General features: G+C 37.2%; 5 protein-coding genes across 5 annotated transcripts; 2 read left to right on the top strand and 3 right to left on the bottom strand.

The window, feature by feature from the left end:
* Positions 1–60,619: 60,619 nt before the first annotated feature.
* Positions 60,620–76,768, bottom strand: LOC140140295 (arylsulfatase I-like). The gene is made up of 5 exons (XM_072162077.1): positions 76,573–76,768; positions 72,390–72,603; positions 70,063–70,309; positions 67,684–67,820; positions 60,620–61,256 (listed from the first exon to the last, which is right to left on the bottom strand). The coding sequence occupies exons 1-5, from the start codon at positions 76,705–76,707 to the stop codon at positions 60,886–60,888; spliced, it is 1,104 nt and encodes a 367-aa protein (XP_072018178.1). The 5' UTR covers positions 76,708–76,768; the 3' UTR covers positions 60,620–60,885.
* Positions 76,769–76,913: 145 nt separating this feature from the next.
* On the bottom strand, positions 76,914–88,890 carry LOC140140444 (arylsulfatase B-like). Its single transcript, XM_072162204.1, has 5 exons — positions 88,751–88,890; positions 85,253–85,414; positions 80,304–80,492; positions 79,842–80,023; positions 76,914–76,986 (listed from the first exon to the last, which is right to left on the bottom strand). Exons 1-5 carry the CDS (start codon positions 88,814–88,816, stop codon positions 76,914–76,916), a joined length of 672 nt encoding a protein of 223 aa, XP_072018305.1. The 5' UTR covers positions 88,817–88,890.
* Positions 88,891–96,377: 7,487 nt separating this feature from the next.
* On the top strand, positions 96,378–131,617 carry LOC140140443 (uncharacterized). Its single transcript, XM_072162203.1, has 4 exons — positions 96,378–96,467; positions 97,449–97,590; positions 112,310–112,516; positions 130,650–131,617. Exons 3-4 carry the CDS (start codon positions 112,399–112,401, stop codon positions 131,615–131,617), a joined length of 1,086 nt encoding a protein of 361 aa, XP_072018304.1. The 5' UTR covers positions 96,378–96,467; positions 97,449–97,590; positions 112,310–112,398.
* A 4,092-nt stretch (positions 131,618–135,709) lies between these two features.
* On the bottom strand, positions 135,710–171,821 carry LOC140141045 (pre-mRNA-processing factor 17-like). The gene is made up of 12 exons (XM_072162824.1): positions 171,603–171,821; positions 157,572–157,658; positions 156,523–156,652; positions 155,173–155,253; positions 154,317–154,459; positions 153,296–153,392; positions 152,126–152,340; positions 150,633–150,780; positions 149,646–149,761; positions 148,322–148,532; positions 139,654–139,798; positions 135,710–138,840 (listed from the first exon to the last, which is right to left on the bottom strand). Exons 1-12 carry the CDS (start codon positions 171,786–171,788, stop codon positions 138,663–138,665), a joined length of 1,737 nt encoding a protein of 578 aa, XP_072018925.1. The 5' UTR covers positions 171,789–171,821; the 3' UTR covers positions 135,710–138,662.
* Positions 171,822–189,863: 18,042 nt separating this feature from the next.
* LOC140140442 (uncharacterized) lies at positions 189,864–246,256 on the top strand. Its single transcript, XM_072162202.1, has 18 exons — positions 189,864–190,207; positions 200,980–201,137; positions 204,569–204,689; positions 205,889–206,152; positions 206,888–206,956; positions 210,657–210,734; positions 219,717–219,925; positions 222,224–222,353; positions 225,636–225,686; positions 228,552–228,736; positions 228,807–228,911; positions 230,339–230,384; positions 231,319–231,476; positions 232,346–232,514; positions 233,141–233,271; positions 237,145–237,339; positions 239,873–239,962; positions 245,030–246,256. Exons 1-18 carry the CDS (start codon positions 190,015–190,017, stop codon positions 245,408–245,410), a joined length of 2,733 nt encoding a protein of 910 aa, XP_072018303.1. The 5' UTR covers positions 189,864–190,014; the 3' UTR covers positions 245,411–246,256.
* The last annotated feature ends 19,218 nt before the right edge of the window (positions 246,257–265,474 follow it).

Below are 265,474 nucleotides of genomic sequence, written 5' to 3'. Positions count from 1 at the left end.
TTGGGGCCCTGGGGCCCATAATATATAACATATGGGGCTCATGTATACTTGTATTTATAGAGTACCCCTGGGGCTATCAGTGTACCAACTCAGGGCCCTGAGGCTGCTTCATCTGATGAGAAACGGCATGGTTTGTGTTTTTACATTTGGGCCCTTGGGGCCCGTGACCTTTGACCTCTGGGGCCGAGATGGGCAAAAGGCACATGTGCGGGATAGGGCCCATAAGTGTACCACATATGGGCCCTGGGGCCCTAGTAGTTTTAGCGCTAGCCTTGTCAGAATGATGTGTTTGATAGGAGAAGGAGAAGAAACCACAGGATGGGAAGATACCCTGCATGCTATTGCATGCGGGTATAAAACTGGGTTGTTTGAACAGTACTATAATTATTCTATGTGTGTGAAATATATTATATCTATTTTATAGCCAGTATAAAAATGTAAACTATCGAAGTAACCATGGTTATGTGTAATCGTCATATCTGTTTTGCTTTTGGTATTGTTATCGACTGCAACTTAACCCAGATATTGGTATGAAATTATGTTGCTAAAATACACGCTTATTCCATCTATATATCAGTCGTGCTTGAATTTGGTGAATTGACAACAGACACGTGTCAGATTCAAACCAATTAAAAAGGCGCCATGGTGTCTATAGTTATCACTAGCAGGTGTGTGGAGTGGGTGGGCGGGCTCATGATGTGAAGGGGTGGATGGGTGCATGTGTGTCTGAGTGTGGGGTGTTTGTGTCGTCAGGCGGGGTGAATGACTGCAGGGGTTTGTGTTTTGTATGAGGGGAGGGGGACGGGTGGCGCAGTGGCGTAGCCAGGGGGCAAAGGTAGGGGAAGCTGACCCCATGCATTCTTGTGGGGTACTGTGGATTCACTCAAAGACAAAATCACTTACAGGTCCCCCATAAGGCATCAAACGCGCAGAAATGCTATTTTAGAGACTACATCATAGGGTAGTAAGCAGGGTATGTGTGAAACAAACTATCGGTGGTACGTTTTTTTGCCACACAAGAATGGTGTGATAAGAAATATACCCTAGTCCTGGTGTAAGAAGGGTATTGGGGTGGGTGTGTGGGATGGTGTATGAAATGCTTATATTACTTCAACATTAGCTGGGCAAGCTTGTGAAAAGTTGATATTAGCTTGCAGATGCCACCTCTAGCATGTGAGATCTTTCACGTGTATGGGGCAAACTCCCGGGGGCAAACTAGCACATTTAGCACTTACAGTTTCTGTAATGTGTATTCTGCATGCACGCAATAAGTCTGTAAAGTACAATGCATTGTGGGACAAGGTCAGAGGTTACCAAATCTGCTGCATGAATGAAGATTAGATGAACTTGTGAATTTCAAATGTGCTTAAATAGCATATTAAATGGCCAACGCAGCTGACACATGTTGATAATGAATATTCTACAGTATATTTCGGTATTTTGCAATAGTCTGAAATGTACATTAAGCAAAAATGTTTATGCAGAAGCTTGAGAAGAATTTGAAAGGGTTGCATTTGTCATAATCTAATCGTCATTATTATGGTTTATATTTGGGAATTCTAAAACTACTTGGAGTTGGTATAGTGTAATGTTGCGTAAGCTAGCTAAAGGGTAATAAGGGCGCCAACTGCCGATTAACTTAAAGAAATTCATTCAAATTGTATTATAATGAATTTCAATGAAATTTCATTGTGAGAGTATTTGCACCAGGGAGAGTGGTTTCCAACAATAAATCGACAAAAAAATTCGCGTTCCTCCCTCGCTCAAAATTTTCGGATTCCCCGTTGTTTTTCCCTTATCTCCATTTTGAACACTCATCAACATGGTTCAAGTAAAAAATAATCATATTCCCCTCTCAAGACCAAGACCCCCCCCTTAAAACTCCCACTCACCCGAAGATAATATTGAACGGTGCCTTATATATAGGGTCCATAACTTATAAGTTCCCCTCTAAATACTTTTTAAAATAAATCAAAAAATATTTGACAAAATGCAAACGTGTAAAAGGGTATGGGTAGCCGTATTGTATTTGGTTTACACATATGGACCAAATTATAGCATCACACATCATTGCGTTCAGTCATAATGGTTCATTATGTAAAAAAAGAGACCGTTTTAAACAGTGTTAAAAGTTGCATCTGAGTCCATAGGAGTCAGCTCTCAAACAATATAGCAGGCCAGGTCTATCCATGTGTTTGTTAAAGAAAACCTGACTGCTATATATGGACTCATGTGCAACTTTTAAAACGGTCCATACTACAGTTACTGTCCGTTTTCCTATACACAATACACAGTGCTCTTTCCCATTGACGCGTGACCTCTACAAATAGCCCTACGTTAAAAGTATGGGGATATGACTAGTTAACGTCGCTGTGTGAAAAATAACCGGCCAATATTAAAAGTACTCTTCTAAAGTTCTAGAAAATATAGTTTTTAACATGTCCTAAAGTTTTAGCTAATTTAGATGTTTGGAAATATTCGTACTTTGGTGTTTTAGTTAATGTTATAGGTAATAGTACATTGCCTAGTTAACGTCGCTGTGTGAAAAATAACCGGCCAATATTAAAAGTACTCTTCTAAAATTCTAGACAATATAGTTTTGTAACATGTCCTAAATTTTTAGCTAATTTAGATGTTTGGAAATATTCGTACTTTGGTGTTTTAGGAAGGATATGTAAACGACAGATAACACCAAAAATATGAAGAAATTATTTCCAAACCGTGTTAAGTCAACAATCATTATGTTGCTCATTTTCAAGAATGCTGGTTTACAAAAAGCAGGCAATTGTCTCATTTCGTGAACAAAGCTACACATACCATTGTTTCCTTTCGTTTCCTTTATAATCGGTTACCCAACTGAAGCTATTATACCAGCTTTATTGCGATATCGCACATGAAAACAGACACTTGTGCACAACCAGAGAAGATCCGATTTAATCAGTTGAGCTGTTTCAATGAGTGTTATCTTGGTTTAATAGCTTTTAATGGGGTTAAGTCCTGCAAAGGTCGAGATGAATTCTACTGTAGACATGACTGCATCATGCTCTTTTCTTACACGAGTAACCATTGTGACTGAACGCAATGACGTGTGACGCTATAAATTGGTCCAAAATGTATAAAACAAATAGGGCTATACATATCTTTTTAAATTTGTACATTTCGTAAAATATTTTTTGACTTATTCTAAAACGTTTTAGGGGGAAACTTATAAGTAGGGCCTATTTGAAAATAAATATATGATACTCGATTGATCTTGGTTGTGTATTGATACGTTAATCAAATGCTTTATACAGGGTGTTTAAAAAATAAAGAAAAAACTGCATGTTCACTATGAGAAATATAATAATATTTGCCTGATTGTTTCATTTTTACACATTTACATTTTACGATATCTTATACAAAATGAGATTTGATTGAATTTTAGGGGTCCTCTCGCTATTCCGAAGGTCCGCCATTCCGAAGGTTCGCTATTCCGAAGGTTCGCTTTTCCGAACGTGTAATTTTACCATTCGCTATTCCGAATGTAATTAAAGGTTCCTATTCCGAAAAAACGGTTCTCTATTCCGAAGGTTCTCTATTCCGAAAATTCCCAAAACACAAGTACAGGTTCTCTATTCCGAAAACAGAAAGGTTCTCTATTCCGAATATTCAAATATGGGTTCTCTATTCCGAAAACGAATAAAGGTTCTTTATTTCGGAACAAGTCACCATGTTCTCTACTCCGAATATGAAAAAAGGTTCTCTATTCCAAAATGTTATATGCAGTGGAATTCGTAACATCATGGCTAACCGAAAAACTTTACTTGGTTTCTTTTAGGACCTTTTCCTCCGTCATCAAACACATCATTCTGTCAAGGCTAGCACTAAAACTACAAAGGCCCCAGGGCCCATATGTGGTACACTAACGAACCCTATCCCGTAGATTTATCCTTTGCTCATCTTGGCCCCAGAGGTCAAAGGTCACGGGCCCCAGATTTCGGATGGAGAACCCGTTTTTCATATTCGGAATAGAGAACCTTTTTTTATTTTCGGAGTAGAGAACACGATGGCTTATATCGGAATAAAGAACATTCTTTCATTTTCGTAATAGAGAACCCATTTTTACTTATTCGGAATAAAGAACCCTTTTTCATATTCGGAATAGAGAACCTTTTCTATTTTCGGAATAGAGAACCTTCGTAATAGAGAACCTTTTTAATTTTCGGAAAAGTGAACCTTCGGAATAGCGAACCTTCGGAACAGCGAACCTTCGGAATAGCGAAGTTCGCCCGAATTTTATGGCCGGTGTGTTATATTGATAATACTGTGACAAATGTGATGCGCCATAATTAATTGTCCCCGCTAAGCGTAGTTTGTTTGTTTATTTATTTATTTATTTATTTATTTATTTATTTATTTATTTATTTATTTATTTATTTATTTATTTATCTATCTATTTATTGATTGATTGATTTATATTTATTTTTTATTACTTTATATTTATTTTTTATTTATTTATTTATTTATTATTAACTTAATTATTTTGTTGCAAAACTGCAAAATTTTTCAGCTTTGTTGTTCGAGAACCGCAATTCTGACGGGCACACAATTGTATTTTTGCCGCTTATCTCAAAAACTGCTCCTTTTATAAGGAATCTACTATGCTACACGCAGTTGAATGGATTCCTTGCACGATTTCCTTTCTGAAATGTTACTTACCATCTTTATTTCTAAAGATACATCACAAAACTAGACTTAGCTGTGGTCTAAGACCACGAACACAGCCGTGTTGTGACCCCTTAATGACATTTGACCCCAAAATATATGAAAGCCCCATAGACATTGGCTAATGTCAATGCACATTTGCATGTGGCATCACTATGCCATGTTATTTGTGACAGAAGGGGCATTTTGAAGGTTTTTCGTCTCAGACCGGAAGTGACCCCTTGATGACCTTTGACATAAAAAAAAACCCACATATACACTGGGTAACCACAATTCATATATGAATATACCGTTACTGTCCTTTGTTTTTCTTCTGCAACTCATATGTGAACATACCGTTACTGCCCTATATTTGGTTTAACTAATAAAAATATTTGAATGTATTTCGTTTTATACCGGAAGTGACCCCTTAATGACCTTTGACCCCAAATCTGTGTACACCCCATACACACTGGGTAACACCAATGCATGTGTGCAAGTGGCGTCACTGTCCTACGTAATTTGTGGAAGAAGATGCATTTAATAAGTATTTCGTTTTATACCGGAAGTGACCCCTTAATGACATTTGACCCCAAATTAAAAAATACCACATATACACTGGGCAACCACAATTTATGTGTGCATATACCGTTACTGTCCTACGTTTTCCTTTGCTAATAAAAATTTTTGAAGATATTTCGTTTTATACCGGAAGTGACCCCTTAATGACCTTTGACCCCATATAAAAAAATATCACATATACACTAGGTAACTGCAACTCATATGTGAACCGTTACTGCCCTATATTTGGTTTAACTAATAAAAATATTTGAAGGTATTTCGTTTTATACCGGAAGTGACCCCTTAATGACCTTTGACCCCAAATCTGTGTACATCACATAGACACTGGGTAATAGCAATGCATGTGTGCTAGTGGCATTACTGTCCTACGTAAGTTGTGGGAGAAGATGCATTTTTAGTTGAAATCACGTTTTTGACCCCTATGACCTCTGCGTGACATTTGACCCCACAAGTTTCATGTGACATGTAGGGGCACGGTCAATGATCATTGTGACAAAGTTAGGTCAAAATCGATGCAAGCATGTGAGTGCTAGAGCAAATGCAATGGTTGACAGAAGAAAGAAAGAAAGAAAGAAAGAAGAAAGAACCTGTAAGAAACTAACGTCACGGCTGTGTAACAATGTCTAAATGTCCCACTTAGAGTGACCCTTCCTGCCCTCTTAAATGGGAGCACTTTGCCCTTTTCTCATTTTACATATTTCCTCCAATGCAAGCGATACGGGTGCTACCATGTAAACAGCAGCTAACAAGGCAAACGAGATTGTGAAACTGCCTGTCGTGTCGAAGAACCAACCTATTGAGGAACAAATATCAAGAAAATTATTTATAAAAATTGCTATGTCTGCTCTCTAAATTCCTAAGATTTAAAAATAAGTCTAAGAGACTTATTAGAAGGACAAAACTTTGAAAAGACTTAAAATTCAAATCTTTATTAGAGTAAAATTTAAATCCATTAGATTTGAATTTTAAGTCTTTTCAAAGTTTTGTCCTTCTAATAAGTCCCTGGAATTTAGAGAGTGTGATTAGGTATTCGTGATAAACGCCATAGAAACCAATAAATGATCAATATGAGAAGTTTAATACCTTACCTGTTAAAACACCAGCGGAAATACCAGCCACACCAAGGGTCATATATATCCACGCAACTCCGTTTAGATAGTCGGCTTCTAAAGTCACATGTTTAATAGCTATAAAGAGTTCAACTCCTACAGTACCGTAACTTATACCAAACAAAACCGCCATCATGCTCATTTGTATAAAATCGTCGAATTGAGTCGTCAAAGCAAGCGAAATGGCTCCTAAGATAGACGACGAATACATAAGTTGCTTGTAAGTCATAATTGTTTGCAGCAAAGGTAAAACAACCCTCACTGCAGTTAATCCAATTCCGCCACACGTGCTTACGATGGACGCCTCTCTCAAAGATGCTCCATTGGAAAAAGTGTATGAAACCATGTATATCAGCCACCCAATTTCGGTGAAGGAGCTTACAAAAGCGGGAACTAGAACCTGTGCAATAAATGGCATGTTTGAGAGTAATGGTGAACTGAACACAGTCTTTATCATATTTAAGCAGTGAAAACGTAAAGCATTTGTAGTGTTGTTTGATACCGAATCAGAGGAATCTTCTGTGCTGGAAAAGAGATTCAGTGGACATTTTTTGCTTCGAATGTTTTCGTAATTTTTGCATAAGTTGCTTGTAAGTCATAATTGTTTGCAGTAAAGGTAAAACAATCCTCACTGCAGTTAATCCAATACCGCCACATGTGCTTACAACGGAAGCCTGTCTTAATGATGCGCCGTTTGAGGAAGCATATGACACAATGTATATCAACCATCCTGTACTAGTGAAACTGCATACAAAGGCGGGAACTAGCACTTGTGCAATAAATGGCACATTTGTCAGTAATTGTGAACTGAACAGGTACTTTATCATGTTTTGGCAATGAAAACGTAAAGAATTGTCTTCGTCTGTTGATATCACATCAGAGGAAAAGACATTCGTAGGACTCTTTTCAATTCGAATGTTCTCGTAATTTTTGCTTCGTTGGATAAGAGCTCCAAATGGAACCGAGTGCAAACATATACCACTTAATAAAAGGTATGTCCCTCTCCAGCCGTAAATATCCAAACATATTTGAGTCAATACAATATTGGCATCACAATTATTCCTAGCCCTGTACCACAACTGTAGATCGCTACAGCAGTGTTGAAATAGGAATCGAAGTACTCAGGAACGATTCCTATTGCGATGATATCTTGGAGAATCAGAAATCCTGAAAAATAAATACAGAAAAACAAAATGTTGTTTATTTCTTGCACAGTCCGATCTTGGCGCTTTTAACATATCAAAATCTTAATCTATCCTTTCGATACGGCAAAACAATTTTTGCTCCTCCCGCTTTACACACAATCGTTGCTCCTCCCCCCTTTACACATGTCAGAGTTTGGGGAACCTCAATTTAGACCCTGAAATTGTCTAATCATCTGATCATGTGATGCGAGCGCAGCGAGCAGGACATTTGGCAAAAGGGACCGTTTACATACATTTGTTGGGGGGGCTAATGCAAAAAAGGAGGGGCCTTAAAAGTTTTGACCTTCCAAGGGGGGGGCTGAAAAAAAATTACCACAAATTTTCCTGGGAAAAATGAGTGTATATGCTTTTCTATGGGTTGACCCATAATTTTCACGTCAAAAGGGGTGCCCCTGAAATTTTTAAGATTTAAAAAGGGGCGGGGGCCGAACAATTTTCGCGATGAAATTGTTTTGTATCGATAGGCCCCCTTAAACAATTGTTTGTGAACGGTCCCCATGTGTACTATGTTTCTACCCTTGTAATATAGAAACGGTGCCCTTTGGCCTGCAAAAAATCTTTGCAAATAATCCATAAATAACATACCTGTTCCATTTTGAATAATCATTCCAGAGTAATAAAATGAACACATACCTATGCAACACATTCCCAGGAGGAGTGTAAGTGCATTGGGTGCGTATGAACAAATGATAAGACCAATGGAGGACACTAGTCCACATATCATATAACCAACTCGAGCACCACACTTCCTAACAATGGGCTCTGCTGCTAAACCTGTGAATGATGAATTTGATATGAAAGTTACGTTAAAGGTTGCTTCGTTTTTGTTATCAACAAGTCAGAGGTACCCCAGAATTCTCAGTAGCACTGTCAATAATCAACAAAAAAGGGGGACTCCGCTTCCTAATGCCTCACGTCTGGGACCAAGCTTTGCAAAATCTTTCCCGTCGTTTGTCAAGTGACCAATCAGATGCCTGATGAAGTTATCGTACACAACTTTCGCATGTAAGTTGCAAATTTTATTTCCAGAATTCGATTTAACTTTACCTTATATGTTATTTACTGGATGACTAATCTACACCAAGATACTGTCAATAATCGGTCTACTCTGATATCAGAGTATAAAATTATGGGACACATATAAGAGTAAAATTTCTTCTTTCGTTTATCTTTTGTTTTCGTTCTTCATCTGATTCTGTTCCCCTTTAAATTTAAACGTTATCTGGTAACCTTTTCTAACCTTTTGCGAATGATGTCGAAAACATTTTGTGTTCTAATTGGTAAAACCAGATGGGACACGAAAGAGTCAAGGGTGTAGCAAGAGCCTTGGGCCAATGGATAAGGAGCAGGTTGGGCCATTTTAACATATTAAAAAGTCAATAAGTCAGCGCTCCGTAGTTGTGGATATAACAGAGATTGGACCTTCTTACGCAAAAAGAAAGTTTGATGCAGTCGGGGGATTCAGTCGCTTACTTGTGATCGCCCATTGAAAGCCATGTCCAAGTTTAAACAACAAGACGTTGCTAGTGCAGTAACCAATCAGACATGTGTTGAAGTAATTCTGAGCAAGCCATTGAATCGATATATTTGCCGTGGAAGTTGAGGTAGATTTTCAAACTTCATTTCACAAACTCTCTATTGTCCCTATCTCTACATACAAAATAATGCTCTCTACATGAAATTAAAAATGCTGTTAAATACGTACTTATTCTGTCGGTCCGTGCCACGTCACTTCCGGTTGATGATGCGACTAAAATTTGAGTGAAAACAAGTCCTTGGTTCGATTTTTCTTGATGATTTCTGTCATTGGTGTTGTGTATATTTCGATCACAAATAGTCAGTGGAATCAAACAAGTTTCTAAGTTTTCAGAGTGGAAGTTACTTACTTGATTTATCGTTTTATATAATGACAAACCGACAATTAAAGTCCATGGTCGAGTGTTGTTTTTTCCGAAATTGACGATCACCACTCCAGTCTGGAGTGACTAGTCTCCTTCACAGCCGGTTTCTGTCGTTCATCACAAACCATGAGCCACGTGAAGCTTGGGCCCAAGACTAGAAGCTGGACCGACAGAATAACAGAGCCCAATCCTACAATAATTGATATTGATGCTCCAACAACCCAGGTGTCAGTTGATAATTGCTCTTTGATATCTGGTAACAGTACGCTGAAACTTTTGAGCAGACCTTTGCTCCAGGAATAGCGCTAAAGTGACTGAAAACAGTACAATCCAAGATGTGGCATTGTCTTTGGTCATCGTCATTCTTGGTAGTGCTTTGAAATGATTGCTTTTGTATTACGATATGTCTTTTAAGAAACTAATTGGTTTAAAAAAAAATTAACGTAAAGCAATTCACTTTTTAAAACACCGTTTTGTATAGCTGTAAGCTGACAATGATCATCCACATGTTATAGTATAAATTTCTCGAATCGGCTTGACGTTCATGTACATATTATTAATAACAATCTCAGAGGCCCTCTATCGTAGTCGTATTTTTTTACAAATAATTATTTCATTGGCGGAGAGAGGGAGAAAACATACGGGCAACGCGGAAATACCGTGAATTAAAAGTTCTTCACGTTATGTGGATTAATGTAAGCCAGTATGCTTCGATTATATTTATAAATACGTTTGTAAAAATACGCACGCGACCACCTCCACGCAGGCTGACAAAAAATGAAAGAAAAAGTGCCCTCTGACAAAAAAAAATGAAAGAGAAAATCAGGAGGGCAAAGGAAAAGAAAAAGGGCAAGGAGCCCCGTTTCTAGCAAAATTCAGGGCCAAAATAATGTAAAATAAAAAAAAATTTCCACGCTACGTGCGCACATTGTAACAATAAAGCCCTTTTAGTCGGATAATGGGCGAAAATAGTGTAAAATACCATTTCTTTCGCGCTACGCACGCACATCATCCCAATAAGGCCCTTTTCAGGAAGCTCGAAGACATACAGTCTCTACCGTATGTTTTTTATGATGCAACTGCAATTTTTTTCGTCTGTGCCCCAAAAATTTTATTTTGCCCCCCCCGACCATGAAGGCTGTCTACGCCCCTGCACGCCACTGTGTTGACTTGCGGTTAGCACTTCAGCTGTGTGGCTGTGTGAGTGAACATGGCACCACTGCTCGCACATTGCATTGACGGGCATGGTTAAATTTGAATTTGGACTGATATATTTACAATAACGCATTCAAAATGCTAGTCGATTTCACATTTTATGTTACCTACAGAAGGTGTAAATTATCCTTTATGCATACATCACTTTTGTTCTGAAATCGACCAAGTAATAATGACACACGCACAATTCTTAAACAACATCTTTTGCACAGAATTCAATGGGATTTGAAAAGTAAAGTGGCAGTTGAAACTCTAGTGAGAACACGTTTGCAGTGCATGATGGGGCTTCCTTAAATCATCCTCTGCTTCAAGCCCTGCACTCTATCTTATAGTTTAAGTTTGTCCAAATTTCGCGTTTAATTTTGACCTTTCATATTGAAGATATATATTTTTCCCCCAAAACTTGAAAAAGATTTAGGTCTTTTTAGGGAATATATATATATCTTCAATTTGAAAGGTCAACATTTTCTATTGATCGTCGGTTTTTCATCCCAGCTACATAACCTTAAAGTGCATATTATTAGATTTATACAATTTACTTCGAGGGCAGTTAAATTTTAATGTCAATATTTAATCATTTGCCATAAAATGTGTATTCGTATGTCGCGAATTTCAAAAAATCTAAATCATATATGATTTGATATCAGAAAGACATTCCTCGTTTTAAAAATGAAATTCGATGTGTCTGATGTGCTCTCAGGTGCCACTAAAATCGCTATCCGAGCACTTAAAGTAGACAAATTATAATAGGGATACATGTTAAGTAAGCATTAGTAAAGGTCGCCATCAAAATCTTTCCCTTGTAGTGGTGAATAGCAAGATTTTACTTCAGTTCACTAAATCCGAGTCTAAATATGGTCATCCATCTTTTAATTCAAAACAATCCTGTTTAGGGACTATGGAACTTGTTACCAGTTACCTGGTATCAGTTGTTGATTCATAACAATAAGTGCTTACGGGCATGTATATTATTGTATTGTGTATTGTAATTTGTTTTGTTATATTTGAAATAAAATTTGGGAAGAAGAAATAATTGTGAAAAAGTAGTCAATAACAAGACGCCAGGATGTCGTATAGATAAGCAAACGTAATCCATATAATTAATATCTTTTTGAAACGTCCTTGCTAAAAGTTATAAAGTTGAAGACAATTAACTTAAAAGGCACACTAATATCGGTATGCATGCGATTTTGTACTGCCATGCAGATCACTGGACACCAAAATAATACCTGAAATCGTGTACCTTGGTTGAAATTTATTTTCAACTCAAAACTATTTTTTTTTATTATACTTCATGCGGCCATGAAAAAAACCCACAGTACCAGATATTATTTGGTATTATTTCCTTATGTGATACACGTTATTACCATTGGTACACCATTGGTACACCATTGATACCAAGGTTATAAAAGGTTGTCAGAAAACGTTTAAATGCCGGGTTATAAAGGGTATATTAAGAGTATAAAACGTTTTCATAACCTTAAAAAACATATTTTGATAATCTACTGCTCAGCAAACAAAAATGTTTTACAGAAAACGTTTAAATGTCGGGTTATATAAAGGGTATAAAAACGTTTTAATAACATTCCAAAAACATCCTTGAACACTTGATACAAAACATTCTAAACAGAATGTTATTTTGGATTTGAAAAAATATTTTGCGAAAAATGTTTGTCCAAAATAAATGTTATTAAAAGGTTTTGAAAAAAACATTTTAAGAACATTTCTGTGTTTGCTGGGTTCAAATATTTTAACATAATGTTATTTAAGTATTGACAACATATTTGGCAAAAATGTTTGCAAAAATAGTTTACAATAACATTTTTGGAAAACAGTTAAAAAATATTGTTTTATAACGTTATCATGACCTATATATAACCCGACATTTTAATGTTATTAAAACGTTTTTACCTAAACCAAAAGCCAAAATATAACTTATTTAAAACGTTTTTAAAACGTTTTTGTATTTGTTGGGTAGGCCTAAACATAGACTATTATTTGTTTAATAGTCTATGGGTAAAGTCATGTATTATTTGAAGTCATGGTATCCTTGGTGGTCAATCACATGATCACCTTCAAATACCGCCATGCTCAGATACTGTCCACTAATGGCACAAGAAGTTCCTTAATCTTGTCTAGGCTTGACTCTATCTGCAATTTGTGTTAAGATTTTGCAATAAGGAGTTTCACAAAAACCTTTCTTTTAGAATAGACCACAATTCTCCATTCTCTAGCAATTTCTCTCTCCTTGGACAAGCCACTGTCGGGTTTTGTTGGACGCCATCTTTAAAATCTCTGAGGTTTGTGGTTCTTTAAATTCCACAAAACAGACATCTGGCCACACTACAAGAAATGCAAAATGCCTGGAGAATTTTTACACCATGCATGCCTTAAGAACATTCATAGCAAGTAATCCTGAGGGGAAAAGCTGATAGCCCTCTTACTATAGTGATGATATGCTTGGGGCAAACCAGGCATAAGGATCAAAACCGATAAATCGGCAGTACTTGGAGTATCTCTAAACTACTCCTTTTTATTCATAAATCAAAGGCAGTCCTTCTCAGTTTCATTCTGGAAAATATGACGATCAAATCTGGTGAAATTTTATTTTTACATCAATTTCAATAATGCCTGTGTGTTTTCTATGGGAAACTTACGTTACGAAGGGAAACATAATTACCATAAGATTGAAAGGAGTACTTCAAGCTCTTTTGTTCACAATGCAAAAACTAATTGTTTGGCATAAAACAATGCAATGTCGCCTTTTAGTTCAAAAAGAAACTTTTGTTAAAGGAGAATTGATTGCCTCAAAAAAGAGTTGACAAAGAATTGAAAATTTAAATGAAACTTTATACAATTAAGACACTTTTCATTGAGCCTATTTTCTGTAATTTTCTTTCCTAAGTACTTATAATGCATGGTAGTGTTATAAGAAAACAATACACGGGTAATCGGGCACGGTTTTAGTACATTTAAATAGGGTTTTTAAATTCATGGTAACGTATGTTTCTGTCACGTAGGTTACATTTTAACTTCAAAATGCCCGACAAGTATGTTGGAAATGCGTTAATAAAATAATGTTGATAAAGTTTATCAAGTGCACCTGCGGCTATAATTTGCTCGCCAGTTTATAGTAATCTTTTGTTTTAATCCTGTACTTTATGGTAACGTATGTTTCATTTCTTAAAAATACGGTCTGAATTTTCGAATTTCCTAGGAGATCTTTCTCAAATACATAAATCATGTGGACCTAAAAACATTACTATCATATAGTTTGCATGATAAACAGTATATTTAAGGACACTTTGGTTCAATTTCAGTGTTTGCAACGACTAAGGTACGTTTTAACATATCAGGGTAACGTAGGTTTCACGAAACCTTGCGACATATTTCGATGGTATTTCTAAAAACTAAAAGTAGGCCATGGCATTTAAATTTTCGCTGCTTTGTATCAGTATATATTGTTACTTCAAATACGAGCCATGTTCCAACTGAATGCACGTCTGGTTAAGAATGAGCAACATTAAATATCAAAAAGATTTCACCTGCGACACAGTGTTTTACCATAAATCCCTCAAAGAACCTGCCGTGGTTTATAAAAGGAATTAATGCGAGATTATAAAACATTACCATTTTTCTGAGTGTTGTCTGGTTGTTTGATTATACAAAAGAAATTCACAATGGAAGTTAAAGCATTCGGTCATAAGCATATAAGCAAGATCAGACCTACCAAATGTGTAACAACCAGAAGTAACAAGAAATAGCACACACTGCTTGTGTGTAGGTACGCACAAAAGAAATGGCCAAACTCTTTTGTATATGCCTATTGTGATTGTGCAAGCGTGACCTTGTGTGCAGATATACACTAAGATGCACACTGCAATTTCAGCATTTTCATTTGTATCTACTGTATATGAAGAAATCTATGTTTATGCTATCATGAAAGCCTAGAATTGATATTGAAACTTCGTGTCATTTAAAAAATATCATAACGACACCATTTAACATAAGAAATTTGATGAAATGTAATGTAGGCCTATAGTACTCTACATGTTAACCATGTTAACTATAGAAATCAAAGGGTATTACATGCTTTGTCTATATTGGTCTTTTGTGTAGTAGCTCTGAACAAGCATCTTGGAAAATGGACTGATCTGGTAGAAAAATGGTGTAAAAAATTATTGGAAAGAGCTATCTACTTTGTTTTTTCAGTACTTACTGCCAATCACATGTTCATTAATATGTAAAAGTTTTAAGAACAACAATACAAAAATACTGCTACAACAGGGGTTAATTTAACCAGAAACTTAGCTTGTAATCACTGTTGAAGTCAATCTTGAGAAGTGGACTGATCATGGAAATCATCTCCTCTGAAGTCCTGGTCCATTTTTTGGTCATCCTAAAGATGTTTATTTTGAACTATATCTTTGTTCATTTCATAGGATAGGGTTTGGGCCGAATTTTTCACACTATTCACATCCAGGAGTGAGTTTAACAAACTTTCATTCACTTTGTTAGGAAACCATTACATAATAACATTACTCAACAACAAAAACTTCATTCACAAAAAACAGATCCTTACACAACTTAATCTTTACCTCAGGGACATTGCTTAGAGTCTTAGCTTTTCTGTGATATCCTATGTGTAAGGAATTATCTTCAAATTCTCTTAGAAAATAGAAAATAAGTGAGGCTACATGAGCTCGGTTGTTACGCATTACAGGCCAATATGAGTGCCTCGTTAAGAAATGAAGTGCTAATTAAGCAGTTAATTAAGAACTTTATTTTTGTTTTTTTGGCTGAAATATATACCTTAATATCTTATTCACAAAAGAAAACAATTCGATTGATGTTAATAATAGTTTAGACTGAATTCTACCAATTAAAAGATCAGTGGTTGGAACATAATACAATTGGTAGGTCTAATCTTGCTTATGACCATTCGTGAAAATTATAATTAAATGTGTGCGACACGATTTTCTCCAAGTACTGCCGATTTATCGGTTTTGACCCATAAGGGCGGAACGAACTTTTTGCACACCGTATACATGATAAAGGCAGGTACATAAAACACAACACTGAGTATTTCAGCAATCCCTATGTTAGTGATGTGTAATTGGGCAATTACATGTACTTGAATGTACACTGACGGACACCTGGACACATATAACATGCATAGGCGTAGATAGGGGGGGGGGGGTAGGCTAAATCTCTCCATATTTTGCTAGGGGAATTCACCCCCCCATGTTGACGCCTGTATGTGGATTTTCGACCAAATTAACCTCATATTTGGCCATTTTAGTAGGGATGACCAATGAACGATCAACTTGATTAGAACACTCCCATAGACATGCAGGGAGCTCAACTGTGCACTGCTTGCACAAACATTTCTAAATTGAGCTCATTCTTTTATTTTTCATACTTTTTCTGTAAAAATTGGAGATTGCCAGTGGCCAAGTGCAGCACTGCTCAGAATGGCACAAAATATTCAGATGAATAAGATCAGGTGAACACCTTAACCTACTGAGCTGTAAATTGGCAGAGTTGTCGTTAATACCTCTATCATACCCTCTGTAAAAAAGTTTAAAAATGGGCAAGTAGATCTCGAGTTAAAAATTAAATCACCAGCTTTCCTTTGGAATTTCTATACATCTTTCGAATCATGTTAAATAAACACCTTTCTGAACATAAATGTGAAGTTTCGTGCTCATTTGTTGTATTTTTCACCTGATCTCAACCCTAAACATTTTCTTATATTTATACCATCTGCACTGACTTGCTGCTATACACGCACAGGAGCTGTACTTTTAAAATACGCGCCTAATCAATAATGAGTCTTTCACTCCATTGTTAAAGTACTGCGCTCCCTGTAGCATATGGAGTGACCAGGTCCTAGAGTGTGATGGCACAGAGCATACCTTGAGAGGACACTTGGCTCATTTGCATGGCAGTCGGACTCTCCATTGTATTTGTTCATTTGTGTATGGAGAGCAATGGCGACCCTTCATTGTATTTGTTCATTTGTGTATGGAGAGCCATTCTTGGAGCCCATGGGACTCAGGCTAGGTCCTCAGGTAGAGTCAGACGCTGTATGTACTAGAAACGCCTATTCTTAATTCCGCGTTTATTCAATGTTAGCTTAAATTTGTATTGTCCGGCGGCCCTGCGCAATGGAAAAACCTGAATTTGTTACATAAAAAGAAATGAAAATTTAAAAAAGTCGGGTTCCACCTGAGTACATATTAAATGGGTGTAGAAATTGTTCTCAAAATATTAATTAATTTAGACAAACATACGGGATATAATGAACCTTTGACATGACGCCATGATGACATGATTTTATTAGTCGTTTTATATATCACCTATACCGTGTGTCATAATTCCAATATTTGTAATTTTATATAAGAACTAATATTTTGCATCATAAATGCACAGTCCATATGCACAAACGAATACTAATCTTCAAGATATTAAGCTTTAGAAGACTTCAAAATAACATGTCACTAAGCAGGTCATAGGTGCTGGCCTTGTCCTATTTGTTCATTTGTGTATGGAGAGCTCACTGACCTGAATAGAGATCAATGGGAGAGCTTCTTTATAAGGCACAACTCAATCGGTTTCAGGGCGTAGTTCATTGAACTCAACGGGCTGTTATTTGAAGTGCTTTTATGTTATTGCAAAACGGATCGTGGCGAAAGCTAATAAATAATTCATACCAGGGTTTAATTGATCCTGGGATGCAGACATTTCATTTTCGCAAACCACCGGGATTCGATATAGGTTTGCGTTGTAAATAAACATGTGAATAAGAGTGTCATCCCCCTGGTGATGGTTTTGTAGCAGATGACAGTATTCATTCAAGCCTATCAAGGTCAGTTATTAGCCACTTGCTGAATGGCTGGGCATTATCAGCTATCAAAGAGATACCTTATGCTGCTGCCAATCACAATAGAGGTTAAACATTTTGTTAAAACCCCAGAAGTGATATCAGGACAAAGCTGTGCATGTTGGTACTTGATTGTTTGGATTCCTATGTTGAAAATCCTTGTAGTACATTAGTATTTTTCTTATGTGTAGTGTATATTGTTGTGGAAAAAGTTCATCTGGACTTTTGATTTTGTGCCACTTCGGCCATTATGGATGTTTTTGGCAAATGTTTTCTAAAAGCATGATGTCAGTGCCTCGGTTTGAAGAAATACTTAATGCTATTGACTAGTAAAGTGCCATTTGATACTTTCACAATATGCTTGTTTCATGTTTGCATATATATTAAAATAAAGAAATATAAAAAGGTAAATATATGCTTATACCAATTTTGCTCACATTGCTATTTTTAGACTTTGTCAATTTATTTCGTTCCAATGACCGGTCAGAATGGGAAACTTTGAAAATTCATAATTCGAAAAGTTTTTGACCGATTTTGACCATTTAACCACCAAAATACTTCTGTTGATGAGTTCTTTCCAGAAAACAATCTTTTGTAGCAATAGGGGCAACATGAAATTATGATGGTCATCCCTATTTTTAGGATGGATGTGACATCGGCAATTAGTGATTATGTGATTATTCAAACAAGCATGTACAGACTTGAGCAACTCACCCATTATTTCAAGTAATTATTTTTCTCACTCATTATCATATTTCATAATCATTATAATAACCTTTGAAACTCACGATTAAAGCTATTATAGTGTGCGTGCATTTTATCGCAATTTTAGGAAGTTTAACAATGTCAATGTTATAGGGATATTTCGTCTGCTCAGTACCAGAAGTTAGTAAGTGCAATAGCTGCCATGTGTAGCTGCCATGTGTTTGAGTACAATACACTGTGTATACATTGCAAACTGTTCACAGGGCAGTTATCGCACTTACCCACTTCTGGCACTGAGCAGTCGATTTGTTGAGTAACATAACAACAAAGATGTGGACCTTAAATGGGAGCACTTTGCTTTGTTCTTGTTTTACATATTTCCTCCAATGCAAGCGAAACTGGTGCTACCACGTGAACAGCAGCTAACAAGGCAAACGAGAGAGTGAAACTCCCTGTCGTGTCAAAGAACCAACCTATGGAACAAATTTAAACAAAACAATTATTTTAAATAAACCCGATACTTATCTTTATTAATATACATATGAACAACAATCTATAGGTAAACCAAAATTTGATGATGCACGTCAGGAAAAATACTTCTTTCATTAAATGAGTTTTTAAAGAATTTTTAAACTGTGCTAGAGATGTATACTAAAAAAAAAAAGTATCCTTACACTTGGAAGAAAATCCTAATTTTAAAACTAAACCATATTTCGGTAATTTTATTTGTTTAATAGATTTACTATCAAATCCGGCACATTATGACACCCCTTTGAATCCAATGTGACTTCAAGAAGCAAAGTTACAAGCATTTGATTAGACGAAGGTCCAGTTTTAAAAGTGGCAAACTGGCTTATTCAAAACTCTACGGACTAGACATCTGGTTTGAGAGTGGTGAATGGCTAATTTATGCGTGCCTTTAATTTAAAACAAAAGAAAACTGAAACAAAAGAACTGACAAATAAAATGGAAGTTTTGAAAAGTACTGACAAGTAAAAACTGAAATTAAAAACTGCTTTAAATAAAGCTTCATTGAAAAAACTGTGTTGTTTCTTTGTTGCACTTGTTGGCATCTTTTTGCGCCGTGTATAGGCCAGTTTGTCACTTTTAAAACTGGACCTTCGTCTATTCAATTACTTGTAACTTGAGCGAGGTTCGCAGAGAAGTGATTTGCTGCCGAAACGGAGCAAACGATGAGGGTTATATGGTTGACGTATTCTGGCGCCAAATCTTTTACTGAGAAACAATAAGCAACAGTTTGTACACTATTTTATAACCAACCGGCAGCCAATGTAACTCTCTTAAAACTGGAGTGATTGTGAGATCTAAAGTGATCAAGCGCGCAGCAGTATTCTGAATACGCTGAAGACGTGCAATCTGATCTTGAGGAAGGCCAAACAAGAGGGCCGAGTTGCCCATATCAAGCCGGGAGGTTACAAAACTGTGGACAATTTGTTTTCACATATGATAACCGAAAGAAAATCGCAAGACGCAATATGTTACCTGAAAAAAATCCAGTGGAAATACCAGCTACACCATTGATCACATATATCCACATAACTCCGCTCAGATAGTCGGCTTCTGACGTCACATATTTAGTAGCTATATAGAGTTCAGCTCCTAGAATACCGTAACTTATACCAAACAAACCCGACATCAAACTCATTTGTATGAAATCATCGAATTGAGTCGTGAAAGCCAGCGAAAGGGTTCCTAGCAGAGACGCCAAATACATAAGTTGCTTATAAGTCATACATTGTTGCAACAATGGTAAAACAATCCTCACAGCTGTTAATCCAATACCGCCACATGTGCTTACAACGGAAGCCTGTCTTAAAGATACGCCGTTTGAGGAAGCGTATGACACAATGTATATCAACCATCCTGTACTAGTGAAACCGCATACAAAGGCGGGAACTAGCACTTGCGCTATAAATGGCACGTTTGTGAATAATGGTGAACTGAACACACACTTAAGCATGTTTCGGCAGTGAGAACGTAAAGAATTGTCCTTGTCTGTTGATATCTCATAAGAGGAAGAGAGATTCGTTGGACTCTTTTCGCTTCGAATGTTTTCGTAATTGTTGCTTCGTTTAATAAGAGCACCAAATGGAACCGAATGCATACATATTCCACTTAATAAAAGGCATGTTCCTCTCCAGCCGTAAATATCCAAACATGTTTGAGTCAAAATGGGCATCACAGTTATTCCAAAACCAGTACCACAACTATAGATCGCTACAGCAGTGTTGAAATAGGAATCAAAATATTCAGGGACGATTCCTATTGCGATGATATCTTGTAGAATCAAAAATCCTGAAAAATAAATACAGAAAACAAAATGTTGAGTTTTTCTTGAATAAGGCCGAGTTAAACTCGCACTCAAACTCGGCGAGTTTGAGTACGACAGTCAGAGTTCTCAGCTTGCCTCCGCTTTCTACTCTTTGGCCACTCTTTTGACATGCCAAAAACTTGTTGCCCCCCCCCTTTACACATGCCAGATGATCCTCAACTTAAAACCTGCTATTGTGCTTGTCTAATCGTATGATGCGAGCACAGCGAGCAAAAACTTTTTTTTTTCATAACATGTTTCTACACCTTTAAGGGCGTATATCGAAACGTTGCCTAAATATCCGTGCCAAAAAGTGTTTGCCCCCTTTGGCCTGTCCCCTCCTTTTTAGCCTGCCAAAAATTGCTCCCCACCCCCCTTGGCTTGCCAAAACGTTTTTTGACCCTCCCCACTTTTGGCCTGCCAAAAAGCCTCTCTTTTGGACTGCCAAAAAAATCTTTGCCCGGTGTACACATCATTATTGCACTACCCTGAAGGAGATAATAACATGAATGTTCCATTTTAAATAATCATTAAAGATTAATGAAATGATCACATACCTATGCAACACATTCCCAGGAGGAGTGTAAGAGAATTCGGTGCGTATGAACAAACGATAAGACCAATCGAGGATACTAGCCCACATATCATGTAACCAACTCGAGCGCCACATTTCCTAACAAGTGGCTCGGCTGCTAATCCTATGAATGATGAAATTTATACGTTAAGGTTACAATGAATATCTCTCTTCTTTTTTTCTAGCAAATTTATGAAGTACCGGGTACATGAATATACCCTACACCTCATGGCCTCAAATTATATTAAAAAATATTTGATTAAAATAAATTATCTAAATGCCATCTTTAGCAACGGTGCAAGCTAAAATAACTCTTCCACAATGAATGGTAGCAGGTCATAATAGGTCTGGTTATCTGGTTGAGGTCAAATTTAGGTATCCATTTTGAAGAACATTTGCTATCATAATAGGCATCAATTTTGGTATTTTGCCTAGTTTGTCTTTTACTGGATATACATGTAATTCAAATGGCACGTATATATGATGGATATATTATCATTTCTTCGGACAATGGCGTAGCGTGGGTCATCATATGGGGGCACCAACCATGATGGGGAGGGGCACCGGGTCTGATGGGGGCACAAGCCTTTTTTCGGCAATTTTCCTATGGGATTTTTGTAAATTTTGTAATCGGTTGGGGGTCGTGCCCCCGTGCCGCTATGACGCCCCTACTGTGCACAGACCCTAGTTGTTATTTTTGCAACAATAATATTGATTGCGTTTATGATTTTATTGACATAATTCTTAGCTACGTTATTTGTATAGCATCTCATGTAAACACATATTTTGATATTACTGGGATATACCACAAATACTGACGGGTGCCACCTCAGCACCCTTTGGCATTTCGAGATATCCAAGATGGCCGCCAACATTATCTGAATCAGTAGAGGCTTCGGAAGGCTCCATCCGTGTGCCCATAAAGCCGTTCCCAAGATGTGGTAATAGTGTTTGCCGGCAAACTCCAGATTTGTACTGTGCTCTATGAATATGCTGAGAATGTCAGCTTCTGTGATGACAAGGTATGGGCTGCTTAGGAGCAAAAACGGATCGCAAGTCAGCATCTATAATACCGGCATCGCGGGCCTCCCTTGACTGCAGCAGTAACCTTCCGTGCAAACTTAGCCGTGAAATCGTGTCTAAGATGTTTGTAACACTTGGGATCATTCAGCTGCCGATTGCATTTAGAAAGGTATGCTGTGGTGTTCATGATGACGATGACTGATCCCTCTTCTCCCTCCTTAATGCTGTTAATATCAGTGTTGTTCTTAAGATTGTCGATGGCTACCAATTCTTCCTAGCTGAGACTTGAGTAAACTTTCTTATGTCGAGTACTAAGGATCGCTGTCTCCACAGTCTGAAGAATCATCGGATTGGTATATATGTTCCTTCAGACGTAGTCCTCTGGCCAACTTAGAGAGATCAGCTTTGAGTTCAATAGAATTGCCATAGCGAGGTGTTTGGCAGTATTTTAACACATTGGACAGGTCCGTTTCTTCGGCCCCAGACAGTAACTTGAGAGGCTGACCACATTGTTGGTGGCAAAATTTAATATCCGTTTACCATCAACCGAGAAGGTCTAGAAGATGGATGAAACGTTCTCAGTTACCGGTAACTGGCCAATTCTTTACTATCATTTGCACAATTGCTAATCCTATGAATGATGAAATTTATACGTTAAGGTTACAATGAATATCTCTCTTCTTTTTTTCTAGCAAATTTATGAAGTACATGAATATACCCTACACCTCATGGCCTCAAATTATATTAAAAAATATTTGATTAAAATAAATTATCTAAATGCCATCTTTAGCAACGGTGCAAGCTAAAATAACTCTTCCACAATGAATGGTAGCAGGTCATAATAGGTCAGGTTATCTGGTTGAGGTCAAATTTAGGTATTGTGGTGCCGGTGAACTGAAATCCCTTGCACTATTATATATCTACGTACCACACACATAATTTGTTTGCAATAGTCCTGGTATTTATGCATGTAAGAAATTAGGGAAGCCAATCTTGTGACAAATTTAACGATCTCAAAATACAATTAAGGCCAGCAAATTATTGTTAGAGTGTATTTTACAAAGCTGTAAAATCAAATGAACGTGCGAGCTTCATTCCAGGCATGATTGACCATGGGACAAATGGTATAAGCATTGCCACTATTTCTACATGTAACAACAAATGCTGTTAAATACAAACAGAAAAACAATTAAGTACCAGTTATTTTTACCCTTGTACGACGTATATCCTATACAAAGATAGATATGTCGTAATTAGAAATTAGAATCTTTTTCGTTGAAAAACGGTCACGAAAATAATAAAGACATGGTGATCCAAAATCCCAAGGGCAATGCAAATTCAAACGTTGCACATTGCTGCACCGTTTGATGCCCTATTTATATTTGTACACAAAGCGTTATCAAACAAGAGAACTAGTGCCGTCTTATAAAAGTGCAACTTTTGATTTCTTTCCTTCCGTCGGTTTTCGATTACCGTTTCTTCAATTCCCAACTGATGTCAATAAATAAGGTCTTAAATAAAAGGCTACAGCTATATAGCTGCTAGTTTTTACATATGTTTCTTTGTTTAGGATATACAAAGGTGAACATAACTGGTACTTTAACTCTTTTGCTGTCTCTACTTGAATGAACTTACCTATAACAGAGCCCAATCCAACAATAATTGATATTGATGATCCAACAACCCAGGTATCAGTTGAAAATTGCTCTTTGATATCTGATAACAGTACGCTGAAGCTTTTGATCATACCTTGCTCCAGGAATACCGCTAAAGTGACTGGAAACAATATAATCCAAGATGTTGCACTGTCTTTGGCCATCGTCATTGTTGGTAGTGCTATAGAGTGATTGCTTTTATATTACTTTATACATTAAAAAAAAATCGCTAACGTAAAGCAGTCTTTCACATTCTAAAGCAATGTTTTGTATATAGTTGTCAGCTAACAATGGTAATCCACATGATATTTCTCGAATCGTTTGCCTTAATAACAATGGCAGAGGCCCTCTATCGTAGCAGTATTTTTCGACAAATATGTTATTGTCAGAGAGAGGGAGAAAACAAACAACGAATACAATGTATAAATAACAACCAAATGCGGCTGGGAATACAATCATGCAGAGAAGGTAGCCAGAAGGAACTATAACAACAAGTTGAGGGAAAAGGAAATAACTCACAGATGGCAGCCTCAGTAAGAAAGGGTGGAATAATGTTAACACCCTGTCTTGTAAGTCCAAAAGAGTTGATGTACTGGTGCTGAAGGATGAGCGTCAAGTCTACACTACATCAAAAGACAAAGCTGTAAAACAATGACAGACATTTGCCTCTATTATGTCAGCTTACCAGCTCAGAAGAATCTGCTCCTGAAATTCAGCATTCATTAACGTGCTCAATACAAAAGGTCAACGATGTTAGGAAGCTTCTCGTGAATCTGCAACCAGATAAAGCTACTGGTCCCGATGAAATCCCTGCCAGAGCCCTGAAGTAGTGTAGTACAGAACTTGGAAGACCACTTGGAAGACTACATTTGTCATCCCTATTCATGGCGAGAGAGATCGATGATAATTTTCATATCAATCTACTGTGCTGTATTGCATATACAACCTCAGGTCCAACTTCGCAATATTTCGCGTATAGGTAGGTTCCTGGACTATCCCAGCAAACACAAAACATTTTGGGCATCATTCGCAAAAGGTTAGAAAAGGTGGCCAGAAAACGTTTAAATGTCGGGTTATATAAAGGGCATATAAAGGGTATAAAATGTTTTCATAACATTAAAAAACATTCGTTAATAACCTACTGCAAATGTTCTAACATAATGTTATTTAGTGTTGACAAAACATTCGGCAACAAATGTTTGCACAAAATATTTTACAATAACATTTTGAAAATATTTTAAAAATATTGTTGTAGTGTGTTTTCATACAAAACGTTTTAAAACGTTTTCTTACCCTTTATACAACCCGACATTTAATGTTATTAAAACGTTCTTATCTAAACCAAAATCCAAAATATAACCTATTTAGAACCTTGTAAAAACGTTTTTGTATTTGCTGGGATGCCACCTCGTCACACGTGCCATTATTCTCTCCAGACTGCATTATTGTAATGGACTCCTTCTTGGATCAACCAAAACAGACATCCAGAATTACAGAGGATCACGAAAGTTATTTGCCACACGTTGAAACGAGATTATGCCACGCCTTATTTACATCAACCACATTGGCTAGCCGTTGAGGATAAATAAATAAATAAATAAATAAATAAATAAATAAATAAATAAATAAATATATAAATAAATAAATAAATATATAAATAAATAAATAAATAAATAAATAAATAAATAAATAAATAAATAAATAAATAAATAAATAAATAAATAAATAAATAAATAAATAAATAAATATACCAGATTAGTCATAAATAAAGATGGGAAAAAGACAAACACCAGAGTAGTACTACCGATTAATCCATTTTGAAGGCAAAATTGATCCCAAGGTCATACAAGCTACAGAATTGGCACATACACTCCTTATGGGCTATGCTTACCTATTATGAACAACCCGTTCAAAATTAAAAAGACGAAGTCATCTATACTTGTTGGTTTCTTAGTTGGTAGTGTTTTCTGAGAAGCATTTCTTAAGTGAGTTGCCGGCCTCAGGCCTGCCGAGGCAGTATATCGTAGCAGTATTTTTCGACAAATATGTTATTGTCATAGAGAGGGAGAAAACAAACAAAGAATACAATGTATAAATAACAACCAAATGCGGCAAGGAAGGAATACAATCATGCAGAGAAGGTAATCAGAAGGAGCTATAGCAACAAGTTAATGAAAATACTCTCAGCAGCAGTAAAAAAGGGTCATGGAACACTGTAAACACCTTGTCTGATAAGTCAGTTGAGTTGATATACTAGTACTGAAGGATGGGCGTCAAGTCAAAAGACAAAGCTGAACAACGCTGAACAGCGCTGAAGTATTTGCTCTTGAAGATCAGTATTCATCAACATGCTCAATGGAAAAGATAGCCTTCAAGGTCAAAGATGTTAGGAAGCCTCTCAGGAATCTGCAACCAGTTAAGCTACCGGTCCTGAGGAAATCCCTGCAAGAGGCATGATGGAGTGCAGCACAGAACTTGGAAGACCACTTGGAAGACCGGATTTGTCATCCCTATTCCATGCAAGAGAGTCTAACCCATCTGTGTACCGCCCCGCCTCTCTGTTCTACTCTTCGTCATCAGCAAGGTCATGGAGGCTTTGTACAGAATCTTTGAGAAGCACCTCCTTTGAAACCAACTGATATCAGATGCACAGTTTGAAATTATACCACACCACAGCATAGCTGACATCCTCACCATTCTGACCCAAAGTAGTCCAACTCCCTGGACAGAGACAACGAAGTGCGCCCGATTGCCCTGGACATCAGAGAATCATTTGACAAGGTCTAGTATAATGACCTTTGCTCAAAACTCATGGCAAAAGAGTATCCGCTCCTCACCTGGATTAGCAGCTACCTGACAGATCGTTCCATCAAAGTTGTCTGATCTGGCCAGTCATCATGCACTTCCTCAATCAATGCATCAGTTCAGGGAGGGAGGTAAATAACATGTTGACTGGCTGGACATTTGTCCACCTAGTATTATGTTGCCCACCCAGTAAATTCAACTTGCCCATTGCCCCAAAAATCCCACCCTGTAAATTATTTTGCCCACATAAAATGGGCATTGTTTTTATAATTATCATAAAATTAGTACAATGATGATATCTCTTGAAATACCTGTTACTATAATGAAAGTGCTACATCTTTTCATAACATTTGCCAATTTATTCAGTTACAACTTTGAAGCAGAAATAAATATCACACAGTACACAATAGCATAAGAAGCTAAAATGATTAAATATCTGAGACTTGATTTGAGAAATTTCCACACAAAACCTATGTTTTAACCTTATCTTTTAAGTTAATACAACGTACAGACTAAAGGTCCTCGTATCATCTTTGTGCATACGTCCTCGATTTGTTACAATGACCAGGATGACATAAATGATGCAAATATGCATATAAGATAGGTTCCCCATAGGGGGTATTGGACGTATCACAGTTGGATAGTAAGTTGCATGATGCAGTCATGTCTACAGTAGAATTCATCTCGACCTTTGCAGGACTTAAACCCCATTAAAAGCTATTAAACCAAGATAACACTCATTGAAACAGCTCAACTGATTAAATCGGATCTTCTCTGGTTGTGCACAAGTGTCTGTTTTCATGTGCGATATCGCAATAAAGCTGGTATTATAGCTTCAGTTGGGTAACCGATTATAAAGGAAACGAAAGGAAACAATGGTATGTGTACCTTTGTTCACGAAATGAGACAATGGCGTGCTTTTTGTAAACCAGCATTCTTGAAAATGAGCAACATAATGATTGTTGACTTAACACGGTTTGGAAATAATTTCTTCATATTTTTGGTGTTATCTGTCGTTTACATATCCTTCCTAAAACACAAAAGTGCGACCCTCTCCAAACACCTAAATTAGCTAAAAATTTAGGACATGTTACAAAACTATATTGTCTAGAATTTTAGAAGAGTACTTTTAATATTGGCCGGTTATTTTTCACACAGCGACGTTAACTAGGCAATGTACTATTACCTATAACATTAACTAAAACACCAAAGTACGAATATTTCCAAACATCTAAATTAGCTAAAAATTTAGGACATGTTAAAAACTATATTTTCTAGAACTTTAGAAGAATACTTTTAATATTGGCCGGTTATTTTTCACACAGCGACGTTAACTAGTCATATCCCCATACTTTTAACGTAGGGCTATTTGTAGAGGTCACGCGTCAATGGGAAAGAGCACTGTGTATTGTTTATAGGAAAACGGACAGTAACTGCAGTATGGTCTGGTGTGTCTGTGTGAGGTCCACGTTGTGTCGATTAAAAACGGTGTGAGAGCCCTCGGTTAGATCCTCGTTAAGTCGAGGTCCTCGTTTGGAGGTATTTACAAACAAGGGTGTGTGTATGTGTAATAATTCGGTGGGGGTGGGGGTGTGTTGGTGTATGTGGGAGGTGTCTGCTGGGTCATCTCTGGAGTGTAATGCTGTTGTTATTTTGTTGTATTTTGAATGAAATAAAGATTGTAATGGTACAATACTATCGCAGGGGTTCTAGGAAATAAAATATTGTAATTTCAACTCAAAATTATTGAAAATTATTGTCACTTTTTTGTTTTTGTTTTTTGAAAATTAAAATTATGTTATCCTACTTTCAGCAATCAAATTTTTAAATTATTGCGATTTTATTTTACATATGCGTAATATCATACTGCAGCTTTCAAAACTACACAATTTTATTGCTTATAATTCATGTTTGTGTGTAATCATGCATACGTTTTGTGTGACAAAAATGCGTAACTTTGGGTCATCTGTCAGCTGCATTACTTTTGACACAGCAGAATAAAATATACAGGGTGTAACAATAAAATGTGTACAATTTTGAAAATAGAATGACATATGTATGCCACTTATTTTTTGGTTTGATATTTATATGTCTATCAAGATAATTTCTTTAGCCACCAGGTAAACTTTGTTCCAATAAAATCGATGGTATACAAAGTGAAAATATGGCAAATTATGCAACCTAGTTTTAAAACCGCTTGGGCCACTTTTGTCTAAGTCTTACAAAAGTGACTGAATAGAGTTGAACCATGGACCAGTTGGACGGTGTTCTTATGATAGGTAATTTTAAACAATGGGGTATTCGAAGTGGTAGAAATGATTACATAATAGAATTTCTCCTTGAGTTGTTGAAAGTCACAACTAAGCACTGATATAACAACCTCATTTACTAGAAATCGTGCCTGCAGCTCAACAACTTCACTCCGAATAGCTCCCAATACACGTTGGAAGAGCGTATTTTTTTATGGTTGTGACATTCTTTAGCGCTTGAGTCAAACAGAAACCATAAGATTGTTTATAGCTTACTTTTTAACTCACGACTTCCATCAAGGCATACAATTACATATAACTATGAGAAATATAGGGTGATTCGGATAAGTATGGACTAGGCAGATGATCAGTTATGGTGCCCTCAGGTAGTTATTGTTAGCACTAAACATCTGGGTATCAATGAATTTTCAAGACAGCATGTCAGCCTCCATGTAGAAACTTTCTCCGTGAAATTGGAGCAATATTTTTCATTTTCAGACCATTTTATGTAGTGTGAACAAATAACTTCCGGTTGCCTCTTTGATTTAAAGGGAAAATAGTCACATATTTCCCTCATAATGGGACAAGGATTTTTGGCCAAGAAACACCCCTGACCTTAATCCAGTTGAAAATGTGTGGTCCATAATGGAAGAGAAAGTCTTCTGTCCCCACTAGCCACAAACAAGAGCATGCTGGTCAAAAATTTAGGATGCACGGGATTATGTGAAATTGGGAGGTCTTACGATTCTTCCAAATCTTCTCGAGGGAGATCGCGGGAGGAAGAATCGCTGCCGCAAAGTGATAGAGAACCAGGAGAGGAAGGTTCATCAACATTCAGGTCTTCAGTTCATAAACTTCAAATAAAAGTACAGTTTTGCCACAATTCATGTAAATATATTGTGTTGTATTCATTTAAACATACTTAATAATATAGGTGGTCCATTCTTATCCGAATCACCCTATATATAGAATTTGTTAACAGAAATTCTGGCAATAGTGGTCGTCCCGTAACAGCTAGAAATTAGCCCAGCTGAACTTAATTTCAAAATTTTATTGTTTTGTACTTATGGATGCAAAAACTGTTCTCAGTTTTACCAATGATATCTCAGGGATATGAGAAATTAGTTTATTTATAAGATAATTTGAAAGAAATTTCATGACTTCATTTATAGATTTTAAAGAAATATCATATTATTATTAAGTTCATGTTAATTATATGAAGAAACACTGATTCTTTCGTGTCAGTTCTTTGATGTTTAATGCACGATGCGGTGCACGATGCGGTTCAAACTTGATATGCGCAAACATGGCAAAAGTGGCCCAACACGTTTTCTGGACAGTTTAATTAATCGGACATAACTTTTGAACCCAAGGTAGTAAAGAAACCAACTAAACGTCTTCTTTTAGCCAAGATATTACTGATAGTATTGCATATAACATTTGTGCCATAACTCTTTCAGTTTTTTCATGAGAAGTCAAAATGCAATTGTATAAATGTTATTGTTACACCCTGTAGAGGCCTGAAAATGTTCGATTTGTTCCATTGTCTTGATTTACAAAATAATGTTAAAATAACAAAATATTATTCCTGATATGTAGTGTTTTTAAGGGTAGATACACTAATCAATAACATATTTGTTTGAATTGGTTTAGATGTTTAAATAAATTGTTTATAATACAACTGTATAAAATGATATTAAATACCAGTTCAACTGTCACTTTGTCGTCCTATTTTCGGTACGAAGTGTACAAATGGTTATCCAATATTACGGTGATTTTTGAGATACCTACGCATCACATTTCAACATCTGCCTGATTGAGTTAACGATGTATGTCAATTATTCTTTGCGCATGGTCAAAGGTGCTCTTAGACTAGCCACAGACAATCCGGTGGAAACCTTAACCAAACATGGAAACAAACAAGGACCATGCGTTATTACACAATGGCGGGTGTATGTATCCTAGGTAGAACCGTGGCATGACCTGGGGTGTCAACATTGCCCATTTGAAGTCTCACCCTCTTGATATGGAACGTAGTAATAATGCATGCTAGACATCACGATACACGTCTGCGGACTTTGAACGTCCACATGGTCAACCGTGTTATATAATCGTGTGGATAATCATAGAAGCTATACAAAACGTTATTTTAGAGTTTGAACGAATTGTTTTTAAAAAACCAATATAATTGGTTTCGTTAAAGACATAACGTAATATAAAAGCAGGCATCCCAAAGCACGACCAACAATTACGATGGTAAAAGACAGTGCAACATCTTGGATTATATTGTTTCCAGTCACTTTAGCGCTATTCCTGGAGCAAGGTCTGGTCAAAAGTTTCAGCGTACTGTTACCAGATATCACAGAGCAATTTTCAACTGATACCTGGGTTATTGGAGCATCGATATCAATTATTGTCGGATTGGGCTCTGTTATAGGTAAGTTAATAGCATTTGTTATTCAATGTAGAGAGAGTGACAATGCTTATGTCACGCGTCCCTCTGGTCCAAAATGCCTCGCGCGTTCTTTTGTGATTGTGATTTCTCTCACGCACACGTACCCATCAGCCTCGGCTTCCCTAATCATGTAATTGCTTACGTGTATTATCAATGTGCAAGCAAAAAGAGCTAAAAAGTCCAGTTGACTAGATTATAGTTTAAATATTATTGTTTACTACCTGGATGAATGATAATCTTCACGAACGTATTCTCAATGTGAATTTATGTTCACGTCTTGCTATAAGAGCACAGAATAGCATAATGTAGCGCGAATGTACTGAGTAGTAGGTAAATAGCAATAATAGCACAGAGGAGCGAGTACAAGTTAAAGGGGCATTTCGTGATCCACAGCCTCATGCCCACTTTTCTATAAAAACAAAGTTGAGATTTTATACCACTGGAAAGCTCTGACTGCATATGTTTATGTACAAAAGATTTCTGCAGATTCATTCGTCTAGCAAAGATATTGTCAAATTTGAATTACGTTACATTATTAATTTTACATTTACATAATTACGTGTACACATTGGCTTATGGGGTGGTGTAATACACCTAATCATGTATAACTCGCAAACGCAAAATCGGAATCAACTGAAATTTTAAGAATAAACTTTTTTCGTAGATATCAACTGAAAAATGTCATAAAAAGAAGATGCTAGGTTCACAAAATACTCCTTTAATGTCAAGCGTGATTCTTTCTACAAGAGCACAAACTAGCACATTGTAGCGCGATTGTTCTGAGTGGTCAGGTTAATAATTCGCCTATTGCGCGGTTCCACCATGATGCAAGGAGAGCCTCGAACTAGCATGACATGATAATGTTAATCAGAACAGAACGATTTAAGTTCACAGTGCTTCTGAGAATTATGGTGTATTTATTTATAACAAAAAATGAAGCAACCTTTAACATTACTTTCATTTTCTCACCATTCACAGGTTTAGCAGCAGAGCCAGTCGTTAGAAAGTTTGGTCCTCGAGTTGGTTATATAATATGTGGACTAGTGTCCTCCATTGGTCTCATTATTTGTTCATACGCACCGAATACACCTACACTCCTCCTGGGAATGTGTTGCATAGGTATATGATAACTTTATTACTCGTCAATCTTGTACATGCCTTATAAAGGGTTTCTGAATGTGTGTCCAGGTTAAAGAGTCTGTAAGGAGTGTGATACAAACACAAGACACGTCAAAGAATCCATTTGGATCAGGAGAAGACGACCCAACGTCATGAATAGGGATGAGGGGCTCGCCTCTGAAGTCAGAGTTGTATATAAGATGACAGGAAGATGACACCCTATGCAGTCAAAATCCATCAACCGGAAGTGAGGAACAACCATCGTCTTTTGAAGATGCCTATCTAAATGATGGGCGAAACCTTCAATCTTGAGTAAAATTCTGGGTTTATGTAAAAGAAATTTATCTAGTTTCCAAGGGTGTTTACAGGATATTTGTCAGAAAGCGGATATTTAAAAAAAAAATTGGAGGAATATTGTGAGCATAGTGAGAGACTTTTGACTTGTTTTTGAGTCGGAATGACTCAAGGCCAAGACAGGAGTCATCCCGAAAAGAGGGCTTTGTTATGAGGGAGTCGTCGTCATACTGATAACTGATTCAAATAGCTTTTAAGGTATGTCTAGTGGAACAGAAGGAAGTTTATGGAAATTGTGGTGCATGTGCTGTAATGTGAATACAGAAGATTTTGAGTACACAAAAGTGCCTAACCTCCCTAAAAGCTGAAGTTTGGTTTATGAAAAACACATCTGTTAATATTAGTGGAAACAGAGCGGATATGGAGGCAGGTCCGTTTTCCTGAAGATATTGTGTGAATGTTGAAAGTAATATAATTTTGAGTATCATCGTTGCCCAAGGATATCATTGCTGTGGAAAAATTATTAAATTGGAGCTCTACATTGTAGTCATCAACAAGACGAGGATCAGATTAGTAGGTCTACATGTAAACATTGCAGAAATAACCATGTAATTTGTTGATGTATGCAGTCATGTTTATATGACAGCATATTGTCCAACCATACTACATGTTTCATTAAAGATTATATTTTGTTAACTTAATCAAACAGTGTGTTTTGTTGGGTAAAAGGTGTTTTTGGCCTTGAATTATTAACGACTCGTAAAATTAACTCCTTCGTTCAGAGGCCGAATATATATAGCACCTATAACTCCAACTTGACTGATTTCAACACATTGGTCCACAAGCAGCTCACTTCAATGATAATATTATCACAATTTGCCCCGAAAATCTCTTGATTTTCTCTTTTATACCAATCTTTTCAAACGGGAAAGGCTCAGCTATTAAAGACTAATTCTGTCACATTCACCTTCTTATAGCCACAGGGATTTTCCATTTAACCTGATACAATACTAATATTGATCACATTAATGGGAATTCTCAAGGTATCAATAAATCTGATCAAATTGGATTTCTCCAGTAATGTTACTATACACACACTCCTGTATGATATCTTAAAAAGGGGTTCCTCCTGAAATAGCTTTAAATTGTAAACAAAGTTAACTGATCAGATTAAATTACTCGGGGCGCATCACATACACACTCCAAAGTCGAGAACTCGGACTGGCGTGCTTGAACCAAGCCTTGTGCAAGAAGAATACAAACGTGTATATTTCTATATTCTTTTTCAGGATTTTTGATTCTCCAAGATGTCATCGCAATAGGAATCGTTCCCGACTACTTCGATTCCAATTTTAACACTGCTGTGGCGATTTACAGTTGTGGCACTGGGCTAGGAATAACTGTGATGCCAATATTGACTCAAATATGTTTGGATATTTACGGCTGGAGAGGGACATGCCTTTTATTAAGTGGCGTATGCATGCAATCGATTCCATTTGGAGCTCTTATCAAACAAAGCAAAAATTACGAAAACATTCGAAGCAAAAAATGTCCACTGAATCTCTTTTCCAGCACAGAAGATTCCTCTGATTCGGTTTAAAACAACACTACAAATGCTTTACGTTTTCACTGCTTAAATATGATAAAGACTGTGTTCAGTTCACCATTACTCTCAAACATGCCATTTATTGCACAGGTTCTAGTTCCCGCTTTTGTAAGCTCCTTCACCGAAATTGGGTGGCTGATATACATGGTTTCATACACTTTTTCCAATGACGCATCTTTAAGAGAGGCTTCCATCGTAAGCACGTGTGGTGGAATTGGATTAACTGCAGTGAGGATTGTTTTACCTTTACTGCAAACAATTATGACTTACAAGCAACTTATGTATTTGTCGTCTCTGTTAGGAGCCATTTCGCTTGCTTTGACAACTCAATTCGATGATTTTATACAATTAAGTTTGATGGCGATTTTGTTTGGTATTAGTTACGGTATTCTAGGAGCTCAGCTCTTTATAGCTAATAAACGTGTAACATCAGAAGCCGAGTATCTTAACGGAGTTGCGTGGATATATGTGGTTATTGGTGTAGCTGGTATTTCTACTGGATTTTTATCTGGTAAGATATATTAAACGTCTCACAGGTCGGTAAATTATTTTTTTCATACTGTTATCATAATGCGAAAAATTAATGAAGAAAAATGTCGTTCAATAAAATAATGTTGTTTATATTCATTCTATAGGATGGTTATTCGACACGACAGGCAGTTTCACACTATCGTTTGTCTTGTTAGCCGCTGTTTACTTGGTAACACCCGTATCGCTTGGGTTGGAAGAAATATATCAAATGATAAGAGGGCAAAGGGTTCCCATTTAACTCTACTTCTTTGATGTATTGTTATGACTCTCAATACATGTCACTATGCATTGGCCTAGTTTGTACATTATGGTTAAAAGAAGACACTCGCTTTTAACAAAAAATTTCACTAACTTCCTAAAACATATCTTCCCGGGTATAGACGAATCCAACGAGCCAAGTCATGGTCAGGATTTGGTCGGCCATGACGGGTCCGGTCCCCGCATGCACCAAACTGGTGTACTGACTGCCCAATTAGGTGGATTAAAGCCGCTTAAAATTCGATGTTAGATTGTTTTGTGTTGTACACTGTCACTATTCTTTTGTCTACGTGTAACACAGGTGATAGAATGCAGTTTAAAATACCCTCCAAGGCCGCATCATTTCACATTTTAAGTGAGATTGAGCCGACGGTGACCCAACTTTGGCAGCCATTGAGGTGTAGGAATGCGTGAAATTGGATTCGTCTATATCTTACACGCACAAGTAGCCTTTCGAAAGTTTTATTATCATTTTATATATATTTTGTATATCACTATGCTTGATTGAACCCCATTCAACCACTGCACTGTTCAATAGCCTCATTGTGATGAGCCCTACACCAAATATGATGCGCGCGCATACTGCCAGACAAAAAGCAAAAGAAATTGTGATGATGCGTGCGCATACTGCCAGGCATTGGCGTCAGAAGTCAACTTATCTATAACAGATAATAGGTGAGAAAATTAATTACTAGAAATAATGAGTAATTCTTTTCTTGAATTTTGAAGAAAAAAAACGGAACAATTTGTCCATAAATTCCGTTCTGCAATAATTGACTTCTCACACGGCTGTACAAAATGGCAGAAAATTGATGTTGAAAAATGAAAATGAAATTGGTGCTATAAATGATTTATGTTAGTGATATGTAATTGGGCAATTTTATTTACTTGAATTTACACTGACGGACACCTGGACACATAACATGCCTTTAGCAAGTTTCTCAAATGCATAAACTGTTGAGGATATTGATAACAAACCAAGAGCCGAGTGTATTGGACACTAATGGCCGGTTTCTCAAAGCATGGCTAGTTGTCAGGAAGTTGTTAGGAAGCTCAGGCTAAATACCAATTTAGTCTTATATACCAGTACTTACAATTCATTGAACATCATGTCACCTATAAATATAAATCAATATTGGATGTATATTGGTAGGCTTGCTTAGAAATTGTGATCACTATACCAAGCTTCGAGAAATCGGACCTTAATCTACTGAATGGAATATAGCCTCATTCCTCGAGAACCCAGGTACACCACACTACAATAATTTGGATATATAGTAGCCACAGAACTTTGTCAGAGGAAACAAAGGTAATTTTCAGAGGGGCATACCGTCAACTGGCTATAAAGTAAAAAAACACCTAAATCTTTAATATCAGGGCGGGCAGCACGGGGATGGGGGGGCAAGATGGGGAACACGACTTATCACGTAGGTGGCAGCTACCCCAGTCTACGACACTAGCATTGAGTAATACCATTGTTTGCCTACAATAGCAGTTACTTCCTTTTCTTGAATTTCACATCCATTTAGTTTGCAACGCAATCAACCAAGGTTGTCAGTCGTCACTGAGAACGTATAACTAGTCTGGTATTTATTTATTTATTTATTTATTTATTTATTTATTTATTTATTTATTTATTTATTTATTTATTTATTTATTTATTTATTTATTTATTTATTTTTATCTATTTATTTATGAGTTGTTTTACAGTTGTCACTTAAACAACAACAACAACAAAACCAACAAAACCCTCAACATCTACCAAAAACATTTCAAAATATAAATGAGGCGCCAGCGTTGAAAAATGCTTTTCTCATTTTTAAAACTTGATCCCATGTAGGAAGCTTCCTACCAACCGTCAAAAAAAAAGGTTGACCAATTTTAACATCAATTACCAACTAAGTTGATTAGAATTTTACAACCGGGACAGGCATTAGCCAGCCCGCAAATGGCCAACATCACCAGCCTGATATATTTAGTAGTCATTATATTTAGTTATATTTTCAATATCCTCGACAGTTTATGCATTTGAGAAATTTGCTAATACACCTATCCGACTTCGCCATTACTGCGGTGTCCCCGATGTAAAACTGCGGTGTCCCGAGGTCGGGGGTTCCATCCATTATTTATTGTGTGCTATACAGAATTGTTCCCAGGAATTGTACACAACAGTGATATTCAATACACAATCATGAGTATTGAATTACGAATTAAATCTCCCGCTCTGGTACATCTGTGTTGCCGTCAATAGAGGGCCAAATACAGTAAACGCTTCTCGGATTGGTGTATAGGCATGTTATGTGTCGAGGTGTCTGTCAGTGTAAATCCAAGTAAATAAAATTGCCCAATTACACATCATAGGGATTTTTAAGATCCTCTGAAATATTGTTGTGTTTGGATAGGTACATAAGCTGTATGTACCTTACTTAAATCATGTATATATATTGTACTAATGGTATATCACTGTTAAAAGGGCATTTCGTGATCCACAGCCTCACCCCCCCCCACTTTTCTCAAAAAAGTTGAGATTTTTATATCACTGGAAACCTCTGGCTATGTAATGTTTATGTACAAAATATTTCTTGCAGATTAATTCGTTTAGCAAAGATATCGCGAAATTTGAATTTCGTTCTGGTGCACCGCATTGTCTATGGAGCAGTGTAATACACATAATCATGAATAACTCGCGAACGCAAAATCGGAATCAACTGAAATTTTGGGAATAGGTTTTTTTCGTGGATATCTAATGACAAATGACATAAATAGAGGATGCTAGGATCACGAAATACTCCTTTAAGTTCGATTTCTCGAAGCTTGGCTAGTATTTTGGGCTTCCTAAGCCAGCAGGCTAGCCCTACCAAGTGAGGGGATGTACGATGTGAAATTGTAAGTAGGACTAATTGGTCTTACACCTGATGGCTTACGAAGCCTGACAACTAGCCATGCTTTGAAAAAACGGGCCTTGACTCTAAAAAGTCAAAATGTTGTTATGCAACATAAAGGCCTAAATCTTTAGGAAATTAAACTTGTATTTAAACAAAACTACTAACGAACAGTAATCAATTCATTGCAACCAAAATTGGCAATGCTTTCCCGAGATCACTGCGAAAAAAACCCAACATGAAATCCAAAATAAATATATTATTCAAAATTGTAATTTTTTGCTATGCTCTCACGTACCGTACTCTTTGTATACTGCGCCAATAAAGTATCCTTACACATGGAAAAATAATCACAATTTCCAAACTGAACAATATTGTGGTAAATTTGTTGTTTTTAATAGATGCACTATCTAATCCTGCACATTATAACAACACATTGAATCCAATGTGACTTCAAGAAGCAAAGTTACAATCATTTGATAAGACGAAGGTCCAGTTTTAAAAGTGACAAACTGGCCTATTCAAAACTCCACAGACTAGACATCTGGTTTGAGAGTGGTGAATGGCTAATTTATGCGTTTGGTTTTAATTTAAAACAAAAGGAACAAAATAAAACTGAAACAAAAGAACTGACAATTAAAATGAAAGTTATGAAAAGTACGGGGAGCAAAAACTGAAATAAAAACTGCTTTAAGGGTTCAGCCTATAGGAATAAAGACCAATCGAACATATTCTTGTTTATGCCATAATATTGTAGTCTTTCAACCCTTTCATAACTTCAGCTGTGTAACTTACGAAAATTCCCGCTAAAAAGTGGTTCTTTTAATTTTTGAAAATCTGGATTTTTCGTACTGATCATACTATAATGATCACCAGACAATAATGTTCTAATCACACTATAGACTGCGTTGACATGAGACGTCAATTGCTAGGCAATTTCGGTCATATGCCCACGGATATGTTATGTTCAGTACGGTGTACCATGAGGAACATGCTAACTTAAAATAATTTTTGCAAACTTTGATAAAACTCGAATAATTATTACAAACTTTAATTTTTGTTGTTGCAAACTTTAATATAATTTATTGTGCATGTAGAGGCCCATTTATTGTCGGATTTCTGTATTTAGATCACGCAGGGGACGCACCATTATATTCTCAGGGGTGCATGGGAGTTTGGGTCAGGCAGATTTTTTTTTTTGGATTTTTTTATCGCCTCCAAAGGGAGGATTTATTTTCACCGCCTGTTTTTATTTATTTTTCAATTATAATGTATACCTTTATACAAAGTTGGGTGGGAGAAATTTGTTTTACTCACCAGTGAGGCAACAAAATTTCCATCTCACTAGTGGGCGAAGTTGTTTTTTCGTCTCACTAGTGGGCAAAGTTTTTTTTTTCAAAAAACTCCCATGCCCCTTGGAAATCAAATGGTGCGCCTCTTAACGCGGCTGTGTACTCTAGACATTGTTTCTTTCGCAAAATTGAGGTTTTTTTTATGTTTGCACTTTGTTATGTTTTTTATAAATAAAAGGAATGAAAATCCAGATTTGTAAACTCCAACTGCAATATTTTAAGGATTTTATTTCACTATTCCACTCGTGTTTGAAATTGAAAAGGAAAGAAAATCTTTGTTGAACCAGCAGGGTACACGCGCGAAACAGTGCATCGCGTTGCGTATCGCGCAATTTGTTAACGCACAAATACGCTACGCATACGCGACGCTTATCTGCATGCGCGGCGCATCTTATGGAAACACCACGGAAGCACTGATTTCACAAAAACCTAGTGGTCAAATGGCTCCGTTTTAGCTGATAAAATGTGGGTTTTTTCAAGTTCCCCCGATTTAAATATCAAGTTATGAATGGATTTCGCTCAAACTTCTCAAGGGGCTGTGGATTTACCCGATGTTCACGTAATATAAGGTACAAAAACGAAAACTGCCCTATTCCCTGTGAAATTCGATGAAAGTGCAAAATGTGACCACTTTAAACTTCAACGGCCATTATTTCAATGTTCATTTTCTCGGTAAAATGACGATTTATGTACACGATAACTCAATAAATACAGCATCTATAGGTAAGCCAATATGATCATCGTAAAAAGCACGATTGACTCAAGAAACGGTTTTCTCATTTTTTTTATATTTTGGTCTATTTCCGATTTTAGGCATCATTTTGTGCAAATAGGTGTTTGTGAATTTCAAAAAGTTCAATTTGATGTCTTATATGGTCAATATCTCAAAATATAAGGCCAATTGATATAAAAAAATATAAAAAAACCGCTTTTGGAATGGAGCCTCAAGTTGAGCTAAAAACAAAATAAAATATTTTGGAAAGAGTGTTTTTTGTTATGATGTACCTAACAAATATTGCCAAAAACTCACTTTTTGTGATTTTCTTCAGAATTGTTGTTTTTACTCCAAATCTGTTTTTATATGAAGATTTATTGATGTCTTGCCTTCATACAAATGTATACTTTTATTTGTCTTGTGCGAATAATTACAAAGTTATTGCACTTTGACTACATGCATGTCTGAGAGTACACAGCCTCCTTAACAACAATTGGGCGCTATTAATACACATTAATGTTTTTAAGCAAATAAAATTCCAAAATATGGTACGTTTTCTGCCTTTGCCTGCCACGTGGTAAGCCTATGTTGAGGTTGCGATTATATGTAAAAAAATTCAAGATGGATACCAACAAGTCGTGTGGCCGAGCGGTCTAAGACCCTTCTTTTAAAAAAAATCATATCGCATCGCGAATAGACTCAATCTCGATAGCATTAGTCTCGTTGGGAGTCTCGCGTGAAAGAAGAAAGATAGAAAAAAAATATTTCAAGTTTGTAAAAAAATATTTGAGTTTGTAGAAAATCATTTCAGTTTGCAAAAAATATTTGAGTTTGTGAAAAATTATTTTAAGTTTGCATGTCCCTCATGGTACACCGTAGTTCAGGGACTGTGCTTTTAAAAACCCGCCAGATCGCAATCAGGCCATTGACCTGTGTAGTGGTCATACGTTGCTCGCTCAACCATAACATCATGACTGTCCCTAATAGCTACTCATTAATAATGCGTTGCGTCAGGTCATGGACTCTATTCAATAATTTTAATCCTTTCTTTAAGGTCAATAGATGAAAGGGAGACCTTGAAAAACAGATGCCTGTTTCTAGATAATATTTTATCATCCAAGCTGGTGATCTAAGATATTTCTAGGAGGCGACACTTATTAATTCATACCGCTCACATCTTTCTTCATCCAATGGACTTTGGGGAACTGCTGAGATAATAAGTGGATGTTACAATCTAATCGGCTACAATCGGCATAGTTGATGATATCTGATTCTGATAATTCACTAGTAGCAGCGAAATTACAGCGCTTTGTATCCTCTGGTGCACTATATAAATCTTATATGGATTCATGTTATTTATTTATTTTATAAATATTTCTTGTAAACACAATCTAATGTGGTGCTCACTACATGTAGAAGGCCTGGTCTGCAAATGTTCAGTACATAAATCTAGTAAAGATAAAGCTTCATATGTTTAGTGTAATCAAATGAAATACCAAAGCTGGATATTATACAATCGTGATGCATTCCTTCTTGTTATGGACGACAAGTATTAACTTTGATATTATTATGGCAATATCCATTCCCTTCTCAATTGATTATGCTTTCTTTTCGAAAAATAAACCATGAGGCCTAGAGGCCATGATATAAACCTATATTCGGTATGCGGAAACCTTCCACGGTTAGGGCGGCGCTTGCACTCGCATATTCGCTAAACTGCCGCCTCCTTCATTTGCCAACCTTTATCGAGGGGCGTGTTTGAGGTTTTATAGTCATACATGTAGGCCTACCATTTTTCACCCTGATGTGGCAGTCAACGTCAACGCGTTGAAGCAGCTGTTTCGCTCGCGCATCTATGTGGCGTATTAAGCGTGTGCATGTGTACATCAGCGCTTTGGCCGAACGCTAGTAATTATTTGGCTGTGCCCACAGAATTAGAGAAGGAGAACCGGGACTCCCTATACCGGCATGTACAATCGCGCCGTCAGCTATGGGGAGAAAATTGGGGGTATTCGGGTCCTTGCCGACGGTGCGCGGAGACGAACGAAAACAATTCTGCGTTTCATCTGAAGCGTCTTGGTACTCGCGTACAGGTCGCATCAAGTGCGACTCTCAAATGCGCCCATCATCCATGTCGCGTTTGCATGACAACGAATGCCTCGAGCGCATTCCGAGGGAAACCGAATACCCCCAATTTTTGCTCCATGCCTGTATCAAGATGGCGGTCGAGTCCCGGTTCTCTGGTTTTAATTCTGTGGCTGTGCCCAATTAAATGCTCACTGTACTGACATCACTACCACATCAGGATGAAAAATCGCATATCGCAAACCAGCCAAATTTGTCATAGGTTTGAATTGTAATAGGAAAACCGTGAATATATGGTCTCAAACTCTGAAACATCTGAGCAGAAACGTGTCCTTTTTACTGGCTGTCGCCATCTTTGGAATATAATACAACATTCTCTGGCCAAACATCGGGTTAAATGTAAGTAAATAGTTCAAATCGTCTAAATTCAATAATATCAAACAGTCACGGACATTAAGTCAAGGCTACATGAGAAGTTTGGGGTAGGTCACGCATTTCCTTGGTATAAAAAACAGCCAAAAGGATGTCAAAATTCCCTCTTTTTATCACAACGCGATTTATTACGAAACAGCATTTTCATAGGGCATACGCTGGTTCTTTCAATTCTAGTTTAAAATCTGTTCGTCACATGCAGTCTGATTTGGTATCTATGTTTTCATCAAAGTCTTGGGAACTAATGTGGACAGTAGTTTCGTTTAAAAAACGGATACTGTTTAAAATATCAGTATTTACGCGAGCGACATTTTGAGTGTGTAAATTGCATTGAAAATTGTCGGCTAAAGAATGCATAAATTAAAATCGCGAACAGTAATAGCAACAATAACTATCTACATTCCAAGCGGAAACGCTTTTCATAAGCATACCACCTATTTTTGGGCAATCGCTGCAACCGAAATATGAAATTCCAGGCCATCTGTAAAAAAAGAGCGTGAGCATATTTTACTATGAACTTGGGACATCAAAACACATGTTTTAATTGGTGTCAGACCTATTTTAATGATACGATAATTATGCCCCCAATAATGGCTTTCATTTGAACTATTATTTGTTAAACTGCTATTTTTACTTTTTGAGAAATTAATGAATTTATCGAAAAACTCGACGGAGAGTGTCACATTAACAGCTACAGGCCTTAAATAACGCTTCATTGAAGAAACTGTGTTGTCTCTTTGTTTCGCTTGTTGGAATCTTTTTGCGCCTTGTATAGGTCAGTTTGTCACTTTTAAAACTGGACCTTCGTCTATTCAATTGTTTGTAACTTTACTTCTTGAGGTCACGTTAGATTCAATGTGGTGTCATAATGTGCAGGATTGGATAGTGCATCTATTAAAAAAACAAATTTCCCCCAATATTGTTCAGTTTTGAAATTGTGATTATTTTTTCCAAGTGTAAGGCAACTCATATTGAGTTTACCTGTCTAAATGTATTCATTTGTCACTTCTTTTGCTTCATTTACATTATACTGATGTATTGATTTAAAATTCATTTTGTATTAATTATAGTTTATTATCCATCTCATAATGAGTGTATTGTGTTTTAATTTATTATACTCTATGTTATCTATTGTTCATATTCTATTATATTGTTATCATGTGCCCGGTTGATATGTCATGATGCAGTCATGTCTACAGTAGAATTCATCTCGACCTTTTCAGGACTTAACCCCATTAAAAGCTATTAAACCAAGATAACACTCATTGAAACAGCTCAACTGATTAAATCGGATCTTCTCTGGCTGTGCACATGTGACTGTTTTCATGTGCGATATCGCAATAAAGTTTGTATTATAGCTTCAGTTGGGTAACCGATTATAAAGGAAACGAAAGGAAACAATGGTATGTGTACTTTTGTTCACGAAATGAGACAATGGCGTGCTTTTTGTAAACCAGCATTCTTGAAAATGAGCAACATAATGATTGTTGACTTAACACGGTTTGGAAATAATTTCTTCATATTTTTGGTGTTATCTGTCGTTTACATATCCTTCCTAAAACACAAAAGTACGACCCTCTCCAAACACCTAAATTAGCTAAAAATTTAGGACATGTTACAAAACTATATTGTCTAGAATTTTAGAAGAGTACTTTTAATATTGGCCGGTTATTTTTCACACAGCGACGTTAACTAGGCAATGTACTATTACCTATAACATTAACTAAAACACCAAAGTACGAATATTTCCAAACATCTAAATTAGCTAAAAATTTAGGATGTGTTAAAAAACTATATTTTCTAGAACTTTAGAAGAGTACTTTTAATATTGGCCGGTTATTTTTCACACAGCGACGTTAACTAGTCATATCCCCATACTTATAACGTAGGGCTATTTGTATAGGTCACGCGTCAATGGGAAAGAGCACTGTGTATTGTGTATAGGAAAACGGACAGTAACTGCAGTATGTAAGATGGAAAAGCATATGTGAATAAACTACTTTGAACTTGAACTTGAACATGTGTAACATCGATACACGTCTACGGACTTTGACCGTCAAGCCGGTTCGAGAAATTTATATTACTACATGTATGTCGATAATCATTGTTTGTCACCTGTCAGCTATACAAAACGTGGTTTTAGAATGTGAAAGATTGATTTACGTTAAAAAATTGTTTAAAAAGACAATTGGTTTCTCAAAAGACATAACGTAATATAAAAACAATAATTTCAAAGCACTACCAACAATGACGATGACCAAAGACAGTGCAACATCTTGGATTGTACCGTTCTCAGTCACTTTAGCGCTGTTCCTGGAGCAAGGTCTGGTCAAAAGTTTTAGCGTACTGTTACCAGATATCAAAGAGCAATTATCTACTGATACCTGGGTTGTTGGATCATCAATATCAATTATTGTGGGATTGGGATCTGTTACAGGTACGTTGAAGTATTTAACGTACTTCAAAGTTGTTCACAGTATTTGCTGTTCCGTGTAGAAAGCAGTACGTGTTGTTCCATGTGGAGATACTGATACCATGGATACTGCTAGTGCCTATGTCATGATTGTGTCCTTCTGGTCCATCATGCCTGGAATGAAGCTCGCACTAACACTGCTTTGTAAACTACACTCAAAATAATTTGTTGAACTTACACTTTCACTAAATTAAAGTAACTTGTTGCCTCAATTTTAGTTTGTGATTATGGTTTTTGTCACGCGCACACTACCAATCAGGATCAGCTTCCCTGTTAATTCCCAGGCTAATTTTGTACGTGTGTTTAATACCAACCAGCAGGCACATCAACATTGAATCATACATCAACGTTGAAATTAGGTTGAAAAATGAAAGTTTACATCAACCTTGAAATCAACAACGGGATCAATGTTGAAGCGTCAACCTGATTTCAACCCATTTTAACCCGATTTAACATTTAGCTTCAACTCAATATCAACCTAATATCAACCTAATTTCAATCTGATTTCAATCTAATTTCAACACGGTTTCAACCTAATATCTGACTGGAACTTGATTTCAACCTATTTTCAACCTAATTTCAACATTATGTTTTCAATCCTTATATCAACCTAAGTTCAACCCCATTTCAATCACATTTTAACCTACCTTCTGTTATTACAATGGTCCAGTTGAATATTCCTAGTCAAATTTATGATCCAGACATTATGTCAAATTCGACTCAAATTTGTCTTCAAACAGTGTAGAATCATTTAAAGGGGCATTTCGTGATCCACAGCCTCATCCCCCCACTTTTCTCAAAAAAAGTTGAGATTTTTATATCACTAGAAACCTCTGGCTACATAATGTTTATGTACAAAAATTTTCTTGCAGATTAATTCGTTTTGCAAAGATATCGTGAAATTTGAATTTCGTTCTGGTGCACCAGAACGAAATTACAACGCATTGTCTATAGGGAATATTGCTGATCCATTAATTATCCTTTTCTGGTGCATTGTGGGATAGAAAAGGGAGCAAATTAGCGATCGATTTGCCCCCTTTTCTATCCCACAATGCACCAGAAAAGGATAATCAATGGATCAGCAATATACCCTATGGAGCAGTGTAATACACATAATCATGCATAACTCGCAAACGCAAAATCGGAATCAACTGACATTTTGGGAATAGGCTTTTTTCGTAGATATGTACTGAAAAATGTCATAAAAAGAGGATGCTGGGATCACGAAATACTCCTTTAAGCTTGTTGCAGTGAACCAGCTTAAGACGACTACCTAGAATGACTGTAGTTCTCCACAACCTCACGAATTATTTAAGTACTGCTTTCATTTTAAGGAGTCTGGCGTGATAGGTTGCCTCGACCGACTCAAGTAGGACAAAAAACACATTAAAGCAAAATAATTTTGAATATGTCAAGAAAATTTTGCTTTCTCATATTTTGACAAATTTCTAACACATTTCAATATAAATTAGAGCTAAAAATACGATAGTTATATTTCATTTTCTAGAACCCCTGTAAGAACATACATTCCCACAGATGACATACCCAACACCCTACACATCCCCACCCCTACACATGCCCCTTTGATTTTCAATGTTGGAACACGAAGAATACTAATGTACGCTTTCCAACACTCGGATTCTCATGCACAAAGGAAGACGCTACGCTGTTTAGTACTGCTAAATATGATTCTGTCAAAGTAGTACGCAATCAAAAGATGGAACAGAATCAAATGAAGAAAGAAAATGAAAGAAGAAAAAGAAGAACTTGTACTCTATTTCGTCTCCCATCTAAACTAATTTCATAATACAGAGCAAAATGATTTCGCAGTGCTACTGAGAATTATAGGGCACCACTGATTTATTGATACCAAAAATGAAGCAATCTTTAACATCATAGTCCGGCTGCAAACACCATATTTTGGGGGTTAGATGGTTTTGGCAGTTAAAGTTTGTTTTTTTGCTGAATATTGATCTTTGAGTGGTGTAGAAAAAGATTCCATGGGATGTAAAATCGTCACCCTTGGGCAATCCGATATATTCAAGATGGCCGCCACGTAACTCTGAAATAGCTTTCAAATAGTGTTTTAGTGACAAAAGGTATCGTACTATACATAACTATAGTGTTTTGGGCAGTTAAAGTTGTTTTTTATGCTTATTAATGATGTTTGAGTGGTATAGAATCAGATTCTGGGGGTGTAAAATCGTCACCCTTGGGCAATCCGAGATATTCAAGATGGCCGCCAAGTAACTCTGAAATTCTGTCGGTCGGACATCCGGGCTATCTCTAGTCTCGGGCCCAAACTGCATGTGGCTCACGGTTTGTTGTGAACAACAGAAACCGGTTGTGAAGGAGGCTACATAGCGATGTTGCTGGAGTGACATTCAATTTCGGAAAAAACGACACTCGACCATGGAATTTAATTTTAAGTTTGTCAGTATATAAACAGTAAATCAAGTAAGTTTCTTTCACTCTGAAGACTTAGAAACGGTTGTTTGATACCACTGACAATTTGCGATCGAAATTTACATTACACCAATGACAGAAATCATCAACAAAAATCGAATCAGGGACTTGTTTTCACTCGAACATCATCAACCGGAAGTGACGTGACACGGACCGACAGAATAGCATTCAAATGGTGTTTTAATGACAAAAGGTATGATACCAAATAGTGTTTTGGGCAGTTAAAGATTGTTTTTTGCTGATAAATGATCTTTGAGTGGTGTAGAATAAGATTCTAGGGGGTGTAAAATTGTCACCCTTGGGCATTCCGAGATATTCAAAATAGCCGCCACGTAACTCTGAAATAACATTCAAATGTTTTTTAGTGACAAAAGGTATGATACCAAATAATTATAGTGTTTGGCAGTAAAAGTTTGTTTTTTGCTGATAAATGATTTTTAAGTGGTGTAGAATAAGATTCTAAGGGGTGCAAAATTGTCACCCTTGGGCAATCCGAGATATTCAAAATGGCCGACAAGTAAATCTGAACTAGCATTAAAATGATTTTGTTGGTGACAAAACAAATATTGATAGAGTTCTTAGTGCGCATTATTGGTAGTTTTGGCTCAATACGGATTATATGCATGTGGATTATGAACTGACACGCTTCAGTGATCCCAAATTGCAATGATGGCGTCCCGTGAGTCGTGAAATGTATGCTCACAATTATATAGGTAACTGTCTTTCTTATCATAGTGACTGGTTTTTATAACATTTCATACTCAAGCGTTTCTTGTTATTAACAACGCAACTTCATTCTTAACCATTTTACCTGTCTTTCAGAACATTTTAGCAATAGAATACACCAATTTGATTGAATTAAAGATCATCACATGTGTATAAATTTTCATCTTGGTATTATGTCCTTCAACACGAATACCTGAGAACTGTGGGTATAATTGTATGATACTCTACGAAAATACACATTCAAGGAGTATTAAGATTCATTAATTACTATGCCAAGGAAGTGATTTTTAAATAGCCTACATTGATTAAATGGGACATTTCAACCATTTGGAAAATTGGAGTGCCTCCTTCAAAGCACATGCACCAGTGTTTAAACATCACATGAATCGGTAGTTATCGGTATAAGCACAAGGATAAGCTAGAAAAAACCCTGTGACAGAAACAGGCAAACAGGTTTTCCTTTTGAGTCCATCATTTCCTCGTAGTCTCTATGCATACTGCGCACACAACGTATTTTTACAATTAAAAAAGAGGCCATGCTTTTTAAAACGAAACAATACTTTATTAAAGCAGTTCTTTTAGATGAATATATGGAATATCTTTTTTGCACATTTGGATACCTCTTTATATCTGCCAGGATATCTGCAACAAAGTTTTGAAAATGACAAACTGGCCTATACAACGAGAAAACATTCCAACGTGTGGAGAAAAAAGACAGCATATTTTCTTCAGTCCATTTTTTTAAATTGAAACAGTATGTTTTTGTTTCAATTTATCTTCAAATTCCGATACGGGAACGAAAGTATTAATGCTCATCGTTGGTCTCTGAACAATCATCAATGCAAGCAAGATTTATGTGAGCAGTGATGAGGATGATTTGTATGTCAGCTTGGAAAGGTGCCTTGCTAAAGATAAATTTCTTAAGATTAACCCTCATAAAAATTAGCACAAGCAAAACTAATATTGGCAATTATGCAGAAGATGGTTTTACCCAGTCCGCCAAACGACTACGTTGATCTTACCCACACGTTGACTTCCAGGATCTCTAATGTGGGGAAGTGTGTGAACTTCAAAAGATTCAAAGTATCCAGACAGTTGAAAACCTGCATATTTGTGCATATCTACACGTGATGACAAAACTAGGAGTAGCTGATAGCAAAATGCGCGGATCGTGGTGATAGCTGGGCAAATGTAATCAGAGGACGTTCAGAAACATCTGTGTTAGTGATCTTCACGCGATGGGAGCTAGGCATCACAGGGAACCTGTGCCTCAAGGAAGAACATATAATTAATTGTGTTTTCAATAATTGATTGAGTGTCCCAGGTTAAAGAAGAAATAAAACAAACAAACAGACAAACTATATGACTAGGTTTCTTAGTGACAAAAGCAATACACACTTTGATGTTGCAGCATCTGAAGAAGATGCAACTGATTAAGTCCTAAAACATGATGTAGATGTCCTATCTGGTTGGAATCCTGCTGAATGCCGCGCACATTTGGAAATCACTCTATGAAGAACTCCAAACAAGCTTTGCCGGTAAGCTTCTAGTTCTTTATTGTATTCCGTTGCAACTTTAACGCAAGTGAAAGGTGAAGTTATAATGAAACCTAGCACCCGAAGAGTAGCCCAACAGGTAGTACGAGAGTACACAATCATTCGCATTAATAAGTCACACTGGTTGCATAATCAGTGTCTGACACGCTACAAATGTTGAAGATGTCCTTGTCAGCTTTACTGATTGGCAACATCGTTAGGAGTCTTATGCAAAAGCGAGCAACGGATCTTCAAGTTCCATTGGATGTCTTACTCAGAGATTCAAAGATAATTATAAACCATCTGTTCGACTACCGGGTTACATGTTGCTATAATGATCGGTCCCGGAATTTCGGCTGCAGTTGCAGGCGCTGTTGATATTAGTCGTCAAGGAATTGAAGAAGCTCAGGAAGGACTGGTACAAGTTAGGCTGATAATTTTTATGCAGATATCAGTTCAGATATCGCAAAATAGGAAGCTGTTAAACCCAGGCTGTCACTCAACACACTTCCTTGCAAAAAGTCTTATATTAAAAAGTGTTATATTTTTACCTTTCATTTCGATGGTGGCCATCTTGGAATTTTTATGCGATTGTGAAGAAGTAAAGTGTCAAACTGGATCTGCATAATGCTATATAGGGTGTACGATTATTGTAAGAAACAAAATCTGGCAAAAGAACTTTACCTTGAAACTAATGGTTTTTATGAAGTTACACAGCGGCCATTTTGAATTTCTTGAATTGTGAGAGTGTCACATTTAAAATTGTATATACACTGCAAAAACGTCGGTGATAAAAGTAACACAGAGGGTGTTGATTTTAACACCGGGGTGGTGTTCTGAGAGGTCCACACTTTTCGGTGTTAATGAAACACTGCTAAGTGTTATTTTGACACTACGAAGTGTTATTTTGACACTGTATCCTGGTGTTAATTTGATCCTTTTTCCGGTGTTAATTTCATTTTCAACACCGCTGGGTGTTGATTTGATCCTTTTGCCTGAATTTCTTATATTCAACACCACTGTGGTGTAAATTTAACACCATTTGGTGTTGATTGAACATATTTAACACTGCGGCGGTGTTCTGAGAGGTCCACACTCTTTGGTGTAGAAGTGACACTGGTACGGGTGTTGAAATTATCATCTTTAATCATTGTTAACATCTTAATCAATGAGCCCGGTCAATGAGCGTGAATTGTATGCTTTTTTGGTTTCCACTCAAATAATAGATCACTTAGATCTACAAAAAAGTCCATGCAGTGCACATTTAAGATTTTGTATTAACACCACCGTGGTGTTAATCTAACAATCTAACACCGTAAATTAACACCAGAAGCTTCAACACCAGCTCGGTGTTGCATATTCAACACCGGATTTTTTGCAGTGTAGTTTATATTTAAGGGTAGACGTGGTATTGTTGGTCGAAGCAGCCTAAAAATCGATTTTCATTATCTAGATTAATATATTATTGAAAATTAACACCTTGATGTTTTGCAAAAGTTCATTCTACAAATCGTATACTCTGCAAACTTGCTTAATTTATTATTGTTAATTAGTTATGTATGTTTTACAAAAGTGTTGTTGTTTCAGCTCTCTTTACAACGTAACTCAAGAACCGCAGCACCTATAAAAGTATATCTGTGATATTTTAATTCTTCTACATGCTTGCTATGAATTGAGCAATGCAATTTTTGCCAAAGCTCACTACCATTCGTAAGATGCTGTGAACTACCAATTCACAACAGTTTAAAATAATTAATAACCTTAAAGCATCGAAAAGGCAAATAATTTACACAAAATTCTTCAAGTTATTATTTATTTTGGTACTACTAGTGAATAACCAAGCTTTTTTAGTATCCATAGCGGCCATCTTTAATATTTCTAATTGCCCAAAGGTTACCATTTTACATCCCCCAAAATCTTATTTTGTACCACTCAAAGAGTAATAATCAGCTAAGAAAACTACTTTAACTGGCAAAACCATCTAACCTTGCTCTGCCACCAGACTATCACTTTCATTTTCTCATCATTCACAGGTTTAGCAGCAAAGCCAATTGTTAGGAAGGTTGGTGCTAGAGCTGGTTATATGATATGTGGACTAGTATCCTCGACTGGTCTCATAATTTGTTCATACACACCCAATGCACCTACACTCCTCCTGGGAAAGTGTTGCATATAGTTATGTGTTCATTGATTATTTAAAATGGAACAGACATGTTTTCATCTGCTCCAGGGGTGGGGCAATAATTATGTGTTCTTCGGCGTGGTAAATTACATGGGGCAAAGGTTTTTTGGCAGGCCAAAAGAGGAGCAAATGATTTTTGGCAGGCCAAAAAAAGGGGGGGGGGAGCAAAAACGTTTTGGCAGGCCAAAAGGGAGGGGCAAATTTTTGGGCAGGCTAATAGGGACGGGCCAGGTCAAAGGGCTAGGGGCCCTTTTTGGCACACAGATATGGACACCGTTTCGATATACGCCCTAACAGGTGTAGAAACATACTATGAAACCTTCAATTCATATATGCAGAAGTTTCTTCTCGCTGCAATTCAGTTTAATACTCAATCAATATTGTACATGCTTATGCATTTGGGTCTGGAGAAGAGGACCCAACGTCATGAATAGGAACGAGGGGGCCACTTCTTGAATCACATAAACAATCTCCTCCTGACTGGAATTACACCCTCTACATTCGGGATCCGGCAAACCGAAACCGATCTACCATCGTCATTCTGAAGATGCCTATCGACTATGATAGGTGAAACCTCCTTGAGCAAAACCATCAATAGTGAGTAAAATTCTGGTTCTGTGCAAAAGAAATTGATTCAGTTTCGTAGGCTTGTTTATGGAATATTTGTCCAAAAGATAATCGAGCCTCCTGTTAGTGGTTGTTGGGAAACAATTAGCAGGAACACAGTGAACATGGTGAGAGGGTTATGACTCCACAGTCGAGAATTTGGACTCGAACCCAGCCTTGGTCAAGAAAAAACACACAATTTTGTTTGTCCATATTTATTTTTCAGGATTTCTGATTCTCCAAGATGTCATCTCAATAGGAAACGTTCCTGACTAGTTCGATTCCTATTTCAACACTGCTGTAGCAATCTACAGTTGTGGTACTGGGCTAGGAATAATTATGATGCCAATATTGACTCAAATAATGTTTGGATATTTACGGCTGGAGAGGGACATGCCTTTTATTAAGTGGAGTATGTATGCAATCGATTCCATTTGGAGCTCTTATCAAACGAAGCAATACTAACAAGAACATTCGAAGCGAAAAATGTCTAACGAACTCTGATCCGGTATCAAACAAGGATACAAATTCTTCTCGTTTTCACTACCTAAAGATGCTAAAAGATATGTGAGCCATTCCATATCAACTCCAGGGATGTGCACCGCAGCACCTCTTCGATGAGTAAATGAATTTTGTGTCCATTTTTTTGCCAGTCAGAGCCCTTTGGTAGGACATCTCTCTTATCTCATATTGAGCATATTAGAATACTTACAGCTGAGATATTACCCATGCAAAACTCCAATTGTACATTTTGTGTACATTTTTACCCCCCTGCCTACGGTATTCCGGAACTCATCGTTGAAGCTATTGGCAAAATGTACCAAAACACAAAAGCGAAAGTAATATCACCAGATGGCGAGACAGATTTGTTTGAAATCTTAGCAGGAGTACTTCAGGGGATACCTCGCCCCATACCTGTTTGTGATCGTCCTCGACTTTGCACTGAGAATAGCTATTGAAGGAAACGAAGAGGAGCTAGGATTCCATCTGGAAAAGAGGCGAAGTAGGAGAGTTGGTCCAGTCGTGGTGACAGACTTTGATTTTGCTGACGATATTGCACTGTTGTCTGAGGAAATACACCAAGCACAAAAACTGCTTCATAGAGTTGAGACTTCAGCTGCTAAAGTGGGCCTGAAGATGAATGGAAGTAAAACAAAGTATATGTCCTACAATAACAGGAGAGAAAGCATCACAACAAATGAGGGTGTAGAACTAGAGGAGGTAGATGACTTCAAATACCTAGGCGCTTGGATGAAAAGTACAGAAAGGGATGTAAAGTTACGGAAAGCAGCAGCATGGAGGGCGTGCAATAAACTAAAGAAAATATGGAGGTCAACTCTTACCAGGAGTTTCAAACTTCGAATTTTTGCTGCAACAGTGGAGTCGGTGCTGCTTTATGGATGCGAAGCATGGACCATCACCCCTAAACTTGCAAAGGGTCTGGATGGCTGTTACACCCGTATGCTGAGAACTGTACTGAATGTGCATTGGAAGGAACATATGCCAAATGCAGACTTATATGGAGATCTTCCCAAATTAAGCCACAAGATCAGGGAAAGAAGAACCCGGTTTGCTGGCCACTGTTCCAGAAGTGATGAGCCCGCATCAAAAATGGTTCATTGGACACCCAAGCATGGGAGGCGGAAACCTGGAAGACCTGCTCTGACCTACATTGACATTCTGAAAAATGACACTGGACTGGAGGCAGCAGACTTCAAGACAGCAATGGAGGACAGGAAGTTGTGGAAAGCCATCACAGTTCGAGGACACCACTCGAATTAAGTAAGTAAGTAAGCAAGAAAACCAATGTCAGACATTTTGCCCCACCATCAACTTCAGGTATGTTGAAAATATGTTCTTGGACAACATTTCTGAGTGGCTTGGGGTCTTGAAGACTTTGCTTTAAAAACATCAGTTAGGTTTGCCTACTCACATATGAGTCATTCCAGCCACATCAACAAAATGGGTTGGTTGGGCAGTGGTCATCCACTCAAATTTAGCTGGAAATCATTTCTAGCATACCTCTATATGAGCATAAGGGCTGTGCAATAATTATCAGCCCCGGGGGTAAAATTTCGAACGGCTCGCCAAAAATCGCTTGCCCCCCCCTCTCGGCCCGCCAAAATCGCTTGCCCCCCCTCTCGGCCCGCCAAAATTCTTTGCCCCCTCTCTCGGCCCGCCAAAATTCTGTGCCCCCCTTGAACATGCGAAATTTTGGGATCCCAAATTCAAACTTTAAATGGTCTAGATGTATGTTGCGCGCGCAGCGAGCAGGAAAATTTGCATATTTAAGCGTTTCCGTACCGTTTTCCCAAGCCTTTTTAAAGCATTTGATTAAAACGGGCCCCGTGAATGCGTGCCAAAATCACTTGCCCCCCCCTCTCGGCTTGCCAAAATTGCTTGTCCCCCCTTTCGTCTCGCCAAAATTTCTTGCCCCCCCCCAATTTTACCCTCCCCCAGGGCTCATAATTATTGCACAGCCCCTTAAATGAACACATGTAAAAACATTATGCTCAACTCCAAGCGGTTTTGGCCCAGATCCCCACTTTCTGCTCTCTCGAGTCCAAAACAGTGTATCTTATCTACTTAAGAAGTTATGGGTCTCTCAAAACCTTGTTTTGTTTTGTCAAAATTTTATTTGTCAAAAACGAAACGAAAAGAGGTTTTGAGAGACCCATAACTTCTTCAGTAGATAAGATACAATGTTTCTGAGGCAAGATCCTGCTTCTCTGGGTAAAAGTCACCCTAGGTGATACTTTTCAGCTTAATATCTTTTTCGCAAAGTCAAAATATGAGTGTCCCAAAACGTGACTAATTCAACGATGCAACTCGAGAGAGCAAAAAGTGGGGGTCTGTGTCAAATTTTGACAAGCCATATCTCCAAAACCACTTGGAGTTGAGAATTCATTTTTCCATGTGCTCATAGAGGTATGCTAGAAATGATTTTCAGCAAAATCTGGATGGATGGATGGATGACCACTGACTTGTTGATATGTCATGGAATGACTCATAATTATGTATGAAGTATGGAGTAGACATAAACTGATGATTTTTAAAGCAAAGTCATCAAGACCCCAAGCCACTACCTCTCAGAAATGTTGTCCAAGAACATATTTTCAACATACCTGAAGTTGATGGTGGGGCAAAATGTCTGACATTGGTTTTCAGGGGGGTCAAAATGTACAATTGGAGTTTTGCATGGGTAATATCTCAGCTATAAGTATTCTAATAGGCTCAATATGAGATAAGAGTAATGTCCTACCAAAGGGCTCTGACTAGCATAAAAATGGACAAAAAATTCTTTTTACTTTTGGAGTTCTGACCCCCGAAGTTGGTCCTGGATGGACGAAGTTGCATTTTGAGGGCCCTATATCTTTTAAAGAAAAGGAGTTACAAGTTTTCTGATACCAGGTTTGATTTGTACACAAAAAAGTACCCCAGGATATATACGTTTCAAAGTTGTAGGGGGTTCCCTTTATACATTTATAGACCTCCAAACATCGTCTTTCACGCTGCGACACATTTTTTACGCTGAACACCCTAAATCGAAGAGGTGCTGCGGTGCGCATCCCTGGCTCATGTTCAGTTCACCACTACTCACAAACATACCATTTATTACAAAGGTCCTAGTTCCCACCTTTGTATGCGATTTCACAGGAACTGGGTGGCTGATATACATGGTTTCCTACACTTTTTCCAATGACGCATCTTTGAGAGAGGCTTCCATCGTAAGCACATGTGGCGGAATTGGATTAACTGCAGTGAGGATTGTTTTACCTTTATTACAAAAATGTATGACTTATAAGCAACTTATGTATTTGTCGTCTCTGTTAGGAGCCATTTCGCTTGCTTTGACGACTCAATTCGATGATTTTATACAAATGAGTATGATGGCGGTTTTGTTTGGTATAAGTTATGGTATTCTAGGAGCTGAACTCTATATAGCTAATAAATATGTGACGTCAGAAGCCGACTTTCTAAACGGAGTTGTGTGGATATACCTGATCCTTGGTTTAGCTGGATTTTTATCAGGTAACATCTATAAGCGGGACACCGTATTTAGCGTTAGCTTTTGATATTTAATTATTTTCTTTATTTTTTACCCGGAAATGATTAAATATCAAAAGCTAACGCTAAATACGGCGCCTCCGCCTAATGATAAGTTTAAACGTCTCCAAGATCAAAAAATATTGGATTTTCGTGGGGTAATCATATTATGAGAAAAATTAATTAAAATAAATGACGGTTTTTAAAAATAATGATTTTGTTTATATTCATTCCATACCATAGGTTGGTTTTTCGACAAGACAGGTAGTTTTACACTCTCGTTTGCCTTGTTAGCTGCTGTTTCTATGGTTGCAGCCATATCGCGTGGATTGGAGGAAATATGTAAAATGAGAACAGGGCATAATGTTCCCATTTAACTCAACTTCTTTGCTATTCTGTTACAACTCAACAAAATGTCAATATAATCATATGCCTAGCATTTTTCCACCACGGCGGCTTAACATTGAATTTACACTTAACCCTAGAACTACTGAGCCATATTTTGTAACACGGACTACGAAGGGGAGTGGGGTTGTTGTACCCCACCCTCTAATTTTCAATTATAAACGTTATGTACCGCTAAATTTGGTACCAATGTATAGCTATGGGTCTCCTTTATCAACTGATACCAATATAAGTACAAACATTCTTCACATAATGTCGCTATGACGTCATAATGTGAGGGCGCCGATGCAAATTTGGGGAATTCTGACTATGTACAAACGTATAGGCAAAATTGATTTTCGGCAAAAAATTCTACAAAAATACGATTTTCAACGCATTTTCTCCTCAATATGAAAGGAAATGGCGATTTCAACCTAACTGACAAGTAAAAAGTCAGTAGCTCTTGCAATAATTTGACTTGAGTGAAATCAAAATCATTGATTTTACTATAGAAACCCCTCTTCTATGATCATCTTTGACGGCCGGTCCTACCCCCGGGTAAGGTGCGTGGGTAAAATGTTATCACTAAAGTGAGCGCAAAGGATGGAACTACGATTAGCTTAGGTCGTTTGGGCGTAAACGCGTGCGGTCTTTTTTTTTTGTGACGGATAAATAATCTTAGGGGGGTCACATTGATACCCCCTTTCGTAGTTCTAGGGTTAATGTTGGTGTAATTTGTCTCGGGTCCAATCTCTACCATGGAATGTTAATTTAATGATTGTTTGTACTACTTGTACTTTTTGCGTCTCATATTAAATTGAAAGAAGCAATGTTTAATTGCAAGATTTTGAAACCACAAACCAGAACTGGGTGCTTTGATATTGGGCTACGAGTATACGTTTTAGTGATTTTACCAAGTTCGCAATAGAATTCGCTTCATTTTGCATAGGCATGACTTTCTTGTGATGACCTTCAAGATGTGTCTACTTAAAGATTTGAGGCAGATACGAAATATTCTGGATGGGTATTTTATTCGTGGATGAAATTTGCTGTAATCAACTAACAACTAAATCTGGCGTATGACTCGTTTTCAGTGCAGATTGACACCCAGCACATTTATATTGCTTAAATTTTGACGAAAATATGATATTTTCTTTTGTCCAATTGTTTTTCCCGTATCAACCAAATGGCAATGAATTTTTAGGGCCGGGTTTTCAAAGCATGGCATGTGGTCAGGTTTCCTAAGCCATTAGGCTTAAGCCCAATATAGTCCAATAGTATTAGCTCATATGTGACCCCTCGGCACAACTGAGCCCGGATGTCGCCAGTGCCACTATTGAGATATGCTCCATCGAACTTAACAATAAACAATAGGAAACAAAGGATTTATTGACTGTTTTATTGATTTTTCACTACTTAAATGTCAAGTACTAAAGACACGATATACATCATTTTAAAGCTAATTTCAAGCAGAATATTGTGGTTGAATATCTCAAAAATGATGATTGGCGACTTCAGGGCTCAGTTGTGCCGAGGGGTCACATATGTCATTTAAAGGTTAACATTTCTCATAACAAGCTGATTTTTTCAGGATAGGTCCAGGAATATGTACAGAATCAAATTCCGAAAGTCCCCGAGAATCCCCCTTAGTCCTCTACCAGTGCTTACAAATTCACATCATACATCACCTAGAAATATAAATCAATAAATGGATCCACAGTGGTAAGGTTAGCATGCTGGCTTAGGAAGCCTGACTACTAGCCAAGCTTCAAAAAATTGGACCTTAGTGGCCATCCCTGGTATCTGAGTTTTTTCCTATTATACTCAAAAACAGATTTTATTATAAGTTATCTTGTGCATGTAGTCTCCTTCACAGCCGATTTCCGTCGTGATAGCTACTGATATGTGCATGACTTATTGAATCTGAGCATACTAAACACTTATTTGGTAAACAGATAATACTCTGTGATTATTTATGGATGAAAACTAAGGAAAATGCTGTCAACGATGGAAATCTGTTTACAAATGAAGTTTTTATGACATATAATATTTGACATTATATTCTACCTTTCCACAATAACTTCGCAGAAGTATTAATAAATAGTCTAAACAATCAATACATTTAGAAAATACACGATTGGATTGAGTAATTAGTCTTTTTGATTATAATATGCATGTAACTAACAGTAAACTATATATACATTGCGAATATTTGAACTAAAATGCCATGCTTTTAAGGGATTGCATTGCAGGAGCCATTTGTGTCCCAATTTTAGCCATTTAATTAAGAAACTGTAGTGTACTAAATATTGGTAAATGGTAAAAGACAGAAAAGGCAAAAAGGACATAAGTTTAGAGTTATGAATGAGAGAGTTGACTGGAAGTTGTAGGAGTTATATTATTATGGACATGATGGGTGTAAGCGCGAAAATGTTGATGGTCAGGTCAAGGCCATCCGAGATGAACTGAGTATAGATTTTCAGATTGTCGATCACAATTCTGTTTAAAAAGTTTATTTGAGGTCAACTAAGTATATATTGGTGAGTTTTTAGCGGGTTCGCCGTCTGACAAGTTTAGAACTGTCAAGCTTTCGTCAGGAGTACCTCTGACTTCTTCATGACAAAGTACCTAATGAGACATGTAGGCCACCCCTTGTCTACTGGCGGCTCTAAAAAGAGCCCTTCACCGACAAGAGCCGTTCACTGAAGACTGTCCGTTGTCAACAGAGAACAGGCAGACCTCGCCTATCTGCTAATGTAAAAGGTTTGGTGGCTCTGAAAAGAGACATTCACTGAAGACTGCCTCTTGTCAGTAGAGAACAAGCAGACCTCGCCTATCTGCTAATGTAAAGGGTTTGGTGGTGGCTCTGAAAATAGTCGTTCATTGAAGACTGTCCCTTGTCAACAGAGGACAAGCAGACCTCACCTATCTGTTACAAATCTGAAAACTGAACAGCTCTTTTCAGAGCCACCAAACCTTAACATTAGCAGATAGGCAAGGTCTGCTTGTTCTCTGTTGAAAAGGAGCAGTCTTCAGTGAATGGCTCTTTTCGGAGCCACCAAACCTTTGGTGAAACCGATGGAGTCATTCAGGGATGTAAATCTTCAGGAAATTTCCTGGTTGTATTCATGTGTGCATATCAGACTAGGAAAAGCTAGTTTCTTGTCTTTGTCAGGCCAAGCCCATTAACGTAGCCAGTGGGGGGTGCCCCTGACAAAACGTGAAAGAGAAGAGTGCCCTGACAAAAAATGAAAGATAAACTCGAAAGGAAAAGGGAAAAAAAGGGTGCCAAGGAACTCGTTTTCCACCAAAATCCAACCGATAATGGGCCAAAATAGTGTGAAACACCAATACCGCACATTGTTCCAATAAATACCTTAATGAGAAGTTCGAAGACTTTACATGTACAGTCTCTCTAAAAAACGGTATATCCGGTCAAAATTATGCAATCGGGTAATTTTATTAGTCTTTCCCCGATTTTTTTTTATTTCCATCAACCCCCCACACACCCCCACCCACACCCCCACACACACACAAGAAAGCTGGCGAAGTTCGCCCCCACGCCACCTGCCACAGCTATAGAAGAAAGGCACAAAGTCGTGCAACATTTTACAAAAATCGCTTCAAGTTGTAAAAAATGGGCAACAAATGCAGTACAATGTAAACAGGCATTTTTGAACAAAGACACCAGTCTTATAAAACTGGTCTTTAAATTGATTAAAATACATGACACATTTTTCCTCGTATTTACATGATCGTTAATAGTTCTCGTTCAACTTTCTGTAGTTTTTACATTTTCCTGGTTTTATATCATCATGTCGACGTGCTATTATTTTCAGTCTGTCTTGTGGTGTCGCAAAATCTCTCCCGTGTAATATAACGGGCATTAAAAATCTCGACGTCTTCATTGGTTGGATGCCACTCTAATTCGTCCCAGTCATCTAACCAAGGAGTATACACACCTTGCCGTAATCGTGGGTTGGCCTCTTTTCGCTCAATTTGTAGTAAATATTGTACTTTCCGTCGACAATGATATTTCAATCTTTTAAGAAGCGTTTTGTATATTTTACGTTCTTTGTGATATTGATTGCTCGTCTCGTAAGGATCCAGTCGCATGTTATGAAGTCTCGATGAGGATTCTGAACATTGCTGCTTGGTAGTTTTCTCGACAAACGCTCGCTGACCTATAGGAGGTGAGGGAAAAATTTAGTAAATTTAGTTCATAATTTATAGTGAGGTCAATATTAGCTCAATAGATAAGGCTATGACTGGTTCGAACCCCGGGGGAAGTTAGTACGCTCTCGTGTAAAAATTGAGTTAGCTTGAAATTCCCCTGCAAGGAAATTACTGCTAATTGTCTCGTTATAACTCGTACGAAACTCGTGAGCTGATCCTGGCTGCGAAGGGTAATTGTGGAATGTCTAGGGAGTGCGCTTCTAAGCAGCAAGTCCCCGTGTTGTATACGTGCTCTCTTAACTTGGCTGATTGAAATATGTCAATCTTTTAACGATTGATGATCATGATGATAGGAATCAATCTATGCTTGAAGAGGTTCATTATGAAAACACATGTTACTGGTTTCGCGATTAGTTGTTTTTTGACCAAGTACATGAGAATTTCCATAAGTAAAGTATACAAGCATAAAGTATAGGAGTTCTTCAACAGACTAACTGTTTTGTGAAATCATTCGTACAATTTTTACACACAAACCGGTCATTTGTAAATTTGTGAGTTAGGACTTTTTGCCCAAAGAATTCCACACTAGTTCTAGAACTACTTATGAGATGGATATTTCTTTGAAAAAAATATCGAATCTAGTCGTTGTTGATGTAAGACAGACGTTCTCAATGATTCTAGATTAAAATTGTTGTTCAAAGATAATCTAGGAGCCCAGGTTTAAAGTCGGTTGCAATAATAGTGCTAACTCACATTTCACAAAACAGGGAACATAACACAGCTGTAATCACGCCAGTAAGTTCATATTGGTGCAATAATTACACATTATTTTAATAAGTACAATATAATGATTACTTTTTATAAAAATGGATTAAGTATAGGGTCCGCAACTTATAAGTTCCCCCTAAATACTTTTTTACATAAATCGAAAAATATTTGCCTTTATTTGTTTTACACATGTGGACCAAATTATAGCGTCATACGTCATTGCGTTCAGTCATAATGGGTTATTATGTAAAAAAAAAAGAGACCGTTTTAACAGTGTTGAAATTTGCATCTAAGTTACAATACAGTAGGCCAGGAATACCCATGTGTTTGTTAAAGAAAACTTAATTTTTGATATTCTTCATTTTCAAAAGCAAAGCAGGTGTTTAAATCTTTTCTTTTTTAATGATAAATGGCTGAATTGGGCGGGATTGTACTGCAGTGAGAAAAGACCTTACATCGCCAGTAGTTCATCACATGTAAAAAGTCACATTTTAATAATGCCGCGTTTGCCCGATTTCCTTTGCGGTCGAGCAATAGGTTTGCTGGATGAAAATGTAACAGTGAAAGAATTTGCTCGTCGCATGGGAGTTGCTCCTAAGGCGAAAATTGACAACAAAATTTCAGGTGACAGGAGAAGTGAAAAACCAGCCGAGAGCACGTCGTTGACGTGTCACGCCTGTTCGTCATAAGATGTTAATAGTAAATCTGGCTGAAACAAGCAACGGATCCGGACTTTCATAAACAGCATGCGCCGACGTTGTAATGCACTTGTTAACAGTAGGATGACACATTTCCTACTGAACATCTTAAACGTTAAGTTTTATTTCCATTACAAACACATGAACAGGCCTGACATACTATATTGTTTGAAATTTGACTCCTATGGACTCAGGTGCAACTTTTAAAACTGCCTCTTTTTTACATAATGCACCATTGTGACCGAACGCAATGATGTATGACACTAAAATTTGGTCCAGATTTGTAAAACAAATAAGGTTACTCATACCTTTTTACAATTGTACAGTTCGTTAAGGGCTGGGGTAGCGACATTCTGTAGGGTAGCCCCTGTTGAAAAGTAAACATGACCTACACCTACTATTTAGTGTGAGAAGTGCCATGGGTCAGTACATGACATGTGTACTCTTTTTTTACTAACTTTTGTATCTGGTAAGATTTTTGGGGCAAATTAGTGACAAATCGGTTTTTTGCACATTTTTCAAACAAGAGAAATGTCAGACACAATCGCTTTTGGACATTTGTTATACATACATATACACAAAATTTCAGTATGGTTTTAGCAGCTGTGAGTTTCCCAATTTACTGTTACACTTTGATTTGTCTTCCCATTTCACTGTTTTCTGACGGTTTTACACATGTACTTGAATTAAGAATTATTTTTCACAATGGCATGATCAAAATTTCGGTTTGACCGTCGGAAATTCTTGAAAACATTATGCTGACTACATCCGCATTTATTTTAAATCACTCTCCGAGTGCACTTTGGTCGTTATCGAAGTTTGCAAGTGATAAAACAACCGAGTACAGGCTATAACATCATATTTCGAAAAACCCGAGATTGTACTTATTGGATTAAAACATCGATTTCTGAGGCCAATTTGTTTATTCGCGGTTTCTTACTTACCCTGCTGTTACTGCATGAAACAAGGAATCTTGCGATTATTTCATTTTATGATTTGACTTTGCCTTTTGCCTTATTTGGAGGCTAATCCTTGTCGACACTGACCACATATGTTTTGAGCATGACGCCATTATCCATTTTTCATGCAAGGCCAGATTCGATGAGACTTGCTTCTCTATTGGTCAATTTGGTTAATTGATGAAATATTCCACCAATCATATTTCTTCTTCTATCTTCTTCTATATCGATATACCGTCCCCAATTTGGTTATAAAATTAGTCTCGTGTACGCTAGTTTATAGCCGTCCTGTGATTGACGATTATCTATAGCTTACGTCCATACGAGTGGACATGTAAAATTGAATTACTGGAATGAGGTGGGCGGAGCTGACTTATTTATGAATTTTATGCTGATTGACCCAGAAGTGGGAAACAGCTGTTGGATTGTTTACAAAATTCACAGAGCAAATTCATGATCAATGTGCCGATCAGATGGTGAGATGTCACGTTGCACAATGGAAAACCGTCCATATTATAAAGAAAGCTTTAAAAGCAGCCGGGAAAAGCAGTAAAGTCATGTGCGCTAGTCTTTTAAATTAGACTTTACTGTTAATGAAACTAAATATTTAAATATTATGCTGTCAATCAAAAATTCACAAACTTTCAAGTATGGCAAGCCATTCGATCCAAAACGCGTTAGTGCAATTGAAAGAGATGAAATTGGCATTTTGGGGAGGAAATTTCCAATGTTATCTGGTTGACCCGATAGCTTACAATTTCTTTCATCAATATATCATTGCGTTTCACTACCTGGAGAGAATTGATCAAAAATTGAATTCCCTCCTGAGGTTGGTACATGTCAATGATTTGACCCGATCACAAGGATATCATATAGCTATTGGCAGTATATATAACACAAATGGTCAATGAGTTACATAAAAATGACCGTGTGTGGTATTTAGTTCCCAGGAAGTGAGTTTTGCCTGAGGCAATTTGTGGTTAAATCTTGATCCCTCACTACAAGAGTTATTACCGTCGATTTGGTTGAAAAAGGAGGTGAGAAATGATCAAACCTCTCCAGGTAACAAAACGTAATGATGACCAAAAAATTTTTGGGACAAAATTATTGGAGTCTTGGCGTCTGCCCATTCCCCCTCTCTTAAATAATTTTTGATTTGTTTCAAAAAGCATTAGGGGGAACTTATAAGTTGCGGACCCTATAGTTGTCCAATCTATATGTTTTAGCTGCAATTGATTCGAAACCAGTAACAAGTGCACCGAACAAAAGGGGAGGGTTAAGACTATATTACACCCACCCCTATATACATTTCATCTTGTCAAAACCAATTATGTTTACTGACCTGACAGTTTCGACCATCTTGGTAGATTGAAATGTTTTTAGTTTTCACTCTAAGTCTCTTAGTAGACTGATTTCACTATCTAATCAAGTGTTACTCCTAGTGTACTGCCAAATGGCATGTGTTTCATATGTTTGGAATGAGATTTCAAACTGTTTTAGAATGAACATTTTCAAACTTTTTCAACTGGAAAAATTCAATTGAAAAAGATTTGCCCCTAACTTCAATCACTAAAAGATTGTAAAAGATTGAGAACCACTCCTTTTGATTGAAAAAAAAAAATTGAAAAATTCAAATCACCAGACTTATTATACAGTCTAAAACGATTTGTCCCTTATTCGGGACGGTCTCGGAAAATGACAGGCAACATATTATTTCTTCTAGTCAGCATACTGAACAAGGAGCATAAACATGAGAATGGCTCATTTCAACCACCAAATCCGTCTTTTTTTCTCCTGTTAGAAGTAAAAGCCGTTTTTGATTTCCGATTTATACACTGTTCAATGGAGGTGTTTTTGGTGATGTGTGACGCTTACCTCTTCTGGAATGAAAAGGTGGGATGAAAAGCCGACGATCAATTGAAAATTTTGACCTTTCGTATTGAAGATATGGATCTTTTTCCTAAAACACAAACAAATTAAATCATTTTGGGAAAAAAATCCATATCTTCAATATGAAAATTCAAAATGTTTCAATTGATCGGCTTTTCCTCCCAGCTACATACACTTTAAGAATATGTCATTAGATTTATACAATTTACTTCGAGGACTGTTAATATCAAAAATATGAAAAATGTCAAATTTTAATAATTTGTCATAAAATTTGTATTACATCGTGATTTTCAAAATATGAAAATTATTTGATATCAGAAAGACATTCTTCGTATTCAGAATGTAATTCGATAGTTCTGATGTGTTCTCATGTCCCACAAAAATGCTGTCGAAACGCTCAAAACGCTCATTCCAGTTCCCTTAAGTATAAAATTATGGAATTGGGAAATAATGCTGTAGGCGTTATGACTCATTACGTTTTGTTCCCTGGGGAGATTTGATCATGTCTCACCTCCTTTTTTTAAAACCAAATCGACGGTTAACTCTTGTAGTGAGGGATCAACTTTTAACCACAAATTGCCTGAGGTAAAACTCACTTCCTGGGATCCAAATACCACACAAGGGCATTTTTATGTAACTCATTAACCCATTTGTGTTATATACTGCCTCTAGCTATAATGACATCCTTGTGATCTGGTCAACTCATTGACAGATACGAACCTCAGGAGGGAATTCAATTTTTGATCAATTCTCTCCAGGTAGTGAAACGTAATGTTATTTATGTGAGGATATAATTACTTAGCTTTTCATAGTTGTCGATCGCAACGATGCTGCATGAGGATTGCCGTGAAGGAGCCCGGGTGAAGAATTAGTTCATAATTTATAGTGAGGTCAATATTAGCTCAATAGATAAGGCGTTCGACTATGACTGGTTCGAACCCCGGGGAAGTTAGTACGCTCTCGTGTAAAAATTGAGTTAGCTTGAAATTCCCCTGCAAGGAAATTACTGCTAATTGTCTCGTTATAACCCGTACGAAACTCGGGAGCTGATCCTGGCTGCGAAGGGTAATTGTGGAATGTCTAGGGAGTGCGCTTCTAAGCAGCAAGTCCCCGTGTTGTATACGTGCTCTCTTAATTTGGCCGATTGAAATATGTCAATCTTTTAACGATTGATGATAGGAATCAATCTATGCTTGAAGAAGTTCATTAGGTTTGTAGGAACTCATAAATATACATTTCATCTTGTCAAAACCAATTATGTTTACTGACCTGACAATTTCGACCATCTCTGCTGGTGTACAGAAGTTGGATAAAAAACATCACTCTGAAGATGGCCATCGCCCAAGATGGTCGAAACTGTCAGGTCAGTAAACATAATTGGTTTTGACAAGATGAAATGTATATTTAGGAATCAATCTAAATAGATTGAAAAATAGATCGAAATGTTTTTTGTTTTCACTCTAACTCTCTTAGTCATTAGTAGACTGATTTCATTTCAATCCTTTCTACTGAAAATTCAATCGAAATAGATTTGCCCCTAACTTCAATCACTAAAAGATTGTAAAAGATTGAGAATCACTCCTTTTGATTGAAAAATCACCCGACTGAATATACAGTCGAAAACGATTTGTCCCTAATTCGGGAAGGTCTCGGAAATTGACAGGCAACATATTATTTCTTCTAGTCATTATACTGAACACGGAGCAACCACCAAATCCGTCTTTTTTCTCCTGTTAGAAGCAAAAGCCGTTTTTGATTTCCGATTTGTACACTATTACATGGAGGTGTTTTTGGTGGCGTGTGACCAGGACCCTGATAGCAAGTTCAGAAGTATGTTACTGCGTGGAAGCGGCCATTGACCCTGTCATCCCGTATCATGAACTACCGGTCGCGTACGGCGCGCTTGAATGCGCCCTATACGCGTTATTGATCGCGTAGGACGCTTGTGCTGGCGACGCGTTCGTTAGCACCCCGGCGACGCCCGCGTTGCCGTTAGCACCCCATGGCAGCTCCCATACGTGTGTCAATTTGTGATTCGCGGGATCTTATTTTTCAGGCTCTGTAGCGTGAAAATGTGGCTGATCCGATTTTTACTGTGGGGGACCTGGTGTGACGCTTACCTGCAGCGCCTATACGTAGTTTCCAATCACCGACTCTTATTGTTCCATACATTGTAAGAGGTTCATCGCCCTGATTCCAATCACAGTTTCCCCCTACGGCATGTACATACTCCTTCCTTGGAAAAGGTATTCCATATCTGTAAATACAATAATAGGCCTACATATGAGCACCTTTTTTACTCCAATATGATAACAACGCCAAAAAAGGATTGGAGCGGGTGGACAGGGACAACCTTTTTGTTTTAAATGTCATAACGTCAGCCTGCTACGCTAATTGTAATTGTTTGTAATTTTGAGAACAAAGAACCAGATGTGGTTCAAGCATGCATCAGTTACGTAATCACCCTAATTATTTCTGATTATTCCCTTTGTGACGGGACCGAGCGACTAGGTCTGATGTTATGCGGCTAGCAAGTGGTTTTAGAGGGTGGGTTGGCAAGAGCCAGAATCCGGCGGAGCACTTGAGAAGTTATGATGGACCACCGAAAAGGGAAGCTGCGATGACACCAAAATGTTCTCTTCTGAATATTGTTTTATTTTCTTATGGTACCTCAAGGTCGTTAACATAACTTATACATAGGCTGACAATCACTCCGCCCTGCTCCCTACAAAATCTCCAGACAATCATCTCACCACCAGTACTCTAAACCAATAGGGTTGGCGGGTTCCAAAACCAACTCCATGTATTTAAGGGAATTTTGGAGCAGCTAAAATTCACCCGAGTCCTTGAATTATCAGACTTTTTTTTACTGCTGATTGGCAATTATCAAATCGCCCAATCTGACATAAGGGCTACAACTTTGGATTTTGAGATGCAAATGCTACTTTGAATGAGACTCGAAAAACGAAACCGTATAAGGTCCGAAATGCAAAAGTTGAACCTCGTTTTGAGAATCTCCTAAGTTGAGAGTTGAAGCTTGGATCGCAATTCACTTCATTCTAAGTTTGAAACTGATTGTGTCTGATAACGGACCACAGCTTGTGTCAGACGAATTTGAACTGTTGACCTCGAAGTTTAAATGAAAGAACTCGAAAAGCTCGAACGAATGAAGTCTGAAGCTGGAAACCTCCCGTTTCAAACTCGACTCTCTTCTTTGATACTCCAAATAATTTCCGATAATTCTTCCAAAATTCGCCACCATTAACAATGCCACAGTTTCTCTCGTACTGCGCAACTCGCCGGGTCTGCGCAACACGAAGTGCGCCATCGCGGACACTAGGACGTCGATTAAGCGGGTGTCAGACACGATTCGTCTTCTCCCTTTTTTTGACAATTTATGATAATTTTGAACCCCTGCTACAGTATCATTATCATTTGTTCTTGAGCAAAGATTGGTGAATAAATTTAAATGCATGCTTGTACTTTGTATTTTGTTCTCAAAATTACAAAAAACGACTTAGGCAATTGAATTAGCGTAGCAGGCTGACGAAAAACTATATCATCATGATCACTTTTATAAACAAGTAAAATAAATCATTTAAGAGGATCATTAAAAGAAACAAACTCCTTCTGTCGTCATCGTCGTCATCAGTTGCGTAGTTTGGGTCATCACATTGGGGGCAGGGGTACCGTCCATGATTGGGGGGGCAGCGGGTCTGATTGGGGGCACCAGTCATTTTTCGGCAATTTTCCTATGGGATTTTCTAAATTTTGCAACCGTGCCCCTATGACGCTACACCACTGCTAAATGAAACATACGACTGATGGTTTTAAACACCCGAAGCGTTCTTAACACATGCTTTTGAATTTATAATTTTCACTTTTCTTCAAAATATGTATCCACTTTACTGTAGCATTGCATTGAAGTTTTCTAATTATAAGGTTAAATTTATGATAAAAACATAAAATTCACACTTTTACCATTTTAAGGGAAAATATGACACTTTTGGGTCAAATTCATGACTGAACGACACCTATGAAATCCATCGAAACTTATATGGGCCAAACAATATACTTTAGGATGTTTTCTTTCTCAAACAACTGAAAAAATGGGAAATTCCACATTCACCAAATTTGAATTTTGGCACACTTTGATTCCGCACTGTTTTTTATACATAAATGTACTCGAAAGCTCCATTAAATGCTTGCAACAGGCGCTTTATTCATTTTGTACATGTAAGACTAGGCGTCCGTTTCATTTCGAGTGCAATCATCATCATTCTTTTTCTGTTGGGTTAATAACTCTTGATCCACTTGATAAGATCTTGACCGCGACATACGAGTATTTTTGCAGTTTTTATTTTCCTGTGTTTTACACGGTATCATCTATACATAGGCACGGCGTATAGGACTGGCAAGCGAGTATAGTATCATCCGAGTTCTAGGATTTATAGCCACCTTAACAAATGAAAATATGCAATACTTTATAATAGCCCTACCTTATGGAGTCCCACATATTGATACCGTCTATGGTATGGTCCTTTGAACCTCCCGCTATTCCTTCTACGAATGTTGGGAGCCAATCAGCAATGCCCATTAATCCTGTATATTCGGTACCTTGTACTTGCTTGGAGAGTAGTGGACTGTTAACGAAAGCAGCAACTCGTATGCCGCCCTCTAAATACATCGCTTTATGCCCCAACAGAGGAAGGTTGCTGCCATGTCCCTCCGGAGAACCTCCGTTATCTGAAACAGAGATTTTATACTATGAGATAAGACACTCTTTACAAACTGCCTATACCCTGCTATACAGCAGTTGAAGACAGGCAATACGCGAGCGTCGTCGCCGGCCAAGTTTTACTACGATCGTGTAATGAGAAGACACCATAGAATCCTACATAGAGGTCTGAGGAAGAGATGGTCCGAATTCTAATTTATTAATTTATCAGGGAATCACATTTTTTGTACCGCTCACAAAACAAAGAGTATAAGTCCGCCCACCGCTGTCAATCATAAATAAAACAAGCTCTGGCAATGACGTAATCTTAATTATAAATGCGGAAATCACAATTGTACATGTACTGTCTGCTGTACTCTGTCTTCCAACAAGTGCCGGAGTGTCGCGGTCCTGTCTGAAATGGACAAAGATGATAAAGAACGCACCATTTGACCACTAGACGCAACGTTCCCGGAACCACCGCTAGGTGGCAGCACACGACGAAAGCTTTGATGGAACACCTTACCCAGCAAACACAAAAACGTTTTAAAAACGTTTTGAATAAGTTATATTTTGGCTTTTGGTTTAGGTAAAAACGTTTTACTAACATTAAAATGTCGGGTTATATAAAGGTCATGAAAACGTTTTAAAACGTTTTGTATGAAAACACACTACAACAATATTTTTAAAATGTTTTCAAAATTTTATTCTAAACTATTTTTGCAAACATTTTTGCCCAATATTTTGTCAACACTATGAAAACACACTACAACAATATTTTTAAAATGTTTTCAAAATTTTATTCTAAACTATTTTTGCAAAAATTTTTGCCCAATATTTTGTCAACACTTGAATAACATGTTAAAATATTTGCACCCAGCAAACACAGAAATGTTCTTAAAATGGTTTTTTTTTTCAAAACGTTTTAGTAACATTTAAATGCCGGGTTATATAAAGGTCATGAAAACGTATTTAAAACGTTATTACAAATATTTTGGGCAAACATTTTTCGCAAAATATTTTTTCAACCCCCAAATAACATTCTGTTTAGAATGTTTTGTATCAAGTTTTCAAAAATGTTTTTGGAATGTTATTAAAACGTTTATACCATTAATATAACCCGACATTTAAACGTTTTTTGTAAAACATTTTGTTTTTGCTGGGCAGTAATTATCAAAAAATGTTTTTTAATGTTATTAAAACGTTTTATACCCTTAATATACCCTTTATATAACCCGACATTTAAACGTTTTCTGACAACCTTTTATAACCTTTTGCGAATGATGTCGAAAACGTTTTGTGTTTGCTGGGTAATTACTTTCATATGGAAAAACCAGGTAATGCTCTGAGATGCCCGAGATATCTATGATGTAGCCACAATGACATTGTAGCGCATGGAATGCCTTAGAATGGTTTCAAAAGGGTTGGAAACGCTGATAAATATACGAAACAGCATAGATCTGGGCCAAAAAAGTGCATTTAATCGACATATCTAATATACCCGTGACGTCTGCGTGACGTCACGGGTCTATACATGTACAGGTAGCCGGGTATAGCCCCCTTCATCTGGTCAGACGCCACCAACGGCATCTATCTCTAGTTCCGAAAAACTCTGGGTGAGGGCCGGCTGAAAGCTTATGAAAGAAAATATATCCCCATCACATGACAAAAAATACTTCCGATAAACGATGTAGGCCCTATATAAATAGAATTGAGCATGATCGCGGAAAAATTTGTTTTCTCTTCATATTTTCCTCCCAATGCACATCAATATTTTTCTAACACTATGGACCACAATGGCCTCATCCCAATGGCAAAGTTCATTAACCTCAATTAAACAATCATAGTGAAAATTTGCCCTCAAGTTGCGAAGTATGAGTTTTTGTACCCAAATTTTGTAAGGTCACTCAATGAATGTACAAATGTATTGAGGTTAAAGAACTGTGCCCTGATAGATGAACATGTTGTGGATCCTAGTGAAAGGCACCATTGTAGGCCTACTCTGATCGGAACTGGCTGTGTCTTTGTCATCTAGTCGGTTCAGATATCTTCACGAGGTCGTCACAAATCTTAGACATGAATCGTGTCATACTTAGATCTCACTATTACCTGAAGAAAAGACAACAACAGTGTCCTTCCAGACATCCAAACGTTGCAATGTGTCTGTGACGTTTTTAATTCCTTCATCCATACATGAAGTCATTCCCGCGTAAATCTTCCTCAACGGGTCTGCGATGTTTCCTTCATACTGGTGCATATAATTTTCTGGTACTTGAGCAGGCATGTGGACAGCAGATAGCGATAAAAACAAGAAAAACGGTTTCTGAAAAGAACAACAAGGTTATAGTGCAATACCGTACGATGATTTTTCTGGCAATTTATTCTTGCCATAACACATTTGTGGCCAGTGGGCACACCTGTACCTGACGTTGTATCCGTTGATACAACGTCAAAATTTCGACGTTGAAATTAGGTTGAAATCACATTGTATTTGAAAATAGAGATCAACGTTGATACTTCGACGTCGAAATTTCAACCTGATTTTAACCAACCTCTAGATTGAAATCAGACTTGTAGTGTGGGAGTGGGACCCGTCATGAGTACGGTACGCCGGTCCCAAGCCATGAGTATACGGGTACGCGTATGGGTCCCAACCCATGGGTACGGGTACGGGCCCAGGCAATGGGTATGGGTACGGGTACGGGACCATAGCCATGAGTATGGGTCATGATGGGTACGGGCCCGAACCCAAAATCGGGTGTGAGGAGGGGTACGGGTCCCGGGTACGGGTACGGCGCCATGGGTACGGGTATGGGTACGGAAATTGGGACTCGAGTACGGGTACGGGTCCCAGTATGGGTACGGGTACGATCCATGGGTACGGTACGGAAATTGGGACTTAAATACTGGGTCCCTTATGGGTATATGTATAAACAAAGCTATTGTTGTTGGTGTAAACATTAATTTGTTGGCAATTATACTTTGCTGTAAATACACTATTTGATGTCATTTGTACCGCAACAAATAAATAAAGCTACGCTCCTTGTTTCCATCCCCAGTCACGTAAATTTTGATGGACGTTTTTCAAATAATATTCTACGTGTAGTTTCAACCCTCCTATAAGCTATATCCCTCCCCTTCCCCCGCCAATCAATGTTGCAGAGTCCAACACGGAGCCTGATGATAAGACCCCGATCAACATTGTTACGGGGGAAGGGGGATCCATTTAAGTGCATGGTCCTAAACTGTCCCAACACTAAATTCTATGATTGTAGCTTAAAGGGCAGGTCTATAGCAAAAACAACATCATATCATTGGCAAGCTAATATTATGAGGACAATGAAAATGGCTCCTTTTTGAGAAAATAAGACGTTTAAAATTGATATTCCGCAAAAACCAACTTAAGCGGTGAGTTCCTTCGAACGAGACAGATTTGGCCTGGAAAACCGGTGACGTCATGAAATGAGATATGCCCGCTGTGAGAAAAGGGACTATAAACGCTCTCAATGGACAGAACGTATACTGTTGCTGTTCACAGAAAAAAATTCCAAATTAAGTATTACAAATTTCATGGTTTTTAAACATATGGATAAAATCAGCCGGTTCTTTTTTATATATTAGACAATTGTGATATTACAATTCATATGTATATCAATATCATGAGAAATATTTGGCCTAAAATAAATACATAATTTGAGCTTAGAATTTCATCTGAGACCAGCATATAAACCGTGTTAGTCCACAAACTCATTGCAATGCTATAGTTTCAGTTGGATGAAATATAACAAAGCAAACGCATAGCAACAATTACTCTGTGGGCTTTGTTCCCGAAAGAGAACAATAGCGTGCATGTTGTTATGCAGCATTGTTATGGTAAGTGATAGTACAACTCATTGTTGCTAATGTCAAACTTGTCAAAGTGATTGTGATTGTATGATGAGAGCACGATAAAGTGTCCGCTTCATTTACCTACGTCATCAGTCACACGGGGGAGAACACGTACGCTTCAAACGGGGGAAGAACACATACGAGGCTGAACTTCACCCACACAATTTCTCCTTTTTCAGGAGAAATACGTACAAAAAAATTGCAACAAGTGTCTATTCTCTTCGAATAGAGATAAACTTGTTTTGGCTATAGACCTGCCCTTTAAAGGTGGCATATTTTGGGATTAAAATTTGGTTGGGTTGAAACTTATAGACGTTTTATCAATGTTGATATAACGTCGAAATCCTAACATGTGCCAAACATTGCAGCAAGAAGACTTCACTTGCGGCAGTCGTAGATCTACACACTGATGTGTATGATGGACGTTGCTCGCTCCCCGGGGCTCGCTCTCGGCACAATTTATGCCCTCCCCCATCAATCAGTGTTGAGGGGTCTTACTGATCTGCTGCCGACATGGCATTGATCAACACTGTATTGGCGAAAAGGGGATGCAACCTTATTTAGTTGAATATGGGTCCATCAGATGCTATATGGTAATATGGTAAATCTACATCCGGGCCTGCCTACGAAGTATCAACATGATGACTTATTCATGTTATTTTTTCTAATACATGGTGTGCCACAAAAAAATGAAAAATTTAAATATTTTTTTTGGTGTATAGATGAGTTGACTTCTGACGTCAATGCCTGGCAGTATGCGCACGCATCATTACAAAGTTCCTTTGTTTTTTGCCTGGCAGTATGCACGCGCATCATATTTTGTTTAGGGCTCGTGTTTTTAAAACTCCCGCCACATCACAATGAGGCTATTGAACAGTACATTGGTTGCATGGGGTTCACTCAAGCATATCGATACATCCGTCCCCTGCCTGTGTTGATAAACATTAAGGTCAACTCATCTATACTACTGTGATATAGAGGGTATGCAATACTACGTCACTCATGACAGAGTCATCCTCATTTAAATAAAGTTCTGTCCTCCGTAAGGTACCACAGGGCAATTCGCATGATAATACAATAAAACAGAGAATAGGTATGAATGGTTGTGGAATCGATCTAGAGACCTGTTCCTCTGTCATCTTAAGCTATCTTAGAACTGTCCTCCAACATGTCTGCCATTTCAATTGTTATACCGTTCCGGTTGGTTTATTGCATAGGGTCTATATATACTTGATGGTGAAATCTAATTGAGCACGTTTGACGTTTGACCTCTGTGTTGACCTTTGATCATTAATTTTGAGAACATCTTGAATGTATTTTGGGGGCATCTGTAGGCCTAATGTAACCTAAACAAGTTGTTTTAGTCCTGAGATGATGCAAAGCCAGTAATGGGCTATTCCAGACATCCCCCCCCCCCCCAAAGATGACAATTGGATTTCCCACAGCTTTTCCCATCAATATTGCTTGGGAATTCCTATCATGAATTGTAGCTAATTGTCGAAAGAACATCCCATTTCTTGTCCAGATGCACATCGGAATGTAAAAAATTGGGCATTCCGATCACTTGTTGGTGTAAATGCATGTAAATCCCAATTCCCAAATGTACACTCTAAACATTTGGCTGGGAAATCCCATTGTTATGTTAGGCTGCGTTCACATAGAAGTATACTATTCGGGTATACGGTGCACGTTTTGCAGGTTCACGCGTATAGCTTAAATCGAGCAAGGCAATTTCATAGTACCGGGTCACATAAGGCTACGATCGCATAGAAGTATACTATTCGGGTATACGATGCACGTTTTGCAGGTGGACGCGTATAGCTTAAATCGAGCAAGGTAATTTCATAGTACCGGGTCACATAAGAGCTATTCGAAAAGGCCGTATACCTGCGTTTAGTATAGTATAGTGGGAATCGCGCGAGTTCGATTTTAGTGCAGCGTATACCGTCCAAATTTTAAAAACCTAAACCATATGTGGGTAAATTCATTTTTTTAATAGATGCACTATCTAATTCTGCACATTGTGACACCTCATTGAATGCAATGTGACCTCAAGAAGTAAAGTTACAAGCATTTGATAAGACGAAGAAAATGGGTAAACTGACATACTGTTGTTCGCTATACGAAATGAATACGCTCATTCGATCAGGCTGAGTTCACATAGTATACTCATATATGAACTCAGCCTGATCGAATGAGCGTATTTCGTATAGCGAATACCGTATACCGTATACTTCTATGTGAACTCAGCCTTATGGGTGGTGCAGGAAATTGCATATAATTTTGCAAAATCATTCATGGGAAATCCCACATTTTGTTTTAAATTTAACTTTGTCATCTTTGTGGAAATTTTCTGGAATAGTCCAATGCTTACTCCTGGGTTTACTCCCAGTCTATCTCTCACCCTATTTTGAGCATGATATGCTATGATTTCTTCTGCCCGCTTTACATAAATATGTGTCGCATATTGGCCAGTGTAACTCTCAGCAACCGTCTCATTCTCCCAAAAATCAAATCCCTCAAAGTAGTCAACTCCCATGTCTCTTGCGACTCTAGGGTTACCGTGGCGATGTGCATAATAATCCTGTGCACCGTTACGAAAACCTGTACATTAGAAGCGAAAGGAGTAAGGGAAAGATACTAGTTGAATGAGGGGAACCAAAGTATAGGAGAAACACCCGAAATTGTAAAATGTACAGATGTTGCTGGCAAATTAGTTGTCATAATTTAATAGCACTATTTTCTTTACAGTGTCGTAGCAAAAGGACAGCTTCTCCCTGTAAGAAGTCCTGCCACTCTCCATCCCTCCTCCCCGATGCTATAATTAAAGACAGAGATAAAAAGAATTTATCGCGTCTGATGTCACTGTCAATTACGATCCTTGATTGGTTTACACAGGTTAATCAGCGCGTAAAAGGAAGACCGATCTATCTGGTGCTGATCGGAGAAAAGGAATAGCAGCAAATGGCGAAAATTACGTACTTTTGCAAGGCAAAAAGCAGCTTTTCTAGGCATTGTGGACATGGTGCCTTCACCAAAGAAAGTTTCCTACTATAAAGACCTACCCATAGCAAAAAGAAAAGTTTCCCGGTGACCACCCGATGACCATTCGGTGGTCATCAGAAACCTTTCGGGCCGGGCTTTCGGGTTCCTTTTCCAGAGTTATCCGAAAGTGCCCGCTAGCGGATACCTTGCGGATACCTTGCGGATACCTAATTAAGTTATCCAAAAGTTTTCGGGTAGCCATCCGGAAGTCTCCCAAAAACTCAAATATTTCAAATGAGTTACTCAGAAGGTTGCCAGAAACTTAGATTCTTTGCAGGAGTTACCCGGTGGTTATCCGCTTTTAATTTGACCTTGAAAATAGCATTAAGCATCTTAAGAATGCGTGGGTGGGTATATGGTCAAAGGTCACTGAATGAATTCAAACTGGAATAGCTAGCTGTTGGCAGTTGGAATATATTTGTGCAGAATATTCTAGTTATTTGTGGTCCAAAATGTATGGATTTACATGTAGGACATTACAAGATGTTTACTAATTAATCTGGAACATGCTGTAGGAATTATAAAGCATTGAATGCTTGATTTCATATGACAATGCAGGTAGGAAAATTTGTATGAAATGATTTGTATTGGTGCAGTCTTTATACACTATGTGTCTATGTACCTATATGACACATTTGAATGCTTTAGTTTATATCTTTTGTAAATCATACATGATTTTGACAGTAAATTAATGTCAATTAAATTACTAATCATCAGCTTAATGTGTCAATTAACTGATATAAGCTTTATGTTAAGCTATTTGTTGTAAATAAATTATAATATTTGATATAGGTTAAATTATAGGCTGTGTCAGTGATGTGATCACATTTTCCCGGGCACATTTTAGTAATACATGTATTATACATGCTGATATCATATGAATTTGGTTGTACATTAATTGAAAGGTTTGCACCTTATAAAGGTGTGAACCAAATTAAATCAGAAGAATATTTTTGTCCCATAACTACAATTACATTATACACTTTTAAGTTTCGTATAGCAAATTAAGATAGCACAAGCTCAACTGCCATGACTGCAGAGTTGTATTTCTCCAAAAACTACAATTCAAATAATAAGCTTAATTGCCTAATAAATTTGTGCATACTCATGAATTTGTATTTCTGCATTCCCCAAAAGGTCAACAGGAAGTCTCCAAAGAGGTCACCAGGTATATCGTCACCAAATGTTATCCGCTAGGTCCCCGAAAAGTTATCGGGTAGTTATCCGCTAGTTCCCCAAAAAGTCATCGGGTGGTTACCCGCTAGTTTCCCAAAAAAGTCATCGGGTAGTCATCCGGTACCTATTACCTGAAAGGTATCCACTATGGTTTCCCAAAAATGTATCGGGTAGTCACCCGCTACCTATCTAATTTGCATGTGAAATTTGCCGGTGTCTACCCGGTGACTATCCGGAAGTTATCCGAAAAGGTCTCATTTTTTGATATATAACTTTTGAGATGGTTTGCATGTCGAAAGGTGCAAAAAAAGGCGCCCGGTTATAAATCCGCGTTCAGCAAGTCATCACCACGACACTTGTAAACAAACCGTGCTCGAGTTTGATTGACAGATGACGTCAGACGCGATAAATTGTCTTTATCTTTGTCTTTCATTATAGTCGTCCTGATATTTAAGATTTATAGGACTTTTTTGTACTTTTTAACCTACTTTGGACCATTTTATTTCAACGTTTGATTCCCTCTCACACCTCTTGAAAGTTATCTTGCTCATCATGAAAAAGTCCTGGCTACGCCACTGGTGTGTAGGCCTAGGGTAGCTGCAGGTAATATGGGACAGCAGGTAATATGGGACACCTGTTTTCATTTTAACAAAAAGTAGCTTAGAGAAGGTACACACTTTAAGTTTATTTGTTAAGTGTTTAGAGACATCAATTGTGCTTCTAGAAATGCAGTTTTGGAGTCTGTGTATCAAACTCTTGGAAATCAATGCCAAAAAGAGTGAAATTGCTCAAAAATTTACGTCGTTTTTTTGGCCTGATATAAAATCAATGACGCCACATTTTATGATTGTGTATCCAAATACTCTGGTACTGAGGGTGCATTTGTCACTTTTTATGATCTTTAGGTGATGGGTTAAGCTTATCAGCAGGTAAAATTCCACTGAAAAGTGGCACTTTCCTTTTATAAATGATCATTTTCTCTGATTTTCAACTGAATGGGTGCAGGTAATATGGGACATTGTGTGCATTGTCAATGCGAAAAGCAAAACTATTTAGAAAATTGAATTTTCTTGTTGAAATTTGCATTTAACATTCAAAATCATGTAACAAAAATGTTTTTAGAACAAAAGAGTGATTTTCTGAACATTTTGATTTTCACCATAGAGATAACACAGTGCATGTGCAGGTAATATGGGACACTTGACGATGACGTCATTTTGACGTCATAGCGTCCAAACAAACATAAAAACAAGATAACATTGCCTGTTTTATTAATCTTAAAGGACAGGTTGTTCATCATAACAATCTCTTTTGGGCATATCTTCTATAGTTTTTATGCACATAAGCTAAACGTCCTTAATGGTCCCATATTACCTGCAGGTACCCTACATGTTAAGGGAGGTATTAGAATAACAAAGAATCAGTAATGTTTTAAACAATTATTTAACTCACCTAAAATGTGTCGAATCCCTTTGGTTCGGCAAACAATTTCGTCTTGAATGTCCCAAATGCCATTTACCTACTAGATGGGTTGTATATCCATGGCGTTTCAATACTTGTGGCAACAATGTTAGATTGCTAGGCAGGCAACCAGCATCTCCAGCTGATAGAGCCCTATCCACGCCATGCCGACTCTGAAAGTACAAAATATTAAGTTGAATAATGTTTTTTTTTAATGTCGAGCATATCTAGGCATTAACAGCTGAAATCTAGGAGATAACGCTGACGAATCTTCCGCCAGTGAGACACAAGTGACCTGGTGAACGAAGGGGGTCGCCATAGATAGCTGGTCCGGACAATTTTACAGGACAGTCAAGTGTAACCAATCGGGCTTATTACCCTGATCGGAACCGACTGTAACGAGGTCTTTTGTGTTTGCTGGGCTAGAGGGCTACATAATTAAACTTTATTTACCTGATAAAGACCAGTCATAAATGAAGCTCTACTAGGCGAGCAAGTTGCCTGGGCGTAGTAATTTTCCAAACGTACACCTTCTTTAGCAAGTCTGTCAATATTCGGAGTGTGGATATCACAGCTTGAGTTGTGATAACTGACGTCATTCCATCCTAAGTCATCAGCTAGTATGAAAATTATATTAGGTTGCTGAAAAGAATAAGCGTTTGGGAAATTAAAAAAATTAATTTATGATTTAAAGACCGTTCACAAACACTTGTAAACGGGGGGCCTGATGCAAAAAAAATTCATCACGAAAATTTTTCGGGCCCCCCTTTACAGACCTCAAAAAATTCGGGCCCCCCCCCCCCTTTTTGACATGAAAATTATGGGTCAACCCCATAGAAAAGCATATAAACTCAATTTTTCCAGGAAAATTTGTGGTCATTTTTTTCAGGCCCCCCCCTTAGGAGGATCAAAAAATTTCAGGGCACACGCAGGCACAATACCCAGACATTGATCCACATGCATCAGCACACTTTATCGGTTGCTGACCACCACCGCCCCATACCATTCCACAAACCATTAAACAACAATACTGTATATGGACTTGCAGCTAAGAAGCACACACCCAGGCAGTGGCGTAACTAGTGGGGTGGCCTGGGGCAAGCTGCCCCCCCGGACACAAAAAAACTGGGAAGAAGAGCAAAAAAATGGGAAGGGGAAAAGGGGGGAAGGAGAGAAAAAGAGGGAAGAAAAAAGGGGAAGGAGAAGAGAAAAAAGGGGAAAAAAGAGGGAAGAAGAGAAAGGGGAAGAAGAAAAGAAAAAGAGGGGAAAAAGGGAAGGAGAAGAGAAAAGGAAGGGGAAGAGAAAAGGAAAGAAAGAGGGAATTTGAAATTTGTACTCTGAAACACTGATTTTTTAGCTTCTAATATGCCAAAAACCAGGAGCTTCAGGGGGCTCCGCCTCCTTCACCCCCGCCGGGCCTTTGCCCCTGGACCCCACCACGGCCCCTAAGGCGGGCCCTTGGACCCCACCCGTTTAACGCTCCACGGCAAGCCGCTCGCGACTTTTGGTCAAGAATTGGGAAATTTTTCATCTTGCCCCCCCGGAAGGTCAGGTCTGGTTACGCCCCTGCACCCAGGACATTCCACAATTGACCTACGCATCCAGGATCAGCTGGCTGCGCATGCGAAGTAATGTTATAATGACATTTGGTATACGGGAAAACTCAGTAAGTATACAAACATACTTAGTACCCAAGACAAGGCCATATGCAGCTCAAGAAATTTCCCAAGACACCTTCAAAGAGGCATTATAATGGAGTGCTCATCTGAATAAGGGTGAAACAAGGCTCGGCTGAGGTGACTGCGCTAGTGATCTACCAATATTACTTCTCATGTAAATTAGAAATTAGACTGTAAAATAGGAATAGTCTGAATATCAAAGGATTAACCAATCATAGATGATATAAGTAGCCCCTAATAATTGACTAGTTTTTGAATTAGAGCACGGTATATTAATCATTGTGTCTTTTGAGTGAACTTTGGAAAAAAGATGTTTTGGCCTTCGCCCGGGGGGAGGGGGACTTCCATGACAGATACTAAGTGCATTATGTGCCTCGGGATAGACCCCCTTTTTCAAACCGGCTTGTACCCAATGACCCCCTTTTTTGTGTTATGATCCTACCTATTACCCAATGACCGGCATGTGCTCAATGACCCCCTTTTTCTATTTCCTGCTATACCCAATGACCCCCCTTTTAATTCCCAAATTTAGGTGGTATTTGAGATTTTTCACATTTCCAAGGTGGCCAAGTTGTTTTTACGCAGTTTGGCACTTATTTATGTGTACTTTTAAGTACACATAAAATTAAAATTCAAAGTTTCATACCGAATGACCCCATTTTTATTCAGGTTGTGTACTGAATGACCCCATATTTTTGTAATTGTACATTTGACCTGAATGCCCCTACTTTTAACATGGCCGAGGCACATCCCTGCCATTTCAGATAGGGAGTGCCTCCCCCGGGGGCCTTCGGTCTTGCTGACGTATCCCGTTTTTGCTAGGGGCCTTGTAACTAGTAGACTACTGTCTGACGCCCTCTATATTTTATATGGACGGGTATCCATCACGAAGGGTTTTTGGTCGTGGACTAGATTGTTGTAGGCCTACCAGTGGCGTGCCCCCCCCCTCCCGCTCGTCATGGCCATCGGTTCATGTAAGGCCGTCGGTAGATGGAAGGCGTTGTTTAAAAATAATTGGGTTAACAATAGACTATTTCTAACCCAGGGTGACAGAAAAAAGGGGACAATTTAAACAAAATTATGAAAAATTGTTAATTATACATAAAATGTGTGTGTTTTAAGCTGGTACCGGCTTATATCCTTTTTTTTTTTTTTTTTTTTTTTGCTCTTCACTTTTTTCAAACCATGCAAAAAATTGGGTCAACAAATCACAACTTCCGTCGGCAAAAAATATTTCACGCCACTGAGGCCTACCCATAGACTAATAGGGCGAATTTCTCGACGAGTGGCTTAGCAGTTGGCTTGTCTAGCCTCAAGGCTTAAGAGGTCGTAAGACCAGGCTTAACTGAAAACATATTTCCCGAAGCACGGCTACCATAGCCTCGAGGCTTCGTTAGCCCGTGGGCCAGGCTTGTAGGATTAGCCCCAGGCTTCAGTAAAATTTGCATTTCTCGAAATCAGTCTTCTGTAGCCGTCGTCTACGCAAGCCTGTTAGACCAGGCTTACAGCGGCCTTTCTTGGCTTAGGTCGTAAGCCTTGGTCTATTTCAATTTACAAATTATTTAAATTGTAACGCAAAGTTTTTCTTTCATATTTTGTCTTTCAATTAACATGGGTAAGCAGCCGCGTAAGTAGGGGGAGCGGGGAGGGACTAGCCCCCCCCCCCCACCCCAATGATAAAGGTAAATTAGGCCTACTTCTGAGAGTTATTAATTATCCTCATATTTGGTCATTTTAACCTTAAAACTCAATTTTAAGGTTAAATAAATTGCATTTATTTTTAAGGTTAAAATCCCACTTTTGTACCATTGGCCTATATGTCACCAGCTTTAATAGCTTAAATATGGCATTTGTACCATATTTTTTTTTTCAACCCCCCCCCCCCAACCCAATGTCAAAAAGAAATCTACGCCAATGTTCCGGGGACACATTTCCAAGCAGATCCCATAACTCCTCAGACCCACTCCACCCACACACCCCACCCGTGTCGCCCAGTGCGACGAGGGTGTTGACGCGCTTACAAACCCAAACAGCATGAACGATGCCTGCCCCTCATTTATTATGTTTGCCCCCGCTTGCCCCCACCCCCAATGAAAATGTCTAGTTACGCCACTGTAAGTAAAATTATTGTTCGATTTAGTTGAACATTTCAGCATTTTATTTTAGTGTTCATTTGAGTTAGTTGAATTTTTTTTAAGTAGCTGTTGCTATCATAAGGCCTACTCATTTTGAATGATGATTTATTTAGCAACGAATATAATTTAAAAAAAATTCTTTCATCATCATCATCATTATCATCATCATCATCATCATCATCATCATCATCATCATCATCATGAAGACCTATATGATACCACCTGTCCCTATCCAAGCCTTAATAGTTTGATACTCGTACTTTTCATAAGTAGGCCTATTACAATATTATTTTGGAGTGCCTATATATTGTACCAGGTTGGACATCAATTTAATACAATAGAAGAAGGACAAAATTGGTAAAGATGTAGTAAATATTTGACACGAAACAATAATGCATGCAGTATTAAAACAGAATTTACGGATAAGATGCATATAATATTGCTATATCTTTTAAAGGGGCATTTCGTGATCCACAGCCTCATCCCCCCACTTTTCTCAAAAAAGTTGAGATTTTTATATCACTGGAAACCTCTGGCTACATAATGTTTATGTACAAAATATTTCTTGCAGATTAATTCGTTTTGCAAAGATATCGTGAAATTTGAATTTCGTTCTGGTGCACCAGAACGAAATTACAACGCATTGTCTATGGAGCAGTGTAATACACATAATCATGCATAACTCGCAAACGCAAAATCGGAATCAGTTGAAATGTTGGGAATAGGCTTTTTTCGTGGATATGTACTAAAATATGTCATAAAAAGAGGGTGCTAGGATCACGAAATCCTCCTTTAAGTAATTATAAATATTGTACCAACAGATAACTTCATGTGAGATCTGAGAAGACTACTGATATCAGCAGTAGATAGCACGTTGGTTGTCAAATAATGTTTGGTTATGTTTTTGCACCAAAAATATCCTTAAATAATGTTTTACTTTTGACAAACATTCGAATGACTTGTTTGAAGTGTGAAACAATTTTTGCTCTAGGCCTACTTTTTAGGGAAATCACAGATTCCGTTCCATTAGGCTTACAGTTTTACCCTTTTTGGGATGCAAAGAAAAAATCACGAGTATAAAGCATAGACGTATCATTCATACAAGTTGGACTCATAAAAAGTCAAGTGGAAATAAAATAATACATAAAAGACACAAAAACAGACACAATATTCTTGCATCAAGTTGTGTATATAGGCCTACGGTATAAGCCCAAGCACAAGACCGCGGGTCTAGGCTAGTCTTTGTGCCGGGAACATTGCGATAATGAGACGGCAACCTTGTTAGTACGGTAAACCGTGAGGACCACAGCTTATGTACATCTACCTCCAACAGCCTATACAATTACGTCGCTGGCTGAAAGGGACGAGGTTGTCAAGCGTGAAGCCTGCAAGGCCACTAAGACTAGGTTGAATTTGCGTTGAAGAAATCCGGCTAGAGTTAAGACTCGGGCTTCGAGAGCGGGCTAGGCTTAGTAGCCTCAAGGCCACCTTAAGCCTAAGGCTTACGAAGACTCCTATCGAGAAATTCGCCCATACAGACTAGATTGCTGTACCCATAGACTATTAATAGGCCTACAGACTTTTGTACCTTTCGATGACTTGAATGTCTTATGATCTGTTCGACGTGTTTCGTCAATCTGGTTACGTTGTCAACAAGCGTCCCGTATTGTGTTGCCATCAAGCCAAACATAAAGCCAATGAACATAACAGATAAAGCAAAAAAAGACTTTTTCATAATATGCGGATTCATCTGTAATAAAAAAAAAAAAATATTGTTATTGTAATCGTGTTACATAGCCTAGGGTGTAAAATCCTTTTTCAAACATTGAAAACTTCGTGATCATCATCGGCTGCCCATCGTGGTCGATTAGGCCCCGTACCCAGCAAACACAAAAACGTTTTAAATAAGTTATATTTTGGCTTTTGGTTTAGGTAAAAACGTTTTAATAACATTAAAATGTCGGGTTATATAAAGGTCATGATAACGTTTTAAAACGTTTTGTATGAAAACACACTACAACAATATTTTTAAATGTTTTCAAAAAATGTTATTGTAAACTATTTTGCAAACATCTTTGCCAAATATTGTGTCAATACTTAAATAACATTATGTTAAAATATTTGAACCCAGCAAACACAGAAATGTTCTTAAAATGTTTTTTTTTTTTCAAAACATTTTAATAACATTTAAATGTCGGGTTATATAAAGGTCATGAAAACATTTTTAAAACGTTATTGAAAATATTTTGGGCAAACATTTTTCGCAAAATATTTTTCCAACCCAAAATAACATTCTGTTTAGAATGTTTTGTATCAAGTTTTCAAGAATGTTTTTGGAATGTTATTAAAACGTTTTTATACCCTTTATATAACCCGACATTTAAACGTTTTCTTAAAAACATTTTTGTTTTTTGAGCAGTAGATTATCAAAAAATGTTGTTTAAGGTTATGAAAACGTTTTATACTCTTAATATACCCTTTATATAACCCGACATTTAAACGTTTTCTGACAACCTTTATAACCTTTTGCGAATGACGTCGAAAACGTTTTGTGTTTGCTGGGTATCCATAGGCTGTTCCCTTGTGGCGTGTGCCCTTGTTCCGTGTTCACTTGTTCCCATGTGACCTGCCACACAGACAACCTATGGATACGGCCACTAAGCAAAACAAAGGTTCGTTGTCTGTGTGGCAGGTCACATGGGAACAAGTGAACACGGAACAAGGGCATACGCCACAAGGGAACAGCCTATGGATACGGGGCCTTAAGAACCAGTTGTCGAAGTTGATGGATGTCTTCTCTCCATGCATCCCTCAATTCACCTTTCGCTTCTGTTCCACTGTTTTGTAGACCTAGTCAATGAGTTAATCATTCGTTCCAAAACTTCTAAAACTTTCAACCCCTCCCTCCTCCGTAGGTCCCCTAAGGGGCTGTGTAATAATTATGAGCCCTGGGGAGGGTAAAATTGGGGGGGGGGGTGCAAGAAATTTTTGGCGAGCCCAAGGGGGGGGCAAGCAATTTTGGCAAGCCGAGAGGGGGGGCAAGTGATTTTGGCACACATTCTTGGGGCGCCTTTTAAATAAAACGCTCTAAGATGACTAAGGAAAACAGAGAGGGGGGCAAGCGATTTTTGGCGAGCCGTTTGGAAATTTTACCCCCCCGGCTCATAATTACTGCACAGCCCCTAACCCCTCCTCACCTTGACCCTCGGGCTTCGCTCTCAACCCCAGTCACTGGCGAACCCCATTTGTTTCTCAACTTTCTACCCTCCTCGTACATTTTGCCTCAAATCTCCTCAATGATTATCTTTCTTTTCGGTTGGGGATTGTTATCATTTTTTATTTAAATTTGGAAAAAAAAACATTCCAAACATCTGAAGTTGCAGGTTTTCGTAAATTTTCTTACAGCATTTCACTTTTCAGCCAAGGACATTATAAGAAATATATACAAACTAACATCGGTAAATAAAATTATGATGTATAAACTACTCCGCATATTCCAATGCAGAACAAAATATTAACTTACGGACATGATCGTGTAACACACTTTACAAATTATGAAGTATATTTAGAGTAAACATAAAAACCCATTCAGTGATCCCGGCGAAAATTAAAATTCGTCGGCTGTATTCCATAGTGGCGTATAGTGATTTTTGGTCATTTTTTTGAAAATTGGCACATATGTTTTGAATGATGTTCTCTTTCATTTTTTTCTAAGTCTCATCAGTCATAATTAGCTAATTAATTAGTAATTAAATGTGGCGTATAGTTACACAGTGACATTCGCGGCGCCCCACTATACGCCACTATGGAATACGGACGACGAATTGTTAATAAATTGCTTAAAAGTGAAAGATAATTTTAGATAAGTCATTCAAATTGTCATTTGGTATTTTTAAAATGAAAAAATTGGCAAAAAACGAAGAAAACAGCAGTATTGACGAAGTTGAAGCCACATTCTTGAACACAAGTAGCTATTACTGCCAGTACTCAGTAGGGTACCTGCAGGTAATATGGGACCATTAAGGACGTTTAGCTTATGTGCATAAAAACTATAGAAGATATGCCCAAAAGAGATTGTTATGATGAACAACCTGTCCTTTAAGATTAATAAAACAGGCAATGTTATCTTGTTTTTATGTTTGTTTGGACGCTATGACGTCAAAATGACGTCATCGTCAAGTGTCCCATATTACCTGCATGTGCAGGTAATATGGGACACTGTGTTATCTCTATGGTGAAAATCAAAATGTTCAGAAAATCACTCTTTTGTTCTAAAAACATTTTTGTTACATGATTTTGAATGTTAAATGCAAATTTCAACAAGAAAATTCAATTTTCTAAATAGTTTTGCTTTTCGCATTGACAATGCACACAATTTCCTATGTGTCCCATATTACCTGCACCCATTCAGTTGAAAATCAGAGAAAATAATCATTTATAAAAGGAAAGTGCCACTTTTCAGTGGAATTTTACCTGCTGATAAGCTTAACCCATCACCTAAAGATCATAAAAAGTGACAAATGCACCCTCAGTACCAGAGTATTTGGATACACAATCATAAAATGTGGCGTCATTGATTTTATATCAGGCCAAAAAAAACGACGTAAATTTTGGGCAATTTCACTCTTTTGGCATTGATTTCCAAGAGTTTGATACACAGACTCCAAAACTGCATTTCTAGAAGCACAATTGATGTCTCTAAACACTTAACAAATCAACTTAAAGTGTGTACCTTCTCTAAGCTACTTTTTGTTAAAATGAAAACAGGTGTCCCATATTACCTGCTGTCCCATATTACCTGCAGCTACCCTATATAAATTACAGATTCATGTAAATTAATCATTTTTGTCTAAAATACACAGCTTTTGGCTGTATTACTAGCAAGCTCTGTTAACTAAACACATTTATGACAAGCTAACAAAATCTAAATTTTGATGATTTTTACGATCGTCCGGATGAGCAAATCACTGAATAGGCCTTTAATTTATACACGGACATTGCTGCTGTTGATACATGCATTGCTTACAGGCTTACATCAGGGAAGTGGGAGTAAACATGGTAAAATAGGGAAAAAAGCACTACTTACCTCTGTATTTCTGTATAACGTATGGAGCGATATTTTTACCGATAGACATTTGCATAGGAACTGCATAGAATCATGATAATATAATGTAGGCGGTAGACTGGCAAGTTTTCTGGTTCAATTCACATCATTTTAATAACATTGAATGGGTCATTCATACTAGACGGCCTTGTCCATTCAAAACGAAATAGTTACCCAAGTGTAACGCAACCATAAGCCATTGTTCAAAATAAAATTCTCTTTTTAACTGCGATTTTAATTTTACATTATATTATATAATATGCCAGAGCTCCCAGTTTAGCATCCAGGCGAAGACAAGTTGTTTTACGCAAAAAATAATGATGTCGCGTGTTATAATGAGACGATAGATGCACGACAGCGGACAAAGTCTAAACACAATACCTTCATTCTCATTCTTAAACACTTCAATTCAAATAAATATATTAATCATAAGTATACCACATTTTAATCAAACTACATTTTCGTTGAAATATCGCGTACGAGTATCGCACCGACGCCGATGCGCTAAAGCGTGATATCGTGTCATATCACACGTGTAAGAACCAATAAAATTGTAGGAACGTTCTCAAATGTTTAAGAATATGATATAAAACTCAAAACCCAGGTTAATTCGGCAAATTTTGATACCTCGTTTGTCTGGAAAGATCAAAGTTTATAGTCTTGGTGACTCTTTAAATGATGAAATTAAGATGCATTTCAAACGGTACACTAACAAGAATTTGTCTTTAAAAAAGACAAATTCACGGATCAGGTGTATAGCTACTTTGGTTTAACAACCTACTCTGCACTTATTCGACAATAAATAAGTGATATGAGGCTTAATAATGATACCTGCGTCTTGACTCTGAAAACAACATTTTTAAAAACCTCATTTTGCATTTAGTTTTTTTTAGCCACCTCGGGAGCCACCTACAGGATCTCGTTTTGCATTTAGGTTTTTATTGCGTTGCAAAGTATAACAAAACTTTCTTTATAATGGCCCAATTTGTGCCTGGAAAAGGCTATCTCCTCTTACAACCTATCGACAGGTCTGATTTCTATACTGAGGTGTCACCGGGTTTGCAAGAGATAATAATACCAAATCTAAACACCGACGGTGAAATTTACCACATCACGACCAAGCTCACATTGGGCGCCCATTCCTTTTTAAAGTCACCTACTATAAATTTGGCTATAACTACAAAGAAAATTGTATCTTATCACAAGTAAACAAAATAATTACACAGCTTGCTCTTGCTAGCTTTTGTCAGGGTCAGGGATATGTATGAACACCAATATTGTACAGGTTTATAGGCCTACACATGGGTTATTACAAGAGTCAATAAACATTAGCTAACATTCAATTAACTATAGAGTATAGATAATGGACTTAGTTTTGTGCAATGTAGTAATTTTCTGAAGTAAATCGCTTGCTGCACAATGTTCTATACAGAATGATATGTGTACTTTGTAATCAGGCCTGGCTAGTTTTGATTAACCAATCAGTTATGTGTATTGTCAGCATGTGATGGCTATAAGCCAATTACAAACATGTTTCTAAAAAAGGCTAAAAAAATTCCTACTCCTGGACAGACTCGGGTTAGGGCTAATTAGTAAGTTGTCATGTGTGGCAAGATTAGATAAAGGCATACAAACTAGGGTATGAGATATTAGGAATTATTTTCTAGCCTCTTAAAGCACATGGTTGGTGGGCTATATAGCTATTCAAGACACAGGATATGTAAGGGATAAACTGTGCATATGAGATGTGGGTGCAAGTGGCATCATTTCACTGCCGTGAAAAAACTAAGTCCGCAGGAGGGTGAGAGTCCATAAGAGCAATGTCGGGACCTCGGGTCACAGGAAGTGGGAAGAGATGATAACCCGGCCCCATGTGACCACGGCCGTACCGTTTCGCAAAACAAGTCATTGAGGAGGTACATGAACATGATTGTCATGAGATGTACACCTTTGTTTCCAATGGACATTTTATTGTGAAATGTCATTGTACAAGGAATACATAAAAAAAAATTCCACATAGCCCCCGAATGAAAAGTATTTAATTATCTTTGTAATCACTCAAAAAGCATTTGGTGTGAATTTTACATCCGAACTAGAGGCTATTAAATTTTTACGAGCCTTTTTATTTTACATGTAAAGCCTATGGGGGTGACGATTAGAAATGGACGGCAATATTGAAAAACCCTCATTTTGGGCCATTTTAGACACTAAAATGCCCATAAAAAAAGAATAGCCTGTAGTTCGGATGTAAAATTCACACACAATGCTACCTGAGTGAGTTCAAACATAATTAAATACATTTCATTCGGGGGCTATATCAAAAACAAAAAATGTCCTATACCCTTATGGTTATGGAACAAAGGTGTGTAGCCTACCGCACAACAAGAACATGAGTGAAATGTGTGACTATAATTTTCAAGATCCATTGATCCTATTGCGACAAGCGAGATAGACCGTCTGATTGTATATCATTATGATTGATTTATTGGAATATATTGTAAAATGTAGTAAAATATGTTGACGAATGTGGTTTTATATCTAAGTATTCAACACGGGAATAATTATCATGAGGAAACAAAATGGCACCTATGCCGGGAAGGACTGACCTGTGTCAATTGAGCTCATAGACTATATAGCCTTGATTCAAAGCGTAGTGCATTTAAGATAGTGGTATTTATCTGCATTTTAACTTCTACCACATCTGACACACAGTGTCATCGCCCCGATATCTTCATGGCAGAAGGTTGAATCCACAGCCACGCATGGCCATTTTGTTCCGACCTTTGAGACGCATAATGAGCCGAGGGACATGACTAAGGCTACTGACAATAGCCCGGTAATTGATCTCTTTGTGTGTGAGTAAGCTTGAGGTCAATGGTCATCGACTTCTGCCTCCAGAATGAGTGCAGCTACGCTGTAGTCCATACAGGACCAACGCAATATAAAATCAGAATTTTAGCCAGTTTTTGAGTTCAAGACGCACGCTTCTTTCTCAATACTCAAGCTAATGACTATCATATCCTTTCAACACATATGTTCAAGTGCAAGGATCTAAATATGGCTTAGAACAAAAAAATTAAGGGAGATATTCATGATTTACTACCCCGGTATCCAAAGATTTATCGTCTAATATCAAATCGTGCATAGCACATTCACGTGTATCGATCCCCGGGGGGTCACTCACAACTTGACTTGCTACGCACAACGTCTTTTTGAAAAGGGGGTACTTTTTCAGAAGGTATCGCCATTTAGGGGTCCTTTTTCAGCCAAATCCTTAGACGTTTAGGGTTAGTAATATAAATTATTGTTTGAGTGAGTTTGCACTGATAAAAATCACCACTTTTTAATTGATTCTTGTTACTTTTGTGCATGTTTTCTTCAGTATCTATATGTCTGCAACATCAAAAAGACCTTGGGTATCAAATTAGCTCATTTCCCTGTTTACGCCACTTAGGGTGATCAATATAGATATTTCTCAGTTGATGCCATGCCATTTAGGGTATGGTTTTTGCATGTGCTACGCCATTTAGGGTAGGATTTTGCATGTGTTTCGCCATTAAGGGGTGCAATTTGGTTATGTGAAAATTCGCCATTAAGGGTGCATTTCAGAGGTGTTCGGACGCGGGTGGGAGGCACTTTTGTGTGAGAGTGACCCCCCCCCCGGGGGTATCGATCCCGGGTATTTATTTTAGTATCTCTGCTGTACCAAGTAATTATTAGCCAGGCGATGTCGGTGTGTAGGGTAGAGTTATAGGCCTACAGCATGAATCAGGGAAGTGAGAGTTTTGTGGTCAGTGGCTAGAATACTTTTAGTACTTTGGTATATATATTAGTATGCTACTGGTTCTTTTATTAACATGTTTAAGAACTGCCGCTTGATGGTGATAGTGACCAGGGCCATACCTGAAAAAAATAGGGTAGGCCTACTACTGCAGCATCATGTCACAGACATCAGGTCCGAAAGGACTTGAGCAAGTCTACTCGTAGACATGATCAGGGCGATGTGACTTCATAAGGGCAATGTCGGGAATTATAGGACACAATCGATGGGGAGAGATGAGGTCCGACCAGGTCCGACCGAGTCTCCTACACAGGTTACGCTCCCTGTGGAGGGGCGGAACCAAACTGGCTGATGTGGAGACTAAGCCAGTTTGCGTCGGTCTGATATTCGTCTTTGACCATGCGCAGATCTGGCTGGTCAGGAAGATATTTAATATCCCGAATTTATAATATGCCTACCAGTTCCATCTATAACCGATTTGCTAGAGAATATTTGTTACCATGTTTAATAAATTCGTATTAATCGTATAATAAAATGTGGCCAAATGTATATTTGTGTACATAGTGTGTGGATCCACTCTTCTACGGACTTGGCTACTAAGCATGTCGGGAAGGATATGGCGGTATGCTGACCTGGGTCAATATGTTCTGGGCAGATGAGGTCCACACCACTCCACGCCATACATAAATTCTCCCAGTCACATTTCCCCAATATGAAATTTAAAAAAAATTAAAATGTCAATTTTGCTTCTTCTAAAGTTTGGCAGAGACGGGGTTCGAACTCACGGCGCAGGCCGGCGATTTATGGTCTATGAGCCTAGCGCCTTAGACCACTCGGCTACTTGTCTTGATGGAATCCATTTGAAACTTATTTGATGATATAATCGCAACTTCAATATAGGCCTACCACGTGACAAGCAAAAGCAGAAAACGTACCACATTTTAGAATTTTATTTGCCTAAAAACATTAATGTGTATTAATAGCGCTCAATTGTTGTTAATCTGACAATAAACATAATAAATGCGCGTCTATATGGACAATACATGATATCGATTTTGACACGTGCTCTCACGGTGTCAGTACATTTCCATGGTCAGTAAAATACTATAGAGGAGGAAGGAGGAACCAGACTTGTAGTACCCGTACCCGTACTCGTACCCGTACCCGTACTCGAGTCCCAATTTCCGTACCCGTACCCGTACTCGTACCCGTGGCTTCGGACCCGTACCCGTACCCGTACTCATGCCGTACTTTGACTTCGTACCCGTACCCGTACCCGTACGCTTGGACTGTTACCCGTACCCGTACCCGTACCCATGGCCTGGGACCCGTACCCGTACCCGTACCCATGGCCTGGGACCCGTACCCGTACTCATGGTCAGGGACCCGTACCCATACCCATGGGTACGGGTACCATACAGTACATGGTTACACAAAAATGCAGGAAAGTGAGAATAGAATACTCTCACTTCCCAGATGCATGACTCATGAATCCCACTGTGAGTCCTCTGATCATAAATTCATAATTAAAACAAATAGGTTAGGCCTACATCATGGATGGGGTTGGGTGGGGAGTAAATGAAAAGCTATAGCAAATGCCCTTAAATTTATTTTACCCTGGTACAGGGCCCTGAAAAAGATAAATCCAGCCCTGGCTACACAAAATGAACAGGGATGCTGCACATCATGTAGATCTACAATGAAGCAGCCAGTGCACACTGCCACCCATACCCATGACATGTATTCTACATGTACATGTACATGTCTCATTCACACAATGACTGATCAATACAGAAAAAGACCCAGCAAACTGGGAAAACATTTCAAGATTTTTTCTTTTGTGGTTAATTTCAAGTTATCATGTTAAACTATCATTATTTTAGCTTTTATTAATCATTTTGATATTTTCCATTCAAATACACTCCACTACTTGCATGCTGCACACATGTATAACTAATGATAATGTGACTGGTGGGACTTTTCTGCCAGCCACATGAGCTCACAGTGTACATACTTCTTGTGCAAGGCTTGGGCTAGTGCATCTGAGACAAATGAATAGAGAGGTCCTTACCATACAGACATTTGGGATTTGATAAGAAATTTAAAGGAGTTTTAAAATATTAATAAAACATGGATATAATTATCCAGATGTGCATAATTAATGGTAATAATTATAATGATTAAGCTAATGGATAATCTGTTTGATGTGTATTGTGTACTGTATGTGCATGAATGTACTAGCTTGGAAAATTGACAATTAATTTAATTCCAATTGATGTTTTAAGATAAATAAATTTTCCACATTGTACATGGATTGATTGGACTGGAATTGGACTGGGGTCGACTTCGAGCCCGAGTCCTATTTTTTGACAGAGCTTTTAATGTTCAATTCTGAGCCGAGTCCGAGTCCAGCAAAAAGTGGACTTGAGTCAGAGTCCAGACTTGAAAGCTACATCACTGCTAAATATACTAAAGTACCGGGTATGTTGAAATTAGTATTGCACAGTCTGGGTGTCCGTACATAGACATATAGTTTTTGTCACTTGCATCCCAAAATATGCCACATTTAGGCTAGATTCACCATGACCACCAATATTTAATGTCTTTTTGTACATGTTTAATTTATTTATTTATACTCATACCCATAATTGGACCCATACAAGTCGAAATTTCCATACCCGTACCCATGGCCCGTACCGTACCCATACTGGGACCAGTACCCGTACCCGTACTCGAGTCCCAATTTCCGTACCCGTACCCGTACTCGTACCCGTGGCTTCGGACCCGTACCCGTACCCGTACTCATACCCTAATTTGACTTTGGACCCGTACCCGTACCCGTACTCATAGACTGGGACCCGTACCCGTACCCGTACCCATGACCTGGGACCCGTACCCGTACCTGTACCCATGGCTTGGGACCCGTACCCGTACCCGTACTCATGGTCCGGGACCCGTACCCGTACCCGTACTCATGACGGGTCCCAATACTACAAGTCTGAGAGGAACCTACCATTTTTCTTGTATACACGTTCGATGTTTTTATCAATTACATAAAAAATCCATTTTAGACCCCAAATGTTTCTTCAGGAAATAAAAGATTAGATTACCATAAAAACGAAACAGTGATCTTTTGCCGGGTCTAATGTTATTTATACATAGGATTTTCAACGTTTTTTCTATCCTTATTCTTGGTCAATTAAAAAAATATTTTGGCGTATAGAAAATTGAAATAAAATTCTCTGCCTCATAAACGACATCAAATGTGCCACAATTGGGTATCACGAATCGTTAAATATGATGTGCAGTTAATATTCATATTTTCTTTTATACAGAGGATGCTTCAGTTTTGACAGGAAAAATATTTTCTTGAAAACCCTCTCACTCGGTTATTTTAAAAAGGTAACCACGCTTCCCTAGAATGTGCAATAAATTAGCATTAAAATTTTTCTTATTCTAACAGCAAGCGTTTCTAGAATGTATTTTGGCGAAATGTGGTGTAGATGAGGTCCGACCAATTGCCTACGACCTTGTGTGCGATCATGTGTAACAGGCAATTCCCGATAATAATAGAGATTCCCTGACATGATATACCACTTTATATGGACGCGTGAATTTGTGCGACCAGGCGTGACTAGCTCAAGATACTCTCTCGCTAAAATACAGGTTTACATTTTACTATCTTACATTGCTGTATTTCAGCTGATCGCCATAGGTAGAAAACCTGGGTTTTTTTCTGAGAACAATACAAACACGTAATCTTTTCATGACTTCAGGGACGCGACCTCGATGCCCATCATTTTTATTCACCATGTCCATTGAAGTGAGAGAGAATTGAATTGATGCGTGTTCATCACAACAGAAATTAACATGAATAGACTCGTGTCTGGGCGTGACAGGCAATTCCCGATAGTATAGGTAGGCGGCTGACACTGAAAAATTTGCATGGAAAATTGACCCGTCTCCTCCGCAGCCAATTTGGTTCCGCTCCATCGAAATCAAGCTGGTCACGGAGGAGACTACCCTCCTTGTGTTTGTTCATTTGTGTATGGAGAGCCCTTTTGGAGTCCGGAATGACTTAGGCTACGCTCTCAGCTAGAGTCCGACGCTGCATTGCACTAGAAATACTTTTTCTGTGAAATCGCTATAGAGCCAACCGGGAGCACGTATTCGTTTTGAAAATATAGCATTAAAATTAGTATCACCCTTGTGGCCCCCGTGCAGTGGAAAACCTTAATTCTTTCATTAAAAGGAAATGAAAATAAAAACAAAACACGCATCTACTGTGCACCAATAAAATTGGCACAGCAATTTGTCTCAAATATGAATGAATTTTAAGAAACATACGGGGTATGATGAACATTGACCTGACGCCATGATAGTAGGATCTATTAGTCGTTTTATATACAATGTATATACCGTATTGTCATAATACCAATATTTGTCATTATATATAATGAGTAATATTTAGCAACGTAAATGTGCAGTGGCATATGCACAAACGAATACTGATCTTTATGATATTCAGGTTTTTGTACATCACATATAACATGTCACATAGGAGGTCATACGTGTTGACCTTCATCTATTGTATTTGTTCATGTGTATGGAGAGGATTAGCGCCATTAAACGCCATTAAAACTCCATCAGTATTAGGGCGTAGTTCAGTGAACTCGCCGGATTGCTATTCCAAGTACTTTGATAATACAGATAATATGTATTAATGGGTCGAGGCGATTGCATTGAAAAACCTAATAAATTATTCATAACAGTTACGTAATCAATCGATAGTGCGGACACTTTTCATTTGCAAACCACCAAAATTCGTGATCTTTTAGCGTTGGAAAAGAAACCACGTGAATAGAGTGCCCTCTCAAGAATATCAACTCTCTGGTATAGGCCTAATAATTTCCATGGCCGTAGCTTATTGCGGAGATATAGAACTAGATATGCTCAACAACTACGACTTTCGAATTTTCGATATAGGCCTACGCAGCTTGTCATCTTTTTATATGTAGGCCTAGTACATTATTATAGCTTGGTAAGTTTTTGTGAGTATGACTATCTGTAAATACACTTCTAGTGCCCGTTTCTATTCATCGTTATGTATTCTTCTCCCGTGCATTATTTTCGCGAACTACCCTTCACAGCCCAAATTATATAAACCTGCACGCTAAACAATGCATTATCTAAAACCTGCACGCTAAACAATAGATTCTAGATAATACGTGCACGCTCAAATACTAGAAATACTACTTTCACATAACCATAAAGTAGAGTTAGGTGGCGCTTTAGACACAGAGATCACATAACTATATAATTGTCTGTTCGATATATATACCAACAAAAAGTACGAATATACATTCTGTGGTGTTAAAATGGTATAGTTACAAACGGTGTTCTATAATAGTGTACAATTACCGAATAAGGTGCAACTCGCTAGACTTGAGTCCAGTCCTCGTTTACGGAGTTTAGGATTAGGGTTTAGGGTTGGGATAGGGCAGTCTTGTAATAAGACTAGTAGAGTTGCACCCTTGCAAATATCATTGTCATAAATTATGATTAATGACCTCAAATAAATCAAACATCAAATGAGAATAATCGAGCTTCTATTAATTAAAAAGGGCCAAAAACAGGTGGATCATAATTATACAAGATGACACCATTGCAAAATATTCAGCATTTTACAAATGAAATACATGTAGGCCTATATCTAAAATAACAAAGCCGGGCCCGGGAAACACACACTAGCGCATAATATCATGATCATGCTTTATAATACCATAGGCCTTCAAACACATGTGTTTGAAGGCCTATGATAATACTGAACAAATTGTTAAATCCCAATGTCGTGTGTTTTAATATAAGTAGTTCAAATTCCATAAAGTCCAGTTGATATTCACCGTAGTACTAGTCTGACATCTAAATCGATCGTTTCCAACTGGTTCAGTGCTCTCTGTGTTCGAAACCACGATATTAAATGATCACAACATAAAGTCAAGTCAATGCGTGAATAAGTTACCTAAGTATGACGTATGGCGCAATCGATACCATTGATTACAGGGATTGATTTTCTTTACCAGTTAAATGCTACGTAGCTGGTCAATGTCCTGACGGTGTTTTTAAAATGTAAGATATTTTCCCTAATATTAAAACTAATATAATGAATGCAGCAATTAATATTGCCTATTGTTTTAATAGGCCTACACTCAAAGTGTATGACGGATAATGTACTCGTGCAAATGCATTCGTCAAGATAATTGCACTTGCCATGGAGTTATTGCATTTAGCTTTCGAGCCTATCGGCTCTCAAGCTAAATGCAATAACTCCACGGCGCGTGCGATTATCTTGACGAATGCATTGCACTCAGTTCATTATCCTTATCATATACGTCTAGCCCTTTAATATTCATAGATTATCCATTGTATTTCTTTTGTTCAAGGTTCGTTGCCTTGCCTCGACCATTAATACCTTATATGGAGGTAGCTACAATCAACGAAATATGTCTTGGAACGCTTGCGTGTGAATAACGGAAAACTCTCACCCCCTCTCCCCCGTTCAATGTTGAGAAATACCAATGTCTTCAGCGGTTTCCCAATGTGTTCCAACATTGATTGATGGGGAGAGGGGAAGGGTAAATCATTGTTGTAGATGTCATGCTTGTTTCCAGGCAAAATATACGTCATTTCCATGATCATATAAAAATCTGCACGGGATTTCGGCAGAGTGTACCAAGCGTTCCAAGGACTTTTTTCGTAGATTGTCTCTGCCGAATGCAAAATATTTCATCTAAATTTCGTTTTTGTCTCATAACTCAAAAACGGAATGTCGTATGAGCTTCACATTACACACGATTTGAGAGTGGATTATATGCTTTGGAATCATAACAAAATTGTTGATAAAGAAATTGGTTTATTTAGGAAGTGGTCACTTTAATCACCCCCTATGCTAAAATACACACATTTCGCAATTATAGCTTGAAAATGCTCTAAAATGTCGTCTTTGTCCTATAACTCAAAAACAGAATGTTGTATGAGCTTCATATTGCACAGGATTTGGAAGCAGACCATGTACTTAGGAATCATAATACAATTGTTGATAAAGAAATTGGTTGGTTCAGGGAGTGGACACTGAAACACCCCATACCCTAACATACACGCATTTAATGAATTTTTTATGCTATATCTCAAAACCGAGAAATCGTATCACGGCTCTAAGCTGCATGATTCCGAGTTGTTTAATTTATTTTTAAAATTAATATTTAAAGTTCACCTTCATAGCACTTGTCAGATAGGTGAACGAGCGTTAGAAAACAGAAAAATGAGTTTTAATTAGATACTAAAACCGCATGTACGTTAAGATTGTAAGGAAGTAAATAATAAACTACGACTATCTTCAGTAGATCGCATTAACTTGTTTTTGACATGATGTAACAACTATCTTCAGCAGATTTGTGCTTCACATTTTTGTGTATGGGGTGTGTGTATAATGTGGGGGGTGTGTGCGTGCGAGGTGTTGGGCGTGGGATGTATGTGGGGTAGGGTGGAGGAGTTTGTAGAACTATTATAAGATCACATTTAAATCGGAAAGTATTTCATTTGGGGGCTTTTGGGAAGGAAAGAAAGAAATAATTAAATTAATTAATCAAACATAGAGAAAGAAAGGAAGAAAGAACTAGAAGGCTATATATTTGTACACAAATACGGCTATACCCGCATGTTATCGGTTTACACAAACTTACAGTCCTTATTTGCTGAGGACTTATTGTCAGTCTCTAATTCACAGTGAAGCTATGCAATTTGATAGATTGAAATTCACAATATGCAATTTGATTAGGGAAAGCTATTCCAGAGGGAGTATGTAAATTAAATCGAACAGCCATTTCAGAGGGAGTATGTAAATTAAATAGAACAGCTATTTTGGGATCATTTCAGAGGGAGTATGTAAATTAAATGGAACAGCCAAAGGTATGTAAATTGAATGGAACAGCCTTAACGCTTCACACATGGTATTTCCAATTATCATCATCTATAATTATTATAGGCCTAATACGCTATTGAAATTCACAATATGCAATTTGATTAGGGGAAAGCTATTCCAGAGGGAGTATGTAAATTAAATGGAACAGTCATTTCAGAGGGAGTATGTAAATTAAATAGAGCAGCCTATTTTGTGGCCATTTCAGAGGGAGTATGTAAATTAAATAGAACAGCCAATGGGTATGTAATTTAACTGGTACAGCCTTAACGTTTCTGTCATCTATATTATTATAATTACGCTATTGTCTGTGAATGGGGTGGGGTGGGTGTTATTAACAATATAATTCGCAGGTGCAATCTGTGTACAAACTCCGAGCACTGAAGCTGCTTTATTTGATGATAAACGGACGGCCCTTTTTTAACATTTGGGGCCCTGGCCCATAATATTTGACTTATGAGGCTGTACACATGTTGAAGTATAATTCTCAAGTGCTATCAGTAGACTCAAGCTGGGCACTGTAGCTGCTTTATTTCCTGAGTAACGGCTGGCCCTATGTTTTAGCGTTTGGGGCCCTGGGCCCATACTATGTGACATATGGGGCTCATATGTACATAAAACAATATAATTCTCAGGTGCAGTCTGTGTACAAACTATGAGCTCTGAAGCAGCTTTATTTGATGAAAAACGGCCGGGCCTTTGCTTTAACATTTGGGGCCCCTGGGCCCATAATATTTGACTTATGGGGCTCATGTGCATATGTTGAAATATAATTCTCAAGTGCTATCAGCAGACTCAAGCTGGGCATTGTAGCTGCTTTCTTTACTGAGTAACGGCTGGCCCTATGTTTTAGAGTTTGGGGCCCTGGGGCCCATATTATGTGACACATGGGGTTCATATATACGTATAACAATATAATGCTGAAGACCTATTAGTGTACCAAATCTAAACCCTGTAGCTACTTTATTTGCTGAGAAACGACCGGCCCTTTGTTTTAACATTTGGGCCTCTGGGGCCCCTAGTCTTAAACATCTGGGGCCAAAATGGGCAGAAGACACATTACAACTTAGGGCCCATACATGTGCCACATATGAGCCCTAGTGCCCTTGTAGTTTTATAGCTGGCCTTGTTAATCTGTTGCCCCTTCTTTTAACATTTGGGACCCTGGGGCCCATAATATATGACATATGGGACTCATGTATACTTGTATATATAGAGTACCCCTGGAGCTATCAGTGTACCAACTCAGGGCCCTGAGGCTGCTTCATTTGATGAGAAACAGCATGCTTGGTATTTTTACATTTGGGCCCCTGGGGCCCGTGACCTTTGACCTCTGGTGCCAAGATGTGCAAAGGATAAATCTACGGGGTAGGGCCCATAAGTGTATCACATATGGGCCCTGGGGCCCTTATAGTTTTAGCACTAGCCTTGTCAATCTGTTGCCCTTTTTTTTTTTTAACATTTGGGGCCCTGGGGCCCATAATATATGACATATGGGGCTCATGTATACTTGTATATATAGAGTACCCCTGGGGCTATCAGTGTACCAACTCAGGGCCATGAGGCTGCTTCATTTGATGAGAAACGGCATGCTTTGTATTTTTACATTTGGGCCCCTGGGGCCCGTGACCTTTGACCTCTGGGGCCAAGATGGGCAAAGGATAAATCTATGGGGTAGGGCCCATAAGTGTACCACATATGGGCCCTGTGGCCCTTGTAGTTTTAGCGCTAGCCTTGACAGAATGTTGTGTTTGATGGAGGAGGAGAAGGAGAAGGAGAACTAGAAACCACAGTTGTGTTTGACCAAACACGAATATCTATGCCCGTGGCCCACACTCTCTCTAACACCCCACCAGACCATCAATCTCTTATACTCCACCAGACACTCACTCGCTCTAAAACACCACCAGACTGGACCACACTCTCTCTAATACCCCACCAGACCCTCACTCTCTCTTATACTCCACCAGACACTCACTCGCTCTAAAACACCATCAGGCTGACCCAAACTCTCTCTAATGCCCCACCAGACTCCCACTCTCTCTTATACTCCACCAGACACTCACACGCTCTAAAACACCAACAGGCTGACCCATACTCTCTCTAATACCCCACTAAGCCTTCACTCTCTCTTATACTCCACTATACACTCACTCTCTCTAAAACACCACCAGGCTGACCCATACTCTCTCTAATACCCTACGAAGCCTTCACTCTCTCTTATACCTCATCAGACCATCAATCTCTCTAAAACACCACCAGACTGGACCACATTCTCTCTAATACCCCACCAGACCCTCTCTCTTATACGCCACCAGACACTCACTCGCTCTAAAACACCACCAGGCTGACCCAAACTCTCTATAATACCCCACCAAGCCATCTCTCTCTTATACTCCACCAGACACTCACTAGCTCTAAAACACCACCAGACTGGCACACACTCTTTCTAATACCCCACCAGACCCTCACTCTCTTATACGCCACCAGACACTCACTCGCTCTAAAACACCACCAGGCTGACCCAAACTCTCTCTAATACCCCACCCAGCCATCACTCTCTCTTATACTCCACCAGACACTCACTCGCTCTAAAACACCAACAGGCTGACCCATACTCTCTTTAATACCCCACCAAGCTTTCACTCTCTCTTATACTCCACCAGACACTCACTCGCTCTAAAACACCAACAGGCTGACCCATACTCTCTCTAATACCCCACCAAGCCTTCACTCTCTCTTATACTCCACCAGACACTCACTCGCTCTAAAACACCACCAGGCTGACCCCAACTCTCTAATACCCCACCCAGCCATCACTCGCTCTTATACTCCACCAGACACTCACTAGCTCTAAAATACCCCCAGATTGGCGCACACTCTCTCTAATACCTCACCAGACCCTCACTCTCTCTTATAATCCACCAGACACTCTCTCGCTCTAAAACACCACCAGGCTGGCCCAAACTCTCTCTAATACCCCACCAAGCCATCACTCTCTCTTATACTCCATCAGACCATCACTCTCTCTGAAACACCACCAGACTGGAGAATACCCCTTTAATCCCAAAACATTGTGTCCCTTTAAGCGGTTAACCTCTTAACCCCATTGTACGTCTTGACGTATATTTGAAGCCTTCATCATTGCAAATACAGGTAGCTACCAAAATGCTACCTATTGCGATACACTGTGTTAACCGGTCGTACCTATTTTGCTTTTAAAAGCATATGAACTTTGACCTCTGGGGTTGCGGCTAGCATAGCATACTTCTAGGGTCATAGGCCATCATTGTACCAAGTATGAACCCTGAGGGCGCTATAGTAGTTGAGCTAGAGCTGTTTGAAATTTTACACATATTGCCCCCTGTAGCCCATGACCTTTGACCTTTGGGGTCGGGGGTACCCTAGGATGTATCTAGGGGTCATGGGCCATCATTGTACCAAGTATGGGCCCAGGGGCTACTTTAGTTCCTGAGCTAGAGGGGTGCAAAGGACTGATCTTGAGAAGGAGAAGAAGAAGGAGAAGCCGAAGACTAAACACAACAAATACAATATCTATGCCCCGTTACACGGGCATACACGGGCATAGATAACGGGCATAGATAAGAAACCATAGAATGGCAATATACCCGTTCATGCTTCGCATGCGGGTATAAAGACAGAAAAAATAAATCAAAAATGTATACTTCATGTATTTATGATAAACAAATATTTTCACCGGGTTCACCGTCGCAAATAATAAATGAAACAGAAAAAGTAATACCGCCTGGGAATCGAACCCAGGACCTCATTTTTACAAGACCTATGCCTTAACCACCTAGCCACGTGAGCTTCGTGATTAAGCTGCTTGCAATTTGAACCTATAAGCGGTCACTTCAATCCTTTTCCACGTTCATGTTTTTATTTATTTCAAATGTCTTTCGTTCATTCATTCATTCATTCATTCATTCATTCATTCATTCATTCATTCATTCATTCATTCATTTTTCTTTCCTTCTTTCTTTCTTTTTCCTTTTTCTTTTTTCTTTCTTTCTTTCTTTTCTTTTCTTTCTTTCTTTCTTTCTTTCTTTCTTTCTTTCTTTCTTTCTTTCTTTCTTTCTTTCTTTCTTTCTTTCTTTCTTTCTTTCTTTCTTTCTTTCTTTCTTTCTTTCTTTCTTTCTTTCTTTCTTTCTTTCTTTCTTTCTTTCTTTAGTTATTTTTAATACAAAGAAAGAAAAAAGAAGCATAGAAAATAATGAATGCATAATTTAGCAATGATTCACGCAATTAAAACACGAATAGTCAAAGGGTGTAAAGTGTAAACCCATAATGGTAAACTGCTACATTGAATAACGTGCATACTGAGCAGTTTACCCTGCATTGATATTAATATATACGTATAGACGAATCCAACGAGCCAAGTCATGGTCAGGATTTGGTCGGCCATCTTTGGTTTCCCGCTAGCACCAACCTGGTGTTTTGAGCACCCGATTGTGCAAATAAAAGCCGCCTAACTCGTAGAGAAGATGCAAAGACGAGGAGGGTTAATAGAATAATATATACAATAGAGGTAATCCTGTCGCATTTATTCATACATAGTCCTTTTGTTCATCCATTTGTACATCTATGAATAGATGCGACGGGATTACCTGCGGAATTATCTCTATTGTATTATTCTATTAACCCTCTTCTGCTCTTCGACCTTTTCTAGCCCTCGTTTCATCTTTTCTGTTTCGGGAGCTCTATTGTTCAGAAACGAAAACGGAAGGGATTAAGTAGGATGGTGTGTAAGTTGACTTCATTGTTACGTTTGGGGCATCCCGGGGGGTCACCACATACCAAAGTGGTATGCATGCTCGTCCCCAAAAACGGCGAAAAAGGGTTGATTTTTGGCCTTGTGGCGGCGTCGCCGTTTTTAGAAAAAAGGGTGCTTTTCAGGTAAAGTTTCGACGTTTAGGGTATATTTTTCAACTTCAGTGGGTTTGTTTTAGAATTTACGCCATTTAGGGGTCCATTTTAGTTTCTTACGCCGAATTATATGCCATATTTTAGGGTAAGATTTACAGAGTCTTACGCCAATAAGGGGTGAAATCTTTCCACACTGATTACGCCATTTAGGGTCCATTTTTGAGGTGCTGGGACGAGCATGCATACCACTTTGGTATGCAGTGATCCCCAGGGGGCATCATGCTTCTCATTTGAAGAGGTAATAATAGGTGCTGTTCGTCCCCTCTCTTCTCTCGATCTCCTCTCCACTCCTCTCCTCTCCTCTCATCTCCCCCTCTCTTCTCTCGATCTCCTCTCCTCTCCTCCACCAGATCATCCCCACTCTCTCAAATATTATACATTTAAAATAGATTTGAGTCTGGCAATTTTGCCTGAAGCAATTATCAGATTACCAATTCCAATGAAAGAAATCCTTTTAGTTTCACTTCAACGCACTTCTCTGGTGTTGCATATTACCAAGTTTTAAGGTGTATTTGGGACGAAAATAATTCCCCGTTTAATCGCTACATAATATGACCGATTTTTGCGCGATTGCACGCCGAACAAGTATACGTAATTCTTGGCAACACTGATTATTATGGATTAATTTATATCAATCATGTTAATGTATATTTCTACGCTGGGCTATTTTCACAATCTACTCCCGCTTACGCTGGAGTACCTATACACCCAACGCAAGTCAATTGAAGCCGTACAATTTATCGCGAATTTACGACCGTAAAATTTAGACACTTCTTTTGTCTAGATTAGCATCAACCCTCTCATCTCACTTTTTTCATGTCAGAAATTAACATAACTCCCGAAACCGAAACAGAAGTTATCTTCGTTCAACTTTTCTGTAGTCAACAAAAGACTAGAATAAAAGGATTGTTCACACGTACCATGCTAACACTTCAAAATAACAATGAGATCCGAAACCGAAACCGGAAACCGAAACAGAAAAGATGAAAGGACCCTAGGTGTAAGGCGGCTTTTATTTGCACAACTGTTGGAACTGTATTGTGTTGTAATCATTCTTTTGTCTACCTGTGTTTTCGCGAAAGGTGTAAAACGGGTGATGGAATGCAGTTTAAAATTTCCGCCAAGGCCGAATCATTTCACATTTTGGATGCATTGTAGCCGACGGGGACCCAACTAAAGGCTGCTAGTCAGGTGTAGTAATGCGTGAATTTGGATTCCTCTATAGATATTTATTTCAATTCAAAATGGCAAACTGTTAACAAATGTCATAAATGCGATCAATTTGTCATTCCTTTTGTATTCAAAGATTCTCAATTGGTATAGCTAAGGTAAACGAACGTCACGCTTCATGAGATGCGGCCTAAAAACCATAAAATGTCGATTTTGGACCATTTTGTCATTATGGTAAACTGATGCACTTTGCCATTTCCACTATACAGGTTTACACTTTCCACGATACTTGACTACTATAAAAGACCAAAACTGGTTACTTCGATTGCGAAATGACAGCGTGGCGCAACGACTTAGACCTTCGACTGATAATCTTTTGACTATTGATTGATGTTAATGGTTCGAGTCCCCGTGGTCGTCGATTTTTCTTTAAGTGTATTTAATTGTTGTTTTCTTTTTTTTCTCACCGCAAAAGCGTATTTTATTATAAATAATATTCAGAAATGAGTTGTTTCAAATTGTTACATCATAATCTTTCTGATTCGTTCGGATAGGCCTATACTCAGCAAACGCAAGGTTATATTATAAAGGGTACAGAACGCAATACGACATTTTAGAGCAGTTTAGAGCCATAATTACGAAACGTGTGTAGTTTAGCATAGGGGATGGTTTCAGTGACCACTCCCTAAATAAACCAATTTCTTATTCAACAATTTTGTTATGATTCTAAAGCCCAATATCCACTCTCAAATCGTGTGCAATATGAAGCTCATACGACATTCCGTTTTTGAGTTATGACACAAAAACGAAATTTATATGAAATATTTTGCATTCGGTAGAGACAATCAACGAAATATGTCTTGGAACGCTTGCGTGTGAATAACGGAAAACTCTCACCCCCTCTCCCCCGTTCAATGTTGAGAAATACCAATGTCTTCAGCGGTTTCCCAATGTGTTCCAACATTGATTGATGGGGAGAGGGGAAGGGTAAATCATTGTTGTAGATGTCATGCTTGTTTCCAGGCAAAATATACGTCATTTCCAAATATATCAGTTAACAGGTTTACAATATTAAAATTATATTTTGAATATAAAATATATTCTGTAGTAAATCGATCAAATGACGGTGATTGTTCAGATATTATATGCTTGATAAAATTAAACTGTCTGACCAGCTAGTATTCTCCTCCGCCGTCAGTGTGATTCCAGACACACCACGTACCGTGTTGGGAAGGTGGAGGAGACTAAAGCTGTATTGACGAACACGCATGCGTTAAAAATGATGTAGCCTAGGTCGAACAATAGCGTGACGTAGTTTCCGGCATTGTTCCTATGCACTTTCACCCTCCTGATCTGAGTTGGTTACTAGTCTGTGAAATAATTACGGAACAAATGCATTTACAGTTCGATTTAAATGCAAATGTTACATGACAAGAGAATATTATAGAGGGCTCCTGCAGCCCGTATAACAGTAATTCATATAACACCACGGGTGCCCAGTTAAATTTATGCAAATTAAATTTTAATTAGCATAACGAAATATTGTAAATATTCATAAATAAAAAGTAACCGTTTCGTTGAATGTATAGGCCTACTCAGTACATGTATAAACTTGCCATTAGTTTTTAGAAGGGGATCTGTCTTTACCCTTACCCAACCCCAAAACGCTCAACGGTCCATGCAAATTAGCTACTAGACAAGAACCCCCGGGATACTACCCGACGAGGGGAGCTTCGCAAACTAACCTGCGGTACTCATTACAAGTCAATAGGGGGGGTGCAAAGCCTTACCAAGGGGGTGACACTAAATTCACGGTTGTTCTATTAGCAACGCAAATCCTATGAAACATGCCCCTGGCAGAGAGTAGATATTCTTGAGAGGGCACTCTATTCACGTGGTTTCTTTTCCAACGCTAAAAGATCACGAATTTTGGTGGTTTGCAAATGAAATGTGTCCGCACTATCGATTGATTACGTAACTGTTATGAATAATTTATTAGTGTTTTCAATGCAATCGCCTCGACCCATTAATACATATTATCTGTATTATCAAAGTACTTGGAATAGCAATCCGGTGAGTTCACTGAACTACGCCCTAATACTGATGGAGTTTTAATGGCGTTTCTCCTCTCCATACACAGATGAACAAATACAATACATGAAGGTCAACACGTATGACCTCCTATGTGACATGTTATGTGATTCCAGATCATTCCACCTGTAAAAAGTGCCCTTCCCCCATTCTGAATTCTGATACACTGCCAGGTCTATTCACACAAGAGACACACATTAAAAACTTTTGGCACTAATCATAAAGCTCCTATTTTTCTCAAGCTCCTAATTTTTATGCTCAAAAGTCATTGTACATTTGAACAAATTGTGAGAAAACCATTAAAGAAAATGCTTATAATTATCTTTGACAGATTTTTGCACACTTTTTCAAAGGTACAGGGATTTTGGGTGTAAAATCTTAGGAGGAGCAGGAGACAAGTAGGGGCTATCTATAATAGTATCAAAACTTGATTTTTGACATCTTTGAGGTCAGTGTGGGGACAGGGTCCCATTATCGATCGTACCACACACCTTAAGTTTAGAAAATAATGTGCATGGTGGACAAGAAGTTAAGACAAATGTTAGGAACTCAGTCACCTAAGAACTAAGAAGTTCCAAAGTTTCATAAAATAGGACCCAGAGGTCAAGAATCACTCACATTGTTTGAATGTGAAAAGTGAGTTAACATAACAATAAAGTATCTTCTGTTAAAAAAAAAAATGTGATGTACACAAACCTAAATATCATAAAGATCAGTATTCGTTTGTGCATATGAACTGCATATTTACAATACTACATATATTACACGTTATATATTATGACAAATATTGGTATTATGACAACACGGTATATACGAGATATAAAACGACTAATAGATCCTATTATATCACTTATACATAAATTCTAGACAGTTCATTGGTTGATTACCATTTATCATTTTTACTATCACCTTCTCCGTGTGATAGTCTTTACCATCATGTGCTCTGCCGTAGTGCGCCTGCGCCAAGCCGTGCGCTGACTCTTGGACTCGCCGATTTAGTTATGGGGTGGACCCCAAATTGTGAAGTATATCACGGTAAAACATGGTGTTATGTTGATGAAAAAAATGTATTTCCTACCTGAAATAGTATTTTAGTAATAGAATTTATGCATGAGTGATATAAAACAAATATTAACTGTCTTAAATTCGTGTAATGGTCGAAATATAATCAAGATGTATTGTTCCATTCATCTTTCACCTCGTGATTATATTTCGACCATCACACTCATAGACAGTTAATATTTGTATACTATCATGGCATCAGGTCAATGTTCATCATATCTCGTATGTTTCTTTTAAGAAATCCATTCATATTTAAGACAAATTATGTGCCCATTTTATAGGTGCACAGGTAGATCCGTGTTTTTTTAAATTTTCATTTCTTTTTAATGAAAGAATTAAGGTTTTCCACTGCACGGGGGCCACAAGGGTGATACTAATTTTAATGCTATATTTTCAAAACGATTACGTGTTCCCGGTTGGCAATGGTTGGCTCTATAGCGATTTCAAAGAAAAGGTATTTCTAGTACAATGCAGCGTCGGACTCTAGCTGAGAGCGTAGCCTATTAAGGCTCGTTTTATCTTTTCAGTTTCCGTAAGTCTATTGTTCAGATACGAAAACGCAAGGGATTTAGTAAGTTTACTGTAACATGACTTCATTGTTAACTTTGAAGTACCAATCAGCTTATTTCAAAAGAGGCAGTTGCTTATGTCAATAAAAGCGGGAGAGACAACACCGCTGTTTTTAATGGCCTAGCGCCCTCTCGTCTTTGATGCATGCCAATCCGAATGACAAAGTCCACTTTTTTCTGTAAAAACGTTGAAAATAAGCTCTAAAATCACAAAAGGCCCGCTTATGAGCATATCGCACCCCAATGCACTTGTGCAGGGCCACAGTGTCGCCCTTCCCTCGTATCAATGTCTATCTCCTATTTTGCTTCCTCCTGCCCCCCCCATGATCAGTCTCCCCACTCCCTCCCCGTCCCCCGTTCCCTACTCTCTCCTCTCGAGTTCTTCTCTTTCTAGTCTTTCCGTCTCTCCCTCTCCTCGCTTTCTTCCTCACCCCCTCCCACTCTCGCTTGTTCAGTCTCAACTTAAGTATCTCCCTCCCTCCCTCCCTCACCCTCATGAAATTTATCAGTATGATCCATGACTGAAAATAAGCTCTGCAAAAATAAACATTTAAAATAAACCCGAGTCTTGCATATAGGCCCAACCAATTATCAGATTAGCTTGCTATGAATAGAATACATTATCTTTGCTCCAATGCAAATTCTTTTGTATTGCATTTCAATATAAAACATGATTACCAAATTTTAGACGCTCGTTTCATCGCCAATGTGAAAGACTTTTGCTTATAACTTGGCAACATGGTTAGTATATATTTCAATGCAAGACTTTTTTTACGAGCCACTTACGTCTAGGCGTAAGTGCATATACACCAAACACAAGTCAATTGAAGCCGTACAATTTACCGCGAATTTAGGACCGTAAAATTTAGACTCTTCTTTTGTCTAGATTGGCACCCAACCGCACATCTCAAGGTTTTAAGTAAAAAATCAATATAACTTACCAAAACGAAAACTTAAATTCACGAGCTTCAAATTTTCAGTAACTAACAAAAGGCTGGAATAAAAGATTGGTCATACCTGGGAGACTACCACTTCAGAATAACAATGACTTACAAAAACTATTACGGATACGGAAACAGAAACTGAAAAGATAAAACGACGGTAAGTCATTATAGACTCCAAGAAGGGCTCTCTATACACAAATGAACAAACACAAAGGAATGAAGGAGGGTAGTCTCCTCCGTGACCAGCTTGATTTCGATGAAGCGGAACCAAATTGGCTGCGGAGGAGACGGGTCATTTTGCTATGCTTTCTGTCGTTCTATCTTTTCTGTTTCGGGAGCTCTATTGTTCAGAAACGAAAACGCAAGGGATTAAGTGGGATGGTGTGTAAGTTGACTTAATTGTTACGTTTGGGGCATCATGCTTCTTATTTCAAGAGGTAATAATAGGTGCTGTCAATCACACTTATGTCTGTCAATAAAGGTTGGATAAGTCAATTATATGCAACACTGGCGTCTCAAGTGGGCAATCTTACTCGTGTCCCTCATTTAACTAGGCAGGATAAGCCTACATCAGGTCCGAACGCAAATTTGGTGTCATTATGGTCTATATTACTGTGACATTTAAAAAAAGGACCCCTGCCGCTTCTCCTCTCGCTTTCTTCTCTTTCTAGTCTGTCTGTCTCTCCCCCTCCCCAACTCTCACCTGTGCCATCTTTTGAATTAATTGAATTATGTGGATATCTGAATTATATTGGATGTTGTGTTTCCTTTACCCTTCTCCCCCTCTTACTGTTTTAGCAGTAGGCCTATGATCAACGTGGAAAAATTAAAATAAACGGAATAAACTCCTCCCTGCTCTGGATTTTCAGTAATTTTGTTTGGAAAAGTGGACTTCATTTTGCCCAAAATGAAAGTATGGAGTGTTTTCAGGTATAATATTGACATCTTCTCAGCGATGATGACCTTTATAAAGACTATTCTTGTTTATATATTTGATAGCTCAAAGTCTCTCAAAACCACCGAAAAGTGCATTCCTGGAATGAAGGGGTAATTTTGGACGGGAAAGACTTATCTTGGCCGATTACATCATGAAGTTACGTGAAATAAGGAAAGTCTTCTATTGCGTGGTCGTCACTACTCTTGTTGCTTCCTTATTGTACATATTTACTGTTTCATCTAGGGCTTCAAATTCTGTAAATAACCGAGGTAATGTATTATATCATATTTATAATCATTTAAAACAAGGTCTCTTTTTGATGTATTTAGTTCTTCCCGTATTCTCATTAAGTCATATATCAATTTCTAAGCGCTCTTTAAGCAAAGTCATTACTACTATAGGGGTGTCGTTGGCACAAATCGACCTATGACCTCCCCTTACCCTTCCCCCCGGAAATGGTTTTAGGCGCAAAGCGTCATGGACAAGGTCGCTGAACACCTGGGATCGTGTCAAAGAAGAGTGAATTGAAGAAAAGTCAAGGTTTGGTTTATGGCATATGTTAATATAATTCTTTTGTTTTAAGTAGAGATGTCCTCTAAAACACATGGGATCGTGTCAAAGAAGTTGAAATTAAGATAAATTTAATATAATTCTTTTATTTAAGAAAACTTTTTAAAATATTAGTAATTCTTTTATTTAAGAAAACTTTTTAAAATATTAGTAGAGATGCCCCACACCGTCGACGTCCTATACGATAAATATACATTCAATACTCCGTTGGTGAGCGACGGGCGAGTGGTAGTGAGCGACAGGCGAGTGGTATTTCACTGAACGCAAGAAAAGGAGTTCTATCTGATTGGCTAGCAATCGATCGCTTAGGTCGCTCAGTAGTCAACTACAAACTCATGCATTCAATTCGATTGAAATCGATTATTCTACTATTGACGAAGATAAAGAGCGTGATAGTGTGTCAATAATGTACATTGTATTGCACCTGGTTTTACCAGCATTCCTTTATAAAATAATTTTCTCAAAGAGTTGAATATTATCAAAATTTTTACAGCGGATTTCAAATGTTTTACATCAAAGTTGCAGTTAAACATATCCACAGCAAAATACCGGTCCTCACTAATTAGTACATTTAATTTCCAGTTAGTACATTTAAACGAAACCTGTGATTTACGTGACAACAAATAAAATTTTCTTACAATAGAAATATCATATGGGATACTGATATGGTAGGCCGCAACCGCCACAACGTGGAGCTGCTACGCGTAGCTGACTTTTTGTTCCGTGGAGCCAAATTGACCAATCATGTTAGAGTTTTTCATTACTCGGAGGTAAAACTGACCAATCAAGTACGACTTACTCATTACGTGAAGCGAATTTAGTCATTAAGAATTTGCCAGACGAGCTTCACGTAGTTGCAAGATATCCTCGGTCACGATAGTTATGATTCAAAAAGTAATTTATGAAAAGTACGAACCGACTTATTATTAAGATGGACATGCACTCACAAGAAACTCATACAGTATTGTACACAACTATATAGCTAGGCAGAGTGGTGGTAAACCATGCACACAATTCTGCGATCTGCAGTGTATCGCCGGGAGCTGATTTGTACATCTTGCGCGGCGTGGCCTGCGGGATTCGACCTTCAGCAAACCAGTTCGGATTTACTTTATATACTAGTAGTAGGCCATACATACTGTAGTTACGGTACTGCCCGTTTTCCTATACACAATACTCAGTGCGCTCACCATTGACGCGTGACCTAGTGTATGTTAGAAGTATTATGCCTTTGCCTATATGACGTCACTGTGTAAAAAATAACCAGTCAATATTTAAAGTATTCTCTGAAATTCTAGAAAATATAGTTTTGTAACATTTCTTAAATTTTTAGCTAATTTAGGTGTTTGGAAATATTGGTACTTTTGTGTTTTAGGAAGGATATGTAAACGACAGATAACACCAAAAAATATGAACAAATTATTTCTAAACCGTGTTAAGTCTGCAAACCATTATGCTTCTCATTTTCAAGAACGCTGGTTAACAATAAGCAGACTATTGTCTCATTTCGTAAACAAAAGCCCAGACAGTATTGTTACCTTGTGTTCGCTTTATAATCATTCACCCAACTGAAACTATAATACCAGCTCATTGGTCATTGCACAGGTAAAACAGACACAAGTGCAGTGTGTATTTAACCAGAGAAGATCTGATGTAACATAGTTGGGCTGTTTTCATTGAGTGTTATCTTGGTTTAATAGCTTTTAATGGGGTTGAAGTCCTTCAAAGGTCGTGGTGAATTCTACTGTAGACATGACTGCATCATGATTATTTTAAAGTCAACAACATTCAACAATATGATCACCGTGATAGTATGACAGTATCAGTACCGTGGGTGTCAGTGATCCTGGCCTGACACAGTAGACAAACAAACAAACACGCCACACACATGGCACATGCATGCAAGGTAACATTGACTATACACTAATCAAACAATGGTATTGATCCTGTACAACTGTTTGTGGTTTATTTACATTCGATTCATTTAAAATCCACATAGTAAACATTAATTTTGGCAAGAGTTTTCTCTCTCTGGAACGATGATGCATCAACTGGCTCCGCGTAATGAAAAGATCTAACATGATTGGTCAATTTAGCTCCGCGAAGCGAAAAGTAAGCTACGCGTAGCAGCTCCACGTTGTGGCGGTTACGGCCAGCCATATACTGATCATGCGAAAATCGTAAAACATAGAATAGAAACAGTGTGGCCGGCTCTCAAAATCTCAAATTGTATGCATAGCCTGAGTCGCACGGCCTATCTCGAACAAAATAGCTCAAAATCACCATGCGTAGTTGTTGAAAAACGTGAGGATTTATCGTACTACCACGGCAATTTTTAACACGAAGATATAGGGATGATGACGGTGTGTGCATGCCCTCCAAAACACCTGGGATTATGTCAAAGAAGTTGGAATTAAGATAAAGGGAAGAATTGAACAAATAGGTATGTAAATGATTTAAGATCTGAAACTCGAACACACCTGGGTATATGTCATTGTCTTATAGAAGTTTTGAATTAAAGAAAAGTCAAGGTTTGCAATTACCCATTTGATCCGCTCACTATTTGATACCCTTTTAGAGTGAATGATTTGAATTGGAAGTCAATAATGACTTTTACAGCTTAGGTCTACATAAGCGTGATCTTGCTCTACAAGTGTATTACTTGCATTCCGTCAACTAGCTTCATTGTATCAACTAGAAAACTTTTAATCCTCATAGAAAAATGGCAGCCGTATTTGCTGAAAAAGGTAAGTATTTTTTATGAATATTACAAAATATGCTTAAGAAACTTTTATAAGAAACTTTACATCTTAAATTATTATTTAGCTCACATTGTTTTTCAATATATACCGTAAAATTCCGTCTACAAGCATATACATGCCTCTAAACGAGTTTTTTTTGACACAAGAGACAAGAGGCAGACACTCTCAACAAAAACGTTATTTGGAGTTTGAACAACTATATTACTGATAAAGGCGGCTGTACAAACATGTATATTTGTAAGACCAATCTATTGCAATGTTTTTGAGAAGGGTATTGGCCTTTCATATCTTTCGTTTAAAAAAACCCTCGTTTAGAGGCATATATGCTTCTAGACGGAATTCTACGGTAGCTACATATATTTTTGATGTACGCAGCTAAATAGTTGATCAGATACTTATGTTAGTTTAATTTTTTATTTTACAGCTCACGTATCATGGATACACTTTTGGCGCACATACGATTCCGCGCTAGGACATATACACCAGAACCAGGTATGTAGAATTCTCTATAATTATATATATACTAGAGCCACATCGCGGTGATAGTCTACTAATTGACTGCAAATTAAGTCGGGAGAGGTGGACCCCAGTTGACCTTTGACACGACTCCTGCAAAATGTTCCAAACTGTTCCCTGGTGATGAGGTTATAATAATAATAAGCACTTATATAGCGCTATTACAAATTCAAGGAATATGAACATAGCACTTTACACAAAAAGAAAAGAGGAAAACAACAACAAAAAATCTTATGAGGTGAACAAATGAGTCTTTAGATGGCTCTTGAAACTGCTGACAGTGAGACATGACCGTATGGATGATGGCAAGTTGTTCCAAAGTTTGGGACCAGCAATGCTGAAAGCCCCACCACCAACCACCCGGTGATTCCGACGGATGACAAGACGAGAAGTGTCTGCAGCAGATCGTAGACCTTGTCTACCTGATTGATATATGGTAATGCAGTCTGTGAGGTATGAAGGAGCCTGATCATTAAGTGACTTGAAAATGTACAAAAGTGTCTTGAAGGCGATTCTATCTTTAACTGGGAGCCAATGAAGACTAGCGAGAAGAGGAGTTGTAGAATGGCGGCGAGCAACTTGAAAGATTATGCGAGCAGCCCTGTTCTGCAATCTCTGAAGGCGGGTGATGTTGCTAGAGTTGCATCCAATTAAGAGTGAGTTGGCATAGTCTAATCTGGACAGAACAAGGGCTCGCATGGCATGGCTGGCTGTGTCCCTGTTGATGAATCTTCTTATACGAGATATGTTCCAAAGAGAGAAATTTATAGAGCGACATAATGATGTGATATGAGATGACATGTTCATGGTAGAGTCAAAAATAACACCCAGGTTTTTAACTGTGTTAGAGGAACGAATGATGTCAGATCCAATGTGGATTTCAGTGTCCTGTAATCTGTTCATATTATGTTGAGAGGCGGCAATAAAGAATTCAGTTTTGGATTGATTTAATTTCAACTTATTGCTGTTCATCCAGCGATGTATTGATCGGTTTGTTGATCGGAGCAACTTACATTTGACCTGACCTTTGATCTGGGATGACCTTTGCGGATTCATACTCCCCAAGGGTCAGGGATTATTTGCCGCAAGTTACAGCCCAATCGGAGCAGCTTTTAATTTGACCTGACCTTTGTCCTCGGATGACCTTTGAGGTTTCCCCAAGTGTCAGGGATCATTTTCCCTGAGTTAAAGGCTGATCGGAGCAACTTCAAATTTGACCTGACCTTTGACCTCGGATGACCTGTGCAGTTTTGTAGGGATTATTTTCCCCGAGTTACAGCCCGATCGGAGCAACTTTAAATTTGACCTGACCTTTGACCTCAGATGACCTTTGCGGTTTCATACTCCCGGAGTGTCGTGGATTTGAAGCAACTTTACAAATTGCATTATGGGTAAACAACCACTTCACATTGCATTATGGGTAGGCTTACACAACCACTTCCATACCCTTACCAACAGACAGAAATTTCGCAGACCATTCGGACAAAGTGTGAAATTCAAAAATAATTTGCAGCAATGAATTCTGGGTAGACATTATGCCATTATATGCAGGGGCTCCGGAAGATGTTAAATATTTGGGGGTGGGGGGGGCAATGGTACCTGGCTAAAATTATTGGGAGTGATGTTATGGAATTGCATGTCTATGGCCAGTAGTTTTATACTTTAATAGTAACTTGATACTACACACCGTCATCATCCCTATAGGCCCTATCTTCGTGTTAAAAATTGCCGTGATAGTACGATGAATCCTCACGTTTTTCAACAACTACGCATGGTGATTTTATTCGAGATAGGCCGTGCAACTCAGGCTAAGCATACAATTTGAGATTTTGAGCGCCTGCCACACTGTTTCTATTCTATGTTTTACGATTTTCGCATGATCAATATATGGCTGGCCGTAACCGCCACAACGTGGAGCTGCTACGCGTAGCTTACTTTTCGCTTCGCGGAGCTAAATTGACCAATCGTGTTAGATCTTTTCATTTCGCGGAGCCAGTGGATGCATCCTCGTTCCAGAGAGAGAAAACTCTTGCCAAAATTAATGTTTACTATGGGGATTTTAAATGAATCGTTTGTAAATAAACCACGACCAGTTGTACAGGATCAATACCATTGTTTGATTAGTGTATAGTCAATGTTACCTTGCATGCATGTGTAATGTGTGTGGCGTGTTTGTTTGTTTGTTTGTCTACTGTGTCAGGCCAGGATCACTGACACCCACGGTACTGATACTCTCATACTATCACGGTGATCATATTGTTGAATGTTGTTGACTTAAAAATAATCATGATTCAGTCATGTCTACAGTAGAACTCACCACGACCTTTGAAGGACTTAAACCCTATTAAAAGCTATTAAACCAAGATAACACTCAATGAAAACGGCTCAACTATGTTACATCAGATCTTCTCTGGTTAAATACACACTGCACTTGTGTCTGTTTTACCTGTGCAATGAGCAATGAGCTGGTATTATAGTTTCAGTTGGGTGAACGATTATAAAGCGAACGCAAGGTAACAATACTGTGGGCTTTTGTTTACGAAATGAGACAATAGTCTGCTTATTGTTAACCAGCGTTCTTGAAAATGAGAAGCTTAATGACTTAACACGGTTTAGAAATAATTTCTTCATATTTTTGGTACAAAAGTACCAATATTTCCAAACACCTAAATTAGCTAAAATTTAGGACATGTTACAAAACTATATTTTCTAGAATTTCAGAGAATACTTTAAATATTGGCCGGTTATTTTTTACACAGTGACGTCAACTAGGCAATGGCCTATACTTCTAACATACACTATTTGTAGAGGTCACGCGTCAATGGTGAGCGCACTGAGTATTGTGTATAGGAAAACGGACAGTAACTACATACAGTATGTATGGCCTACTACTAGTATATAAAGTAAATCCGAACTGGTTTGCAGTTTGCTGAAGGTCGAATTCCGCAGGGACACCGCGCAAGTTATACAAATTAGCTCCCGGCGATACACTGCAGATCGCAGAACTGTGTGCATAGTTTACCACCACTCTGCCTAGCTATATAGTTATGTACAATACTGTATGAGTTTCTTATGAGTGCATGTCCATCTATGAGTTCGTACTTTTCATAAACTACTTTTTGAATCATAACTTTCGTGACCGAGGATATCTTGCAACTACGTGACGCTCGTCTGGCAAATTCTTAATGAATAAATTCGCTTCACGTAATGAGTAAGTCGTACTTAATTAGATTGGTCAATTTGGCTCCACGGAGCAAAAAGTCAGCTACGCGTAGCAGCTCCACGTTGTGGCGGTTGCGGCCTACCATATCAGTATCCCATATGATATTTCTATTGCAAGAAAATTTTATTTGTTGTCAGGTTTTATCTTAAATACACTAACTGGAAATTAAATACACTAATTAGTGAGGACCGGTATTTTGCTGTGGATATGTTTAACTGCAATTTGCGGGTAAAAATTTTAAATCCTGAGTAAAAATTTTGATCATATTCAACTCTTTGAGAAAAAATTTATATAAAAGAATGCATGTAAAATCCAGCTGCAATACAATGTACATTATTGACACACTATCACTCTCTTTATCTACGGCAATAATAGAATATCGATTTCAATCGAATTGAATACGATGCTCAGTTTTGAGTTTGTAGTTGACTACTAAGCGACCTAAGCGATCGATTGCTAGCCAATCAGATAGAACTCCTTTTCTTGCGTTCGGTGAAATACCAGTCGCCCGTCGCTCACCAACGGAGTATTAAATTTATATTTATCGAATAGGAAGTCGACACTGTGTACTATAGGGCATTGAACAAACAAACATAGAAGTAAGTCCCCCATGAATTGTGTCAGTTTCACTCCCCTGACCTTATAACCCACTTAGCCATATTTTCTGCCAACGCACTTTGTAAGACAGATATATCCACAGACCGATATGGCCTTGTTAGTGATATGATATCTATATCATATTTTTAAAATATCGAACTTTTTATATCTTTAAATTGTTTTCTTATTAAAGTAAGCAAAACTTATTAATTGTTATTTTTTGTTGTTCTGTATAGGTGCTGTAACTGTCGAACAGTTTTTAAACAACATCGAGATAAATGCGGTGGAGGAGGAATTATATTCAATTCTTCGGAATGGTATACATTTTTTCTGCCGAAAGCAGTATGTATTCGAATTGGAACATGAAACACGACTATTGGGCGAAATAATGGCCGGATTGCCATGACAAATCATTCTGTCAAGTACATTTGGGCTACGTTTTCCATGTTGCCACGAAGTTCTTACAGTACAAAATGCTCAATGAGTCTGCATTTCGGGCTAATGAATTATGCATTAGAAAATAAAAAGAAAGGGACGGTCATAAATTCTTTATACGGGGTTGTAGTAAAATGTTTGCCTTGAAGAGTGATTATAAAATGTTTGACTTGATTCTGGACTTTGAAAAGAATATAAAGCTTTGAATGTGTAAAGTTTTTATTGTTTTAAAGAAGTTAATCTGAAATAAGGTATCTGTGAAGGATTTTAGGGATATTTAAAGGGCCTGCACCCCCGTCTTACAAAAATGTCGAATTTTTTGTGAACGGTAGCTAAATAGTTCAGCCTGAGACGAATATTTAGGGAGATCGGGGCAAAGTGGAACACGGGGCAAAGCGGAATCATCAGTCGGCTGCGGAGCAGTGACTACAAGCTCCTATCTTTGGCTGCATCCTTTTTTGTACTTTGTGTACTTAACCCTCTATCTTTTTAACCAAATATCCCACAGAGTCGTGCGATATGTCAAACTTTTCCTCTGGTCATAAAGAACAAAAAAGTCAGTGGTCACATCTCTGTAGGATCATTGGTTGATGAGATATAGTCACTTTTTTCTACTTTGTGCATTTAACCCTCTATCTTGTTAACCAAATATACCACAGAGTCGTGCGATATGTCATACTTTTCCTCTGGTCATAAGGAACAAAAAAGTCAGTGGTCGCATATCTGTAGGATCATTGGTTAACGAGATATAGTCACTTTTTCTACTTTGTGCATTTAACCCTCTATCTTTTTAACCAAATATACCACAGAGTCGTGCGATATGTCAAACTTTTCCTCTGGTCATAAGGAACAAAAAAGTCAGTGGTCGCATTTCTGTAGGATCATTGGTTTATGAGATATAGTCACTTTTTTCTACTTTGTGCATTTAGCCCTCTATCTTTTTAACCAAATATACCACAGAGTCGTGCGATATGTCATACTTTTCCTCTGGTCATAAGGAACAAAAAAGTCAGTGGTCGCATATCTGTAGGATCATTGGTTAACGAGATATAGTCACTTTTTCTACTTTGTGCATTTAACCTCTATCTTTTAACCAAATATACCACAGAGTCGTGCGATATGTCAAACTTTTCCTCTGGTCATAAGGAACAAAAAAGTCAGTGGTCGCATTTCTGTAGGATCATTGGTTTATGAGATATAGTCACTTTTTTCTACTTTGTGCATTTAGCCCTCTATCTTTTTAACCAAATATCCCACAGAGTCGTGCGATATGTCAAACTTTTCCTCTGGTCATAAGGAACAAAAAGTCAGTGGTCACATCTCTGTAGGATCATTGGTTAATGAGATATAGTCACTTTTTTGTACTTTGTGTACTTAACCCTCTATCTTTTTAACCAAATATCCCACAGAGTCGTGCGATATGTCAAACTTTTCCTCTGGTCATAAGGAACAAAAAAGTCAGTGGTCACATCTCTGTAGGATCATTGGTTAATGAGATATAGTCACTTTTTTCTACTTTGTGTACTTAACCCTCTATCTTTTTAACCAAATATCCCACAGAGTCGTGCGATATGTCAAACTTTTCCTCTGGCCATAAGGAACAAATAAGTCAGCGGTGGCATATCTGTAGGATCATTGGTTAGTGAGATAGAGCTGTTACACTTTTCCAATTTTGTGCATTTAACCCTCTATCTTTTTAACCAAATATTCTAGAGAGTCGTGCGATATGTCAAACTTTTCGTCTGGTCATAAGGAACAAAAAATTCAGTGGTCGCGTATCTGTACGATCATTGGTTAATGAGATATAGTCACTTATTGTACTTTGTGCACTTAACTCTGTATCTTTTTAATCAAATATCCTAAAGAGTCGTGCGATATGTCGAACTTTTCCTCCGGTCATAAGGAACAAAAAGGTTGATTGGCGCGAGGTTCATATTGGTGCGTATGCACCAAATATGTATCTTGTAAACCTTACGTTTTGCCTTGCTTGCTCGTAATCCTGTTTGGGCTGGACAAAAATATGTTCCACTTTCCCCGATCTCCCTAGGTAATATCAGGGTTGCACTTCCCTGGTAATATTCGTCTTAAGCTTACTGATTTTCTTTATTTTATTACTAGTATATTGTGAAAAACCATGTAGCTGTGGTGTTAGCTCAATATGCTAGGAAAATATTATAACCGATGACCCCATGTTGAATTTGGCTAAATCAGCTGTATTTTTGCTGATAAAATAGCACGTACTCGATCGACATCCGCCATCTTGTATTTAAAATGCCTTGCAACTGTCACTCAAACTTACGATGTGTCAACTGCCGTTCACTTTTATACAGGGATTGAATACGAGTGTCACGGCCCGGGGTTTAGTGTGCATTCAAATCCTTACTAGCCGTCGGAAATGACTGCAAATTACACATTTGTAATCATTTTGACCACAAAATATGATGTGAAACACAGGTAAGCAATGAGAACAAATCCTACATTTGAAATTTGTAGCTTACTACAACCTGAGACTAGCATTGACTAGTCTCAGCTGCATGTACTCATCTGAATTCCTACTGACTGAAGACAGCCTGAAGACATAATCATAATTCATATACATGTCAGATGTATAATTGTATTGGCAAATATCCACAAAAGCGTTCATTATCAATTTATTTTGATAAATTGTCACATTTTATGCCATGTATTATATTCTTAAAACTAACCGGTGGATTTGCGAACAATTTGTCGCAATAAATTACGTTCGCGGTGAAACGGTGGGCCAAAATGGGTTATAAAAAAATTATTTGGTAATATGCACACGAATGGTCAAATTAATAGAAAAATACCTGTGATAAATTTATCTGTACACATTGTCGCACTCCGAAAGTGACATATGGTATATTTGCAACCCTGTGGTGGATTTGCGAACAATTTGTCGACATAAATAACGTTCGTGGAGAAACGGGCGCCCAAAATGCATTATTTTTGGTAATATGCAGACGAATGGCCAAATTAATAGAAAAATACCTGTGATAAATTTATCTGTACAAATTGTCGCACTCCGAAAGTGACATATGGTATATTTGCAACCCTGCTGTGGATTTGCGAACAATTTGTTGACATAAATGACGCTTATGGAGAAATTATTAGAAAAAAGCTTTTATTTTGCCTAGGCCTGTCCTCCATGCTAGGCAGGGTCTTAGGCAGGATCAGAAGGTTTGGGTGTGTAAATTTAAAAAACTCGGTGTGTAAATTTAAAATTTATGTACAAAGTGGGCAAAAACTGGGTGTGTATATTCCTGCATTAAATACATCAGAATTATTACCATTGCAAGATGGCTTAACTAAAGCTAGTTCACCACGTAAACTTGTATGGCTCAAAATTGGGACCGCTCGCCATTAAGTTTACTGTCATTGCGTATTTTGAAATTGTTGACGTTTTAATGATCCCCGATTTCCGGTTGATTATTTTAGCTGTGTCACGTCACGCGCATGACGCTGGTGGTAACCAGCCTAGCCTAACTTCAGTAAAAAAAAATACGATCGCCGATATCGATGTGATGGATGTGATGTGGGACTTGCATAGGATTACACAGAGATATTTCTTGCCAAAATTTGACCATTTGTAGGCAAGTTGGCCTTACTTTGTCTGCGTTGTGTGAAAAGGACAGTCTTAAGTATACGCGCAACGCTTTTGATGTTTTGGGAGACAGTGAGGGATCCGAAACAGCGGGTGGCGGAGCTTATTCTTGACTGTTTAATATTCATTCAATACGCTGCCTTACGGTAATAGTCTTATACGATGGACAGATAGTATCCGAGTTTGTGAATATGAGGACATCGTATAAGTTCCTTGTACTAGGCTTAAAGCTAGCATTTCAAGTATCTCTTATGGCAAATAACAGATGGTGCCCGCTGGAATCTCTTGAGGCATTGTCTTTTTTAAAGACATTTCTTGTTTGACATTGGTTCTATTTACTATGGTGAGGGACCGATGTTTTCTGAAACTGAGGGCATCTATTGGCTCGCAAACGATTATGGTGAATTGTACTTTTCGACGAGAAATGAGAGAGAAGATCTACTAGCGTTATTTGGAGAAAATGCCCAGCAGGAGACAATACATGTAGAGAACCTTTCTGTACTCATACAGTCACCGCACCAGAGCCACAGGGGGGCCACAGGCCGTAGTAGTGTAACAAAATCTTCCACCACCATGGGAACTTTTATATCAAGATGATCCCGATATGATTGCAGCAGTTCATGCGGCTGTTCAAATGCCATATCCATACCCAAACCCTAATCTACCGCAACTTAATATACCACCATTTGTAGAGGAGGATTCGGACTCAGATGAGGGTTTTTACGAAGACATGGATGAATAAGAATAGGTAAATTTGCTTCATTTATATACAGATTATTACTTTCTTCGTAAATAATAAATATTTTGTGATTTTAATCAAATCTTGAATACTTTTTATAAGATTACGCGCTAGGACACCTTTATTTACAAATGTGGTGGGTTTTTTTATTATTATCTTTGCAGAAACAAAGGATTGTGAAACAAGAACAGCTTCACAGTTGATGATGTCATATTTATTTTTGAGAAGATGACGTCATGAATATTTTGAGAAAATGATGTTATGTCTAAAATTAGAACGGATTTTGTATATAACATGAAGATTTTCTCAGAATAAAGTATATTATCATTAAGTTCTATCAGCGATCATCACTGCAACAAAAAGAAACAAAGATGGAGTTTGCAGGAAATTACAGTTTTCCAATAAATCCAAAGAGCGACGAAAATTTAACCGAGATGGATCTTCCCCTGCCAAAGTTGTTTGGAGATTTGCATATCAACGATAACTCCAAAAACATGACCACCATGGATCATCATAATTATTCCAAAGTTGTTTGGAGATTTGAAAGAACTTCACACCGCAACATCTAAGAAAAACAACACAAGCAGCATAGCCGTTGATGTTGAAGCAGATGTTAAGGAGGAACCATCTTATACAGCGTATACACCGAGTATGGCACTTTAAGAACAAATCAAGGGATCTTTTTAAACGATACATATCCACCTTTTTGAGATACAAACAAGAGAGTGGTGGATATCCCAAGGATTGCGTCACAGACAAAGAAAGAGAAGATTATGTTAGTGATTATTTACAACATCAAGGTATAGCGCTTAGACCCGACAAGATCAAAGTTAATCCAGGTTTAAGAGCCACTTCAAAAATGTGTTTGAATAGCATATACGGTTAAGTTTGGACAGAGAAATAATCTACCCAGCAAAAGGTACGTTGAAAACATAGGTCAACTTTGGTATTACTTAGATTCACCCGAGTATGAAATGCACGATGTAAGATTCCTAGCCTCACGGATATGTTTTTGAATACAGGATCTATCAGTGGTTGTTTTTTAAAGTTTTATCAATAACTATCTAGAAATACAATACTTGTGATTTGCTTTTCATGTACAAATGCTTTAACTATCATACTTTGATCAGCAGAAACTCAGTTTGATTGGTAAAGCGCAACAGACAATATGGACTTGAGGTTGAAAGCCCCATTTACAGCAATTGTAGCGGCAATGAGTGGAAGTGGAAAACGTTCTTTGTTAAGAAACTGTTAGAGAATGCTGATCAGACTATTACACCACCTCCGGATGTTATCATTTGGTGTTACGTACAATATCAACCCGATACTGAAATGAGTAAAACAATTCCGCAAATACAATTTGTTGAAGGACTCCCTGATGATATTGAAAGCCAGTTTGACCCAAGAGTAAACAATTTGTTGATTTTGGATGATTTGATGAGCGAACTGTCCAACGATGTACGAATGGTCAACATGTTTACTAAAGGTAGTCATCACAAAAACCTTTCAGTTATTTTCATAACTCAGAACTTATTCCAGCAAGGAAAACACACGCACGATGAGTTTAAACGCTCACTACTTTGTGCTCTTTAAAAATCCAAGAGACAGATCGCAAATCAGTTACTTGGCTAGACAAATGTTCAACCAAACCTAAATATTTACAAGAGAGTTTTGAAGATGCAACCAGAGAGCCATATTCTTACTTACTTATAGACTTAAAACCTGGTACACCGGACAACTACCGTCTGCTCACGAACATTTTACCAGGTCAGACGCCATTTGTTTATGTTCCTAAAAATTGAACTTTAATAAACAAGTTCAATTGCTACAACTATTCAGTGTTCAACATGTCTCAGACTGTGAACACCGTGGTGACTTCATAAAAGTACTCTCACGATGCAATGCAAAGCAGCGTAATGCTATTATCAAAACTGCAGATCCTATACTCATCAAAGCTATTGCTGAAATAGCTCTAAATACTTTAAAGGGCAATGTTGCTCTTACTCCGGCTCAGAAAAGACAACTCTCTCGTCATAAACGCACTCTTCGCTCACTCGCGGATAGAAAGGAATCTTTGAACTCTAAAAAAAATATCTTGATACAGCGTGGTGGTTTTCTTGGTGTTTTGCTAAAAGCTATTGTACCAACAATTGCAAGTCTTCTACTGAAGTAGATACTTTTGAATTATGAATTTTACACGAAAGATGGCCGTGGTTCCAGTCGAGATGGTTGATCAACTGAAGGCGAGTCACACATCCGATCAACGACCTGCTAGTAAAAAGTTTTATTGGTTGCTTTTATAGTTTGATCATGACCACTAGAAATACCTTGCAATTCTTCTTCGTGTATCTTCTTCACTATCCGTACTTTCTTCGCCCTGGGCCTTGCGACAAAAGAGCATAAAAATAGAATTATCAAAATTGACCAAAATAAACCTTGAGCTTAAAAGGCGTCCCTGACTCTTACTAATTACTATAATTATAGTTTCTGTGTTAATAAAATTAATCCTCATTTGACAACAAGTAAATACATGTAATAACACTTACCTTTTGTGTAAGACGGTTTTCAAGCACTGCCCATTTTTCTTCAGCCTTAATTGCTTCTTTACATATATCCGGTAACCAAGTATTTTCAACAAGATCTTTCAAAGGTGATAAAGTCAGCGGTCCTTCCAACAAGAAATATTTGTAGGAATCCGTGATACTGAACACGTCCTTCAGGTTCAGTTTTAATATGTTTAATTTAACGTATATCTGTATGTATATCAGATACATTCGCTGGATATATCTACTTTCGATGATCCGTCTTTAAACCAATCCACACTGTTTTCGTTGCTGGTAAGCTCTGGTATTGTTGTACAGCTCTCTCAGATACAAACTTTTGACAATCTTTCGCTCCATTTGAAGTATTAACACTTTCAAGTTGTTCTAAATTACAAATAATGAACATTCCCAAATTCTGAAGGAGTATTTATATTTTTGAAATCTAATTTTAGATCTTAGATCATTTGAAAAACTCTTTGTTCCCTTTATTTCTCGTTTTACACGATTCTATTAACAAATATCAAACGGGTGTAATTGCAAACCTTGACTTTTCTTTAATTCAAAACTTCTATAAGATAATGCCATAAACCCAGGTGTGTTCGAGTTTCAGAGCTTACATCTTTGTTCAATTTTTCCCTTTATCTTAATTCCAACTTCTTTGACATAATCCCAGGTGTTTTGGAGGGCATCTCTACTAATATTTTAAAAAGTTTTCTTAAATAAAAGAATTCTATTCAATTTATCTTAATTTCAACTTCTTTGACACGATCCCAGGTGTTTTAGAGGACATCTCTACTTAAAACAAAATAATTATATTAACATAATATTATGCCTTGCAGGTAGTTGAAAACCTTGACTTTTCTTCAATTCACTCTTCTTTGACACGATCCCAGGTGTTTTGGAGGACATCTCTACTTAAAACAAAAGAATTATATTAACAAACAAGTTATAACTTGTTCAGCGACCTTGTCCATGACGCTTCGCGCCTAAAACCATTTCCGGGGGAAGGGTAAGGGGAGGTCATAGGTCGATTTGTGCCAAAGACACCCCTATAGTAGTGTCATTGTTCATTGAATTTACAACTGTATGGTAAAACAGGCGAAAATAGTAACTTTATATTCGCACAAGATTTGCAATTTAAAGAGAATTGGCTATTGAAATGAATCTAGTATATAGACAATATGTGATGCGATCAAGCAAAATCAGTCGGAACTCGGAAATATTGATTTTGAGATATAGCCAAACAAAGGAAATATTTCCTTATGTTTCCTCTTGTTTTGGAAATTCTTTAATTGCTCATATCTTTGGAACTGGTTGTTCAATTTCAATGGGGTTTGTGCAAAATCCAGCTTTGAAAATGCTTTTTACTATTCTATAAGAAACTTAAAATTTAATATTTCCGAGTTCCGACTGATTTTGCTTGATCGCGTCACATATAAGTGTGCTCTTTTATTTAATGAAATAAAATATGAAAAATATTGTAAGGATCACTCGGGGTATTGACTTTTAAAACGAGTCAAAAAATGTGCGTGAATAGGTCGTTTTCAACAGATTTACCACATCGCCTTGCTATAAACATTGAATTGCGTCATCTGTTGACGTAATGATTAGTGTTAGCTTTCGTTCGATATAAAATTTTCTGATTGAATGAAGGGAGCATTCGGGATTTTGACAAAAACCAATCACGGATGCCGTATTTTCCACTAGTCACCAGCTAGAAGCTCACACGGCTCTTATAAATGATGCTATGCACGCAACCGTGTAGTATAAACACAGACTGTATTGCTTGCTTGGACGTAATTGTGTGCTCAGGTGTATCGAGATGGAAATTATGCATAGATGCGATTATAAGGCTGAGTTCACATTGAAGTATGTATACCTTATACGGTATTCGCTATACGCTATCCGATCAGGCGAGTATAGGTTTGCCAATTGAATATATGAATACAAAACCAACCCAAGTCCATACTTTGGCCAAATTGAGTTAAGCATGGGAAATTGTTGACAGGCCTATGTATGAAAGAACAACTCAAATTCATCCTCTGTGTCTATTGAGCATGTGAAAAATTGCATGTATGAAAAAACCACCCAATTCCATGATTTGAGTCTTGTAACACATTGATTGAAATACAGTATGTATAAATGCCCACTTGTAACACATTCATTGCTGGAGAGTGACTTTTGAAAAAAAATTGGGTTTAATAAAGGAAAGTGTGTGGTTTATATTACATGGCAGAATGCTTATCAACAATATACATACCTGTGTGCTTTATTTTGAATTATCTTACTAGTGGTAATCTCATTCCAACATTGTTGTCTTTGTATATGATTCAAAAAACCACCCAAGTCCAGCATTTAAAATGAACCCCACGAAGTCCCTGAAATGCTAATCGTCATACCTAAGTTTAATCCACTCATTTGCACGTAAAACTACAGGTAAATTTAACTGAAGGAATTAAAATGATACACATGTTTTTCTCTCAAAATCACTTCCCATGGACTTGGGTGGGTTTTGTATTTATGTATTCAATTTTAAAATAGTCTTGTTCAAGACGGTCTCAATATACTATGGCCAGCTAATTTCATCAAGCCCCGGCCACTTTATACGGCCAATAAAATCAACTAAAATTTCTGCACTAATCATTTATATTTCGCACCATCATTGACAAGCGAAGCGCACTCACAACTATTGACACTGCCATTTTTATCTTCATGATTTTTAATACAAACCGCGATCGGTGACCGTCTAAGTCCGTCTTGTACAACTTGTTTAGCTCATTAATGTTTGTATGTAAATGTCGGACCCAATGCACTGACGAAATACGCTGTTTTCATTGGTGGTTGTACGATGATCATACCGCCCATTTGCTGTCAATCTTGCGGTCGAGAAGGTTGTGTTTTTCCAATACGAAACAGCTTTCACTGGCGCGAGTGTTTGCGTTTCAAACAATAAATGAGAAACAAGATCTCGGTGCATGATTGGATGGCTAAAGTCATGAATATTCAGCGGCATCTCATTATTTTCTATATTTGGTAGTCTACATAAAATCGGGAACCTCGAAGATTTAATACAGGTTGATCAAGACCGCACCCCCATCGCTAGAGAATCGATCACCGTCGCTGTTGGCTGTTACTTACACGCGTAACATACATAATCTTATGTGGCCCCGGATTCCCACTATACTACTATACGCAGGTATACGGCCTTTTCGAATAGTGCCCTCTATGTGACCCGGTACTATGAAATTACCTTGCTCGATTTAAGCTATACGTGTGCACCTGCAAAACGTGCACCGTATACCCGAATAGTTTACTTCTATGTGAACTCAGCTTAATAGAATCGTTTTATAGCCAAACATTTAACATGCAATCTTGTTTTGTTTTTTCATCGACAGGAAAACGAAAGCACATCGTGGTGGAGTCACAACATGGAAAGAGTCACCAAAAGACGTCGAGTTGGGGAAATGCATCCATAGCTAAAGAATATACTCATTCAAATGTTGATGCGGAAAATGCTTTGGCCATCAACATTCGAGGTGTTAAACAAGACGCAATGCATCACGAGAATTCCGAAATAAAAGGATTTCCAGAAATTTTTCCTGCAAATAAAGTAATTGATATATTACATAATAAATCAGTTATCCAAGCCATAAAAAACCACAACGAACGTGTCAAGCAAAACTTGACACAGACACAACTGGATCAGTTTGTAATACTTACGACGGTTAATTTTGAATTCCATAAATTATTTGACAATTGGTTCAGGAGTGTTAAAAATCTTGGTTTGGTATATAATATCATGTTGATATGCGAAGATGATGAAGCTTTCAAGTTCTATTCAGTAAGACAAAACGACCACTTCAAAGTTTTAAACACTCTTGATTACCAGACACGTGGAAAATTTGAACGTAAACAAAATACATATCAACAACTTATCACGAGAAGAACTATTTACGTGAGAAATGTACTTTTATCTGTTGGCATCGACGTTCTTCTTGTTGATATTGATGCAGTTTGGTTGAAAGACCCGCTGGAAATCATGCGCCAAAGCTACAGTATGTATGACATGTGGGTAGCAGAGGGGCATAAAGAAGGCGTACCTTGCCCTTGTTTTTTATACATGAAATCAGTTCCATTTATTATGAAGTTGGCTGACCGCTGGGTGCAGCAATTAGCGTCGTTTTCGTCCCAAAAATTCCGCCATTTTGATCAGCTTGCCTTGCAACAGGTCATAAAATGGCGACCAGATCTAAGGTTGTTCAGGTTGGATAAAGTTCGTTTTCCAACAGGAAATGAGTTTTTAATCCTGATTGGAATGAGGAGCATTTGGAACATGTATATATTGCTCGCGGAAATCATTTAGGTAGGAAAGAAAGCAAGGTTGAAAAATTTAAAGAATTTGGGTTATGGTTAATCGATGACTAATATGTCGGTGCACTTAAAGCCATATTATAACATTTCTGTAAAAATAGATTATTATTTATTTTCCATAAAATGTTAGGTTTTACTGTCAGATATGTCCCCTTTTAATTTTGAGCCGAACAAGTGAGGTAAAGCATAGAAAATTGGAATTTACTACTAGCGCCCATGCATGTTACTCCCGCGGTTGTAATACGGCACGATCCTCGGGGTGTGTGTGTATGTGTATCCCGCACGCCGTGTACGTACTGTGCATTCGTGTTCGACTAATATTTCCATCATAATAATAAAACGCCGGTTCCATCGTTTTATCTAAAATCTCGGATTTTGACAAAACTACATGTGCACCTCAGTCTTGATTTTTGCAGAGTATCTTTATTGACTAAAGTACATCACAATCGTGTAAAAACCAGAATTTGAAATTTTTTTGAGTGCGTTCTCCTCAGCAAATGTTATAATATGGCTTTAAGGGGTCTCTTAACGATCTTTTTAGGTTAATTCCTGTTGAAAAGTAAACATGACCTACACCAACTATCATGTGTGAGAAATGACATGTGTCAGTATATGTCACATAATTATGTTTAGCAACCTGTTATATCTGGGAAGAGCCCATGTACCGATTCTTAATTGTCACAATGTGACGAATTACAGCTTACATTAATGTGGCCGTAGGCCTACACTACGAATGAGCCGTAAAGTCGGTAAATTGTATTCTAAGCTGAGTTACAATGTAAAATGTGCGTGAAGGTCGTATTCATAGGTACCTCAATTTGGTGCGACAAGTATCTCATTTGAATGCGTGAGTCAAACACCGTTTAAACCAATCAATAATCCTATTGCTGAAGAGGATAATATGCTTCTACCTATTTCTATAGAATCCTTAAATAGCTGTAGTCTTTGTTTGCTTTGGCTAAATCCTGTTCAAGTGGTGGGTAACAAAGTATTGTATTTTGTCTAGGTATGTATAACCAACAATTAACAATGAGAGGACATTCTTGAACCTTGTTGACTTGGGGATGATTTGAAATGACCGCCAATTATGACTGTTTGATATTTATTACTAGCAAATAGAGACACATGTAGAACCGAAAAAATCTACCATTTTGTTGAAGGAGCAAAGTTCAACAAACCATAACCCCGCTTTTGGATATCGTTTGAAGTCAAATGATCTACCATTTTAAAGATTATGATATATATTGTCTAAACACGAAATAAGACCAAATTGACCGGGCCGACTTTACGGCTGATTCGTAGTATACGGCCATAATTATGCTTGCTTTGTCTCATACCTGGTTTGTTACTGATGCACACTTAGGTATCAACCAAAATAAACCAGACTGAATTGAACGAAATGCGGATATTATATGCATATTCTTGGACCACGATACATAAATGTTGGCCACGCCGTCACGGTGAAGAATTATCCTCATTGTGAGTTTATGTTTAAAACCGATAGAAAATAATAAATGGGGGATCAAATCGAAGTGGAACAGTAAATTGTGAAACTCGCTGGTCTTATGTAACCATACGGAATTTTTTTGTCTATGCAGGACTATTATGTATAACAAAATTAATGTCAAACGGCGATTCTTTCAGACATTCATTTCTATTTATTTGAAAAATGGGTCAATTTCCCCCAAAGTCTTACCATTTATAAAAGTTCGCAATCTACTGACCCATGGCATTTCTCGCATATAGTTGGTGTAAGTCATACCCATGTCCAGTTTTCAACAGGGACTAACTTGAAAAAGGTAGCTATGCGGTACCTTAAAATTACTGTAAATATGGAGATTACGACTGTTATTTTGACATTAAAATAGGTAAAACTGACATTTTACTGTTCGTTTAATACTATGTGTCTTTTAAGGTAGCATACTTGGGCCACTATTATTCATCATTTTTATTAATAGCATGTGTAAAGTAATTGATTGAGCATGGTTATATTTCAATGTATGCTGATGATACCACACTGTCTGTTAGTGGGGATGATGCTCGTGATATTGCAAGTAACTAGGCAATGCCCATATACCTATAACATACACTGTTTGTAGAGGTCACGCGTCAATGGTGAGAGCACTGTGTATTGTGTATAGGAAAACGGACAGTAACTGCAGTATGTAACTCTCATACATTACATTAACACTGTCAAACTACTTATTCCCAGCAGACAAAGCGTTAGATCTATAGAAGTTCTTAATTTATCAATAGAAATGTAACCTTTCAAAAAGATCCTCCTATCAAAAGCTCAAGCTCCTAAAAACTTAATAAATATAACTGAAGAAGTTATTTTGTAATAAGCCTAGTTAACATCACTGTGTGAAAAATAACCGGCCAATATTTTAACTATTCTCCAAACTTCTAGCAAATATATTTCTCTAACATGACCTAAAATTACAGCTAGGTTAGATGTTCAGAAGGGGTTAGCACTTTCAGTAGAATATGAGTGAGGGCAAAGCATAGCTAGCTCATAGCTAGCCAACTCCCGTGTTAATTGAATGGAGATTTGACCGAAAATATTGAGCTATATTGGTAACGGACCGCTCCGTTCTGAAGGATGCCACAAAAAACGGTACAAGCTACATTTAAACTATTCTAAATAGGTTCTAGAAAATATAGTTTTGTAACATGTCCTAAATTTTTAGCTAATTTAGATGTTTGGAGAGGGTCGCACTTTTGTGTTTTAGGAAGGATATGTAAGCGACAGATAACACCAAAAATATGAAGAAATTATTTCCAAACCGTGTTAAGTCAACAATCATTATGTTGCTCATTTTGAAGAATGCTGGTTAACAAAAAGCAGGTCATTGTCTCATTTCGTGAACAAAGGTACACATACCATTGTTTCCTTTCGTTTCCTTTATAATCGGTTACCCAACTGAAGCTATAATACCAGCTTTATTGCGATGTCGCACATGTAACAAACAGACACTTGTGCACAACCAGAGAAGATCTGATTTAATCAGTTGAGCTGCTTCAATGAGTGTTATCTTGGTTTAATAGCTTTTAATGGGGTTTAAGTCCTGCAAAGGTCGAGATGAATTCTACTGTAGACATGACTGCATCATGAAGAGTTGAGATAATTAATTTGTCGCAGAAAATTACTGAATCACAATGGTTTAAATATTATGCCGTGTTTGGTTTTACAAACACTATGTTGTGATGGACATCATCCGGTGACAAAATTCATGTTGATTGGTAATATGTGAGATGGTGAAAAATTTATTCATTGCATCCTTAAATAAATTCATCAGGTCTGTTGATTATCCACAACATAAAGAATTTCATCTGAGCAAGACCAGTCAAAACATGCGTTTTTCTGGACGTTTCATAAACCATCGGTTGACATCGTCAGTGTTGCTGTTTTGAAGTGCTGTGTGATATTGAACCGGGAATTCTAGAAGTTGGAGCAGCATCAACCCCTGTGTCAAAGTTCTTATGCAATACTAGTTTGTACAGATGCGAAAGTTCATAGGCCCCCTCAGGGGTTGATGCTGGTCAAAAGTTGCCGGTCAAAAACATCAAAGTGCTCCGATTTTGCCAAGAGGTGTCAAAATGTTCGTTTAATATGAAATCAACTTATTGAAGTTATTCCTTGTTATGCATAGAGATGTCTTGACCTTGCTTTTGTTATGCATTATGTTTTGTTTCCTGGAGAGATTTGATCATGTCTCACCTCCCTTTTCAACCAAATCGACAGTAATAACTCGTGTAGTGAGGGATCAACATTTAAACCAAAAATTGCCTCAGGCAAAACTCACTTCCCGGGAACCAAATACCACACACGGTAATTTTTATGTAACTCATTGACCCATTTGTGTTATACTGCTTCTAGCTATAATGACATCCTTGCAACTCATGAACAGATACAAACCTCAGGAGGGAATTTTCAATATTTGATAAATTCTCTCCAGGAAGTGAAACGTAATGTGGGGTTTCCACAGGTAAACGACATGACATGCGAATTCTAACAGTGTTGTGCAATTAACTGGGGGGGTTCAAGCCAAGTGAATAAGACTGGATATAAAAAATACTGCTCTGTGTCTATCACTTTCAAGAAGATGTGTTTATTTTGGAAAAATAATTCAAAGAAATCTTTGTAATAACTCACAAAATACCAGAAAAACAATGCCACACATTTTCACTATTTTTACACTTTTTTTTGTAAACGTACCACCTGGACATAACCAGACCCAGTTAACAAGTGTGGCACAACCCCTGAAATTTACTTCTTGCGTTGGAATTTCATTGGGTATAAATATTCTATGAACGACAGTAAAAAGTGCTTCTGTTTTGCTCACAAATACCGATTATCGAGCAATTGTCTGTGAACGTCTAGTAAATATGTTTGAACATAACTATGAAATGGAGGAGTTTTATTAAAGAGAAAGTGACTATTGAGCGTTGTTTTCAGCACTTTCTATGCCCGAATTGAACAAGGTCTAGATAACGCATGGCGATAGTAAAAAGTGCTTCTGTTTCGCTTAAAAATACCGATCGTGATTCAATTTACTCTGAATGTCTAGAAAATATGACTCAACCTAAATCTGAAGTATAATTAATGAGAAAGTGACTTTGGAGCGTTTCTATGCCCGAATTGAACATGTTTAGAAACAGTGGTGAAATCAACGCTCAAAATTCACTTTTTTCTCTCTCACAATTTTCATATGCCAGTTTGCTCAAGCATCATCATAAAATAATAAATCATGCTCTTATATAATTTTCATAATAAAACGGTTTACTGACCCCAAACTTTTTTTGTTTTGGCCCATATTTGGCATAATTCGATTTTGGTGATTTTAGTTTTTTACTTACATTGACAAAAACTTTTTGTGATACAAAAATATTCTTACCTTTTTATGGACAATAATAAATTGATTTAAATCACACTTTTGCTAATGTTGATGCCTATACTTTGATCAGCTCGTAATCGGCGGGAATTGTTAGGCTTTTACCACTAAGCCGAAAAGTAGATCCACATTATACTTGACCTGTCTGGCCTACATTTTGCGTGTTAAAAGAAGCATATAAAAGTATAGGAGTGTGATGCTTCTTGCAAAATGTCACAAGACAATTCTCGAAATAAAATATATTGATATTAATCCGCGATGTCACAACGCCGGCCGATTAAGAGCTGATCAAACTATAGTTCACTGATCTTGGCTACCCTCTTGAAATGTGGTAAATAAAAATCAAAAAATAAATGGCATACTGTAGGCCCTTCTCTATTCTTCACATTATTTTATTGAAATTTACAAGTTAAGAGCAGTATTATAGACTTGGTATCGAAGTACACATACAAAACTTTGTCAGGTTTCAAGTCACACTTTGAAAAAAAAAACAGATGTGGAAATGAGAGTATAAACTGACCAGTAGCAATTTTGTAGTCCTACTTATGAATGGCGTATTGGATGGCCTAGGGGAAAGTTTGCCCATATATTTGCAAGACCATCCATGCCTTCAAGGTGAAATAAGCCTACTCATGTTAATATCTGGCCATTGTCTGGCCTGCTGTTTTCTTGGGGCCCACTTCACTAAACTTTTAACCCTTCATAACTCAAGTAACCGTTCGTAATACACTTTTTGTTAATAGATGTATAACTTTACAAAGGATCCCTGTAGTAAATCAGTGAAATGGAACTAATGATACGTTGTAAGTTACGACTGATTTTGAGACTACGAAGCTTCGTAAAGTTGAGTGAAATGGACCCCTGGAAAAATGACGATTTTCAATGTGGGGCTTTAACCATCAACAATTGATTTAAATGTTTTACTACACCCGGGTCCATTTCACTAAACTTTACAAAGCTTTGTAAGTCTCAAAATCGTTTGTAACTTATGACAAGTCGTAAGTTCCATTTTACTAAACTCACTTACGAACGGTAAAGTATATAGGGATTTACTACAGGGACCCTTCGTAAAGTTTCGTCTATTAAAAGGGTATTACGAATGGTTAAAAGTTTAGTGAAGTGGGCCCCAGGAAAACAGCAGACCAAACCATGACCAGATATTAACATGAGTAGGCTTTTGGGTATTCGTAAAGATACCATGGGCCCGTAAAGGAAGAAAAGAGACCTTAGTGAGTATGTATAAAAAGAGCTTAATAAGCAAAGGAAAAAAGGCACCTCTGAACAAGGAGGGTCCGCAAAAAAGCAAAGAACAGATACCTTACTTAGGCCTAATGGACAAGAAAAGAGACCTTAGTTGGCCTGTATAGTAAAGCAAAGAAAGGATGCCTTAATTACAAAGTAATTTTACTTTTTTACGGGCCCCTGAGGTCCATTTTCTTTGATTTACACAGCCCTGTAGTAAAGTATGTTTTCTCTACTTTTACGGGCCCCCTAGGACCCCGGGCACGGGGGTAACGCACCCCATTACCCCCCCCCCCCTTGTCGGCGGTCCTGAATAAACGAAACTAGATTAAATAATGTATGTTACATCAAAAATTCTATGTCGAATACTCAGAATCTGTAGCCGCTTTAAATGTTCACTTGGTGGGGATTTTAAACTGCACTCATCAACCACATGTGTTTTTTCCATTAGTAACAAGCCATGAATTAACCTGTGTTGTGACTTGTATAAATTTTGGGGGCATGGTGGACCAGCTGAAAAGGCTCTACCTCGATCCCTGGTGGCGCTATCGTGTTGTGCACTTGAGCAAGGCGCTTTACCTCACTTGCTCTCTCTACCCAGGAGTGAAATGGGGAGCTGTTAGGAATATTGTCCATTGAGCATCATTCTCTGATAATGTAATATTGACCGTTTGCACAATCATATTAAAATAAGGTTCTACCCTCAAAATGTGTGTTGTGTAAGTGTACGCCTTTCAAACACAAGCTTTGATTATCGCGTACCTTATGCTTTGCAATAGCCTGCCGAGCTCTTCCGCCATGTTGCTAGAAAAATGTGGAATAAAAAATACACTTTTTGTACATGCAAGGAGTATTGTTTTGGTAGCAAGATCGTGGATCTGTTGTTTCTGTTCTAGGCATTTAATCCCATAACTTAATCTGTCCATCCCATCCACACGTAATAACTTTAGACGTTTCATGTGGATGCCACACACAGCCAATGCATACGCCATCGTGTGCCTTGAGTTTGGAGTATAACTTGGTCGTTTTCCAGTCCCATATGTTTAGTTTACCATCTGCATCACCAGACACCACATAACTGTAATCAATATAAAGAGATGCGTTAATAATTGAGTGGCTGTAAGTGTCACACTTTATTGTGTTTTTCAAAGTGGTTTTTCCAATGGTTGCGGAGACTCTGCGGTTTACTCACACTTAGACAGCACTAATCATTCATTTGACAACAAGGACGTCAAGATATTAGATCGCGAAAGCAGATGGTTTGAGAGAGGAGTCAAGGAAGCGATTTATGTTAAACGGGAGGAGCCTTCACTTAATAAGGGAGGCGGGATACGACACAACTTGGCAGGGGCCTATTGTTCAGCGATAACGAAGATCCCTCAGAGGTTTGGCTCATCTTCGACCTGTGACGTAACATCCTCTTCACAGGTCAACAAACTTTTGCCGCTTTAACATCAGTTGGCCTGATGATGCATCCGAGATAGGATGTGAAATATTGCCACTCACTAAAACGTAAGTCCAGTAGATCAGATTATAATAATTTCATAGTTATGTAATATATTTAATTTCATTTTTCATTGAATTGTAAATTTGATTCTAATTCTCAGTTGTTCAATTTCCATTCAATTTTTACTGCTGAAAATTATCTTCATTCAATCAATTTCAATTCAATTCGGATGCATTGGGCTATTCCAGTTGAAATCCATACACCCCTTATGGAAATCATGACCTTAATCTTCCACACAGGGAGTGTGAATTTCAAATGGTGTTACCTGAATGGGTGACTCCATTTGAAATCTACACTCCCAGTGTAAGAGATTAAGGTCATGTCTTCCATACGGGTGTATGGATATCAACTGGAATAGTCCACTGAAATAACACTATTACCAACCTCATATCTGGGGAGAAGTCCATCTGACATGCATAACCAGCAACCATGTGTCCTTTGAAGATTTTCTTCTTATTCAGTCTAAACCTATTCATAGCACCATAGATAAGAATCTGATTGTCCATAGATTGACAACCAAGCCATTTACCTAGAGAGGAAACAAAGTGAATACAAATTGCAATTTAGGTATGAATTCTTGAAGATTTTCTTCTTATTTAGTCTAAACCTATATTCATAGCACCGTAGATAAGAATTTGATTGTCCATAGATTGACAACCAAGCCATTTACCTACAGAAAACAAAGTGAATACTATTTGCAATTTAGGTATGAATTCTTGAAGATTTTCTTCTTATTCAGTCTAAACCTATTCATAGCACCATAGATAAGAATTTGGTTGTCCATAGATTGACAACCAAGCCATTTACCTAGAGAGGAAACAAAGTGAATACAATTTGCAATTTAGGTATGAATTCTTGAAGATTTTCTTCTTATTCAGTCGAAACCTATTCATAGCACCGTAGATAAGGATCTGATTGTCCATAGATTGACAACCAAGCCATTTACCTACAGAAAACAAAGTGAATACAATTTGCAATTTAGGTATGAATTCTTGAAGATTTTCTTCTTATTCAGTCTAAACCTATTCATAGCACCATAGATAAGAATCTGATTGTCCATAAATTAACAACCAAGCCATTTACCTAGAGAGGAAACAAAGTGAATACAATTTGCAATTTAGGTATGAATTCTTGAAGATTTTCTTCTTATTCAGTCTAAACCTATTCATAGCACCATAGATAAGAATCTGATTGTCCATAAATTAACAACCAAGCCATTTACCTAGAGAGGAGACAACTGAATACAATTTGCAATTTAGGTATGAATTCTTGAAGATTTTCTTCTTATTCAGTCTAAACCTATTCATAGCACCGTAGATAAGAATCTGATTGTCCATAGATTGACAACCAAGCCATTTACCTACAGAAAACAAGTGAATACTATTTGCAATTTAGGTATGAATTCTTGAAGATGTTCTTCTTATTCAGTCTAAACCTATTCATAGCACCATAGATAAGAATCTGATTGTCCATAGATTGACAACCAAGCCATTTACCTAGAGAGGAAACAAAGTGAATACAATTTGCAATTTAGGTATGAATTCTTGAAGATTTTCTTCTTATTCAGTCTAAACCTATTCATAGCACCGTAGATAAGAATCTGATTGTCCATAAATTAACAACCAAGTCATTTACCTAGAGAGGAGACAACTGAATACAATTTGCAATTTAGGTATGAATTCTTGAAGATTTTCTTCTTATTTAGTCTAAACCTATTCATAGCACCGTAGATAAGAATCTGGTTGTCCATAGATTGACAACCAAGCCATTTACCTAGAGAGGAAACAAAGTGAATACAAATTGCAATTTAGGTATGAATTCTTGAAGATTTTCTACTTATTCAGTCTAAACCTATTCATAGCACCGTAGATAAGGATCTGATTGTCCATAAATTAACAACCAAACCATTTACCTAGAGAGGAGACAACTGAATACAATTTGCAATTTAGGTATGAATTCTTGAAGATGTTCTTCTTATTCAGTCTAAACCTATTCATAGTAATCGTGAGATAAGGATCTGATTGTCCATAAATTAACAACCAAGCCATTTACCTAGAGAGGAGACAACTGAATACAATTTGCAATTTAGGTATGAATTCTTGAAGATGTTCTTCTTATTCAGTCTAAACCTATTCATAGCACCGTGAGATAAGGATCTGATTGTCCATAAATTAACAACCAAGCCATTTACCTAGAGAGGAGACAACTGAATACAATTTGCAATTTAGGTATGAATTCTTGAAGATGTTCTTCTTATTCAGTCTAAACCTATTCATAGCACCGTAGATAAGGATCTGATTGTCCATAAATTAACAACCAAGCCATTTACCTAGAGAGGAGACAACTGAATACAATTTGCAAGTTAGGTGAGAATTCTTGAAGATGTTCTTCTTATTCAGTCTAAACCTATTCATAGCACCGTGAGATAAGGATCTGATTGTCCATAAATTAACAACCAAGCCATTTACCTAGAGAGGAGACAACTGAATACAATTTGCAAGTTAGGTGAGAATTCTTGAAGATGTTCTTCTTATTCAGTCTAAACCTATTCATAGCACCGTAGATAAGGATCTGATTGTCCATAGATTGACAACCAAGCCATTTACCTGCAGGACACAGAGTAAATATAATTTGCAATTTAGGTATGAATTCCTGAAGATTTTCTTCTTATTTAGTATAAACCTATTCATAGCACCGTAGATAAGAAGAACTTGTTCATAGCACCGTAGATGAGAATCTGGTTGTTCATAGATTGACAACCAAGCCATTTACCTAGAGAAAACAAAGTGAATACAATTAGCAATTTAGGTATGAATTCTTAAAGATTTTCTTCTTATTCGATCTGAACCTATATAATCATAGCGCACAACTCTATAGTCCGAAGGTTCCCTGGTCCGAAGGCTAGGTTCGCTAGTCCAAACACACAATTTTTCATTCGCTAGTCCGAATTCTGAAAAAGGTTTGCTAGTCCAAATATCGGGTTCTCTAGTCCGAGGGTTCGCAAGTCCGAATAATAAATAAGGTTCTCTAGCCCGAATATAGAATATAAAGGCTTGCTAACCCTAACCCTTATTCTATACTCAGACAAGAGAAACTTCGGATTAGCAAACCTAACTTAGTTTTCGAACTAGCGACCCTTCGGACTAGAGAGAAATATGTTCATAGCACCGTAGATAAGAATCTGATTGTCCATAGATTGACAACCAAGCCATTTACCTACAGGAAACAAAGTATTAGTTCACAATTTAGGTAAGAATTCTTGAAGATCTTCTTCTTATTCAGTCTAAACCTATTCATAGCACCGTAGATAAGGATCTGATTGTCCATAGATTGACAACCGAGCCATTAACCTACAGGAAACAAAGTATTACAGTTCACAATAATTAGGTATCAATTCTTTAACACAAATCTATACAAAGAAGTTTCATATGCTCGAATCATAGCCATGTGACTTGTAATATGAGCTGATATATAAGTGTTGCCTGCCTTGGTAGACACAGGTTGTATCCATAAAAAATCCTTAATATCCAATAATCTTTACATATTTGACTCCAGCTGATGACCTCAAAATGACCTTACAAAACGTGTGCACATAAATGCTGATTACTTCCACCGAGTTGGAATGAAAATCCAACAATCTTGGAACTAATCTGACCACAGATGACTTTGAAAAGACCTTGAGAATGTGTTGTGAACAATGTTGATTGCTTCTTCCTGGTTTCAATATCCCTTTATATGCTACAATGCATATATTTAAGGCTTGCAATTTTTCCAGATTTGACATGACATTAAACCTGCATGGTATATAAACACATTTATGATTTTCCCCAAGGCCAAAATTTGAATTATGATTAATGTAATTGAGCCTTGGTCAAGAAAATAACTGACTGTCCTTTATTTTGACTGATTAACCATAAACCAAAGAATCCAGGAAGCTTAAATATAAATATTCATTGCAAAAGGGTTAATCTCTACCTCCCTATTGCACCGAAATCAGAAGTGAAAGTCCTGTGTAAGAGTATACTATTCTCCAAGTAGTTTCTCTTTTGATTTTGTCATTACATGGGCTATTCCAGTTGAAATCCATACACACCCTGTATAAGATACAACCTTAATCTCCCACACAGGGAGTGTAGATTTCAAATGGAGTCACCCATTCAGGTAACCCCATTTGAAATTCACTCTCCCTGTGTGGGAGATTAAAGCTATGTCTTCCACAGGGGTGTATGGATTTCAAATGGAATATTCCACTGCAGAGAGCATAATGAAAAAAAAAATAGAGAAGAGGTCAAAGAGACCTAATGTCAGTACACTCAGCATGTTTAGTACATGAGGCATATGGTTTACTGGTTCTACTCCACACATTAAAAAATCAATTTCAATTAGCAATCAGTGATTGAAATTTTCAAACATTTTATTTTTTATTTACTTATTTGGTTACAACTTTCTGTGTGCACAGTATGCATCTGTGTTCCACTATGGCGTCAATACTACTACAGTATTTCTGTGCTTTTTTCGTGTACCAGGCCATACGTCTTGCTTTTATTCAACCAACAAATGGACATCCAACAGAGCAGGCACAATCATGTTATCCACAAGGAAGTATCGCTTGTAAAATGTGGAATCACACCAATATGGATTGCAAGAACAGAAACCTAGTCTGTATCCCACCATTACACACCGTGGATTCAATACAATCACTTGATCTAAGTTGGAATAAACTCAGTGATATCTCTGATTATACATTTAATCACTTTCACAAGTTGCAACATATGGATGTCTCTGTCAACAATATATTATTCTTGCTTGATGGTGCATTTACTGGACTCCATGAACTATTAACTTTGGTGTTGCATTACAACCACATATCCTACATACAAGCTCACGTTTTTAGCAGCCTGCACAAACTGCAACATTTAGACCTTTCCGGGAACTATATATCCGCCTTACATGATGACAAAATATTTGGTACACTAAACAAACTTACTGATCTGTACTTATATGGAAACTTCCTTGGGACTCTACCAGGTTCCCCATTTCAAGATCTCATTTCCTTGCAGACACTTGTACTCAGTTGGCAAAACCTATCGAGTCTCAGTACTTCATCATTGGAAGGATTAGAAAACTTGCAAACTCTGCAGATGTCATTTGATGACGGGTCTGATAACATCACTGGCACCACTCTAGCTCTACTTACTTCTTTACGTGAACTGAACATTGACAGTGATATCCTTGACTGTGACAGCATTGAGAAACTGTTCACAGGATTACACAACCTGCAGTCCCTAGCCATCAAAGTTGGTGGCTCGTGTCTTCAAATCAAGTTTTGCTCATCGTATGAAAAAAATCCACGTCACCTTAATGCAAGTCATAAATGTAGCAGAGTGATTCCATTGACTTATCTTTCATTTGAACAGGCGTATCTAAGTACTCACAGTCTTCCAGCTTTTGATGTACTCAATAGTCTCACTAGTCTCAAACTTTTTCTTTACGACAACATATCGGTAGCCATACAAGCTGTGAACTCTCTTAACTCACCTCTTCAAAATTTGACCCTATCCATGTTAAACTTGAACAAAGTCTTCATTGATTCAACAACATTTGCATCTTGGGGACATTGGAAATCATCATTGAAGGTATTAACAGTAGAAGCCTTTGAATTTGACTATAAAGGTACACCATTTGAATGGTTTACTGATTTACAAGTCTTGAAAATAAATCCTTTAAATGTTGTACATCACACACTGTCTGGGAATGCCGTCAGAGGTTTACAAAGTCTAAACATCTCAAGATTGGCTGCTATCACAAATAATGATATGTCTTCAACTGATGCTCTGAATACATTGAGTAATTACGCCTCTTCAACCACATTAGATTTGTCATACAATCAAATGAGCAGTGATTTTGATTCTTTCTGGAAGCAGCTGTGTAACATTTCATCACTTCAAAAGATAGACTTGTCTGAAAATGAGTTTGACAGTACCTATCAAAATTGGTCATGCTCTCCACCAAATTTGAAAGTACTGGTCATCAGATACCAAAGAATAGAAATGACTTTTGATGCAAATATATGTCAGTTTGCAACTCAGTTGGAATACCTTGATGTTAGTGCATCAAAAGTGAACTTTGGAAATAATATTACCTGTTCTCATCTTGTAACTCTTGTTTTTTCCCAGTGCTATTTATATGATAAGGGTAAATATGCTAATATGCCCATTTTACAAGACCTAATCTTAAATGCACTTAAATTTCCATTTGCTCCTGACATTCCAAGTATTCTGAATGTATTCAAAGCACCCAAGTTACAACATCTTTATTTGAGCAATAATCAAATTACAGTAATTGATATCAATGTATTCAAGTTATTTCCTGATCTAACATATCTGGATTTAAGCAACAATAAGTTGACATTAATAAGCAACCTGCAGAACTTAATCAATATTAGAACACTGATTCTTAATGGCAATTCAATTAGAAATGTCCCCAAAGCAATGCTATCACATGACTATCCTTACATGAGCACACTGGATTTAAGTAGCAACCCATTTTATTGTGACTGCCAAGTGGAGGCATTAAGGAACTGGATACTCACAGATAACACTGTTTACCTTCAAAATAACTTATATAACGGTTATCAATGCTTTTCACCTGATTCAGAAAAAGATTTCAGCATCACACAAATCAATTTAGATTGTGAATTGCACCTGTGGAAATACATTTCAATTGGCATTGCTTGTGCTATAGTTTTAATGATTTCAACCGTTATGGTAGTGCGTTATTGGTGGCACATTAAGTACAAACTTTTCCTGCTGTTAAACAGAAGAAGAAACCAACGACACATGCTTGTCAATGACGATGAAGAACATATTGACGATGATGAGGATGGCATCCCTCGATATGATGCCTACGTCCCATACCATATAGATGATGAAGACTGGGTAGATGGAGAACTTTTAGCCAATATCGAGGAAGGTGAGGAACCTTTCAGACTTTGTCTAAGGCGTCGTGACATACGTGCTGGGAGACTACTTTTCAGTGAAGTATCCCTCCACATGCAAAGAAGCCGGAAAATTCTTGTGATTCTCTCGCCACGATTTGTTGAGGACAACATGTGTTACTTTGAATTAAACATGGGACATCATAGAGTCATAGAAGAGAATCGTAATGCGATGATTTTTATCATTCTGGAGGAGATTCCAGATAACAAAATGACTCTGTTGTTAAGACAATTATTCTGTAGAGTGCAGTGCATAAAATGGCCAGGTGATGGGTATGGACAGTATTTGTTTTGGAGACGCCTTCGAGAGGAACTTAAGAGGCCTGTTCCACTAGATCGGCGGTTTGCTGTTTAGGACAGTTTTGTGAAAACCACTTTTTTTTGTATATATTATAATATTAATAACCATGATGCAGGGTCTTGCTATTGATTTTTTAATAAAAGTTAATAATAATGTTCTACAGAAGCTTAAAAGGGCATTTCGTGATCCACAACCTCATCCCCCCACTTTTTCAAAAAAAGTTGAGATTTTTTGTACCACTGGAAAACTCTGGCTACATAATGTTTATGTACCAAAAATTTCTTGCAGATTAATTTGTTTAACAAATATATCGTCAAATTTGAATTTCACTCTGGTATACCAGAACGAAATTACAACAGTGGCCTATGGAGCAGTGTAATACACATAATCATGCATAACTCGCAAACACAAAATCGGAATCAACTGAACTTTTGGAAATAAGCTTCTTTTCGTGGATATCTGCTAAAAATGTCATAAAAAGAGGATGCTAAGATCACAAAATCCTCCTTTAATTACAAAATATTATTCTCTTTTGCCAATTTTTTTTACTTTCACCTAACTGGAATACAAGTTAAAATTACATATAAAAAAATCAGTTTTTAGAAAACAGCAAAAATCTTGCATTTGTTTTTGTACAGTAGCATGATCATATCAGTATATTTGTTTTTTTATATTTCCTATTGTTTTGGAAACTCTTTAACTGCTCATATCTTTTGAACTCATTGTCCAAATTCAATGGGGTTTTCTGCAAAATGGAAAAAGTCTAACTTTGGACTGATTTTGCTTGATCACACCACAAATAAGAGTAATATTTTAAACTACATGTATATTCAAGACGCTAAATGTTTACACAATGTGCTGAGTCTTTAAATTTTGTGATTTATATTATTAAACAAGATGATCTGCAGATCACAAGTGTCATCTGTTTTTGTGTTTTTTATTTGGGCTGTTATATGCGACATGATCTGGTCCATGGGGCCAAAGGAGGTATTTTTTGGAAATTGAGTTACTAGCATCATTACCTTCATTAAAGTCAAACATACTTGCTTCTAAAGTTATGAAATTGTGTGATGTCTATTTTTCTTATGTATTTTATTGTTTTTTCACTCCATATTTTTGCCTTTATCTCTATTTCAAATTTTCCGCCTTTGGCCCCATGGACCAGATCGTGTCACATATGTGCCCTATTATTTTACAATGTTTGACTTATGTGTCATAAAGTAGGGTTTATTTTGTGTTTCAGCTGTAAATTACAAGGATCACACATCATCATTTTAGATTGAAACACTCAAATGTACCAACTAAGCCCTGTCACAGCATAAGTATACATTTCTGAAAGGAAAAAGTCCAATCATTCCAAAATTGGTATCTAAATTTCAGTAGGGCAAACTTTTAAAGCAGGTGCAAATTTAATATGTGTGAAAAGTTGTCAAAAAGTAGCAAGTCTTCAAAACCATGTCACATAAAAACCATAGCTCACCTATCCAAAAAATAACCTTATTGGTGTAAAGTAGAGGCAATAGCCCACCTAAAAATGTATACTTTAATAGGGCTGCCCCTAGTTGACATGCTGTTATGATACACAGAATGACACAAAATTTCAAATAAAATTTTTTGGACAATACGAGAATACTGCTTGGACTGTTTAAATTAGGACTTGCCCCAACTGATATTTAGGTGCCATATTTGGAAAGATTTGACTTTTCCTGTCAAAAATGTGTAAGTTTGATATCCCACTCCCAATCTCAACTCACCATTAAGACTTAGTGTAGTACTGGGCATTGAATGCATGCTTGGATCAGCGATATACTTGAAGTCCACAGGAATATCCCACTCCCAAACTCGCAGACTCTTATCATCTGACGTCGTGACAAATCTTCTATTGTTATCTACAAACTGTATTGTGTTGACCGCACCCAGATGCCTGTCATATTCTTGCACTATTTCGTTGGCCCTCATATCCCACTGTTGAACAGAAAACAAACAAAAATTAATGTGTAGGCTATTCCAGTTGAAATCCATTCACCCCCTGTGGAGGACATACCCTTAATCCTCCACACAAGGAGTGTGAATTTCAAATGGGGTTACTTGAATGGGTGGTTCCATTTGAAATCTACACACCCTGTAAGGTCATGTCTTCCATACGGTGTGCATGGATTTCAACTGGAAGAGCAGAATTTTCTCACAAGCCACAGTGGATTGGAATAGCTTACCTGACAGGATTCCCGCACCTTGAAGCCTTTAAACTTCAAGGACTTTTAAGGTCCAAAAGCATGATTTTCAAGGACTTACCACAACACAAAAAAGTTGCATATTAACTAAAGTGACAGCTCCTCTCCACTCCCCAAATTTTGTCAAAATTATACTTCAGGTAAAATTCCAATTTTCAAGGACTTTCAAGGACCTTGTGCAAATTTGCAGGACTTTCAAGGCCTTGAAAAGGTGTTTTCAAATTCAAGGACTTTCAAGGACCACGGGAACCCTGTTACCAACCCACATAAGATCCATTCAGGTCAAAAGCATTATCAAATCTGATATGAAAAGCCATGGCTACACTCCCCCGCTATCACCTTTTCATCCAAGAAGCTAATAAGACAGAAGCTTTGGCTATCATTCCAAAACCGCATTTGAGACGAAAGTTAAACAATGTGGGAAATTAATCATAAGAAATGTTTTTTGACACAAGTCTCCACATACATAAATGACAGCCAGTGAAATAAATTGAGCTGTGGTGTTGCCATTGCAGCTCATTTTGTTCAACAGCTAGTTGTTACTCAGAAAACATATTTTACCCTTCCCAGAATCCTTTGCAACATGATACATTCCCTCATTTCATCAAGTGACACTCCTGTTACATTTGCACAGGTTCCCTTTGATTTGATTTTGAGAATAGACTGGCTAAATATGGGTCAATAGTCAAAATATAAACTTATTTTGCAAGATCCGGATGTGCTCTGTTCATTGAGGTACATTTCGTCACTATCAACACATGTTGCACTAGATAGCAAGTCAGTACAGGAAATTAAAATGGGAGAAATGCATCATGGGAAGCGTACGATATCTTCTCTTGTTACTCACCTGTACAATTTTCTTGTCCGCCATTCCAGCCACAAATATGTGCTGCTTGTCTTCATCAGGCTGAAACTTGACACAATATGGAACCTTTCTATTTGTAAATCTACTGATGCATTCACCTGGATTGAAAAAAAAGTAGAAGAAGAAAAATAGATGTCAGATCTGGTTAGTTATTGTTGCACTCAATGTGGTACAGTGCTTTATAAAACTGAAAGCTATATGGAATTGAATACCTGAATACAAAACCCACCCAAGTCTATGGAAAGTGAGTTTGAAAAAACTGAAAAACAAGTGTGTATCATACATATAGTGGGTATACATACATGCTGGATTTGACATGCTTAATAGACGCATGTTGAGGGTGGATTTGGGTTCAACTTTTATACATTATGATAGGCCTATGTATAAGCAACAATTTCCCATGCTTAACTGAATTTGGCCAAAGTATGGACTTGGGTCGTTTTTGTATTCATGTATTCAATTGACATCACAATCATAACACATACTATGCCTAATAATACTCTAACCCTAACCCTACCAAAAGCTACAAAGGGCTACAGCACAAAGCAACTGCAACACAATTAAGTGTACCAGGTGATGCAATTGAGTCATCATGCGAACAAACACATGGGCACGAAAAAACATGGCTGACCAAGGTACACCTCCAAGGTGCACTATCCCCGGTCATGTGTCTAGCACCCGGGGGTTCTGTGGTTATAAATTGCACCCGAGAAAAAAACTTTATTCTTATCTTCTCAGGCATGAGAATGATCAATCATGAAAAAAACTGAAAAGTTTAAAAACGCCTGAAAAAGTGTGTGAAATGAGGTTAAAAATGCCAAAAACAGGCTGAAATTAAAAGAAAGTGCAGAAATTTGGACCACAAAAAAGCAGGAAATCCTGCAAAAGCAGGAAAATTCTCATGCCTGTCTTCTTTCTTCCTTGCATCCTCCTTTCCTTTCCTTCTGTATCTCTTTAGTTTAAGCTTACCTGTTTCTGTGTCCCATAGCTTGATATATCTATCATATGCGGCACTAAGAAATTTGTCGCCGTCATTGCTAAAAGATGCATCTCTTACGGCTTGTTTGTGACCGTTGAATGTCCTTATGAGTCGCCTCTGGTTGTAAACCTCCCATAACTGCAATACAAAATCCAACACATAAGTATGGTACATCTGTTTAGGGATGAAATCAAATCAAAGTTCCGTCTGGTTTCTATTGTTCTAAAAATGGAAACCGGAAGGAACCGGTCAAGTTTTGATTTCATCCCTTAGGGTGATAATAAAGATAGAGGTACATCATTTTTTGACAAGTTTTAGGGCGGTCTTTTTTCTTTAGACCACCCTCGCTAGGGACTAAATTATTAATTATTATTTTATAAGATGAAAACTCTCAAAATATAATTATATAGTGGAATAACTTTGTATGATAGACTGAAATATTTATGAGAATCCATTTAGATTTTTGCAATTTTGTCGACGAGAATCTTTGCGAGAATGGATTTCCGAAATTTCTGACCCTGATGTCATTGCATATTATACTTGACTTTGTCTCGTCCAATATTTTAAAACATAGATCAAACAAAAAATAAATTTGTGTATTGGGTTCAAACCATCAAAGTTTATATCATTTATTTTATATCAATGTCAGCAAAATCACAGTTTCACTCACCTTAATCTTTGAATCCATACCACACGATAATAACAAGTGACCTGACTTAGGGAATAACCTAATACCCGCAACACCTTTATTAGTATGTCTCATATTCATCATTATTATGTTCTCAGAATCTTCCTTCCTATATGTGATGCGATCAAGCAAAATCAGTCGGAACTCGGAAATACCATATTTTCAGTTTCTTATAGGATAGTAAGAAGTATTTACAAAGCTGCATTTTGCAGAAACCCCATTGAAATTGAACAACCAGTTCCAAAGATATGAGCAATTATAGAGTTTCCAAAACATGAGGAAACAAAAAAGGAAATATTTCCGTTGTTTGGCTATATCTCAAAATCAATACTTCTGAGTTCCGACTGATTTTGCTTGATCACATCACATATACTTTGTACAGAGTTAAAGAGTCCAATATAATCAACACTTGGAATCATCACTTGAACTGTGTTGGATATGCTCACTCCCCCAATATTTTTGACCAAATATCACACCAAAAGTTACATGTTTTACAAAAAAAAACACCCCATTTTGGACCAAAAATCATGGTTTGACCAAAACAAAAAGTCATGTTTTTGACCAAGAAAAGATTCTGAAAACATAATAATGATACAATTGTATGGGATTTTCACCCCATATAAAATGTATTGGTCTTGTTATGAGTTTTAAAATATTAAACTCGACTACGTCTCGTCCAATATTTTAAAACTCATAGCTCGAACAAAAAAAAAGAAGAAATTTGTGCGTTGGGTTCAAACCATCCAACTTTATATCATTAATAATGCCAGCAAAATGCAGCACTGTTCCACTCACCTTAATCTTAGAATCCATACCACACGATAACAACAGATGACCTGACTTAGGGAATAACCTAATGCCCGCAACACCTTTAGTATGACCCGTCCAACTGTGTATGTGTTTCTTAGGCAGGTAACATTTCTCTGGCGGTTCTTGTGACCGTAAGTCCACGTCGATATCTTGAGGTACGTGTAGGTAGGACCTGCCTTGGTAGTCATAGGCATCTTTGACTGGAAAACAAGTTAGCGTAAAAAATGTTGTTTTATAGGTTATGCAAAAGATATCTGATCATGACATGAAACAAAATGGTTTTAAATGATTGTAACTCGAAATTTGGGGTATTTTTAAAAGAATTAGCACACACACTAAAACCTTTTACACATATAATCAGTTATGAGTTACAGTAACATCTAATAGTGATATTATCATTAATGTTTATGTATATTTCAACATTTCTGAAACAGACTTCGGCAGTGTATCACTGTGTGTCCCGTCTTAAGTTTTGCGCCTTCAAGTCTATAAAACGTATAAAAAGTTAGGTTTAAGTCCTGAAGACCCTCTGTCAATGATGTCTAGAAAGGTTGTTTTCTTTGCCTCCGAATGATTATAGTCATCAGCGCCATTATTTGTGATTCCTTTTCTTCCAATAAAGGCACCAGCCGAAATGTCTGTATTCTATCAAAGTAATGAACATGAACAGAACTCTACACCCATGAGGAGATGATGTGTTTAGCGACACTCAAAAGGAGGAATGCGGTGGAAATACCCCCTTGGAATAGTGCATGATGGGAAGTAGGGAAAAAGGTCTATACCATATTTCCTCGAATGGGCGTTGCATTTTCCAAACGGGGGGGGGGGGGGCATTTATTAGAGGTCATTTTTAGAATGATAATTCCTGTTAAAATCATTAGGTAAGCTTAAAACTCATGCTGAAATGACAAACTATGAACTAGAAACACTGACTTCTGGTTCACCCCCGGGTTTCCGATCAGATTTTCGCAGATTATCAACCATTATGTGCAACTTGGTAAGCTTACTAAACAAGATAGCATGAAAATATTGATATTTTTGGAACATCTTGGTTGAAAAAAGTGGTGGGGACGTTTATTTGAGGGGGGGGGGGACTATTCAAGGAAATACAGTATTATTTGAGGGGGGGACTATTCAAGGAAATACAGTACTCACTGTGTAATGTAGTCTTCTCTTCAGCTGACTTTTCTTCAACCTTCTTTTTGTTTTTACTTCTCTTTGCCAAAATTTCATCAAGTTCTACTTGTTGTTCCTGGAAGAGTCAATAAACAAAAACGGAAGCAACAAAAATAAGTGTCGTAAAATGATTACAATTTTAAATTTTATAGTGTACAATTATTGAATATTTATGATATAATGGTAAGAATATATTCACGAGGTGAAATATGGACTGTTCCATTTGACAGTTGACTGGTTTAACAGTGACATTCATATGTTTTTATTTGGTGAAAATGTGCTTTTGTAAAACTTCTAATTCCCTGTTTGGATAATTGAATGATATAATCATCATATTAACCAATCAAGATAGAGTTTTTTGATCTCTCAGCAATTTTCAGTTTAATCCCCTACAGCCCTACTGGCTATTCTTACATACACTGTATCTTTGATTGGCTCGATACATATCAAAGCCCTCTTTGCAACCAATCAAATTAGTTCTTAGAGGATGATAATGCTGCCGGTAGTGCCCATGGGGTTAATACGGAACTAGCAGAATCTTTATCAAAATGAACTTTTGGTTCATACTTTTTAGCTTAATACATTACTATGTTACAGCTCCCTTTTTAGGCAAAATAAAGAAAATGATGCCCACATTCACAGGGAAAGGTACGAGTTCAATACGTACGATCCCAGAGCCCATTGTAATGAGGTTTATTTTTCCGCCATGTGCATGATTTTCCCTGGGATGGGGGAAATAGCGAGAACTTATGTTTTGACCTATTATTCATCATAGCTCAATAACCACAGTACATGTAAATATAAATGTGATCAGTGGTTTTTCCTATAAGATCAATGCACCCTAGGCCTGCAAAATAAACTGTATTATTCAAGCAAAATTACCCAAACTGGAAAATCATCTGCAGGCTCTGACTCACCTTAAGTTTTTAAAAAACCCTCCTAAAAAGTAAAGCTCACTGAAACTTTAATTTTTGTTTCATTTTGGTCCCCAAGATCTTACCTCTGATGGTTTGGACACTGTCTGTTCATCCACATATTTGCCCCATGGACCTTCATATCCATCAATGTCGCTTGGATCAAGTTTCCTCACCCGTTTCCTCTTGTCCTTTGGTCTGTCTTTTGTCTTCTCAAAGACTGTTTTGTCTGTTTTAATACAAATAAGATGAAAAAAGTTAGAAACCGATTACAATATATGTGACCCAATCTGATCCACTCTGGAGAAAGTTGGAAATTTAAAAATTAAGTTACTACCAATATTAACTTGTTCAGTACATGCAATTACTGATGTTGAATACATTTGTTTGTAAACATTATGAACCTTTTATATATCCATGTTCCCATGTTTTTTATTCTTTTCTCATTTTTTGCCTATATCTCAGTTTCATTATTGCCGACTTTAGCCTGATTGGATCAGATCTGGTTGTCACATATAACTAGGATCCACAACATGCTAATCTATCAGGGCACATTTCTTTAACCCCAATACAGTTGCACATTCACTGAATGACCTTTGAAAATTAGGGTACACAAACTCATATTCCGCAACTTGAGGTCAAATTTTGCTCTATGATTGTTTAATTGAGGTTATTGAACTAGGCCATTGTGGTCCATAGTGAATGCAGTTTTGTGACCAGACCTATAACAGCAAACAATTAAATATACCATAGCTAAAGAGAAAACAAAAGGGAAAGCTTAAAACAATGCTGGTCACTGAAGTTGTTACCCTCAAAAAAGAAAGAATAAACTAAACTAAACTAAGGAATGGACATATAGATGTTTGTCAAAATGGGCCAAAGGCCTGAATGCATATTAAATTGTGATAAGATGAAACTTGAAACCAATTTAAAATAACAAACCTTTATTGTCCCCAAGCAGCTCAACACTGGTGACCACTTTGGATGCTCCTGTGTCTGTGACACTGGGATCTACAGCAAAACCTGTGATAAATAGAAGAAATAAAATGTTTGATGAAACAAGTTAAAGTAATAAAACAAAACTATTAATTTTGTCTCTAAATCATTTTGAATGAAGTTGTCCTGTAATGTTAGGCTCTACAGCAAAGTCTGTGATACATGTACATATAAAGAAACAAAATGTGCATATTATGATGAAACAAGTTAAAATAGTAAAACAGTATTATTTGTCTTTTAGTTTAAAAACATTTCGAACAAAGTCAGTCAGATATAGGCATATGAAATATCATTCTTTTTTGCTTTCTTATAAAAAAAATAATGACAAGGGAATCACACTGCCAGCAGGCTATTCCAGTTGAAATCCATACACCCCCTGTGGAAGACATGACCTTAATCTCCCACACAGGGGGTATATAGATTTCAAATGGAGTCCTGACTTTCAGGTAGCCCCATTTGAAATCTATACTCCCTGTGTGACAGATTAAGGTCATGTCGTCCATCGGGGGTATGGAATAGCCCAATGTGATCATAATAACCAAACTATGGTTGTTTCCTCTATAGTTAATTGGTATTAAAATGTGTCTAATTTGTGATGATCCTTGACCTTGATGAAGGTAGGGTCAAGATCATCTTAATGGCTGCATCAATTGCCTATTAAAGGAGTATTTTGTGATCCTAGCATCCTCTTTTTATGTAATTTTTCAGTAGTTATCCACAAAAAATCTTATTCCCAAAATTTCAGTTGATTCTGATGTTGCATAAAAAATTACTAGTTATGCAAGATTATGTGCATTACACTGCTCCATAGGCACTGTGCTGTAATTGTTCTGGTTAACCAGAACAAAATATAAATTTGACAATATTTTTGCTAAATGAATTAATCTGCAAGAATGTTTTGTACATAAACATTATATAGCCAAAGGTTTCTATTGGTATAAAAATCTCAACTTTTTTTGTGAAAAGTGGGTGGATGAGGCTGTGGATCACGAAATGGGCTATTCCATTTAAAATCCACATTACCCCTGTGGAAGATTTAGCTAAGGTCTTCCACAAAGGAGTATATGAGTTTTGAATAGAATAGACAGTTGAGTAACTTCCATTTGAAATAATCACTCCAGTTGTGAAAGATATAGGTAAAGACATAATACAGGGGGAGTATGGGTATCTAAATGATTAACCCTGACCAATTACATTTGAAAAACATACTCCCTCTGTGGAAGATATTTCTAAAATCTTCCACAGGGGTAGTGTGGATTTCAACTGAAATAGCCCAATACCCCTTTAAGATCTTACCATAGCTGGTGAATGTCCGCCTCTGGTTCTCAAATTGGAAGGCATTGAAGTGGGCTGGTTCCACGTAACCTGCCAGCATATTTTTCTGAGCTGTTTGTTGTTGGGTTTTAAATGGATTCGATGGTCCAACCTGTCACAAGAAAAGGTAGGAAAAAAAATCATTATTTTGATAGAGATATTATCACCTTTAACTTACGGGATCAGATAGTAACGCTTGTACAGTATTTTTTGTGGGACATGAAAGCATGAGAGCACATCAGACACATCAAATTGCATTCTGAATATGAGGAATGTCCTTCTGATATAAAATCATTTTACTTTTTTTGAAATTTGCGATATAATACAAATTTTATGGCAAATTATTAAAAATTGATACTTTGATATTAACAGTCCTCAAAGTAAACTTTATAAATCTAATGATTAGTACTTAAAGTGATGTAGCAGGGAGGAAAAGTTGAACATCATTTGAAAAACCTTTCGTATTAAAGATACATGTGTTTCTTCAATACAAAAGGTCAAAATGTTCAAATGTACATATGTATATTTATAGAATGCAATTTAAGGTGTCTGATGTGCTCTCAGGTCCCACAAAAGTACTGTGCAAATGTTGCTATCTGATCCCTTTATCCAATGAACCTGACTTGTAGTTGTTGTGTCTATTTGAGTTATCAGGGGTTCGAATCTCAAGTCAAGTTATCTAGAGTTGGGGACTTGAGTGGAGCTGAGTCTTTGGGTTTGAAAGTTGAGCAGAGTTGAGTAATTTCACAGTCACAATTGAGTCAAGTCATAAGTCTCTCGAGACTCAAGCTAATATGCTACAAATCCACTCTATCTGAAATGCCACAAATGGCAATATTCCAACTGGGGGCACCATGAGTGTAATATTGATGACTCTGGTTGTCAGAAAAAAATCTAAAAATTCCACCATTTTGGTCCCCAGTTAGTTGGAAAAAAAAGGGCAAACAAGGGATGGGAGTGTGTGTTGTTTGCAATCTGTGTCGTATACTTCCAAAGACAGCAGTTTATTTCTCTTATTTGACTCAACTTACCTCAGGTGTAAATATTTCATCATATTGTGGATTGTAGCTGACTTGTTTTGTGGATGGATCTAGAGGTCTCAAACTACCCACTGATTCCTGTAGTATTAAAGGAAAAATAGTACATAAAATTGTTGTCAGTACAAGGCTTATATTATAAAGGCACCATTTAGGCCTGCATCAGTACCGTACATAATAAGTTCATCAGGATATTGTCAGTAAAACAGATATTTCAGAATTACCGTATTGGTCCGAGTATAGTCCCACCCGTTTTTTAGGTGAAACTTTTTCACAATTGGGGGTGGGATTATACTCAATTTCAAAAATTTTTTTCGGTTTTGGAGTGTCCCTGGACCTAGACCTAGATGCTAGGATCACTCCAAAACCTAAAAAAAAAACAACTTAAATTTTTTTTTTTTTTTTTTTACAATTTCTGTAATTTTTTGAAAAATAGGGGGTGGGACTATACTCGAACGTGGGACTATACTCGGACGAATACGGTATGTTATGCAAGTCCAAAATTTAGGTTGATGTTTCATGTAGGCCTATACATACACACACATCAATGAAAGTTTTGAGCTAAGATTGATAACTTTCTCAAATTGAATGACTATTCCCACACTTAAGGGGGTACTACACCCCTGTGGTAAATTTGTGACTATTTTTGCATTTTTTCTCAAAAAATAATAACACACTGGTAATAAAAATTATGTATATTATTGGGGCAAGGAATCCAATTACTACACTGAAATTTCAGTGACTCAAGACAAGCGGTTCAGTATATATGATACGAAATGAGGTACATGCTAGCGGTACCTTATTTCTTATCATAAATAACAAACCACTTGTCTTGGGTCACTGAAATTCCAGTGTAGTAATTGGATTCCTGCCCTATAATATACATAACTTTGTTACCACTGTGTTATTAGTTTTGAGAAAAATGCAAAAATAGACACAAATTTATTGAGGGGTGTAGTACCCCCTTAAGTGGGCCAAACATATTACTAAAATATAGAAAAGCCTACAGGACCTTGGGTTTCATAAGAAGAAAGCTAGTTTCATGCCCCCAAAACATGAAGGCCACCACATAGGCTTAGGAACCGGGAGGACTGGAGGGAGGCTCAGCTCCCGCAATAATTTTGGTGCCGGGGCTGGAATACCTTTTAGCCCTCCCCCAATAATCCTAAGTTAAAAAATTATGATAAAATAGAGCGAAAATGGGTGTTTGTGACCTACATTTTGCAAAATTTTCTGACTCCGAGGGGAAACCACCCTCGGGCACCCCTGAGGCACATGCCGGTAAATTGAAACAAGTTGTTTATAAGAAACAATCCCGATGACAACATTCTCTTGGTCGGGTTTGTTCCATCCTGTGCACTTGAACCCATTTCTCACGTCTGCCAAAGGGGACACCCTCGCAAAATCCCTATTAGTTTGTACAGGGACTTTCAGTTCAAGATAATTTTCTCTACATGGAAAACACCAATTTAACTTTCCTTATTTTATAAATATTGGGAGTTTATGCCCATGATAAGAAATCAAACTTTTTCATTTTGAATTGTTCACCAAGAATTGATCGAAAAGTCTATCTTCACAAACAAAACAAAATTTAAATGATATAAAGCATTTAAAAATCAACAGTTAAATTTTGCGTTCCCGAGTTCTGAGCTGAAAACTGACTCGACATAGCAATAAAAATTTGCTCTAACTTTGTTTTATTTATCTAAAATGGCCAGGGTAAAACATATTTTGTTCACTAAATGTAGGGCTGGGCTCACATACATAACAAGAAAATAACACTGGAAGGGTGTCACCATCAATTTGCAATGAAAAGTCAACGTCTGCCGATTGGGTGAATCCAAGTCTGGATTTTCCCAAAATTGATGACGTCATTTTAATGATCGGCGCTGTTTACCATCTTTTTTGGATAGCGATCTACCTTATTGGATACGATCAGATGATTTATGTTCGTGAAATTCAGTACACAGTTTTCTAAGTGCTTCAATCCAGGCCACTGAAACTGACGATGGATATGAGGATACAACGCTGAATCTCTGCAAAAACAACCAATGAGATGAAGCGATCGATCCATTCCCGAGTGACATCACGCCGTCCGACAAATCGCACTCACTTGGGAAAGCATTGCGTGTGCATATGCCAGATTATGCGTTAAATGAAAATGGTATTTGGATTTACATTTTGTATTTTTAAAATAAATATCTGCTGATGTAATACCGGTATGACCAATCATGCAACAAAATTAAATATTGATCGAGAAATCTATCTACTAATACTATCCACAACGACACAATAGTTTAAATTGGATAGAAGATAGAGTGTGGAACTATAACTACTTCAGTCATTCAATCGTTGCCAATTTTCAATATAAAACAGTTCTGTTTGATGGTACCGAAATTTATTTTCAGAGCAAAGTTTACTATTTTTTTTCGCCGATGTGTATTTAAAAGCAATTTTTTTTAGGGTGCTGTACCTGTCGTTATCAGCGTTGTTTACTTCTGAATTTCCATTGCTTTACATGGTGTCAGACATGGTCATGCTTCACTGATTCTGATATGTTTTGACATACCCATAGCTCCACGTTCTATCTACTCGTGGCAAGATCGCCTGAAATTATACTGGCAGCGAATGAAGCATTTCTAGATGATTTCAAGAACACCACCGCGCATGCGTAAGAAATTTTTAGCCTACGTTTCGTTAGTTCCAGTAACTGTAACTCGTCATACCTGCAATCTTCATGGGAGTAATTTACTTAGTGCAAAAGTGTTCAAAATTTTGCTCTGCAAAATGTCTTGATTTTCATGATTTGGATTTATCATATTGAGCAGCATTCTACTTGTGATGTTTCTACACTGTGTAGAGAGGGTCTACATGTACAGCATCTCTGAGGTAAAACTGACAAATACAAGGTATATTTCTTGATGCTTGAAGTTTGGATTTCTTAAACGTACAGTGCATCCCTATGTACCGCTGCAAGACTTCAGGTCAGTAGCCAGTAGATATGTCATTATGTTTATGATAAAGACTGAAGTCTTGCTGGCAGGACTAACGTTTCGTATCACTACTATCAGATCGTTGAAACAAGAAAACCACATTCACGAATTCACTCACCTTCCTACACCACCAGTTGAAATAAAACTCAATGTACCGGTACCTTCATTAATAAAATATTGAAATCCTAGTATGACCCGTTATCGAAAATTGTTTGATATAAAACGTCAACAAAAGTAATTTTTCTGAAGAGTAGAACGCACGTGTCAAAATGGTGGCTCTAGTCTAATGCTGGTTTCATACTTTCATGTCGCTTGCCGCTGATTGGCATGACGCATGAGCAGTGCAGCTAAACGGACATTTAAACAAGGATTACGATTGGCTGATACGTCATCGCTACCATGTGTATAAAATTAGACTCGGGCCAGCCGCCAGACTGTGTGTGGCTATCACAGGTTTGTTAGGATCGACGAGCGTCAGGCCGACACAATCTGGTTGTGTAGGAGACCATCATCGTGACGCCCACGTTGGAACCATTGGATTACGGAAGAAATATTCATTACCAGGACTTATACATCGAACAACTGAATACATGCACAACGTGTGGACCAATATATTTTTGTAAACATTTTAGGCCTATAACAAAATGTATATTTTCGTACAATTGTACAACTATCGTTTCTACCCTATGACCTATAAAAGTTACCTGTTATCAAAGTGTCCGCAAAAAAACTGGTCATCGCAAGTATCTTTGATGCTGAAAACTAACGATATTCACGCAGGGACAGGCCGAAAAAACCTTACCTCGATCGTAAAATCCAAACCATGCATGTCATAAATAATTCATTATTCATTGTGTAAATGTCACTGATTGTGTCCATGTATTGTTATTGCACCTGCAAAAGCAGAAGTCATGCTGAATTTATACTCGATCGCTGGATCACCACGCGTGAATTCGCCTCTTAAAAAAAAGAAAACCTCTACGACCAGGTTGTTAAGCATCGAGCATGCTGACTGGCTTAGCAATTATCAAAGTAGTTTTGTAAACCAATCAGGTTAGACGTACTTTACTGGCGGGTCACTTATACCGTAAAAGGCCGTCGCGTTCATTGATTGGCTTACGATTGCGATGAATGGTGTTTGCAACCAATCACAAAACGGGTTACAAATAAATAAGGCGCCCATCGGAAATTTTGTACACGTCCATGAGGCTTCGCTCCGGAGGCTTCGCTTTTCTGCGAAAGCGAGCGAGTGACTATAAAGTCAGTTTCACACCTGTGATTTATGGAGCATATCATAAAATCTCTGAGCACATCCACAGCGCATTTGACAGATAAAAATGACATTTGCAATTCTGAGCAACGGGATTCCATGAAATTGAAGATTATGTAAATAAGTTATTCTACAGGATCGGTAATAATTAACAGCTGGTCTGCTGTATTTGAAGTGCATATTGAAGTTTGTAAGTTTGTGACTTCGTATGTTATGTGCAATAGATATTACAGGAAGCTTAAATTGGCACGCTTTCCTGCAATTTGTCTGTCGCTTGCGACAGTTATTTGGAGTTCGCTGGGCATAACCAGGACTGAAGCAATGTGGCCATTTCTATACTTGTACCGGGCAAGTACCGGACATTTTTCAGCACAGAGATTACTACAAATTCGTCCAAAGGTAAGCTAAGGGGTTGGGGACTTTGACTAACTGTTTCGGAGTTAAGGGTCGCTAAAAGTAGACCATTTCGGGGGCTGTATTTGTTGTACCGGTACTACAGTTGTATGAACAATGAGTGAAAACCGACAACATTCGCAGGTGAATTATTGCGACGCTGTAGTAGACCGCCGTTCACGGAAGAACGGCGGTATACAACTTACAAGCATGACAAGTAGACACAAGCGAATCAAGCCTGCCGATACGTCTACTGTTATTACAATACTACTCATGAATATTAATACCACATCCTCACTTCCTGTAAGCAATCGATTGAATGTTTTCTGCATGTCGATGACGTATGGGCAGCACTTGCCATGCTCACAACCGCGGCACACAAATAAAATTAAGTTTTAAATAATAATATGTATTTATTTCTTGATTGATTGATTGATTGATTGATTGATTGATTGATTGATTGATTGATTTAAACATTTTAATAGACATAATTATTCATATAAATTTATTTATTTAGATACTTTTTTAATGTTTATTTTTTTTTATTATTCTATTTCTTATAGGCCTATTTATAATATTTATTTTTTTATTTTTTTTATTTTTATTTGTTTAGTAATACTGTGTAATTTGTGTCTTGCCTAATATAATTAATATAATTATTTTCTTAACTGCATATTATATTAAATAGGACATAATTGTTTTTGTTATTATAAAATTCGTTTATTTATTTTTAATGTTTATTTTTATTTATTATTATAAAAAAGGTCTAGGCTTAAGTGAAACCATGTTGGTTATTCATAAACTAAAATTAAACTTGTTTTAGGCCCTATTTATTTATTTAATGTTTATTTACATTTATTTTATTTATTTATTTATTTATTACATTTTATTCTATTCTATTCTATTCCTTTTTAGTTTAGTTTAGTTTTATTCCATTTTATTCTGTTTTCTGTTCTATTCTTTTTTTTTTTTTTCAATTTAGTTTTACTAGTTAAAGCCATATTATAACATTTGCTGAGGAGGACGCCCTCACTGAATTTTTCAAATTCTTTTTTTTACACAATTAAATTGTACTTTATTAAACCAATATACCCTGCAAAAATCAAGACTCTAGGTGCTGTAGTTTTGTCAAAATCCGAGATTTTGAATAAAACGCCGGAATCCGCGCTTTATTATTACGATAGAATTATTAGTCGAACGCATACACAATGTTCATAACACACAGTACGTACACGGCATGTGGGAAGGTGATATACACAACAAAAGGTCGTACTATAACATGACCGAAGGAGTGGTACGTATTGGCGACATGTGTGCTGGTAGTAAATTCCAATTTTCTTTGCTTTGCCGTAGTTGTTCGGCTCAAAAATAAAAGGGGATATATCTGACAGTAAAAGTAGGGATAACCATCAACATTTCATGTTGCCCCTATTGCTACAAAAGATTGTTTTCTGGATAGAACTCATCAATAGAAGTATTTTGGTGGTTAAATGGTCAAAATCGGTCAAAACTTTTCGAATTATGAATTTTCAAAGTTTCCCATTCTGACCGGTCATTGGAACGAAATAAAATGACAAGGTCCAAAAATATCAACTGGGAGCAAAATTGGCATAAAGCATATATTTACCTTTATATATTTCTTTATTTTAACATATATATGCAAACATGAAACAAGCATATTGTGATAGTATCAAAGGGTTTTCTTATGAAATGGCACTTTACTAGTCAATGGCATGAATTATTTTTTCAAACCGAGGCATTGAAATCATGCATTTAGCGAACATTTGCCAAAACTCATCCAAGATGGCCGATATGGCACAAAATCAAAATTGCACTAAGTCCAGGTAAACCTTTTTTTTTCACAACCAAAAATTTCGATGTTATTGGGTTTAATATGACCAATTAGTAGGTGTATGCAAATTAAATCTTAAGTGTCATTGAAGGTCATTGACTCATTCACAACAATAGAGGTTATCCACAGTAATCCACTTCACTCATCATGCTCATGTGTGACTTCTGACAAAAGGTGCTGGTTCCCGTAGTATTCCTCATTCAAAACAATTCAATACATGACCTCGGAGTTACCTGCATGACTTTCAAGGGCTATTTTGAAACAGTTATGGTTGCACATTCAGGTACTTCTTTTGAAAGTTCTAAACAAGGTATAGCCAGCAGCAAGTTGTAGATGGTATGGGCCTAAATATAAGAAAACATTTAGGGTTGAAATCAGGTGAAAAATACATCAAATGAGCACGAAACTTCACATTTATGTTCAGAAAGGTGTCTTCTTAGCATGATTCGAAAGGAGTATGGAATTTCCAAAGGGAAGCTGGTGATTTAATTTGTAACTCAAGATCTACTTGTTCAATATTTTAACCTTTGTACAGAGGGTATGATAGAGGTATCATTGGCAACTCTGCCAAATTTCAGCTCAGTAGGCCACGTTTTTCACCTGAAATTATTGACATGAATATTTTGTGCCATTCTTGAGCAGTGCTGAACTCAGCCACTGGCAATTAAAGCGCACTGTGGCGATGGACCAATTTTGACTCGCACTTACAGGAAAATTAAATAAGTTATGTTGCTGTGATTTGCAAGATAGTTACAAAATATAATTGGCATTAACTTCCCCAATTTTTACAGAAAAATATTGAAAAATAAAAGAATGAGATCAATTTAGAAATGTCTGTGCAAGCACTAAGCAGTGCACAGTTGAGCTCCCTGCATATCTATGGGAGTGTTCTAATCAAGTTGATGGTTCATTGGTCATCCCTAGTAAAAGCTAACATTTTATGGCAAAGAAATGCTAATCTATTTTGTTTGAAAATGTTACAATATAATATGGCTTTAAGTATTATTTTAATATTCTTTTCCAAACTTTTAGTTTTATTTCATTTTATTTTTATTTTCAATATTCCAGACTATAATTTTATTACGTATTTCTTGGCCATGGTGGAACACTGAGCTACGCTTGTAGCTTCACGAAAACACGCGAAAGCGTACATCGCTATCGACAAGCTTTAATTTGACCTCGATCGTGTGCATGTACATTAAATCTGTGCATGCACGGTTAGATTAAGTTCACTACTCATTTCACAGATACGCATGGATATTTTGATCGGCCATGTTTTCTAGTTTCGAGAGCCGGACCGAGACTCAGGCTAGCAAATGCCATGTGCCTCGCGTTGCGCAGCTTCGATAAGCAATGCATTTCATTCACCAGAAAAAGTTGCAGCATGCCGTCAAAAATATAAACAAATAAACAGACGTCGTCTGCTGCCCAAACGATGACGTAACGACCATTTTAAACATACAAAGACATGGTTTAGTAAATAACTAGTGTATTAAAATGTAATAAAACATACTTTATGCGTTTGTATCATATTTTTCTGTGTGTTTTCCTTTTTTGACCAGTATATTTGAACAAATTGAAAAAAATGTGGTAACAAGGTCAAGGTCAAACCACTTTGGTTTAATGGGGGGTGGGAGGGTTCAATTCCCCCATATTCAAGCAATCAAATGACTCTGACCCCCTCAAATGAAACCCCAGACCCCAAACACAAGGAATTTCCCTTAATATTTTGTTGTTGTCACATTTTCAATCATCACAATGAGTCAAGTTCACCTTGCCCCCATGAAATTTATTAAATTTAAAGACCCCACTGGAACAGACCCCTACTGCCCCATGCCTTATGAAAAAACCCTATTTAATTCACATTGACTGCCCCTGGTTACGGATGGTGTCATCTTTATTTACAGTCATTCAGTCATTTAATAAAGGATTTATCTTGGATTAATCAACCCAAAAATGTCAGTCGGCATTAAGTGCATCACTGTGCAAGCAAGCACAGCAAATCATATCCAATGTATGGGATTATTTCTTAACAAAGGAAACGGAGCAGCTTAAGCTTTGGACTTCGAAGATAAGAGTGCTATCCAGAACACTATGGAAGCAACCGGGATTAAATCTAGGTCAACCCTCTACAAGATTAGAAAACATGGACCTAAATCTCCAGTGAAAAGAGGACCCAAAAGGAAGCGGATAGTCGACAGTGTAGATGATTTTGATCGAGGTGTTATCAGGCTGCTAATTAGCAATATGTACATAGAGAAGAAGTGGCCAACAATTAACTCAATATATGATGAGGTCAAGATTGCAATCAACTTCCAAGGTAGCAAGTCATCACTAAGAACAATTTTAAAAGACATGGGCTACAAATATAGCAAGAGGCCAGAAAGACTTGTTAAAGAAAGGCCAGACATTGTTGCCAAAAGACACGACTACCTGAGTAAAATGAAACAAATTAGACAGCTTACCAACTGCCCTGTCGTGTATTTAGACGAAACTTTCCTCCACCAAATCATACAAAGTCCAAATGCTGGGTAATTGCTGGATCAGGAGGATTTCTTATTCCAACCGGAAAGGGAAGCAGGTTAATTATTTTGCACGCTGGGTCAAAAGAAGGATTTGTTCAAGATGCTCTCCTTTCATTTCAATCCAAGACGGGATCTAGTGATTACCATGATGAAATGAATGGCAACGTTTTTCTGGAATGGTTTACCCATCAATTTCTGCCAAATATACCCCAACACACTGTCATCGTCATGGACAATGCACCTTATCATTCAGTTCAGGAGGAACGAATACCGACGATGAACACAAAGAAAGCCGAAATGCAAGAGTGGCTAACAGCTCAAAATGTAGATTGGTGTCCAACCATGATCAAGGTGCAGCTGTATGCACTTATTCAGATGCACAAACCAAGGTGTACGAAGATGGTAATTGACGAATTGGCAAGATCCCATGGTCAATATATTCTGCGACTGCCCCCTTACCATTGTGAGTTGAATCCTATCGAACTGATTTGGGGGCAAGTCAAAGGTGACGTTGCAACAAAAAACTCAACGTTCAAGATGGTAGACGTTAAAAAGCACCTTGAAAATGCACTAGCAAATGTAACGCCTGAAAATTGGGCTAAAGCCGAGCAGCATGTCATCAAACTTGAAGAAGAAATGTACAATAATGAAGTCAGAATTGACACAACACTACCGGAGGACCAATTGAACAGCTTCAGATTCCAAATTGAAGTCGACGATAGCAGCAGCGAAGAGTCCGACTCGGACTCTGAAGATGACGATGCCTATGCCAGTGCACCAGAGTTCCCGCTTGGAGTTTGAGTGAAGTGTAAACAGGTAAGTCAGATTATAATTTACAAATTGTCCTTACAATTACATGAAATTCAACATGCATGCACATGATCATCATAGGGTAGTGCGCTTGTACACAATGTTTTTCATGATTTACTTCATTGATTTTGAATAGTGCAAATCCTTGACCTGCTAACCAGTCGAGTACGTGTCGCATAAATAATCCTACCTGCAAAAAGCAGTCATTTCTTCTGCACTGCAAGTGCAAGTTGAGCTGCTCACAAATACACAATATGCAATCGATCCAAGGTTTATCAAATCAGTTTGTTGTTTACGTTGTGACTTGCAAGTGTCACTCGCGTAAATACGCCAGTGACACTTGCAAGTCACGAAGTAAACAACAAACAAAAAATCAACTCGACGAGGCATGTTTGAACTGCATTCTTGAGCTAGCTCACAGTCAAGCACTCAGCTCCGGTCAACTGCTTCGTTTCTCGGATTTTACAGCATATCATAGCACATACTGCGTTATGATAGTAATCCCAATCATCATCGAGTGCTCATAGAAGCAGAAACATATAATATGATCCATGAATTGGTGCAAATATTGTAAATGATCCATTAAATTTCGCCAACATCGCGGTAAAATTATTTACATCTTCCACATGTCTCTGTACTGTACGCCAGCCGTATATCGGCCTGTATTTTAAAGTATGGCGATGTATGCGTGATGACCTCTGTCAACTAACCAATCACATAACGGCAGGGTTAAGGTCATCAATGATCGAGGTCACTGCGCCGTACAGTGTATATACGCTTAGTACGCTACATGGACGCAATAGAAGTGTTCCAGGTTGGCCAAGAAATACGTAATAAAACAGTAGTACATATAACTTAATCACTGACTGTGTGGGTGCATGTAATATTTTTAGTCAATAACCATTATTTTAAGTGCAAAGTGATTGTCATGTGTGGTGAGATAGACAGGCCAGGACCAGGTCATTGAGAATGTTATTAATATTCATGAGAAGTGTTATAATTACAATAGATGTATCGGCAGGCTTGATTCGCTTGTCAAGTAGACCTACGATCGCGTTCTACAAAATGTATCCTCGACAGTCGACATCCATCGTTGGTTTATCAGTGGCCTGGATTGAAGATAGACTTTTCGATCAACAATAATAAATTAAATTCATAATCATGTGTGATGTGTGTGTTACTGTTGCAATTCAATTGCATGATTGATCATTGCCATCTAGTCCGAATAATCAGACCCAGAACAAAATATTAATTTCTGACAGGATGTTGTACTGGGTCTGAACTGTTTCCATATGAAATCTTGATGGAAAATTGGACAATAGAAGCACATGGTTCTACGTGACAGCTTTTTAATCCCTATTCAGGTGACGTGAATCACGCTATTGTAGGTATGTGAGCATTCCTTACCTGAGCATGCGCAATATTCAGCCTCTCTCAGCATAGGGGAAATCGCGCACCCGGCGCCATTTTGGAAATTCATTACCGGTAGTAAATTTTACGGCGATGTTTTTGAAAATATTTTTTGGGGAATTAGATCGAGTTAGAAACAGTTCCAAAGCTTACAAGGCCAAGTCAAAAGGTTAAACTTGATCATAACCCGGAAGAGGTCAGATGATTCGCACGTGGTCGCGGCAAATTTTGGCGACTTTCTAGTGGGTTTGAAAGTGTCGATTTCGATCTAATTTTTTCGGAAATTACTCTCCAAATATCTAAATCACGGAGTTGAGCGGTAAGTTATATGGAGCACGCGGTGAAGAAAGATAGTTTTTTGTACATAAATATGTTTGGTTTGATGAGATTTGATGGATGCCTTGCGCAAAAAGTGAGTGAACTGGGGACTTTGTGTAGTATGAATTCGGCGACTTTTGCCAGTGAGTGAACATGTTTAACCCGGCATGGTTTGCGATACTAATTGAATGGGCTCATGCTGTGAATGCTGGGATAGATTCTCATTCTGTGCCGACTATGAGTCGGGGGAAGAAGCAAATTTGGACCTTTCCTATTCCTATCCCATCATGCATAGCGCTAGCAGATTTTTGCTATGATAGATGCTGAATGACTGGGGTGGGCACATCGGGTATGATGGCCGGGGGGACACAGGCCGTTTTTGGCCATTTTCCTATTTGATTTTCTAAATGTTCAAATTGATGGGGGGGGGGACGTACTCCTATGACGCTACGTCATGGGGGGGGGTAACTTGAGCAGGAGTGACCCCATTCTGATGATCAAGTGAACTGGCCCTCGAGTTTCCATAATGATCTTGGAATAGGGAGCATCGCCAGCCAGTGCTCCAAAGGGTGCCTGCTCAAAGACAAAACTTAAAGCTGGGGGAAGGGGTAGGGGGTTCATACTTGAGCAGGAGTGACCCCATTCTGATGATCAAGTGAACTGGCCCTCGAGTTTCCGCAATGATCTTCGGAATAGGGAGCATCGCCAGCCAGTGCTCCAAAGGGTGCCTGCTCAAAGACAAAACTTAAAGCTGGGGGAAGGGGTAGGGGGTTCATACTTGAGCAGGAGTGACCCCATTCTGATGATCAAGTGAACTGGCCCTCGAGTTTCATAATGATCTCGGAATAGGGAGCATCGCCAGCCAGTGCTCCAAAGGGTACCTGCTCAAAGACAAAACTTAAAGCTGGGGGAAGGGGCAGGGGGGTTCATACTTGAGCAGGAGTGACCCCATTCTGATGATCAAGTGAACTGGCCCTCGAGTTTCCGCAATGATCTTCGGAATAGGGAGCATGCGCCAGCCAGTGCTCCAAAGGGTGCCTGCTCAAAGACAAAACTTAAGCTGGGGGAAGGGGGCAATGGGGTTCATACTTGAGCAGGAGTGACCCCATTCTGATGATCAAGTGAACTAGCCCTTGAGTTTCCATAATGGTCTTGGAATAGGGAGCATCGCCAGCCAGTGCTCCAAAGGGTGCCTGCTCAAAAACATTTTCGTGGGGGAGGGGGGGGGGGTGAATGCATCAGCTAATGCTTATAATAATTAATTACCCCCCCCCCCCCCTTGTATCAGTGAAAAGGTGTACTCGGGTGGGTAGTATAGAAACCGTGAGTTTTTCAATGACAAAACAAAATAAGACACTTGAACACAAATGTCAGTTTTTCTTTATTTTTGCATGATGTTGGCCCTCTCTGTGGTTTCCCAGGGACTGCCTTTTGAGGAGAGCGAGAGCAATCACTCTCTACTGCTCTTTAATTCATGCTCTCCTGCAAATTCCAAAAGACAGTCCCTGGTTACCATCCTCTGTCAAAGCTGGAATCTGCATCAGAAAACAGAAATAAAACAAAATGTTACTCATACATGTTCATTTGTATATTAGGGGGCTATCATTTTCTGCGGAAGGGGGCTCCCAAATTTACAAAAAGTCAGCATCAATAAAATTGCGACCCCCCTATTTCGGCAACAAAATTTTATGACCCCCTCCCCCACCACCCACTGATACACCTTAGGGCCTATGTACCCCATGAAGAGGCTAAAATTGTATTCAGTCTTTTGAATAAGATAAACACACTATCTGTGGTCATCTTGAGACTGCCTACATTTTGGTCATCAAAATTGTATGACCCCCTATTTTTCTTTCCAAAAGAAAGGGCCCCCGCCCCCTGTGTATATTTGGGCCCCCCCCCCCTCGCCTCCAAGGAAAATGATCCAGGCCCTTATGTTCACATCAATACAAATTCAATCAATCTAGGATTACATTTACAGTTCAGTACCGGTAAATGACAAGTGCTTGTTTCTTAAAATTGTGTACTCACAATGCACAGTATAGGCCTATATTAACCATTTTAATATGTGCATGCACAAAAAGTTTGTACAGGAAATTGGCTGAAAAATTGAGACATTCAAATTAGCATATCTCCATAACCACATGTCGTATGACATTCATTTATGCCTCATCAGTTTTCTTTCATTTAGCTCTTTAATATGAGATTACTTTGATGAGAATCAAAAAAAGTTCAAATTTTTTTGTATTATACCTAGCTATTGTGGACCATCCTTCTGATACTTGAGTGTTTGGACACGCGGAACGGTTTTTTGTCTACCTCTCTGTTTGTAAACAAACCAGGCCTCGCCGAATACGAAAGTCAGCGTAATAGTACGGCACTAATTGCCATCTATCATGGCTCATGCATTGAATGATGCATGTTTGGTAAGCTTAATAATAATAACATGTTTACCTTTGTTTCCACGACAGGCGCTGCATTTATTTGCAAACGTTTCTGAATATCTTGGACATTGCTAGCAGACTCAAGGGGTCGTAAATGTGCTGTGGCATCAGCAGACGGGGTTTCGTTTGTGTCATCATCACTGGCATTTTCACTATCGCTACTCCCGTAGCTTTGCAACGCTGCGATCGCGGCCATTTTTTGTGTGTACCAGTATCATTCCCAGCATGCTCTCTCAGACTTGACCTTTAATTGGAATTAAGAAAACTGTTGTAAAAATTTAAGCTATATTATTCCACCAAGAAGCTTGAAAAAGTAGTAAAGAAGCAATTTTAAGATTTATTAACATAATTTATTGTATATTACATAAATAATATTCAGAAACATGTAAAAAGTGTGAAAATATATCAGAATTACATAAGTTTAGGGATTTTTTGTGTATTTCTAGAATTGGGAAATGAACCTGCCAGTCGACTGCGGAAGTAAAGTACCTGAACGAAAGGAAATCGACAAGAGATTAGGAAAATCTACCTGCAATACGGACTTACTTTCGATGTAAATATTTACTGGTCCTGGATCAAAGATGGGTATGTTATTTTGAGAATGTTGCATTTATACGTTTGCATATGTTTTGTTTCACAGTGATTGATGAGCGACTTTGCAAGGGAGCCGTCGCCAATTAAAAAGGACGGACACCTGTAGTCCGAATAATCAGACCCAGAACAAAATATTAATTTCTGACATGATCGTGTACTGGGTCTGAACTGTTTCCATATGAAATCTTGATGGCAAATTGGACAATAGAAGCACATGGTTCTACGTGACAGCTTTTTAATCCCTATTCAGGTTACGTGAATCACGCTATTGTGGACCATCCTTCTGATACTTGAGTGTTTGGACAAGCGGAACGGTTTTTTTTTTTTTTTCTTTTTGTAAACAAACCAGGAGGTCGAAATCGTCCTCCTCGCCGAATACGAAAGTCAGCGTAATAGTACGGCACTAGGACACCTGTATGATTTTTACCGATGATTGATCCCCATGCATGCATACATGTACTGTGTACACTGTCAGCATTGACCCATGTTGACAGTCACTGCACAGTGACACGGCGTGCTGTCAAATTGACATTCCCATTTGATGTGTAAGCTCATGAGCTTATGATACTTCAGTATATTGCAGAATATGTGGTTATATTCTAAAATCAGAGATTCCACTTTTCAGGTTTTTTACCTGTGCTGTGTTTTTATTTATTTTCACTGCCCGTTTTGGGGCATTTTGGTCCCGGTGGGTTCAGTTTGTATTTAAAATGATTCGTACCCCATGCACAGCACGGGTACGAATAAGAAGTATCCAAAGACAGTGTACATGGATATCCATGCAGGAGGAGCTGTCAAAAATTACATTCAAAACCAGGATAACTGCACCCATTATGAAAATTCACACAAACCAATCATTTTCAAAATACACTGAAACCCTATATTCCATTTTTGAAAAATATGATCCCTAATGTTTACTTACTTTTGTTCAGCAAAAACCAAATTCCAGTTTGTCAAATTCATGTCTCAGAACATTGTTTATATTTTGTAGACTGATAAATGTTTCCATATATTGCACCCAAGTGTCAGTGCTAAACCCCTCATGTGGAGCAAATAATATTACAAGAAGTCAATTTGACCAACCACATTATAGATTAGGCTGTTCTTCCCCATCCATAATGTGTTTTGAAGCATGACCAAGCAACATCTTTAATCTACTCAAGGCGAGATGACAGCATGTCATGATTTAATTGACCAACAGCAACACCAAACATGTGATACACATGGTAGACCTAAGCCAAGCTCTTTCAGTGAGTATGAAATCTCTGTTACCAGTGTATTGAAAAGCACATGTTCGGTGAAGTGCATCAAAGAAATTGTTTTTTAAAGACTTGATACAGACTATTGGGCAACATGCTGTACATAAAGACCTACAGGCTGCAGTTTGCCAAATGAAAATGGTGGCAAGTTTGATCAGAAGAATTTATGTGGTGGAATTAAAACATTTATACATCATTTTTGGCAACAAATTTCAACCAAATTGTTATTTTAAAAGGATATTCTTACAGAAGGACTTCTCCTTATCAAGTTTAGCAACAAAAGACATTGGTGAGTACTGTATTGTTTGTAATAAACGCTCCCCCTCTAATAAACGCCCCCCTCCCATTTTTGTGTGAAAAATTGACAAAAATGCAAACATTTCCATGCCATATCGTGTAGGTAAGCTTAAAACTTGCATCAGTAATGGCAGTCACGATCGCTAAATTGCATGGAAAAACCCTATTTTGACTCAACTCCCATCCATTCATTGCCTAATTATGGTAAAATTTCACTAATTCCATGCACTTACAGGTGTAATTTTGTTGTATTTCCCACGAAATTGTAATTTTCAGTGGGTGCCGCCATCTTGTATGGTCGTAAATCCCTCCTTTTAACAGGAGCACCATCGGGAAATTGAACCCGATTTTAAGCTTTTTTCACTGACAATTCACTTCCAATAAACGCCCCCCATTTGGAAAAATGCAACGCCCCCGGGGCGTTTATTACAAACAATACGGTAAGTAATTACTTGTTGTAAAAAAACCCTGCTGCACATGGCCATGTCATGGAATTGGTCATTGATACCATTTTCCGCGTATATTGTATTTTTAAAAAGGTAGGACGTATGACCGTTCCAGGATTTGAAAATGACCCCCATTTCACGGGGAATCGAGGACATTTGTAGCAATTTTACCCCCTATCTTGGGCAAAATCAAGGACAATTTACCCTTAAATAATCCCCCTATTTTTATTATTTCGAGGACGCATATCCGTGGCATTTTCATTTCACACCCTTATCATGGGGAATCAAGGACATTTTTTCTGGAAAAATGCCCCTATTTTTACCATTTCAAGGACGCTTTTGAATATTGCCCCCTATTTCACGGGGAAATGAGGACAATTTTTTCAGAAAAAATATCAATTTTGTGTGGAACTATTAAAAAAGGACAGAAAAAGTACAAAAAACGCGAACGAAAGTCCTAGAAATACACCCTATTTTTCATTTCAAGGACAATTTTGCTCCAAAACACCCCTAATTTGGACAATCGCGAACAATTCCGCGGACATTTCTTGAAAAGTACCCCTAATTGGAACCATCATGTGTACACATCGTCAGTGAAGAGTGAACCCACCGGGATTTTGGCCTGCATTCATGTACTTTTTCAGGTTTTTCTCACCAGTTTCAGGGTTTTTTTGAGTGAAACTGAGTGGCATCTCTAAGGTGGTAATGGAGGCATTATGAAAGTGCTCTATGCATGTTTTAAACAGATTAATTGAGTAGAGCAAAACACACTTATCATTAATATGCCTTTTGTTTGAAGCCAATCGGACATACGGTTTTCAAAATATATCAATTTATATTTGCTTTGTATCTTATTGTTTTTATCAATAATCAATCAAGTTAATGAGCTAAAATGACTGGAGAAGCTCATTAACATATACGTTTTGCCAATATTTTGCTAAAAATCCATGCATAAATGTTCAGGGTACTTTTATTTCGCATATACTTTTGCCTTGAAACTTGGTCAAAGTGTTTCTAATATTATGTTCTAATGTATTATATAGTGAAGCCACCCCCTAATTTGCATAATTAATTAGCATTTATGCAAATTAGCTCATTAATAGATGCAAATATGCAAATTAGAGGTCGGCTTCACTATATAATACGGTAGGCCTACTTTAGAACATATTAGAAACACTTTGACCAAGTTTCAGGGCAAAAGTATGCAAAATAAAAGTAGGCCTACCCTGAATATTTATGCATGGATTTTTAGCAAAATATTGGCTATTTAAACTCAAATTGTCTTAATTTTTACAAATTTTCCCAATTTGTTTTGGAAGAATTTTGGCCAGATTGTGGCAAAATTGGGCTATTTTTCGAAAAATTGAAAAAAATTTGAAAAAAGGACCCATTCATATACCAAAATTGGCTTAGAAAAAGGGGTCATTCATATACCAAAAGGCGAAAATGCTACCCATATTAGCGGCACGTCCCCGTATGGTCATTTGTACAAAGTACCCCCCTGGGGATTTTAATATCACAGTACTAGCCTGTCTAAATTCCCATATTTGCAGGCATTTTTACATGCCTGTAGAGGAAGAATGCACCATTTTTGAGAGCAAATTACGCATGCCTACTGCCAGGTTTTGAAAATTCACAATTTCAAAATGTGTTTGTAATTTTTCTCCCCTGAAAAGTTCAAATTTGCAATATAAAAAATTAATAACGCGATCCACGATTTGCTAGTGTTTCGTACACGCGCCCATCAACCGCAATGTTTCTAGTTGTCAATGTTTTTGTTGTCAATGTTTTTAGATTGTCAATGTTTTTAAAGATTGAAAACATTGTCACCGTTGGAAAAACATTGACATTGACATTTTTCAATACATTGAAACAGCGCAGCACATTACCAGGGGGGTCATACATGTACCTTGTTTAGTTTTTGATAAATGCAAAAATATGAATATTGAGTTATTGACCTTTAAATTTTAATTTAAACAAAACAAAATAACACATTCATGGCTCTCAGTGTACATTGTAGGATGACTAATTTTAATGAGTGTACTGTGGAACATTACATGCACATGAAGTCTTACATAAGAACCTAGCTTTCCTTCCCAATTACCGTGATTCGTCCGAGTATAGTCCCACGCCGAGTATAATCCCACCCCCATTTTTGAAAAATTTCAGAAATTGTAAAAAAAAAAAAAATTTGAAATTCGAGTATAATCCCACCCCCAATTGTGACAAATTTTCACATAAAAAACGGGCGGGACTATACTCGGACCAATACGGTAGTACCGTACTGACGCGAGTTTAGTCCCACCGATAAGTAAAGTCCCACCCCCCAAATTTTCGAAAAAGTTATTTATTTTTTCGGTTTTGTAGTGTCCCTTGACCTAGACCTAAATGCTAGGATCATTTATGGTTGACCTAAAAAAATTTGAATTTTGCACGAAGTTTTGTGTTTTTAATATGAAAATTGATACTTTGTTTTCATGTCATATTCTATTAATGATATCAAAATGCATTGAATTTGAATGCATTTTGATATCATTATAGAGTATGAGGGCTATTTCATTAAATGACACGTTCACAAAAATGGCTTTTATCATATCTGGTTGATATAATTAGGGTGATAATGCAGTGTTATTAACTTAATTCTAAGTATGCCACAAACTGCAAGCTACATGAGCATTTTTACAGAATTCTGTCTATTTTTTGTATAAAAAAATTGCCAAAAGGTACATTTTTAACCCAATTTTGGAGTCCCATTTCATTTTGCCCATGTATTCTGAATTAATTCTTTGAAACATTAGGTACATTCTATGGCAATGTGCTTGTTGCAATGAAAATATGATATGTGTGGAACATCATGCAAGTTGAATGGTGAAAATTGGTGCAAAAATGTTAAAATTCAGAGATTCTTGCAAAATTGGCATTTTGCGTTAAATAAAAAATGAGTGTCCTCTCCAATTCATGCCTCCATTTTTGTTAACATTAAAGAGGAAATATAAACCCTTACCCTACCTGTATAATCTGTGTTATATTACCAATTGATGGGACAGGGCACTGATTGAGGAATTCATTTATTTTACATACAGTAGACCACTTGTTCTTGATACCACAGTTCGCGTTAAAATTTGTCCTCTCCAGAACTGAAGTTAATTACTAATTGTTGAAATAAGAAGGGTTATATCATAGAATGTGAAATTTGTAGAGGAAGAGTGGTCTTCCTTCTACCAAGGTGGCACATGATTTGGTATTTGTTGCATTTTTGCAATCCTGTATCCACGATTCTGTTTGCAATTTAACAAATGTCCTCTCCAGCACAATTATGTCATTTCCATGAATTGGTAAACAAACTAAAAAATAAAAATTTCAAAGAGCCAAACCTACAAGAAATTTTTGCATTTTATTGCAAATTATGCTTACAAACCACTTTAGTGTTCAAATTATTGTCCAGTTGTTGAGAACACATATGATATTATTCTGCATTGAACTTTGGTTAGCTAAAAATTGCAATATTCCTAATTTAACCAGAATATTAACCCTGTTTGTAGTGGATTTTAAATGCTGGGGATCTTTTATGCAATAATATTGAATTATTGATGCAGCTATTTCTAAAGTTAAAAGTACCGGTATGCTTTATTATGTGTTCAAAAATGTGTCCTATCCAGAACAAATGACACAGGAGGGTCTTTTATTTTAGGTTTTCCATGACTAGTACAACAGATTGACTTAGAATACTCACTTATGCATCAGTGTAGCTATTGGGCAGGACAAAATGACTATTTCATGAATTTTTCATGTGAAGATAAAGTTTATCCTTAAAAATATGTAGTAATTTTGCACCATTTATCTGGATTAGTATCAATTTACTAATTGTTTTATATTGAAACTGGCATATTTAAGACAGTGAAGTGTAAAGGAACATACAACAATTATTACAGACTAAATATGAATAAGTATGAACCCAATGTTGGTTACATATACTCTTTCAAAGTTGTGTATTAAATTGTTTAAAAAATGTCCCTCAGACGGCAGCTATGTTTTACACAGCAAAATTCAATTTAATTTTTTTAATGGTTCCTGAGGGTTTGACGCTCTAATATTTTGAGAATTATTGACACACCATCTGAACTTTGAAATGATAATGAATTTGCATGAAATAAATGAGTTTGAATTTTGACCCCTTTTGGGACTCAATGTTGTCATTTATAATGAAATAGCCCATGACATGAAAACAAAGTATCAATTTTCATATTAAAAACACAAAACTTCGTGCAAAATTCAATTAAAAAAAAAATCAACCATGAATGATCCTAGCATTTAGGTCTAGGTCCAGGGACATTCCAAAGCCGAAAAAAGAAATAACTTTTTTTTTTAAATTCGAGTACATGTATAGTCCCACCCAACAATTTTGAAAAATGTTCACCCAAAAATGGGGTGGGATTATACTTGAGTCAGTACGGTAATTGCCCATATAGAATCTACATGATTTTTTTTTTTTCCAACCAGAAGTTTTCTAGATATATTACTTGTAAAACATACGTATAATTATTAAAAATTTTGATGGTACATTACATTGTAGAATAAGTTTCACAGATTGCCCTGACGGAAACATAACAATTATATAACTGAATTGGAAATCGGAATATATAATAATGTAAATTACCGTATGTACATGTAGACCCACTCAAGTTAGGCTACATGTACGGTACTGCAATATAATATACAGTGTGAGTCCTACAATTACTTCCCCCTTTTTGAGCATACTGCCCCCATCTGAACCATGCAAGCACTTTATGAATTGTATTCAGAAGCCATTGACCACAGTAAAGTCAGACAGAAGAAATTGTGTCTAGCCTGGGTAGGGAAGTGTGCTATTTAATAGTATAATTGTAACCATGGCGACATACTTCAAGGCAGGGTGACTTATACTAGACTTGTATTACTACTAGCACAAAGTGAGTTTTTTTCTAAAATATTAAAATTGTTATAAAAAATATTTAAATGTTTTTCAACCCATGATCTTGGCCACGTGTACACTGTACACCCACCTATATACATCCATGCAGGATTTTGAATCTCAATCTGCTTTCCGAAATCTGTATCACATGTTTATGAATATGAACTAAATCACAAATCGAGGGTTCAGGACCAGAAGGCCCCTTCTGCAGTAGCTGCCTGGTGTCATATTTTAGATACAATAGAATGCAGAAAGTGTCCAAATGTATGGTACATAGGGAGCCTAGGGCAGTTATTACTTAGGGCCCTAATCCCTCGGTTGGAGGTATATTGCCACCTTTTCCATTTACCCCCCTCCCCAACAAAGTAGAATAATTGAGTAATCTAATGTACATCACACTGGATTATGTATAGGGCCTACCCCTGGCAGAGAGCTACTTGTTGAAACTATCATAAGGATTTGAAATATCATGGGCACCATTACTTAAAAAAGTCAAAATTAGTTTATGAACCAACTTGATATAATGTCAATCTTTTGTATAAATGATAATAAATATACCAGTTCAAATGAAGTTCATTGCTATTGTTAGTTAAAATAAATCACAAAGCCTTGTCTGAGACCATGCAAGTTTTAAAGAAATTTGATACCACAAAAGTCTTGAATGATTGAGAGGCTTGAAACTATATCTTTGTTTCCAGAAACTTTGTAAATTGTATGGTTTGATATTATTCTCTATGTTTTCTCTTACATTAATACAATGGTTACTAGCAACCCTCATGTAACGTCAATCTTTAGGTGATGATAAATGAACCCTTCCGTTCTGCATGTATGAGCACGACCGACCCAGATTTTGCCTTTGGTTTTGGTGTTTTGGGCCAACATGTATTGATTTTGACTGATTTTTTTTTAACTTTCAAAATATCTTTCAATTTCTACAACAGATAGGGTGGGTTACTCAAGTTTGGTTTTGGTAGGGACGTGCCGCTGAGAATTTGAAAGTGGACCCATAAATATACCAATTTTTCAAGAAATTTGGACCCATTGATATAGGCCTACTAAAAGTCAAAATTTTCGGCCAAATTTAACCCAAATTGTCTTAGCTTTTACAAATTTTCCCAAAATTTTGGGAAAATTTAGAAAATATTTTCCGAAAAAATTGAGAAAATTTGGAAAAAAGGACCCATTCATATACCAAAATAGGCTTTGAAAAAGGGGTCATTGATATACCAAAAGGCGAAAATGCTACCCTTATTTGCGTGCACGTCCCGTATGGTCATTTGTACTAAGTACCCCCCAAGTCAATTGGATTGGTCATAGAATTAGATTATATGGTTGAATGAATACGAAGACTCTATTCACTAAATTATCCAAGACTAAGGCATTTCCAATTTTAATCAAACCATAGACCATTGCCGCAGTGTCATCTGTTCCCAATAAGCCATGACCTTGGAATAAGGGATAGGCTTGATTGATCTCCTGTTTTGTTAGAATGTGAATAAAATAATAGGCTTGGGCTATGACAGACTCAAAATTTTGACCTGGTGAGGCCGAATGAGGACAATTTATAAATATACATACTGACAGTGGCGTAGCTGGGATTTTTTCCAGGGGGGCAAGCCTGTATGGGGCGGGGGCCCAAATCCACCAAACAAAAATTTTGCCGCCCTTCCTCAAAAAGGTGGACCCAATTTTTTTTTCAGTGGTTTGAAAAAGTGAAGAGCAAAAAAAAAAGGAATACAAGGGATAGCGACTTCATTTTGATAAAATATAGTTCCATTTTTAACAAAATTTTAAAATTGTTCAAATTCTATCCGCACCTTATATGTGCCTGGACACCTCGAATAAGCCGTAAAGTCCCCCTCTGGTCATTTGTACTTTTTACATATTTGCAAAGAGCATGTTTCAGGGATTAAAATGACACCTCAATGAACTTCATATGACAATCAGAAGCGAAGTTATGGCTTGTTATAGGTTGCCGTGAATCAAAACGCGAAACCAAGAAAAACGCGTTCAAAGTTAGGGAAGCAAAATCACCATTCATCAGATGGGCCTCAGAAAATGTAGATTATTTCATATTTCCACTTATTTCTTTAAAATAAAACTTTGTATGTGTTTAGAAGAAAGCTTAAACATTTCAAATATGCAAAAATCTCAACTTCGCCAAAATACGAGATTTGCATATATTTTCACCTGTAGCTCGAAATGAAGTTTGCCGAGTTTACGGCTCATTCGCCGCGTCCAGCCACATATCGTTGGCCTATGGATTATCTCTTTCTTTTCCCCTTTTTTCCATCTCTCTCACTCCTTTATTATTTTGCACTGCACTAGGGGGGCAAATAGGCATTGCCAGGGGGGCAATTGCAGCTACACCACTGCAAACTGAATACCTCACATCACCACACTTTTAATATTATCCCCAGTATTTTTGATGTACATGCACTGCTGTCTACTGGATTATTTTTACTACTCTTCAAAAGGTTGGTAAACCAGTTTAGCGCGTTTTATAGTGGGGAGACTGGAAGTAAGGAAATGTTCACTTTTTAGTGACGATTTTATGGCCAGATTTGGATCAAACATGCTTTATTGTATGACTAAAATGGCTTCCGGTGTAGGCCCTACTGTTTCTAGTGGGAACGCTGCTGGTCGCAGCATATCATCCACTATTATTAACCACCTTCACTGCATGGCATCACCCTTCAGTCAAACTGGTGGGATTGTTACCATATACTTTGCTCAGTAGAAACATCGTACATTGTGGAAAGTTGATTTTCAGATTTGTCACCATTCATAGCAGGCTAGCTAGAGAAATGTAATTCAATTTCATGCAATGAGCTTTAGTTTGAAGTAAATGTCATCAAAGTATATATAAAAATACAAAGCCAACTTATAAAACATTTGGTATAAAAATAATCCAGGCTAAAGGTTTGATATACGGATTTGAATATTAAATTTCAGCTCGTACCTCAAACACAACTTTGGAAATGTTATTGAGCATTAAAACTTATCAGGCAGATACTGATACTACTACGTATACCATGGTAATTAAATTCCGCTTTTTATTATTTGCTAAGAAAGGTATTTGATGTGCATTCCAATCAGTACATGTACATGTACATGCATGTTGAATTACTTGAAAGAAATCTAGTTCTTTTATATATTGATCAGTTCTCCAGTTGACCTTGCAAATTAATATAAATTTAATTTGGTTCATGGTTAAGTACAAGTTGACTACAAACACTGTAATTTAAAAGTAATTATTTGAACACTACACATTTATTTTTGCGCTTCTCAACATTCCAAGGAGCTTCGTAACTGCAGAAATAACAGCATTCTTTTAATCACAAATTTAAAAACAAGTGAAAACTTTGGCAAGGTGCAAAAAAATTTTGGGTGGGGCCCGGAACCTGCCTTAAAGAGGAACCCCTGCCAGGTGATAATACATGAGCAGTTCTTTTGGGGTGAACCAAACCTGCCTGGTTATCAAATTAATCAGTGACAATATTGACAAGTGACTTAGCTAATGCCTATGTTTATACCACTCCAGGGCAATTTGTTTGGAAACATTATCTTAACATGATCAAGGATATTTCACTCCCTGAAGGTTTGGTTCATCCCAGAAGAACTGCTCGGATGACCTTACAATGTATATATTAAAGTCATACAGATAAAAAAATATAGGCCTATTATTAATTTACTTGATTTTTGAAAGATAAGAATTGAAAACGATAGTTTTGAACTTCCTGCTCACACTGTTGCAGAGTTCAAAATCATATACATGTATGATTCTTTTGCTACATTCAAAAATATTTTTGTGTCAAACTCAATTTGTCAGTCATTGACTGACAAAGTACTGTCCTCAATTAACTGATCTCATTTCAGTGGACCACAATGGCCTCACCCCAGTGGCATAGTTCAATAACCTCAATTAAACAATCATAGTGTAAAATTTGACCTCAACTTGCAGAGTATGAGTTTTTGTACCCAAATTTTAAAAGGTCATTCAATGAATGTACAAAGTATTGGGGTTAAAGAACTGTGCCCGGATAGATGTGCATTGTATGAAATTAATTCCACAAGGTAACTTTATTTAAAAGAGGTGGAAATTGTGTCCCTATGTTCAAGTGTATTGGGGTTTCATCATTCAGAAAACAGATTGGCAAGAGGAGAGGGGAATTCATTGATCAGTTTCCCTTTGCAGTGTTATTAATTACCTGTATAGGGTATTGAGTTACCATGTCAAGTTCTTCAAATTGAGTTACAAAATCTGTTAGAATTTCCTTCTTCAGACTGATGGAATTCTTTTAGAGATTTCAGGAATCTACATTTTTAAATGTATAGTCCTTTTGAAGTTCTGTTAGGCAATGTGTTGAAAACCTGTTATCATGTTATTAGTGTCTCAAATATATTACTGATTGTGCAGAGCTAGAGGGGGAAAATTTGTAATTTCCAGGAATTTGCGTACAAAAAATAGGATTTTGCTTCATTTTGTTATCTTTGTTTTCAATTATTTTCAAACCTTTAAAAATATATCCTTCCAAACTCCACCTGGAGACTAGTGTGTTATCGTTTTTAAAATCACCAGAGGGAGTGGAGTACGAAAGTCTGCAATTTAACTATGGACCACAATCAACTGCCTCATCCCAATGTCGTAGTTCAATAACCTCAATTAAAGTTGTAGTGCAATATTTGACCACAAGTTGCAGAGTATGAGTTTTTGTACCCAAATTGTCAAAGGTCATTCAATGAATGTGCAAATGTATTGGGGTCTGTGCCCCTGATAGATGAGCATGTTGTGGATCCTAGTGTGTAACCCACATTTGTAACTCAACCATGTTCTTTCATAACTCGCTATTTTCTTAACTCATAGGAAATTGGCCCCAGACTTTGCCAATCTGCAACACTTCCTACTAGTCATTATATATTACTTCCCCAATAGCGGAGTTTATGTGGCTCTTATCTGCCAATCAGCACAGTGCAGCATGGTTGCTAACAACATTTTGGTGCTCATGATTGTATTGTAAACACTGGGATGCTATTAATTTTAGGGCAGTGGCACATTTTAGTAGCATTTTTTGGGTGTGTGAAAATTGTGGGAACAAACTTGTTTGCAGAGTCCATGGTGTTCGGTGAATGAAGTTAGGATCGTGGCCGTACGATTGTCCGTGCAGTATTAAGATTATAAAGTCTCGAATTTTATACAAATGATCATATATTATAATGCTTTAAACCCAAATTCTTTGAAATGAAAAAAATTATGAAGGGATTCCTCAAATATTAGTAAAATATTTGGGGAAATTTGTCAATACAGGAAACTTGACGATGGAGGATCATGTGCAGGAAAGTCGCTGCAGGGTGGGCATTTATTAGGTCATGGGCACCAGAAATTTTGATTTCATTATTACTTTAATAGTTGAAAAACAAAATTAGACCATAATCACCATATTAGAGTTACTTGACACACATTAACATTGGCATGGGTGGATATAACCTCTGACGGAAGGGGACAACGAAGTAGTTGCAAAGTGGAAATTCAATTCATTAGTACATAATAAACTACCTAACAGAAGAATTAATGTAGGGAGTGCTAGGGTTTGTTACCCATAATTGAAACTCAGTAACCCTGTATTTAACTAGTAGTGATGATAACCTTTGTTGAAACACAACTAGAGCTACATAGATTTGAGTTGGCTTTTGACTTTTTGTTTATGCTGATAAACCATGAAAATGGTCACAGCCAATAGTTGAATTTACTTACTTTTTTTGGTCTTAAATTTACATATCTCGAAATGCCAAGAAGGTATGACACTGTCACATGAAAGAGAAAAAAGTAAAGAATATAACAAAAAAAATTTCCCTACCAGGGGTGATACACCTCATAAGACTTGCCCCACCTTATGCTCAAATAAGTTCACAAAAGTGTGCGTCGATCACGCAATACGCAAAGCTCAGTTTGCGTAGGTGCTGCGTCCAGCTGGGTGTACGTCATTCTAAATCAATCCACGATGTTCTGAGTCCCGTCTATTACGAGATCATCAAAAGTATAGTTCAATAATGTATTCGGGGTTAATTCTAGCAGGTACCCAAAAATGGCCCAATCATAGACTCACTGGCCTATCTGACCAGGGATTTAAATGCTGCCAGTGAGGGCGTCACTGCATGGCAGATTACGACCAACAAATATATATCAACAAAATGGCAAAGATTTCCTCAATTTCAGGAACTTTTTTAGGGTTTTCCATCACTTCCTGGTTTTTTCAGGTTTGCTACATGTATGAAAGTTTGTTCCTCATGTCTGCTAGTACAATGTATGATATATAGCATATTTACTCTTTTAAGAGCCAAAATCGTGTAAGGCAAAATCACGCTGATATGACAAACTGTGAACTTAAGATCAATGACTTCTGGTTCACTTCCAGGTTTTGCGATGTCATTTACGGCATATCACGGCAATTACCGATCGTTTGAACCATAAAGTAACCTTACTTGCACAAGATATAGCATCATGGAAATTGATCTATTTTTGCTGGAAAATTGATGGGGGACATTTGATAGAAGGGGAGCATTTATTTAGTAGAGTATGGTACTGTATTAAAGGTAGTGATATTTAATACAGAAACCAGAGAGCTCTTCTTTTCATGAAGGTGAATGGACGTGTGAAATTGTTAACCATATTCATCCGTGTTGTCATTCATGGAGATCAGACTGGTTAAAAGGAATAAATTGGTATCATGGACCCACCCTTAATAATTATCAATTATTATTTCCAACTAATAAATTGACTTCAGGATGTTTATGACCAAGTACACTTGATCCTGAGGGGACTGTTAAATTGGGTGAAGGGCTTTATAGGGTTAGACTTCAGATTAGTCATGGGTGGATCACAAAGGATGAATGAACTACATGTACGACAATGTACAGGAAAATGCTCATTGAGTACAATAACAGAGAATCAAAGCTGCACTATTTTTCACCTGGGCGAGTCAAGTGACATCAGTAGGGACTATGCCTTTTGAGGAGAGAAATCGCTCTCTACTGCTTTCCTTAAATCTGAGGAGAGTGATTTTAGCTCTCCTTAGTTGACCAATCTCTCCTTACATAAAAAATGTACATTATATTGTAAATGCTGTAATCAGCTCTCCTTGAAGCTATTTGATGCTCTCCTGCAAATTCAAAAAGACACTCCCTGCATCAGTGTGTATTTTATTGCTTACAGCTTCAACATGTTCAAATTTGTTCAAAGCGATGGCTTACACATGCACACATTTAAAGACAGCACATACGTGTGCGAGAAACAGCTGGTATACATGCACTGTCACTGACTGGCCAAGATGAAAAATAGTATAAATAATTGGGTCCAAATTTTGCAGCCTTGCGCCCTCTGTGCGCTATTCGAGGGCATCGCTATCAGAAGAACGGAGCCAGCTCTAGTTTGTAATTCAATGGTGTATTACAATTAATTGTTTGTGGCAATTAGCTGCCATTGGCTCGAAACAAGGACAAAATAAATTTAAGAAGAGCCAGAATTCTTCTAAAAATGATGTACCGGTATTCAATTTTAGGTTGTTAAATAGCAATTTGATCAAACTTTAGTAAGGGTAGATATAAACTTGATAATTCCGTACATTTTGATGTGGAAAAATGTTAGTACTTTTGGAAGTTCTAGAAGAAAAAAAGCCCTTTTACTATCTATTGAAAAGCATGTCAAGTAGGAAATAATTATATATAAACATTTTTTGAAAATTAGGTGAAAAAATAGGCCTCTTTGTAAAAATAGATAAGATACCCTTGACTTTGTAAAATGCCTGAGAACACAATTGTACAATATACATCATGTAGGCCTAGAGCATCTTCAATGCATAATAACATAGTAGATGAAGGTTTTCAGACATAGTTCTATAGTTCATCCTTTTATGGTATTTTATATTATGCAGCAAGGAAGTGTGATATTTCCTGGTTTGGGTATCAAGGTAAATATGTGGGCTAGTATGTTATCCGATCAAGCAAAATGAGGCCAAAGTGCAGCCAAACCATTATGTTCTAAAACTGGATGATTTTTCAAGATAACTAGTAATGTCTTGCCTTGAAATCTTATGTCATACATAGGTTGATGGAACTGGAGCAGTATAAAATGGAATCCATCTTTGTTCAAGATTTATGGTCTGGGGTGGTTTTTTTTTGGGGGGGGGGGGTATTGATTGTGGCTCAGTGTTGCAAACCAAGAGCAGAAAATCTAAACTTTATACTTTTTATTCACATTATATTTCCTTGTTTTGTGTGACCGTGGTATGCAGTAGTGCATCAAACTTTCACACCCTGTTTATAGTGACCTTTCTCAGGCTCTTTTCAAAACATTAGGAACTCAAGGTTCTAAAAGAGGAAAAGGGAAATACTTGTTTTTTATATTTTAAAAAGCACAGAACCCTAGAGTTTATTTCTAGGATCTGTAATTAAAAGTTTGATAATAATCCCTGCTGATACTTTGAAATGGAAAAATATTAAATCTTTCATAGTCAGAAGTTTGGAGCCACAAGAACCTGAGCTTAGATTTGGTGAACAGTATCAGAGGGACAGGTCTCTAGTTCAATTCCATAACCATTCATAGAAATGGTTGGAAATGCATCCTTTTGCACCAAACCGTGACACATAATTTGATGTGGTTCTTCAAACCATTGGGCATTCAGAGAGGGAAGGGGAGACACATTTCATAATAATTACCTTTAATTATCTAGATCCCAAAAAAGAAATAAAATGGTTCATAATCAGACCCTATTCAGTGCCTCTTGCAAAATAAACTCAGAATTCTGACACCTTGTTTTATCAAAGTGACCTTGGAGTATTTTGATTACAAAACTTCGTAAGTTTCATCTAAACGTTGGTCATTCAAAGAAAAGCCAAGAAAAACATAATATTTCATATTTTGATTGGTACTTGAACTTGGACAAAGTTAAAAGGGCATTTTGTGATCCACAGCCTCATCCCCCACTTGTTTAAAAAAAAAGTTGAGATTTTTATATCACTGGAAGCCTCTGGCTACATAATGTTTATGTACCAAAAATTTCTTGCAGAATAATTTGTTTAGCAAAAATATTGCCAAATTTGAATTTCGTTCTGCTATACCAGAACGAAATTACAGCACTGGTCTATGGAGCAGTGTAATACATAATCATGCATAACTCGCAAATGCAAAGTCGGAATCAACTGAAATTTTGGGAATAAGCTTTTTTTGTGAATGTCTACTGAAAATGTCATAAAAAGAGGATGCAAGGATCACAAAATCCTCCTTTAAAACATACCAATATGTATTTTAATTTAAATTGCGCACTGTACCAAACAAAAAGACTCTCCTTTCTTACCAACTACATTGTTGGCTTGTTTGGGGAAACTTTTACATGTTTAGAGAATTTTGAAACATTTAAAAAGCTCCCAATTGTTTTTAAAGTGTTGAAATATTAACAGCCTTAGTTCAAAGTAATGCTGGTATTCTTTAAAATCTTTGCATGGAATTGTTGTGCACACAAAAATTTCAATAGTTTAAAAAAAACATATTTGGTGTTGATTTTGCTTGTAAATTGAAAAAGTTTGTTAATTAGTTCATACCGTATTTCGTCAAATAAACGCCCCAGGGCGTTACATTTTCCCAAGGGGGAGGCGTTATTCAAGGTCAATTTTAGAACGTTAAAAAAACGCTAAAATGGCGAAATATGAACTAGAAACACTGACTTCTGGTTCATTTCCGGGTTTCCAATCCAGATTTTCGCCAATTATTGACGCTATTATCTACCATATGTGGGCAACTTGGTAAGCTTTATACTACATAAGATAGCATGGAAATATCTGCATTTTTGAAACATCTTGGTTGAAAAAAGTGGTGGGGGCGTTTATTTGAGGGGGGCGACTATTTGACGAAATACGGTATATAGTAATAAGCTAGATAAATTGACCTGTTTGACACTGCAGAAGCACTGCAGAAGTTGCTGACTTGTAGGTTAATATCCTTTTCATGTGAGATAAATGATGTGTAATAATGCATTCAGTTATTTAAGCTTCAACAGGTTGGTAACTCCCCAAGTGAATACATACCCGGTTTTTTAATTCATTTTTGCCTCCAAATCCAAGTAACTTTAATCCCATGAGAACTTGAATGAATATGAATTTGAATATTGTGTCCAATTTTGAACCAATCAAGGAGGGTATTTTAAATAAGATCATCTGCAATGCAAGTTTGACCATAAATAGTTCAAAGCCTAGTCATAATTGGCAATTGAAATGAGCATTTCAAGTTATCAACCAATCAGAAATGCTGTTAGATGACCAGTAGTAGTAGTAACCAGAGGGTTAAAAGTGTAACGACTAAACACTTTAGAACCCAAACAATTTGGAAGTAGCTTACCACGAACTAACTTTACAAGGAAAATATCCACCAAAAATCCAGGAGGATGTCAAAAGTTATTCCATTACAAGGATACTATAAAAGCCAAATCCCCTTTATATCCCAAAATCTATGAACCAACTTAGCAGCAAGGTTTCATATCTAAAGAAGACATTAACAGTGACTTAACTTTTGTTTGATCATACTCTTGATCTATTTACTATTTATAGTTCCCACCACAAATAATTTAATCATACCTGTTGACTTCCAATTTCAATATTGAGTAATCAAAAAGGATATGTCCCCTTAATAGTAATCGTGCGCGGTAAATGACAGCTAATGGCTATAAATCAGTCAAACATCCCGCCGTCTAGAGACTGGACGGTAAGAGTAGACTCTGCACTTGACAGATTAGCAATCCGGGGAAAAAGTTGTGTGGAAAAGCCGCCTGTTTATTTGCATCAATCAGACGATCTTATATCTAGAGGAGACATACGTTATAAACCATGTTGGGTGTTGGATTTCTACGTCATGGTTTGACCGGTGCGTGTTATAAGCCACACCGAGCAAATGTACATAAGGTTCTGCCGAGCATAGTGCCAAGGGATTTTTTCGGGAAGAAAAAACAACGGATTAGAGGTGTTGAGAAAGGCAGAAAGAAGAACAGATCGTGTGTGGTGTATGGTCACTTTTTGACTCGTGAGTAGTACAAGTTTTGGGACTTTAAGGGGGTACTACACCCGTGCCTAATTTTGTGCCTATTTTTGCATTTTTCTCAAAAATTATAGTGCGTTGGTGATAAGTAAGATGTGTATATTATAGGGGCAAGGACTACAACTACTGCACTGGAAATTTTATTTCAGCACAGACAACAGTTGTGGAGTTACAGTCAAAAATTAGGGAAAACCAATATTTGATCAATAAATCAATAACTACTTGCCTTGAGGTGCTGAATTTTCAGTGCAGTAGTTGTAGTCATTGCCCCATTAATATACATATCTTACTTGTCACCAATGCGCTATAATTTTTGAGAAAAATGCAAAAATAGGCACAAAATTGGCCAGGGTGTAGTACCCCTTAAAGAAGGTTGTTTTGAGGTGAATTTATTTACAAACTTTTTTGTGCACTGTAAAGTATCATGCAATATATGTATGCATGGCAGAGCTATATCGACATGTGTAGAAACTGGCGTATGGCCAGTGTGTTTGCATTTTAGAACATTTGGCTTGTGGGTTGGAGCACAGATGCTGGATTGTGTTCCAATATCTGTGGTGGAAGTGATTCAGGATTTTTATTGGAAATGTTGTAAAAAGTACAAATGTAAGGGAAGAAACAAAAAAATGAATGACATGCTATAAATGAAAGTGCTTTTGTTAGGAGGCTGACACACTCCCTCCCACCCTGAAATATAGGTGTGAAATGTCAGACTGTTTGACACCTCCCCCTAACAACCTTTTCGTTTATAGGACGTGATTGAACTACCTCTGAGGTAGCTTACATGTAGTGTTAGCGTCCGAACATGAAGCTTTAAAACACAAACGATTTACCACCGAGAAATCTCTGTGGTCGCTCACTAACAAACACGAAGCGATTCCTGCAACTAATACGGAGTGCTTAGAGAGTTAACAACCTTGGGGAAGGATCATGTGGGTAGTGACGATGTCGCACTACCTCTGTGTTACGCTAAAGCCTAACATGGTGTTACGCTCCCATCTGAACAAGCCTACTGGATAATCACAGCAAGTCCTTATTATATCTCCCTGCAGTAGAATTTTTATGATAACTTTATTTAGTTACTTGTAAGCAATTCAAACATAGAAATGATAAACATACATGTATATAATGGAAAAGAAAACGAGCAAGGTACACCAACTTGATGTGGGGAAACAAGTAATACAGACTATACAATATGCAGGGGGGGGGGCAAAACCAGCTAATGTAGGCATAGGAAGTAGGCAAAGTTCGATAGCCAAAAATTACCAGTTCCAAGGCTCACAAAAGTGCTAAACCTGCAAAAACAACAAGGATAAAGTAACCTGGAGCAGACAAACAAAAAAAAAAAAAAAAAAAACAACCGACGTTTCGAGCAGATAAACTGCTCTTCTTCAGGGACAGACAACAAAATATAAAAGCAAACAACGAAAACTACATGCTGTAGTTTAAAAACAAATTCAAGTCAAAAACTGAAGGCAAGTTCAAATAGAACTCAGTAGCAAACAAGATAAGCTCAGAGCAAAATAAGCATGTCTTACTTCAATGAAGAACAGTTTACTATGAAACAGTGAGAAACTGGAAAGCATTATGTAAATAAGCAAGACCACAGGACAATGGGTGAATCCATACACTCTTATCCCTCTATCAGAGTGTCACTGTCACTCTAAGAAAGACATCATCTTAAAATCTCCCATACAAGGAGTGTGGATTTCAAATGGTGGCACCCATTCATGTAACCCCATTTGAAATTCACACTCCCTGTGTGGAAAATTAAAGTCATGTCTGAATTGGGGATGTATGCATGGATTTCAAGTGGAATAGCTATCTCCAACACAAATGTACACAAATAGAGCAAAATGGGTTGACGTTTTGTTGGTAATATCAAGGACCGTATTGCGGTCTATGGTAATATCATAAGCAAGGTATACAGTTCATCATGTAGGTGTGAATAATGTGGCCAACAAATAACAGAGTAGCTATGGAAACATAGTGTCATCCTGGCCTGCAAATAGATAACAACAGTTGCATCCCAAATGTGTACTCCACTGATGACTCCACCTGTTCATGTAGCTGAACGTCAATATCTGTGAGCTGAATATCTAGTGTTGTTTTCAGTAGCTGTGCTAGGGGGGATGGGGAAAATACCCCAGTCAGAACTCTTGTCCCTCCCCGTAAAAACAAAATTACTAACATTTCCACTTTATGCGGATTTGCTCAAAATTTGTTGATTTAGCGCCCCTTCCAAAAAAAGCCAATTTATCCCCCCCATGCCCTCAAAAAAAAAATTGGTGCCATCACTAGCTGCATGTTTTCAAAATACAACTGAATATTTGTTCATCTTCTCGCCTTTTATGTTCCTTCTCTATCTTCCGATAGCAAAACACCATGGTCTGCATTAGGGTTAAGGGTTATTGGGAGTCAGTATTACTGCTCAAGATCTTTGATTTGTGGAACACAGTGCGGTTCATTGGTTGAGAATCAACTGATTGACTTTTTAAAGCCATAATGTACACTTTTATGAAATTGGTTAATTGTTATCAAACAGATTTTTTGCTGTAATGTTTTACACATGCCCCAACTTAAATGGAATTAGCCAATCAACCAGGTCAACAGAGCAATTTCCGACGTAATGTCATAATTCAGACATTAAAGTCCCCATATAAAAAACTTCATGTTAAACAGCCAAAATAGCCAATGATGTTTCTTTCACTTTACCTCATTATTTTGGCTAAAAATGGACGGAACTACTTCCTGACAGTAATTGCCGATATTACAACATTTCGGGTAAAGAATAACCAAATTAAAATTGTTCATTATGGCTAAAAATATATAAATCCAGCTTAATTAGTATGATAGAAAGATATCTTAGAAACCAATTCTGTTCGGTGCATACCATTAACTATAACTATCTTTCCCCTACAGGGCTAATTTTATAATCATGTGGTTAACACCTAGGGTACAATGATGTCAAAAAGCATGCCATAGAAACAAATTTCATGCACATTTTGGTTTTGTTTCCTTTGATAATTAAAATAAATTTTGAACAGTCACCTGACAAACCACTATCATGTGTGGAATCAGTTCTATGCAAGAGTGTACGTCAATCAACTATTAATTTGAATATTCTTCCTTTTTATAAAATTCCAAATAGAGAGGAAGTGTTTGCAAAAGCAATATTTCTCTTATAATTAAAAGAAATGTATGTCTATAATTGCTGCTTTGAAACATTTTTCTAATTACAAGTACAATTTATTTAGAAATTAATCCTTTCGAACATTCTTTGGGGATTTAAATTTTTAATTTGTCATAAAATTTGTATTATATCGCAAATTTCAAAAAATTCTCAAAATTATTTGATAGGACATTCCTCATATTCAGAATGCAATTTGATGTCTCTGATGTGCTCTCATGTCCCACAAATATACTGTGCAAACGTTGCTATCCGATCCCTTAAGGTGGTTATGGAGGCATAATGAAAGTGCTCTAAGCATGTTTTAAACAGATTAATTGAGTAGAGCAAAGCACACTTATCAATATGCCTTTTGTTTGAAGCAGATCGGACATACGGTTTTTAAAATATATCAATTTAAATTTTCTTTATATCTTATTGTTTTTATCAATAATCAATATAGTTAATGAGCTAAAATGACTGGAGAAGCTCATTAACATATAAAGTTTGCTAATATTTTGCTAAATATCCATGCATAAATGTTCATGGTACTTTTATTTTGCATACTTTTGCCTTGAAACTTGGTCAAAGTGTTTCTAATGTGTTCTAATGTATTATATTATGAAGCCGCCCCCTAATTTGCAGATTTGCATAATTAATTAGCAGTTATGCAAATTAGCTCATTAATTATGCAAATATGCAAATTAGAGGCGGCTTCACTATATAATACATTAGAACATATTAGAAACACTTTGACCAAGTTTCAGGGCAAAAGTATGCAAAATAAAAGTACCCTGAACATTTATGCATTGATTTTTAGCAAAATATTGGTAAAAATTACATATTAATGAGCCTTTGCAGTCCTTTTAGTTCATTAACTATATTGATTATTGACAAAAACAATAGGATACAAAGAACATAAATCAATGTATTATGGAAACCGTATGTCCGATTTGCTCCAAACAAAAGGCATAATGATCAGTGTACTTTACCCTACTCAATTACTCTGTTTAAAACATGCTCAAAGCATTTCCTAATTTCTAGAAAATGCATCCAATACCACCTTAAGCCTATTAAGTACTCTTTCAATTGATACCAAAATTAATGTTCTGAGATTTTAAATAAAAAGTAAGTTTGAAGTAAAGAAAGGCACAACGTGGTGAAATAGGGATATAGACGCATACGGTTCAGATATAATCAAGTCTGTACTGTAGGAGGACATGATGTGAATTTGATATCCACATATCGGCCTTATTTAATTGTGTATAGTCATAATGTTTTATGCTTTTTTATTTCTTTTTAATCTAAATTTACATTTTTTTTTCTCTGACATCAAACATTATAATACTTTTTCATGTAGTGTACATGTAATGATGTTGTAACCGTGGCCAGAATTTCTATGTGTTTGATTATTTTTGATTTAGGACTCCTATGATTTTGTAAAACAATTTGCTTGTTTACAGTAATATACTCAATTTATTTTAACTTCATTCTTGAAAATGATAAACTATTGACAATATAGTGAAATTGAATTGGCAGTGTTGGAGTAGTCTCTGTAAAGGTAAATGTATATCCTTTTGTCTATGATTCAAAATGTGTCATAAGCTCTACATACAATGTAAAGCAATACCGATCCATGATATCCAATTTATTTTAAGAGAATAATTCCTGTTTTATGTTGCAAGGTAGAATGAAGAATGAAAATTTATCTTCAATTTATTCTTCAAGTTTTTTTATTTTTGATAAATTAATTAATAGGTGAATTTCACAAGGGTGACTTGAGATCAAGAAAAGATTCTGGACTGCTTCTAAGTGTATGGTTGCTGAGAATCAGGGACTTTATTTAACAATACGCATATATGGCCATATAAAATTGATTTTTTGGTTCTCATCCAGCATCCCCTCCTGCCTCAATTTCTGGGGTTAGTAATTTTTTTTTTTTTTTTGTAGATTTTTCAAAACAAATAAGACTTTAGGTAAATATGTTTATTAGAGAACATGGATTACTTCCAAGCTTTTTTGTCATACTATACCCTAAAGAGGTTTATCCACTCAGAATATCTATCTCATTGGAAAAAAAGAGAGAAAAAAATAGCCTCTGCGTTTTCCTCAAGCACTGGAAAAAAACCAAAAACTAACATTGATGCTATTTTCACATAAAAAATTAAAAAAAAAAACATCACTCCCTCATCAATTTTTGAAAATCCTCTGGATGAGAGCCAAAACATTTATTTTATAGTGGTTTTGTACTAGACTGTAGGACATATGGTGAAAACAAAACACTAACTAATTAGTCATGGTGAAATTTAGGCATAATGAAATTGTTCATCGAGGTTATAGCTTGTATATTAAATACTGTGCACAAACGATGGGCTTACTGGAGATAATGGATATGGGATGTTTTGTTTCAAAGCATATACCTTGGAAAAAAAGGTTATTATAATAGAAGCCAGGTAGAAAATATGGCATACGTTTAGCCAGAATACTTTGATTTAGGTAAGGCGGCCAAAAAATTAAACCCTCTTTTACGGGCCTGACTGACCCAGATTTTGCATTTCTGGAGATTTTATAAAAAAATTGGTTAAAATCATGTAAAATCTGTTGTTTTGGGGCCAAAATTTATTGATTTTGACTGGAAAGTTTTTGAACAAAAGTCAATTTCATTTTCAAAATATGTTTGCAAAAAATTTGCAAAAACATTTTTCAAGCTTTTTTTGCTACTTTAGGGTCATTTTAGCCTCATTTGTTTTTAAATGGGGGGAGGGGGGTTGGAGGGAACTGGACAAAATGGGTTCTTAAGGATGGCACATAATGCAAACCTAAATATTATATAGGTGGTATTGAATAGTTATTCCGACAATGTAAAGTGTTGCATGAATGCTCCAATATACTTGATGATTATTACTGTACAAATGATTGTCAAGGTAATTCATTCAATTTTAGTCTTTTGGTGAAAATTTATTAGATTTTTTCATAAAATCACTCAATGCTGCTTGAATAAAGTTCAAAATATATACTAGTATTACAGTAGAAATCAAGGGAGAGCAATATTTGTTTGTTTAATATTTTTGCTGGTATATGTAGGATCAGGTTTACTCATTTTGGACAAAGTTCAAGATTTGACCAGTTCAGTTGGTTAGTGGACAGTAGGTCATCATCCTTTTAGATATGGACCAATTCCAAATCCAGACGGTAAAATGTTCTCACACCAAAATGGCCATTTTGGCAAAAAGAAGAGTAATATCTATATTTAATTTTGTTCTCAAATTTAAAGTAAAAAATCAGAAACTACAGATATTTTACCAGAGAAATGATATTACCAAATCTTATGGCTTTCACACTTACATACATGTACAGCCACTAGCGTACAAACCTAAGTAGTCAGATCTTGGAACTTGGTCTTTAGGATTATTATTGTGTTTGGTCAGGCCACAGATTTAAATTTCTTGTGATAATTCATACATGTACTTGAGTCCCCTGCTGCCCAGATCATCACTAACATGTTTATTAGTCATGTATATACATTTTGAGTTGCACCCGACAGGCGTAGCAGCATCTACACTTGACTTTTGTCAGGAGTAAATCGTCGGACCTGCGCCTAGCGGAACTTACTCTATCGTTCATACTGCCACTACTACGGGCAGTGCCTACCGGTACTCCTAGCAACTTGTGCCGACCAAGTTCCACCAGACGTACGTCTGACAATATGGACACACAGTGACACAGCTATGGGAAGAAATACATGTATGTCCACGTAGTGTAACTCCCATACATAATATTACAGCCATATAGTCAGCTTATCATGCACACAGGATAGACCTAAATTACATTTTGAAAGCGATCTGAAAGATAATATGACTACATCAATGTCATTGACACGTCGTAGCGAGATTAGAAATGTCAAGTCACAGTTTTCATGTATGTTCAGGAAGTTATTCATTGCTGATGGTGTAGGTTTTATCCACAATTTGGGTTATTCCATTTAAAATCCACCCCCCCCCCCCTGTGGCATGCAAGATTTTTGAAATATCTTCCATGGGGGGAGTATGAATTTCAAATGGAATGAACACATTAGCAGCACCATTTGAAAAACACCCTCCCTTTGGGGAAGATTCAGGTTGAATCTTTCTCAGAGGGTGTATGAAATGGAGCTGCTGATGTGTTCATTCCATTTGAAATTCATACTCCCACTGTGGAAGATATTTCCAAAATCTTCCACATGGGGAGTGTGGATTTCAAAGGGAATAGCCCAATCTGTTAGATTTGTCACATGACTGCATACTATGTTGACAAATGACAACATTTAAATTAACCAAACAAATTTGTAGTCAGTTACATTTGTCACATGCCTGATACATGTACCATACATACTGACATATCGTCCATGGGCAGGAAAAACCTCAATGTGTCTTTGGCCCCTGAACATGTTTAAAAGAAAACCTCAAATGTAACCTACATGTATTGACAGGTATGTTTTAAACATGTTCAAAGGCCAATTCAAACTGTAGCCAAATTTGTAGGTATTTGAGAAAGGTACAAATTTGGACCATATTACTGATGCATTATGGGTAAGTTGTTTCCATATTTTTCTGTGCCTCGATCCAGTATATTTGTCCTCCCATTTACTACAAAATATCTTCTTCCCAAGCATGGGTCAGTCTAACACTGGCTAGTAATGTTTGAGATAGCCCATGGGGTAGCCTGTGCTGACATCAGCTCGTGGTTCACGTTTGCTATAAATGAGTAATCTGATTGGTCGAGATCGCATCTTTTTGCATTTCTATTGTTCCAAAATAGTTCGACCTGGATTAGTCTACTGTGTAGACCCTTTTTATTTAATAATCACTGTTATTTGACCTTCCCCTCTGACCATGGAAGCGCCATCTATGCTGTTCTGAGCGAAAACCTGTCCCCGCCGAGAACCGCATCCCGGGAGGAGCGGATCTCGGCTGGCAGCTTTCGAAGTGAGCCACCAACGTTAAAGAATAATAGCTATGCTGTTGGATCCAAATAGGAAAGATGGCGTTTCCCATGCATAAACAGAGAGTGGACGACAGACAACAGTGATGCTAAATGAAAAGTGTCTACTACAGTAGACTAGACCTGGATATGAATTGATCGGAACAACTCGGCAATGGCTTGTTATGAATGGATCAGAGATGATCGGAATCCAGAATTTGAGATCGTCTCACAATGGGAATTTCCATTCATATGAACAAGAATATCCTTAAAAAGGGTCTGATCCCAATCAACATTCTGCTCTGTTACCTTATCTGCTAGCCGAGCTTGCAATTATGTCTGCATGTACAATTGTTATTGTACAGCTCTATTTGGGGCTCTATTCTTTGTTTGATTTTATGAGACCATATGTGACTGGACGCAGCGAATCAGCCGTAAAGTCGGCCCGGTCAATTTTGTTTTATTTCGTGTTTAGAAAATATATACCATAAGCTTTAAAATGGTATATCATTTGACTTCAAACGATATCCAAAAGCGGGTTATGATTTGTTGAACTCTGTTCCTTCGACAAAATTGTATTTTTATCGGTTCTACATGTGTCTCTTTTTCTACATTTCTGGTAATAAATATCCAACAGTCACAATTGGCGGTCATTTCAAATCATCCCCAAGTCAACGAGGTTCAGAAATATCCTCTCATTGTTCATTGTTAATTATACATACCTAGACAAAATACAATGCTTTGTTATCTACCACTTGAACAGGATTTAGCCAAAGCAAACAAAGACAAGAACTATTCTATAGAAATAGGTAGAAGCTTATTATCCTCTTAAGCAGTAATATTATTGATTGATTTAAACAGCGTTTGATAAGATACTTGTCGCAATGAATTGATACACCTATGAATACGACCTTCACATACATTTTACACTTTAACTCAGAATACAATTTGCCGAGTTTACGGCTGATTCGCCGCGTCCACTCACATATGTGGATTATAAAGCATTGTATTTTATGAAGTATGTATTGGGCATTCACAATGAGGGGATATTCCTGAACCATGTTGACTTGATGACGTTTTAAAGTAGGCACCCCTTTTAATGACTGTATCTGTTCCCAGCAGCAAGCAAAATGAGACACATGATGTAACTCAACACCCCACACTTAGGCGTCGAATAGACGCCGATGTTGTGTCGAAGGCTTGAGGAAGGTAGGTTCAAGCTTCAAACCGACGCTTGCTGCATAACAGGTCCAATTTTGTGTGTGTCAAAGCAACTCAACTCTAAACAGTGCCCAGGTTCTTGTTTTAAGCATTACACAACATCTTTTTCAAAAGTGAAGTCAAAAAGTGACTTGCAAGACAGTAGGATCCACAACATGCTCATCTATCAGGGAAATAGTTCTTAAACCCAATACATTTGTTCATTCATTGAATGACCTTTGAAGATTTGGGTTCAAAAACTCATACTCTGCAACTTGAGGTCAAATTTTGTACTATGATTATCTAATTGAGGTTATTGGACTATGCCATTGGGATGAGGCTTTTGTGGTCCATAGTGAGAGCAGTAGCAGTAGAGGGCATGACCTTTGCAGGATGTCTGGGTAATTAAGACTTGTACACACTGAAGGTAGCTCTTCCTCCAAGTAGTTCGTCACTCCTACCTACGCCATACATAAAATCGCCAAGTCCCATTTCCCTAAAATGAAATTTTCAAAAAAAAAACTTGGCAGAGGTGGGCCTCGACCTTCATGTACACTGCCTGCCGGTAGCATGGCTATCGAACTGAAACATCAGTGTATTATATGGTTCCGATGCCCCAGACCGCCTAGTCAGCCTACCATTTTTCTTGTACGATGGTCTGGAATTTTGCAGTAATTTTATAGTAAAAGTCCACATAGGTTCCCAAAGTTTCTTTCAGATATTAAAAGATTAGATTCCCATAAAGATAAACGAGTAATCTTAAGTGGGGACCTATGTAATTTTTACATAGGTTTTTTACCATCTTTTCAGCCTTTATTTTCATTAAATTCAAAAAATATTTTGGCAAACATAAAATTGAAATAAAATTATCTGCCTCCTAAACCACATAAATTGGAGCAGTGTAACATGATTGGGTATCACGATTCGTTACATATGATGTACAGTTAATATTCAAATATTCTTTTATACATATGATGCTTCAGTTTTTACACAAAAAATATTTCCTTGAAAGCCCTCCCTCTCGGCTGTTTTAAAAAGGTAATCTGGCTTCCTAAGCATGTGCAATAAATTGGCATTAATTTTTTTTTATTCTAACAGCCTTTTAGAAACACTTGGTAAATGGCTCCTACTGCTGTGGTAGTACATAGTTCAAATCTAGACATTCAGAAAAATGAATCAGATTTCTGTTGTGTGTCTGTTCTGTTTCAAACGGTTAAATTGAAGGAAGATCAGTGGAAAAGGAAAGTCACACATTTCCGGTGTCAGTTGATTTTACAGTATGACTAAGTTTGCTTTCTCTTGTCAAAATTGAATTAAATTGAAATGTTTGATTGTGTCAGTTTCTGTACACTCTCTTCAGTGTTCAGTTGTCATATTGCATAGGTTATAATTTGTCTTTCTCTTCGCTTGTTTTCCTCTCTTCTTACAGTGGAAGCGGTAGTCGAGTACGATTACGATGCGGTCAACCCAGACGAGTTAAGCCTGAAAGAGGGCGAGATTATCACCAATATTAATATGCTAGAAGAAGGATGGTGGGAAGGTGAATTGAACGGAAAAAGGGGCATGTTCCCTGATAACTTTGTAAAGGTAAGGGGATGCATATTGGCAAGTGTGTGGGAAAGTGCTCATCCAAAATATCACTTCAGGTGATATAAATTTTGAGGGTTAGGTTAGGGTTAGATTATATGTAATCCTAATCTTAATTCTGATCAGCGTTCGAAATAGGGCCGGTCAGCCGGCCATTGGCCTGTAACTTTTTGGCCTGGCCGGTAACTTTTCTGACTGGCATCTAGTTGCCGGGACGGCTGGCTGGTAAAGATCAAGCCGGCTGGCCTGTAACTTTTTGAGGCATATTTCGAACACTGATTCTGATATCACCTGAGGTGATAAGTTTGGATCAGCATTTCTCTGTGCATATTTACACCAAGTCAACAGGATCAGAATTTCAGCGAGAATCTGAAAATTGATTCTCGTAAAGAGATTTGCATGATTCAAAGTTTCTCGCAAACTTTTGTAGTTTACACAGAAGTTGATTTGCAAGAATAAAATGATTCCCGCAAATTTATTCTGCAAGAAGCAAGATAGATTTTCGCCATGTGAAACGAAATTCTGACCCTGAGTCACTGTGTTCAGACTTGCTATGATATATGATGAATGCCAAGTAACAGTTGACTAAATTCTTTGGTTCACCTCAAGTTTGGTAGTGACGTCAATGCTTTTTTTGCCGTTGTGCTGCAAGCATACTGACAAACCGCCCTTGTACGCATGCATGTATGCTCTGCGTGATTAACATTGCATGCGCAATTTGATACTTTGACCAGCAAAAGAAGCACCTAGGTCACTACTATATACTTGTAGCGAAACAATCTATATCATTCTATATCATGTGCTGCAGACATTTCACTGAGCACAAGTTGTGACCAAGGCAAAGCTGAGGTTTTTGCTGTTAGAAAATCAATTGGGTTCTTGCGTTGTCATCTTATAATAAATCAATACAAAAACCAAAACAAAATAAGATTCTGCCTCATGTTTTTAAAAAATGATTTCCTCTAAGCATAAGAGTTCTGCGTGTACATGTGCTATGATCTAATCCGCTCAGACCTAAGTCGGAAATTTTGAAATTGAATTGTTAACCCTAACCCTACCCGTGGTTTTTGTGCTATCGGAAGGAAAGAAGGAGCGAAAAGGAGAGAAGATGAAGAAGAAAGTCACTTGGCATCCCCGGGATTCGAACCTGGGACCCCTCGCATGCCACGCAGAAGATCCCCAGCATGTAGCTACACAGGTGACGTTGGCCCAGCCAACGATTCCCTGGGTATATATGACTTGGTCTGATTGCGTCATCAAGTCCCGTGGAATGCATGCACGCAGAGCGTTTTTAATAGTGAGCTTTAGTGAGTCCTAGTTGGGTTAAGGTTAAGATAAGAAGGCATATAGGGAAAACATGCATACAGCTTAACCCTAACCCTACCCGTGGTTTTTGTGCTATCGGAAGGGAAAGAAGGAACGAAAAAGGAGAGAAGATGAAGAAGAAAGTCACTTGGCATCCCCAGGATTCGAACCTGGGACCCCTCGCATGCCACGCAGAAGATCCCCAGCATGTAGCTACACAGGTGACGTTGGCCCGGCCAACGATTCCCTGGGTATATATGACTTGGTCTGATTGCATCATCAAGTCCCGTGGAATGCATGCATGCAGAGCGTTTTTAATAGTGAGCTTTAGTGAGTCCTAGTTGGGTTAGGGTTAAGGATACCATAATTATACTCAACCTTATCTGTGCCTATGCTTACTGGTGTTGAATTCCTCACATACCTGGGTACTTTAATAGTTACGAAGTTAGTGCATTTTTAGTTTCTACTTTTATTGTATTTTTGCTCTTTTATTTTTGCCTACTTAATTTCAATATTGCCAACTTTGGACTGATTGGATTATATTATGTCACAATATTATGCACTCCTACCCAAGTTAGAGAACAAATTAATGGCATATTATGGCAAATACTCCTGCATGTACATAACACACAGTGACATCATTATTGGGTTAATTATTTGTGTCCATAGAACCAAGTAATAATTAGTTTTAGAGGAACTAACAAGCAAATAATCAGTACATTGGTTCTGGTTTCATTATGTGTGCATTGTCATGATTTGTTTTTTCGGTACCGGTACATTAACTTCACATACCCAAAACTGTTTTTTCACTATCTGCACTTATTTGATTTAGTAAAAAGTTTCACATCCTTTTTCATTTTAATCAATGACTGTAGAAATTGCTAAGGAAGCTAACCCCTCCCTCCCTCCCTCCCTCCTCCCCTCCTTCTGTCCCTCTCTGTAGCGTAAGTGTGAAACATTTCTAACATTTCTCAACTTTGACCCACATTTGAGCTAGTTTTTAACAAACGCAATCAGAGGCAGTCATCTTGGGTTATGGGGGTGCTGGCCATCTTGGGTTCTGGGGGGTAGCTGACAGCACCCCTGAATGCACCCAGTATCCATCCTGACTATGTGATCAGCATCACCTGCAGTACGCATTCCTGACTGTCAATCACAGGGGGTCAATCACCTCGAGTTTGACAATGGTTTATCTGCATAGACTATCGCCAAGTGGATATTGTTGGATGTGTATTGTTGATCAATTTCATGCATTTAATAAATTAAGTTAATGGATGCGTTAAAAATATCATTAAAAATAGCTGTTAACATTTGAAAAAATATGTTAAATACACATGTATATTGGGCATGAAAAAATCTGTCCGCGGATGCAGCAAGCGATGATTGAATTTGTATCTTTGTTAGGTTTTTGGGTCATCTTGTATATATCTCTTGAACGATTTTAACGAATGGGGTCTTAAATCCGAGCTAATTAAATGATGCAGCTATTGGCTGCTGGTTCTAATTATTACAAACATGCATCTGTCTGTCTTTAGGATATACCATGGTAAAAACTAACTGGTACCATAAGGGGTGGTGCAATAATTATGTGTACCCGGGGTGAATTATAGGGGGGGCAAAGATTTTTGGCAGGCCAAAAGGGGGGCAAGCATTTTTGGCAGGTCGAAAGGGGGGTCAAGCGATTTTTGGCAGGTCGAAGGGGGGCAAGCAATTTTGGGCACAGATATTTTGGGCACCGTTTCTATATTAAGCCCTAAAAAGGTGTAGGAAAACGTTACGAACACGTTCAAATATGCAAAATTTCCTGTTCGATGCGCTCGCATTACATGTTAAGACAATTTAAGGTTTCAAATTCAGGTTCCCAAAATCTTGCATGTGTAAGGGGGGCAAAGATTTTTTGGCACGTCAAAAGGGGGGCAAAGGTTTTTGGCACGTCAAAAGGGGGGCAAAGATTTTTGGCATGGCCAAAGGGGGGGGCAAGCGATTTTTGGCACGCCAGGGGGGGAAAGCGATTTTTGGCAGACCATTTTGAGAATTCACCCGGGGTACACATAATTATTGCACCACCCCTAATTGTTTTGCAATCTGTATATATTTGCTATCTATTCTTTGCCTTTCTCTTGCAGGTCATAAAAGAAGATAAAGTCAAAAAGAATTCCAAAACCAGAGCAGCACCTGCACCACCCGTAAACGGCGACACAGCTGGTCTACACATCTCACAAGAATCAGCAGAAGTAGTCAAAAGAGGTATAGAAATCTTCATTCAAAATGCAAAAATGACTGCAAAAAATGCTGAAGGAGAAATGCGCACCTGGTCATCTGCTTGTTGAAAATTGATATCTGTTCTTCATAATAGACCATTTCTAATCAAGATCAAGCAGGGTTTACTCAGTAAGCTAGGGGTCCAAATGGCAGGCAAGAAATGTCATGAATTGCAGTTACCCTTTTGTGCAAAAACACAGCTTATTCAGTAGTGCTGTGGTCGACATGCCTTATGTCGACATTAATGTCGACGTCGGCACGTATCCCGACATGTCGACATCAAAAAAATTCTTAAAAAAATAAAAATAATTTTTTTTTTTTTTTTTTTTAATTTGCAAAAAATGTTTTTGGCCAGAAAAGCAAGTTATAGGCCCAAAATTACTTGTTATTCAAGGTTGGAAACCAGAGAAATACTGCTACTAAAAAAAAAAATGCAAATTTTTTTTTACAAAGTTGGATAAATTTGTATATTTTTGATTACCTTTGCTTCTATTGAACAGTCAGGGACACATTGAATTAGTATGCATTGCTAGCTGTTCAATAGAAGCAAAGGTAATCAAAATATACAAATTTATCCAACTTTGTAAAAAAAAATTGGCATTTTTTTTTTTTTTTTTTTTTTGATTAGCAGCATTTCTCTGGTTTCCAACCTTGAATAACAAGTCATTTTGGGCCTATAACTTGCTTTTCTGGCCAAAAATATTTTTTGAAAATTAAAAAAAAACATTAAAAAACGGTGCCGACCACAGCACTATTATTCAGTCAACATGGGGTCATTGGGTGAAATATTTTCCTAACATATTGAACTAACACATCCACTATTTGGGACTTCACAATAGGTTAGTAATGAAAAGAAAAGTGCAGGTGTGATTCATTTTTCAGCACTTTATTTAGATTTGGACAAATTGACACCTGTTTAAATTCAAATTTGAACAAAATCATATATCAAGGCTTTAAAAAAAGGTTTGCCATAGTAGTTGTGGAGCGATTACATGAACCATATAGGGTGCAACTCTACTAGTCTTATTACAAGAATGCACTACCCCAACCCTTAATGGTAACCCTAAACTCTGTTAATGAGGACTGGACTCAAGTCTAGCTAGTTGCACCCTATTCGGTAATTGCACCGTTATGAGCAAATGTTTAACTGCAGTCATGATCTTATTCTGTTTTATCTCCAATAGAGAGTACAGGTGCCAAACGCAAATTCAGAGCCAAAGTTGCTTTCAGCTATCATCCGGAGAATGAGGACGAACTGGACCTTGAAGTCGACGACATCATCGAGGTCACAGGTCAACCCGAAGACGGCTGGTGGGAGGGAATGCTAAAAGGTCACAAAGGAGTGTTCCCATCAAATTTTGTTACGGTGCTTGAAGGAGATGAGAATATGGAGGTCGCTAATGGGAAGGAAGATAAAGCCGATAGTCCTGTTGATAACGAGTCAAAAGGTTGGTAGTCATATGGTAACTGATAAATTACCAAAATTTATAGATTTGATTTAATTTTACAGATTGTAGATACTTTGTAACTGACTTAGTTTTTGCAGAAGGGAAGAATACCTAATTTTGATATTTGCATGATTTAAACCCCATACTACCATTGCAAGTTCTGTCTGACGTATTGTATGTAAATAATTTGTCATTTACAAGTATGTTTGAAGTGTCCTGCTCTACTGATAAGTCAATCGCATAGTAAAGTAATCTATTAACATGTTCAAGGAGTGCTTATTTTAATACACTGTCTACTCAGCTGGATGGCGGGTCGACTTGTGTCCGACATGCATACGCCAGTGCGTTGAGCGTCTGCTAGCTACTTGAAGCTGCGCCTAATGAAATGCACACTGATGTCACTGCCACATCAGGGTGAAAAATGGTAGTGTGTTACAAGTACATTTTTCCAAGATTATAGCTATTATGTAAAAGGAGACACATGTAGCAGCCGACAAGTGCTTTTTTTTATATGGATGTACACATAATTTTTGCCCTGCAGCATTACAAAGAAAGCATTGGCCTTGGAATTAGATGCTATTATCAATCCATTTTTCTATCTTTCCTCCTTCAATGTCATATTATTAAGCTTTTTCCTTGCACAAAATGAGACAAAACTTCCTGAAAAAAAAAGCTTTATCAATTTGGTTCCTAAAATAAATATCAAATTGAAAATCTTTCTTCACCATTTACTAGGCAAATTAGCATCGCCTAGAGCTTCGATTCGAAAAAGTCGACATGTTGGATCTTCATCAAAGCAGCAAGGTAGTTATATAGTCAGCTTATAGCACACACACCAATCAGCATTGCTTTTCATTGCTTCGTAGTCAGCGCTCATTAACATTGCTGATTACTACTTACTCTCCATGCACATCATCAGATTATTTAGTTAATGTGGATAGTTTGGTTATGAATGTTCTTAAAATGTGACATGATTTGGTCGATGGGGGCCAAAGGCGGCAATTTTCAAAAAATGCCTCCTTTGGCCCCCATGGACCAGATTGTGTCACAAATGTATCCATATTCTCATAATGTTTTGTTGAACTTGACATTTCGAATAATAATGTTATGATTGATTTACCCAAACTTAAGACTTAAAAGAGCTTGGACTCCAAATGCCATATAGAATTGTTATGCATTGGGACTAAAAAGTGTTTCTACCTTTTGTTGGCAAAAGGCCTGAAATCAAATGATCTTCAAATACAAGCAATTACCAAGGTTTAGGCATACGTTGGTATAGTTAGGCTGCTAAGAATACGCAATTGCATTATTTGCGCCGCAATTTGCGTATTTTGGCTCCAAATGCGTTTTTTGACATTTTTGAAAAAAAAGCACTTGATGTTAGGTCCGGGACTCTCCAATTCTGAAAAAAAAAAAAAAAAATCGCAAGATTTTGCATTTTTGGCGGGAAATCACGGATTTTTGCGTTTTTTGGAAAATCGGGGTGCGTTTTTTGGCCTCCAAAATCGCGTATTCTTAGCAGCCCTAGGTATAGTGTATTACCCATGCAAAACAAGCACACAACCTGTAGGTAAATCGCAAATTGTGAATCTAGAGAAGATATTGTACACTTCCCACAATGCATATCTTTCCTGTACTGATTAGCTATTCAGTGCATCATGGGGCTATAGGGATAACAGAGCTCATCCAGATCTTTCAATTGGGGTATTTCTTGTCACAATCAACCCACATTACACTGAATAGCAAATCAGTACATGGAAGAAATGCATTGTGGGAAGTACATGGCATTTTCTGTGAACCCAATGGGCTCTTCCATTTAAAATCCATACTACCCCTGTTTAAGATTTTGAGAATATCTCCCACAGGGGGAGTATGAATTTCAAATGGAATTAGCACATTATGCAGCTCTATTAGAATTTCACACACCCTCTGAAAAAGATTCATTCAACCTGACTCTTTCACAGAGGGACGGTGAGTTTCAACAAGAGTTAGTTTATGTGCTAATTCCATTTGAAATTCATACTCCCCATGTGGAAGATATTTCCGAAATCTTCCACAGGGTAGTGTGGATTTTAAATGGAATGGCCCAATCAGTGCAAGATCCAAAATCAATTTGTTTTCAAATGTCAAGGCGCAAAAAAAATGTATGAGAATAATTCATAATATACTCATGAGAACTCTCATATGCCAATAGCCGTATGCAGACACTACATATCTACATAATTTTCAACTGCCTTTACTTCAGTTAGTAGATTTAGCTGTCACAGTCATAACCATGATATCAGAAAGTTGCAGTCAGTGGTATATTCAGATAGATACAGTTTGGTTGATTAGCTTATAGCTTATACTAATTTAAGGAGTCTAATATGGTGCAGTGTGAGAATTGATGGTACTTACAGATATATAGGATCAGGCTATTCCAGTTGAAATCCATACACCCCCTATTGAAGACATTACCTAATTTCCCACACAGGGGGTGTAAATTTTAAATGGATTCACCCATTTAGGTAACCACATTTGAAATTCACACTCCCTGTGTGGGAGATTAAGGACATGTTTTCCATAAGGTGTATGGATTCCAACTGGAAGCACTCATTTACAGAGGGAAGACTTAACATTTCTAATCACAGAATTTTATAACTGTTCTATTCTATTACCTCAGCTATACATTGAAATTTGCACTGTGAATGTGATTTGGCCAAAAATGTGTCTCGTGAAGGTGCATTAATTCGCAATGGTTTGCCCTGATTGTGTCTGAAACACAGTAAAGCATGACACATTCCATACGTAATGTTGTATGTTTGCTTAACTTAAACATTTTGGCAACAAAGTGATGTTTGCTCTTTAAATCACACTTTTTTTGAGGTAATTGATTAGAAATACATTGTAAAGAATGTTGCAGTATCCTTTACACCCAAACGATGTGTAAATAGTTTACATATTTACTGCCTTGGACACATCATTTTTGTGCGAAGTATATTGCATTATCCTTTATATTTCTTCAGTGAAATTCTGTAAATAGGTCTGAATAGTAAATGCATGATATATATCCTCTGTTGGTTTGCATGAGGGATTCTTATAATTAAAAATACTTAAATCACATGAATAATGAGTCCACACACCCCGGTGCACAGGGGTCAATTTCACTCTAAAGAATGGGTTACTATATATACCCGCATCTACAATGTAGGGCAAACAATTGGGTCACCTGTACATTGTATGACATGTCTTCTAGATTGGGACAAAATATTGCCTGAAAATGCCAGTTTTGTCCTTGTCTATGCTCATAATTATTGTCTGTTTCTTGGGTGTATTATGCTGTTCGAGTTATATTAGTTATAAATAATAGTAAAACAAACCTGTCCAGTTTTTACATGAAATAGCAAAATTGGCCAAAGCTTGGCTGAAATTACGAGGGAATACTGATGGGGTAAAAATTATCACAATAATATTAAATATCCCACTGCTTGCAGTTTGTATTGTAGTTGTTCATTACAAGTCACAATGAAATAGCTGTTCTGTTACTTGACAGACGTGTCGGTCTCTGAACCCAGAAGACCATGAATGCCAAGCAGTGATGGAGATGGACTGGAATGCTGTTATACCTTTATTTGTATTATGGTTTAAAAAGAAGCGAAAGTGGGCTAACAACCATGCGGTTATAGTATTATGGAAATGACATTAAAGAATTAATTACAACACTGTATTGTGGTCATAACATTATCATGTTCAAGCAAAATGTGTTTGAATTTATTTTGTATTAATGTAGGAACTCCTGGTGTAATGTGGTAATAGTATACATGTATTTTGTTTTTCCATTTTTGTCTGAATGTTATGTCTGTCTGTCCAGTTGTAAAAATCTTGATCTCATTTTATAGCATCTGTGATACTGAGGAACAATGGATGCAGCAAGTTTCTTTTTACGATTATGCAGAAATATGTGATTTAGATTTAGCTATCCTTGTTTGTTCACGAAATGCTGGAAAATATCTACGGGCTGGTGCCGTATTCCATGAAGCAGAATTTTATCCTTTTAATAGTGAACATGAACTCTACTATCTACCGATGGTGATCTAAAACCTAAGAAAGGAACAAAATCAAAAGTTGCACTTTTGTGTTCTAGTCAATGAAAGCACAATGCTAGTTTTAATGTGCTAATCAATAAAAAGCATGACGCTAGTTCTCTTGTACGAGAACGCTTTGTGTACAAATCAATAGGGCATGCAATGGAGCAAACTGCAACTTTTGAAATTGCATCTTTCTTGGGTGTTTGAATCATCATGTCTTTATTTCTTGAAAGATTTCAACGAATGTGGTCCGAAATAAACTAAAAGATGCAGCAATAATATTATCTGCCTTTGTTAGGTTATACAGGGCTGAACATAAGTGGTACCTTAATTCTTTTGCGCACTGTATTACAACATGTGCTGCCTTGTAGTATAATTTTTAATTTGAAGAACAACAGCAGTTACATCTAATGCTTTTTTATTTTCTAATTAATCAGAGCAACCACCAGTCAAACCATTAAGGCCCATGAGTATTCGCCAAGGTTCTGTGGATCGTAGAGTCTCAGAACCTAAAGGTAGCAGTATTATCCATTCAATCTCCATTCAAATTGAGAGAGGGTGTGATTTCTTACGCCAGTGCCAAGTTTTGCGTGTATAAGGCAGTTAATGGTTTACCGTATCAAAGTAGGCATGGGCGTAAAAAGTCTCATCCTCTCAAGTCACGCATACTGGTTCACTCAAACATTCCATGTCAAACGTGTGCTTTGTTATATTAGCCTTACTCTTACTATTGTAAAAAATTGTAATTGTCCGAGCTATTCGTTAATAGGCACATATGCTTATTAACCATTTTTACGGTATGTTGCTTGTAATCTACTCTACAGTATGCGCCGAGTAAAAACATATTCATACAATGCTTGCGCAGAAGAGTTGATCTGAAGATTAAGCATATCTGGGTCAAAGTCATATTTTACCAAATAGCCTGTATCCCTTTACCAGTTTGAGTTGGTTTAATTTAACAGTTAACAGTCAGCCAATTTCTCACCCAATTTGCTCCTGATGATATTGTGTATAAAAGTTATTTGTGATCGATACATTGCATAATGCTTACCAAGCATTTTGCAGTTACCTTTAGCATTTATACACACCCTACTCCTGGGTTCCAGAACTTGGAGGGGGCTAGTGGGGGCTCAACTCCCCCAATAATTTAGGAACAGTGGCTCAAGCTTGAATGCCCTACAGCCGCCAATAATTCCAGGTGAAATAAAAAAAAAAATCAAATACTGGATAAATGACAATGTTTGCCAAATTTTATAATCCCACTCAGGTGGCGAAAAATTTTGCACCCTCAGAACAGGTCACAAACAAAATTTTGTTTTGTCAGCCCCCCCGCTTCTAAATAAAGACGGACGAAAGCCACAGGTTTCATTGTATAACATATACACGTTTGACATAATGACTGCTCAGTGCCAGAAGTGGGTAAGTACAATAGCTGCCCTGTGAACATTTAGCAATGTACACAGTATGTTGTACTCATCTACAATTGGCTGCTACACATGGCAGCTGTTACACTTACCCACTTCTGGCACTGAGCAGTCTAAGCTTGAATGAACCAGTACTGCAAGGCAAGCAAGTTCAATCTCTCCGCATCCCATGCTAAATGTAAAGGCACACATAATAACCATCATTCACTTCACTGTTAACACGGTACCATTTTCATATCGCAATTGTAATGGGCAGAATTAAACTATTTATCAATGGCAACTAATATTTGTTTCAAATATATCATCCATAGATTCTTGTCACTCATGTGAAAATTACCCTAAAGCTATACTATCATAGAAAATTCAGGCATGAAAATTTTAAGCGCTTTAGCTGATTTCAGCATTTTATGTTATCGTTTTTGCCTTTTTCTGAATCAAATTCACAGAAAATGGTAAAAAACATGGTTTTCAGAGTTTTTATTTTGACACCAGTTTTCATACCTGAAAATTAGTTGGAATTATTATTTAAATGCACTGTCTGTGATTTTTTTTTTTTTAGAAAATAAAGTATATTTTCAATACGAAAGGTCAAAATTTTCACTTGACGGGCGGCTTTTCATCCCAGCTTCATACACTTTAAGAACATATCATTAGATTTATCAAGTTTACTTCGAGGACTGTTAAATGTTAAAATTTTTTAATAATTTGCCATAAAATTTGTATTATATCGCAAATTTCAAAAAATCAAAATTATTTGATAACACCAGGACATTCCTCGTATTCAGAATGCAATTTGATGTGTAATATAAATGATAAATTATGTGATTGTATTTATTTTATATTGTCTGTCAACTACACACATCCATGCAATGAATTGTGTGGTACTAACAAACAGATGGCAGTAATGGTGTCAAGTACAGGCTGTATCAAAATGAATATTCTCCATCCATTTATGCTGTTTGTGAAGATATGGCTATTCCATTTAAAATCCACACTCCCTCTGTGAAAGATTTTGGAAATGTCTACCACAGGGGAGTATAAATTTCAAATGGAATGAACACATTGGGCAGCAGCTTCATTCCAAACTCAACCCTTCCTTAGTTGAGTGTGGATTTCAACTCAATGGAAGATTTAGGTTGAATCTTTTACAGAGGGTGTATGAGATTCAAATGGAGCTGCTAATATGTTCATTCCATTTGAAATTCATACTCCCTCTGTGGAAATTTCCAAAATCTTCCACAGGGGGAGTGTGGCTTTCAACTGGAATAGCCCTTGTATGTCTCTTCTAACCGCAGCAATGGATCCTCTTGAAATGACCAGACTTTTATAATATGTGTACATCCATATGCACTTGTCGGCTGCTACATGTGTCTCATTTCACATAATAACTAGGAATAAATACCAGACTCATCTCAAGTGAAGTACACCTCAAGTAATCCCCAATTCACATGGTCAAGGAAATTTCTCTGTATTCCAAAGCCATGTGACTTGAGGATGATTTGAAGTGACCTCCACTTGAGATGAGTCTGGTATTTATTCCTAGCTATCATGTGAAATGAGACACACAAGTAGAGCCGACAAGTGCATCGTTTTGATATGGATGTACACATATAACATGTCAAATAAAAAGTCTGCTAATTTCAAGTGGATCCAATATTTGAAAGAGGCAAGTTTTCAAAACACCATAAAATAGATGGTGAATAATCTGTTTGATCCTGCCTGTACATGTATCAACACATTCAACAGAGATGATGTGTTGATAAATGTAGTATACATAATTGTGTGTTATATATAATAGCCTCAATTAAAAATAGAATTTATTTGTCCTGTTTATCAGTAGAGACTGATGGTGAATATTTGCCTGTCAAAATGTTTTGTCTGATCTACTTATGCAATATGCATTCAGAAAAGAATTGAAACCCAAAATACCACAATATATTGCCAAATATAATGACCTAGCTGAAGAGTTGAGGGTCTTCATTGATTCTAATGAAACAATTAGAGCACCAAAAAATTTCTAAATAAATTCAGTGGGTTAGACCATTTTTAAAATTTTCTGTTAAATGTACTTGTCAATTTGATCTGAACATTTTTGACTTCGCCACCCCGCTACACAGCAACAAAAACTTTTGGCAATATGTTAAGTCTGTCACATCTTCTGTGGGGAAATAATTATATTCTGGTACCCTGGAAACCTTGTTGCAAACTTGCAGGAAGTTTTACTGAATCATGTCAACTTTCTGTTGTTTTATGTTTTCTTGTTTGTTTGTTTGTTTTTGTTTGTTTGTTTGTTTGTTTGTTTGTTTGTTTGTTTGTGTGCCTATTTTAAAATATTTTATCCATGCTTCATGATACATATGGTAATTTATTTCTGACCAATTTAAGGTTGGACAGCATTATATAGCATTATTGAAGTTGTAATTGTATGACTGGTGGCAGTACCTTCCAAGGTTATCTTTTCATATTATTATACCTATGCCATCATTCTATCATGCATATGTGACGTGTCATGTCAAAAGGAGACACTTTTGGGCAGGTTATCAATTTTGAGGTTTTTACATATCTTAAATATAGAGATATTTTGCTCCACAACGCCGTTTTCCCCAATGAAATCGGACATTCCTAAGCGAAGATATTGAGTTCACAAGTTATGGTTTTAGAAAGTTGGAAATTGAGATATCAGCATTTAAAAATATTATTAACAATATTGAGAGTAGGAATTACCTTGAAAAATGTCTCAAAAGATACAAGATGCCAGTTATATTCCGGTCTGAAACTCTCAGACAATATTTTTAACAATAATAACATCACAAATTCAAGCAACAAACCTAAATTGTGAAAAAATCGCCCCTGGCAGATTTTTGGCTATTTCTCTATTCACAATCCTGCCCAAAAGTGTCTCCTTTTGACATGACACGTCACATATTCCCTGTACATTAAGGGCATCATCATTTTTATTTTATTGCAGCAGCAACATGTATAATACGACGTTCTTTTATCTTGACTTGAACCGGCCTGTCATGTGCATTTCATACCAAATCATGGGTATTTTATTTAATAAATTGTTGCCAGTGAGGTAGGCCACCGTTGCATTGGCGCACTCTAACACACTAGAGTAAATCATGCACAGATACTACTATAACATGTCAGGTCAGTAATGACTTTCAGTTTTGACCAAATGTATATTATCAGTTTCTACAAACCTAATGAACCTCTTCAAGAATACAAGATTATTTTAAACGTTTTGAGTCATCCAATAAAGAATTGACAAAAATGTGAACCAAATATCTGGCTTGTTAACGCTTGTTTTTTCAGTAATGTTATGACTGATCAATTGGTCATGTCATGTCTTACCATCACATGACCAAAATCTTTTACGTACCATCACATGACCAAATAAACCATCAGTCAAGTCTCGGCCCAGTCTGATGAAGACCATTTGAACAGGTCGCAAAGTTACTGAAAAAATTGTTGAGAAGTCCAGAATTTGATTCATATTTTTGTATATTCTACCATATTGTCAAAATTATCTTGGGAAAATCATAACATAAATTTAACATACTGTGATGCATCACATTGAGTGTATATGTAATTGAATAATCATCAGTATTATGACAAAAATTGTTGGGAATATGTGGCAACTAACCTCTTGCACCTTGCATGTATATTGTTTTCTTGTCCCTTATTTCAAATGCAGATTAAACAATTTTGTAAGAGAAATTGTAGAAATAGCTATACAGATATATATTCTTTAGATTTTACATTGAGGATCATTAAAATTGTTGAATCAGTGTTGTAACGGTATAATCCTACAGAATAGTCTCTTTGAATTACCACAACTGGTAAAGTAACATTAAAATGTTTTTATCCATTGCATGTGACAGCCATTCATTCTCATTTCAAGCAGTAGAAGCAATACCACAGATGGTTTTAACAATATGCTCTGAATTCTTTGCATACACAGTAATAATTTTGTAAGGAGGCCCTCTATTGTTCTGTCTTTACAAGCATGTACATTTTAATAACCAATTTGAAAACTATATCAGGTATAGGGCTGTCAACTTTTTGGAAATGCATAGCGTGAGACATTGTCAAGGGGTGTACTGGGACAGAAATATTGTTTAAGTACTAAAATTTTTAATAATTGTTTTCACCATGGTGCTCAAGAGTCAAGAAAAATACATCCCCTATTGAAGACATGACCTTAATCTTCTGTACATGGAGTGTGAATTTCAAATAGGGTTATCTACATGGGTGGCCCCATTTGAAATTTACACCCCTGTGTGGGCGATTGATGAGGTCAGGTCTTCCATTTGGGGGTTTATGGAATCCTCACTTGCTCTACTTGACAGATTTTTTAAAACATATTTTTTTTAAACAGACGCTTTAACCCCATGAGAACTACCTGCCTATTGGTCAAAAAGAAGTTTTCATTATCAATTGGACCAATTAAAATAATTTCACCACACAAAAAATTGGGGTGAATTATTTGCAAAGCTCCATTCTGATTGGTGATTAAAATTAAGATATCTTATAATTGACCAATCAGAGGCAATGTTAGATCGGTAGGTAGTGCTCAGGGGGTTTCTCTGTTGACAGGACAAAATTTGATAGGTTAGTGACACTTTACTTCATACAATTTTTGAATTGTCATACGAGTCATATGACTCATGTATGCCAATTTTAAATAACTGGAAGGTTGCCAATGCAGTTTCAAACTTGACTGACCAAAGCATGTGATTCATTCTCTACGATCAGATAATAAAGTTCACCGACAATGAACTTGTGTTGAAAAGTTGACGATCATGTACATTTTGAGAAATGTATCCATATTAAGCCATATATGACATACATGTATATGACGTGAAACAGTTTTATATATCATGCAAAGGAAATGATTATGCATTGTACCTGTTTGGATAAATACTAGTACTTCACTGACAAATCTTGAGAATTGTGGATTATATTTATGGAATACCTACACACCTAACTTGTGATATAGGAAATCTTAACATCTTTTCATGCCAGTTCCTTGAAAGTTTTCTGTGTAGCTGCACATTATGAGTTGCCAAACTTAGGAAATAGCTGAAATCGGTTCATCAATTGCAGAACGATATGTATGGATAGCTCTTTCATATACGTCAGAGGTAGTCAACCTGACTTTGAGGGCCATGTTGCAAAGTTCAGACAGTTTGGTGTGCCACGTACAATGTTTATTGCCAATTTTTGTTTATATCATTGAAGAGTTACATTTGTAGGGTTGTTCATATAATTCTTTAATTTTTGGTAGATGTAAAAATTTTTAAAGTTTTAACCAGTGGCGGCACCAGGAATTTAGGGGGAAAAGTGAATTTCAGGGGGGAATCAACAAATTTTATGCAAAAAGTGGAAATTTTCAGTAAATTTAGGTTTTTCTGGGGAAACGGGGGGGCAAGAGTTCTGACTGGGGATTTGTCATGCCCCCCCATGGCGCCACCACTGGTTTTAACTCATATTTGTTAGCTTTTGATAGCAGGCAGGGTATGCCATCTTGATCACAGGTGCTTTCCAGGCTCACTGCATGACTAAAACCAATACACCAGGAAGATCCGCAAAGTAGTATGGATTCACAGAGTGGGGGGGGGGGCAACACCATGAACAGAGATATTGAAATTCTCTTGACTACATATTTGACTCACTGATCATTGTGATCAAGCACACATCACACCATAGGAACAAGACTATCATTTCCTGCAGAGTATCTTATACTTCCAAACTTGTTAAAACAACATATTTATTCATTTATTTTCCTTCCTTCTTTTTCTTTCTTTCTTTCTTTCTTTCTTTCTTTCTTTCTTTCTTTCTTTCTTTCTTTCTTTCTTTCTTTCTTTCTTTCTTTCTTTCTTTCTTTCTTTCTTTCTTTCTTTCTTTCTTTCTTTCTTTCTTTCTTTCTTTCTTTCTTTCTTATGAAGTTATAGTTACAATTTATATAAGCAAATTTGGACTCTTGAAATATATACTTTTAAAACCTAAGAAATAAAGTAGTGTATCACTATGAAGAGTTCAGGTACACAACTTGAAATATGCCGTTAATTGCTGCACTGGGGCAGTTATTTTTATCATTATGTTATTACAGTGTTTTAGTTTACATATTTCTTTTTTGAAAGGGCATAATTAAAAAAGAACAGTATTGATCCCAATCAGTGCCCCTTATAATTTAGTGAGTCCAAGAAGTTTCTCATTACGTAAAATAACAAGTAAGAGTAAAAAATACACCTGGCAGCCGTGAGATATATCACATTTTGCATTTGAACTTTTCATATGAATGTATAGCTGGATTGTGATCAGATTAGGCTATTCCATTTCAAATCCATACTCCTCCTGTGGAAGATTTTGGAAATATCTTCAGCAGAAGGAATATGAATTTCAAATGGAATGAATACATTAGGCAGCTCCATTTGAAACTCACCCTCCATCTGTGGAAGATTCATGTTGAATCTTTCTCAGAGGGTGTACAAAATTCAAATAGAGCTGCCTAATGTGTTAATTGCATTTGAAATTCACATTCCCCCGTGGAAGATATTTTCAAAATCTTCCACAGGGGGAGAGTAGATTATAAATGGAATAGCCCATTATGTCACAGGAAAACATAACTTTCAAACTTGATATCTCAGTGAAGATAAAATATAAAGTGCAATTTCATGTAGCTTAGTAATCTATGTACATGTATATATAAAATATATAAATATACACATTAATTAAACATTTTGTGCTACTCGGAGTTTCACGCACGCACGATCAGTACGGCGATCATCAGGCAACGATCATCAGTTGCCTGATGATCGCTGCATTGATCGTGACGTATGCGTGAAACTCCGAGTAGCACAAAATGTTTAATTAACGTGTATATTTATATATTTTATTAGGCTCTGTACACCAGTTGTATTGAGCACTCTTACTGCATTTCTGTGACTCTTATATTACATGTATATATGTATTTCGACTGCTCAGTACCAGAAGTGGTAAGTGCAATAGCTGCGCTGCGAACATTTAGCAATTTACACACAGTATATTATACTCATCTACACATGGCAGTTACACATGGTAGCTATTCCATTTACCCACTTCTGGCACTGAGCAGTCGATATGTCATCAATTTAACATGCTCATCTGTCAATACTCAGTTCTTTAACCCCAGTATATTTATATGCACAGAATGACCTTTGCCTGTGCTGGGTACAAAAAATATCATACTCCAAAACTTGAGGTCAGGTTTTGAGCTACACTTATTGGATGGAGTTTATTGAACTTTGTCATTGGTGGAGAGATCATTTTGGCTCATTAGGTCAAGAAATAAAATTGTTTGTTTGCCCTTAACAGACTAAGAGACAAACTTTGGATCATCAGTAGGTCAATACTTTTTTCCTCTCATGGGCACTTCTGCCATTCTGACATGGAAAATGAGATCACATCTTACAATGTAACTATTAAGCTACTTTTATGTATTGAGCACCTGACCTGATGTGGTGTTTTGATTAAAAAATTTTAAAGTTTCAAAAGTTGATTGTATTGTTTTCAATTAGTACTCTAATAAAAGTTGATTGTAAGTGATGGAAAAAAAGTGATGCATGATATTTGTATCTCGGAGGGCAAACAAACTATTTTTTTTCTTGGCCTAATGGTAGTGTACAATGTACATGCACATGTAGCACAAGTATTCATATCATAATTTCCTGCACAGTTGTTTTCACTTCTAAAAACAGACACGTTAAGGATTTAAGCTTCAAAGTACAATTTGTGGTATTTTGTTTTGACCTGAATGGGTTATTTCAATTTAAATCCATACATCCCTACATGTATGGAAGAAATGGCCCCAATTTTCCACACAGGGAGTGTGAATTTCAAATGGGATTACCTGAATAGGTGACAACATTTGATATTCACACCCCTGTGTGGAAGATTGGAAGATTAAGGTCATATCTTCCATAGGGGATGTAGAGATTTCAATCGGAATAGCTTGATGGTACGTTAGAGATCTTGTAGCAACTAATTAATTAGAAATACAATTGTTATTGTTGTTATTTCTTTTTGAAGCAGAAGAATTGCCCAAAGACGAGGACGCTCCAGCGCAAAAACAACCCAAACCAATCGGAGGAAAACCAGTTGGTGGGGTAGGCTTTGGTAACATCTTCGCAGGTGGAAGTGTGCATTTACGGAAAACTAATCAAGAACAAGCAAGCAAAGGACTTAAGAAAGCAGAACCACCAAAAAGACCAGAACTGAGTGATTTAGCACAGAAAAGGGTAAGTTCATACATATGTAGCCTATATGTGACCGTACACGGCAAATGAGCCATAAATTCCCCCCCCCCCCCCCCCCGGTCAATTTTGTTTTATTTCATGTTTAGAAAATATACATCATATACTTCAAATGATATCCAGAAGCAGTGTTATGGTTTGTTGAGCCAGAGAAGATGTAATAAAGAGGAGGGTCAACAGAATTATATCCTTGAGATAATCCCGCAGGTAATCCTGTCGCATCTATTCATAGTCCTTTATTCTCAAGTAGTTAGACATCCAATTGAAAAATCCTATGATGTTATGTGTGTGACCGCCCATGGTTGACCAATTTTCACTTCAGAATTGAAAATATTTCCAATGTTTCTATAGAGAATTTGTTAAAAAGTATAAAACGTGTGTGTTAAGGACCTGCTGCTTGGATGGGATACCACATGTGGATAATACAAGAAAGAAATCGAGTGCTGTAAAATTTCCCCAAAATCCACCTTTTTTGTAAATATAAAATTTCTAAAGAAGAATTTTTAGGATTTTTCAGAGAGGTGATGATTGTTGATCATTTCTATTTTATTATTTTATGTATTTTCCTGTCATTTCCTGCCAACCTAATAAAGATATTCTGATAATTGATAACATTCTTTATCATAAATAATGGAGTCTGAAAGTGGCAACAAGTAGCAAAAATTATAATTTGCCATGGAACTTCAGTCATATTTTATCTGAAATCTGACCAGATGACAGGGTCTTCATGCATGGTGTGTATGGCATGATGATATGCACACACTGACCTATCCCTAAAAGCAATTAGCTGCAACTTGTGTATCACACCCATCCCGGGTTCAAACCCTATTGTGGTATTCTATTGTAAAGCAGCTAAATAGGGTGATTCATCATTTACTTTGAGTGAGCGGTCTCACACATATTTTGTTTGAGGATAGCTTGATCAACCTCCTCTTTATTACATCTTCTCTGGTTGAACTTTGCTCCTTCAACAAAATGGTAGCTTTTTTCGTTTCTACATGTGTCTCTTTTTCCACATTGCTGGCAGTAAATATCAAACAGTCTATTTATTTATTTTATTTATTTATTACACTTTATCACTGGCACAGAATTACAGGAATATAATATTGCACATTTGTTACATCAAAAATTTCACAATATCATAAAAGGAACAAAACTTTTTAAAAAGTCCAGTGAATGGCTGGAGCGAACAGGTGCAAAGCACCGCTAAGACCGCCCCACCAAATCCAAAAAAGAAGGGAAGGGAAAAATAAATTTGAGGGGGAAAATGCAGGTTAAATTACGTTTGCCTGCAATTTGGACAATTACAAAGTCAAAAATGATTATTTACAAGTCATAATTGGCAGTCATTTCAAATCATTCCCACTGGCAAGTCAGAGATGTTCAAGAAAGTCCTCTCATTGTTATACATGGTTATACATACCTATACAAAATACAATGCCACTTGAACAGGATTTAGCCAAAGCAAACAACGACCAGAGCTATTAAAATACTATAGCCATCTAAGGTAGAAGCTTATTATCCTCTTCAACAATAGGATTATTGATTGGTGTTTGACTATCAAAATGAGATAGATGTCACACCGTAATTTAGGGAATTTATGGCTCATTCATGCTGTATGGTCACATATAGTCACACTTGCCAAATATCACTGCGCATAGAGAAATCTTGTGATTAAATAATGACGTAAAATGAAAGAAAACCCTTTGGTCGCTTACATTGTAACTGTGGAGCTCAATGGAGGGTGGGGGTTTAAGATGTTAAAATTACTCTATTTTCCTACAAGCTGTATCAACACAACATTTGGGACATGTGTAGACAGTACAAATATACCAAAGAATCCTGCTTCCTCTTTTAACACATTAACACAGGAAATAACACTTTGAGTTGAAAAATGTGGCTAAAGAGGTCAAGCTGGTTTATGCCCAAAATAGGATAATTTTTGGATCAGTCCAATTGTCAGTCTTGCATCTGATTGGTTTGAGTGACACGCTTTTCCGTCCACTTGAATGATTTGCATTATAAATTTGGGTAAGTCCGCCGAAATATCCGGTATCGGCCGCTTTTTTGGAAGCCCAAAATTTGCGCTACTTGAGAATCCTTTTAACTTGGCCTGGTGAGTCAATGTGCTGCGTCTTGACACTGAAAAGTTTTGGCAATACTGCGTAGCCATGGTAGATGACCAGGACCATTGATCTTGCAAGAAGTTTTGCAAATGAAAGAATACACAGTATATTTCATCTCTGTTGAAATCAATTAGATTTGTTTCTAATCTAATTGCAGCAATCATTAAGAAAACCTGCTGTGGCTGTGACGGATGATCCAAGTAAGAAAGATAAGAAGGAAGTGAAAGAAACGAAACCAGAAAAGAAAGAAGAACCAAAGGAAGAAATGGCACCAGAAGAAGATATAGGTAGGTGTTTCTAGATCTATTTTGTATTTACCTGTTCATATCAGACTACTACTGACTATCCATCAACATTCAAAGTCCATGTGCTTCGTATGCTGTGAATTCTCGCATATTCATGAGGGCCAGTCGTTTGATCGTGTGTGTCTAACAATCACGCTAACTTCGGGTACCTCGTGATAGAGCGTTGCGTGTCTTAGTAAAAATACATGGTATGTGCTTAGCATCGTCTGTCTCACTTCATGGAACAATCCGCCTTCATTATCGGTTGATCTGCAACTTTGACTGTTTGTGGTTAGTCCTAGTGGCTACTCTAGAGAACCACCAGTGTGTGTACTATATGTGTGATTCCAAAGTGTGTACTCTGGAGTACCCAAACAGGTACTCTAAGGGACGCACCATTAGATTCTCAGGGGGGCATGGGAGTTTGGGTCAGGCAGAACTTTTTTTTTTACGGCATGAAATATGAATTTTTTTTTTCGCCTCCAAGAGCACCAAATTTTTTTTTTTTCACTTACCAAGTGTGAAGTTATTTTTTTCAATTTTAATGTACATTTTTATACAAAGTTGGGTGGGGAAATTTTTTTTTTACTCATCAGTGAGGCAAAGTTTTTTTTTTTTTTTCTCACTAGTGGGCAAAGTTTTTTTTTTTTCTTTCTAGTGGGCAAAGTTTTTTTTTTCAAAAACTCCCATGCCCCCCCTGAAATCTAATGGTGCGCCCTAAGTAGCTGCACGGCAGTGTACCTCTTGGGGCAGCAGCAATAATAATCTGGTAGTGTAGTGTAAATCATTGCTATTATAGTTTTTAAAAAAAAACGGCAGACGGGCCAAATTATCAGCAGCTAAGAACTATTTTGATTGCCTATAAAGAACGTTATACCATGCATTGAGCTAATCAGAAATATGGTACGGCATACTTATCTAGCAATGCAGAGGTCCCTGGTTCAACCATCTCTAAATTAGCCATGTCTATAATACTGTACGTCATATTATATTGTAGCATTTCCATAAGAAACAGATTTGTGTTTCTTTTCCACAAAATTTCGCTGTCAGATATATCCCCTTTTAAATTTGTGCCAAACAAATGAGGCATTACAAAGAAAATCACTATTTAATGCCTGTTTCTGTGCCGCCAATGCGTGTCACTCCATGGACCTATGTGGGTCTTCTTGAAGTTTTACGACCCTCCCATCGCCATAGTGTACGTACAGTGTTATGAACATTGTGTACCCGTTTTACTTGAATTTTGATTTTGTGAATGAAACAATGGCACACATCAGTTAGTTAAAAATCTTAAATTGTCACAGACTGCACCTAAAGCCTTGGTTTTTGCAAAGCATGTTAGTTCAACTCTGTGTGTGCTAGCCATATGCTTCAACATTTTCTGATATTTGCTCAAAATATTCAGAGCTATCTTAAGAACCACTGAACCAATACTGGCTTGTTTGTACTTATTTGAATGTATTTTTCATGCTAATTTCATATATGGCCCTGAAAATGTACAATTCTGAAATTTGTTGAATTTGTAACAAAAATTTGAAACTTGTCGTCTGTAGTCAACACTCACGTAGAGAGGGTTAATAAAGTACATTACAATCGTGTAAAAATCAGAATTGTGAAAAACATGGCTTTAACCCATGATAAGGATCGAGCAATCAGTGTGGGCAATTTTTTAGATGGTCAAACCCAGAACCTCTGAATTGCAAGATAGGTATATTGTTAAGTCTGAGGTGGAAGTGTTTGTATATATGCAGAATATGGTTAGATCTTTCTTCCCTTAATTGTTTTTGACAGTGTGTTTTTAGTCACTAGGACTTCAGGGAATTTAAAAGCTTGAAATTGCTACAAGATCTATAAGCTCTAGTTTGATTGGTTGCTTAGATGATTATATCATATTATTATCAAATCATGGGATTCAAAGAAAGGCAGTAATGCCCTTGGGGAAAATCTCTTGAGTAACAGAAAAAATAAATTCTATAAATACTTCTAATTTTTTTGAAATTTTTTTGTAATACAGTAGATCAGAAAACAACTTTATAAAATCATTTGCATTTCACTGCAAATTCCAAAAGTGAAAGCAAACAAGATATAAATGGATGCATCATTTGTGGAAATTAGAAAGTGAAAATGTACAAATATTTATTTTATCTTTCACTTTCACTGGTAGTAGTATAAATATTTAAAAAAATCATGATTATAGTGGTGGTTGTTATAATTTAAGTTTAAACAATTTTTTAATGTTAAAGCAATGTTGTAACATCTATTGACACCTTCCAATGTTTGTTTTTTCAAACTACTGGTTTGTACACAATTGTATAATGAACTAAAATACCCTGCAAAAATCAAGGCTATAAGTGCTGTATTTGTGATAAAATATGATATTTTTAAGAAAACAAAAGAATGTTTTATTTCATTAATACAATCAAAATATTAGTCAAATTTGCATTCACAATGTCCACAACATTGGTATGTATGGGAGCAACCAAGTGTATCAAAATTTAATATGATCAACAACATAACTCATTTGATCGATTACAACACATTTCGCTGGGCTAAGGGATCATCGCCTTAACATTTACAATGCATCTTAATGCTGGTTTCATCATTTGCTGCTGCTTACCTGTCTGACAACGCTTCACTGTGCAGTCGCACCAGAAACACTAGCAAGCAGTAATTGTGGCAAGCTGCGATCATTCGCTTAGCTCAAAGTGGCAAATCGCTAGGAGTAGAATTCAAGTCAACTTGGGTGCGGTGCTTTTCTGACCTATGAGAACAGGATAAAATTTTTGGCCAGTGAGCGCAGAGCGGCAACATTGGCTATCAGAGTCATGCCACTGAGCAGCATGCTGCTTCATGACTGCTGCTTGCATAAAAATGTAAGAAAAAATGCAAGAAAAATTGCTGCAGTGGCATGCAGTATGAAACCAGTGTATAAGTCCTAAACCTATCGTAAATAGATGAGGTGACCGGTATTGTCACATGTTTAGAACGCCTTCTGTTGGTTCCCACAGGGCAAAATAATACCAAGTATCTGTTGACCCTAGAGGTACATTGTACACTGCTGTCCAGCTACATTGTGGCTACTGTGTAGAGTACCAGCGCAGTACCAATCCAGTACCAGTGTACTGTGTGTACATGTGATTCCGATGTGTGTACCCTTGAGGGTAGTCTATGAAGTAGCTGGGCAACAGCGTAACTCAGGGGCAGCAGCAAAAGGATTCTTGTAGTGTACATAGCACCTTCACATACATTTATGTGTTTAACTTCCATTTGTTTTCCCATGCGTAGTTGGGAAAAATGGCAACAAACCACCATCAGTCAAAACTTCAGACGCACCAGGTGAATTACTCATTTAATAACAAAAATGGGACATTCCAGTTAATATCCATACACCCTCTATGGAGTCATGACCTTAATCTCCCACACAGGGGGTGTAGATTTCAAATGGAGTCACCCATGTAGGTAACCCATTTGAAATTCACACTACAAGTGTGGGAATTTCAGGTCATGTCTTCCATAGGGAGTGTATGGATTTCAACTGGAATTGCCCATTGCAAGAAAGGGTAATAGCTTGCACAGATCCGCCATCTTGTTAGCAAAACAAGGTTGTTCCTGCAAATGCATTCACAAAATGTGCACTTTTGTTTCTTTGCGCTTTTGTAGCAATGCACCAGAAGGCTTTTGCAAAAAGCATGCGTGTACGCACACACCCCCACACTTTGCGAGTAGAACCTTGTTTTGAAATGACAATGACTGTGCGATCAGGGAATATCATGCTAGCAATCACAGCTTGCGACGAAAAAACATTTTCAGTGATCAAACGCCAGTGGCAAATTGTAAAGGGGCATCCAGTATGTGGCTAGCGATAGTGCTATAAAGTTACTATACTGTTCGGGGTTTGATACCAGCACATGCTAGTAACTGCTGATCAGCATATCGGCAGTCGCTTAGTTATTAAGCGACGGAAATACGTCAATAAAAATGCTACAGTCATTACGATTGTGTGTGCTTTGTGTAATCATTCTCTGAAAAACAAATTGCCTTCAAATCCCAAATCATACAAGATAGTTGAATGATATTACATCTTTCTTGTATTATTTCACAAAAACTTTCTGTACATACACCTTACAAGATTTGGTGGATGGGGAGGGAAGATCTGAGACTAATTGTAACTTGTAAACATGAAGAAAATAAAAAAAATTCACATGATTTTTTCTTCAAAACTTCTCAATGGATACCACTATGGAAACCAGGATGGTATCATTTTAAAGCTTATTTCATTGTCTTCCAAATTAACATACCGTATTTCGTCAAATAAGTCGCCCCCGGGGCGTTACATTTTCCCAGGGGGGGGGGCGTTTATTCAAGTTCAATTTTAGAACGATAATTCCCGTTAAAATCATTAGGTAAACTTAAAACTCACGCTAAAATGACAAACTATGAACTAGAAACACTGACTTCTGGTTCACTTCCGGGTTTCTGATCCAGATTTTCACCAATTATTGACGCTATTATTGACCATATGGGTAACTTGGTAAGCTTACTACACAAGAAAGCATGGAAATATCAGCATTTTTGAAACATCTTGGTTGAAAAAAAGTGGTGGGGGGCATTGATTTGAGGGGGGGCGACTATTTGACAAAATACGGTAATAAATCTCCATTTCCAAAATATTACCCCTAAGGTGCCTTTCGCTGTAACATCTTTGATGTGCAATCTAAATGTTAATCATTTGTTAAATTCCATCAAATATGAGTGCTGTCGTACTTTTCACTAATAGAGCACATGTTTCACACCATTAGCTACATTGCCTAGTATGTAAGATCAGAAACTCAAACAGAAATATTGATTCTCAAATCCTCTTTGATATGATCTTTACACATAGGACGTAGTTGATGCTGAAATGGTGAATAAAATCACACAACCCTTAACCCTAGCGCTACTAGACCACACAAAGTAGTACAGTAGGAAGCCACTGCACTACTAAAAGCCAGCACTTCTAAATTTGTTAAGCTTATAATAGGCAAACAAAATTAGACTCATAACACCGTGTGTTGATATAGAATGGCGTGCAAGCAGTTTGGCGCAGTTTTGGGACTTGCGCGCAGTAACAATTTTCACCTATTATAAGCTGAACAAACTTTACTCGTAGTATGTACATACTTATTTTCTGACAGGCTATTCTTTCTAGTATTTAGGTTCTTGCAGCTGGAGCAGAAAATTACCTCACACATTCACATAATGCATTCACATGCTAATACTAATCCTGTTAATTGTTTAATTATGAAATAGTCTGTCTTGTCTCAAGTTGAGAGTAACGCTGTGTTGGATTCGTAGTGGCAGATTCAAATCGTGCATGCTAACCTAATCCGCTGAGTGTATATACAGACATGTAGAAGGGCAACGCAACTACGTAAATGCACTGATCGGAATCTGCCACTGTGAAATCCAACATGGCGTTACTCTCAACTTGAGATGAGACAAACTATAATAAACTGCTCAAATAAAGAAAGTCCGCAGTCATGTAACCCGTCCGACACCAAAACCTGATCGTGTTATGAACATTTAATTGATAAAGCCGTGTGCAGAAACTTGTTAGCTCCAACTTGATACCAAATTTGCCACCAAAAATTCAAAATTCAGAGAGATTGAGACCAGTATATGAAATTTTGTGCATTTTGAAAAGTTGCAAATTAAAAATGGACCACGCAGAGCTGTAGAGGTGAATGGCACAGCGCGACCATTGACATAGCCCGAAACAACCGCTAGGTCATATCGATCGCATCGTGCCCTAGTATTCATCAGTAAAGCACTGTAGCAATCCATGCATATTAAATTAACAATTGAATAAAGCGCGCACTTGGGATAGTCGACATGGGTTCATCGTGGGCAAGCAAGCTTGACCACATTGCCACGCTAAGCAATTTCGACCACGTTATCGTTTTGATTTGCAACTTTTGAAAATGCACCAAATGCCATAAACTGGTATCAGTCTTTGCCACTTTTGAGAGTTTGGTATCAAATTTGGTATCAAATTAGAGCTAACAAGATTCTGCACACAACCGTATCAATCAAATTTTCATAAGAAGATCAGGTTTTGGTGTAGGACGGGTTACATGACTGCGGACTTTCTTTATTTGAGCAGTTTAGTTACAACATTGTACATATAGCCTTAACTAACAACCACTTGTGTTGTTCTTTCAGTTGTGGAGAAAGCCAAGGTGAACTTTGACTACGATGCACAGAATCCTGATGAATTATCACTTAAGGAAGGTGACGTCATAGTCATCACCAGTAAAGAAGCAGGCGATAGCGGATGGTGGGAGGGAGAGGTAAACGGCAGGAAAGGTGTTTTCCCAGATAACTTTGTTACTCTTTTACCACCTGAGGTAGGTAGCATGGAACAGGCTGTTTTATTTATAATCCATACTCCCCCTGTGAAATATTTTGTAAATAATAATCATCACCAGTAAAGAAGCAGGTGATAGCGGATGGTGGGAGGGAGAGGTAAACGGCAGGAAAGGTGTTTTCCCAGATAACTTTGTTACTCTTTTACCACCTGAGGTAGGTAGCATGGAACGGACTATTCCATTTAAAATCCGTACTCCCTGTGTGGAATATTTTGGAAATATATTCCACAGAGGGGGTATGAATTTCAAATGGAATGAACACATTGGGCAGCTCCATTTGAATTTCATACACTCTCTGGGATGGCAAATTTGCTAATTCCATTTGAAATTCATATTCTCCCTGTGGAAGATATTTCCAAAATCTTCCACAGGAGTAGTGTGGATTTTAATTGGAATAGCCTAATTCTGGCATTCTGAATAAGAAGCAGAGAGGGTTGGACAGTATGGCACTGTGGTTAGGATACCAGCCACTGGTGTATAGGTATCCCTGACAGTGATAGACATGTCCACATTCCTTATTATAGAGGGCGACATTCAATCCAAAAAGGGAAATACAAAAATTTGAAATTTGGACACCAGAAACTTGACGACGTAGTCTAAAATGTGCCGGTACTTTATCCTTGATACAGAAGTCAGCATGCAGTGAAAGTTAGATTTCATAAAATAAAATCGCCTTTGTGTAAAATGGATCGCCGTGGTGAAAAATGATGCATTACATGTTTTTTTTAAAAACAGACATTTGCCCATAACTTCGCTAATTTTTGACCTACAGACATGGTTGACCCCTCATTTTTTAAGTTAAATAATCACCTTTTTAAACAAAATAATTTCCATGTGAAATATCCTACTTGAAAATTTTGTGAACATGCCTAACAGTGATAAATTTGCTGGGGTATTCTGTTACAACCCTGGTTGGGTATTGTGAACACCACCTCCAAAGGCACCACTGTATCAGGCTAGCGGTACAAACTGCCTATACAGAGGACAAAATCTGTTTAAGTCTTGACCCTCCTGCTCTGTGCCAGGGGTCAAGTCATGTGGCAAACAATGCAGGTCAGTGAACTATGCTAGCTCTCTAGGTAATCAGGCCTGGAAGTCAACTTTTTGTACCATCGATATGCAGCTTTCAATCAACATGCACAATGAGTCAGAATTACTGGTTAAATCAGTAATAAATATATAAAAACAAATCTAAATAGTTAACTCTGCCACACATTTTGTTTTAAAGGGCAATTTAATTATCTATAAAGACCTATAAAGATACTAAGAACTTCGGAAAACATGAGAAAAGATGTTTTTATTGCAGCGGCATTCAGGGTCCAGCTCATTAATCAAATTATGTATTCCTTTGTCACCTTTTTAAATGGCTGTGACAGACTCTTGTACATTGTCCAGGCTCTTACACAATGTCCCGAGCTCACACTGTCCTAACTTTTGCAATTGGAGTAGCGCTTCTCTTATTTAAGTACACTCAGACTGTATGTTAAATATCAGAATCAGTTCGCATCCTTAGGCCATCTATAATTATCCAGAATTTAAAGTGTATTCACACATATATTGTTGTATTATTGTTTTTTGCAGAGAATAAAAAGAAAACCAGCTGCTGTTCCAACAAGACCTAATGCAGGTATGTTTCTTGTGTTATTTAACTAAGGAGGGGACCTATGCTTAGCATCAGAAAAAGAAAAAGAAAATGGAGATTTTACAGGATATGAAATCTACAATGTCTAAGCTTTCAATTCCTTTTTGTTTGGTTACAATCGGATAATCATATCTAAATTATAAAATATCTCGGAAAAGAGAAGATGACAGAAAAATACTAAAATAATAGGAGCCCAATAGAGTAAATGTGTTCAGCATGCATTACAGTGGTTACATAGCCTACCTATGGCAGCACTGTATCAACTGCCAAATCAATGATGTCAGCGCTCGCTATACTTCATTCGCCTTATGATTTGTGACATCATGGATTGATATGCCGTGCATCCAGCTAGGAGCAGCACCTATGTAGTTTTGTGTTTGCGTAATGTGTGACTAGTGGGCGTATGTGAATTTAGGCTAGCATAAGTTGGGACTTTATTGATGCGTGCAACAAAAAACAAATAATTTAACCAATTATAAGCTTGAGCTACAGCACCATTGGTGCTCTTGTTGTTTGATATGATTACTTATCACAGATAATATATAATCAAAGACAGAATTAAAAAAGACTAGTTTGCATATGACGTCATCTATCAATCAGTGTGCCTTATGGTTAATTTTGCACCTTCAAATATACAAACTGAATCAAAAGTTAGGTCTTAGTAATAGGGAACTTACTGTCCTGAAGGCACCATGTCAATAATGCAAAGAAAAGTTGCTCTTTGCCTTGTAAAAGTACAAGGCCATTTTCTGCGATTACTCTTCTCCGGTGAAGGCACCAAATGAATACGCGCTACTTACCAATGACAATAATGGGTTGTGGGGAGTTTGATTGACAATGACGTCAGACGCAAACTAGTCATAATAATTCTTTCTCAGATTATAGTGATCAGAATCATAAATATTTTCCATATTTACAGCACCTCCAAAAGCCAATGATGAAATTAAACCTATTACAGCTCATAAACCAAGAAAAGGACCACCGCCTAAACCAACAGCTACAGAGACTGAAGCACCTAAGGAACAACCAAGCAAAGAAGAAGCACCCAAACCACATATACCTGTAGGAGGCAAACAGGTAATCAATCAATCAAAGTTAATCACTCAATTGAATTTGATTGATCAATCAACTTATCAATCAAAGTTGATCACTCAATCATATTATTAGATTAATCAATCAAATTTGAACAGTCAAACATATTTGATCAATCAATTAAATTTGATTAATCAGTCAATGTTAATCAAAGAATCAAAGTTGATCAATCAAATGGATCAGTCAATTGATCAATCAATCAATCTTCATAGAGCAAATCCTTGCATTCTCAATACAGCTAATTTTAGATCGCCTGTCACTAGAAACCCACAAAGACGAGGAAGTACCCATTTTTGGTGAGGAAAGGCGAGGTAGCCTATTAAAAAAAGAGATAAATAAGTCTTGCTCAGATCCTGGGCAAATTTGGTGAGGAATTTTAGCCCAGATTTTCACAGCACTGATGTGGAAAAAGGAAAGGCAGCAACAAAAATATGAACATAGCAAAAACCTAATGAACAAAGCTATACAGTCCAACCTCTTTTATCCGGCCATGATGGGACCAAGCATTGTCCGGATAAGTGAAAAATCCGGATAAGTGAATTACATGTAATTCTGTATTGAAAGTTCCAAGGACTGAAATTGTGACAAAAGATTGTGCTAATATGGGATAATAGCACTAAAAGATGGCTTTAGAGTGCTTTGTGCAATATAGATGTCATTCTAAGCATTCAGAGCATGGAATTAAGGTGTTAAATCATCAAAAACATGTTTTCCTCTGAAAATTTCACAGCTGGATAACAGAGAGATCCATATAAAAGAGGTCCGGATAAGAGAGGTTGGGCTGTACATAGTTTATCCATGCACCAACTGAATTGACATAATGAATTGAGTGTGATTTGCAAACTTCTCAACAGATATTTCCCTTGGTTCCACCAAAGAAACCCAACTTCAAGAAGCAACTACCACCCAAACCCCAAGAGAAGGACTTACCGAAGAGACCGCCCTCATTTGTAGATAACAAAGATAAACCTCCGGAGAGGAAGGAATCTCCTGTAGAAACTAAACCAGATAAAGCAGGTCCAGGTAAGTGAACCAGATGTTTGGAAAACTGTATAAGCTTCATTTTCATAATGAAGTTGGAAATGATGAGCGCCTCAGTGAAATGACTGACTTCAGCACCAGGGGTCCATTTCACTAAACTTTTAACCCTTTGTAACTCAAGTAACCGTTCATAAAATTACAAATACCCAATACTAGACGTAATTTTATGAAGGGTCCCTGTAAGTAAATGCTTACTACGAAGGTTACCATTTGTAAGTAAGTTGAGTGAAATTGAAGTTAAGACTCGTTGTAAGTTACAAAGGATTTCGAAACTTGCAAAGCTTCGTAAAGTTTGGTTATTCCTTCATGTAATTTTACACGAAATTAGGGTTAGGGTTAAGGTTAGGGTTAGTTTAGGGTTAGGATTAGGGTTAGGATTAGGGTTAGGGTTAGGGTTAGGGATTAGGATTAGGGTTAGGATTAGGGTTAGAGTTAGGATTAGATTACACGAAATAATTACATGATGGATCGACCTAAAGTTTAGTGAAATGGACCCCAGGAATTTTAAATAAGTTGTGAGTATGGTACACACATTTTCTAATTGTAGCAATTTGTTGATTAATAATATTTAGTTCATTAATTTAAATTATCACCATTTCTTTTCGCAGAAGCAACATTTGATGATATCAAGCCCAATTCAGAAAAACTCAAACATGTCAACCTAAGCCGTCCTCGCAATGCCAAAACAAGACCGCCCTCTGTCTTTGTTGCAATGCCAGGCACCACAACAAATGATGGGGTGAGTATTGCATTCAAAAATGCGCCAATCGATCATAAAAGCTATGTTTGCATGTGAATTATACCGCAAAGATGCCAAATGAAAGTTTTGTTTGCATATGAAAGCAATGTGGGCACTAACTGATTAAATTGGGCTGTTCCAGAAATTATTTACACCTCTACTACAGAAGACATGGGATTAGGAATTCCCGAAATAAATCTTGTTTTCTATATGGGAATTTTATTTATTTTTTTCCATCTTGTGAGACATACATAAACGTGAAGTAAATATGGGAATTCCCAAACATTTACAACTCTATGTTTATACTGTTAAAACTCGATAGTTAGCATATGTGCTTATTTTTTACTATCGAGCACCTTTAAAACATGCAAACATGAAGAACCCCATCCACAAAAGTGTGAAGGGTTTTGAGCAAATCATCGATACACATAGCTATATGCAAACAAGTAAACCTAAAAATGTGTGTCTCAATCCCATTAGCTCAGTTGGTAAAACGCCATACTTCGGTACAATTTCATGTTTTCAAAAGCGCTTGATAGTAAGCACATATGCTAACTATCAATTTTTTACGGTGTTTGTATGGGAATTCCTAAAGTGTTTGCTGATGTACCAATAGCTAGGAGTGTAGCGTTTCTTATGGCATCACTTCTGTCACTGGTCAGCAGAACATCTACCGATACCTAATCGGTAAGTCGCTAGCGTACCCGAGCATCAAGTCGCAAGCCAGTTGACTTCAAGGCAAGTTTGATGCTCCGACGCTTGCAGTGATTGCACGCTGCTGGCAATTATAAGAACACTATGTCACTAGCGATTTTTGAATTGTACGCTGCTATGCCCTTTAAAGTGTCACTTGGGAATTCCCAATTTGTTTGTTGCATGTTACCACATGGGAATTCCTAAATTTTGTTGATAAAATTATATTGTCTTCTTTGGTGTAAATATGTAAATAATTTATGGAATAGCCCATTTGCATTAAGCAAATGTGATTATAACAGCATTTTGCACAAAAAAAAGAAGTAAAAAGCTGCAGAAAAAGGTTTGCAAAAAAATATTGTTTGCCTTCTCTATTTTCTTGCTGCAATGATCTATTCTAGTTGAATTCCATTCACCCCCTATGCAAGACATAACCTAATCTGCCACACAGGGGGTGTAGATTTCAAATAGAGTTGCCCATTCAGGTAACCGTATTTGAAATTCACACTCCCTGTGTGGAAGATTAAGTTCATGTCTTCCATAGGGGGTGTATGGATTTCAACTGGAATAGCCTGATGCTACTGCAACTGCAATCACCTGAAAGGACAAAAAGCTTAGAATATTCATCCATTTTATAAATTTCAAAATGTAGGCAAATATAGATCTTTAATATTTATTGCACAGTAGATGTACCCAAATTACCCAAGTTATTTATTAAACTATGTACTTTAGAACAATGAAAACAGTTATTTCACTTTCATTACAATATACAAAATGTACTTGGAATTTGTTTCTAAAAGCCTAATTGGTTTTACTTTCATTCATTATTGACTTTCTTTGTCAACTTCTAACAAATTGTTCATAGCAATTTGTCAGCTATGATACAAAGAAAGTCCAATTAGTGCAGTGACAATTATTGCCATTGCAAATTGATATAACTTTATTTATAATGTTTTAGGATGGTGCATTCAAGGTGGTTCTTTTCTGAACAATCTTGTTTGACCTTGTCATACTGGTGTACGTATCAGTTCGGGGGCCCTAGTAATTTACGAACGTCTCTGATATTAAATGACATGATCATAGTTCAGGGACGTCTCATAAATCACATACATGTACAGAGAGTCAGTCTCAAAACCCAGTCGCATGCGATATTAGCAATCATGGTAAGGCCAAAAAAAATATTGTTGTGTTGCCCTCAAGTGGAAAAATGGGAAATTTGGGTAGGACGGTCGGATTTTTTTTTTTTTTTTTTAAACCTTCAGTTTTTAAAAATCCCCTCAAATATTAAATAATGCTTGTTCAATTAGGGGACATTTGTCAATTTTGACTTCTGGATACCTGTTCGACAACAATTAAAGACTAGTCTTACAATAAAATATTAATTTTAAGTGAAAAACATTGCCTGAGTTTTTGAACAAATCTGTAAAAATCATCATTCAAAAAAAAAAAAAAAATTGCGACCCTGATTTTTCAGGATTTAGGGTAGGACGGTTGAGGGCAACACAACAATATTTTTTTTTTTGGCCTAATGTTGGTAAACATGAAGCGGTGCAGTGGGAATAATTTTGTGAGTAGGCCTAATCAGTATTGTTGCTAGATCAAAGTTGAGTACTTACAAATTTTACAATCCAATTCATGAATTAGAGCATTTTTTACTTCAAAATGTTTGATTTTGGCCATAAATGGTACAATTTTGCAATCTTAAGTGTTTTCTGGGACCATTCGGAATTTGCGCAGACAGATATGATTTATCCACTGGTAAATATTTGCTAAACAGGAAAGCTTACTCTAATACACTCACCTTCTTTCCAATGTGCTGCATTGAATGCCCAGCTGTCAACAAAGGCTGTCGTATGTGATATCACTTAGGGATGAAATCAAAACTCGACCGGTGGTTCCGTCCGGTTGTCGAGTTTTGATTTCATCCCTTACTCCCCATATGTGAAATCATTGATCCGTATCTGATATCAGAGACGTCTGTGGATTATGAGTGCCCCGAACTGATATTGTGGAGATCTAAAATTATGAAAAGGGGAGTGTGAAAACCAACAAAATATTATCTAAGACCCGGATCACACAAGTAGTTAGTATCATGTGTCCGCTCAATGTCGTCGTCGTACTGCAATCATGTGATCAGTCACGACTGATGAAAATTTCAATCATTGTGCCGGTTCATAGCTTGATCGTGTCATAATATTTGCTGATGAAATTAAAATGTGTATATGCATTTTGAAGGGCATAAATGTCGTTGTATCATGTTTATTCAATGGACACAGCATCTATATAACCAGCAGTGATTGCGACATGAATGCTCTCATCATTCAATTATTATAATCGTGTCATAGTCTGGAACACAATGAAGAAAAAATACTAGTGTGGACTGGGTCTAAATTTGCTAAAGAATGGACCTGCATTGTATGTGTATTGTGTAACAGAACTGTTAAGCAGAGAGTACAGAACTGTTTGTTTTACTTTGAATGCACCATTAAAAACATAGAAGTTGACTTCATAATTAAGTGCATGTTTTGCATGAAATAAAATATATAATCTCACTGTGTGCAAGGTAATATTGACAATTTGAATAGTCAGAACAGGTGATTGTGTGATAATCCTTATTGTCTAACAGGGTCTTAGCTAAGATTTGACAATTGCCCATCATTTTCACCAAACTGCTTATCCAAAAATTTGACCCTAAAAAGACAAGCCAGACCATTGCATCTCCAGTTCAAATAGCTATAATTGCCATATCCTTGATTTAATAATCTGGTCTTGTTTTGAGCTCGCAGAATTTATTCAAGCATATTTTTTATTAGAATTTAGCATATGTCACTGGCATGTCCCAGGAACAAACTACCCATCCAAAATGACGGGTGGACGGGTGGCTAACTGATACCCTGATGACTAACATTTTTTAACAATATCACTTAACTGTTTAATTATGTGAGGCATTAAAATATTCAACACTCCAGGTTCACTGATGATGCTATTAGCAGTATATTCTCTGGTCATGTTTTCCATAGGGGTTCATGATGGCAATCTTAGTCACTTAATTGCACACATTGAGTTTATATGTATATGTATATAAGTAGTTACTAGTTACGCAAATTCTAAAAATATCCCCCTCCTCTCCCCCAACCCTTTCATCCCATTTGCACCTTGTGCTAACTTTACTTAATACAGGCTAGCAAGCATGTGCCAACATCACCGCCATCTACTGACCAGCAACAACCCCCTACTAGGAATTCTTTACACAAATTTACCCCAACACCTAGTAATAGCAGTACTAATGATAACCCACCGCCTGCCCAACCACCTTGGGCTAAAGATCTGAAGAAAACGTCTAACAGAAGACCCACGCCGATAGCTTCAGAACAGGTGATTTGTGTGTTTGTGTGATGTCGGCTGCAAAAATTTGAGCTATTCCAGAATCTGTTAATACTCCTTCTAATATTTGTACCTTGCAATTAAAGGTGGCCATATTATAGACTTCTCAGTGCCAGAAGTGAGGAAGTGCAATAGCTGCACACAGCTTCACAGGGCAGCTATTGCATTTACCCACTTCTGGCACTGAGCAGTCGATATTGCAGTCCAATTGTAATATATTGTGTTTTCTATCTCACATTTAGGCCCATCACCCAAACATTTTTATTCCAATTTTCCCACATAAAATGCTATATAAACATTGCTATGCGAGCCCTTAAGGGCTGGGGTATGAACGTTTGGACAGTATTTATTTTGGGACATTAGAGCACATCAGACATATCGAATTGCATTCTGAATACGAAGAATGTCATTCTGATATCAAATAATTTTGAATTTTGAAATTCACAATTTAATACACATTTTATGGCAAATCATTAAAAATTGATATTTTTGATATTTAACAGTACTTGAAGTAAACTTTAGATTTATATAATTTATTTCGAGGACTGTTATATATCAAAATTCGAAAAAATATCAAATTTTTATAATTTGTCATAAAATTTAGATTATATTGTAATTTTCAAAAATGAAAATTATTTGATATCAGAAAGACATGCTTCAGATTCAGAATACAATTCGATAGGTCTGAGGTGCTCTCATGTGCCACAAAAAATACTGTCGAAACGCAATAAACGCTCATTTTAGATCCCTTAAGTTGGAATAAGAATGTTTGGGTGATAGGCCTCAATGTGAAGTAGAAAACATCAAGAGTTATAATCAAACCACCCACCTTTCAAATGCCTATAAATGTTGAATAGTCTACTCCTTAGACACTTTTGATTTGTCCCTTACAGAGACCCATTTAACGTTTGTTTGCTATATTGCATGTGTCCAATGTTGGTGGCTCACTTCCATGTGACTGTTGGTTGGGTGAATATCCCAGAACCATGAACTGTGATGCCTTGAGTTTGCAGTTTGTTGGGATGGCAACAATCAAATAAAGTGAGACACTCACACCAATGTCAAATATTAGAAGCAGTGTGCCAGTTTGGCCAGAGAGGGGGCATGCCGGCAAGAGGGATGACAAATAAGGAAGGTCTTGTGGAGTAGACTAAAATTGTTAGACAACATACAAGTTCTTTCACTTTTGGAGAAAAAAAAATTATTTATGGAGAAAAGACTTCGGGAATAACACAAATGCTTATTTGCTCCAAATATTTTGTGTGCTTTCATGTGTCTAGTTAGGCTGTTCCAGTTGAAACCCATACACCCCTATGAAAGATGTGACTTTAATTCACAGGGAGTGTGAATTTCAGATGGAGTTACCTGAATGGGTGACTCCAATTGAAATCTACACTCCCTCTGTGGGAGATTAAAATCATGTCTTCCATATGGGGTGTGTGAATTTCAACTGAAATAACCCAGTATATGGTCTGCTGCTTATCTGTTGAACTGTGTGATTGAGTTGAAACCACAACCGGAATACAAAGAAATGAAAAAACAAGTTTTGTTAATCAGATGTAAAATTAGTTATCCGTAACGATATTGGTGGAATGCAAGGTTGAAAAAAGGCACTTTTGAGTTCTGCATTATTAAACACTTATTTGCATTGCATGAAGGTTTTGGTTTATACTTCATATTAACAAGTCTGTATGTCTTGTGTGCTTTGGTTGTTTAGTTTTATGCAAATATAGTTGTATTAACGAGGGTTCATTATGACATACTTTGTAGTGAACCCTCGCTTGACCATTTGAGGTGTATGTTAGTTTTGCCATGCAGTTTTCATACATGACTGTACTGCCATAAGCTTTGCTGTGTGGGCTTGTTTGTGAGTATTGAATGTTGCTGCTTATCTTGCAGTTGTTTTTGAGTACTAAATGTTTCCACTTAACCTGCTTATTGTGCTGTTTGTTTGTGAGTACTCTTTATTCCACATCTTATCAGGGTTGCCAAACCCACAATTTGGTAGCCCAATTGGGCGACTTTTGAAGATTTTCTCCGCGACTTTTGACAACTTCCAGTCCCATAGAAATCAATGGTTAAGAAAAAATTTGGGCGACTTTTCAACATTGGCTCCCGCGACTTCTGGTAGTTTCCTGCCTCATAGAAACCAATGGTAAAGAGAAAAATTGGGCGAATTTTCGATTATTTGACCCGCGATTCGGGCTGAAATCTTTTGGCAACCCTGCATCTTATACTGCTTATCGAGTGGGCTATTCCGGTTGAAATCCATACACCCCCAATGGAAGACATGACATTAATCTTCCACATAAGGAGTGAGAATTTCAAACAGGGTTACCCGAATGGGTGACTCCATTTGAAATCTGCACCCCACCTGTATGGGAGATTAAGGTAATGTCTTCCATAGGGTGTATGGATTTCAACTGTAATTACCCAATGTTTGTCTTATTCATGAATGTATCGTTTAATTGTGACTAACTTTCAACAAATGGTGTGATTCCTTCATGCTCTCGTCTCTGACAAGGTGGAGGTCGTAGAAGAGGTCAAGACCGTGCCGCCACGACGCTCTCGTAGGACAAAACACACGCGACCTTCTAATATTATTACTGAACAGGTGACTACGTATATAGCTGGAGTGCTTGCCTTGGATTTGTGTGTTTTCATCATCTCCTGCATGTGTATTGTTTTTGTTTACTCCATGATTTAATTTTTGACTTGTGTGATTTACTTTTAAGACCCATTTATTTGATATTATGACTTGCAAGTCAAATGAGTGACACACATGTAGTTTATTGCCATAGAGTATATTATCCACCATCACATTCAGATAGGGGTGGGCGGTAGTTTCTGATAGGGGTGGGCGGTAGTTTCAGATAGGGGTGGGCGGTAGTTAGAAATGACCTGCTTAGAACCTTACCATGCTTTTGTGGTCGGAGCTATGGTTGGGTTGAAGGCTTATAATTGAAAGATACTAGCGCTTTATCACCCCTTGCACAATTTCACCAAAAAGTTGCAGGCCCATTTAGTGTAGCCATAAAACCACCAATGCTTGTTGAACATGATGAGGTCATGGTCAGATGAAATAATATATAGGTATGGTGTTTAGTATTCTTTATTTAGAGAATAATGGTATTGTTTTAGCTGCTATTGTGCATATATATTGTCTCATATAATACATAATACGAGCGACATCATTATTTTAAGTAAACCAACAAGGCGAAGCCAAGTTGTTTTATGCCAAAAATAATGATGTCACGTGTTATATAAGACGATAGATGCACGACAGGTGCCCAAAATAATACCATTATTCTCATTCGTAAACACTTTAATTCAAATAAAGATATCATAAGTATACCAAATTTTATATTAAATCCTACATTTTACAAGGAATACACCTAGGGGTTAAAATCGATCAGTCATATTATTGCTATGTGACTCCCGATTGGTTCACATAACGAGTAACACGTATTTGTCAGCGCGCATGACCGCATGTGCTGAACCGTGTTATAAAATGCATCGTATCACACGGCTAATAGTACTATATAGATTGCAGGAACGTTCTCAAGTGTTTAAGAATACCATGTGCATTTATTGAGCTAATCAGCGATGGGGTAAGAAAGGCCAGTTTCAGTAAAGGACACACATTAGAAAAAATAGAAAAAACTTATATTCACACGTATCAACTAGAATTGCACCCTTCACTATAATACCTGGAATGTCCCAGCCTAACATCAAATTAATGATAACAAAACCTTGGTATCAAATTGACAAATTGATAACTATGTAACAGCCATATCAGAAGGATGCACTTGTCAGCCACTACATGTGTCACTTTTTATATAATAGCTAGGAATAAATACCAGACTTGTACCAAAGAGGAAGTCAATTCAAAACATCCCCAAGTCACATGGTTTAGGAATACAGAGAACATTCCTAAACCATGTGACTTAGGGATGATTTGAAGTAACCTCCAATTGAGATGAGTCTGGTATTTATTCCTACATATAGCTATTATGTAAAAACAGACAGATGTAGCTGCCGATAAGTGTTTCCTTTTGATATGGATGTACACATACTGGCTAATAATGTAACTCAACATATTAATTAAGGTGGCAGGAACTGAAACTAAAGTATTACCTTGTTGGCTTCTAATTTACCTTTTTTACTTACAAAATTTTGACGGACCATGTTTAATTCTGAATTTGTGTATTGAAAACAGATGTTGGACATTGATTGTTTTTATTTCATATCTAACAGGAAAGTGCGTACAATATAGGATTCAGGCGTAGGCCAGCGTGGAAGGTATTTTTTTACAATTTTTATGGAAAAGTAGGATGAACTAACACAGAATTTGGTAAAATCATTCAACGACATGTATTACAATATTAGAAACATTTAATGCTGTGCGTTCTAGTCATATGATTCAATATAAGAAGTCCCAAGTTTTTGAGATATTTTCTCAAAATGTCAAGAGCTATATTAAGAACCATATTAAGAATTTGGTCATGAACATTAACAATTCTGCCATTTTTGAATTTTAAAAAAAGACATTGAAACTTATTGTCTGTAGTCGACACCCGCATAGAGAGAGAGTTAAATTTAGAAAGCATATTCAAGAGCATCATATTTTCAATGAGGCCTAAAAAATTGTTTGATAAAAATAAAATTAGGGTAGGTTGGTAGTTATTTTTTTTACACATGTTTTTTAAGTTGTAATTTGTTTATGTTAATGGCCTTGGGAATTTTTTTTTAATTGAAATTTTTTTTTTTTTAATTGAAATTTTTTATTTTTTATTTTTTTTTTTTTTTTTTTTTTTTTTTTTATTTTTTTTTTTTTTTTTTTTTTTTTTATTTATTTTTTTTTTTAATGTTTGTATTTATTTATTTATTTATTTATTAACGTCTAGGGTCTGGCTTAATTTTAGAGTCGGTCGGGTTACGTCAATCAAATGTGGGTTTTTTTTAGGCCTGATGTATTTGAGATGAAGAATGAAACCTGCAAAAGTTGAAAAAAGAAATGAAATAAATAAGAATGACAAATGACTAAGACTAACTAAACAAACAGAAAGTATACAAAGAAGTTGTAATGCATACCTGTTTTTCCTAGTGCATGGGCACTGGACATTTTCACATTATTGAAAAGGTTTATTTTTGCCTTATTTCATTATCATTTAATTAACAACCAAACATAGCTCGATCCATCAACTGCTCTTAACTTTGTTAGCATATCCCCATACAGCAATTACAAGCTGAGATTGAAATGTAGTCTTAACTGTAAGTTTCCTTAAAGGCCTATTAAGCAATTTATTCATTAGGAAAATCTGCAAAATCAGCAAAATGAAGGTTTTTGCATATTTGTTAGTAGCATACAATGTAGATGAATTAACATAGCCTGCCATAGCTGAAAGCATATTAAAGAGGACATTTTACTTTAAACTGTAATATCTATACATAGGGATCACAGGTTTGTACAGTGTCTTATGGCAAATTATTAAACATTGATATTTTTGACGGATATTATTTGATATCATAAGGACATTCCTCATATTCAGCATGCAATTTAGTGTGGCTGAGTGATGTGTTCTCAGGTCCCACAAAAAATACTGTGCAAAGGTGGGTGACTGACTCCTTTAGTGAAATTAGCTACATGTATTTGAATGCGGCTTCAAAATGATCAATATTGCTGTTTTCCTAATTTTTTGCCAAATGTTTTATTTCAAAAATGACCATTTTACTGATTTATCCTTCACTTTTAAACAATTTATATACACAATTTTAATTTTTTTACACTTTTGCTGGGATTACTGAACGAGCCTTTAAACCTAAACCTCGCCCTGTCCATGAATGATTGACTCTGACCCAATTCATCCCATTATTATGTTTTGATGGATCCAAGTTGTGATAATATTGGATCCAAAACATAATAATGATAAAATTGATGCTTTTACGCTCAATATTTATTGGTCTCGCTATGAGTTGTAAAATATTGACTCGACTACGCCTCGGCCCAATATTTTAAAACTCATAGCTCGACTCAATAAATATGGGCTCAACTGATCCAATTTTATATCAAACTTGGCCTTAGCAACCAAACCTCAAGTTTGTTATACTGTAGTAGAAGTAGAAATGTTTGCGGAATATCAATTTTCACATTTCACACACAACACAGTTACAGCAAGAATAAAAATGTTGAAATCCATCCACCCGCTATGGAAGACATGACCTTATTCTTTTGCACAGGGAGTGTGAATATCCAATGGGGTCACTGAATGGGTGACTCCATTTTAAATATACACCCCATGATATGGAGATTAAGGTCATGTCTTCCATAGGGGGTTGATGGATTTCAACTGGATTAGCCAATTCTTCTGAACAGGAAGTTTTTGTTATTTGTATGAATGACAGTCAGTTTTATGTTTGAGAAGATCAAAATTAGAAAAGTTTTTGTGTTTCTGCCAACTAGCTGTCTCAAGAACACCAAATGGACATTTATACCTTTTTAGGGTCAGTGTATACTCCAACACTTTTCCATACCTGTTTTCATTGCAATAAATGTTGTGGCAAACAGGCTGCAGTGGAAACTGGGCTATTCCAGTTGAATTCCTTACACCCCCTGTGGAAGACATGACCTTAATCTTGAAATCCATACACCCCTATGGAAGACATAACCTTAATCGTCCACACAGGGAGTGTGAATTTCAAATGGGTTTACCTGAATAGGTGACTCCATTTGAAATCTACACTCCCTGTGTGGGAGGATAAGGTAATGTCTTCCATAGGGGTGTATGGATTTCAGCTGGAATAGCACATTGTATCGAGGAGCAAACCCAAACCAGGTTAATCTTTTCAGCAGAAGATTTCAAGAGAGAATGGTAATTGCAGTGGAGATGGAAAACACAGCATTTTTGGCAATAGGAAACACAGGAAAAGATGTCAGAATGGACTATTATAGTTGAAATCCATAAAACCCCTATGGACAGATATGACCTTAATCTTCAACACAGGGAGTGTGAATTTCAAATGGGGATACCTGAATGGATGGCTCCATTTGAAATCTATACTCCTTGTGTGGGAGGTTAGAGTCGTATCTTCTATAGGGGGTGTATGGATTTCAACTGGAATATACATGTAGCACATTGTATAGAGGAACAAACCCAAACCATGTTCATTTTCGGCAAAAGATTCCAATACAAGAGAGAACTGGAAATTGCAGTGGAGATGGAAAACAGCAGTTCTGACACTAGAAAACACAGGAAAAAGATATCAGAATGGACTATTCCAGTTGAAATCCATGACCCTATGGAAGACATGAACATATCCCACACAAGTAGTGTGAATTTCAAATGGGGATACATACCGAATGGGTGACTCGATCCGTTTGAAATTTACACCCCCTGTGTGGAATTCAAAGGTTTAGGGCATGTCTTTCATGGGGGTGTATGGATTTCAAAAGGAAAAGCCACAGTTTAATTTGTTGCACTGAAATTTGATATTGTTGTTAGTGGTGTTTTTGTTTTGTGCTGTGTAAAAAAATCATCAAAGCAAGATATCATCACATTTGTACCTTTTTCCCCAATCACAAAACATCCATATATGATAAAATATGGTAGAAGACAAAATTTTTAAGACTTACAAAGCTAATTTTATTTCTTTGTTTGTCATCCTCTTTCTCTCCATCCAGCCTCTAGAAAACGATGTCACATCAGCTCCGCCGCCTAGACCAACAGCAACTCCATCCCCACTCACCACAGCTCCCACCTCTACACCTGTGTCGGCTAGCAAACCGGAAGCAAGTCCTGCAACCAGTCCAGGGAACAGTCAGCCTGCTGAAAGTATGGATCAACAAAATGCTTCATCGGCAGCCATGTTGGATGCCATGGAAGACATGAAGAAACAGATGAAATCCATGCAAGAAGGGATGAGTCGGCAAATAGTAGACTTGAAAACTGAATTCAAAAAGGAACTTAAGAAATTAATGGTGGAGGTCGACGAGGAGAAGAAATTGAGATTGTCAATGCAGGTGGAGTTAGAAAGGATTAAGAAGTTGGTCCTTGAGAGCTAATAGTGTATTTTGTCGTGAATTTTGAATGAAGAGTTTTATCATCATCATCATCATTATTATCGTAGACTCCGTTCACGCTAGGGAAATTGGGCTATTCTGGTTGAAATCCATACAGCCTATGACATAGTCTCCCACCCAGGGGATGTAGATTTGAAATTGAGTCACCAAGGTAACCCCATTTGAAATCTACACTCCCCTGTGTGGAAGATTAAGAATAGAATAGTCTTATTTGCTTCATTTGACAAAGATAACAAAATTAATGTGATTTTCCTCACACGAATGCACATCTTTTTATTTGACAAAAATTAAAATCCCTTTGTTCTGAAGAACATCACTTCATTAAGTGATTGCTTAATTTGACGAAGCAGGTTTATAATGTGAACGCATGTTTTGGGATAGGCTTTCACAACGGGAGTTCATAACAATTACTAGTAAGTTTTTAGCAGGTTCGCTGTCGGACAAGTTTTGAACTGTAGGACTGAATTGTCAATGAACACATGCTTCGTTTGATGACGAGAAGTGCGGTGTGTGTTCCAGAGGGAGTACATGTACTTTGTTTGCTAGGCAACTGCACATGTAGGCTTACTTTGATCTTAATTTATTATAATGTGAATGGAATAGTATTTTCATTCAATCTTTGGTAACCATAATATGAAGATGCAATGAAGATGAACTTATCTTTGTCAAATGAAGGTATTTTCTAATGTGAGAACGGACATAGTTATTATTATCGTCATTGGTATATCTCTTTTTTTATTTATGAATAATGGATATTTTATATATATTTAAGCAGAATCACATATAGAATGTCTTTCTAAATTCATTCCAATTAAGTATTATATAGCGCTGTTCAGTTGAAATCCATACGCCTTGTGGAAGACATGACTTAATCTTCCACACAGGGTGTAGATTTCAAATGGAGTCACTCATTCAGGTAACCCCATTTGAAATTCACACTCCCTGTGTGGAAGATTAAGGTCATGTCACCCATAGGGGGTGTATGGATTTTATGTGGAACAGCCCATGATATATTGATTTTATTACATTATGTTAGATTAACATCAGGAATGTAAATGTCAAATTCATATATAGCAAAATTCGGCAAAGATGTGTCTTTTTTATGAACAGGTAGACATATTATCTCATTTCATTGATTACACTTGGAGCCACAGCATGCTCATCTTTCAGGGCAGAGTTCTTTAACCTCAGTACATTTGTACATTCATTGAATGATCTTCGAAAATTTGGGTACTAAAACAAATACTCTGCAACTTGAGGTCAAATTTTGCACTATGGTTGTTAAATTGAGGTTATTGAACTATGCCATTGGGATGATGCCATTGTGGTACATAGTGTTGGATTCATCAGGTTTGTTAAGTAAATAAACATTTTTTTGTTTGACAAAACCAATTTAAGTGACAAAGGAACAATGGAAACAACTCAAACTTGATTGCTGGGAATGTGGATCAGATGAACATATCAGTCATACCTGATGAAGTCCACCAATGTGTAGGACGAAATATTGTAATGAGTAAAAATTCATGTGGTTTTATCAAACAAAAATTCAAAATGTTTATATATCTCATTATTAGACTACTTTGGCCAGTGTTTACTGTATTTGGCCCAGTATATATCTACTGTAAAAGTGGAATTTTTCGTGCAATTTTTAACTGTTTCCCTTGTTTTTAAATTTGTGATTCTAAGTTTCCATACATTGACCTATCCACAAAAGGAATATATTTGTGGGTTGTTATTTTCGCGGTAGCAGCTTGGAACGCGAAAATAAATGTAGCACGAAAATTTCCACTTTTACAATATATGAAATGTTGAGATGCAAAATGGGATCCATATAAAGGCTGCCTTGAGTAATTTTTGCATTAACCCGGACACTACACTGCCCGTGGTTTTTTGCAATCAGAAGTTAAAGAAGAAACAAAAAAGGCGAGCAGATGAACAAACAAGTCAATTGGTACCCCCTGGATTCGAACCTTAAAGACTCCACACGTGCCAAGCACATGATCACAGACCGGTAGCCACAGGGGTTTCCTTGGCCAGGACGCGAACTATTTTACCGTAGTTAACATTTGAATAGGGAGCCTGTTTAAGCAACTGTATACGTGGTGTCCCGCCTATTAGGGTTAGGTTTAGGGTTAGGGTTAGGGTCTTAGGGTTAGGGTTCAATATTGATCGGAGATAGGGCCTATATACGTATTAACTAGTAATATAGTATATCGTGTATATACGCTTTATTCCGTAATCAACAAGTATGATAGAAAGACGGCTTTCTGGCAGAACTACTCGTAGCATAGTGGTATAGCGCCTGACTATGGATCGCCAGGTTGTTGGTTCGAACCCCGGTCAATCCTTGGTAGAATTTTAAATATAATATAGTTCGTTTCTTTTTGTTAAGTAAGAAGAAATACTTAGTAATAATGGCATATGGAATCTAGCCTCACAATACATGTAATACTATACAATATGTATTATAAGTTTCTCCTATTCAAATGTTAACTACGGAAAAAAAATTCGCGGGCCAGGACATCACATGGGATGCATGCATGCGCAGTAGTTATCCTTGTGGTATTTACTGGTGTTTAGGTTAATATTGATATTATATTGTCGTTGGGCAGGAAAAACCTTCTCGTGTGATGGGCCCCTGAACAAGTTTAAAGCAAAACTTCCTATGTAACCTTTTGGCAGTTTTGTTTTAAACATGTTCAAGAGCCACAAACAAGTACATAGGAGGTTTTTCCTGTGCAAATATGGTAAGGAGATACCTTTGTAATGGATTAATATTCCATTTGAGATCCATACACCCCCTATGGAAGACATAACCTTAATCTTCCACACAGGGAGTGTGAATGTCAAATGGGGCTACCTGATCACATGAATGGGTGACTCCATTTTGAAATCTACATGCCCATGTGTGGGAGGTTACTAGTATATCAATAGTAATATTGATCAAAATAACACAAGGTAGCACTTGGAATAGACCATGTTTTGGTTCTGAACACTTCATACACTGTAAAAGCAGTGATGCCAACGCCGCGCCTTAGGCGCACAATTGGCAATCACTTGCCGCTACTCTAAAAAGCATGCCGCTACTTGTCTAAAATTGGGCTACTTTTGCCAGTCTCAGGCCGCGGCACTAATTTGATGTATTTTCCTTTCAATTTAGCCGATTTATAAAGGTTTTGAGTCTTTGAAGCTCCAAATTGAAATTACAATGGGTTTTGTGTCCATTTATTGATCGGTCAGTAACTTCCCAGTAAGTAGGCCTACAGCTAAGTACCGGAAGTTTCAAAGTCAAGTGCTTTTCCGCCCAATTGGGTGTTTTTCGTTCTAAATTCAGGTAAATCCGCCCAAATATCCGGTATTGGGCGCTTTTTTGGAAGCTTGAAAAATTGGGCTACTTGAGAATCCTTTACCGCGGCCTGGCGAGTCAATGCGCCGCGCCTTGACGTTGAAAAGTTTTGGCAACACTGTGTAAAAGTGGAAATTTTTTCACGCAACATTAATTTTCGCACTCATCACAGATTGTGCGAAAATAAAAAATGTACAAAAATTTATAGGTTTGTGTAACCAATTTAAAAATCATGAATTTAAAAGCAAGCGAAGTAGCTCAAAATTGACAAAGTGCGAATAATTAAACGTGCGAAAATGACTACTTTTACAGTATTTCCAGCTTCAATTAAACTAGCAAAAGTTAGAACTGCCTAAGATATTTCAGATTAGCTCTCCAATGTTGGCCTTGAAATCATGCAGATATGATATTAAACTTCCTTTTGTATTTATTTCCTTTAGAAGTCTTTTATTCCACTTTTGATCAAGGCCTATTCACTAACTAGATCACACAATTTTGGAATTGGTAGTACATGCCAAAGACTTTGTGTTGCGATGATCATTTTTATCGTGGTACAGAACTCAAAAGTGTGATCCAGTTGATGCAGTGATAATCGGATTAGACGTAACACTTCGCTGGCGAATTGCATGGCATTTATGTGACGTGCTAGGATTGTTTGAAATTTTGGATTGTCACATGGGGGACCAAAATAGTGTACACATTATCTACAGCATTTTCCACCGAATGCCTGAAATTGAATGGCAATTGCCATGTTGAAGCTGTATGTAACAAAGGCTTTACAAAAAGCGCAGTGATTTATAGTGCGCTACACACAGGCACAATGCCTAGATGTTGATCCACAAGCCTCAGCATACTTTACAGGCTGTCGCTGACTACTACAGCCTCATATCATTCCATTAAGGGGTACTACACCCTGCCCAATTTTGTGCCTATTTTTGCATTTTTCTCAAAATTATAGCGCATTGGTGACAAGTAAGATATGTATATTATAGGGGCAATGACCAGGGAAAGGAATTTGGCGCGGAAAAAAATAGCAAATTGCGCGGAACTTTTTTTTTCAGTGCAAATCATGTATCCCTAAATTGCGCGGAATTGCGCGGAAAGAAAGTTCCACGCAAATCGCCTGTCCCTGGCAATGACTACAACTACTGCACTGAAAATTTTATTTCAGCACAGACAACAGTTGTGGAGTTACAGTCAACAATGAGGGAAAACCAGTATTTGATCAATAAATCAATAACTACTTGCCTTGAGTTACTGAATTTTCAGTGAAGTAGTTGTAGTCCTTGCCCCTATAGAGTGTATGCAATAAATCAACCGGAACGGTATAACAATTGAAATGGCAGCCATGCTGGAGGACAGTTCTAAGATAGCTTAAGATGACAGAGGGACAGGTCTCTAGATCGATTCCACAACCATTCATACCTATAACCTGTTATATTGTAGTATCATGCGAATTGCCCTGTGATACCTTATGTAGGACAGAATTTTATTTAAATGAGGATGACTCTGTCACGAGTGACGTCGTATTGCATACCATCTATAATATACATATCTTACTTGTCACCAATGCGTTATAATTTTTGAGAAAAATGCAAAAATATGCACAAAATTGGCCAGGGGTGTAGTACCCCCTTAAACATTTACAATGGTGCTTATGTGTTCTTAGTATAACATATTGCACACAGCTTGCAAATGAGCACACATACATACAATCAAAGTTTGCTGGGGGCAGTCTTCGAATTACATTTTTTTTTATCTTGGGTTGCACTTTTGCACTCCATTTTGTATATTGTGGTCCAATTTAATCTGACGCCGAGCAATTTGAAGTGTAGTCTCAGACAATCAATACATTAAGTCAGTACAATGTGGTATTGCAATTTTGCACCACATTTTAAAGTTTTAAAAGGTGAATTTTAGGGTGCAAATTGCACTGCAATGGGGCTTATTTCGAATGCTGGCTGGGGGCATGGTGAACCAATCTGGAGGTATATGAGTGGATATTCATATGTAATGGTAGATGATTAAAAGAGTTTATGCTTCAACACTACACTATTTTATGCTCACCTGGAATCTTTCGCTAGGTATAGCATCTAATAAGTAGAAATGGTGATGCTGTGATTGGATCTTGTCATAATAGTGGGCTAGAAATAGATCCTATATGGGATAACCTGCTGATCCCGAAGGGGGGGGGCACAACATAGTAACATCCTATGATGTCATGATTTCAATCATATAACTTCATCAGGAAGGACTATGCCAATTGTAGACAAGATATCACAGCACCACCATCTGCTGAAGATGCTAGTCAACCTCACATTCCAGGCGAGCAAAAAATAGTGTAGTGTTGATGTGAATCAATATGGAGGTACACTATTTCACCATGGTCATGAATGACACACAAATAGGCTCTCCCGATTGTAACAGACATGAATGGAAGAGTTACATAACTTAACACAATGTTGTATGACTGGTTCAATTCCCATTCATGTATGATACCATTTGGGGGTTCTACCCACAAAAGTTTTACTGTGTAGTAGGGAATAGGGAGTCTGAATTCCCCATTATCTATTTCTGCAGTTTTAGACTATAATTCGTACTAGTGCAGCTGGTTCCCTGTTTGTAGATTTTGATAAAAACAATGCACATCTCATTCGCTGTCGTATACGTCATACCTTAGTTACTGGTTCTGGCTTGGTTTGCACACCTGTTTAGCAACCCATTAACTTTGTGTTGTGATCATTTTGATGGTGGTTCCAAACTGATATAGTTTGAACCAGTTGACCTAGCAATGATCGATTTTGACGTCGCACTACAGCGGCAAATAGCTTGTGTTTTGCAGAATGTTGATTTTTGTACGGGAATGTTGAGTAGAGAATAGCAGAGAATTTTTGAAAGTAAATACATCTCATTGTAAATGATGGACACTTCCCTGATTTGTATGGCTATAGTTTTTTCATATTACTTTCTCAGCCCGAAGGAAGGGCTCTCTGTGCAAATTAGGTCAGAATATTTTGGGTTTTATTGTATGGGTCAATTGTCTTTGAATGATGTTTAAAAAAAGAAATTCTTTTTCTCTGAGAACCAGACTTGAATACCATGCGCGTATTTTGGGGGGGGGGCTTTGGGGGCGCCAGCCCCCCGTGGTCAAAGTAGGGGGCGGCAAAAACGTAGGGGCGGCGGAAGCAGAAGGGCGGAATAACAAAGGGGCGGCAAAACTAATTAGCAAAGAAAAAGGGCGCCAAAAATTGAGAAAGCATATGAAATTTTGAAAAAAAGGTTGCTTTTGGGACGCTAGCGCCTAAAATCTTTTTTCTTTTTTTTTTTTTTTTTGCTTTTCACTTTTTTTCAAACGACCGTGAAAAAAATTGGGTCAACCTTTTCGGGCTGTTAAGTGTTAAGGAAGGGGCGGCAAATTTGTTTCTTCTTCAGCCCCCCGGGGTTGGGGCGGCCACGGTACGCCACTGCCTACTGTTGGCTTTCTGGAACAATAGTTTATCTCGTCAGCTGTGAACTTTGAAATGCAATATCTGGTTTAAGGTTTGTTTTGTTCTCTGGAATTACTTGCCTTCAAAATTGAATATGGGTATTGTTGACTGTTATAATGTGTTTCATCTCAAGTTGGTCTCGCCATCTTTTATCTCGCACTGGCAGATCGTTTATGCAGTTGCATCGCCAGCGTACGGACAAAACGCCCTTCTACGTCTGTGTATACAACTTTAGGATTAGGTTAGCGTGCAAGATGCGAATCTGCCACTGCAAAATCAAACATGGTGTTACTCTAAACTTGTGATGAAACACTATATAGTATATGAAATTTCTCTTGTAAAATTGACAACAGACGTAGACAAATATCTTTGTGCTAATATAAATCATGTAGGATGTACATTGGACTATGCTGTTGTAAGTGTGTAGACATATTGTATTTGTATTATTTCATGCATTTGTTTGTGTCACAGATGTGCAAACATAGCCTGCTAGCTATAGTGGGTACACCGAAAGCTCTGTATTGAAGACAAAATAAGACATGATTTTAGATGATTCTGTAATTTCTTTACTTATAGCATGGGGCTTCAACTTAGTCAACACTGCAGTTTTTTAAATTTGTTGTCAAATTGTTCATTTCAAAGATACCTAGTGCCAATTTTAACGACTTATCCTTCACAATTATGCACTATTTTAATTTGCATAGTATGTTATTACTGTCAAGCACTTTAGTTGTAATAGTAACATATTTTATTCATGCATCTACGTTCTACATTTGCTGGCAGAGAAGTATGGCACACTTCTTTACATTTTGAGAGTTTACACAGAGTAATCACAAAAGTAAGGTTCTGATTGGCTAATTGAATCATCTCGCAATCATAACAACAGACTGGTAATCAGTTTTGCCGATTACGCGTCGAAGCATTGGTAGGCGCAGAGCAGTATTTATATCACTCATTAACAGGGCACTTGTGTTGACCAAAGCAAGAGAGGGCCATTCTTTTCTGAAAGCCAGTGTAGTGCTGCCTTCCACCATTGATACTCACAGTTAATGAAATGATAAATGAATGGGAATAGTAACTAATGAAATAGTTTGGTTTTGCCAAATGTAGACCAAATGATTGACTAAATATCAATAATATCGTTGTTTTCAAGACCATTCTTAATTACTATTCCATATTTTAGGTCCATTCATACAGTGTTATATTTTCCTATATTATTCCTTATTACTATATTTTATTCTGATTACCTTACTGCTGCAAGTTATTTTGTATGTTTACCATTTACATTCAAATTTGGTTAATGAGCTGGTTAATTTGGCCTGAGCTTTCGATCCTAGCAGGATCTTCATCAACATGTTTGTTTTTCATCAAGGCAAATGTAGCCCAGCAATTAACTAAATATTAAATGTCATTATTTTCAAGACCATTTAGACATTTAGACTACATATTGAATGTCATTATTTTCAAGACCATTTAGACATAAGATTCTTTATTATCCGACCATTCCATTTTTAGGACCATTCATATACAATACTTACTTTATATTTTCTTGTTATATTTTACTTTACACTTAGTGCAAACGGGTGTGCTTATATATATATTCTACACATGTTGTCCATGATAAAACCCTCCATTCATTGTTGTATATTTGAATAATAATAAGAAAAAATATGTCATATATTTAGCAATAAAATTGTATATATATCTTATCCTTCATATGGGGAAAATGTTGTGAACCATATTGTATTGAAAAAAATATGATATGGCTCGTAACAGTTTCTATATTCGTATACCGTCATTGCAAGGTTTCCAAATTTTGCACCTTTCCCCTTCAAGGTTTCCAAATTTTGCACCTTATTTCATGGTAACATTGGTGGCGGAATATCTGACACCGTATAGAGCAAGGGACTTCTCATGATTGGTCATGTGACATCATTTTCACTTCGGTTTTAAGTTGTCCAACTTTAAGAAAGACCAGACCAGGTTGGGAAACCATGGTATAGAGTTTATTTCTATTGAAGAGTAACCAATGATGCACATAGAATACCTGAATGCTACATTAAGTATTTTTTCCCATTAGAATGTTAATTTATCAAATGAATAATATGTAAATGTGCACATACATTAAAATCAATGTAATATATTAATTAGTGGTTTACTTCCAAATAAAAGTCTCTACCACTCCAACAAAATGTGTTACAAGTGCTAAGAACTTTTTAAAGTATATACCAATTGTGATTTATATTATGAATGTTATTGTAAATAATAAATTTGGGTATGTATAGTGTATACATATAGCTCAAATAGAATAACAATACACACAGATTTATCGGTGAATGCCATGGCCTTTTTCTTGCAGTAGAAATTTCAATGGAATGATCGCAGCTTTCAACAGCTGTAATCAATCCAGCTGTAATCATATATCCCAAACTACAACTCAAATGCACAATCTTGGATACAATAATTAAGATATTATGTTGTTGGATTCGGGGTACTCAGTACAAATGACCATACGGGACGTGCCGCAAACATGGGTAGCATTTTCGCCTCCTGGTATATCAATGACCCCTTTTTCAAAGCCTATTTTGGTATATGAATGGGTCCTTTTTCAAAATTTTCTCAATTTTTTCGGAAAACAGCCCAATTTTTCCATAATCTAGCCAAAATTTTGGGAAAATTTTTAAAAACTAAGACAATTTTGGTTAAATTCGGCCGAAAATTTTGACTTTTGGTATATCAATGGGTCCAAATTTCTTGAAAAATTGGTATATTTATGGGTCCACTTCCAAAATCTCAGCTGCACGTCCCTACCAAAACCAAACTGAGTACCCCGGGATGGATTCACTTCCGTGTTATGCATGCACACCCGCATACGCTGACGCACATCGTGCAATTTTCACTCTATGTCAGGCTGTGTTCATTCAATTAAAATTTCTACTGTAGTTGGATCCATTTTGCAACTTTCTCAGGTGAAAGCAAAATTCCGATATAATTAATTGATGTCTCCTTTTTTTTCGTGCTATTTGGATATTCCATTTAAAATCCACACTACCCCTGTGGAAAATTTTCTACAAATATCTTCTACAAGAGGAGTATGAATTTCAAATGGAAGTAGTACATTAAGAGCCAGTCTCCCTTATTATGTACATGAATAAGGGGGTTGTGATACAAAAAAAAATAGAATAATTGTCTCTAAATAATTTTGGTACATATTAGCACCAACAACTCACATGTAAAATATGAGCGTGCACAGCGCCCTCGCTCAGCTTAAAAAATTCTTGAAATTTCAGCCTCTCTGAGCCTTACTTGCAAATGGTAAACTTTGGAGGTGCATAACATCGCATGCCATCATCATCCCAACCTGCATTTTGCATTTTTTAAAGTACCAAATGGTTACATTACAAAAACCAAGAAAAAATTGGGATCTTGATGGCGACAAAATCAGCAAATCCAATGATTTGATGAAAAGCGCCCTCGTGCAAACTTCAAAGCATCATAACGGGCTGCGCCATCAAGATCCCAAGTCCGAACAAGTTTGAAATTAAAGACCTCCATGGCAAGTTTCATTTTTCAGCAAAAAATTTTTGGGATTTTGTTGGCGCACCGAGTTAACAGAGGTCAAAGGTCAAAATTTCTTATTTTCGCACATATTTGCACGCCTGTATTATTGCGCGCCAACGTCACCTGACTCTCCGAATAGCATTTCATCAAAGAAGAGGTAATTCTCTGCAAGAACTGAAAAAATTAGCTTGGGATCTCTTGATCTTCATATTTTTCTGATTTTTTGAAAATGGACTTAGCCTCATTTTGGAGGTCAATTTGACCTCTTTTTCCCACTCGCTGCACAATGTGGGCTTTTTACTGCATCACAAAAAGATGCGCCAACAAGATCCCAATTTTATTAGTCATCGTCTAGCTTCTTTGGCGACCAGTAGATAAAACACAAGCAACAGCTAATTGGGATCATGTGGGCGCACTAATATAAAAGAGGTCAAAGGTCAAGCTTTGTGCCAAAGTGATGCATATTTGCCTATGTGCAGCACGAAAGTGGAACTTTGAACCTCAATAAAAATGTGCGCCAACAAGATCCCATCTTACTTTTTGGATGATTGGATAAAGGGGCTTATGTATAACTGATAACAAGTAAAAAAAAAAGTGGGATCATGTGGGCGCACTAATTCAATAGAGGTCAAAGTTCATACTTTGTGCCGAATTGGCATTATTTTGCCTATGTGCAGCACAAAAGTGGAACTTTGACCCATTATATAAGTGCGCCAACAAGATCCCATCTTACTTTTTGGATGATTGGATAAAGGGGCTTATGTATAACTAATAACAAGTAAAAAAAGGTGGGATAATGTGGGCGCACTAATTCAATAGAGGTCAAAGTTCATACTTTGTGCCGAATTTTTTTTTCAATGGGGATCACCAGACATGTCTCATAGAAACTTGTGTGAGTGCATTTCAGATGATGCTGATTCCATCATGGTAGTTGATAAAAGTAAAAAAAAATTTTGTCAAAATACTTAATATTTTGCAAAATTTGAGTGAAAGGTTGCTGAATTCGGCAACTTTAGGCTAAAAATCGGTTAATTTTGTATGAAGTATGAACTTTGACCTCTATTGAATTAGTGCGCCCACATGATCCCACTTTTTTTTACTTGTTATCAGCTATACATAAGCCCCTTTATCCAATCATCCAAAAAGTAAGATGGGATCTTGTTGGCGCACATTTTTATTGCGGGTCAAAGTTCTACTTTTGTGCTAGCTGCACATAGGCAAAGTAATGCCAATTCGGCACAAAGTATGAACTTTGACCTCTATTGAATTAGTGCGCCAACATGATCCCACTTTTTTTAAACTTGTTATCAGTTATACATAAGCCCTTTATCCAATCATCCAAAAAGTAAGATGGGATCTTGTTGGCGCACAATTTTATTGCGGGTCAAAGTTCCACTTTCGTGCTGCACATAGGCAAATATGCATCACTTTGGCACAAAGCGTGACCTTCGACCTCTTTTATATTAGTGCGTCCACATGATCCCAATTAGCTGTTGCTTGTTTTTGTCTACTGGTCGCCAAAGAAGCTAAACGATGACTAATAAAATTGGGATCTTGTTGGCGATCTTTTGTGATGCAGTAAAAAGCCCACATTGTGCAGCGAGTGGGAAAAGAGGTCAAATTGACCTCCAAAATGAGGCTAAGTCCATTTTCAAAAAATCAGAAAAATATGAAGATCAAGAGATCCCAAGCTAATTTTTTCAGTTCTTGCAGAGAATTACCTCTTCTTTGATGAAATCCTATTCGGAGAGTCAGGTGATGTTGGCGCTAATAATACAGGCGTGCAAAAATGTGCTAAAATAGGAAATTTTGACCTTTGACCTCTGTTAACTCTGTGCGCCAACTAAATCCCAAAAATTTTTTGCTGAAAATGAAACTTGCCATGGAGGTCTTTAATTTCAAACTTGTTCGGACTTGGGATCTTGATGGCGCAGCCCGTTATGATGCTTTGAAGTTTGCACGAGGGCGCTTTTCATCACATCATTGGCTTTGCTGATTTTGTGCGCCATCAAGATCCCATTTTTTTTCTTGGTTTTGTAATGTAACCATTTGGTACTTTAAAAAAATGCAAAATGCAGGTTGGGATGATGATGGCGCACAATGTTATGCACCTCCAAAGTTTACCATAATTTGCAAGTAAGGCTCAGAGAGGCTGAAATTTCAAGAATTTTTTCAAGCTGAACGAGGGCGCTGTGCACGCTCATATTTTACATGTGAGTTGTTGGTGCTAATATGTACCAAAATTATTTTTAGAGACAATTCTATTTTTTTTGTATCGCAAATCCGTACATAATAAGGGAGATTGGCTCTTAACCAACTCTATTTGGAACTTTCCCTCCCTCTGTGGAAGATTCAGGTTGAATCTTATTCAGAGGGTGTATGAAATTTAAATGGTGCTACCTAATGTGTTCATTCTATTTGAAATTCATACTCCCTGTGGAAGATATTTCCCAAATCTTCCACAGGGGTAGTGTGGATTTCAACTGGAATAGCCCAATTTGCAACTAGTAGTATGTTATTTCCAAAATAAAACCGGGATTTTCGCACATCGTCCATGAGAGGGTAAAGAATTATTTTGACCGAAAAAATTTGGGCCAAAAAACTTTTTAGATTTTCTCCATAACTAATCATTTTTGCCCAAATTTGACCTTACAGATGGATCTATCAAGTCATTTTCATTTTAAATATGGATTCTTTTATATACTTAAGACCAACAATTTAGAAATAATGAGGCCCAAAAGTTTCTAAGACAACCCTTAACAACAATCAATCTAATCAGTTGTGATTATTGTCTTGTAGTCAGCTGATAGCATTTTGACACTATAGAGGCCGTCAGCATGACGTCATATGCCGCCATCTTGTGGGTACAGGCTGTGATGGTCGTTCGATCTCCATGCGTGAACAGCAAAATCACTGTGGTGATGCGCGATAACAGCTGCGTGGCAAGCTGCGCCCTGCGCGTAGTGTCCGACGCAGAATTCTGCGTATCATTTGTACCCACAAGATGGCGAAAGGCTGACGGCCTCTATAGGCCATGCTGGGGACCTTCTTGAGATTGATATACAAGCAGTAGGTTTCAGATCAAGTCACAGATTTAGACATGAAAACATAAAAACTGCTATGCCCCAAACAGCTGCAGTATGATACAGCCATTAAGGGTGAAAATGTGTTTTACGGGCCCAACCGCCGCAGATTTTGTGTTTTGGGATAATTTTTTTCTACTTTTTGCTATCATGTAAAATCAGCTGTTTTGGGGCCAAAGTTGATTGATTTTGACTGAAATTTAAATAAAAATGCAGACCATTTTAAAAATATGTTTGCAAAGATATCATATTTTCAAGCTTCAACCAGGAAAAAGTCTTTGAAATTGGGCCTGAGCATTTTTGCCCAAATTTGACCTTACTGATGGATTCATCAAGTCATTTCCATTCTAAATATGTATACTTTTAATACTTAAGACCAACAATTTATGATTGATTTTGACTGAAAAATGCAGAACATTTTTAAATATGTTTGCAAAGATATCATATTTTCAAGCTTCAACCAGGAAAAAGATTGTGAAAGTAGCCTTTCTCCAAACCATGCAGATGTGTTGATTTTTTTTATTCACTTATAAATTATATTTCATGCCAAATGTCAAGCAACATGATGTTACTACTTTCTGTCGTTTGCTTGTGAAAAATGAAATGACAGCCTTGATTAAAGATAATGTAAACCTAACCTAAAGTCTATCATGTTGCTCTCCTTTTCTTATTTCTTGGGTTTCTGTAGTTCAAATGTTTGCATTTGATGATGTCAAACTTAAGCTATGTGCATATTCTTGCAAAATTGCAATTTTCGGTGCCGTGAATTTCCCTGAATGAAATTGTCACCGCAAAAATTGTGTTAAAATAAGTGACTGGTCAGTTTCTTAGAATACTTTTGAACAAATTGTCTTATTTCTTAGGTTTCTGTATTTCAATTATGATTCAATTAAGATGGTCATTTGATTATGTCGAAGTTATGCGCATATTACTGAAATTTTTTTATTTTAATTGTGGAAAATCTTGCATGAAATGACCTATGAATTTCGTTATTCACAGTGTAATCAAGTTAGATGTGTTCAAAATATGCCCAAATATTGAATTCATCACTGCTATGACCTACAATTAGCATTACCTCCAAGTCCAAAACCCTTTTTGCTATCGAATCTGCCACCAAATTAAGTTTTGAATTGACAGCTGCAAATCTGTATCACTTCCAAGGGGGTTTCCCCCACCCCATTGTCAACCTGAAAGGCACTGTTGGTGAAAGCGAAACATGAAATTGGTAGAAATATATAGGTTCAAAATGAAGCATAAAGCCAAAAAAGAAAGAGGCAACTAACAAAGAAAATGTCAGTGTTGTAAACATGACGCTCTACAGGGTGGTCCTAAAACAACTTGATCCAATTTCAAAGGTTAATTTTTAAAGTTGAAGTCTGTTTGAAGCTGTTGTTGCATATTCTGAAAGACCGTCTTTTTAAGAGTATTTGGTGAAAATATGAATGAAAAAGAATTGTTAAAATGTGCCAGTGTTAAGGGCTCAGATAGCAACGTTTGCGCAGTTGTTGTTGTCGGGTTTTTTTTTGTTGTTTTTTGCACAGTATAAATTTGCCATAAAATTTGTATTATATCGCGAATTTCAAAAAATGTAAATTATTTGATATCAGGACATTCCTCGTATTCAGAATGAAAAAAATACTGTGCAAACGTTTCTATCCGAGCCCTTAAGTCAAATGGCCAAAATTAAGTTTGTCCGCACCTAAGTCTATTGGCTTCTGCGTCACATCACTTGTGTTTTGCCACACGGACGAGATGGGCGTAGTTAAATCCTAATCCTAACTGGCAATGAAAGTCAAATTTTTGGAAATAAGGGCCAATAACATGTATTTTAGGGCTTTTTTCACATGCTATATGACAATAAAAATCTAAAGACTTATACTAAACACTTTCAAGTTATGCATTCTAATTTTCAAACCAAAAAAATAACATCAATTTTAAAATTGTGAACTAATGCTTTTTATAGACTTGTATCAAGTTTTTGAATTTTGTGACTACATGCAAAATTTCATGTTTTGCCCTTTTCCCCTCAAATTGAAGTCCAAATTCCGTCGTTTTTATTTATTTCCAGCCCGTTTTGGGGCTTTTTAGCCTGCATTCGGGTGGGTTTTTTTTCTTCAGATTTTTTAGTGAAACTGGTGGCATCTCTGAGCAAGGATCTTAAAATTGGGATCTAAACATAGTGGTGTTTCGCTATTTCCCGAGAATTTCTGCTCGAGGATGACAAGACATTTGGTTGGAGTGGTCCCGGGTTCAATATGAAGAGCGTGATGACCTAATGATTAGAGCGTGACCTAATGGTTAGGGTACTTGGCTTCAGTGCATGAGGTCCCGGGTTCAATTCCAGGCGGTGGCGTTTTGCTTGGATATTGAAATATCTGAGATTAATTGGCAACCTCTGTAGATTAAATTCAGACTTCTGCTCTCCCCATTAGGGATTTGAATTGTTTAAATGAATCATGAATGTACTACGTCCTTCGGAGAGGACGTTAAGCCGTTTCGGAAAGAGTAGGGTGTTAACCCTTTACTGTTCCCAAACCGTCTCGGAGAGGCTTTCTTGGGTTATCCAGGGTTGTCAAAACCCGAACAAAAAAACTTAAAAAATATGATACTTGCCGTTGATGCACGAAAATATATTGGACAAAATTAAGTTGTTTTCCCTACTGACTGTATGTCCGTGGCCCCTTGATTATTACACAATACGTCATGATCACGATCATGAATCTGAGTATCAAAGGCCTTTTTGATATCGTAACTGTACAAAGACCTTTGGAAATATACTTAGATTTGCTGTACACGTACACAATGTTGCGCCTATCAGGGCATATCGTTATGAATTCGGCAGATGGCCGAATCCGGATTCGGCTTTTGGTAAATTCATTTTACGCATGCATAACATTTGAATTAGAGAATAAGGGATCAATGATGTACATAATAGAGGGCAGCATGCTTTTAACGGAGATAAGATGATAACAGCATAATAAGTGATCAAAATAGGGCGACATACATGGTCAGCTAACGGTGCATCGCAGTGCGGTCAACGACGATAACCGTTAAAAAATCGATATGCTGCCCTCTATAGGAAAAGCATAGATCCCTTGTTCTCTAATTCAAAAATAATGCATGCGTAAAATGAATTTACCAAAAGCCGAATCTGGATTCGGCCGTCTGCCGAATTCATAACGAATATATTACACACACTTTGAGTTGCGCGATTTACTTTGCAGTCAGTGTATAATTTTATGTAGGTTTGGTAATGAAGAAGCATACGTGTTCTAATTGGAAGAACCAATCATCACCACGCTGAACAGAACATTCTTTGATGTACGCCAATACTTGTTGAAGAAGATCTTTTGGCGCGTCTCGTAAAGTAATCGGTAATGTCAGAAAATCAATCGCTTGATTACGCTCTTCACTTTCTTCCTCGTCAAAACACTGTGTAATGTTATAAGAACACACATAGTCATCTATGTGATACGGGAGTTGTAATTGACGCAGTGCATCGTGTACTTGGGCCGAGGTCCGATGATGTGGTGGCGGTGATGCACGTTCGGCTGGTGATGACCCTTGCTGTGATGCAGTTTCAGGCATAAGATCGGGGATTAATTTCCACAACTTCCCATAGCAAGTGTAGTCTGGAAAAAAGAGGAGGCGGAAGAAGAAGAGAGTTGTGGCAGAGGAATGTAAAAGAAACAAAAGAAGAAAAATAAATAAACGTGTTTGGCTAAAAAAAAATTGTTTCCTGTCGCCCAGTATACCACATATTGGGTTTTTTTAAAAAAAAAAAAAAAAAAAAATTACGATTTTTATTTTCAACAGAAATTTTTCTTTTGTTTTTTGTCTTACAAGCGATATGAAATCAATAAATCGTGTAAAAATCAATCAATAACTTTCATTATCCAGCTGTCACTGCACTGATTTGACTAACATCCTGCAAAGACTAACTCAAAAACGCATTACTCATTTTAGTTTTCGCGTCATTTACAGGTAGCAAACTTGGTTTTTAGCCCTATTTTCATCACATTACACTGACTGTAAATACTCACTCACACTTTGAACTTCAAATGATACAAAGCCACCCAGCAAACACAAAACATTTTACAGAAAACGTTTAAATGTCGGGTTATATAAAGGGTATCAAAACGTTTTAATAACATTCAAAAACATTTTTGAAAACTTGATTCAAAACTTGATTAGAACTTGATTCAAGACATTTTAAACAGAATGTTATCTAAGTGTTGACAAAATGTTTGCCCTAAATGTTTTGCAATAACGTTTTAAGAACGTTTTCACGACCTGTATAACTCGACATTCAAATGTAATTAAAACGTTTCATATAGACGTTTTGCTGGCATTAACCTCCAATCTAAAGAATCCGTGACAGATTGCAACATATCGTCACAATGTATACGTGTGTAAAATAATACAAACTTGGTGTCATTATAAGGGGTACTACACCCCTGGCCAATTTTGTGCCTATTTTTGCATTTTTCTCAAACACTATAGCGCATTGGTGACAAGTAAGATATATATTATAGGGGCAAGGACTACAACTACAGCACTGAAAATTCAGCAACTCAAAGCAAGTAGTTATTGATTTATTGATCAAATATTAGTTTTCCCTCATTTTTGACTCCACAACTGTTGTCTGTGCTGAAATAAAATTTCCAGTGCAGTAGTTGTAGTCCTTGCCCCTATAATATGTATACATGTCTTATTTGTCACCAATGCGCTATAAATTTTGAGAAAAATGCAAAAATAAGCACAAAATTGGGCAGGGGTGTAGTACCCCTTAGAGCTACTTTTCTAATCTTTACACTACAGCCTCTCTCAAAAAATAAATTGTGCAAGTGAAAAGCGCCATCTTTTGCAATTAGAGAACACTGTTGTGACATGATGTTTAATACATCAATGTCAAGGGAGCAGTGCTAGCTTTCAAATACCGTTTGTTTCATTCATTTTGGTTTCGGCAATCCAGAGATCTGCTTCACTAAACAAAATGTATGAAAACCCTTTTGTGCCACTTTTTAGAAAATTTAATAGAATGTTATATCCAAATAATACGGGTATCCTGTTGAAACGGGGAGGTGGTATACATTTTCTCCATTTCATCTGTTACTCACCTGCAGCAATTGTTACTAACATAATACCACCTGGTGCCAGCATATCATGAAGACTTTGTAGTACTTTATTCAGGGTTTTCATATAGTACAAAGAATGACATACACTTATGAAGTGGTATTTATGACTGTTTTCTTGCTGATTTCCCACAAAGTCCTCTAATGTATGATTGTGCCAATCAAATGTTATGTTCGTGGCATGCTCCTTAACGTTGGCCTGATACTTGCTCAGCGAATTTGTACAGGGTTCCACGACGCAGGTATGAATTTTTGGAAACTTGGTCAGCAGCTTATTTAAAAACATGATTTCAAGTTCACCTGTATGTGAAAAAATGCAGACTTTTACCAAAAATAAAGATGGAAAGTTGAAGACACGACACAAGCTAGTCCGTGTCCCCTTAGAATGTTACAAGAGCAAAATAAAAATCATTGATTTTACTGTAGAAACCAGATGGGTCTCACCAACCCACTTCCTAATGGCCCGGGGGGCACTCGACTTTGGAAGTGACGAGAATGAGGACAGCAGTTCGAAACTGGGGGGGTCCTTTCGGTGAGACCCTAGACGCCGAAAAGGGGGGGTCTTTCAGTGAGAAGGCCCAAAAAAAGGTGGTCGTGAGACTGGGAAAATCTGACCAAAAAAAGAGGTTCATTCAGTGAACTGGGAACAATTTTGGGTCATGATATAAAAGTTGATACAGAAGTTTCAAAAATTTATCAAAATATGAAAAAATTTGAAATGAAGAAGGAGTTCAGTAAAACAAAAGGGGGGTCATTGGGTGAGAGGTAGTTGAAAAATGGGAGTCAATGTGGCCGTACATCCCTGTCACCCATTTTTAGTGAGTGCCCACCCCCCCCCAGCCTAATAGTCGACTTTGATGATCGGCTGTAAGGTTGTGGGCTAAAATAGTTCATCACTTACATGAGCGCAAAGGATGGATTTACGATCAGCGTAAGCCATCTGGGTGTAAACACAAGCGTTTTAGCATGCCAGATGAAAACATGGGGAGGGGGGCAAGCGACACGTCCGGGTTTTCGAAAAAAAAGGAGGAAGAGGGGGCTTTTTATTTTCTATTTTTTATCGCAAAATTGGTGTAAATACCCATACTTGGAGCTGTTTTAGCGTACAATCCGTACATACAAAAATGCCTGGAAAAAGGAGGAGGCCCGGGGAGGAGGCCCTTTTTTATTTGTTGTTCTGAGAGTTACACCCCCTCTAATGTTCACAAAACCTTCCTAAAATGTTTCTTGTATCTTAACAAGGCTATAGAAAGCATCCCAACTTCCTAGACATATTTTTTGAAAAGTTATAACTGAATTTCAAAAATAAAAATTTATTTGAGAAAACCTCAAAAAAGGAAGCGGGAGGGGACGTGAAACATGTTTATTTTTTTATTTGGCCTAATGAATGGATAGTTAATAATCATTCCTGGGACACAATGTATAAATATCAA

Source organism: Amphiura filiformis, chromosome 19, assembly GCF_039555335.1.
Source record: "Amphiura filiformis chromosome 19, Afil_fr2py, whole genome shotgun sequence".
NCBI classification, from domain to species: domain Eukaryota; kingdom Metazoa; phylum Echinodermata; class Ophiuroidea; order Amphilepidida; family Amphiuridae; genus Amphiura; species Amphiura filiformis.
The sequence above is the reverse complement of the archived record's forward strand: the minus strand, read 5'-3'. Positions and strand labels throughout refer to the sequence as shown.

Excerpts from the sequence above, each read along its gene's own strand:
- LOC140140444 (XM_072162204.1), bottom strand. The coding sequence starts at position 88,816 with ATGCAGTTCCTATGCAAATGTCTATCGGTAAAAATATCGCTCCATACG. Across the intron at positions 85,415-88,750 it reads CGTTATACAGAAATACAGAG|ATGAATCCGCATATTATGAA; the intron begins GTAAGTAGTGCT and ends TTTTTATTACAG. Across the intron at positions 80,024-80,303 it reads TTATGACTGGTCTTTATCAG|AGTCGGCATGGCGTGGATAG; the intron begins GTAAATAAAGTT and ends TTGTACTTTCAG.
- LOC140140295 (XM_072162077.1), bottom strand. The coding sequence starts at position 76,707 with ATGGGAGTTGACTACTTTGAGGGATTTGATTTTTGGGAGAATGAGACG. Across the intron at positions 72,604-76,572 it reads CATATCATGCTCAAAATAGG|AAACCGTTTTTCTTGTTTTT; the intron begins GTGAGAGATAGA and ends TGTTCTTTTCAG. Across the intron at positions 61,257-67,683 it reads ACTACGTATAGGCGCTGCAG|GTCAGCGAGCGTTTGTCGAG; the intron begins GTAAGCGTCACA and ends CACCTCCTATAG.
- LOC140141045 (XM_072162824.1), bottom strand. The coding sequence starts at position 171,788 with ATGGCCGCGATCGCAGCGTTGCAAAGCTACGGGAGTAGCGATAGTGAA. Across the intron at positions 157,659-171,602 it reads CGCCTGTCGTGGAAACAAAG|GAATCAGTGGGTAGTTTGAG; the intron begins GTAAACATGTTA and ends TTAATACTACAG. Across the intron at positions 149,762-150,632 it reads GCTATGGGACACAGAAACAG|GTGAATGCATCAGTAGATTT; the intron begins GTAAGCTTAAAC and ends TTTTCAATCCAG.
- LOC140140443 (XM_072162203.1), top strand. The coding sequence starts at position 112,399 with ATGAAGTTACGTGAAATAAGGAAAGTCTTCTATTGCGTGGTCGTCACT. Across the intron at positions 112,517-130,649 it reads AAATTCTGTAAATAACCGAG|GAAAACGAAAGCACATCGTG; the intron begins GTAATGTATTAT and ends TTTCATCGACAG.
- LOC140140442 (XM_072162202.1), top strand. The coding sequence starts at position 190,015 with ATGTTGGGTGTTGGATTTCTACGTCATGGTTTGACCGGTGCGTGTTAT. Across the intron at positions 201,138-204,568 it reads TCCCTGATAACTTTGTAAAG|GTCATAAAAGAAGATAAAGT; the intron begins GTAAGGGGATGC and ends TTTCTCTTGCAG. Across the intron at positions 228,912-230,338 it reads TTACTCTTTTACCACCTGAG|AGAATAAAAAGAAAACCAGC; the intron begins GTAGGTAGCATG and ends TGTTTTTTGCAG.